The sequence below is a fragment of the Ochotona princeps genome, chromosome 15 (assembly GCF_030435755.1).
Source record: "Ochotona princeps isolate mOchPri1 chromosome 15, mOchPri1.hap1, whole genome shotgun sequence".
In the NCBI taxonomy this organism is placed as follows: Eukaryota; Metazoa; Chordata; class Mammalia; order Lagomorpha; family Ochotonidae; genus Ochotona; species Ochotona princeps.
The window spans coordinates 25870964-26114756 of NC_080846.1; the positions used below are offsets into that span (position 1 = coordinate 25870964).

Genomic DNA, 243793 nt, shown 5'->3' on the forward strand with positions numbered 1-243793 from the left:
AATGGCTTCATCCTAGTAACAACAGCAGGAAGCTGAATTGCAAGAACAGAGCAGCAGGTACTTAGACCAAGAACTCTGATATGAGATGCAAGTAGAGGCTTAGTCTGATGTGCCACAACATGTGCTTGTGACACAAGGATTTTTAAAAATATGTAATGGCCGTGTATCACGATAGTCAATAGACATATTCATTAATCACACTGTAGCTTAAATTAAAACAGTGAAAAGATGATGTGGCTTTGACACCTTCATGGAACACACTTGGTCTTCTCTGAAACTCTGGGTGTAGTGTAGAAAATGACATTTATGCAAAAGCATTTTGAAAATTTAAAACTAAAAAAGTATATGACTTTCCTTTTATTGGAAATTATTTGGTGAAATGTAGAAGTGTAGGGCATTGTCTAGGTCAGAGAGAATATTATGTTGTTTGATTTTGTCAAATTCTTTTCAAGAAAAATGATGTTACTAATGATATGTCTTGAAAAAGAACAAAAAAATCAAAATTGGGTACAGGTTTATGTGAGAAATGCAAAATAAATAGGGTGAGTTGGGAGTGGGGAAACTATTCTGTTGAGCAATGAGTTTGGATAGGCTAAGATATTCCTCAAGCTAAATTTGACAGTAGAGGAAGCAGAGAGATAAATTACCCTATTACTTTAAAGTAGAAATAATTGGAGTTTTTCTCCTTAAAGGACACAAATTGAGGAGAATAATGAGGAAAGTGCAGGAAGCTGACATCAAATTGAGGTATCTAAATGAGTTATTTTTTTATTACTGTGATATGAATCCCTACATAATACCAGCCTTCAGCAAAGTCATCTCTATATATGAGTATATGGGATTGTGTGAATGGTTCTAGTGGCCATAGGGGGAAAGGCTGAAATCTGGGTTAACGGTAACATGAACCACAGGAACAGGATGGACCATGGGTTCAACATATAGAAGCAGGAGCCCAGAGCTCAGAAATGATGATTAGATCACAAGTCTCCAGAAAACTCACAGGACTTTTAGGAGACTATTTGAACATTCCACAGTCCACAGGATAGTCAGGGATTACACCAATCTCATCACAGCTTGTGTGGCCTGACATCTGAGATATACAGTTGTTTGAGCAGTTTCACTGAAGAATATGAAGTATTGTCTAATATTGGAAGTGCAACTTTTAGAAATAGTTATTTGCTTATTCGAAAGACAGAGGGAGCGAGAGGGAGAGAAGGAGAGAAGGAGAGGGAGAGAGGGAGAGAGAGAGAGAGAAAGAGGGAGAGAGAAAGAGAGAGAGGAAATTATTCCGTATATTAGTTCAGTCCCTAAATGCTCATGATTGCTCAGATTACATCAGGCCAAAGCCAGGAGTTGGGAGCTCTATTCAAGTTCCCCCCATAGGAGACAAAAATCCAAGAACTTGAGACACCTCTGTGCCACCCAGGTACATTATTCAGAAGCCGGATTACAAGTGGAGGCAAGCCTTCCAGGCATTCTGATATGAAATGTGGCTGTCTCAAGTAGTGGGTTTTTATAGGGGTTCAGGGAATAGTATATTTAAATTGAATCCTGAAAATAGCAAAAAAAAAATGTAGATAAGAAATTGTTACTGATAGCACTAATCCAACACCCTTATCATTTTGTCTTTGAAGGTAAATAACTTTGGGAAAATCTTAAAATATGCCCATAGAACTACAAAACATGCAGCATTAGTGAATAATTTTATCAGTTGACTCTGGATCTTAGACATGTCTTGGCATCCTTTTCATTGTCCCTTACAGTAGCTGTTTCCAAATCCTCACTGAGATTTTCGAACCTCCTCATCTTTTTTTTTTTTTTTATATGAGAAGGGAGAGATATTGAACCCCCATCCAATTCCTGAGGAATTACATAATATGTGTTCTTTTCTTGTCTGACTTCTTTTATTTAGCATATTTTTTCAAGGTACATTTTTGTTGTAACATAAATCAGCATTTCATTCCCTTTATGGTCGATCATACTCCATTATGTAAACATATGACATTTTGTTTATTCACCAGAAGATGAACATTTGGGTTGCTTCCACTTGGGGACTATAGTGAAGATGCTGCTGTGAACAATCATGGGTAAGCTTCAGTGTGTGCAGATGTGTTCAGTTCTCTTGGGTGTATCCCTAAGAGTGGAATTTCTGGATGTGGTAATTCTGTGTTTAGCAGTTTGAAGAATGGCCAACCTGTTTTGCAAAAATTACTATACCCATGTTTGCTATTGCTTTTTTAAAAAATTATTATTTTAGCAAGTCTAATAAGTGTTAAGTGATCTCTCTATGGATTTCACTTCAATTTAACTAACAGTTTATGGTATTGAACACTTTTTTAGATGAACACTGGCCATTTACATAGTCAATGAATATTTTATGAATACATGAGTGTATTCAACCATTAATAGTTTGGCAGGCTCATAAAGACACCACCCATAGATATTCAAATATTTACAGTCTAATAGCAGGGAAAGCTCAGCAGGAGCAGAGTATGGTGTGTGTCAGATAATTGTGAATAGTTAAACTGAGGCACAATCATGCTTTAAATGACTTATTGAAGAAGACAGCAAAATAGGCAGAATCGGACAGCTAGTTGTTCCACACTTTAGGAGGAAAGTATAAGAGGAAAATTGAGACTAGTATCTAGCAAAGGGGTAGAAAAACTTGTGGGTTGTGTCGGAGTCAGTGTCTGTGAAGCAAAGCTTCTCTTGCTTGGAGAGTCATATTTCTATGTTTATCTGCTCATACCTTTCTACAGCTACAACTCACTGTTCCTTAAATGTCATTATTGTATTCCTCTAAGCATTATTTTTTCAAAGAAAAATAATTACAGTTAATATCACTAAGTATTTTACAAATGCTTCCCTCTTTTAAGAATGGAAAGCTAACAGAGGACTCTAATGAAAATCTGACAATATACATCTGAAATAATTACTTTGCAATCTCCAGAAATATAGCATAGCCAAATAGCTGGGTTTTATGCTTCCGGAATTTGTTGCAGCAATGTCTGTACTTTCTACCCCTTTGGGGACAGTCTTATCTCCAGCGTGTGACTCAAACCCAAATTCCTTGAGGAGGAGTACAAAATCAGCTTCCTGTGCTTATATTGGATTGTCTCTCTCTCATCATGGAGGGAAACTATAGTTCTAAATTCCAACTTGGGGGGGATTTCAAATACAACTCCGGGATTAGGAAGAGCAGTCAACTGATTTATATCATTAAAGCAAACAAGAAAAACCAACTATCATAGTTCCAAATAGCCTTGTCTTACTCGGTCAAAGTACTAATAAGTAATATGTGATAGAAAATATTGCTTGAGTTAAATGATTACTCACCATTTTACATTATTAAAAAAAAAACCTGTATACAGTCATAAAGAAAAACACTTTCACATCTGTAATCAAAAGTAGCAGAAATATTTACTCTTTTGAGAGGCTTTAAATATTTATTCATTATAAAACATTGGTTAAGTATTGCCTTTAACTGGTTATACAGATTCTTGCTCAGCAAATGTTTTATTCATAAACTTGTGAGTTTCTTCGCCAACTGAATTTTAGAGCTTTCTTCTTTAGCTTGGTCTTGGCACCTGAATGGGCTTACTGATCACAAGAACAGAATTAACCAGTACAAAATCAAGGCAACCCCAAATCTATAGGAAAACTGCACTGCAAGAGAAAAACACTGAATTTGGGTTGCCTACATCTATCGCTCCTAACTTATGAACACAGTTTCGTGGACCTGACATGTTTCTCATCTGAACTTCAAACTAGGCCATTTAGAAACTCTTTTCCTTGGGTTACAACTTTTTTAGCCTCTCTGTTGTAAAACAAAATGTAGACACAGAAAATCACACAAAATAAATGTATGGTTTGCAGAACTATTACAAGGCAAACACCTCTGTAAGCAACATCCAAAAAGCAACCCTCACAACCTTGCTAATAGACTTTGTTTCACTCATTCCAAAGAGAGAACTCTTCTTCTAAAATCACTCATTATCCTGGCGCCTGGCACCGTAGCCTAGTGGCTAAATCCTAACCTTGCAACTGCTGGAACCCCACATGAATGCTGGTTTGTGACCTGGCAGCTCCACTTCCCATCCAGCTCCCTGCTTGTGGCCTGGGAAAGCAGTCAAGGACAGCCCAAAGCCTTGGGACTCTGCACCCACGTGGGAGACCCAAAAGAAGCTCCTGGCTCCTAGTTTCGGATTGGTTCAGTTCCAGCTGTTGTGGCCACTTGGGGAGTAAACCAGCAGATGGAAGAACTTTCTATTTCTCCTTCTCTCTGTATATCTGACTTTCCAATAAATATAAATAAATCATTTAAAAAATCACTCTTGGACCTGGCACAGTAGCTTAGCAGCTAAAGCCCTTGCCTTGCATTCACCAGGGTCCCATATGGGTGCCTGTTTTAAGTCCAGCAGCCCCGCTTCCCATCCAACTCCCTGCTTGTGGCCTGTGAAAGCAGTTGAGGACACACAAAGCCTTGGGACCCTGCACCCACATGGGAGACCCGGAAGAAGTGGAGATCTTCCATCTGCTCATTTATTCCATAAGTGTCCTCAGCCATCAGAATCGGACCAGGCTGAAGCCAGCACTCAGTCAGTCTGCGGGTCCGACATGGGTGGCAAGGCTCCAGTTCTTTGCTCCTTCACCTCTACTGCTTGCCAGTGTAAACATTAGCAGGAAGCTGGACTCGGATGTAGAAACAAGATTCCAACCCAAGTACTCAAACAAGCAGAGGTGGGCATCCCACGTCACTCTCTTAAAAAAAAAAAGAATGAAAAAAAATTTACTTATGCACTTGAAAGGCAGAGTTACATAAACAGAAGAACAGGCAAAGACAGAGAGATCTTTGTTCAGCTGGTTCACTTCCTAAATAGCACAACAGATGGAGCTGGAGATCTGGAACTCCATCCAGGTCTCCTAATACTTGGGCCATTATCTGCTGTCTGTCCTGACCATTAGCAGGAAGCTGTATCAGAAGCAGACCAGTGAGAACTTGAACCGACGCTCATTTGGGATGGCAATGTCTCTCAGGTGGCAGCTTAACCTGCTGCACCACAATGTAGGCTCCACCAAGCAATGGTTTGACCTTTGCACCAAACACCTGCCCCTCACTCTACAATGTTATGTAAAGATTTGACAAAATTTAGAAAGTCTCCTGCAACTCCTGACCCTTGCTACCCAGAATCCCTGAAAGCTGAATCTGCAGTAGACTAATAAAGGAATCACAAAGAGATGGAATGTATTCATCTTGGTAGAGATGTCCTAGCTAAACTCTTGCTGATAAAACTTTTCTGTAGTTCTCACTGATGCCAAAAGATGCCCTAATCTCAACATTATCTGAGAAGTTCACTTTTCCTCAAGTTATCCGAACTAGCTTCTTTCATTTAAAAACAAAGAACCCAGACAGAAATGCAGGTGTGAAAAGTCAGTAGTAAATGGGTGGTGTTCAGCTGCAACCTTGGCAGGGCTTCGATGTTGTCCCAACATCCTCACAACAACAACAGCGCAACATCTTTTCTTGGGTCCATGAAAGAATTAATGCCTGGGCACAAATCACCACCCAGAAATCTGGGGAGGCAAATGCCCCCAGAGAGGCTCAAGGGATTCCTACGGATGGTGTTCCAAGTATTAACGCTTTCAAAATCATAAGCACAAAAATGAAATAATCTATCAGGAATGAGTACACAACATAGATGACCCTGCCAGACTGAAGGTGCTTAAATAATTATATTTAAACATTATTATTATATTTAATGAATTTGGAGAAATATGGCAGGGATGGGAAAGTATGATTAATGAAATAAAGATAATAGATACCAGCTGGAAAAAATTGGGAAAATAATTTACAACTAACCATATCAAGCTTCTAAAAATGAAAAGATTATAAATGAAATTTAAGAAAAAAACCCAAGGGGTTGAAAAGGAGATTATATATAGTTGGTTGTAACTAATGAATGGATTATAAAACTAAAGAATATTCAGGTGCAGCTTAAATACATGTAAGTATAAACTAGTACGGTGAAATTTAGAGAGAATGAGTGGGAAGAGATCATTTAAGAATAGGAAATATCTGAAACAGTAATGACTGAGAATGTTCTAAAGTTGATGAAATATATCAATTGTCACATTCAGGAAATGAGATACATCACAATAGTATAAATGGCAAGTGGAACAAAGCTGCAGAACAACAAAGACAAAAAGAAAATCTTAAAGTCAGCTAGAAAGTAAAGACACATTACCCACAAGACAGGACAATTAAACTGAGAGCTAACTTCATAATGACATTAATGGAATCCATAATATATATTTGATGGATCCTCTGAAAAAGAAGTGAAATGGTGCTATCTATTATCAAAAGAAAAAACGAGAACAAAACACTATTTATCAACAATGACAAAACATTATCACTGGGGTGACAGGAAATGAATATACTTGAAGAGAAAGCAGATGAGTCCAGCATGATGTGCAGAGATGTGTTCTTCAGAAGGAGTTTTGGAACTTCACTGAAATAAAGCAGTGATGATTCTAGGACTGTAGCATAAAAAAATTCTGACTTATTTCTCCCAAGTATAGTTTCAGATTTACATATGTTGCCAACAGGTTAAAAACCTGTAAAAACCTGTCTGTGCTTTCCAGGCCATACTTAAAATACCAAGTATTTTTTTTTCCAGACTACCAGCTGGTTGAATATAGTGGGAGAATAGTCTATATATTTCTGTAGTCCCAGGGACCTGATTTTGGCTAACCAGTATATTTCTGGGACAGCTTGCTCTATCTGAATCAGAAAGCAGAGAAAAGAAGCAGTCAGATCAGCAGGAAGAACAAATGTTGCAAATGGAAGAAAACATAGGCAGATGGTAGAATCTGTGTTAGATCACACTGAATCATCCTGAAGGTAAGTAAGGACATTCATTGTTCAGAGCTTTCCCAGGACTCTGTGCAGAAAGGCCACTAACACAAATGTAGGGTGTCGCCCTGGAGGATAGGAAGATGTGGCTTGTTCTCCCACGCCCAGATGCATTGCAGTTCCACATTTCAAGACAAAGGGTCTTCATGGGGCTATTGACCCTTACAGGGTTTTTCAAATGGATTTTCCATGCTTCAAGGCTGGGGAATATTAGAAACATTTGAATGCCAGGATACAAGTTCTCATTACTTAATTGGTACTAGATCTACTACAATTGTCATAAAAAATGTGAGTACTTTGCCTGTTAATTGCAATATCATAAAAAAGCAACAATTTTTGCTTTCCATGGCCTACATTAAAAATTAATATTTCTCCATTCAGTGTCTTCTCCAAGATTTGACCTCTAGAGCCACAAGAGCTATACTTAAATAATTAATCTTAGCTGAGTAGCAACAAAACCCAATATTATCTGACTTATATTTCTTCTTCTTTTATTTATTTGAAAGGCATAGAGACAGAGATCTACCATCATTTCGCTCATTCACCCTATGCCCACAATGGCCATTGCTGGACCAGGTCAAAATCAAGAGGCCAGCAACTGAGCCCAGGGCTCTTACAGGGTGAACATGATGTGACTACTGGCACCATCAGCTGGTTCATTGCAGGGTGCACATAAGCACGAAGTGAGAATCATCAGCAAAGCTGGGCCTCGACATAGGGCACAGGAGCCCAAATCATGGTCTTAACTATAGTAACAAATGTCTGTGCCTACAGTGTTGTATTTCTAACAGATATCCCTTTCAGGATTACTTTTCAAAGATTTAATCCTGAGACATTAAGTGGTGGGATGTCTAACATGGTGGCAAATTTCTTAATATTTATTACATCAGAGTTGCATACTGGGGCCAGTACAATGACTCAACGGACTGATTTTCACCTGGAAGTGCTGGCATACCATATAAGCACTGGTTCATGTCTGGCTGCTCTGCTTCCAGATACAGTTCCCTGTCTATGGCCTGGGAAAGCAATGGAAAATGGCTTAAGTTGTTGGAACCCTACACCTACGTATGTGACCTGGATGAAGCATCTGGCTCCTGGCTTCAGACTGGCTCAGCTCTGGACATTGCAGCCATTTGAGGAGTGAACCAGCAGACAGAAAATCTTTCTGTCTTTCCTTCTGTCTGTGTATCTGCCTTTCCAATTAAAATAAATAAATCTTTTGGTAAAGAGTTGTATATCAACTCAGTAGGCAGAGAGGAAGAGAGATGTACAGTCTATTTCTATTCAGCTTTTTCCTCTGGAATGCACTAACACAGCTTCCTTCCCCATGCTTTTGTTATCACTTCTACCTCAAGCCGAATCCACCTAGTCCCTGTGGGTGAGAATATCAACCATATTTTAAATTTGAACTCAAATCCTACCTTCTCTATAGTCATGGTGATTAATTAACCAAAGTGGCATACTCTGTCTCCTTTTCCCCCTGAATTTCTAAACAATCTGCAATACTACTTTCTAGATATGATTTTTTAAAATGATCTATTTATTTATTTATTTTACTGGAAAGTCAGATACATCGAGACAAGGAGAGACAGAGGGGAGGCTCTTTCACTCTCCAAGTGTGATGATTCCCCAAGTGTGATGATTCACTCCCCAAGTGGCCGCAATGGCCAGAGCTGAGCCGATCCGAAGCCAGAAGCCAGAAGCTTCCTCCGGGTCTCCCATGCAGGTGTAGGGGCCGAGGCTGCTTTCCCAGGCCACAAGCAGGGAGCTGGATGAGAAGCAGAACAGCTGAATTTTTATATGATTAAACCTTGTTTGCCTTTTCAGTGTGACAGGTGTACGTATTTTATCTCCTATAGAAATTGATGGGGTCTGGCGCTATAGCCTAGAGGCTAAATCCTAGCGTTGGTGTGTGCCAGGATTCCATATGGGCACCAGTTCATATCCCAGCTGCTCCATTTCCCATCCAGATTTATTAATTTTTACCACATGCATTAATGTTTAATTTTTAATTCATTGTTCATGGCACTGGGGTACTAGAAAAGTCATAGAATATATAAAATTTGCACATCCAACATATGTGTGCCACTGAAGACACACACTCAAAAAAGAAAACATTTCCCAAGTGGCTTATAGTTCTTTTCCTTATTTACACTTAACTCCACATACATGAGACACAATCTAAGCTATATTGTAAAAGATTGTCGTATATTGTAAACATGGGAATTGAGTATGGGTGGAAGGACTGAGATTGTTTCAGTTGTTGGGGTAACAGATGATGGTGACCAGGACAGCAAGCTAGCAGAGGAAGTCAAGAGAGGGAGCAGGGCTGGTGTATTGGCCAGCAGTCTGGATACAGTATGAGGGAGAGGGGTGGAGAAGATTGCCGAATTCCAGAATGTCAGCTCTAGAACTGACATTAGATAACTAGCCCAGATCACAGCAGGAGGTCGGAGGGCTCAGATGACAGGGTTCCAAATGAGAAGGAGAGACTATTTCAGAGATGAGTGTTTCGACAATTGTATCAGTGAGTATGTAACAGATACAGTGGAGACAAAGAAAAATTTAAAAATGAATACAGGGAAAATGAGCCAATAAACAAGCCAGGCAATTGTGAATCCCAGAAAAACCAGTAAGTATGCAAGAAAAGTCATACAAGCATAGATTAATTTTATCTTTGCAGGAGCAATATTTTATGGTGCAAATACTACAAATTAATGGATTTAACAAAAAATTGTGATATAATTCTATTGAAAGGATGATTGGAGTGGAAGAAATGTGAATAACTAAATAAATTATCTTCCAGCATAAAAAGAGGTCAATAAATGAAGAATAAAACTGTCAAATCAAGGGGCAAGTATGTAGCACAGCCAGTTGTGGTGCAGCATGTTAAGATGCCTCTTTCAACACTTGCTATATTTCTTCTGCTCCATCTTCCCGCTAGATAACCCGGCAAGGCAAAGGGCTGATGGAGATGGTGGTCCAAGTGCCTGGGCCCCTGCAGCCCATGTAGGTTCTTGGTTCCTTGGCTCCTGGCTTTGGTTGGACCCTTCTGTCTGACCCTGTTGCTGCTGGCCTTTGGGGGTGAGCCAGTACATGGAGGATCTCTCTCTGCCTCTCCCTCCCTGTCACTATGCCTTCTGAGTAAATGAATATTAAAAAAAGAAAAGAAAAAAAAAGACCAAGATTGCAAGAATAAGCATTTGGCACAATATTTAAGATGATGTTAGGACATCACTATTCCAGCTCTGAGTGCCTGGCTTCAAGTCCAAGCTCCTCTCTGGATTTTAGCAATCTTATTAATGCATGCCCTGGGAAGGCAGTAGTTGATAGCTCAAGTGGTTGGTCCTTGCCGCTCACACGGGAGACTCAGACTGAATTAGTCACCTCACTTAGTCTTGGCTACTGTGACCATTTGTTGAATGAACAGCAGCCTTTGAAATAAATATAAAAAATAATTCAAAGTGATAGCTTACATGGTAGGGATTCTCAACTTTTAAGATAGGGGAAAAAATTGCTTCTTGACCTATTGTCTAAGGTCAAGTTTAAGACAGGGAAAAAAAAACTCAAGGAAATTTTAACATGAATCAGAATCACAGTCGACCCCATTACCAGAGATGTTGATTCAATACGTTTGGGTAGACCCTATGCATATTTATTTCTAACAAATTCACTGGCAATGTCAATGCTGGTGGTTGTCACAGGTCCAAATGTTGAGAACTGCTGGAGGAATTAGAATAAGGAGTTAGAAATGGTTAATGAGAAGACACTTGGTTCTCACTGTACTTATTTTAGCACAGCAGTTCCCAAGCACAGTTGTTGACACCTGGGGAGCCTTGGAAACTGATGATGCCTGGCTGCACCCCTGGATGTTATGATGTAATTGATCTGAGATGTGGACTAGTATTGGTAGTTCTAGCAGCTCTCCAGGTGATTTTAATGCACAACTAAGAAAAATTATGTTTTTAGTATAATCTAATTTTAATAAGTTCCTTTAATTTTTAACATAAGATAATTATTGATACAAATTTCAGAGGAGTGAGAAGAAAGCAAGGCTAAGAGCTGGAAGACCGCAATCATGCATAATAAAATCCTTTACTATAAAGCAGTCCTACATCCTTGGGAACGTTAGCCAAACAATCTGGGCTTTAGTTCCTTGTCTGATTTACTTATTCTCAAATGGTCTTTCTAACCTGACATTTTTGCAGGTCATAGACATAATTCCTACATTACAACAAAAATACTTTATGTAATACCAAGAGTGATTATTATTACTTAGGAGACTGTGTTATAAATACATTTATTATTTCCTTTTAACTTTTTTTTCATATCCTTTTAATCAATAGACACTGGAAAAGAAAGATGCAAATGGTTAAGATGGATTTATAGCTAGGGACAGAGTAGTACATCCCTGTCATTTTTCCAAAATATCATTTGCTAAATGGCATCCAACAAGGTGACAAAACAACCCATCCATGGTTACTGTTATTTTCCCAAAAGTGATGTAGGGTCAATCCAGATTCTGATCCTGCTTTGAAAAAAAAAAAGGATGTATTTATTTGTTTATTTATTTATTTATTTTGAAAGGCAGATTGCAAAGGAGGAGAGAAAAAGAAGTCTTCCATCTGCTTGTTCACTCTCCAAATGGCCACAATGGGTGGAGCTGAACCAACTGGAAGTCAGGAGCTTCTTCCAAGTCTCCCACATGGGTGCAAGAGCTGGATTGGAAGTATTATTTTCTTGTAAGACATCAGCCTTTAGTCAATTTCAAAGGGCCTTATGTGGTCATGAGTTCAGGTAAACCAAAGTAATTCATCAAACAGGTGACCAAGATCCTAGGAGACTCCTTACCTTTCAAAGGTCTTACCTGGTTACCCTGGTGGCTTTAATAACGTGCTTTTAATTCTCAACTAGGAATACTCGAAGGAAACATTCGACAAGTGAGAACTGATACAGACAATCCGAGGGATTTTATATTAACTTTAGAATGTAGCATACAAGGAGAACTTGGAACTTACAAATAACCTTCATGACTTTTTTTCTTCTTGCCTCCCATAGAAGTGGTCTTCAGTGCATGGGAAGAGCACACTGTGACTATGTTTTTCATCATTTATGTTTTAAATTGTTGCACTGACACCAATAAATCCTCACTGTGAAGAAAACAAATGAGTAGCTTAATCAGTTTTCATTTCTAGAGTCAATAGAAATAACTAATGTGACATAGGTAAAAAAAAGACAAAACTGGTCTTAAGCAAACAACTATGTTTTCCATAATCATAGTTATATCCTCAGGAATGAACTTTTCATCAAAGTAAACTTTTTGTGTATATGTATGTGTGTACGTGACTTTGACATCCTGCCTTTAAGGAACATGTTAGCCAAGAGAGAAATCACATGCTACACCAACCCAGTGCAAAACAAAAGATGAACTCTAAAATGAAATTAGGTCAGAGCCATGTGACATGAGTTTGCAGGTAGTGAAAAATACACTGAGAATTCACCATGTGGTGAGAGGTATCTTAGGGAAACAGCCACCTTCTGCTGGACATAAATAGAAGCAAAGCTTGTTGAGCTATGTATTCTTAGTTGGTTGTGGTCAGGTTTTGTTCCTGCATGAAATGTACCCTTGTTTCCATCGCACACTTTTAGCTAGAAGCTCTTAACTAACATGGACACAAATCCAATCAATTCATGTGTGCTGCTTGACAGTCTGTAGGAGATAATCTCTTCTCTTAAAACTCGGAGCTTGTCTTATCTTTCCAAGTAAAATATATACATATTATGAGAAGTTAGAGGTTCAATGCCCTACTGGAAACTCTAACTAAAAATCTTACAGTAAGGTAGGAGAAATCAGAGATCTTTTTTCAAGAAAAAGGTTGGTAGGCTAGTGAGATCTGGTAGCATCCATCCCACAGCTACATATGTGTAGGAGCTAGAAAATACACACGCTTAGGAAGCAGCTTTGTGAAATAGGGTATCATTCTGTTTTCTTATAGAAAACCTTTTTGTGTCATTCAAAACCACTTTGAAAGACATTTGTTTATAAATAATATTAAAAGAGCTGTGTGATAAGCAATATTAACTGCTATTTGTATAGTGATTTTGAGTGCTTTCGCCAGGATGCTTTTATTCCATGTGACAGTCCCGTGAGGCAAATAAGAGATGAAAGTTCCATTCTATATGTGAGACAAAAAAAGATTACACAGTGTCAGAAATGACACAGCTAATCCATGGTGAGAAGAGAGAGATAGATGAAGTTGCTTTTGCATAATTATAATAACCATTTATTTGAAGGTTATGTTTTAATCATTATATTAAGAATATTAAAGATAATGTTACTTAAAATATTATTGTTTCTTGAAGCCCACAGATGATTCAACACTGTATGAAAGAAACAAAAACTAGGATGATTTCTTGAAAAACAAAATTTTAATTCAGCAAAACCATTGAGGTACATGATGATGACAACCATTGCTGAGTAGTTACTATTTGCCAAACATTGTGTTAATTACTCAAATGCATATTTTAATCTAATTCTCATAACTATCCAGCAAGATAGATATTGTTTACTTTCTTATACTTAAAAATGATAAGATCCAGTTAAATTAACTGACTTGGCGAAAATCATATAGCAAATAAGTGATAAAACATTCTACAATTTGTCCTATGACACCAAATATCCTGTAATGCTGACATTTTTACTCTTTAAATGACCTATAACTTCCATGAAAACTCACCTACCAAAAACCTAACTACATAACTAGTATTTCAAGCAACTGATCTGTGTTGCCCATACCTTTTCTAAGTGCTTCCTTGTGGATGGTCTTTTTCTTTCCCATGGCGTACCCTGTATTTTTTTCTAGCCATCCTTGAATAAAGTTGTAGAATACCATTAGGTTACAAATACAGTCACAAGTGAATAATTATAGGTAACATTTAAAACTTTAAAACTGTTTTAACATTAAAAATGTCCTGTCTACCCCAGCAAGGTCTGTCTCAGGCTGGACACAGGCAAGCCGGGGCGGAAGACAGTCCTTGTTCCTTCCCCTTAGCTCCTCTTCTCCTAGTTTGTAAACTATAGTTTCTGATCTTCTGTTTCCACCAGTGGAAGCTGGGATGCAGTGGATAGTGGAAAGGTAAAAGGAACCAGAAAGTTCTTCCTCCGTGACTACTATTGTTATAAGCTTGTTTTTTGTTCCATGAGACTGGATGAGACATAATTTGTCTTTTTTGGTTTCCCTGTGGGACATTTTTATTGGCTCCTTGTAACTCAGACAGGGATATGTCAACCTTCCTTCTTTGATGTGGATGAGTGTGGTTTCTAGTCTGGCAGTTAATAACTCTTCCCAAGCTCCGGGCATCCTGTAGGCCCCCTGAACTTCCTTTCTCTTGAGCTCTCACCACCCCTTTAAGTAGCACTATTGAATGGAATTTGGTTCAGATTAGTCGGCTTTTTAAACAATTTAAATTGCCCCAAAATGTGCTTTTTAGAAAGGAAAATGGTTGTGCTAGGAATTATGGTACATGGGTTAAATGCTGTTTGGGATTCCCCATCACGTTTCAGAGTATCAGTCTAGGTCCTGGCTCCTCCACTTCCAAACCAACTCCCTGCTTATGCCCCAGTGACTCAAGTGCTTGGGTCCTGTCACTCTAGGAGGAGCTCCTGTGTCCTGGTTTTTCTATAGCCCAGATTTTGCATTGTGGCATGTGGGGACTGAAGCATCAGATGGAAGATCTTTCTCTCTACCTCCATACTCCTCTCTGTCACTTTGTCTTTCAAACTAATTAATTAAATCATTTTTAAAAAGAAAAAATGTATTCCAGTGTACATTTTAGGAGGTTAATAATCCAAGTGTGGGTGACTCCACTGATTTAAATATCTTGTGAAGCTACTGGGGAAATGATCGCTTGGCCTGCTAGAAAGCGGAGAAGGAAGTTAGGTCAAACTCTGCTTAAATAATCAACCCTCTATTGAACACTGCCTTCCCATGTAGTTCTTCTAGGGACCTAAAGATCTCCTACTAGGCATGCTTCCCATGTGCCCTAATTATATCAAATCTCAACCACTAACTCATCCACCATGCACATGAATCCATTAACCATTAGCATTAGACTTTGTGATGTAAATGTCTGTATATGTTTGGGGAGCCAATCCTGTTCAAATCGTAACACAATTCAATGCTGCCTGCAGCAGACTGTCTCTAAAGCTAGCTGCAACATTCTCCCCTCATCTCATCGCTCTTTCATAATGGGACTTTTTCATCCCTTGCCCCACCCCACTGAAAAAGTAGAATATATTTTCTTCCTTTTGAAACTGGAATAATCCTTATTAAATGCAGCAAGTGTGATGCTGTGTAAGAGCAGTTGCAGCCTTGCTTTTGTCCTTTTGGAATCTTAAGTCATCATGCGAATCAGTCCAATTATTCTGCAGGACCAAGTCATCCTATGTGTTCTGGTTGTCCAGTTGATACCCCAGAGAGGGTCATGAAGACATTTTGTACACTTCAACAAAGACCCTCTAGTCAACACAACAGGCAAGCCACCTCTGAGTCTGCTCAAATTGCAGAACTGTGAGAAACTGCATGCTTGTTTTTGTTTTAAGCTTGTTGGGGTAGGTTTTCATTTAGCAGTAAAAGTAACTAATACAAAGGCTAGCCAGTCCATCATAAATGCTCATGTATGCTTTATTTCAGTGCACGCGGGAGAAGATTGCTCTCTTCATTCTGCAGCTAAAGTTGTTTGTCAACATACTGCAAAGATTTCCCCTGGAGAGCCAAACACAATTCAGTAAACTTAAATGTGTCCTTAACATATTGCCCTAGCAATCCCACTTCTAGTCTAAAACAGAGCTTATACCAACATCTTACATAAATGCTTAAAATTTCTTTATTCATGATTATCAAAAGTTGGGAACAATTTGTCTTAGTTCATCTTCTGCTACTAAAACAAGATACTACAGATCGAGTAAATCATAAGCTATAGAAGTTAATTCAGCTCACGGTGCTAAATGCTGTCAAGTAATAGATCAAGGGGCAGACTCTGGAAGGCCTTCTTGTCACATTGTAACAAGGCAAGGGCAATGGCAAGCAAGGGTATGTGAGATGAAGAAAATTGAGGCTACCTTCATCTTCTCATTAAGAACCCACTACATGATAACAAACCATTCCAGCATAAGAGCCTAGTCCATACCTGGAGGCTGTATCTTTGTGACTTAATCACTTCTTAAAGGTCCCACTTCTTAATAAGGATACAAAAGCAATGCAAGTCATTTTCCCCCCCTTTTTTTTAAAATGTGAGAGGCAGAGAAAGAGAGAGCATGCTTCCATCTTCTGGTTTATTCTCCAAATGTCTCCAAGGCCAGGATTCAGACAGGCCAAAGCCAGGAACCAGGGCTCTGTACGTTTCCCACATGGGTGGGGAGGACTTGGCTTCTGAAACCATCACCTCTCAGTGCCCAGAATGCACATTAGCAGGGAGCTGGATCAGAAACAGAGCCAGGATTCCAACCCAGGGACCTTGATAGACGACATGGCTATGCTAAGTGGCATATTACCTGCTGCAACAATAAAAATTAAATTCCAGGAATTTTGCAGAGGTTATGCAAACCATATACAACCTAAACATGGATCATCTGTTGAAAAAGCAAACTATGACTCATCAGTAAAGCACTGATACATGCAATAAGGATAAATCTCAAAAGCAGTATGTAATTGAAAAAAGGCAGATCCAGAAAACTACATACTGTATGATTCCATTTATACATCTTTCCCTAAAAGGCACAACTACAGGGACAATAATCAAATCAGTGTTGGTTAGTAGCTGGGAGATAGGAGTACAGGTAACATTTGGGGGTGTGGATGTGGTACATATACATCATTGCAGAAATTCATGACTGTACACCTAAAAGCAGTTAACTTTATGTAAATTAACCACAAGAAGTTAGATTAAAGAAATATATCCACTTAAGCCCATTAACTATCAAACTATCAAAGAGGTTCTATTGAGACCTATTTCACTGGATTTGGAGCCAGATGCACCCTAGTCCCTTTGGGTGGTGAATGTTGGTACTCACAGTAGAACTAAGCTCCTTTGATTATCATCTTTAAACATCTGTTCAACCCTCTGAAAACCTGACCTTTGACTCCCTTAACTTGAGTGAGTTAGCTAATAAACTCTTCCCCTGAACACTTTTATCTGGGTGATCATATCTTTTGGTAATCACAATGTCTCAGCTGAAATGTCTGATCTAGTCGTCTTACACCTGTCCTTGAATACACTGTTGCAAAGTAACACTACATCAAGAATTTAGTGACTTTTCTGTCAGTTGCTAGGAAATATTTATCTACCCCTTTCTACCCGTGTATTTACTATTTGAATTTTTCTTCATTCTTTCCTAAAAATCTAAACTTGTGTCTGTTACCATTTCCTATCTGCCAAGAGATCTTCCTTTTACTCCCCTGCCCAACTCCCTTTTCTGTAATGTGGGCCAGCTGGCAACAAATTATTTTGGTTTTCCTTTATTTGAAAACGTGCTTATTTTGTCTTAAGAAAAGAATTTTTTTCCCTAAATTTAGAATTCTGGGGTTTCTGCTCTTTCAGCATGTTCAAAATGTTGTTTCTTTATTTTCTAGTCTCACTGTTACTCAGGAGGAGTCAACAGTCATTTGAATTTTCCCCTTGAATGCAGTGTTGCATTTTTCCATTTTTTTCCTAAATTTTATTTTGCTGATGTTTACGCAGTTGAGGAAGCATGCCCATGTGGGCCACTGATTAGGGTGGGAAGGGTCGAGGACTAGGGGAAGGTGGTGGAGACCACTGTTCCAATTTTCTTTTTCTTCTTTTTGTATCTGGGGGAAGGGAGTAGAGAAGGGGAGAAGCCACACCCAGCATCCTAACTGCATTAGTACACAGGGATGAGGAAGAGCCTAGCAGTATCATCCCAGGGTCCTCAGTGGGGAGCATGCTCTGAGAGTTCTGCTCAAGTGGTTTTGATAGCTCTGAAATGTTGTCAGTCTCACCAATCCAAGGATGAGGAAATACTTCAAGGTCCATTGGCTGACATAGTCCACCTTAGAGTCTCCATTTGCCCAAGTATTTGCTGCCAAGACTTGGCTGGAATTGTTGTCCAATTTGTTCTGTTTTCCTTCCTCTGCGATAGTACCAGGTGTCCTCTGCAGGCCCCAGTGTACTGCCATATCCTCCATGCCCATCTGGGTATGCTGTCTGCTGCTCCGTCAAAGCCACTGAGGAGGCCCAGTTCTGACACGTGCACTCCACCACCAAACCACAGATTCTGCAATTCTCCCCATGGTTGGGGTTCGGAGTCCAGTGGTTCAGTTAAGGAGGTCTCTAAAGAAACCTTGCCTGTGGCATTTTCTCAGGGTTCTCCCCCAGATGTTCTCTTCATCTTTAGCTTCCAGCAGTCTGAGAATGATGTCACTAGCTTTTCTATGGATTTATTCTTTTGGGGACTCTCTGAAATGCTATTTTTGGTTTGTTCTAAAGATTTAATTTTTGTGTATTTGCAAGGCAGAATTAGAGAAAGAGGGGAGGGAAACAAAGAGACAGATCATTCATCTACTGGTTTGTTTTCTAAGTAGCAGAAATAGCTGGGGCTGGACTAGGCCAAAATCAGAAGCCAGGAAATCTATCTGTTCACACACAGATGCAGGGGCCTAGGCACTTGGGCCATCTTCTGCTGCTTTCGCAGGCACATTAGCAGGGAGTTAGATCAGTGTTGAAGTAGCTGGATCCCAACTGTTACAGGCATTTCTTTATATGTCATTTGATTTTTCCCACGTACACATCAAAGGACCTTTTGCTTATGTTTGATTGAAGAGAACTTGATTATCATGTGTCCTGGTGAAGATCACTTTTGGTCAAGCCTGTTGGGAGTTCTGTGCCCCTCCTGGAAGCTGTTTCTCAATTCTTTCTTCACATTAGGGAAATTTTCCCTTATTATTTCATTGAATACACTTTTAACCCCAGCTTCTCTTTCTGCACTTTCTGGGACTCCCATAACTCTTGTATTTGGCCTTTTAATAGTGTCTTTCAATTCTTGAATACTTACTTTTTTTTTTTTTAGCTTGATCCAACTCTGCTTCCAGCTTTTTGATTGTTTCCTCCTGGTGACAGAAAATATCTTCCAATTCTGAGATTCTTTCTTCTGCTTCATTCATTCTAGTTTGGAGACTCTCCATTGCACTTTTAATTTGTTCTACTGTATTCATTTCTGATATATTAGCTTTCATTTGAGTCATTTATTGTGTGACATGTTCCTTAAATTTTTGAACTCCTGTGTTACATGCTTCTCATTGTTGATAAAGAAGCTTTATAATAAGTGTTTTGAATTCTATATCCCCATTTTCTCGATGTCTTCCTCAGTTAACTCTGAGGTTGGCAAAGGGTTTTGCTCCTTTGCGGGAAGTCTTCAGTAATATACACTGTGCCTTTGTCTCTTCTTTTGCTCTTGGTCATTGTACTTCTGGGTAGCAGATTCTTCTCCTTGGGGCAGGTTTCTAAGCATCTACAGGTCCACAGTTCGATTTTATTTACTGTGGTTAGTACATGGCTCTTTGTTTGCAATCACTTGTGCCATTCCTCCAGTGAGTTCCAGGTCTGGGTTCTTATGTTAGACTATCACCATGGTCTGCATAGCCCCAGCTCCTGGCTCACCATTCTCCACCTCCTGTGATACCATGCGGAGGCTGCAACATTGCTTGTTACAACCTTTCTCCCACTTTCTGTTAGAGCAGTTCCCAGGATTAGGGAGACACCAGGTGTCCTACATAACTAGATTGTTGGTGGTTCTGATCCTGCCGGAACCTGTTGGCTGTTAGGTTTGAGGGCCACAGGGACCTATTTTGGTCCTTATGATGTCAAAATCGGTATTATTTTCCCTGTGGGACCAGTGCAATGCACTGAGCTCATTGAGTTCACTCCCAGCTCAGCACATGTGCAGCTTACTGTTGTTCCTGCTGTCTTAAAAGTTTTTCCACACTGTACAACATGGTACCTGATGTGCCCCTACTAGAGTTCTGGATCTTCTGGCCATCAGGTCTGAGAACTACCTGGACCTATTTTTGGTGGAATCTGTAGGATGCCACGTTGCTGCAGTTCACTGAGCCAGAAATGCGTTCACTTCCAGCTTAGTTTTTGTGCAGTACTGTCTCATAGCCTTTGTCTCCCTATACAAAATGGCACCTGATATGGTTCTGGGGGTAGACTGGGCTGTGAAATCTACCCTCTTCCTACATCATCTGTCTGGGACCTGCCACTCTGTCTCTGTTCCTGGTCACATCAAACAGACCAGTAGGATGGACAGTTCTTTGGGTTCACCTCCTGTGCTCTCTATGAAAGCTCTTTCACACCTTGTTGCTGGTGGAGTTCAGCTGCCAGTGCAGTATAGATCACTATTCACTGAATGTCACTGGGGTATTAGTAACTGCAACATCACACCATTGAGTCTGCTGCTTTCCTGTGTCTGTCAGTCTCAGTCTCCAGGTGTCCCTCTGCTGTTGTTCTGACCTCTCCTATTTCCTGGAATGTACTCTCTCTGCTTCACACTGGCTAATATCTCTCCGTCTGTTTAAACGTGTCCTTACCCTATTCTGCCATCTTGATTCTCCTATCTGATTGAATTTCTTTGGTTTCTTTCCTCCACCAGCATTATTTTGCTATTTTTTGATGTCAAGTTGTCTCAGTCCTTTTTGGATTGCTTATGTTCTGAGAATGATGCGGATGGAGAGAAGGGCATGGGGAGGTGATGGCCTCTCTAACATCAGGATCAGGAAGCCCTCTTCAACCAGACACTCAGACTTGCCCCGAAACTCCAGGTTAACAGCCTTTGAGGTTCCCTTTAAACTGGGAACCAGATAGTTGTGACCAAAGGATTTGACATCTGTCTGTAGAACAGATAGTTTTTCCTGAAGCAATACATTCTGCATCCATGAGATGACAGTTATGTTCTGAGAAATCCCAGAAAAATGTCCTAGAATCAGCTACTTTCCCTTATCCCATTAGCAAAAAAATCTGTTTCAGTGCCTAAGCCAGATGGTTCATTACAGAGAGTAGGAGATGGACTATTTTTCTCCAGCACTGATATTTCATTTTTATAATATGTCCTTCTTCTACATAAATAATACAATCTTTAAAAACACCAGTCAAGGTAGTATGAGACACAATTTGCCATTTCTGCTATAAATTTGCAGACTATATTGATATGAAAATTTTTTTTCTTATGTATTCTTTCAAAGAAATTATTCTTTGGAAAAATAAATTTTTGGGATTGTTTTCCCTTAATTTAACACAATTTCCTGTGTTAAAGAATCAGGTGATGCATTAACTGTTCTCAGAACAACAAAAAGAACATCATTTTGATCATGAAAACTAGGCATTGAAAATCAAATCGAGTTCATTAAGCTTTAATTGTACCCATTGTGAGGTTTCTTCTGCAGAGTCGCATTTTCAATGGACATATGCACCAGACACATTGCCTCTTCTTTTTCCCAAGCTACAATCACATGACAAGCTTTGTTTCTTAATGCTTAAATTATTCCTGGGAAGAAAATTTTGTGCCAAAGCAGCTAATTGCTTTCATTCCTCAAATCATTAAGGTATAACCTATTAAATTACTGCTTATTGATATACACTTACTCTGTAATATGGGTTTTCAAAAAAGTTTATCCTGTGTTTCTTATTGCTTTTTGTCATTCATAAAGCATTAACCTTGCAACACAACTATCAACCAGGTATGTCATTTACAAAATGAGTGAATGGGATGCATAATCTATTTTGTTATTCAGATTAGATATGAGTTGCATATATTTATTTGCTCATTTCTATCTATAGTCTGATTCCTTCCTGAAAGGATTAAATAGTTACGTAAAATTTTAAACATTTACTATATAAAAACAGAGCCAACAGTTTTCTTAGATCAAAATATTTGTTGGCTACTTAGAAGGTTAATCTTAATAGCAACTAAAAACAATTATGTAAAAGAGCAGTTGTGAGGCCAAATGGAGACTACATGGAAAATTTAGCTTTCCTCACTCTGAGCATAATTTTCATCAACCTCTAATTTCCCCAAAATAACATACAATCTTAGTAAAGACATTTTCCATTTAAGTTGTGCCTTAGAACCTTTCTTCAACAAGATTGCCTCTCTAAGCTCTTCCTATGTAGAACTTTCGAAGCGACCACTAGCAATCTGTGAAATCACAGTTTCAAAGATGTCTGCCTCACTTCAATTTTCCATTTGCTTCTGAACATATTTTCAAAGAAACTGAAAGAAGCAAAGTGCTTTGACGTTAAATAAAAATTAAAATCCTGTCAATGTCATTGCAAGTGCAAGTAGAGAATGCTTATTAGAAAAACTGATATCGGGCCCGGCGGTGTGGCCTAGCGGCTAAAGTCCTCGCCTTGAAAGCCCCGGGATCCCATATGGGCGCCGGTTCTAATCCCAGCAGCTCCACTTCCCATCCAGCTCCCTGCTTGTGGCCTGGGAAAGCAGTCGAGGACGGCCCAATGCATTGGGACCCTGCACCCACGTGGGAGACCTGGAAGAGGTTCCTGGTTCCTGGCTTTGGATCGGCGCGCATCAGCCCGTTGCTGTCACTTGGGGAGTGAATCATCAGATGGAAGATCTTCCTCTCTGTCTCTCCTCCTCTCTGTATATCTGTCTTTCCAATAAAAGTAAACAAATCTTTAAAAAAAATATAGAGAAAAACTGATATTGATCAATAGAGACATGAACTTAATGTAGGACTAAAATCATCATTGAAATAAATCTAAGAGTGTGTTGTTGGTATTTTCTAAATAGCAACCTGTATTTATGGCTTGAGTTAAATCAAGGTTTTGAAGTTGTCGTGTATGTGAACACTTTTGTTTACATTCTCCCATTTCTAATTCTTGATCTATATTTATTTTCATTCTACTTAACTCTTCCTGAGTGATTTTAGTATTATTTTAATTGTCAGTGCACTTGTATGCTGTTGACTGTCAAAATCTGGGCATTTAACAGAAGAGGCTAAACAGTCATGACATATTATTCCCCAGAATCTCCACTAGATAACCCATATATGTTCTCAATTTTAACTTGTCTAAAACTGAACTCTTGATAGGTTCCCTAAAACTACTCCTCCATCAAGTACCTGCTCAGAAACTCCTTCACGTGTCATTCCTGGCCTTCCATGATGTGGCTGTTTTTGACTCTTTGGCTGAAACTTTCCACCTCCATATATACCTCATTTTCATCAGCACCAAAGCCCTGCTTTTCAGCTGCTGGCCCTAGGGAAGTTGCTACTTCATCCTTTTATCCTTTTGTAGGATTTGTTTTCAAAGTCACTTCCTGCAGAAAGCCTTTTCTGACCCCCTCCTAGGAGCTCCTTTGTGCCTCTATACTTGCCTCTTCCCTTACACTTACCATGCATCATCACTGAGTGTAATTATTTAAGGAATCTTCCTACTAAACCTCTTAAGAATGATATGTTTTATTCATCTTTGGTTCTCCAATGTAAGTATATGCTGTGGTCTGAATGTTTGTGTTCTCCCAAAGGTCTTGTGTTGAAATCTAATCTCCAGGGCCACAGGGTTAAGAGGTGAGGTCTCTGGTTAGTGATTAGGTCACAGGAGCAAAACCCTTCTGAATAGAACTTACTGCCCTTGTACAAGAGACCTGGAGGAACTTGCTTGCTCTTTTGCTGTGTGAAGACTTAGGAAGAAGGTGACATCTTTGAAGTGGAAAATGAGGCCTCATCAGACACCAAATCCACGAGTGCCTTGATCTTGTATGTCCCAGCTTCTATAATCAAGGGCAATAACTTTCAGTTTATTGATTTCCTGGTTAATATTATGTTAGGCTATAACAAACCAAATGGTCTATGACATAAATATAATTGATATTTAATTGGAATTAAAATGAATGGTGCCAGGCACATGTAGCAAGTCCCAATAAATAAATCCCACAAATATTAATTGAATCAGAAACTGATTTTTCCCACAACCATAGCTACTTACTTAAAGGTCTTTGTAATTTAAAAAAAAAAAAATTGGAAAGCAGAGAAAAGGACAGACAGCTTCCATTTTCTAGTTCATTCCCTAAATACTCACAACAAGCAGGGCTGGACCAGACCTTAGCTGGCAGCTGGAATCTCAATCCAGATCTCCCACATAGCCGGAAGGAACTCAAATCACTTGAACCGTCACCTTCTGCCTGCCAGGGTCTACATTCACAGGAAGCTGGAGGCAGGAGCAGAACCAGGCATGAATCCAGGTACTTCCATACAGGACACACTGTCTTAACTGGCATCTTAACCACTAGGCCAGATACCTGTCCCTGAAGGTCTGTGACTATAAAATGGGCTCCTCCAATGATGATTTGTACTTGTGTTTTTCATAAATGCTTTGTACTCATCACTATGCCTTCTCAGACACTGGTCCACATACATTGTTGTCCTATGAGTCTAAACTGTTGTGGTGTTTCACTGAGTTTCCTTTTCAGTTGAATCTTTCAGATGCACAGAACTGAGTAGGCAAGGGAAAGAGGATGTAGTTAAGGATTCCCTGCCTCGGTACCTAAAAGGATATAGTGAGGTAAATTAATGCTGACACAGTGCCCTCTGTCAAAACAGCCTGCTGGTCCAAGAAAACGATTATAAGCAGCATATGTGCTAGTTAGGGAAGAGCAGAGCATTCCAGATGGCTATGTTATGTCTGATTTTTAAACAGTCAGACTTGGAGAAGAGGTAAGTGGAAAATATGTATCCAGGTCACACTAACCCTGCCCTTGGAAGATCATTTAAAGTTGCTGTTTTTAAGCTCTCTAAAATCCTAATAAATATTCACACCTTGATTGTAAGGTCAAATATTCTTTTAAAACTAGCTAGATGGGTGCTTACTAAAAACCATGCTAAAGTGTCCTCCCCCTTTCTATAGTGTTCCTTCTTAATAAAGTTTTTTTTTTTTAAGATTTATTTATTTTTACTGGGAAGCCAGATATACAGAGAGAAGGAGAGACAGAGAGGAAGATCTTCCATCCAATGATTCACTCCCCAAGTGTTGGGCCATTTTTGACTGCTTTCCCAGGCTGCAAGAAGGGAGCTGGATGGGAAGGGGAGCAGCCAGGATTAGAACAGGTGCCCATATGGGATTCTGGCGCATGCAAGGCAAGAACTTTAGGCACTAGGCTATCACGCCAGGCCTGTATAGCAAGCCTTCTTACCTAACGTGTATCACTTTTGGTTTCTATCATAATTCTGCAAACTATTAAAACCATTACTTATTTATGCATTAGCATGAGTTTGTGTATTTATTTATCTATGCAAAGATTTAGTTATTTTTATTGGAAAGGCAGATTTACAAAAAGAGAGAACCCGAGTTAAGGAGATCTGAAGTCAGGTGCCTCTTCCAGGTCTACCTGGAAGGTTTAGGGCCTTATGGGCCATCCTCTCCTGCTTTCCCAGGCCATAAGCAGGGAGCTGGATGGGAATTGGAACAGCTGGTACATGAACTGGCTCCCATTTGGAATGCCGGTGCTTGGAGGCAGAGGAGTAGACAGTTGAGCCAATGCACTGGCCTGAAGTTTGTGTATTTTATTTCTATAATATTTCTAAGTAAGTCTGTAAGTAGTTTTTACATTCTTTAATGGAGTCCTTGTACCATGAATTAGAGGTAACTGCTGAAAAGCAGACTTCAATTACTTCAGCCAGTTGTGCAGGAAGGGTATAAATCTTATCCAATGGGATATGATTTCTGGAAGAATCTCAGTTCAGAACAATCCTGTTATTAATTTCATCATGCTGCTGCTTACGTTGTAAGGAACTGAGAGATACATGCTCTGTCTGATACAGACATTTGGAGAGAATGTTAACCCAATAGATTAAAAAATTATGGGAGCATGAAAACAATTGGAATAGTACTGGCTCTGTGCTCCTGAGACTTCAAGGGAACTCCCAGGGTTGTAGAGAAAGTCTGTGCTTGCCCAGTAATTCTGGAATGCAGCTGCAGCCTAGTTTCTCTTTTTCAGACTTAAAAACTAGCAAGTATCTTTTAAAAGAATCTCGTTTTATTTTTTCCTTGATGAAACAAAAGAGAAAAGTACAACAGACAACAGAGGACAGAACAGCAATTCCCTTTCCTTGCTCTTAATTTCGCATCTTTTTTTCTTTAAGTGGGGCTCTGAGAATACTACCTGTACCTTCATGTTGTACTCACAGCCTTTTCCATATGGAAACCATTTCTTCACCTACTATGTTGATACTATTTCCAACACTCTGAACCCATGATTGTATCTCAAAAACATATTTTTTTAAAGAGCTACTTATTTGAAGTCACAGTGATAAGAGAGAGAAGGTGAGAGAAAGAATTTCTACCAGTTTGGTTCATTCCCCAACTGGCCACAAAAGTCAGGGATGAGTCAGGCCAAAGCCAGGAGTCTGGACCTTCATTTGGGTCTCTACATAGGTGCAGGAGTCCAAGGACTTGAGTCATCTTCTCATGCTTTCTTGGGCACCTTATCAGGAAGCTGGATTGGAAGTGGAGCAGGTAGGACTCAAATCAGCACATATATAAGGTCCTGGTATCACAGGTCACCTAACGTGCTGTGCCACAAGCTGGCCCCAACGTTTCCAATATTATAACTGAACTCCTGTTTGTGGATTCTGAGATGAAAAGTGGTATATAAATACACACAGGTATACGGCTGTAACTTTTTGTTTGGAATACACTTTCTCCATTCAAAATTATAATCAAATTATTTTACAAACTTATAATTCTCCTTTTATTTCTTCCTTCCTTTTTTTCCCCTCTGGTCTTTTTATATCTCTAGAATTTCTAGAACCCATTTTCATTCCAAACTGTTCCTTTTCAAATAAAGGATTATTATGAACCTATATGCCATCTTCTTGGCATATATGTCTGAATTTGTACTTATTTTACTTCTCTTTTTTTCAATCACAATGACAATGTCTCCAAATTTAGATTACCAAGTGGACTTCATTATTGTATTTTTTGCTTTCTTTGGGTCTGGATAAGGAATAAATACTAAATAAAGCAAACATGACCTTATTTTTTACCTATGGGATTCAGACAGACAGCTTGACACAACAGATTCATTCACAGTTTTTGCCTGCAGTCAAAAAGCATAGTCCACGTTAGCTGAAGATGTCTAGTGTTACACACATTTTAGATAAGAAGACATCTTGGAATCCAAAGAATTTTGTGCAATAGGTTTAGAAGAAAAAATTTATTTAACCACTTTTCAGCAAAGACAATATGGCTTGAAATTCCATTCTACCTAATGTTTAAACCACAGTTGCAGGATCTTGCTTTTCACGGGGGAGGGTAATATTTGCCTTGCTTTGTTCTGTGTTGCTATGGGTATTGAAGGTATGTGTCTGATGCCTGGACTTAGGACTACTTGATATTGTGGGAAATCTATCAGATTGGCAACTAAAAGGTACAAAAGGTGTGGGTCTAATCCTCACATTGCTGTTAACAAGTTATAATCTTGGCTAAGGGAATCAAGTTGGTAAGACTTGAGTTTTTTCATATGTCCAGTGCAGGCATTAAATTTGCATTTATCCTATCTATGTTTTCTGACTTTTGGGAGTGTTTGTAAAACTTCTTTCCTTTGAAGGTCCCAAGGGGGCACCGAACCAGAGCTAGTGATTTAGTTGCCTCTGAAAGGTTCATCTCTCTTAAACTACCTACTGGTCTCTGCCTTCTCCCCAACCTGGTTTAAAGTTCATCTTAAACTGTTACCAGTATCGTGGCAGTCGAGGAAGAAGCGCTATGCAGAAGGCCTGAATTAGTAGTGTCCACATAATCCCTTGGGTAAGGTTTATGCATCACATCCTTTTACTAGGGATTAATTTCTTAACTACGTTTATCAAAATCATCAAAAATCATTTATATTCCCATTCCTGTTGCCACAAAATTCCTGTAAATGCAATTATTGTATAAGAAATATATGTGTTTTAAGATTCTTTTTTAAGAAAGATTTATTTTATTTTTATTGGAAAGGCAGATGTACAGATATAGACAGAAAGATCTTCAATCCACTGATTTATTCCCCAAGTGGCTGCAATAGCCAGAGCTAAGATGATCCAAAGCTAGGAACCAGGAGCTTTTTTTTTTCAGGTCTCCCACACAGGTGCAGAGTCCCAAGGTTATCAGCCCTACTCTACTTTCCTAGATGACAAGCAGGGAGCTGGACGGAAGTGAAGCAGCCGAGACATGAACCAGCATCCACACGGGATCCTGGTGGATGCAAAGTGAGGGCTTAGTCACTAGGCTATTGCACCACACCCCTAAGATTCCTAACAGTGGAGATATAGTCAAGCCAAGGAAATAGCACATAAGTAAGTAGAAATGATAAGAAATACATTTTTAATTAAAAAGACATCTGACTATTTGAAGCAACAGTATGACACAATATTAGTAGATACATAACAAACCTACATGTAAGACATGTGGTAATTGGTAAATGGAAAAACTGAGGAAAGAGGTAAATGGAATTACACCTTACAAGCTTTCTGTATTTTATTTGGAATATTTCAGTATAACTCTATGATTGGAACAAGTAAGCCTTACAGCTTAAAAAATGCAGCTATAAAATTAACAGAAAAATTTAAATGGGGTATTAAAACATTTGATTAACACAAAAGAATGAAAAGAAGAGCAAAAGAACAAAAATAATTAGCTATAACAGAAAATAAATAGCAAAAGGTCAAACAGATCTAAATAAGCCACGCCAATCACTGTGTTGAATGCTGATGAACTGAACACTTTATAAGTGTTCAATCAGAAGACAGAGACTGTAAGGTTGAATAAAAAGGCAAGCACCAAGATCACATGAAATGCATTCCAAATGCAAAGACAATGAAATTGAAACAAAAAAAAGAGAAGCCATGCAAACAATAAATATAGATAGTAGAAGTTATTATACTAACATTATCCAGAAGTGACCTCAAGGAAAGGAATGTTACCTGAGGAAAAAAAGATATAATTCATAATAATAAAAGATACAATATTAGGAATATATTTGGGTTATATTTGTGATGAAGGAATGCTTTTTTAAAAAGCCATGATCTCTACCTTATTAATCAATACTTACAGATAATATTTGCAAGAGGTTATTTGTATATGTTTATGTGTAGAACTAAAGATATGCATGATAGGTAGAGGTACTGAATGCAAGGCGAAAGACTGCCAATGGGAGTGAGTTTCAGACTACTTAGATCATAAAAAATGTTTCTTTGCTTTCTTATTACAGTTATAAGTTATCACTTAAATAGTCTGTAAAAGTTTGCAGCTTACCTTTAGTTCCCCTCTTGAAACTCAGCTTCCCTGTAACTGAAGGTCTGATCTAGGCCAGAAAATACAGAAAGATATACACTATCATAGTAGTATGCCAATAAATTCTTTGTCACAACGAAATTCATTTTTAAGTGTGGCACCTCACTCATAATAATGCTGTAAAGGTCAGCAGTTCGCATCCCAGCTCCTCTGCTTCTGATCCAGGTTTCTGCTTGTGACCTGGGAAGGCAGAGGAGGATGGATCAAGTCCTTGGAATCCTGCATTCATGTGGGAAATCCACAAAAAGCTCTTGGCTCCCAGCTTCAGATGGGTGCAAATTCAGCCACTGTGACCATTTGTGGAGTGAACCAGCAGGATGAAAGATCTCTGTCTCTGTCTCTCCTCTCTATAAATTTGCCTTTCAAATAAGAATACATCTTTTTTTTAAAAAAAAAAAAAAAAGGTCACTTTCATGACTGGGAGGAAGAAGTGTAAGTCCATCACTTTGAGTTTCCACACAGATTTTTTTGATAGAGAACACATTCAGACCACAGTACACAGTACTGTAGAACCATCCTTCCCTTCCCCTTCAGAGCATCCATCCTAAGTCCTGTGTCCCACACAGGTGCTAGAATCCTCACCTGGATTCCTTACTGCTTGCAACGTTATTTCTGAATGTGGACAGTTGTTCAAACTGAAACTTCTACTCAATCTTGACGTCACCCTCCAACAAGCTGATTTTTATGATTTCCCAAATTCTTACTTTTGCTTGTTAAATATTATTTCATTTACCAGTAGATGGCACTCCAAAGTAAAACTGAGCTTATTATTAGTACCCACCCACTCCTTTTCTCACCCTCTGAAAGAGTTTATCATTGGTTATGGAATTTTCATTGATAGTTATCAGTGGGAAGGGAATCTCACATTTTTCTTTTTAACTAATTTTTCACCCTTACTTGGCAATTAGATGAACATTATTACAGCAGAATCCCCAGGCAAATTAATGCATGACATGTAGAAATTCTAAGGAAGAAGATAAAAATTAAAAAAAAAAAATCTTCCTCGCTTGCCAATAAAGTTTAGAACAGAGGAGAGTTGAAATGTATAAACAAAATTTAAAAAGTGGGGAAGCAAACTAGTGTTAGATGTTCTCAACTGCATTCATTAAGAACCAACAAACTTGATGTAATTGACAGTCTAGTTCATTATATTACAACTTCTTCAAAATCAAGGTCGCTAAGACTCTGTGTTGCATCAGATGGGCATAGTGTTCAATATTAATATCCACTATTGGCTGTATTATAGACGTGGTATATATAATTTCATATCTGAGGCTTTATAAAGCACACTCATATACATCAGCTTATTACCTATTTGATCTTCACAGCAGCCCTAGGAGATGTGTTGATGCTCACACTGACATTGGCTCAGAAAGATATAAATGAGACCACACAACTCAGTAGGCCAAAGAGCAGGGTACAGGGGCCCGTCGCAGTGGCATAGTGGCTAAAATCCTCACCTTGAAAGCACCGGAATCCCATATGGGCACCGGTTCTAATCCCGGCAGCTCCACTTCCTATCCAGCTCCCTGCTTGTGGCCTGGGAAAGCAGTCAAGGATGGCCCAAGGTCTTGGGACCCTGCATCCGTGTAGGAGACCTGGAGGAAGTTCCTGGCTCCTGGCTTCAGATCGGCGCAGCACTGGCCATTGCAGTCACTTGGGGAATGAATAATCGGACAAAAGATCTTCCTCTCTGTCTCTTCTCCTCTCTGTATATTTAACTTTGCAATAAAAATAAAATAATCTTTAAAAAAAAAGAGCAGGGAACAGAACCTAGAACTTCTGGCAACTCCAGTGCTCATTTTCCTACATGATATTAAATTCTTCTTTTATACATCTAAAACTTCTGGTATTATTTACATTTCAGTTTTATGTTTAGCCTGCATACTTTAGGAAGAAATTTCAAAGGTATATAGTACACTAGTGCCATGGTTTGAACATTGACATTTCCTGCAAAACTCATCTTCAAATTCAATCCCTGAGGCAACGGTACTAGGAGGGGAGACCACTGGGGAGAGATTAAATCACCAGGGATCCAGGTCACCAACAGCATTACTACCTTACAGAAGAGTTGGAGGGTGAAAGTAACACTCCCATGGAGCCAGTATGGTGGCTCAACATGTTAACCCTTAGCATACAAGCACCAGCATCCCATATGGGCACTGGTTCATGTTCTGGCTGCTCTATTTATGATCCAGATCTCTGCTTATGGTCTGGGAAAACAGTGGAGGTTGGCCTTTGGCCCTGTACCCACAAGGGAGATCCAGAAGAAGGCCCTGACTTTGGACTGGCTCAGCTACAGCCATTACATCCACTTGGGAAGAAAACCAATGATGGAAGATCTCTTTCTCTCTCTGTCTCTCCTTCTTGTTGTAAGTCTGCCCTTCTGATAAATATAAAATTTTTCGAAAAGTAACACACCTTTGCCCTTTCACTTTCCCTTTATGGGGGCACAGATACATCCCTTTTGTCATGGCAGGACACTTACAGCATTTCTTCTCCAGGTAACAGCATTTAGACAGCGCTGTTTATGAAGAGTAGCCTATACCAGACATGGGACCTGCTGACACCTTGTCCTTCCCAGCCTCCAGAGCTGTAAGGAATACCTCTCTCTTGAGAAAGGACCTGCTTTGAGGTATTTTTGTTATGGCACCACAAAGTATAAGTGCATAATTACCCTTCTATCCCAATATCATAAACTACTGTAGTCTTTCTTTGATCAGAAGTATGTATGCAGTTTCATCTTAAAAACGAATCATTATTTTCCCTTAATTTTTCAGGATTTGTTTATTTGAAAGAGCTAAAAGGGGGAGGGGAGACAGTGAGAATGAATCTTCCATCCAGTGGTTCATTCCCCAACTGTTGCAACTGCCAGGGCTGGACCAGGCCAAAACTAGGAGCCAGGAGCTTCATCCAGGTCTCTTACATGGGTACAGGAATTTTAGCACTTAGGCCATCTTTTGCTGCCTTCCCAGGCCATTAGCTAGGAGCTGGATTTGAAGTGGAACAGCTGGGACATGATGTTGCCCATGTGGGTTGCTGCTGTAGCAGGCTGTGGCTTTAACCACTACACTAAAAGAAAGGCCAGCCCCTCTGCTTGCCTTCTGTGTACTCACTGGGCGCTGCTTTCACAAAGCCAAGAGATGATGTGCAAGTGCCCTTCCAAGTAGGGGAGAGGCACGGTGATGAGGCACCATCTTGGAAGCAGAGAACAGCCCTCATCAAACAGCAACAAGCTGATCCACTGAGCTTGAACTTCTCAAGCTCCAAAACTATGAAAAATACATTTGTATTGCTTATAATCTACCCAATATCAACTCTCTTATTATAACAGCACAAATGGACTAAGGCAAATAGTAAAATGTATAATATCAGATTTAAAGAAAATCTAAATTCTTTATTCTTTCTCCAAAAAGTCCTTAGAACTCTTCTTAGAATTCCCACAATAGTCATTCTTCTGGGCTTAACTCAGTGTAACATGGTTACCATGAATGTCCCCAACCAACCTCCTGTTGACACTTAGTCCACACCGTGAGCTACTAAGTCTTGGGGCCAGGGACTAGATGAGATACTGAAGAAGTTTATTTAGTTTATTAGTATTAAGTCATGCAGGTGATGCCTTCCTGAGTGCATTGAGATATTGATGAATTAATGGTTTACTGTGTTGCATGGAGAGTGAGTGTCTTGCAAAAGCCAGTTTGGCTCTGCCTCTTGTGACACCCTCCTCATCATTGGATGGCCTCTGCTAAGAGTTCCCATTAAAAGTCATTGTTGGACTTCTCAGTCTCCATAACTCTAAGAAGAACAAAGCTTATTCTTTACAAATCACTCAGTCTGTGCTACTCTGTTGCAGCAATAGAAAAAAAAATTTAAGACAACATTCATTAAAAATAAGAACTCTGAGGAGAGAAAAAGAAGAAAGAAACCAAGAAGCATATACTGGATTATCCCTCTCACAAGAAGTTCAAAATAAGAAAGGTTGATATCAGAGTAGTTCTTCCCTTTGCAAGATTATCTGCTGGGAAGGAGCATTAGGGAGCCTTTCTAGCCTGGAATGTCCCGGGTGGCAGTGATGACACAGCATATCAGAATTCACTGAACCCAAGTTGGGCACTTCACCAAATAGAAGCTATGCCTGACCTGCATTGGTTTTGTATACCTTAATGTCTAAAAGTTAATTATACAACATTAAAGCCCTGGAGTCAGATAGATCTTACAAACCAAGGCTCTTCCATTTATCAGTATTATGATCCTACAGGTATTATTTAACCTTGCTAAAGCATACAGATCTGGAATATGAGGATAATAATACCTATTTCATTAAGCTGCTGTGTGGAGCAAGAAAGTAGGCCCATTTCAAGCACAATTATTTAGCAATCCTGATGATCAACATCACTATTATTGCCATCAAGGGCACGGTGAAAAGCAGGGAACAGAAGCTAGCTTCCATATGTAAGATGGAAACAAAGAGGTACACCGCAAGCCTGGGAGTAGAATGGCAGGATGCTAGCTGAAGCTTGGGGATTGTATAATCTTACGGTTAAACATACAGGCTTTTGGCCTCAGTGTATGATCCAATGGTTAAGCTGCCCACTGGGGATGCCCACATACTAAATCAGAGTGCCTGAGTTTGAGTCCTGGCTCCATCTTCCAATTTCAACTTCCTGAGAGGCAGCAGGTGATGGCTCAAGTACTTGGATCTCCATCACTCACAGTGCCTGGCTTTGGTCTGCCTACCCTTGGTTGCTGTGGGCACCTAGAGAATGAAGCAGCAGGTGACGGACCTTTCTGTCTCTATGGCTCCACCTTCCAAAGAAAAAAAGCAAGTAAAGCTCTTGAAGCTAGCTTTCTAAGTTTGAATCTACATTACTTCACTTAGTAGATATGTGGCTTTGTAAAAGCTGCTTGACCTATAAGTGGAAATACTAATATCTACTTCCTATAGAGTTTGTGAAATTTAGAGTGAAAGGGGAGAAAATGACTGCATGTCAAAACTAGTCATTTAAATTATCTGTGGACTATCTACCGCGGAGATGAAATTGCGTCAGTAAAGCTGATTTCCAATGAGGTTTTTACCTTAGCGTGTCATCCTTGTTACTTACATCTCTGCTTAAAATAGGTAAACATGCATATATATATACATGTATACACACATATATTATGTATTCATCTAGAACTGTATAAGGGAGACTAGCATATCAAGAAATGAAGACATAGTGCAGTATACATTTCTACTGCCCCCCCCAAAATAATGAACTCCCAATGAAACTCTTAATCATATCTTGGCAATAGGATGCTGGATTTTCTACCGTTGTCTATACCTACAATGTCATGATATGCTTAAATAGCAGAATGATGGACTTGTGACTATTGTTGAAGGACTCTACTATTATAATAATATAGGGGAAAATAGTTTGTGTTGGGGGGAGAATTGGGGAGGGTGGAAGGGGAGAACCCTGACCCTTTGGAAATGTGTCATGAAAAATAAAAATTATAAAAATAATCTTCCTAAACTAGAATACTGTTTCTTAGTGTTGCTGAAACAAATTAACACATGTGAAGTAGCTTGAAACAGTTGAAATGTATTCCTTTACAGTTCTAGAGTCTAGAAGTCCAAAAATTAAAAGATTGGGCAGGGTCATGATCTCTGAAGCCTCTGGGGAAATTTCCTTTCTTGCCTCTTCTAGCTTCCAGTAGTTCTGGCAATTCCTGGTGTCCCTTAGCTTGCAGATGCTTCATTTCAGTCTTTGCCTTTTTTTCACATGGCTTGCTCGTGTGTGTGTGTGGGGTGGTGGTGGTGTATGGTGTGTGTGTGTGTGTGTGTGTGTGTGTGTGTGTGTGTGTGTGTGTGTATCTGTTTCTCTTTTCATCAGGACACTAGTCAGAATCTACAATGACCTGGCTTAAATGAATGGCATCTTCAAAGACACCATTTTCAACACAATCACATTCTGAGATTATGGGTAGACAATACAAAGAATTTGACCAAGAAGTCCAAAATCAGGAAGTGCTCCAATGCACTATTAACCATTCTTTTTAAAAAGAATAGGTATGTTTTTTATAGCTGAAATTGCTCTTTTCCCACTTATTACCTACCTCTTCTAAATAGGACTAGACTTCCTGATGGTAGGAACCAGTATAGTGCCTGACATTTAGTTGAAGTTAAAGATTTAAAGATTTAAATGTAATAGCATGAATTGATTCTGACTGGAAGAGATAAGGAGAGATAATTCAATAAAAATAAAAAGTGAGTCAGTGCTGTTGGAACTTTCCTCCCACTTCAAAGCTTATTTTTTATTATGATCAGTGGACGGTAAATCGGTGAAATATTCAAAATATTAGCCAATCTATCAAGTGTTCTAACCACAGCGTGGGTTTTTAAATGACATTCTGAGTCCTGGGATTTATAAGCGTCACTTCAGAGGCACGTGGCGAACTAGAGGAGGAATTGGATGAAGAGCAAAGGGAGCCAGACTCCCAGCTCTGACCCACACCTCCACTTCAGCCACTCTCGTTACTTCATGCAGCTTTGTTTGAAAAAAAAAAAAAAAAAAACAGCTCTTCTATAAGTTTGAAAAATCACTGGCAAACAGCTTGCAAAATCTTTTTCTCTTAAAATATTTTGTCTAGCTATACTCTTTAAGTTAAACCCAATTTTATTCTAAGATTTAGCTTAATGTTTGAGCTTAAAAGAAATTATTGGAATACAAGATTATTTTTTAAGCAATTTTAACTTCTACAAACTATTCCAATCAATATCAAGGGTCTATCAACCTCCTAAGGTTTTAATCCCAGCCACTTAAGCAGTGTGGTATAGTCAAAACAGTATGAGCTTTGTAGTCGGAACTGGCTTTACTATGTATGACACTAGGTAAGACACATCTCCAGGGTTTTCTGCCTGTAGAGTAACAATGTCAATTTGACAAATCATTATGAGATACTGGAGATACTAAGTAAGAGTCCTTCCTTCCAGTAGTGTTTTTCTTTTATTTTCAAAAATCTGTGAGATTTCCAGTAGTGTTTTCAAAACATTTCTCAAGGATATGTTATGGCACTTTCCTAATTTCAAATTCCTCATGTTGAAAAAGCCCAATATCTATTTATTACTTAATAAAGTCGAAATTTTGCTTGAACTAGCTAGCTAGATAGCTAGAATTGAGTTATCGCACATCAGTAAGTGGCTAAAGGTTTTCCCAATAATATAATTAAAAGAGATTAACTAATAGACCATTTATTCCATGAGGAATATATGTTTCCCATCTTCATTTACACATGACTTTCTGAAACTGACATAGACCTCATAATTGGGCAGAAAGCCCTGTAAACAGATGGATGAAAGCTTAGATGCCAGAAATTCAACATGGTCACATTTCAGGTAGAATGCTAAAATAGTGACAGTTCTTGCAATTGGTCATCTGTTCCGAATAATAACTAAATCTGTCAAAAATAGAAAATAAATTCTGAGATGTATGAATGTTTATTCAGCCTTCAGTAGGAATTAATAATAGTTCATATTCAAATATTTCAGTACTTTTAAAAATCTATCAATCTGATATAATTTTGCTACAGTTATAGCTGAAAAGAACAATCTAAGTTGTTAGTTTACTGTGTGGTCCTGTCTTTTGGTTCTGCCTTTTTTGTAAAGATGCAACAACAAATATGTTCATTTTAGTGGTATCTATAATGCATCTAACATGGACTTATAGTTACTGGCTAAAAAAGTGTCCTACTTACACAAGTACTAAATTGTTATATAAAAACTACAGTATGAAAGCACTATGTTGTAGGACAATATATTTTTTAAAAGATTTAAAAGAGTTACAGAGAAAAAAGTTTAGACTGAAGGAGAGAGAGAATGAGAGAGACAGAAAGAGAGATCTTCTATCCACTGGCTTACTTCCCAAATGGCCAACAAAGACTGGGACTGTGCCAAGTCAAAGCTAGAATCTAGCCAGAAGCTTCTTCCAGGGCCTCCCTGTGGGTACAGGGACCCAAGCAACTGGACTATCTTCTGCTGCTTTTCCAGGCCACTAGAAGGAAATTAGGTCAGAAGCAGAGCAGCTAGGTCTCAAACTGGTGCTTATATGGGATGCCTGCACTGCAGGTGGCTTATCTTGCTACTAGACAATGCTGGCCCCTATAAGGCAATATTTTAAGAAATGGGGAGAGTAGCAGTATAGTGGGTTAAGCCACCTCCAAAACAGGCATCCCATATGGGCACAGATTTGAGTCTTGGCTGCTCTGTTTCTGATCCTGGTCCCTGCTAATGAGCCTGGGAAACCAGGGAAAATGGCCAAAGACCTGGTTTTGATTAGGCCCATTCCTATTCACTGTAGCCCTTTGGGAAATGAACCAGCAGATGGGAAGTCTGTCTCACTCTGTGTCTCTAACTCCCTTTGAAATAAACATATAAAAATCTTCAAAAAATAAATGGGAAATGATTATAAACTGTAAGCAAAGAAAGTGGGTAACAAATGGTATCTATGTGATATGTGGTATGATTTACCACATACACAGATTTAGAATGAATGGAACACCGTTCATCAAATGTTGACTGATTTTTTTACTCGAGTATAATTTTCAAGCATTTTACCATGAAACTGTGCCAAATGTCTATAAAATAATGTTTCAATAAATGAGAAATTAAATGAATTTGAGGGCTTGTTCTTCTATATCAGAAGCTAACTGAATTCACTACCCACTCTGCTTTAGCTCTGGTCCAAGTTACCATCCCTATAGCATCCTACCTGATCTCCTGCTTCTGCTTGCAGTCCCACTTCAGTCAGATCTTATAAATAGAACAGATCATGTCACCTCTGGTCTCCAAGTCCTTGAATGGCATATGATCCCTAGGTAAAAATAAGTTACCAGACCCGCTTACAATCACCTGTATGACTGAGAGTCTGTTTTCCTCAGAGGCATCCCCCTACTTTCACCTTATCACTTCACTCAGTGTCCTAGTTGGCTCCCAATTACTCAGTGCTTGTTGGTCTTACTGATCTTCATGCTGGAACTCGAATTTTTGCCACTCACCCCAACATCTGAAATAATGTTTCCAAAATTTCCAATAGCTCATATCTTTGTTTCTCCAGGTTTCTAGTTACTCATCCTTTTAGAGAAGATTTTTCTCTTCATTCCAGTTAGCATTACAACCTCCAGATCTCTTTTCCACCAGACTTCCTAAATTCCTGTCTTGCTTTATTTCTATTCCTAATATATACATACATCTAACTTACCAAAATTTTACCTCGACATTTTCTTCCACTGCCTGACTCATTCTCTGTAGAGTTTAATCTCCATGATGCAGGGGTTAGGCTTTGTTTTGTTGGGGTATCTGCATCCATTACAAAGAAGAGATTTTACTTAGGGAACCAGTTTCTCAAAACCACCAGTAACTTGTAAATCCAAGACAATCTGGGAGGGTTCAAACTTCAGTTCTATATTTGTACATTGTTTTATATGAACCACCCCAATAGGGTGAGCATGTGACATAGCGCTAGTCATAGGTTAGTGTGCTTGTGTCCCACATTAGAGAACCTGAATTCTACCCCTGCCTGGTGCTCTAGGCTCCAGCTTCTTGCTCCTCTGCACTGGGAGCTGGTGCTCACCGCTCAAGTAACCAAACTCCTACTGCCCAGAAGAGAGATCTGGACTAGTTCATGCTCCCAATTTCACCCTCCTTTCCCACCTTCCCACCATGGTGGGCATGGGGTCAGTGAGCCAGCAGAAACAACCTCTCTCACCTTTACAAATAAATGTCTTTTTAAAATTAAAAAGAAGCATTATAGTTAGGAACATGCATATTTACCAATTTTATTTTCTAGCCAATTAGGTAAACAACCTAAACATTCCAAACTAGAAATTACAATACATTTCGTTGGCTTTCCTAACTGTTCTGAAGTTTTTAGGGAAAGGAGGGTTATTAAATCTACCAGAATAGACTGGGTTGGAAAAGCTCTTTAGTTAAATTATACTTGCATTATACTTGCTACATTATCAGAATGTGTAAACTAAGCAAGCTTGATGAAACACATTACAGGTTAACTACTACGCGTTTCAGGTTTTGGATCCTATCACAGATCAGCCTTACAAATGTACAATGTGGGTTTTTTCCTAAGTATTTGTTTAGTGATTATTAATGATCAGGCCAATGAAGCAATTGTTTAGCATAACACTAGGGTTTCTTAACTAACCATGTTTTTTAATTAATGAGGCCAAAAGAATTCAAACTATGCCAAATAAAAGTTGATGCCATCCATTTACAAGAAATAAAAGCCTGAGAGGCGAGCCGAGGGCTGCGGGAGAGGACGTCTAGCTCGGATCCCGAACCCAGTCCGCCATGTGCCCATGGCTCATGGCGGGCTGGGCCCGGACATGCCTGGGTGCGGCCTGCTTCCTTCTGGGGTGAGTACGCCGAGGGGGGAGGCCTCCGTGACTGGGCATGTCCGGGACCCACCCAACACCCTCATTGGGTGGTGGGTGAACGGGATTGGGGAGGGGCGCAACCTCGGGCCTGCAGGATTTAACTTCCGGCTGCCAGAGGCGAGCCGAGGGCTGCGGGAGAGGACGTCTAGCTCGGATCCCGAACCCAGTCCGCCATGTGCCCATGGCTCATGGCGGGCTGGGCCCGGACATGCCTGGGTGCGGCCTGCTTCCTTCTGGGGTGAGTACGCCGAGGGGGGAGGCCTCCGTGACTGGGCATGTCCGGGACCCACCCAACACCCTCATTGGGTGGTGGGTGAACGGGATTGGGGAGGGGCGCAACCTCGGGCCTGCAGGATTTAACTTCCGGCTGCCAGAGGCGAGCCGAGGGCTGCGGGAGAGGACGTCTAGCTCGGATCCCGAACCCAGTCCGCCATGTGCCCATGGCTCATGGCGGGCTGGGCCCGGACATGCCTGGGTGCGGCCTGCTTCCTTCTGGGGTGAGTACGCCGAGGGGGGAGGCCTCCGTGACTGGGCATGTCCGGGACCCACCCAACACCCTCATTGGGTGGTGGGTGAACGGGATTGGGGAGGGGCGCAACCTCGGGCCTGCAGGATTTAACTTCCGGCTGCCAGAGGCGAGCCGAGGGCTGCGGGAGAGGACGTCTAGCTCGGATCCCGAACCCAGTCCGCCATGTGCCCATGGCTCATGGCGGGCTGGGCCCGGACATGCCTGGGTGCGGCCTGCTTCCTTCTGGGGTGAGTACGCCGAGGGGGGAGGCCTCCGTGACTGGGCATGTCCGGGACCCACCCAACACCCTCATTGGGTGGTGGGTGAACGGGATTGGGGAGGGGCGCAACCTCGGGCCTGCAGGATTTAACTTCCGGCTGCCAGAGGCGAGCCGAGGGCTGCGGGAGAGGACGTCTAGCTCGGATCCCGAACCCAGTCCGCCATGTGCCCATGGCTCATGGCGGGCTGGGCCCGGACATGCCTGGGTGCGGCCTGCTTCCTTCTGGGGTGAGTACGCCGAGGGGGGAGGCCTCCGTGACTGGGCATGTCCGGGACCCACCCAACACCCTCATTGGGTGGTGGGTGAACGGGATTGGGGAGGGGCGCAACCTCGGGCCTGCAGGATTTAACTTCCGGCTGCCAGAGGCGAGCCGAGGGCTGCGGGAGAGGACGTCTAGCTCGGATCCCGAACCCAGTCCGCCATGTGCCCATGGCTCATGGCGGGCTGGGCCAGGGCGGCCAGTGCGCCATTTGGCGCCAGGCTGTGCCTACTGGCCGCCCGGCCGGGGAGCTCTGGGGTATTGGACATCTGAATCGCTGCTGAGATAGCTCTAGAGTGACCCCACTGTTTCTGGGATCTGAGTCAATCCTAAAGATTCCCAATGCCAGTAACTCTTCCTTTGAAGAACTTCCAATCCCTTAACAATGCTGAGCTTTGAACACCTATCAAGTAAAAGATAAGCTCCGGCTTGTGTAGCAGGCTGGCACCTAATGGTCCTCGGAGCAACCACGTGCAGGTGTGTGATTTACAGCTAGGAACGGTCCCAATCTGGGAAGCCACAGCTGGGATGAGGTTCCCACCAAGGGGTGTATGTGCTGGAAAGGGGGCTGCGTTCTATCTAGGAAACAGTTGCAGTCACCCGAGGCACTAGTGTGGGCTGGGATTGGATGCACCAGGCCGGTTCAGATCCCAGCACCATCTGGTGTTATGGAGAAACAGGGTAGATGTGGGACTGACTAGGCTGGGTCTCAATCCCCTTCTGAGCCATGTGTGAGCTGTATGTGGGTATGGACGAGCCATGGCTGGGCTGAAACATCCAACAACAAGAGTCAGAATGGGGTGAAAGCCAGCCAGGAAAAGCCACTGTTCCTGCTAGGACAGGACGTGAACTGAGTAGGGTTGGCTCAAGAACCCCCTGGCAAGCGCAAAATCTGGCATTGGGAGGGGTTCTGATGGAGGAGCCTGGGCAACTCCTCTGGCAGGACACAGTCCCTGCAGGTAAGCGCGAGAAGCATGATTGGAAACAGCCCAGAATAGGCCATGGAAAGTTTCCCACTGGCATGCATTCGGCATGGGTCAGGAGCAGGCCAGGCTGAATCAGTTCATGTCATCCTCTGGCAAATCCGATCACCAGAACAGAGTGTGGAATGGGCCGGGTTTGGTTGCGACAAAACCAGTACACATTCTGGAACGCCAGGGCGTGGTTGCCTGTACTGGATATGAATGCAACACCCATCCAGCACACGTGAGATCCAGGAAGGGAGGGGCAGAGCTGGCGGGGGGGTTAAGGGGCTGGTCCCCTCGCTGGACAACCACTCCCACTGGAGAGTGTTGGCTGGGATAGAGACAGACACGACTAAGCAAGGCTACAACACCTGTGCGCTGCATGTGGACAAGATCAGGGCCACAGCATCAGCTGGCAGAAGCTGGCACTGGGGACTAATACTGTCGAGTCAAATCACAGGACCACCTAAAGAGTGCATAAACCGGGACAGAGAGACCTGGGAGGGAAAAAGTGGGTTCCCCCTTCTTGGGTCACTATTCCCGTGGGAGGGCATGAAAACTAGGACGGGGGCTGGGATGGCTAGACAGAGGCACTCAACAACATCTGTGAGGGCTGGATGGTTGAGTCGATTAGATAGAACTAAGCTTTAATACCCATTGACAAGTACCAGAGCCAAATGGGATGGGGGACAGACTGGTCTTCTGCTACACAAATTGGCAAACCAGGGTAGGGGGCAGGCTTGGTGGGGGTTATTGTGGGTCGCCCCGACTAGGCTGCAGCTCCCACTGGTTGATGTAAGGGCCGAACCAGACTGGACTGCAACACCCATTGGTTCCAGTGCAACTCGGGACTGAAAACAGAACCAACACAGCAATTGCAACCACCAGCTGATCAGGGTGATGGACTGTGCCGGGCCCTGTGCTTGCTAGAACATACAAGAATCTGGTCTGGGAATACCTCAAAGTATCTTTGGAGATCTCCCCACTTGAACTGCTGGACTCAGAATTCTAATCAAGAAAAGACAGAAGACAGAATAGGACAATCATTCATATCAGCTACATGTTGGCAGCGAAATATGGGACAAATGGAGACTTCATGATGGACCATATCAATCAGTGGACCACCTCATCGAGCGAAACTGGCAGTGACTCATAACTGGAGAACTATTAACTCCACTTGAGCACATATCTCAGAGCATGCCCCACATATGGGACTTGGGGTGGGCGGGAAACCGGGTGGGGCTTCTCCCTCAATATCCCCTTTTACCTCAGATACATGATGGAAACAATATGGACATAATAGCATTGCCCACCTCCCTATCCCCCCGAACCTTTTTTTTTTTTTTTTTTTCCTTCTCTTTCTTGATTTTCCTTCAACTATAGTTAACTATGTAAAGATTGTCAACAACAATACAATAAAATGGATTATATATATAAAAAAAAAAAAAATAATAATAATAAAAAAAAAAAAGAAATAAAAGCCTAAGGCTACTTATTAAAATGTCGTCCTTTTATCAACTGAGATTTTTTTTTGACCATTTAGGAAGTTTGAATTTATTGATACTTAGAAAGTATATTTGGTACCCACAAGTAGCAAAAATTTGACAAATACTGATCTCCGAATTTTTAAGTTATTCATTATCATTTCAATTAGAGAAAATATGCTAGTAATAATTTTCCAAATAAAACCTTAATTGACATACACACTTTTAAGAGCTCTTACAGAAAACTAAATTAGCAGTTTTGTTCATTGCAGTAATAGATATCTAGAATTGTCATTATTATCTTACCTTATACTGAGGACCCATTTCAAGGGCATGAAACCTGTGCAGTATCTCAAAGTTCTACACTGGGTTGTATTATCAAATTAAATACTTGATACCCTGTTAGACATAGAGATCATTTGACTTTAAGAAGATCACAGACAGAACAGCACATTTCCGTGGAGAAGGTGCACAGTTAGTTCAAAGGCATAGGGAGGAGAAATGTAGCAGAAAAAGTTTGAGGGTGGGGGGAAGTGAAAATCACCACGGCTACCCAAGCTTTCTACCTGCTACAGTGGCACACTGGAGTTCACATGAGGCTTCAGCTTTGGCCAGAGTTCAAGGGTAAATGCTGTCCCTTACCAGAAAAAACGGACAGGATCCAAAATCCTTAGCTTGGGATATTCTGCATCAGGTTGATTCTTATATTTCTACAAAAAGTTTTAGGTCTTTATAACTTGTGCAGCATATCCCAAGATTATGACCTCTCCTCTTCACTTTTGCTCCAATTTGCTCTGGAATTGGAGCATTCCTGCAGGAAGTAAAGTACTCATCATGGATGGGCACCTAAAGTGCATAGAAGGTAGGTGTCAAAGATCAACCTTTGAGCTTTTCCTAAGAGATAATGTAATATATATATGTGTGTGTGTTACAAACATATATACACAAACATATATACATAAATATATATATGTATATGCATGTATATATACATATACATGTGGATATATATATATATATGTATATATATATATATATAACCACTATTTATTTGAAAGTCAGAGACAGAGATGGTGAGATCTTCCATCTGGTTTATTCCCCAAATGTCTCAGCAGTTAGGACTATGCCAGGCTGAAACCAAGAAAGATCAGATTCAAATCTGGGTCTCCCACCCTGAGTGGCAGGGATCCAATTAGCTGAGCTCTCACTACTGTCTCCCAGGGTGATCATTACCAGGCAGGTGGAGTTAGGACTCTGATGTGGGATACTGGCACACCAAGTGGCATGCTAACCACTCCACCAAGTGACCATCCCCAAGATAGTGGCGTCTTACACATAGTCTAGTTTAGACCGAGTAGCTGCACACCTGGGCAGAATGAGGAAACATGGTACTTAATAGTTATTCAGCCACTAGGCCACGCTGCCAAGCCCTTTTTTTTTTTTTTTTTTTTTTTTTAACGAAGAAGTCAAGCTCTCACTATACGCAGATGATATGATTCTTTATGTAGAAGAGCCAAGAGACTCAATACAGAGACTGCTAGAACTTGTACGAGAGTTTGGTAGAGTGGCAGGGTACAAAATTAATGAACAAAAATCAACAGCCATAGTGTATGCGAACAGCCCCAAGATGGAAAAAGACTTAACCAGCAAGATACCATTCAAAATAACAGAGAAAAGTATGAAATATCTGGGAATAAATCTAACCAAAAATGTAGAAGACTTATTTGAAGAAAACTACAATCTGCTTAAAAAAGAAATTGAACAAGACCTCAAAAGATGGAGTAATATCCCATGCTCCTGGATAGGTAAAATCAATATCATTAAAATGTCTATACTGCCAAAAGCAATATATACATTCAACGCAATCCCAATCAAATTGCCCAAAACATTCTTCACAGATCTGGAAACAATGATCCAAAGGTTCATCTGGAAGCACAAAAAACCACGGATAGCTAGAACTATCCTGAAGAACAGGAAGTTAGCAGGGGGAATCACAGTTCCGGACCTCTGGACATACTATAGGGCAGTGGTTATCAAAACAGCGTGGTACTGGCACAAAGATAGAGAGGAAGATCAATGGAGCAGAATAGAAACGCCAGAAGGAAACCCACACAGATACAGCCAAATAATCTTTGACAAAAAGACAAACGACAACCCAGGCAAATGGGAAGGTCTGTTCAATAAATGCTGCTGGGACAACTGGTTGATAGCCTGCAGAAACAAAAAAATAGATCCACATCTCTCACCATACACTAAGATCAGATCTAAATGGATAACAGATCTAAACCTACATCCAGAAACCTTCAAACTTTTGGAAGAAAATGTTGGAAACACACTGGAACACTTAGGGGTAGGCCCTCACTTCCTAAAAAAGACTCCAGATGCAGTAGAAATCAAGACCAAAATAAACAATTGGGACCTCATCAAACTAAGAAGCTTCTGTACAGCTAGAGAAACAATCAACAAAGTAAAAAGGCAACCCACAGAATGGGAGAAGATCTTCGCACACGACATAGGTGATAGAGGGCTAATATCCAGAATATACAAAGAGCTACAAAACAACCAAAATGTCAAAACAAACAAGCCACTCAAGAAATGGGCACGGGAAATGGGCAGACACTTCACAAAGGAACAAACCCAAATGGCAAATAAACATATGAAAAAATGCTCAAGTTCCCTGGCAATAAGGGAAATCCAAATTAAAACATCAATGAGGTACCACCTAACGCCAGTAAGACTGGCCCACATGAATAAAAGCACCAACGACACTTGTTGGCGAGGTTGCGGGGAAAAGGGAACCCTACTCCACTGCTGGTGGGGCTGCAGGCTGGTACAGCCTCTATGGAAATCAGTATGGAGAATATTCAAACAACTCAAATTCAACATACCGTATGATCCAGCAATAGCACTCCTAGGAATATATCCAGAACACTTGTTCTATGAGAAACCAACATGTACTCCTATGTTCATAGCAGCACAATCAGTAATTGCAAAAACATGGAAACAACCAAAATGCCCATCAACAGAGGATTGGATAAGAAAGCTATGGTTCATCTACTCCATGGAATACTACTCAGCTATTAAAAAAAACAAAATGCAGTTCTTTGTGGCCAAATGGGCCAAACTGGAAACCATAATGCTAAGGGAAATGAGCCAATCCCAAAAGGTTAAATACCACATGTTTGCCTTAATTTAAGATGATATGATGTTATGTATAACATGTTATGTTTTGAATGTTATATGTTGTGTATAAACTAAAATTGAAGTATAGGTGAGGTGGTCACAGAAGGTGGCTGGGAACCCGCATTTACTTTTAACATATTGGTTACTCATTACTATGTCAATTAATTCCATAATGATGTAAATTTTTGCTGATGGTATGTTGGAGCTTTCAATTGACTGGGATGATACTCTGCTGGCTATGTCATCAGACCAGAGAGGGTATACCTAAGAAACCGTTGAACTTGACGGGACAATAAGATGCTGGACTCTATGTTTGGTATACGCTTGCAATGGGGAAATCTCAACTGAACTTGAGCTGTGGTTATGCAATAAGGTGGAGGAATCCACCATGGTGGGAGGGTTTGGGGAGGGGTGGGGAGAACCCAAGTATCTATGTAACTGTGTCACATAATACAATGTAATTACTGAAGTTAAATAATAAATAATTAAAAAAAAAAATAGTTATTCAGAAACTAAATCAGTCAACGAATGGGCATCTCATGACTGGTTTTAGAACACAACAGTCATGTTTAATGACTACATGTTTCCATTGTTATAATTAACACTTTGTGTAAATTTAGAGGGGGAAAAATAACTGAAAGTCCTTTAATTTGTCTCTTTTTCGAATCCTCAGATTGTGTGAATATGAAAGCATAATATTTTGGTATCAAAATTAAACAAAAACATTTTGAATTTAAACTTTGTATCTTATTCGTTTCATGATAAGTTTTTTATATCTAGTGTTGGTGACTGTCACTTCAGATACACAATTTTTGAGGCAAAAAAAAAACAGAAAGAAATGCTTCGTCATCCTCAGCTCAGGGAAATATTTTTAAACTTAAAAAGACTTCATTTTGAGCACAGTATAATTTTTGTATACTATAGTGTGGATACCTCCATTTATCTATCCATATATCTATTTAATATACATTTTTGAGTGTGACACATACAGCGCAACAATTAAATGGTTAAAACAACAACAACAATAACAAATTCATGCTAACTCCAAGGGACTGGATGTTTGCTCCTGGAAGATGGATGGTCTAGTTTTAGCAGCTAAACCATATACAAAATAGTATATACTAAGTGCCAAAAAGTAGAATAAAAAATAAATTCACATGTGAGAGGGAGACATGTAGATTGACAGCTGAATTTGATGGGGAAAAAAATCAGCTTTATTACTCACATATGTATTTGAAAGGCAGAGGGAGAGGGGACATGAGGGGACAGAGGAAGAGAGAGGGCCTTCTATCTGTTGGTTCCCTTCCCAAATGGCAACAGCTGCTACTGGGCTAGGCTAAAACTAGGAGCCAGATACTCCTCCCACACGGATAGGGCCCAAGGACTTGGGCCATCTTTCACTACTTCATAAGCAGTAAGCCGGATTGGAACTGCAGCGTCTGGGACTCAAGCTGACACGTAATGCCACTGACAGCAGGTAGTGCCTTAACTTGCTGTGCCACAATGTTGACCCCCCAAAATTAGTTTTAAAGGTTTATTCTTTTAGCAAATCAAACACTTTACTTTCATGTTAGCAAAAGAATACACAGAGTTTATGAAACATTTGTGATTTTTAAAGTAGAACATAGTGTATCTAAACTTATAAGTTATCTACTATTATTCAACACTGATTCAAAAATTAAAACAAAAACTAATTTGAAGATGGGAAAGAAATATCATTATTTTATCCAGGTTACTAGCTGTAATTGTGTAGTTAATTATTTTAAAAAGTCTTGCTTTAGAAACAAAGCTTAGAATGCTTTACTTTAACTCTGAGAGATAACAAATATTGCATAGGTTAATATGCGTTTACTTTAAATTTAACAATGCCTGAAAGATATGAAATAAAACGAAAAAATTAGTTATTCTAATTTTACTAGATGGAATCATAAAACCAATTTTCTAATTACTCATACCAATAAACCATTAAGCTTCTTAACCCTGCGTTCAATTAATATTACAAACTGAATCTTCATGTTTTCAACTAATTTTAAATGATTACACTGGATTTCTATTAGAACTTTAAGAATACCATTACTTCATAAGAATAAAATGAAATAGCATTTGCTGTTATCTACACACACCTACATGTATAATGTACCTATAAATTATTTCCTATACCTTTTAAAAGTGAGTTATGCATGTCAGATGATTAAAAATTAGAATCATACATAGATTTGGAGGGGCTGTCTTCTAAACAGTCACACCAAGTATTTATATATAGTGATGCTCTATCTATTCTATTATAAACTAAAAATGAGAGTTGAAAATAATCTTAATTTCCATGTATGCAACAGTGCAGATACGAATGTTTGTATGTACGTGTCCATTTACGCCAACAAACACCACTCCCCCAGACAGACACTAGGTAGACTCCCTCACCAGTTCACCTGTTTGCACAGGTTTAACTTCACGGAAGCCTCTCCTGCTTGTCTAATTACCCTTTTACTAGTCACTATAATCTTTCTTTGCTATACCCTTTCCCCTACCCCCAACACAAATCACCTTCCACAGTTTAGCTTAGTGACTAATGAATTCACATGTAATATATTAAGATAAAATGAATGAGACCAGAAGTAACAGTCACTCAGTTTCTGTAACAATATAACTTTACATTGCAATGTGGTACCTTTTATGAACACATACTGTATTTCTTGGTTGCAACTCTACAAATGTCATCTCTAAGTGGCATTAAATATATGGCCTAACACCTTAACTCATATATATATATATATATATATATATATATATATATATGATATATAAGTATCAAATAAAGAAGGCCAACTCATATATATATATATATATGTATATACATATACTTGATGTAACATCATTCCCTGAGATTTTCCCTCAAATGTTACTTCCTTAGGGTTGACTTCATTCCTCACTTAACCTGAAAGTGCGCTCTATTCTATGGTGCTCATTCCCTGTCCTCATTCCCCATCTTATCTCTTTATGACTGTATCATCTGATGTTGAATTTGTGTTTATTGTCTGTCTAATTCAGGAAAATGGGGATCTCCTCTGTAATCTTTACTGTGTTTACATAACTGCCTGGTACATGGTAAATATTTGTTAGTGCATCGATGCACTGAAAATTTGCATGGACTCATGTTGCTCTTCACGGCAAAGAATGACCTAATTGCTTTTTTTCAGCTCTGAAGCTGGGAAGCAATCACTTCTATTATTCCACCACCAATAAAACAAGAAATAAAAAACCAAAAACAGCCATTCATGAATCACATCACCAAGGAATGAGGTAGTTAAAAAATTGGAGGAGATATATGCTGGGAATTATTGCACCACATATCAGTGAAATTCAATATCTTCCTGGAACACCAAATCTGTAATTACACTAAATACAAGCTTTAGATTTATTTTTTTGCTCTTTTCTGAGTATTCATTTTATTAGCAATAAAGACATTGATCTACAGCTCTGCGAAATTCTGTTCAATTTTAAAATATAAAGAAGGCCAATGCTAAAATCAAGCGTAGTTCAAAATTCTTGTTGTAATCCTACCTTTCGGCTGTAAAATCCAGACAGAGTGACAATATCCAAACTGACTGACATTTTTACCAGTGGGTAAAAGAAATCATAAATGGGGCCCAGCGGTGTGGTCTAGCGGCTAGGGTCCTCACCTTGGGCGCACCAGGATCCCATTATGGGCGCCAGTTCTGGTCCAGCTCCCTGCTTGTGGCCTGGGAAAGCAGTTGAGGATGGCCCAAAGTTTTGGGACCCTGCACCCACGTGTGGGAGACCCAGAAGAGGTTCCTGGTTCCTGGCTTCGGATATGCGCAGCGCTGGCTGTTGCGGCTCACTTGGGGAGTGAATCATCGGAAGGAGGATCTTCCTCTCTGTCTCTCCTCCTCTCTGTATATCTGACTTTGTAATAAAAATAAATAAATCTTAAAAAAAAATAGAAATCATAAATGAATGGTACAACTTGCCAGAGACCAGCTCCAGCTAAGTTCGGAGCTTGAGAAGGGTGCGTGAGATAGACGTAGAAAGAAGAAGAGAGATGGACCACTACAATTCCAAGATGATTGTGGACCTTGCAAGAAAGCTGCTTTATTTATACAGAAGCAGTACAAGGTTTTCTTTTAGGGGCATTTTGACATAGCCTCCAGGGGGCACAATTTACAGCTTCCTGAGAGATGATTGAGGAAGGATTCCACATTCCTTGCTTATCTTGGTTTGCCAGTCTTCATCCGCTCTCCTCAGGTCTGGGCTCTAACCTTGGTGCCACCTGTGACAACCAGACCCCTACCTTGAATTATGTATGGGTTAGTAAGTCCGGGGTCTTGGTCTATGGGGATTATGGGCCATTGGCACTAAAGGCCATTAGGTCAGCAAGCTCACACAGTTTGTTAACTGAACAAGTAAAGCAAGAGTTATAATGGCGGAAAGAATTGTAATTAGCAGTGAGCCAAGTTTACTCCATTTATGTTTCAATTCTACAATGGAGAAGTGAGTATTTCCAAAGACAATTCTACAAATTGTTTCACCTTAAGACAGGGCATTATCCATTCAACGTTGCAGCCTAGAATTTCTCAGTAGGCAACACATCTTATGCAGTAATATACTCCTACTACAATTCTTATTCTACAACTTATCTATCACTAAATGGGAGAAATGCATCAAGAGAAAAAAAACATGAAGATCTAAAACAAAAAGTTTTAAACATTACATTTCTCTACAACTGCAGGGTCTGCAACTTCATAAGTGATCAAACAATAATCAAAAGTATATCTTTATGATGTTAGTGAAATCAGCCTATATTTCCTCTAGTTAGAAATTATGAAAGCAGTTAAAGCAACTACATTTTCTATGCTCTAAAGAGTTGCAAGGACAGGCTAACCCTTAAGGTCAGAGTAACTATAATCTTTTTGCCTTAGCAGGATAGCCTTTAGGGTCCCAGTAACAGGATAGCTTTTAGGGTCACAGTAACAAGATAACTTTTAGGGTCCCAATATCAGGATAGCTTTTAGGGTCCCAGTAGCTATACTTTTTGTCCTAGCAGGATGGCCTTTAGGGTCACAGTAACAGGATAGCTTTTAGGGTCCCAGCAGCTATATTTTTTGTCATGGCAGTTTTAACCCATACTCCCATCATTTCCATTAGTTTGTAAAATTCTTATCAAGCCATTTCCCAGAAAGCATGCTAAATGTCCGGGCCAGATTTTATGGGAACGGGTAGGTACACAATAAGGTGTCTGGAAACAGCATGGGCTTGATTGTACTCCTGTGTGCAGTTAAAGGCCGACTCACCAGGACATTATCAGTAACATTAACTCTTAAGCTCATGTTGGTTGTAAAAGCCATCTCACAGGGGCAGACAATGCCTCAATAGATTACGAAATTCTTAGTGGGGTGGTTGAGTGCCCATGTGAAAGGGGGTGAAAACTGCGTCAAGGTGGTCAGAGATGAATCCGCTAGGCCCTGCCAAGCAGCTGGAAGCTCCCCGGGCCCTGCCAAGCAGTGAGCTGTTCTCTTCACACCTTTGTGTTATTCACACCTAATGTACGGACCCCAGCAACAACTGACCATCTCTGTGATGGGTAGCTAATGTAAAAGCAGCAGGATTTTAGGGAAGAGTTGGAGGGCCAGCACAGTGGTCTAGCACTAATCTTCCAGGTGTGGCACCCTGGTTCAAGTCCTAGTTGCTCCACTTCCCTTCCAGCTTCCTGCTGGTGCCCTGGGAAAGCAGCAAAGGATGACTCAAGTCCTTTAATCTTGTTTTCTACAGTTTCCTTCAAAATTAATTAACTAATTTGAAAGGTAAAGAGAGAGAGGGAGCTAGAGAGACAGATATCCCATCACTGGTTTACTTCCCAGACCCCTCTGGTAGCCAGGCTTGGTCCAGGCTGAAATCTCAATCTGCGTCTCTAAGGTGGGTGTCTGTAACCCAACAACTTCAGCCATCATTCACTGCCTTCCAGACTACTTGTTAGCAGGAAACTGGAATCAGAGGATGGAGTACAATAACTAACAAGCTGGAAAAGTTAACATATTTATTTTAAAAAGTATTTAAAATATTGTTCATATGGTAGAAAAGTAAAACATTACCTCTAGCTTGTGCTATAAAATAGGAGCACTTAAGAATATTTATTTTCCTATATTTATTATCTGTTTTAAGTTTTATATTACAACAAAAATGTCTAATTCAGTCAGCTAATACATTTATGTTTTTGGCATTTTTTCCATTGGCCATTTACATGGTTATTATTTATATAATCATGTAATTATGTTTATTAAATGATTATTAAATGTTGTTATTTTCTTGCATTATTCTCTTCCACATGTCTCAGTAGCTATGCTCTCCATCTTAAAATTTTTGGAATTTTTTTTGTGCTGTCCAATATAAAAATATGATCATCATCATGATAGCAACTGCTATTTACTGTTTGATTTAAGCTAAGCATTGCACGTACATCCTGATAAAATGTGTATAACTCTGAAGGATAAAGTAGTGTTTTCATGTACAATTTTCAGGTACAACACTGAGGCTTTGAGAGGTTAAGCATCTTGCCCAAGGGTACTCGACTGGCATGTATAAAATTCCAGGTCTCAGCTATTCAAGAGTGTAAAATTCTTTACCTTTGCTTCTCAAATCCCTGGGGATCCAAATACATATTCTCTCAAAAATTTTAAAAATATATAATAAATACAAGGAAACTGGTAGGAAACTTAAGTTATCACAATTATATAGGAAACCCAAATTAAAATACACCTGTGTTGTATTAATTTTTAATGATTTAGGCTCAGCAAAATAGTATTTTGTTACATTAAAATTAATTTTTACTATTTCTGTGCACTTAAATATTTTGTATTATGTATTAGTTTTAATGAACATACTTTAAATTGTAAACACTTTGGTTTTCATTCCTAATTTTTCAGTTCAGCATTCAGAAAAGAGATAAAAGTATAAGTACTTACACATATTAGGGTAATTTTATAATAAACTTTATCATATTTGGTATTTATAGTAACTCTCTGAAGGTGTTTCTACATGACCAAGCTTGAGAAATAGCATATAATTTGTAACACTGCTAGATAACAGGGACTTGATAGTTAAATCAGAATTTTAATTATTTAGGTTCTTCATATTGATTCATCTCTTTAAAATCTGTTGGACTTACTCTGTAGACAAACTAAAATTTTAATTTCATTTGAAAAGGAGAAAGAGAGATGATGAGGGAGTGTGTGTCTTTGTGTATGAGAGACTGAGCTAGGAACAAGTGCTCCTATGCACTGATTTACTCCCCAGGAGCCTGCAAAGCCATGCAGATCTCTGCCCGGGGCAGCGGGGACCCAAGCACCTGGACCCTCCACTGCTGCTTTGCAGGATGTGGGTCACTGCAGCAGGAAGCTGGAATGCAGAGCCCAGTTCTGAACACAGACACTCTGATACGGGGTGCTGGCATCCCTAATGGTATCTTAATAGCGCTGTCAAATGCCTGCCCCCACAAATATTTTTAAAAATCACACTGATTTAAAAAGAAGAGAGAAGAGGGAGGCTATGGAATGAGAAGACTTTAATTCTAATACTGTGTTATATAATGTGTAATCTAAGGCAAGCTCTCTTTTTAAAAATTGATACTTACTTACTCATTAACTGATTCATTTAAAGGAAAGAGCGACATGAGAGACAAAGAGCGCAGAGGGAATTTTGCTAGTTCACTAACCCCAGAGGCCTGTGACAGCTGGGCTGGCCTAGCATGAGGCCAGGAGCTGGAATTAAATCCAGGTCTCCCGTGTGGATGGCAAGCATGCCAGGTGCATGTCAGCAAGCAGGGTGCAAGCAGAGAAGCCAAGTCTTGAAATGCCACTCTGACATGGGATGTAGGCATCACAAAAGGAGGTTTAACTTGTTGTGCCACAAGTTCCAATTAGACAACCTCTTGAAAGTCCCCAGTGCCATACACTAATGTGAATTTCTTGTTATGTACACTGTATTTCAATAAAAATGTTTAAGTAAAACGTTAGGGACAAGTCAGTACTTCATCTGTAAAATGCAAACAGCACCCCATCAGAATAATGTTGTACGGATTGAGTGAAATCATGTAATTACAATGCTTGCAATTTTGTAGATGCCAAATTAAGTAGTGACTATTCTCTGGCTAATACTGACCTCTTATTGTATCTCTAATTACTGATAGAGTTTCTCTTGTGCTGCCTGGCTTACTGCAGCCACTCAACTTTCCAAGGACTTACACTCTTCCCTCTGGTTCCTTCACTTTATTTGGCTTCTCCTTTTTACATTACCTATTTTATAGATGATAGTGACCCATGGAAGCACTGGAGAATCATAACATCTTTAATGCTCTGCTCAGAATATTAAGTGGTTTGAATATGCTGTAACTAATCCCAAAGGTTCTGAGTAATAGAAATTCAGCATGAGAGTAACACAAAAGTTCACAGAAAATTAAGAGAAACAGTTACACTGGTGCAAAAATTTTGAAATCCATGCAGTTTTTTTCAAAATATATTGTTTGTGAGCATTCTGAAGACCCTTCATAAAAGGACTAGAATCCCTGAAGGGCCCACAACTTTAAACTAGAAATCTATTACATACTTACAGCATGAAAGAAAACTAAGAACATCGTATTATCACTACATCGAAGTTTTCTTGAGAACTAAATGACAATGTGATACTCTATAAGATACATGTAGAGTACTTCAAAAAGCTTGTAGAAAGTGAAGATGAGTTTATTTCGGTGCAAAAAATTAGACATTCATACACATAAATTGTTCATGAAACACATACATACTCTATAATCTTTATACCTGGTTTCAGGCAGAGTTCCTGAATCCTTGGAATTACCTGTGTGACAGGAGAACCTTTCACCCCAAAGGGATTCTTGGTGGGCTCCTGAATGGGTAGCCTCAGTCTGAGGGGGGCTGGTTGCCAGAGAGACAAACCACGTGAGTAGAGCTGAACTTTCAGTCCTTCAGCCCTAATGTACAGGAATGAGAGAGGGGCTCAGGGTTGAGTTGATCAACAGCGGCCAACAATGTACTTCATCATACTTAATGCTCTGAAGTCTCCAAAAAATCCGAAAGGTCTGGGATTTCAGAGCTTCCACAGAGCTGAACACAGGCAGGTTGCTGCAGAGTGCTGCCCCTGGACTCTCTTATTCAATACCTCCCCCTAAGCATCTCTTCCACCTCGCTGTTCCAGCTCTGTCTTTTGCACTATCCTTTACAAATGGGTGAACCTAATAAAGTGTTCTGCTACTCACTCTACTGAATTGAGCCTTTTGCAGGGGTGATAGTCCATTGGTCCTAAGTGTAGGTGACAGCCTTCTGATTGTGACTGGCAGAAAGGAGCCGTGTTGTGAACCTAGGTCCTCCATCTGTGAGATCTGATGATGTCATCCCCAGGTAGAAAGCATCTGCTTGGTGTTCACTGCAGAACTGTTTGCTTAGTGTGTGAGGGAGAAAGAACTCACACATCAATGTCAGGATTGGTGAATTGTGCTGTATGGAAAAAGTTTGATGTTCCCTATATCTCAGAGACAAAACTCAATGTTTGCACATAACAAGTGCAATTGTATTTGAATAATGAACAACAAATACAAAATCAGAACAGATCATCATATCAGGACAAAGCAGCATTTCATTACACTATTCTTTAGTTATAGAAAAACACTCTGATGCTCTTACCTGGGTTACAGGTCAAAAAAGACATAGAAAATAATTCAAAGTTGTGGGAAATCTCAACTATAGGATCCACGACAAACTGTAAACTGTCCAAATTCTTTTACTGTATTTCCACAGTCATTGTGGTATTTCAAAAAGGTGACAAGCCCAACACATGCTGACCATATTTCATACTGTATTGTTGTAGCTACCATAACATGGTTTCACAGAAGGCTTAAGTTTTAGTAATGACCCTTAAACAATATAAAACATCTTTGTGTAAGTACACAACCATCTCAATCTGCATGGAACATTTAGACCCACAAGGTGATCTAAAAAAAGAATGTTTATAATGGCACACTTCCTCCTTACCAAAATGATGGCTATATTAAAGATGCTGCTCATTTACTGCCACAGACTATAGTTTTACAGTAGCAAATGAGTCAGTTTCAGTACGCTATGCCCTAGGTTTCTGTAACCTTTCAGATCTTAAACCTTCATGATTCCACAGTTTCTAAAAATACCCATAGAACCAGAAACTGTGACCCAGAGGTATTTCTTCTGTCACATAAATTGAGATAGCAAGTTAAAGGATTTATGTCTTTTATATTTTGAATGACTTCAAAATTCAATACTAGTATATTTGACTAGCTGCTGACTTTTCTTAAACCATGGTAACTTAAGGTATCCTGGTAGTGATATATTTGTATCTCTTACTGCACAGACCTGTGATCCTACATATTTTGTTGTATCATGTATACTATCAGCAAATTTCTAATGTGCTGTTTGAGCACTAATCCATTTAGAATTAACCAGATAATGCACAGGCGTTTCCTTTTTGAAACAAAATACTTTTCAGTTAGTAACCAAGTTACCTTACTTTGGATTTCAACAGCTATTGAATTTTCTGAGGTGCTGCAATTTTCTGTGCTAAACTTTTGGGTTTATTTTCATGCATTCTAATATGCAATGGATGCTTAGAAGTGATCATATTAGTTTTTTGTTTAACTCCTTCCAAACTGAACTGCATATCCTTTTATTAATTCTCCCAGTGTCATGGTTTTCAAGCAAAGTGTACTGTTTCAGATGTAAGTTCAAATGCTAACTGTTCAGTTTACCTCTTAGACTTTGTAACACATTCCACACATTCATTCCTTAAGGGACTGTGTATATGGTTTATTAGCAGAAAATTCAGCATTTTCTAGGAAACAGAAATTTCCTCAGCTCTATATGGGGAAAATGAAAAAGTTTTCAGAAAAATGGAATTAGGAGATAATCTGCAAGACAAATATTTTAAAGTCCATGTCAGTTTTTTCCCCACTACGTACTTCCCATTAATCTGATGATTTCAGGTTTTTGTACTGGCCCCAGTGAGGTAACCTAGTGGCTAAAGTCCTTGCCTTGCGTGGGTCAGGAATCCACAGGGGTGCCAGTCTGTGTCCCAGCTGCTGGAATCCCCATTCACCTCTCTGCTTGTGGTCTGGGAAAGCAATTCAGGATGTCCCAAAGCCTAAGGATCCTGCACCTGTGTGTGAGACCCAGAAGAAGCGTCTGGCTTCAGATCAGCTCAGCTTTGGGTATTTCAGCTACTTGGAGAGTGAACCAGTGGATGGAAGATCTCTCTCTCCTTATTTAAATCTGATTTTCCAATACAAATAAACCTTTAAAATTAAGAAAAAAATTGTACCAAACATATATTTTTAAAAACAAAAATTATTTGAAAGACAGATTTTGAAGAGACAGAGAGTGGCCTTCCATCTACTGATTCACCCCACAAATGGCCACAAAACTCAGAGCTGAACCGATCTGAAAACAGAAGCCTGGAGCTTCTTCCGGGTCTCCTGTGGGTACAGGATCCCAAGGACCTGGGCGATCCTCTGCAGCTTTCCTAGGCCATAAGCAGAGACAGATCAGTGGTGGAGCAGCCACGACATGAACCAGTGCCCATGTGGGATGCTGGCATTGTAGGGTGGATAATTAGCTTGCTGTGCTACCCTAATAGATATATTTTTTCAATCCCATTCCTGTAAAGCTGCCCAAGCCCCTCTGTAATTCAGCAATTTAAAATCTGCAATATGAGCAGTTTTATGGAATGAATAAAGTATAAAATCAAATAGCAAATAGGTTATAGGTTAAGCATGTATTTCCTGAAAGCAAGAACTATGGAATGGAATCAGCTTGAAGCAGAGAGCTTTTAGATGTCTCTGCCAGGTCCAAGGTTTTTGGGTGGTCTATATACTTAATAATCTGTTAATTTCATTTACACTTAATTTCACTTTTAGTTCCTCATTTAAGAAACAGTCCAATGGGCAGCATTTGAATGGCAATCCCCAAGGCTATACTTGTTTAAGAGACACAAATAATTTTTTCATTGACATGCTACTGCGCACACTATTTCTGCTATCATTTCAGTATTTAACCTGTCTTCCATTTAAAAAGATTGTAAATTATCACTGCCAGCACATACATATATATATTAGTTGATTATATGTGAGCCTCAATGACATACTGTAACAAATTCATCTGATAACTTTTGGAGGAGGCAATTTCACTAAGTGAAATATACCATGTAATTCACATGTATGATGGAGAAACTGTTATTTTGATCCAGGAAGCTTTTTTTTTTAAGATTTGTTTTATTTATTTGAAAGGCAGAATTAGGGCCTGGCGTGATGGCCTCGTGGCTAAAGTCCTTGCCTTGAACGTGCTGGGATCTCATATGGGCACCGGTTCTACTCCTGGCTGTTCCACTTCCCATCCAGCTCACTGCTTGTGGTCTGGGAAAGCAGTCGAGGACGGCCCAAAGCCCTGGGACCCTGCACCCGTGTGGGAGACCTGGAGGAGGTTCCTGGCTCCTGGCTTCGGATCAGTGAGTACCAGCCGTTGCTGTCACTTGGGGAGTGAATCATTGGACAGAAGATCTTTGTCTCTCCTCCTCTCTGTATATCTGCCTTTCAAATGAAAATAAGTCAATCTAAAAAAAAAAAAGAAGAAAAAAAGAAAGGCAGAATCAGAGAGACAGGGATAGAGAGAGAGAGAGAAAGAGAGAGAGAGAGAGGGAGATTCCATCTAGTGGTTCATTCTCCAAATGGCTACAACAGCCAGAACTGGGATAGGCCAAAGTCAGGCGCCAAGAACTCTACCTATGTTTCCCACTTTGGCGCAGGAATTCAAGCACTCGGGCCATCTTGCACTGATATCCAGGCACACTAGCAGGGAGTTGGATAGAAAGTGGAGCAGCTGGGTCTTGAATGCAGACATTAGCATCACAGGTGGTGGCTTAACCTGTCATTCTACAATGCTGACCCCTTAGGGAAGTTTAAGCATAAACATTCAGTTGAATAGAATTAAGTATTTTCTTGACATTCTTAATCATATTGGAAGAATAATTTATTATGTGTGAAATCAGTTGACTTCATTAAAAACTTACATAACAATAACTCTACGATTATCTGTAGATACATACATATTTTGGCAAGAGCAGAGATGCTAGGTGCTAAAAGTGGATAGAGACAATGCATACTACAAATGCATGTAACTCTCTTGTGTGTGCAGGAATTCAGCTTGCTATGACTACTACCATTTCGGGTAAACAAAACCGTTAATGCTCTTGTCTGATGCCCTTTTATCAATGTTAATAGTTCTTAGAAAAGTCCAGGTACATTTCAATTAGTCACAGGCAAGCTCTGTCTGTATTCAGATCTGCCTCTGGTGACAACGCTAAATCTCTCTCCTAACAAGTTACTCCTTGTACTACCTGGGTTTGTCCTTTCCTTAGCCTCGGAGCACTTCTACCTTCAGTAGCTACTTCTCTCTGGTTCTTCTGAAACATACTACTAAACGTTAAGAATAAACTTGTTTGTAGGGATTTATTTAAGATTAACCATATCAACTCCTCTGCCTGGCATTTCAAATCTTCCAAAGTTTTTTCTCCCTTGTCTGTATAAATCCCACTTAGTCCCCTGTACTTATCTTATACCAGTTTTAGCCACTGATCCATACTTTCGCTCCTGTGTGACAGGCTTAGAACATCCCCAAGTTCACTAAGTCCAAACCTGCATTACCTCCAAAAATGACCACACTTGGAGTTGTGATTTTTAAGAAGTAATCAAAGTAAAATGTGGTCACATAAGTGAGCCCTCACCTCCAGTGACTGGACTCACACAGGCATGAAGAGTGAACAGGTGAAGACCCAAAGCACAGCCATCCAGGAGCCAAGAGGAAAGCGACTCAGGGGAAACCAACTCTGTACACGCCTGCATCTTGGACTCCAGCCTCTAGGGTTGCCAGGACTAAGTTTCCACTGTTGTAAAACACCCAGTTTGTGGTGTCAAATGGCAGCCCTAGCAAACTAATTCTACCTGACTTTGTTAGTTCTCTTACTGAAAATGTCCCTGTTTTATTTACACCTATTAGAACTTTGTGTTATTCAACACGAAACTAAAATTAGCCACTTGGTGAAGCTACCTATTCCTGATATAGCAGTGCTCTTTCAACTTCCCTCTTCTGAACTAGCAGAGAACTTGTAAGTCCTTCCTATCTCAAACAGTACAAGGATTTCATGAGTTAATACACAGGTAAAATGCTTAAGATACTGCTTGGCATATACTGGGTCTTTAAGCAATGGTTGTTTTCATTGCTGTTACTGCTAATATTTCCCAACTGTATTCTTCTCTAATCAAGTCATGTTATTACATGTTAGAGTAACGATGGGCACATCACACTTGGTGATATATAAAACACACTGGTCTAACCTATCATTGCAGATACTGTTGGAGCATGTTTATCTGCTTTCTAATACACACTACAAAGGATAAGATTAAAAATAAATGGCTTCCACGCTCAAGTAGCTTACAAATGGTCAAATAATTTTTCCATTTAGTTTGAAAAATATTTCTGAGGACTTATCATTTGCCAAACTGTTAGAAAATGGGGAATATAAATAAGACATAGACATACTATTACGATCACCTCCTCATAGAACAGGATCTAATTCTACCAAGATTAAGGGGAACAAAAAGATGGAGATTTTACATAACATGAGTCCTGAAATGAGCTCTGTGCTGCACAGCAGATTAACCTAAATATCAGCAGCGTTAGGGAACAAATGCTGACTACCCCCGATCCAGGAGGGACTCAGCTGCTTCAGTGTCTCTTGTGAGGCAGTGGTTAAGCTCCTGGCCGAGACAGGCATCACCTCAAGGGGCTTCAAGGGCCTCAGTTCCTCTTTAGCTATTACAGATTTCATTTCCTTGCCATATGTGCTTCCGCATAGGGTGCCTGAATGTTTTAAGGAGATGGCAAGTGGCTTTCCTGAGGGCGAGTGATCTAGGAGAGGTTTTGCATGAGAGACTCAAATGCTTTCTGTGACCCAGTCTCAGAGTACCATACTCTCTTCCATCTCACTCTATTCCTGTGAAAAGTAACTACAACTCACACAGGGCTAGTTTAGGCTGCCCCTTTGAAGCTGAAGCTCCAGTTCTTCAGGAATCGAGGATTTGGTATTTTGTGGACCTATTTTTTAAAACCACCATAGAAGATCACAGAGAAACATTAAGACATCTCTGAAGCAAAAGGTGGTAATCCCAGCAACAAACGGCAAGGATGCTAAGTATACAACAGCATGAAGTCCTGCACTACAAGGAGTGTCTGAGGCTTCAAATTTACCAAGGTGCTAGCTCATGAAACACCTGCCTTACACCTCACAGAAAATAATTTGTCCTTTTATCCTGCAGGTGATAAGGTCTTGTTATAAAGACTAAGTGAGGGCTAAATCACCTAAAATGTGCACTGTAGAAAGCGCAACCAAGTGGTAGTTTGGATGATTAGAGAAGGATAAAATTTAATACAAAAATATCAGTCCCTCTCAATGCTCTTTCCAAAGTTTACATTAAAGGTTATATGGGCATCATTGACAAAACGGCTAAAGGTGGGCCCCAGGCTAACTATTCAGAAGGGAAAATAGCAATTAGTGATATAGTTTTAGCTATAGCAAAGAAAAAAAAGGATAAAAAAATTGTGAGCGTGGTAATTATGTTGTGGTGTTTCCAGAATTTCCTCCAAAAATAAATATAGCCTTTTAATTACTACTACATAACAACCTACAAAGAACAAAAACACCAAAAATTAGAGTTACTACTGTTGACTTAACACCTTGTATATAAGCTGAAAAACCTTATTCACGGGATTTATACATTTTCACAAAATTGGAATCCCCTTTAAACTTGTTTCTTTGGCCTTAACAACGTATTTCAATAAATTTTCCTCCACATCATTTTTTAGCAGGTGAATTCTAATAATACAGTAAAGAATATTCTTTCAAACTGCTACCTCTTTATTTCCTAGTGATACATTGCTAGAACTGCTGGGTCAAATGTACAAGTGAGGCTTCTGATACATATTGTTAAACCTCTTTCAAGAAAGGTACTGCCAATTTAAACCTTGGGCGCTACAAACAGCTCCACTGCTCTGAGCCCTTGACAGTATTATCAAGAAACAGTCACTAGTTAGAAACCTGAAATACTAAATTAACATGTAACACATTTTGTCACTCACAAATTGGGCTTACTATTAACTTTTGTTACTACAGTTTAAAATTCTAACAAATAGGTTAGATGAAGAAACTGGTGTCCAGGAAGATACAAAATAAATCACACCACTTTTTAGTTTCTACCCTGAAAATACTTGTACTGTTTGCTTTTATTATTTATTTGCCAATTGCCTTCACGGATTGAGCTTTTTTCTTGTCTGTAATAACTTCACAGATTTCTCAGGAAATGTTATGTGTCTTCATTATTGAGGACTGGAAGTTAGGTATATTTCATTAGTTTTAACACTGATTTTTCTTGGATTTTACAAATCATGGAATACCTACGTAATCCTGAATGAGGATTTCATTTATTCAATGGTTGATTCATTCACTCATTCGCACTCATCTAATACCTCCTGTTTACATGTGACAAAACAGTGAATAAAACAAACGTGGTTCCTGTTCTCCTGAAGTGTACATTTTGGAAGGGTGAGGGAGCCAGATAAGAAGGAAGATAATGATGAATAATGAATGCCACTAAGGAAACAGAGGGTGAGGCAGCATTGTGGCACATGTTAAGCCATGGCTTAGGACACAGTCCTGGCTACTCTTTCTCGGTTAATGCACCTGGGAACACAGCAGACTGTCCAAGAACTTGGGTTGCTGCCACGTGTGTGGGAGACCAAGACAGAGTTCCTGGTTTTTCAAGCTTCAGCCTGGGTCAGCCCTGGCTGCTGTAGGTATTTGGGGAGTGAACCAGTGGACTGAAGACAATCTCTATCTCTCTGTCATTTTGCCTTTCAAATGAAATATTTTTTTAAAAAGGAAGACAGGAATATGGTAGAAAATAAAACGGAAAAGGCACCTACTGTAGAGGGTAGCCAAAGCCAGCCCACCAGACATGGTGTTTGAGACCCGTGGGATAAGAATGAATCAGGCATATAAAAGACACAGGGAAGTCACACTGCAGGCAGGGGGCCCTGGGAAGAGGGGGAAGGGCAGCAGTTAAGTTCAGCTAAGCACAAGACATCCTAAAAAGGCTCTCATAAGAACGGACTCTGCTTTTTTACTGCCCGACACCCTCTCATCCCCGGCTTCCCAACACTGACCAGGAATCAAAGTGAGGAACGCAAGGCTGGTTCAGAGACCTGATCCATAAAGTCCTCAAGAACTGAGGCTCCCACCAGCTTCCGGGGTTGCCTGCTTTAGGTTCAGAGAACTTACAGATGGCATTCCAGCTGCAGGGCATGGGGAGGGAAACAGATGACTAAAAGCGTGTATCTGTCTTTAAGACCTCCTCTGGAAGGGTATCTCATGACTCATCTTCTTATTGTACTTGCCAATATGGTCACGTAACTAAAGGAAGGCTGAGAAAGTCTTTTGGGCAGCCATGTGTCCATGTCTAAGACCATGACAAAAATGGAAGAATTGGGGGGGGGGGGATCAGCCTGCTACACACTGGGAATGGATTAGCACCCGACAAGCAGAAAGGAGTGAGCAGAAGGGTGGGAACAAACAGAAGCTGAGGTAGCAGGAGCCAGGTAATGCTGTTCTAAACGTCACAGTAAAGGCTTTGGCTGGATAGGGAAGCTATTGAAAGGTTTTTAAAAAGAAAGTGACACAACCAAAGATTTTGGCTGGTATTTGGAAAAAGTAGAAGCAAAGTTTTGGTATTGTTGTCCAGCAAGACAGCAGCTCACACAGGGTGGCAACATTAGTGAAGGCATGGGCTGATAATCTACTAAATGGTTCTAGCTGATGTGTGGCTGTAGGGTGTGAATAACCAGAGAAAACGGTGTGTTTTACATCTGAGCAAGTGGGATCATGGTGGTGCAAATCACGAACACCAGGGAGGCCAGGGGAAAGAAGGGTTACAGCATGGACAAGGATTCAGATGTTCTCTCTCACACATACTGCATTGCAGATGCTTGTCCTGCTTTTTAACTCTTTCAGTAGCACTCAGGTTTTTTTACTTGGAAAGGCAGATCAGATTTATGGAAAGGAGAGACAAACAGAAAGCTCCTCCATGCACTGGTCCACTCCCAAACGGCCACAATGGCTGGAACTGAGCTGATCCAAAGCTGGAGCCAGGAACTTCTTTCAGGTCTTCCATGCGGGTGCAGGGTTTCAAGGCTTTCGGCCATCCTCTATTGCTTTCCAGGCCACAAGCAGGGAGCTGGACGGGAAGTGGAGCATCTGAGATACGAACTGGCACCCATATGAGAACCTGGTACTTGGAACGTGAGGATTTAGCCATTGAGCCATCATGCCGGACTCCACCAATTCATTTTTTAGGGTAGTTTTTCTTTAATCCGAGACAGTAACTGTTTCCTAAGGTGCACAATGACAAAACACACACAAGGTGGGTGTTGTGTAGCTGCAGTCTGGCAATGCCAGATCCTATTCTGGAATACCCATCTGACTCGTGGCTCCTCTGCTCTGATCCAGTTTCCAGCTAATTCTCCTGGGAAGGCAGCAGAAGATGCTCTAAATCCTTGGGCCCCTGCCACCCACAAAAGAAACTAGCATGAAGTTTCTGATTCCTGGCTTCACCTGGCTCAGCCCTGGCTGTTGCAGCCATTGGGGGGAGTTAAATCTGCTTTTCAAATTAATAAATCTTTAAAACACACACACACACACACACACACAATGTTTTTCAAGAAAATCCACGCTTGGTGTATTTTTTAATAGTTTAAAAAAGCAAGTTACCAACTGGGCAAATTAAATCAGCACTTGAAATAAAGAACTTTGTGATATAATGGAACAATTTTTTAAAAATATCACTTCTTAAATGCTTACTAGAAAACCACAAATGCTAGCTAATTTAATATCCGTGAACATCCCTTGAGGTAAATACTGAGGAAATTTTACAACAGGTTTGGCACATGTAATAGAACCATTAAAAACACGTTCCTCCAGTGAATTCAATATAAACAAATATTCTCAAAACACAGAGCATCAGCGTATGTTTTCCAATACTTGTGCCCCACACACTAGTGAAAATGTCTGTTGTACCATTTCTTCTAATAAAATATTCAAGGGTCAGACCTGTCCCTTTTGGAAGTGATTTTCCAAAATTATTGATTTATTTACATGAGTTACAACTTGTGCTTTTTGGTATAAATATAAGGCTGATGAGGATGAGGTCCTCTAAATATCAAACTAATAGATTAGAGCAGAAATTAATACTGTATATGAATAAAATATCCCATTTTAAAATCATTCTACCTTAAGGCTTCAAATAATCTCAAGTTACTGTTTTTAAAAATAAAAGCCTTGTCCTGTTAGGATACACACACACACACACACACACACACAGACTCCAGCTATTAAATCTCGGCAATGAATTTACACAACATCCATTAACATATCAAAATACCTGACACTCAAAAACACGACAAAGTTACCTCTTATTTTATAGTCTACTTCTCTCTCCTGCTATGGCTTTCGTAAATAACATTCAGTTGGGCCTAAGTTATGTTGGGTAGGAAGAAAAAGGTGGTTTTGTACAAGGCTCAAAGGCAGCACACATGGCTTTCAGGTTAACTGCACATTCATTCCTGTGATGTCACTCCCATCAAGCATATTTTCAAGGTGAAGCTGCAGGCTTGCAAGAGCGCACACGTGGAAGCTAAGAGCTTCTTGCAATGTGAGTGCCAAACGTTGGGCAGGTGAAGTGACCGGATGTGTAAAGGAAGAAAGGCTCTGCATTGCCAAGAACACATGCTTAACTTCACCGGGAGTGATCATTCACACTTCAGGAGTTCCTAATAAAGCCACTGGGGCCATTAAGGGTCCAGGAGCTGGCCAGGGCTTCCCGGAGGGCTGGACGTCCACCCGGCCAGCACACACGCACCCCACCTGGGATCCCTCGGGGGGGGGGGGTCACCAGTAATAAAAGAAAAAGAGGAGGTGGGCGCAAAACACCCGCGGGTCCGGCAGAGCAGAACTCACTTCTCGGGAGGTGTCGGGTCCCTGGGAAGGCGTGCCCGGGCCCCGACCAGCGGTCAGCCTCGCTCCGGCGGACGCGCGGAGCGGCGGGAGAGAGAGCCCGACACGAACACAAACACAAACACGCTCCGCGTCCCGACGGTGGGCGGGCTCACGCCACCTCACCATTCCCCGCCCCTGGACCCCGCGGCACCCCTCGGGCCCGAGCCCCGAGTCCCGGGAGCAGCCGAGGCGGCCGGGCGCACGGCCGGCAGCGCCCGGAGCGACCCGCAGTCGGGGAGGAGACTCGAGAGAGCGGCGCCGACAGCGCGGCTGTGTGCGGGGGGGAAGAGCCGCGCGCCTCTGTCCGCCCTCCCCGCAGCGCGCGGGAAGCGGCCTACCACCCCCAGAGCTCGTCCTGTCGGAATCGCTGCTCCCACCTTCCGCCGCCGCCGCCTGCAGGGAAGCCGGAGCGGCGGGGGTCACGGCGGGGGTCAGAGGGTAAAGGTCTTGCTCCCAGCAGCCTCCGCGGTGGATACGTCGCCATCTTGGATCCGCGGGACAAGAAAATTCATGCGGTGAGTTTTTGGCCAATTTTCGCAAGTCTGGCAGCGGGGCGCGCGGCGGGGGCGGCAGATTCGGGGTCCCCGCCAGACGGGGGAATGCCTCGGGGCCGGGTCGGCCGCTCCCGGGGTCCGCGGGTAGCGTCCCGGCCCGCCGCTTCCCGTTGCTTTTGTCTGGGCTCCAATCGAGAGAGAGAGAGAGAGAGAGAGAGAGAGCGAGCGAGCGAGAGAGAGAGCGAGCGAGCGAGCGAGCGAGCGAGCGGGGGAGAGCGGAGCGGGCGGGGAGGGGGTGGCGGCGGCGGAGGAGGGAAGGAGGTGTGTGTGTGTGTGTGTGTGTGTGTGTGTGTCTCTGTCTCTGGGGGGGGTGGACGGCGCGCCGGGCGTCGCTGGGCTCGGCCGTCGCCGCAGCTGCCGATCCCCGGCCCGGTCCGCGGGGCTCCCCCGGGCGCGGCGGCCGCCGGAGCCCCTGCCCGGTCCAGCCGGCTCTCCGGCCCTGCTAGCAGCTGGCGCTTGCCGCTGCGGGTCCACAGCCGCCCTCGTGTCTGTGTGTGTCTGGTGTGGTGTTTGTTGGGGCGCTCCGGCTAACGGCCCTGGCACACCCGCGGCCGTGCGTTGCTGGCGGGAGCAAAGCCGGCGAGATGCTGCCGCCTCTTGCCATTGCACCCGCAGGCTGCAGCTTCCGTCCTGCGCCGCGGCATCCGAGAGGCTCGCCCAAGCCCCAGGTCTCCGCTTCCGCCGGGGGCCCTCTGCACCTTCTCGCTCTCTGTCTTGGGGTGTAAACTTAGAAGTTTGGCGGAAGCAAAGCGTCGGGGTAGAAGAGGCTCGCGGAGTTGTTTGAATTGGGGTCCTGTGGTCCGCCCAAGCTGCCGCCCCCTCCCCCCTAATAACTGTGGTCCTTGTGGAAAAGCATCTTTTCAAGGGGCTTTAGAATATGCATCCGTCCCAAGCCGAGTGGGTACGGTGTTATCACCAGGAAAGCCTCACATACGGGTACCACCTCCCAGGAGGAACCTAAACATCAACTTCCTTCCAGTCTTAGGAGACGTCTACACTTTTCAGCCCCCGGAAGACCGGGTGCAGTGTATTCTGTTGCGTTTTCATAACAGTCTTGATCAGAGAACCATCGCTTCTTGATCAGCCTAACATTTCATAGTAATTAAGAAGCTTTGCATTCTGTGCAAAATGGTGAAAGTCCCACAGTTAGTTAACACACTGTTTTCGGGAGGGAAGCCATACTTGAATTTCATATTCAAAGTTGGACACGTTCCCTGTCATGCTAGATAACTGTGACTTTTGAGAGCCCGGGAATCCCTAAGTGGAATTGTGAATTTACCTCTTGAAACAGAATAGTGGAGATAACAGCACGGGATGGAGGAAGGAAACAGACATTCCAAAGGATGTATTTACACAGCAGGTTTCTCTTGCCTGTGAGAAGGCGTGGTGTCTTTGAAAACAGTTCTTCCCCAAATATCTGTGGGTAGATCTCTCTCAGTTTGATTTGTCACAGATTTAAAGGATTCAACAAGAATCACAGTGAGTTGAAATGCTTCAGTGTCTGTTCAGATCTCTTCATTGAAATGTTTGTTAATGGACCCAATGTATTAGTAAGGTGTGTGTGTTTGTAGTTCTGTTGTATTAAATCTAAAGGAAGAGAACACAAAGTACCCTTTTTAGGAATTGAGAGGAGATGCCTTCCTCTTCATCCATTTCTTGCCTTTGTGAATAAGCATTAAACTTTGGAAAACTCCTTTTCCCCTGTTTTTTTTTCTTTCTCCCCACCTGAGGGCTTGAATTGCATTTCTGTTATTACTGTTTGATGAGAAATTAGAAACTATTCTCATTATTATACATCCCAGTTTATTGCTTCATCAATTTCAGAAAGTTAACATGAACATCATTTGTGAGCAGAATACTTTTGTTCAAAGTATACAATGCAGATATATATATGTAAATATATATATATAAAACGTGCTTATCCTAGAGAATGAGAATTGCTTGTTTAAGCAACAAATGCGGTCTTTTAAGGTTTACAATTTTTATAATACATTAAAAGTAACCATAAATGGTGGAAAATAAAGGCAAAATGCATTGTGTGGGTGATTTGTATCTATTGTAACACCTGATTCCAAAGATAAAACTTAGAATAATATTCTCTCTCTAAAAAGTAATTATCTTTGTTACCATTTTGTAACTGTGTGTATTTAATTTACATAGATTTTCCTGGGGAAACTCTCTTTGTTGAAAAGTAAATGTTTCTAATTTAGTAGATTTCTTTAGAACTGCTTCTGAGTTCTGAAAATGTTTTGAAAGACTAGTAAAATTTTTCATAACCTGTGAAAAGTTAACAGTTTTACTTTGCTGAATTGGCAGATTTGCCTAAGAAGATTTTCTGATAACAAAAACATGCGCCTCACATGTATGGTGTCTTCAATAATGGAAAATAACGTATTATGAACTTCAATTATTTGGAACCCATGTGAACTTATCTCATAATTTGTTTTCTCATAAACTCTTTGAAGTATCCCTCCCCACAACCCCATGTGAAATACTGAGTAGATGTTAATAGACTGGTTAAAAAAAAACTTAGTTTGCAGCTTTTTTTTTGCAACTTTTAAAAAGCAGTAGTGTTAAATGATAGTAGTACTTTCAATTATCTTAAAAATGTTAACTCAGAAAATTCATTCTGTTGTGATTACAAAATTGAAAGCCAAATCTAAGGATTGCCTGTACTTTCTTAGACATTCAAGACACTTGATAGTGGTACAGCCTTTGGAAAAGATACTAGTAGATGCTTTTTTTTGTTATGTGGCTCTCTGCTGGATTTTGTAACACGAAGAAGGAAGGAAGCTGAGGTGCCAGGTAGGGCAGTGCAGAGGCAGTTAATGTGAGTTGTGCTGTAGTATTGGAGTGGAACTGCATACAGTATTAAGGAAAGGATCTAGTGCTGTGATACGAGTCATTCTGGTTGATGAGGAAAGTAACTGCTCTTTCTTCTCAACGCTGGTCTCTGCCTGTGGTCCTTAAAGGAGCTGTATTTCATTGGGACCTCTGCTAGATACTTGGAAAAGAGCTGCACCAAGATTGGAGTCTCTTCATGTCTGCTAAAAAAAGTTGGTCTTTGAAAAGAGGTAGAATAATATGTTGAGTTTTGAGGTTTTAAAACCTTCATGGTTTCTTCCCTGATCCTTTTCGTTGACGTTTCCTTCAGCTTAGATAGTGCATATTTTGTGTCTTTAGCTTTTCTGTTTGGCATCCTTTGATTTCTACTTTAAGACTCAGATCTGTGACAAATCATTCTGACGTGCATTTATACCATTAGAGATGACTTGGAATAGCACTCTTACTGACTTTTCTGATAACTCATTAACTAAAATGCAGACGCATTTCTTGCTTGAGTGTATGTTGTATTATGAAGTAATAAAATGGTTTCTTGTTTTATTTATTAAGAAAAAACTGTGACCTTTAAATGTGAAAGTGACTTATCTAGGAAAAAATGGAAAAACTTTCATTTCTGAGTATGTTAATATTTTGTACTAGTTTAAATTCAAGATATGAGTCCATTTAGATATGGTTAAATATTTTGAACAGATCTGTCACTTACATGAAAGTTTTCCTTTTTTTTTTTTTTCAGAGATTTATTTTACTTGAAAGAGTTAAGATATGGATGACAAAAGGGAGAGATTTTCCATCTGCTAGTTCATTCCTCTGATGGCTGTAATGGCCAGAGCTAGGCCTTGTGAAGCTAGGGACCACGAGTTTCTTCATGATCTCCTACATGGGTGCAGAAGCTGAAGGTCTTGGGCCATCCTCTGCTGCTTTCCCAGGCCTTAACCAGAGGGCTGATTGGAAAGTGGGGCACTGGGATTCGAACCATCCTCCACATGCAATGCCAGAACCACAGGTGGAGGATTAGCCTGTGTCTCTACCATGGTCACTTTTTTTTTTTTTTTTTTTTTTGTCTTTTAAAGGCTTATTTGTTTATTTGAAAAGCAGAGTGATGGAGGGGAAGAGGTCTTCTGTACTTGGGTCCATTCCCCATGAGACCTCAGTTTCCTGGCTGGTCCAGGCTAAACCAGAAGCCCAGAATGCTATCTGGAACGCTCCTGTGAGCCATCTTTTACCACTTTGATTGGCATGTTAGAGGAGAAGTGGACGGGAAGCGGGTCAGTCAGGACTCAAGTGGTTGCTCCCCATATGGGATGCTAGCATCATCCAACAGTGTGTTAACAATCTTGCTCTAAGTTTTCCTTTTTTTTTCTTCTCGCACAAGTGAAAAGGGGGTATTTTAGCTATCCTTTCTCTGTTCCATGATAGAACTATTCTGAACTATTCTCTGTTAATTCTGTTCTTGAAACCTTTCTTGACTCTGAAAATCCTCTCATTGTATTGCTTTAATATACTTTGTACCTGTTATCACACTGTATTATACTTTGCAATAGCTGCCTCTGTATTGTATACAACTAGAGATAGGGCTCTGTCTTGTTTATATTTGCATTTCAGTGCATGTAGTACTTAGTAGTTTCTCAATAAATACACATTGCCATATGTCATTTGACATTCGATGTTTAGGGTGTTGTTACCCGGCTAGCCTTTCAGAAGCAACAAATTGGAAATGGGTGCTCTGTGTTACTTTCATATCTCTGAATCCTTTGTTACGCTTTTGTAATTAATTATGTGAAAGTAGATAACTAGCTTTTAATTTTTGCCTATTTGAAAGGCAGGGTACACAGAGAAAGGGACAGAAAGATCTTCATCTGCTGGTTCTCTTCCCAAGTGTCTACAACAGCCGGAGCTGGGCAGGTCTGAAGCCAGGAGTCAGGAACTTCTGGGTCTTGCACATGGGTACAGGAGTCCCCAAGCACATGGACCATCATCTGCTTGCTGCTTTCTTTGGTACATTAGCAGGGAGCTGAATCAGAAGCTAGGACTCAAGCCCGTGTTCGCATGGGATGTCAGCGTCATAGGTACAGCTTTATCGGCTGGCCGTGCCATTGACCCAGTCCTGGAAATTAGCTTCTTACAGAACTGTGTGTAGAGTTAGTAGGAAACTAAGAGAGCAGCGTTTAATCATTTTTTTCTGTATTTCTTGTAGTTTGGATGATTATTTGAATATATATGTAATTTATTATTTATTTGAAATGCAGAGTTATAGAGAGGGGGAGGGAGAGACAGAGTTCTTCCATTGGCTGGTTACTTCCCAGGTTGAGTCAAGCTGAAACCGGGAGCTAGGAGGCAGGCTTCCTTGTAGATGGCAGGGGCTCCAGTGCGTGGGCCATCTTCTGCTTTTCCAGACACAATAGCAGGTATCTGGATTGAATATGGAGTAGTTATGACTCAAACTGGCACCCATATGGGATGCCAGTGTCACAGATGGCAGCTTAAAAACTGTATTACAAAGTATTGTGTTGTTTGCTACTATTTAACCTTGAGCTTTTAGTGGATTTGGTCTTTCTGAGGTTAGATTCTGTTATTTTTTCATTGCTTGAATCTAGCCCAAAATAGTACAAAGTAGAAATTCTTTTTTCCTTTTTTTCTCTTTAATTGTTTTTATTTATTTTACTGGAAAGGCAGATTTACGGAGAGAAAGATCTTGCATTTGCTCGTTCATTCCCCATGTGACCGCAATGGCTGGAACTGAGCTGATCAGGAGCCAGGAGCTTCTTCCAGGTCTCTCACATGGGTGCTAGGTCCCAAGGCTTTGGGCCGTCCTCTACTACATCCCAAGGAGCTGGCAGGGAAGTGGAGCATCCAGGACATAAACTAGCACCCATATGGGATCCTGGCACTTTAAAGGCAAGAATTTAGCCACTAGGCCATCGTGCCGGACCTAAAGTAGGGATTCTTTGGTTAACTGCTGTTATTATCCTGAATGGAAATATTAATGTTTGATTAAAGACCACTGAGGAAGATCTTATGTCATATTTATATTATTTTAACTTCTTAAAATCAGAAAGATCCTAATTTTGAGAAACATCTGTACTGTAACGTTTTGGATAAGAGATTTTGGCCTAATTTTATGTCTGTTTTAGAGATGTTTAAGTCAAACAGTAAATTATTCCCAGAATTGCATTTGCTAGAGATGTTAATGTTTGATTTATGATTTTAGAGATTGTTTCTGCGTCTTATTTGCTTATATATTTTCCAAAGGCTTTTGAAGGAAGATTCAGACTGAATATAGTATGCATGTTTTTTTTTAAATTTGAACCAATTTTCAGGACACCAATTCTTGCTGTGTTAATATTGAGAGAAGATTATCTTTCCTTTTGTGAAAAAAGTTTAGATGCACATTTAGCAGATTTCTAGTATACTAAGGAACCATCAGTAGATGAGGGAAATTTATATGCAGTAAAAATTTAGGAGACAAAAACAGTAACTTTTTGTCAGACATATTGACATATTATTTTTCTGTTTATTCAAATATAGAAACAGTTCCATTTTGTATCAGCATATGGACAAGATGTAATGACTAATTACGTAATACAGTGTGTATGGGAGCAGAACATTTGCTTTGTGTCATATCTGGCAGGAATGTGCGTTTGTGTTACTTTTTATGTTGTAAATTACAGTGCTAATCCTGCCTAGCAGTTTTGTATTTAATGTTCTGCTTGCAAGAGTCTTTAATAGATCGGTAGTATTATACTATTCATTAAGTTTACTATGCCTTTCAAAGGATCTGATTCTTGGTGTTACTCTTTGATATTTCGGTGAAAAAAGCTCTGCAGTTGTCAAAACACATTCGTATATACTATCTCATTTGTTGTCTTCTGTATTTTTAACTTAGAAAAAAGTTTAAACCTCAAAGTTCGTAAGTATAGCATCAGCTGTTTGGATCAGTATGAAATTAGAAATTGGAAATTACGAATGTCTTATTTAAAAGCTTATTTTGTTTATTTGAAAGGCAAAGGTATTAGGGAGAGGAAGATCTATCTTGCATCCATGGGTTCATTCCTCAAATAAAGACAAATGCTGGGGCTAGACCAGGCTGAATTGCTCCTGTGTGAGTACTGGGGTCCACGTGATTGGACAGTCCTCTGCTTTCCTGGGTACAGTAGCAGGGAGCTGGATCAGAAGTGAATAACTGAAACTTGAATCTAGATCCATATGAGATGCTGGTGATGCAAACAGTAGCTTAACATGATGTTATGTCATAGTGCCAGCCCCCATAAAGGCCATTTTTTCTTCTTACATTTGGCTCCAAGTTCGTTTTTAATTTAGGACTGTTCTGTAGAAGAAATTCTGATTTGTCAGTTTAAGTAGATGTTACATGGAAGGTTTTGTTTTCTTTTTATAATTTAATGTATTTAATTAAATCGATAAAGTTTGAAGTAGTAGTAGTAGAGCATTTTTGCTTAATGGCTGGCATAATGGCAATATCCAGCATTTACTCATATTTTTAAGAATTATAAACATTGGTGAGAAACTCCAGAAACATACATTGTAGTATTGTAATGAAAATAAATAATACTTGTTTATACAGTTTAAAAATATTTGTGCACCAAAGTAAATTTATCTGAATTCCATTTCCCCTTGAACTTGGTTATTTATTTATTTATTTATTTTATTACCAAGTCAGATATACAGAGAGAGGAGGAGAGACAGAGAGGAAGATCTTCCGTCCGATGATTCACTCCCCAAGTGAGCCGCAACGGCCGGGAACCAGGAACCTCCTCCGGGTCTCCCACGCGGGTGCAGTGTCCCAATGCATTGGGCTGTCCTCAACTGCTTTCCCAGGCCACAAGCAGGGAGCTGGATGGGAAGTGGAGCTGCCGGGATTAGAACCGGTGCCCATATGGGGTCCCGGGGCTTTCAAGGCGAGGACTTTAGCTGCTGGGCCATGCCACCGGGCCCAGCTGTAACTTTTCTAATCTGGGTGTGTTCATAGGAAGATCAGGCTAAACTTTAGGTTCTGCAGGAAGATTAGGTAATGTGGAAACTCATAGAATTGTGTCTAGCTTTGGTGCACTGCACTTTTGTGTGTGCTGGAATCAGTGAGTTCTAGGATGTATATATGTAGAACAGTTGTAGTCCAGTGTTTCAGCATTTGTCTATATTTCAAAGCGTTTTGAAAGCCAGTGGACCTGATACTTACAAGTCACTTCTAACTTTATGATTCTCTGTTTTTTGAAAATTTTAGACTTCTTTCTGCATTTGCAGACTCCATACAATTTTCATTTTGAGCTACATTTCGATAGAAGTTGTTCAGATTTAACTTTTGGGTTCTACTGGTTGGATTTTAGTGCTTTAGATTTTTCCACCAAATCGTTTAGTAGTGTTTCTATTCTGGAAGACCAGACAAGGGACAAATATAATTAAGATAGTGACAGTTACTGTGAAGATAATAAGAGAGCATGGAGGGCAGTAGTTGATTCCAGATGGAAGGAAAGATTTTAGGTGCGGTGATGGAAGAAGACCTCTCCGTGGAAAAACTGACAAGGGGGAAAGTTCTGCAGAAATCTGGAGCTTGCCATTCAGTCCCCCCCCCCCCCCCACCTTTTTTTGGCAAGATTTAAATCTGGAAAGGCAGATTTACAGGGAGAAAGATCTCCTGTCTGCTGGTTCACTCCCCAAGTGGTTGCAGCAGAGCTGAGCCAATATAAAGCCAGGAGCCAGAAGCATCTTTCGGGTCTCTCTTCTGGGTGCAGGGTCTCAAGGCTTTGGGCCATTCTCAATTGCTTTCCCAGGCCACAAGCAGGGAGCTGGATGGGAAGTGGAGCAGCTGGGACACGAACCCATGTCCATATGGGGTCCCAGCATGTGCGAGGCAGGATTTAGCCACTGTGCTATCGTGCTGGGCCCTGATGATGTGTTCTTAACAGGTTTGGTTTCCATCCCCTTTTCCTTTAGGCAGAGCAGATATTTCCTGAATTCTAGAACTTGGGAGAAAATAATGGAGCACTTAATTTACTTCTTTAAAATTGAGAGCATTGTGCCATTTACCTTTACATATATACTCATCTTTTCCTGTTTCAAAGATTAATTTGAAAGACATAGCAACAATAAGATGGGAAAGATCTTCAACCCACTGATTCACCCTCTCCCCCAAAGTGCCCCAGTGGCCTGTTGAGCCTGGAAGTTCATCTGAGTCTCTCATGTGAACTATCATCTTTGTCACCTTTTCCATGCACGTTAATGTGAAACTTTTAGGAACAGAGCAGTTAGGATTTGAACAGGCACTCTGCTATGGGATTCCGACATTGCAGACAGTGGCTCAACCGAATGGACCATATGCCAACCCTATATGCGCATCATAGATGGGGAGATTCTGTACTATAGCAGAAACACTGTGTACTTGGATTCGCAAGATGAGTCTGGGCAACATGATTTTATTTATTGTGTGTAGGGAAATCAGTTTTTGAGATTTTAGTAATTTGTACTTCACAGTGTTGCTGGTGACAATTGAGATAAGTAAGCAAAGATATATAACTGTATAGAACCAGAGCATAGTATGATAATGATTTCTAATTATTAGTTGTAATGAAGGTGGTAGCTTCTTGACTAACTGATTTGTTTATTCATTTTACCTTATTTATGGTGCTGCAACATTCATATACTTACCTTTTATGCATTTTTATTTAATTAAATACAAGGCTTTTTGGACTTTTTAGTGAGGGAGCTTAAAAGATGGTTGGAGAAATAAAACCATTCTGTTGGGTTCAGCATATCACCGCAGTTAATACAAGACTTGGTTGTTTTTCTGTACTGAAGTATTGAGACTTTTAAGTGTATATGCCAGATGTCCACCTCATCTTCATTCTCCATTAAGAGCGAAGATCATGAATATGCTCTTGGATTATTACTCTTTTTAATGGCTGTTTGTGTTTATTCTTTTTATCATTTTTGGCCAAGTGTAGTTTTTGTGAGCATTATGCTTTTTTTTCCCCAGAATTCATTTGTAATTGCTAGTTAAAACATTGAGCGTATCAGCTCGACAGTTTGAAATTATTGTATAGTCTTTGTGTATTAACATGAATAACTTACACTATTTTATTTCTTGCAAGTCTGCAATACTGCTTTAAGATTTAGAACATTTTGAAGCAGTATATGTAAATGCCGTACTAGGGAAGCAGAATTGTGTTAAGCAGCTGCAGTAAAAAAGTAAGGAAATGGTTGAAGTCCTCAACTTGCACAACCAGGATCCCATATGGTTGCTGGTTCTTGTCCTGGCGGCCCTGCTTCCCATCCAGCTCTCTGCTTGTGGCCTGGGAAAGCAATGGAGGATGGCTCAGAGCTTTGGGACCCTGCACCTGTGTGGGAGACCTGGAAGAAGCTCTTGACTCCTGGTTTCAGATCAGCTTAACTCTGGCCATTGCAGCCACATTGGGAGTGAACCAGCAGAAGAAAGATCTTCCTCTCGGTCTCCTTCTCTGTAAATCTGCCTTTCCAATAAAAACAAATAAATAAGTTTTAAAAAGAAAAAAGAAGGTAAAAATCAGAGATGTATAGTGTTTCCTTTTTTGTGATAGTGTATACTACTGATTTGTATGTGACCTAAATTAAAAAAAAAAGACTTATGCATGAACATTTTCTAGTGTTATGGAACGTGTTATGTAATACTTACTTGAAACAGATTTCTTAATAGCAAGAGCATAACTGACTTAATAGTTTATTGTTATTGAAAGTTTATACTTTGATTTTCACTTTTGTGAATTAACAGTGTTGAACAACATTCAAGCTTAATTTTTGTGCATTTGATACTTTAAAGTTATTTATTTGTGACTCTCCTTTAAAACATCATCCCAAAATCATGAGGAAAGGTAAATACTCATTAATATCACAATTATAAAATTAGGTTGTTATGCAAGTGAGCTGAGTCCAAAATTGACTGCTAAGCTGTTTAAACTGGCAATGTAAATGTTTCCGAGAATGTTTGTCTGATTTGCTGAATTAGCATTAAAAATATGGCATGCTATGTTAAATGCTAAGGTCAAATTCATTTTCACTGCTTTCTTAAGATTGAGGGCTTCAAAATCACTTTGATATCTGGAAATACTTGGAAATACTTGCAGGGTTGGCCGAAGGATACCAAACATGGTAGTATTAGCTGTTGCATTAGATAGTTTTTTCTTATTTATATGTCGCATAGTTATCTAATTGTTATATCAGGCACTGTTCCTAAAGATATTGCAGTGTAAAGAATAAGAATATATAGCATAATTTGACAAGTAGTGGTAAGGATATGGATAAAAATGAAAGAGTCTGTGAAAGCAGTGAGCGCGGATTTACAGGTGGTTTAAAAAGTTCTTCCCTGGAAATCAATGATTGAACTTGCAGTGAATGAATGGTTGTATAGATCCAGGAGAAAGGCATCCTAGAAAAAGGCAGCAGCAGATGCCCAAAGAGAGGAGTCTTCCTGGTTATCTTATGATTGAAAACATTCCGGGAAAGGAGTAGGCTCTGTGACTGGAGAGTAGTGGGAAAGGAGTAGAGTGGTAAATAAGTACAACAAAGATAGGAGGCATTTAGAGGCCACCAAAAGAACTTAGACTTTTGAGAAAAGTGATCTTATGCATGCTGTTAATTTTTACACAGGTTTGTTGAATTCTTTCCATTTTACAGCTGAATAAATGTTGTAGACAGCCAATGCAGATACTCCTTGATTTGCAGTGGGGTTACCTATTTTGCAAACCCATTGTAAGTTGAAAGCATCATTAAACTGAAAATGCATGTTAATCCATCTACTGAACATCATAGCTGTCAAGTTGTTGTCTGCCTTGTGTTTTCCTGGCTGACTGGGAGCTGGGACTTGCTGCTGCCACTCAGTGAGAGAACGTCATTCTAGTCCATCCGGTTCAAGATTAAATCCAAAACTGGAAATATGATTTCTGCTGAATATGTATCACTCTCAAACCTTCATAAAGTCAGAAAACTAAGTTGAAAGTGAAATACTGTGATTTTTTAAAAGTCAAATACTGTAATTTCTTCAAGGTCATATGAGCTAGTGTCTAAGATCTGAATTAAGTATTTGACTTGAAAGCATGCGGTTTCCTCATAGTATTACCATTCTTGCTCACTGAGTTGAGTTCGTGGGCAGCTGTTGAGATGCAGTTGAACATCCCTGCTCTGTAACATGTTATCACTGACTGCATTTTAAATCTTGCTTCTTCTGGAATACAAGTCCTTTTAAGTTACAGCTGTAAATTATGATGCTATGAATGGTTGTTCTTTATGTTTAAAAGACAAAAATAATTTTTTTTGTCTATAAAAATGCCTCTTAAGTTGGTGAGCAAAATGTAATGCAGTTAAGATGATTAAAATGTAGCTATTGAGCATCAGTCAGCAGTTCCCACGAATGACTGTTGGCTCAGTGCACCAAGTTTGCCCGTGAATAGTGACTTGAAAGCAGGTAGAAAATGCAGCTGATGGAGAACTCAACCAGAAGAGGTGAAGGCATAAACCTGCACTCCCTCCTTTTGGACCACCACCTGATGTGCCTTTATGACATTCTGGACCGTCTACCTCCCTTCCTTCCTTCCTTCCTCCCGGTCCACCTCCAGGGGCTCCTCCATTCCCGAGGCCACCCGGAATGCCTTAACCCCAAGGGCCTTGAACCCGACATTTACCACCAGGTGCACCTCCAAGGTCTTCCTCCTGTCCCTCCACCCTGGAGAACCCCCGCCAAGGCTAGACCTTTCCCTGCACCTCCAGGCAACCCTCCACCCCATCCTGGCATGAGAGACCCACCTTTGGTGCCTCCACTCGGACGTGCCTCTCCTGGGCTTTGCCCACCAGCTCCCTTGCCGAGCCCTGGGGTTTTGAGTGCCCCTCCAATTTGATTCAGTGACCCCCGGCAGATGATACAAGTGCAGCCACCATGAAGAAAGCCACAAATCACTAATCAGGCAGAATTTCCTCGATTTGTTCCACCACATTGAGAGTACGTTGGGAGAATAAAGGGACTTCTGCTCCCCAAAGAATGTCAGAGGATGATTGGGCTGTGCCTCTTGCCAAAGCAGTCCCCAAGGCTTGTCCTGCTGCGCAGGTGACCATACAAACTCTTGCATGAAAGAGTTGGAAGCTCTACTGTGACAGGGCAGTCTTAGGTGTTTGTTCTGACTCTTGTGTGCTGTGGGCAGTGCATTAGAGACTCCCAGAAAATCAGTGTATCTCATCTTGCCTTTTGTGTTATTTTTTAATATTCCTGTAAATATTTTGTAATATTTTACCTGAAGTAAAATGATTGACAATGTCATTTCCCAATAGAAAGCAAGATATGTGGGAAGAAAATATACAATTCTTTGATTGAAATTATTTCCCACTGGGGAGAAATGATTAAAATGTGCATGTGTGACATTTGAAAGTCCATTCTTAAATCCTTTGCAGGAGAATTATATTTTAATAAATAAAGCTTATGCTGCCAAATTAAGTCAACGCTAAGAGGACAGGGCAGTCATTAGCAAGCAGGCTGGTGTTGCTATTATTTCTGTTAATTTTTGTCAAACATTTATTTTGTTGTTTTAGTGCTTTTGTAACTTTGCTTCAAACATTGTTGTTGAATGAATGTACATTTGCTACCAGACATGTCTCTCTCACACTTGCGACATTTGTCAAGTGTATGCTAAAATTTATTCTAGATTCTTCTGTGTTGCTGGACTTATTTTGTGCATAGTTGATATGAAAGAGTGGCTTAAGAGTGAAAATTGTGCAAAGTTTAAAACTCAGTGTTTGTTAAGATTTTCCTGCTATTGAATCATCTTGTCACCATTGTTTAAAGCAAATTGTTGGCAAACATGAGGGTTTATTTCTGAGCTATCATATGTATTCATTAATCTATGTCTGTATCTTTGCCTTTGTATTTTAATTACAGTCTATGATTTTGAAAATGAGAAATTAGAGTCCTCCAACCTTGCTTTTCTCTTGTTTTTCGAGATTTACCTTTGACTAGTCTGTGTTCATTGAATTTATGTTTGAACTTCAGGATTAGTGTGTCATTTCTACAAAGAAGCCAGGTGGAATTTTGAGATTGTGTTGAATCAGAGAAATCAGTTTGTTGATATTTGTCATTTTAAGTCTTTGGGTATATGAACTTTTTGTTTTCATTTCTTTTAACAATGTCAGTTTTCAGATCCTTCATAAAAGGAATTGTTTTCTTAGTTTCATTTTTGAATTTGTTGTTGTGCGAAAATGTTAGTTACTTTTTAAGAGACATTTATTCAAAGACTGTCAGGGAAGGAAAGAAGAGAAAGAATGCTGGTTCAGTCTCCAAATACCTGGAAGTGCGGGGCCAACCTGGAAACCAGAAGCATGGGACACTATCCTCCTGTTTTTGCATTTGGGTGGCGGGCATCCAGGTACTTGTGCCATACTCTGCCAACATACCAGGGTCATTAACAGGGAGCTGGATTGGAAGCAGAGCAGCTGGGATCTCAACCTGGCGCTCTAATGCGGAGTGGCAGCATTGCCAGTGGTGGTTTGCCTCGATTTGTAGTGCTGGCCTTACACGTGCGGATTTCCTACATTGACACTGTTTTCCGTAACCTTCCTGAATTTATTCACTTAACCTTGGTAAAGTACTTTGTCGTTGTCATCATTATCAAAATATAAACCATTAAATGATAACATTAAATTATTTTTAGTGGTTTCCTTAGGATTTTCTGTATGCAAGATCATGTCATTTGCAAGTGGGGTTTAGTTTTCACTTCTTCCTTTTTTTTTTTTTTAAAGATTTATTATTATTGGAAAGTCGGATATACAGAGGAGGAGAGACAGAGAGTAAGATCTTCCATCCGATGATTCACTCCCCAAATGAGCCGCAACGGGCCGGTGCGCGCCGATCCGAAGCCAGGAACTTGGAACCTCTTCCCGGTCTCCCATGCGGGTGCAGGGTCCCAATGTATTGGGCCGTCCTCAACTGCTTTCCCAGGCCACAAGCAGGGAGCTGGACGGGAAGTGGAGCTGCTGGGATTAGAACCGGCGCCCATATGGAATCCCGGGGCATTCAAGGCGAGGAGTTTAGCCGCTAGGCCACGCCGCCGGGCCCCACTTCTTCCTTTCTAGTCAGTGTTCTTTCATCTAACATCTTCTGTACAGTGTTGAATTGAAGCAACAAGAGTGGACCACCTCATTTTATTTATGATCTTAGATAGCATTTGATCTTTGCATCATTGTTTATTTTCATGGATGCCTTTAATTTGAAGAAAGTCCCTTCTATTTCCAACTTCTTTAATTTTTAAGAAAGATTTATTTATTTTTAGTGAAAAGTCAGATTTACAGACAGAAGGAGAGACAGAAAGAAAGATCTTCTGTCCAATGGTTCGCTCGCCAAGTGACCAGAATGGCCAGAGCATAACCAATCCAAAACCAGCAGCTTCTTCTTGGTCTCCCACACAGATGCAAGGTTCCAAGGCTTTGGCCCATCCTCTGCTGCTTTCCCAGGCCACAAACAGGGAGCTGAATGGGAAGTGGAACAGGTGGGACAAGAACTGGTGCACATATGGGATCCCAGCACATGCAAAGGGAGGATTTAGCCACTAGACTACTGCACAATACCCTAGTTTATTGAATTTTTATCACAAAGAGCTGTTGGATTTTTCCAGATGGTTTTTCTGTGTCTTTTAAAATGTATGTTCTATTAATATCATGTATGTTATTTGACTTGGATGTTGCACAGATCTTCTGTTCCTTAAATTACCATGGAATATATTTTCTTATTAGTTCCTGGATTTGCTCTATTATTTTGTTGGGGGATTTTTGTCTTTGTAAAAGATAATTTAATTTTCATTTATTGTGAAGTCTTTATGGTTTTCCTGGATAATGTGGCAGCAAAAAAGCGCTTGAATTGTGGATCAGAAGCAGAGCATCCAGGTTTCAACTGGTGCTCTGGCATGGGATGCCAACATCCCAGGTGCTGACTTAATTTGCTGTGCCACTTTGCTGCCCAAACTATCTTTTTGTCTTCATCTACTGGATTAAGAGTTGCAATTAGAATTAACTAGGATGGGGAAGGAAGGAGTGTTGTGGCTCAGCTTCTATATAGGATTTTGTGATTCTAAGATTCAGTATATTAATAAATGATCTCAGGTCGTTTCTTCATTTGTATTTACATTTTCAATCCTCAGAGAATAGTTTGTTTTCTTTCGTTTGGAGACATTCAGAGATACTCTTCTCTCTGTAGAAATACCTGAAGCAGCCAGAGGAGGGGGGGTGGGCAGGCTGAAGCCAGACGCCTAGAAATCCATCCAGGTCTCCAACATAGGTGTCGAGTACTTTATGTCATCATCTGCTACCTGTCATGGTGCACATTACAGGAAATTAGGTCCAAAGCACAGTAACTGAGCCTGAAATCTCTGATATGGGAAGTAGATATCCCACTGGAAGACAATGCTACTCCAAGGGCCCTCCCCTAAAGAGGTGGGTTTTTTGTTTTGTATTTTCTGCAATGTAATTTTTTTCCACTGATTAAGTTTTGAATATGAAATCAAGTCTTGTTTTCCTTGAGTTAACCTTATGCTCATCGTTTCTTAATCTTTGGATATTTTGTTGAATGTAATTGGCAAATAGCTTCTTAAGCCTTTTCATGTGTGTACGCGAGTTAGTACTGATGTTTCAAAAAGGTTTATTTATTTGAAAGAAAGAAACAGTTTCAGGAGGCAGAGGGAAAAACGAGAAATCTTCCATCTACTGATTCACTCCCCAAATGTCTGCAACACCCAGGAAATCCAGTCAGGTCTCCCCTGTGGGTGCAGAGGCTCAAGTACTTGGACCCCCATCTGCTGCTTTCCCAGACACATTAGCAGGGAGCTAATCGAAAGTGGAGCAGTGGGGAAATACTTGAGCTAAAGGGAGGTGGTAAAAGCAGAGTCAGGACTTGAACCAATTATGCAGAATAATTTGGAAACTTTGTTTTCATTCCAGAAGTAAGTTCTACAGTTCTGTTTTGAGTATTTCTACTGTGATTTTTAAAAATTTATTCCCTAGCACGTAGTAGGTGTCAGTAAATGTTTTTGGAAGGGCTGTTTTTAAAGATTTATTTTTGAGAGACAGATTTGCAGAGAGAAGAGACAGAGAGATCTTCCACCTGGTGGTTCACTCCCCAAATGTCTGCAAAGACCAGAGGTCACACTATCTGAAGCCAGGAGCCTGAAGTTTCTTTCCAGGTCTCTCGTGTGGGTATAGGGACCCAAGGATTTAAGCTATTCGGTGTTTTCCCAGTTCATAATCAGTGGGCTGAATTGGAAGTGGAGCAGCCAGGACATGAACCGGCACCCATATGGGCTGCATTAACCACAGGTGGAACATTATCCCCTAATGTCACCATGCTGGCTTGCTTGTTTATTTTTTTATATGTTTGTTTATTGAGATTATCTTGAAAGTGTTACACAGTGAGTGAAGGAAGCAGATTATCCATCTGCTGGCTCATTCCCCAGGTGGCTGCTAGGCCATAGCTGAGCCCATCCAATGCTAGGAGCCAGGAACGTCTGGGTCTCCCACACAGGTGCAGGAGTCCAAGGACTTGGGCAATCCATACTGCTTTCCCAGGCCATCAGCAGGGAGCTGTATCAGGAAGTGGAGGAGCTAGGACACAATCCAATACCCATATGGGATGTTGGTATTACAGGCAGGGAGTTAGTGTGTTAAACCACTCTGCTGCCCCCACATTAATATTTGCTGTAGACCCAGTGATAGCTTATATACAGATTAGATTGTACCATTTCTTCTGATGTCAGTTAAAAGAAGAAAGGAAAAGAGGTTTGTGCTTATCCTTTGTAATTATGTAATTATCAAGTTTCTGGCAGTGAATTCTGCCACTGTGTTTCTTGTCAGTGAGTGTGTTTTTTATTTGAAAGGCAGAGTTAGAGGGAGAAACAGGTGGTTCATCAGCTGGTACCCCCCCCCCCCCCCCGCCCCCAGATGGTTCTTATAGCCAAGGGAAGGCCAGGCTAAAGGCAGGAACCTAGGACTTTATCTTAATCCCTTGACTTAGTATAGGAGCCCGAGTATTTGGGTTATCTTCCCAAACCCCCTACCCTAAGCAGTCTGCAGCCCCCTCATACTCCAACCCCTCCTGGGGACTGGGATGTCGTATTCTTTCCTGGCCTTCCCTGCCTTCCTCACGTATCGTAAAAGAAAAAAAAAAAATAGGCAGCTGTTCTGGCACAGTGGTATAATTTATACAAATTTGGCATTAGCCACACCCAGAATGCCTGCCAGCTTGTGTAGGTGCAAGGTAACCTAGGCGGTTGCTTGCAGTTGGGGTTGTCTGGTGACTTGACCTTCATTGGGAATGTTTGTATTGTGTGTTTTTTTCCTTCTGTGTATGGATTACTTTTATTTTGCATGACATTAGTTGTGGGAAGTGTGGTTGAACATTGTGTGTAATACATTGTATTACGTATGAATACATTGTAGCATCTCTGGACACTGATCCTGCTTCTTTCAATCCTTGTTGCTGCTTTAATGGCTTGGCTGGACTGTTCCAAGGAAGTGTTAACACCTCCTGTGCAGTGAGATGTCCAGTGCCCTGCATTAAGAGGACATCAAGGTCATGGGCCCAGTAGTCCTGAGCAGTTATGATAGCAGGGCCGTTTCTTACTGGCTCTTTAACTTGTACCTCGTGTGTCTCTCAAGCATTTTGCTGCTATTGGTACCACATCTGTTTGTAGTCTTGTTGGTGATTGTGTTAGTGTTTTTCGACAGTTCTCTGGGACATGCTTTGCTCCAGTATGACCAAATTAAACTGTTCCTTTCCCACAGTGTTTGTGTGTTTAGACCAATCTTTTGGTTTCTGTTTTTAAAGATTTATTTTTTATTTTAAGTCAGATATACAGAGAATAGGAGAGACAGAGAGGAAAGTCTTTTATCCATTGATTCACTCCCCAAGCAGCCACAATGGCTGGAGCTGAGCCAGTCCTAAACCAGGACCCTGGAGCCTCTTCCAGGTCTCCCACACAGGTCCAGGGTCCCAAGGCTGGGCCATCCTTGACTGCTTTCCCAGGCTACAAGCAGGGAACTGGTTGGGAAGTGGGGCTGCCAGGATTAGAACCAGCACCCATATGGGACCCTGCCACATGCAGTCTGAGGACTTTAGCCAGTAGGCTTCTGCACCAGGCCCTGTTTAGGCCAATCTTTAACATTGGCTCTGAACCCAAGATGTCTCTTTGTGTGTCTCTTTAGTAAACTGGCTGGCCTTTGACTTGTTGCTTTCAGGTCTGCCAACTTTCTTTTAGTTATCACTACGCTTTTGAGAGTACTCTTAAGCTCCAACTTTCCTACACTCTTCCTAAGTAAAACCAGTTCATTTGGGGAGAGTTTCAGAGCTCTGTCTTCGTGGTACTGCTTCTATGTTGTTTAATCGCCAAGCCACTGCACTGAGCAGGGTTTTAGTTTCTAGTCCATTTTGACTTACCAGTCCCTATTTTAGACCTCCATGGTCTGAGTTAGATGAATAGTAGGAAAATGGGGTCCTAGTAATCTAGGTTTCTCAAGTCCAGTATAGAGCCTCTGCCTATCTTTTAAGGGTGGCGGGGGAAGGATATAAGAAATAGAGTTGTCCCTCCTGTCCTAGGGAGGCACTGTAACACTTGACTGGAAACTGGGGAGAATGAGAACCCTGTTTTATTTTTAAATATTTTAATTTTGTTAATTTGAAAGACTAAGTGACAGAGAGGGAGCAACGGAAATCTTTGATCCTGTGGTTCATTCCATAAATGACTGTTGGCAGGGCTGAGCCAGGAGCCAGGAACTCCATGCGGGTCTCCCATGTGGGTGGTAGAGAAAAAGCACTTGAGTCACAGGTAATCAGAGGACTTGGTCATCTTCTCTGCCTTCCCAGGCACATTTTCAGGGAGCTGGATCAGAAGTGGAGCAGCTGGGACTTTAATCAGCACCCACAGGGATGCGAGCAGTGCAGGGGGAGGCTTAAACTACCACATCACAGCACTGGCACCTGTTAGGGCTGTTCAACACTTAACTCTGCTTGTTTTAAAGTTTGGTAGATTTCTGTTTGAAAATATGAGTCTGTTTCATACTTCTTAACAGAGAATGGAGAAAGCAAGAGTCCCTTATAGTTGGTGAGAAGATGTATTTATCCACAACATAACACAGATGGTAAAGCTTGGCTGTCATGTGAGTAAAGCAGATGATACATGCTGTCCATATAATAGCCCTGGGTGTTTGAATTGCAGAACTTTGCTAATAATCCCAGTTCAGAAGTAATGAAACAGCATGTATTGAGGTAAAGATTTATTTTTATAGCTGGGATAGACTCATACCTCTACCTCTTTGACTCTAGGTTTACTCTTATTTTAAAATTTCTATCCTGGAAACATACATGTAAGTTTTGATAGTACTTTTTTAGCTGGCTTCCTATCCCACAGGATATTATTTGTTACCAGTAGGCTTTTTTATACAGAAATGTTTTTGTAACAAATGTCCTTAACAAGCCTCCAACATTTAACTTGACCTGCTCTTCTAAATAATTGTTTTTATTTCTTGTAATGGGAGAATTCTCAGCTGGTAGACTTTATCTTCTGTGCATTTTCCTGTACTGGATTAGTAAAATCCTAACAACAATCAGTTTTGACTTTTTAAAAGTTTTCCTTTATTTTCATTTTCTTTGAGAGAAAAAGAGTGAGAGCATTTGGTTGCAGGGAAAGATACCTTCCGTCTACTGATTGACTCCCCAAAATGCTCATAATAAGGAGGCTGGGCCTGGCCAGGCTGGAGCTCAGAGTCTGAAACTCCATCTGGTCTTCCATGTGAGTGACAAGGGCCTTCAGCTTAATCACTGCTTGTTTCCTTCCAGTGTCTGTATTAGCAGGAAGCTGCGTCAGAAGAGAAACTGGAACTCAGACTTGATATGTATGTCAAATACCTGTGCCCAAGAATCTGTTTATTTATGCCCCTATTGATATAATGTTTATTGTAAGTGTGGTCTAAGCCAATGAAGTATGAATGTAGAAAGACACAGATAAATTTATTTTTAATGAAAAGCAAGGCCAATACTTTTGGGAGGATTTTGTATAAAGGACTATACAAATTACACAAACTGGAAAATTTATTTTCTCACGTGCTAAAGGAATGAAAGTATTTGTGTTGCTAATGAGCGAAACAGCTCAGTGATTAATACCAGAGTTGAATTCTTCCTGGCTTTCTGTTCTGTGATCAGAGTGTCAGTTGTCCTCAGACTAGCTCTCTTCGGGTTTTACAGCAGTTCTCAATGTGGCATTCTGATAAAAGAAAAAAAATTTCTAGAGAGGAAAAAGGAGCTGATTTTTTTACCTTCCACCCCTCTTCCCTAACGTTCTGCCATTAGATTTTACTGGTGTGGGTATTCAGGGAAAGCCTTTCTGAAGATACATATTCAAGATATTACTGCCAAGTTGTTGGTGTTTGGTGATATGGGGCAAGATCAGTGAAAATAAGTAGCAGATTTGTAAGACTCCAATGAGAATTGACTTGTGTAAGAAATCCAGGGTAGCTAGTACTTTGTAGGCAAATGGTATGAGATTCTCACTTCTTTTCTTATCCATCGATGCCATTAGTACTTTGTCTTACTTTACCCTTCATAGTCTTGCTTCATGCTCCATTGAATCTACTTCTGCTCATATGGTTCATGCATGCCTGCAGCTGCATATGACTGAAAAGCAACAACCGTAAGTGGTCCTTAAGTGTCTCTCCTTATTGTCACCTGACAATTGGACTTACTGTGTTGTATCTCTTGCTTGTATTCCTTTCTGGAAGAGTATTCCACACCTTTTTATTTCTCTTTCAACTTTAAGGTCCTCTGTATTGGTACTGACAAATGATGGTGTTGTTTGTTACCATAATAAGACAAGCAAACCAATTAAGAACTTCCTGAGACTCTGATACTGAGTCTGTGTATTTACATGAATCTGTATTGCTACAGCCTTGTGCCTAGCTAAGTCTAGTTTTTCTTGTAGATTCCATCCATGCCTACTCAAAAATCATCACTCTTTTTTCCCCCATCTTGTATCGTTGGCTTGTTACTCTGTTGTAATTTTTCATGTCTTCAACTGCCTGTTTGCATTCAGCTGTTCCCCATTTCTCTTGCTTTGATCACAAAACTCCTTGAAAAAGATGTCTATGTTGTGTCTCCATTTCCTGTCTGTGTATTTGTTGGTGAACTTAGTCTACTCAGTGTTTTTATTTATACCTTTTTACTAAAGCTATCACCAAGTGACCTGTAGGCTGTTAACTGTAAAGTTAATTTTTGTTTATTTTTTAATATTTATTTTTAATTATTTGAAAGTGACAGAGGTAGAAATAGTCAGAGATCTTTCATATTCTTGTCCATTCCTCAGATACCCACAGTGGTGGGCCTTGGACCAGGATAAACCAGAGGCATGAAACTCACTTTGGGTCTTTCCAAAGATTGAACCATCACCTGCTTTATTGTATTGTATTTTGTTTTACTTAGGACTTTTCAGCTGGTAGTGGAAGACTTCTGTCTTGAGATATTGGGATATTGGGACTTGTAAATAGATTTCCTAATTTTCCACTTACAGTAAGTTTATGTATCAGGTGCCTTAGAATTCTGTTTAGAATATGTATGAGGGAACTACATAGACATTTTAGAAGTAATACATCAGGAGTTTGAACTTGTTAAAGAGAGAAAGACAAAATTCAATTATAAAACACTAAATTATGGGCCTGTACCGTGACATAATGAGCTAAAGCCTCCCACTGTGATGCCAGCATCTCATATGATTGCTGCTTTGAGGCCAGTGGCGCCACTTTCCTGATACTGCTTACTGCTAATGGCCTGGGAGGGCAATGGAGGCTGGCCCAGATTCCTGGGCCTCTACACCCACTTGGGAGACCCAGAAGAGGATTCTGGCTCCTGGCTTCAGACTGGCTCAACTCTGGCTATTACAGCCATTTGGGAAGAAGTAAGCCAATGAATGGGAAGTTCTCTCTCTTCCCCTCTCCTCCCTGTCCCTCTCTTCCTCTGTCTCCCGCCTTCTTTCTCTGTAATTCTGCCTTTCAAATTAAAGAGATCTTTAAAAAAAATAAAGAATAATGGCATTGATTTCAAGGGCTGTTTGGTTTTCCTTTGTAAATTAGGCAACCTTTTATTTTACATACTAATTATAGAACTGTGAAACCTATTTTAAAATACAAACAAAAAAATTTTAGCTATTACAGCAGTTTTCCCAGCTCAAATATACTATAAAATTGAAATTCTTGATTTTATTTTTGTCTGCCCATCATGAGTCATGAACTTAACCTTTTGAAAACATTCGTGTAATTAGAAAATCATAAGGACAAGGAAATACTTTTTGTGACTACGTCTACCTGTTAACAAGAAAAGATTTCTTGACATACTCCTAAAATTTGAGAAGTCCTAAGATTTCAAAGTTAAGAGCATTTATTAACTTTGAAACTTTTTTTCATTTATTAACTTTCAGGCCTTTTTTAAAAAAACTTTTTAATTCAGCTTTTATTAAGCTCAAAGTGAAATCAGTAAATCGTGTAATTAGTCCTAATTTAATTTAATAGTCAATATGGAATATAATGTTCTATATCAAAAATAAAAATAAACCTGTTCAACTGGTTCAGCTGACTAAAACTCACGTTTTAACTTAGAGTTTCAACCTGCAGAATATTTTAGTGGTGTTTTAAATAAGCACTATGGAGCAGTAAAGTGGGAAAACAAAGAAACCACTGAAAAAGTTAAGTATAATTGTCTGTTTTCCTGACTTGATTACCTTAGCACAGAGCATTCAAAAAGGAGGTTTTAGAGCTGAATGCATTTTGAAAGTTCATCTGTATCAACACTTTTGTTTTAAAGATTTATATACTTTTATTTGAAAAGCAAACTTAACAAAGCGGAGAGACAGAGATAGAGCTGCTGTCTACTGCTTCACTCTCCAGATGACTGCCATGGCCAAAGCTGAGCTGATCTGAAACCAGGAGTTTCCTCCAGAACTCCTGCATTGAATGTGCAGGGCCCAAGGATTTGAACAATTCCCTGCCACTTTCTCAATCTATAAGAAGGGAGCTGGATTGAAAGTGGAGCATCTGGGACATGAACTGGTGTCCCATATGGGATGCTGACACCAGATAGTGGGAGATTAGTGTCCTGCACCACCGTACCAATCCCTCCCAGACATGTTAAAAGAGAATTTGAATGTAAGTGAAGCAGCAGGGACTTGAGTTAAACCTCAGTTTAACTTTATAAAAGCATGTCATATGTCTTCTACATGGGATATTTTACGGTTTTTAAGGCTATTTTTATTGAATTTAGAATTGTTAATAGCTTGTTTCCTAACCCCTGTACTTTAGAAATACTGATCTATGGCCACCATTGTGGCACAGCAAATTGAGCTGCCACGTGGGATGCTGGAATCCCAGCAGGTCTGGGCCCTGCCAGTCCTTGGGTGATACAAATGGAGCTCCTGGCTCCTAGCTTCTTCCTGTCCCAGTCCTGGTTTTAATAGCCATTTGAGCAGTGAACCAGTGGATGGAAGACCTCTGTTACATTGTTTCAAATATGTAAATAAATCTGTGTTTTTTCGAGATTTTATTTTATTTATTGGAAAGGCAAAATTGGCGGGGTGGGGGGAATGTTGTTCTTCCATCTGCTGATTCTTTCCCCAAATGGCCATGCAGTTGGTGCTGAGCCAGGCTGAAGCCAGAAACTTCTTCCCGGTGGTCTTTCACATGGATACAGGGGCTAAACACTTGAGCTATCTTCTGTTGCTTTCCCAGGTACATTAGCGGGGAGCTGGATTGAGGCAGCTGAGGCTTTAACCAGTGCAAGTATGGGATGTCGGCACCACTGGTAGGGGCTTAATCCATTGTGTCACAGAGCGACCCCACATAAATATTTATAAAAGATGTTGAGGGGCCAGTGTTTTGGATAGTAGGTTAAACAGCCATCTGTGATGCCAGTCTCCATATGAACAGCATGTTCTAGGCTCTTGGCTTTAGCTTTGCCGTACCCAGGTTGCAACCATTTGGGGAGTGAACCAGTGGGTGAAAGATATATATTTATATCTTTTTATATATATGCATAAACACACCACTACCCCTCTTCATCTCTTCTTCCCCATGCTCCTCCCACTCCATTCTCCAACTCTGTGCTTTTCAAATAAATAGAATACATTAAAAAAAGAGAGAGATGTTGATTCACTCTCCGTGATGAGAATTGGTGTCGTTCCTGTCTTTGTTCTTCTATACGTATCCCCCCTCTGTGCTCCCTTTTAGAATACATTGAGATTCTTCTGTCACTGTTTTTCAGTGATTTTATTCTGAGTCGTTAGGATAATTTTCTTTTTGCTCTTTGGAGTAATAAGTGGCTGAATTAGAATATATGAATTTTGAATTATTATCAAATTAAAAACCGATCATTTTTATTCCTGTACTTGCTGGGAAACTAGTTATAATATTGTTAGTCTTTTGTTTTTGTCTTACAGATCTCTCCTGCTTGTTATTGTCCTACTGTTCTCCCACATTTGTTTTTCATAAGTTTCCTTTTGACTTTAATTTTGGATAGTTTTCTCTTTTGTCTTCAAGTTCATTGAACTTTCTTCAGCGTCTAATCAGTTGTTAACCCCAAGCAATGCGCTTTTCTTTACAGATATACAATTTTTATCTGTAGATTTTTGAGCCATAAAAATTAACTTTTAGTGATTGGTGTAGTGGTACTGCATGTTAATGCCTGCAGGGCTGGCATCATGTGTTGCAGCCGTGGTTTGAGTCCTCCCTGCCAATGCACTGGGGAAGGCAGCGGAAAATGGCATAAGCCCAGGTGGTTTGACCCCTGTCACCCACATGGGCAGTCTGGATGGGTTTCCTGGCTTCAGCTTGGCTAAGCCCAGGCTGTTGTGACCATTTGAGAGGTGAACTAGAAGATGGAAGATTCTCTCTCATTCACTGCCTTTCAAGTAAGTTAAATCTTCAGAAAAATTGTTTATTAGTTTTCAAGTAATGAGTTTATGCTCATTGTAAAAATAGTATAGGAAGGATCCTATGTTTCCATGTAGCTTTTCCTAGTAATGTCATCTTATTATAGTACATTATTAAAACCATAAATTGACACAGTGCAACATTATTCTAGTTAAACTCAAATTTCACAAGATTTTATACACATTCACTTTTTTATAAGTATGACTTTTGTGGTATTTTATTACATGTTGTGCAAGAAACAGGACTCTTCTGTCACCATCTGGAAACTCCTTTGGGTTTCCATTTGGGCTCTAGCGTCATTACCAGGTTTGTTCATTTAAAGATTTGTTTATTTTTATTGGAAAGTCAGATATACAGAGAGGAGGAGAGACAGAGAGGAAGATCTCCCATCTGCTGGTTCACTCTGAAACCAGCCGCAGTGACTGGAGCTGAGCCGATCCAAAGCCAGAAACCAGGAACTTCTTCCAAGACTCCCACATGGGTGCAGGGTCCCACAGTTTTGGGCCAATCTTTAGTGCTTTCCCAGACCATAGGCAGGATGCTGGATGGGAGTCAGGGCTGCCAGGATTAGAACCAGTGCCTGAATGGGATACTGGTGCATTGAAGGCAAGGACTGACAACTAGGCTACCAGGCCCTTCCATTCATATTTTACCCTGCTATGAATTTCACAAGTATTTCCTTCTTTCTTGCATGGATGGTAATTTTTGATTGGATGATAGAGATTTAATTTTGTGTTGTGCTGGAGTTGATATTTTATATATTGTTTTGCTACTTTTGTGTTCCTTAGATTCAGCCACATTGTTTCAGGGTTTCATTTTAAGCTTTATTAGTGCCTAAGAACATTTTTTTGTCTCAAGCTATTTGTTTTCATAGCCAAAGCATTCATTACCTTTTTGAATCCTTCTCAGCAGCCTTCTGTTCTGATTGCCGGAAACATGAACTCTTACTATTGTTGTAACTAATCCTCAGATTTTTTGTTCTCTAATTGAAGTCTTCCATTCCTCCATTCCCCTCACCCCTCGCCGTGCATACACAGGTCTTGACTCAGCTTAAACTTTATCTGTGCACTTTCCTTCTGTGTATTTGCTGTGAAAATTCTGGCTGCTTTGATATTTCCCTTAACTTGGAACTCTTGGAATATTGGTTTAGCTCAGTGAGATCAATAAGGCTGTGGTTAGGTTCTGTTTTCCCATTCCTGCCAGTTTCAGAACTTCACAGTTATCTGGGAATATCAGGAGGGCTCATCTCCTCTGTTCCTTTTTCTTAGTGCTCTTTATCCTAAGATGACTATTTATAAAGTTTGGAAGCTATTGTTTCATATGTTTTGTCTAGTTTTCTGGCTATATAAGGTATTAGGATAATGTGGTATGTTTTTCTATCATGGAAGACGTCCCTCCCTACATTATAGAAAATTTCATTGTGTTTTTGCAAATACATAGTTGTCTTTTGTGACTTCTTGAATATTTTTAGGATTTTTCAACTATAAATCTTAATATATTTTGTCAGCTAAAGTGCATGTGGGTTGCTTTTCACGTAATTGGCTGTATTTTCTTTCATTCTCACTGTCATTTGTTTTCCTTTAGATATTTTTTCCCTTAATAGGTTGCTTTTTATAGATAGTCCATACTTGTATGTATTTTTTTATTTTTAATACCAATTCATTCCTTATGAATTGTAAGTTACATGTTCTTTATCCCCTCCTGAAGTGTATTTCATATTTTATTAAATAATTGCTAAGATTTGAATATAATTTTTATCTTAGTAGCATTTTAAGTACAGGGTGTGTGTGTGTATGTGTGTACACTACTTCCTGAGAAATGTATTATTAAAACTTAGAGCTATTTAGCATGGTAATGCATGTTTACAAAGTCACCACTTTTGAATCTTTCATTTTTTACTTTCAGTATAGCTGAGATAGTGTATCTGGTGATGGTCTCAAATGAGTCATTTCGGACTTGTTTGTTGCTTGTCTAGTTTGAATGGGTTTTTTGCCCAATGAAGGAAGTATTGAATTTGAGTATGCCTGAGCTTGTAGACAAACGCGTCAGTGGAAGTTGATGGTGTTCTTCATTATGGTTTAATACAATATCGAATTAGGTTTGCCTCTGTTAATTACCTTAAATGCATGATTCATTCCTATTTTATGTCCCAGTGATAAATCTCACCAATAGAATGAATCAACAGCTATGTAAATAACATCTATTTATAAATTCCTATCTATTTATAGAAGCCTTTGGAGGGAGGATTTGTGGTTGCATTACTAAATCTATCTGAGACTAATTCGAGAATATTTAAAACAAATCTCAGTTAAGGGGTGAACATTTTATCTAGTTCATTTTTATTTATTTATTGTAAGTTGTTTTTGCATGTTTGTAATATCGGGTGGGTAGTTGTGATTAGAGAAAATGGAAGTGGGAGAGAAGAGTTTATCATCTATAATAATACCATGTGTCTGCTTGTCTAGCCCTCAGAGGTTAAGAGGAAAATGGGTTAGATCATGAAACAGTTAATTTTGCTTTTGTTTTCTGTGTGTTATATTAGATATGTTTGCTGCTGTTCATGTATTTACATGTTAGTAATTTTGACGGCTTTTGGATAATTCCACTCTAGAGGGAGAACTGGTGGGCGGTCCTTCCTGTGACACGACCCTTGAGTGACAGTTCTATTTGATTGCCTCCAGTACTGTGAGGAAAGGACACGACTCTATGGTGAGGACTGATGGACATACATTATCTGAAAAAAGAAACTACCAGGTAAGAGCAATTTTCTTTCCTTTTTCTCTGTTGGTCATATAATTGTTTTAATGTGTTGTATTCAAGTGGAACCAGCAGATTTGATACATCTCAAATAGGATACATTGAAAAATTTTGAGTTGTAGGTTTAAATGTGCATGTTGGATTTGACAGAATAGTTGGCAGCATTTTTCCAAATAAAGCATGTTCATAGTAAATGTATATTCTTTCAGTGTTGAAATATTTTCTGCTCTATATTTCAAAACTTGGAGCGTCTGATATACAATTTCTGGCTGCGTGGTTGGATCCAGAGCCTGTAGTTTATAGAACATAATGATGATTGGTTTTACTCACTGTACCTGCAAAACTAAAGACTTGGACTGTATTTTTAGTAATAAGGTAGGCAAAATTTCATACAGCATAGAAGAAATAGAAATGAAAAGCCTAGGATGTTTAAAGACCCAGATTCTACTCAGTTTGCCATTTGTTTGCTATTGTTAAAGGCTAAATTAACAAATTGGTTAATAATATCCACCCCCTCTGTAAATGGTTGAAATGTGACATTCTTAAAGTAACTGTTGTTAACACAATGATTATATTTTGAAAGCATGTTTGAGCTTCACTAAAAATTAGATGGAACTTTATTAATTTGATAATTACCCATTATTAAGTTGTGTAGTGATCCCTTAAACTAGAATTCCAGGCTCAAGTAGAAATACATTTTTATGTTTCCAGTATCCAGCCTTCCTCTTCCCTTTCCATCTGTTGGTTTTATTCCCTCTAAATTGTGAAGGCAGTTACCATATGATTAATCTGTTTGGTTAACTAAACTTTTCAGCTGATCACTTATTTTATAATTCTTCTTTCCTTTAAATTGGAAAAGAAATAGTGAAGAAAATTGTGATTTTGCGTTTCTATTGTGTAATAGTAAAGCTTTGATGAAATTTGGGTTTATTTGAAGAGCAATGTTTCTACTTTAAAAAAGTAGTGTGATATTTAGTCATTGTAGGTTTCTTCTCACTCAAAGTGTGAATTTTTATGTCAAACCTTTATAAGATGGATGTTGCGGCTGTTCAGCTGTCAACTTTCCCTGTAACCTGTTTTTCTTATTTGTCCTCGTAGATTTGGCCAGCAGAGCCTTTGCTAATGATTTGTACTTGCCATAGCTCCTCCTGCCTCACAACCACTTCCAACTACTTTGGTTTTTTGTTGTTCACACTTATTAGACTTGTACATCTTTTGGTAGGTTCTGTTAAATTCTGTTTAAGAATATTGTAACTTTAGTTTATGTGTTGTTTTTTTTTAATGCTCACAATTCAGTCTGTAGTGGGAGTATAGAACTTCTGTAGGATTAGGCAGTTTGGCTACACTATATCTCATAGAATATACAGTTTGAAAATTTATACTTAGGAAAGAAATGGAGTTAGCATTTTACACACAAAGACAATGGCTTATTCTTGTTCATTTCCCTCTAAAAATACTCCAGAGCTTCTGGTCAGAGTATTTACAGTGCATCCAACTTTTGGAGCTCACTTGGAAAATGCATCTTGGATAGGATTCTAGCTGAGAATATTTTTCCATTTTTGTTGTTACAAAGCAGTAATGGTGCTTATTTCATACTGAGATATCCTCAGAGATAATTATATAAATCTGCATTTTGGCATCTATTTTTGCATTTCTGAAATGTAAATGTAGAAATAAAGTTTCCTTATTGCATGATTAATTTGTTAAACGCATACAGGAAATTTAAAGGATTATTAAATAAATTATTAAAGTGAACTGTGAATTGTAGTAACTCTAGGAGAGTCTATATTCCGTGAATGATTTGTATGTTTAAAATTTCTACTTTGGAGAGATTTTTAAAAATAATTACAAATTTTCATTTTATTTGTATGTGACACACACACATACATACCTTCTCAGTTACTCCCTTTGGGGAGATTTTTTTTAAAAAAATACCTTAAAATTTTCATTTTATTTGAATGACTGACACACACGCACACACACACATACAGATTTATATCTTCTTAGTTATTCCCTAAATGCCCACAGCTCTATTTGATTCTTCCTTGTGAATGGTGGGAAGCTGAGTAAATGAGTCATGTTTTACCTTTTCAGCGTATGCATTAGCAGGAAGCTCAGTCAGAAGCAGGGGGACATGAACCCAAACCAGACATGGTGATATCGGGTCCGGGTAGCCTAAGCAGCAGCTGCCGAGCCAAATGCCTGCTCTTTGGTAGAATTTCATTTATTATTTTTGATAGATAAAAATTTTATAAACATATTTGTTTATGGATAGAATTGTAACATATGTATGTATGACTGGTTTCATTTGTCTTAGTGAGCTTTTGCTTTTGTGCGTCAGTGTCCTGAGAATAGGCTGGTATTCTAAAGTCTTAGCAAGAAGGACAACTTCGCAGTTCTCCCTTTGCAGGTCTGATTGCTGCAACAGGAGTGTTCTTCAGCGGGTGGATTTTCTTAGCTATTTACTAAAAGTGATTTTTTTTAAAGGTGGAGGTTCACAATCATTGTCTATGAAAAGATTGCTACTCCTTTTCTGAGGAAATGTAATTTCTTTTTTTCCCCCAAATTCTCTAATTTACATTAATTGATCCTAACTGTAACTATGAGCAGGCACAAGTCTAAACTATCTTATCGATTTCAGTCATCTGAAGCACTGCCTTTCTTAGTAATAAACTAAGACCTCCTGCTAAGTAATACACAATGTTTCTGTGTGGCTGCAGTATTTGTTTTTGTTTTGCTTTGTTTAAAATTTGTTGGACAGGCAGATTTACAGAAAGAGAGAGATACAGCAAGATCTTCCATCCCATCCGTTCACTGGTTCACTCCCCAAGTGGCCTCAGTGGCCAGAGCTAAGCCAAACCAAAGCCATGAACCTCCTTCTGGTCTCCCACGTGGGCACAGGGTTGAAAGGCGTTGGTCATCCTCTACTGCTTTCCCAGGCCACAAGCAGGGAGCTGGAAGGGAAGTGGAGCAGCTTGGTTCATGAACCAGCACCCAATGGGATCCTGGCACATACAAGTGGAGGACTTTAGCCACTAGGCCGTTCGGCTGGGCCCTGCAGTACCTGTTTTTAACATTTTATCTCCAGTTACTCTCTGTAGCAGAGTTTCCCATTCAGTAGTACAAACTGTTTTAATCTTCATATTATGCACTCAAACCTTCAAAAAGCCTTTGCTTGCATTGGTTCTCTTGATATAACACCTCAGCTTCTTGATACATTTTAAGAATTCAGTATCAGTTTTTCCAGAAGCCCTTCTGTGGTGGTTTCAGGGCATCTTTTGCTTTCTTTCATTGTCTTTTGTGTCTCCTGGCTTAGCATTGTCATAGCTCATTTTAATTAACTGTTTATTTGTCCTTGTCATCCTGTGAGCCTTTGCCATCTATTACTGTAGACACTAGTTACGCAGTGGCTAACTTCATTTACATTAAATACAATTAAAATTATATTTTGACAGTCATGTTAGCTATATTTCAAATGCTCTGGAGCTTCATTCTGGTAGCGGCAGTCATTGATCAGAGCACATACAGTTGTTTCCATCATTGCAGAAAATTGCATTATACATTACTGCTGTATGTAATTAACCTCTTGAGCTATATATATGTGTGTATTTTCATATGGCTAGTCAAATGCCTGGTATATAGATAGGTGTTAAGTGCATATTTTTTCAACAAAATTGAATGAAACAGTGAGAGAAGTTTGAAAAGGAAGTAATTGAAAAATGGTCTGAATAATGTATTATTGATGTATACAAGATGCTTAGATATTTCTCTGTTACTTTTCAATATGAGGCCATTGAGCACATCTGGTGTTTCAATGCTGTGTCTGTCAGCCGGCTCTAGTGCACTCAGGTCTATATATTCCTGAAAAATGCCTCATAATTGAAAATGTCGTATTGTGTGAAATATGTCAGGGAACTGTAAGGGGAATTGTAATATGCTTTACTGTCTTGTTGAAGTAACAGGTGCTTATTACAAAAACTGTCAGAAAATTTGGCAATACAGCATACAGTGTGAAGATTTACCTTCACAACGTTATTGTTACTACTTTGATGTGTATCTTTTCAGATCTTTCCTAGTAACTATGTAAGTAGAGCTTATAATTCATTATCTTTTAAAAAAAATAAATATGTATTTTCCAGCAGTTGGCTTATTATACCTAATGGAGATATTCCACATTCCATCACTTCTCCTGCCATAGTTGAATCTTGTGTTTCATTCTTTTTTTTTTTTTTTTGACATATGTGTATTTCACTACATAAAACATCTTGGGAGTGTGTGTCAGCTTTTTGGAAAGTGGTGTCATACATCTCACCATTTTGAATAGGAAAAATAATGAGTTTCCAGTGAAGACAAAACCTGAAATAACTTCCCAATACTACCAAAACACCTTAATTCCTGTGTGAAAATTTGCCAAGTATTTCTACATAACACTAAATATTTAAAACGCAAGGCTCCTGATTATTTAACACATATGTAGATGTCTTTCCATTGAAAGTATTATATAGTACTGTATACAAATTAGTTTTTATATTATAGTAAAATCTAAATATTAGTAAGTAATAAGTTACCTCCTTCCTTTTGTTAAAATTTATACATTACTGAGGATCTGTATCGTTCTGGAGCTTGCGTGCATATTGAATATGATGTCTTAAAGTTGCAGTTGTAACATAGTCTGATGTGTAGGTGTGATGATGCCAAGCACCAAAGCATCTTAAAATCAATGACAGTGGGATGTGTTCAGGATACACAGTGAGCGCAAAAATTTCATAAAGTAACAGAAATTTTGTTAAAAAAAGAAAAGCCTGAATGGATATTTAAGCCATTGGAAATTTGTTAGGATTAAATCTAATGCTCAGGGAATGGTGGAGATTTTAGTGATTGTTGCTGTTTGAAATTGATTGAATAAGAGTGAATTGATGAATGAGTGAACTGGATTCCTGACAACTAACTGGTTCTGTTTTCTTGGCTGTTGAAACTCTTGAAAACAAATGACTGATCTGTTGTCTCTAGTCATCAGTAAAGTAAGGAGGTAGAAAAAAGCTGAAAATGTTTCTCTTTTTATATCTTTTACTTGCATTCAATCATAAGATGAGGTTGATACGACAATTACATTTTTTTAGTGTAATGCTACTGTTCTTGAACCGATCATATTATGAGTCATTTTATTTCTGTATCTGAAATAATTTAAAACTCAAAGTTAGTATATTCTTGGGCAGTCATTGCTGCTCTTTATCTCTGACCAGATGAAAATCAAGTTGCATGAATTCTGAAGTTCTGAATTGGTTAGCTCATTACTACTTGATACTTCTTATCTTCTAACATCAAATGAAATGACAGTTCTTCAAAAAGCAAGTTTTCACCAAGACATTTGAATAATGGCACCTTAGGATCTTGGTAAGCTTTTTTCACAATGCTGCTAGGCCAAAGAAACTCTACTAAGTAAACTGTTAGGTTCAAATCAATTATATTAGTAGCGTACATAGGATCTGACAGGTGATGTTATGTTTTCCAAGATTTCAGTTCCCTAGTGGCACCCTTGTGTGCTCACTGGTGCCTTCTGGGGGTATTTAGATGCTAGGAATTTGTCATGAAATATTAGGCTTCTCTTTCAGAAATATTTCACATTTAGAGTATTTGCTTCAGTGTATGTGAAATATATTCAGGATTACATTGAAAGTTAGAAGTGTGTGTGTGTGTGTGTGTGTGTCTGAACCAGAGAAAATGCAAAAAAAGAAGAAAAATTATCTTTTAAAATATAATCTTAGGCCTTATTTAGATTCTGATGACAGCAACTCAGTTTAGTTTATTCCCTAAGTTTTCATACTAAAAAATAAAATAGCAAAACCAAATTCCACAAAAACATTTGTAACAAAACTTAATGACGTTTTCCCATGCACTCTAAAATACAAGACAGTGAGGACTAACAAGACATTCATCACCTTTGCGCACACACAGGAAGTAGGAGCATTGTGGTTTTTTGCTTGCCGTGAGAATAGAAGCATCACAAGTCGTCAGCAGGCAGTCACTGCAGATACTCTTCACCTCATTCTGTAAACTGCCCTGAGGACAGCGGGAAATTGAGCGGGACGTGTGCAGGAGGCATGGAAAAGTGAATGAAGAGCTAACATAGGGGAAGTGCCAGGAAACAAACCATCCTATTTACAAGTACTGCATGGAAACATCAGAAGAGAAACTTTATGAAGTCAGACAAATTAGCTGAACAAAACGGTATTCTAAAACTCAGATGTGTTTTGCTTCGTGTTCAAATTTTGAGTCCAGTCAACAGTGACATAGATTTGTGTTTGAAAATCTTTCCTTACAAAAACTAAAGATGTTTTCCTATGTAGTCTTCTAAAATTTTTTAGTCTTTAAAATTATTTAGTCTGATGTAATTTGTGTGTTTGTGTGGTCAATTAGGAGTCCAGTTTCTTCTCTGTAGGCAATTCGTTGTATTAGCGTTTTGTATTGATTTTTTTTCTTCCCTTCCTTAACTGTCTGTGTTGTGTATCAAGTTTGCTTATGTGTTTGATTTTGTTTCCTCTATTTCTACTGTTTTATACATTTCTTTATTTGTGTGTGTTTGTGTTACTACTATAGCTTTGTGATAAAGCGTCATACCTGCTAGCCTTGTTTTTTAACCAGTGTCTTGATTTCTTGGCCTTTTGCTCTGTGGTAGATTTAGAGTATTCTTGAAAAGACTGTCCCAATAAGAACAACAAAACCCCACAAGTTTATGAGTGGAAGTGTTTTTTTTTTTGTTTGTTTGTTTTTTTTTAGGATTTATTTGGTTTTTATTGGAAAGTCAGATTTACAAAGAGGAGAGACAGGGAAAGATCTTCCACTGGTTCACTGGCATACAAGGCAAAGACTTTAGCTAATATGCTACCCTGCTGGGTCTTTTTTGTGTGTGTGTGTGTGTGTGAAAAAGAAAAAAATAAGCATATGATACTCATCTCGTCCTTGAATTAGTACATTAAATCTTGGCCATTTTTCTCTTAAAATCTAAAACACACACACATATAATGCAGTTGTAAATCTTAAGTATGATTTCTACCTCAGAATTTTGGGTTGCTGTTGTATTTTTAAAGTAATATTGTGTTACTGAAATCACTTGGCTGAAAAGTGATTTGAGAAAATTGACTTTTCTGTCAGTATTGCTAAATATTTTTATTCTTCCAATTTTCTTGTTGCTTTTGGAGGGTTTTCATGTAAATAAACCTATCAACTACAAATCCCTATCTTGAAACTTCCTAATTTTTCTAACTTGGTTAATGCTTTCCTTTTACTTTATAGAGTTCGTTTTACTGTTCTTTTATCTTACTTGTTCATAATTTTCAAACTTACTAGATTTCTCTGGTTTCTCATGTAGTTTCATTGTGGTTAGGGAATGTGATTAGTATTATACCAATTTGATTTGTGAACTTGAACAAAATACACTTTAACCTATTAGCAGGTATATTCATACATACATCTTTTGTAGCCACATATTTTTAGCATCATTTATTGCTTTGTTTAATTCTGGATTCTAATATATCCTCTTCATTTCTTTAACCATTTTGTACAGGTTTGTGTTCAGTATGTGATAAATTCATTAGTTGAAGTCATTGTAGATCACAGTGTATTTTGTTTGTATTGGTTCTCATTTAAGGTGCCTTGTTGCTTTGTGTTTGTATTATTTTTTTTTCTTTCTTAGAAATCTGTATTTATTATTTATAGACTAAGTACAGGACTTTTTTTTTTTTAAGATTTATTTATTTTCATTACAAAGTCGAATATACACAGAGGAGGAGAGACAGAGAGGAAGATCTTCCGTCCGATGATTCACTCCCCAAGTGAGCCGCAACGGGCCGGTGCAAGCCAATCCGAACCTGGGAACCAGGAACCTCTACCAGGTCTCCCACGCGGGTGCAGGAACCCAAAGCACTGGGCTGTCCTCGACTGCTTTCCCAGGCCACAAGCAGGGAGCTGGATGGGAAGTGGAGCTGCCAGGACTAGAACCGGCGCCCATATGGGATCCTGGGGCGTTGAAGGCGAGGACTTAAGCCATTAGGCCACGCCGCCAGACCCAGGACTTCTGTTTTTTTTAAAGATTTTATTTTATTTTATCACAAAGTCAGATATACAGAGAGGAGGAGAGACAGAGAGGAAGATCTTCCGTCTGTTGATTCCCCAAGTGAGCGCAACGGTCGGTGCTATGCCGATCCAAAGCCAGGAGCCAGGAACTTCCTCCAGGTCTCCCACACAGGTGCAGGGTCCCAAGGCTTTGGGCCATCCTCAACTGCTTTCCCAGGCCACAAGCAGGGAGCTGGATGAGAAGCAGTTCGGACGGGATTAGAACCGGCTCCCATATGGGATCCCGGGGCGTTCAAGGACTTAAGCCATTAGGCCATGCCGCCAGACTTTTTTTTTTCTACCAAGGAAATTTGTATTTGTTATTGTCAGGTTCGTGAGACACTATCAGTTTGGAACTATTTAAAATATTAGCTTGAAGTTTTCCTTGCACGTAATGTAAATTCATGCTGGTCTGTGGCTTATAAGTTCTCAGGTTCTTCAGCTTTTTTTGTTTAGTGTCTGCATGGAGAGCATTATGATTTCTTGCCCACTGCCCTAAGGGGTTATTACAGTTGGTTGTAGCTATTTCAGTTATCTGATTTTTTGAAAACGTCTCTTTAAATAGGTTTTCTACCATGGGAAAATTTCTCATTTAGGGTGTGAATTCATTCTTTTCTGAATTTTTGCTTTTACTTTGATTTTCATGCTAAATTTCCCTCTTTCCCTCCCAAACTCACCAATGCATTTAAAACTAAAATGTAATCTCAGTCACCTCTCCCTCTTCTCTACCCCTGTGACCCTGTCATGTAGTATGCACTTGGTAAATGCTTGTCGGTTGGATGGATCTCTGTTTTTTTACAGCATTTTGGTTTTTGATAATTTTCCCTGCTACTAAAAAACATGGTATCTTGATAATTTTCTAGGTCTTAACTAAAATTTCACTACCTAAATGAAACATTTTCTGTTTACTTTGTTAAGTCTTAGTGTTCGTTATAATTTATAGTGGCAAGAGCGGTGTTATTTGTGCCTTTAATTATCATCCATAATTAAATAGGTTTGGTGGTTCTTTTTCAACCAATCCTTTCTTTTCTCTTTGTATCTTGTCCCTGCCTTCTCTCTCTCTGTTTTTTTTTTCTTGCTATTTTTTCTTTTTTTCTCTTGCTTTTTTCCCTTTACTTTCATTTTCTTTCCTTCTGTTTTTTGTTAATCATTTTTCTTCTACCTAAAGGACTTTATTTTTCTAATATGATCTTACTGTGATTAATCCTAGTAGATATGTGCTAAAAAGGTATTTCACTTTGATTTGTAAATATGTATTTTTTTATGTAGTACTTTAAATCGATAATTTTTTTTCTTTTGGAATTTTAAGCATGGTGTTCTTTGATCTTCTGAGGTATTTCTGGTGAAAAAATCTGGCCTTTAGTCTGCTGTAATGCATTTTTCTCTGGTCAATATTTTTTTTTTTTAAAGATTTTTTATTATTATTGGAAAGCCAGATATACAGAGAGGAGGAGAGACAGAGAGGAAGATCTTCCATCGATGTTTCGTTCCCCAAGTGAGCCGCAACGGGCCGGTGTGTGCCGATCCAAAGCCAGGAACCAGGAACCTCTTCCTGGTCTCCCACGCGGGTACTTGGGCCGTCCTTGGGCTGTCCTCGACTGCTTTCCCAGGCCACAAGCAGGGAGCTGGATGGGAAGTGGAGCTGCCGGGATTAGAACCGGCACCCATATGGGACCCCGGGGCTTTCAAGGTGAGGACTTTAGCCACTAGGCCACGCCGCCGGGCCCTCTCTGGTCAATATTTGGGTTTTATTTTTCACTTGTTTTGCAGATTTTGATTACAGTGTATCTAAACAAATGTTTTATGACTGATGTCTCGAATTTTTTGAACCTCTTGTCTTTATAGTTTTATAGCATGTTTAACTATTATTTCTTTACATATTTTTTCCATATATCTTAAATGATCACTTGAAATTGATGCCCTGTTCATTTTTTTGTACTTGTATTTTTTACTAGTGTTTTAAAATTTATTAATCTTTTTTTTTAGAGGAAGTCCTTAACATTTTTTGTGGGGAAAAATAAGTCTATTTTGATGCCTGAAATTTTTTGATGCAAATAAATTCTATCATATGTGGAAATTGCATACCATGAAAAGAATCAGACTTCAGTTCAAAAAAAGGCTTTTTGCTTCAAAATAAATTCATACTTATAATCCCATTTTGAATTTTAAGTACCCTCATTTTACTGCTTTCTTACATGACTTGTGATTTTTGCTTGGATGCCAGTCCTTAGAAACTTTGTCTTGTTGAATGTTATGTATTTGTCTCTGTCTGTTGGCATTCCTGAGATGCTTTAGATATAAGGTGAAAGTTACTTAGAAGTCAGATGAGGATGGACATTTGGCTCAGTGGTTGGATCCCAAATCACAGTACCTGGATTCTAGCTCGGGTTCTGCTCCTGATTGCAGGGGACTGTCACCCTGGCTGACTTCATGTCATTCACAGGTACTGGGCTGAGTACCTGTCTTCCACTTTGGCCTTGGCTCAGCCCCAGATGCTAGAGGATTGGAAGTATCTGTTTTCCTCTCCTCTCTTCCTCCTTACTTCCTTGCAAATAGAAACAAAAGGGAGGGCAGATTTCTTATTATTAAACGAAAGGTCTTATATTCTTTTGAAACTTCCTTTTTCTTTTTTCTTCAAAAGTCTTTTTTTTTTTTAATTAAACATAACCAGAATGATATTTAGATTGGGTTAATTTCTCCCTAAGTACTGAGGCATTTTTGAGTGACTTGTAACAAGATATTCCATTATTTCATTTTTATTGTACTTTGTTTTATTTTTTCTTTTCACTGACTAATGGGAATGTAAATGCTTCTCATCCCAGTGTGAGTTCTAGGGATTATTCCTCTTTTGTTTTCAGAGGATTCTTCTCCCAGCCTCAGGTAGTTTATACATATGCCCAGGACCAAGCTGAAGACTAAAGGACCATCTCCAGAACAGCTTTTCTATGCAGATGGCTCCCTTTGGGTGCACTAGACTGCTTGCTGCAGCTGCCCTGCACTGCTCAGACTCAGCTCCGTCTCCCCAGTTCACAGCGCTCACTGGGCCTCACACTGGGCCTCACACGGTCGCTCCTTGTCCCCCTGCCAATGAGCAAGCACAGTTGTTGAGCTCCCAGTGATTGTTTTCTCAGGGGTTATTTTCTTGTGTTTGAAGACCATTGGTAGTATATTTGTTCATGTTTAAGTCATTTTAGATGGGAAAGGAGAGAGTGTTACTTGGTAGATGTGGAGTTCCTGTGATTTAATTTTTAAAAATTTCATTTGAGAAAATGGGTGAAAACATTGAAGATCAAGAGAATAAAATTTTTGTGTCAACATTGAACAAAAGCTTGAATACTTTCTGTTGCATAAGAAATAGTTTGCAGTACCCGTAATTAGCAGAGTTGATCTCAGCCCTCAATGTTTGGACAGAAACAAACCAGTACAGATCAGGAAATACAATACAGTTCACACCTAAAGCCCTCATAGCTTTAATCAGCATAAGAAAAAAACCTGCCATTTCTCTTGAATTCCCTCTGTCAAGAGTCTCTAGAATCTGATAGGCTCCTAATTATAGTGGTCATTCATCTTTTCAGCTGAGCTGAAAGTTACATAGATTTGTGTAATACATGCCAAAAAACATTGTAATTCGTGGGCAAAAATTTGAGGACAAGCAGATATTTGTAATTTCTCAATTTCCCTAAAATTTTTATTATTTTAATGGAGAAAGTAGTTTTCAGTGGAGAAAACTGACAGATGAACCACTTTAACCAAGATTAAAGTGTGCATCACCTTTTAATAAATCATATGTGACAAGGAGGGCACATTTAAAAATACATAAGATTAATCCAGTCAGTAGAAAACATCAGACTCCAAACTGGAACATTCTGCAGTGAGTTTGACACAACATTCCTGTGAAAGGCAGTGAAGACTGGGATAAAATCTCAGATTGGGAAGAACTGAGGAAACTTCAAAGTGAATGTAAGGGGTTGAGGAAAAAGGGGTGTAATTTGAGTAGCCAAGGAGTGATCCTTTAGGGAAGGAGCGTTCCTGGAGGCTGCACAGTGCAGAGCTCTGGGGACGGGTATGCAAGGAGGCCAGTTTGCTGAACACAGTGAGAAGCGAGACCAGCAGCAAAGGAGGTTGGAGGTAACATACAAATTGAGGTCTTGGAGGACTTGTCAGTGTCTTTAAATCTGTTTTGATTGCTGAAATCCTTCATTCTGAACATGAAATACATAAGAGTATGAAGTGTAGTATCTTTAGAGGCGCACTAAATATTTATTGAATTAATTTATGTGGCCAGATAAGATGTTTGGAAGTATTTTAAAGGTCCTGTGGTCCTTTGCTGAGTGAATGCTTTCATTTGTTTTATATAATTTAAGATTCTTCTATTCATGTATATTTTAAAATATAACTTGTCACTTTCAATATCTGTGTCATCAAGTAGATACTGTGGTGAATCAACTTAAATAACTTTAGATTGCTTTTATCTTCGTAAGAGAATTGACTGTTTTTCCCTGAATCAGTTTCACTTTCTGTTATCAAACAGGGTCTCACAGTTTCATAAAAGTGAATGTCTCATTTTAATTAAATATTAAATTCAGAATATTTTGTTTAAAAGTTTTTTCAGAATTTTTCTCATTATTAACTACTATATTTTCCAAGTTATTCTATTGGAGGGCGTCTTTGTGTTTTAAACACTTAAGGAATATACTTATACCAAAAGATATTTCTAGTTTTTGAAAGTTCACTGGCCCACTTTTAGTGATTTAAATATATCTGTGTAGTTCGGCTTTTGTTTTGCTGCTTAATGCTGTTCATAATATTAGAGCCTTAGACTTAATCTTGACTACTTGGGAAAGCAAGAGAATAAAACAAAATTAGATAGGCAGAGTGTTTAAACATATTGTCTTACACATTTCCATGATCGCCAGGTAAGCTCTTTTTGTTAAATTTTCTGGAAAAGTGTGCACATTTATGGAGAGCTCTGCCTTTTTTTTCTTTTTTAATTAATACTTTGAATCATTCTGAAAAATGATTCTGGGGTTGGGAAAAAAAGAATTGAACAGGGAGTCATAATGTTGAAACTGGACATTCAGATCTTTATAGCATGATTTCCTTATTTTTCAAAGAGCAGAAGAATTCCATCGTTTATCATGTTCTGGTTGGACTCCTTTCTTATCGTTTGCTGGAGTTTGAACTTCAGAGCTATGGTGTCAACCCTGCTGTAGTATCTCAGGGGAGCTCCTAGTGCGGGGCTGGTGCCATGGCTCACCCTCCAACCTTTCCTTCTTCACTTCAGCCTCCAGCTCTGAGCTTTCCAATTCCCAGAGTAGCAAATGTTGAAAGAAGTTACACAGGTAAGTATAAGGTGGGAAAAACTGGGGGTGAAATGATATTGTCATCAGTATTTTGAGGGTGGATATTGGGCCATTACACCAGTGAATCATTTTGTTAAATTAAAAATACAGAGCTTCTTTGTTTTTCTCATGAATTACTAAATTGAAATATCCAGTGTTCCAAGAAATAATTTTTAATTAGAAAACAAGAACAAACTTCAGCCAACTAAATATAATACAAAGAAAATTGTTAGATTTTTAAAAAAAATTTTTATGTTTAACTTATTAGTGTAATTATAGGTATTTTGGGGGTACAGAGAGCTAATGTGATAAATGTTTTTTTGTTTAAAGATCAAAGCAGATTAGTTAAAACTTCCTATTTTCCATCATATATAGCAGGATCAGAAAACCCATGTTCAGTAAAACCCATGTTCAGCCAAACATTGGGGGAAGGCATAAATCAATAGACTGCACTTTAGGTTTTTAGGTAGCTAGCTGTGTTTTAATCTCTTCAAGAATGAAAACTTCAAGCATCTTTTTTCTGTGGAGTCTTGTTTATACATATACACATGTACATATACACACATTTTTATGCACACATATATAATATGCATTTATATTTGTATTTGAAAGGTAAAGAACAGGGAGGGAACTTTTATTCATTGTTCAAACACCAAATAGCTAAGAGAGCTGAGGCTGGGCCAGAGTGGAGCCGCCAACCAGAATCCAGGTGTCACTCAAGGTGATGGGGGTCAGTACTTAGGCTATCACCTACTGCCTTCCAAGGTGTGCATCAACAGAAAGCTGGACTCAGAACACACCTGGGACGTGAACCTAGGCACTCCCATCAGGAGTATAGTGTCGTAAGCACTGCAAATGCCTGTATTCCCTATGCCTAATGCCTACCCTGGAAACCAAACTTCACACTTTCTTTAGAGAATAGTGAAGCTTTAAGAGACTGAACTTCCAAGTATTTGAGACTTCAGGTCTCAGAATGGATCTTCAAAATACCAATTCTAAGCAGTTTTGTCCTCTCTTTCCTGTTTCAACTTGTAGAATTTTTAATTTACTGAGAAATAAAAGGCAAAGGAGACTATAGATTCAATTTTTGGTCAGTATATGTTCCTAATCCCTACCTCAACTTTATTTGGGGCTGATTCTCCCCCTCCTCTTTTCAAAGATTACTTTAAATATTTGTCTTCATTAGAATATTCTGCTTATGGTCAGAAGATTTGTTTTATCTCCTTAATCTAGATATTGTGTCCTTCTACTTGTCTTTTATAATTTTATGTCTTAATATTTAAGGCTACTTTTAGGCTCTATTTTATGAGTTCTCATTCTAATTTCTCCAAAAGGAACTAACATACTTGGTTCCTTATTGGGTTTATGATTGTATACTTGGTTTCTATTGATTAACAGTCTTGGAATTAATGAGTTTTGATTTTAGGGTGATGCCCTTGTCTTTTAAATTTTACATGTTGGAAGTTTAAATTAGAATATGGATAAAGCATTTTGATATGGAAATTTTACGATTTTGGAAAGCCATCCTGTTGAATCAAGTTGAAGCATGTAGTGATGTCTAGAAAAAGTGAACATATAGGAAAGCTTAAAGATATTTTCTTAATGCTACTAACAGAATTTGTGGAATCTGAGGTGCTTACTAAGGGTTGCTCAACATAGTTTTAGGGAATGTTCATGTGAGTACCAGATACTGGTAAATGATTTCTGAATAAGGAAAAGCGTGGTTTTTTCTCTTTCACACACTCACACAACCTCTTTCCATCTTTTCTCTAAGATAAGGAGAACCCTGCGTATTTTGGATATACCTTTAAAAATATATAGATATATATCAGATATTTCTGTTAATCTTGGAAATGGTTTTCCCAAGATACCTATTATCTAAAATAAATTTAAATTTAATCCTTCCTTTCATCCTAAGTGGATTCATCCTAAGACTAATGAACTATTACATTTATCATATTGGAACTATCAGTCCCACAGAATTATAGAACTAGAAAAGACTGAATAATATGGATTTTTTTTCTTGTTATTTTAAAGCTTTATTTGAAAAAGTTACAGAGAGCTAGCAGGATCTTCCATCCTCTGGTTCAATGACTACAGCTGTGAGAGCTGGACCAGGCCAATTCCAGTTGCTTCTTTTGGGTCTCCCGCTTGGGTTGAGGGACCCCAGCCCTTGGGCCATCTTCCATTGCCTTTTCAGCCCTTAGCAGGGAGCTGGTTGGGAATAGGAGAAACTGGGGCTGCAGCTGGCATCTATCTGGGGTTCTGGCGTTGCAAACCGTGGCTTAACCCATTGCTTCACAGTGCTAGCCTCGAGTAATGTTTCTTATGTAAGGAAAGAACATTTTTTTGTCCAGTTTTATGTGTTTTTTTCCTCCTTTTTTCGTGTTTTCCCACAATTAAATGAAGTTAGAATCATTTCTAATACTGGCGAAGTTCCAAGTATTACCAAAAATTATTGGTAAAATTAAAATTGCTTGGATTACAAGTATTTACATCAAATATACTAAATATAGGAAGATTTTGGTTGCATAGAGTTTGGGCAGTCTCTTGATGAGATTTGACCTTTTGTGTTCTCTTTCCAAAGGGCAATTACTGAATTACCAGATTATCCTCAGATAGGGCTCCTCATGATTGGTCAAATATTGACTGTCTCTTGTTAAAGCTAAGTGTTATAGTACTTTGCTGTGATTTTTATTATTTTCCCCTCTTTTATAAAAACTTGTACATGTATGTATAATGGTTTATTATAGTAAACATAGACGGGAAGTAAGAGGTTAAACTCTGTATTCAGAATTCAGAACAAATTACCAAAATAGTGGCCCAGTAAGGAATAGTTTTGTTTCTTCCTCTGGAGCACTGTATCATCTGCTTGCTGCAGTTTGCATTCTAACTAACACAAAGTGAGGGCAGATTCTGTGCTTAGAAAATCTGCCTCAGAAGCAGTGAAAAGCCAATAGAGACAAGTTTTTAATATTACATAATTTTATAAGACATTTTCCAACGTGTTAGCACCAAAACTTGCTACATTTAGAGCTACTTCATAAGAAAAGATTGTTAGGAATTTGTTCTTGGTATAGCCTACTTTTTAGATGTATCCTACATAAAGCTACTACACTGTCTGTGTTAATGACTTTCTAATGAAATATAGTTTGAGTGTAATCATTCCAATTTCTTGAGAAGTTAAAGTGTTACTAATGTTCACTTGGAATATGGAAACTGCATATAACTTTTTTTACTTCATTTCATCTGGAATCTTATTTGGATAATAATTTCTAAATTGACACGATTCTTTTAAATATTTTGTTGTAAAATTAATGTAGCTTCTGAAATACCATTATTGTAGATACCAGCTTTTGTCTCACACACTTATAATTAGATCATTTCTGCTAAAGTGAGCTGGACACATACAAATGTTTGATTGTTTGCCAAATTTAAGGACTACCTTTTCTTCTTTTTCCTCTCTTTCTTTTAGAGGTTAGGAAGAAACGCATTAAAAAACAAGTTGTAATTTTGAGAGTGAGTATATGTTAGTGTTTAAAAAGGAAGATTCCAACAGATTTGGTCAGAACCTGTCTTTGTGTTTATCAGCTGTATGATTTGGGGTAAGTTATCCAACTTCTCTGGTTAGGGTGAGAGCATTTACTATCCCTAACCAGAGAAGTTGGATAATCAAAGAAATAAATAAAGCATTGAAATGTTGCTTGTTTTTTGGCACACAGTAAGTGGCCACTAAAAGTAATTTATTATGGTTATGATTAAATATTCTCAATGGTTATGTAAAATGGGAATATTGGTATGAAAGTTTCAAAGACTAATGGGAGGTAGTTACCACTATATTCAGTGATCCTGAGGTTAAATAAAAGAGCTTTTTGTTTGAGTAACTGAAGCTGTAGCAAGAGTTCACTGGTGTCAGGGACCTGTGGCAAGGGGTCAGGGAGCCCATGTGGGACCTTGTAAACCTTACTGATTTGAGAGTGCTGTCGAGGGATTTTGGAGAGTGGGTCCAGGAAGATAGGAAATATTTACTTTAAAATTCACTTTGATGTGGGAGAATTGTTGAAGATAGTAAGAATACATTAATAGAAACATGTTTCAAGATTTATTGGAGTGGCTTGTGCCAGGAAATGGTAGTAGAGATGGAAAGACATTGTTGCTATTTGTAGTTTTGGTGGATACTTAGGGTTAGTTTGATCAGCTTCGGTTTTAATCTTCAATGATTGCAGGCGTTCCTGATGGTGTTTTTCTCTCAGGAATGACTGTGGACAGGAACAGGCCAGTAACCGAGGTGAACCAGGGATCTGAAATCCTGTTGAGATCATGACCTCAGGAATCTTGAGTTGTATCCTATGTGTAGATGTTTGCTGGAGGTGTGAAAGCAGAATTGCAGAGTCAGGGTAGTGTGTGTGATTAGTAGCATGGACACATAATACTGTTGGTTGAAGTAAGTCTGACTTAGTTTATCACCTAGGTTTTTTTTTAAATTTAAAGATTTATTATTTATTTTTATTGGAAAGTCCGATATACAGAGAGGAGAGACAGGAAGATCTTCAGTCCGTTGATTCATTCCCCAAGTAGCCACAGCAGCAGGAGCTGAGCCGATGTGAAGCCAAGAGCCAAAAGCTAAAAGCCCACGCAGGTGCAGGGTCCCCAGGTTTTGGGCCGTCCTCCACTGCTTTTCTAGGCCACAGGCAGACAGCTGGATGGGAGTCGGGGCTGTCAGTATTAGAATCTTTGTCCATATGGGATCCTGGCACATGCAAGGTGAGGACTTTAGCAGCTAGGCTACCACACCAGATCCTATCACCTAGATTGTAATAACCTGGTCTTCCTGACTCTGTTCTTGCCTTCCTGACCTGGTACTGAAGGTCCTGCCTTCCAGGTGCTGCCAGATCCCCCTGTGTTGGCCATAGGGAAATTGTTTCCAGGACTTTCTCTCACTTACGCTGTCTGTTATGGCAATGTTTGCTTTCTTTACCACCACCCCACACCTTTTTTTTTCCTACTTTTGCAATATAATCTTTCAATTTTTTCCTCACAAAGTTGGATGTTCCCTTACTTATATTCTCAAAGCACCTCTGCAGATTTTCATGTTGAGATTATTTACAGGTTTGTCTCCTACCTTAACTGTAAGCTTCAGGATTGGAGCTGTTATTATTCAGGTTGTGTTTTCATTAGCGTAGTCTTTGGCATAATTCATGTAGGAAGGCCTCAGCAGTGTTTGTGAAAGGAGACCAGGTAAGAGGATTCAAAAATTGTTTGAAGTTTACAATAAATTAAATTGAGAATACAATAGCAAAAAGCAGATAGATGTGAAAGAAGGATCAGTCATGGATGCAGAGAACGAAATAGGAGAAAGTAACTCAACAGATTCATTTTGAATATTTCTTAGTTTAGCTCAGGTAGACACATATCTGGCAGCATATTAAAATCTGCTGATAGAACTTTGAGTTTCAGACTGGAGATAGATTTTGAGATTAACATGGTTTTGTCTGCTGTCATGAAGGACTGTTATGCTACAGGAAGTGCCTCTGTTCCCTGGAAATAGGATTCTATGCTTGGCCTAGCATTGGCCAGCGTGTTAAAAAGATTTCAGTGTAACTTCCTCACCAGAATCCTGGCTGGTGGATATTTGTGTAAGATTAAATATCCTACTTGGTTTGTGCATGGTCTGAATCTATTTTTCACCCATTCCTTATTTTTCTGTCCTAATTTTATTTTCCTTTCAGAAGCTCCAGTTTTTACCTCTTGCTTCTTTTTTTCCCTGATTGCCATTCATCCTACCTGCATCAGGGACAGCTTGGCCAGGCCTCTCTGTAATTATTGGTTAGATTATCACAAGTTGGGGTTTTTTGAAAATTCTTTTCTGTAATTACTCTGATTGACTATGTTCGGCTTTGAAATTCTATATTTAAATATTAAGAATGTCATACCTTAGGAATTCATAATTTGTCCAAACTAAATAACAAAAGGAGCGTATCTTGGGAAAAAGCCAGCCAGCTTGGTTTTTACATTCTGCATTCCAGCTAAACTTTCTGTACTACTTTCTGAGACCAGTTCTTTTTGAGCCATCAGTTTGATAGAGAAGACTGAACTGACTTCTCTGTGTGCTGTTTTAGAGTATGCTGCTTAGTTCTGTAAAATCAAAAGAAAAACAAAATGTCATTAAGTTCTTTAGATACATCTGTGTTCAAGAAAGTTTAAGAAACAATTGGTACATGTATTTATTATATTACATTCTTTGTAAAATCATCAGTTTTGCTTCTTTTGTAATGTGTTTGAGAGAAACTGGCAAGTTAAAGTGGCTGAAAACCCTTGCATGCTTTTTTGAGAAAAGGGAAAATCATACATACCAAAGATTCTGACATTTTATATTTAATGTAAAAATTATGTAATTTAAAAAATGATTTTAATATACAGGATGTCTTCAAAAAGTTTGTTTAGGAAGTATAGTATGAAGTCTGTATGGGTTTCAAAATTTTTTGTACCAAAAATAAATTTCATTACGATTTTCCATAGGTACATGGTATATAACTAATAATTTTGATTATCCTCTAAATAGATTTCAGATGTCTGACTTTATTCTCTTCTGAGAGGGAAATGAGAGTTTTACATCCCTTGTCATCTTTCTAGCTTTTCTCTCTTATCAGCTCTGTATCTTTTAATGCTTCTTACTACCTCTGCTGCGACTGGCGTAATCCTAACCACTGCCATCTATCCTGCTGGTCCCCTACCTGATTTTCCTGTCTTGCCTTTTTATCCTCTCCCCAGACCAGTCTTCATAAACTAACCAGAATCATTTTTAAAAATTACAAATTAGCAATTTGGGTGTAGCTGTTAAGATGTTGGGATTTGTGCAGTAAGTCCTGATTCCAGCTTCCTACCGTTTCACCACCAGGAGGAGAGGTGATGGCTCAAGTCAAATAGTGGAGTTTTTGATACCAATGTAGCAGACCTTGATTGAGTTACTAGCTTCTGGTTGTTGTGAGTTTTTTGGGATTGAAGCAGAGTGGAAGATAGCTGTCTGACTGCATTTCAAGTAAATTTTAAAATATTTGTAAAAAAAAAAATTAAAAACATAATCCAAAGTATGTCATTCTTAAACTACGCTCAAACTCTCTCTTGATTTCCCATCTAACAGAATAAAACCCAAAGCCCTTGGTGATGTGGCCTCTGCTGCTATCTGATCTAAATTCCTACCATTCACTTCTAAATTCTAGTTGTTTAATTCAACACTATTGATTATTTGCTGTTTTAGGAACATGATTGCTCTCACTTGGTTGGTTCCTTTACTTCTCTGCTTGATTTCTTCTCCCTTTCACCCTCTTCTGGCATTCTAAAATGCCTCCATACTCCTTATGAAAAAACTATTGTCTCCTCCCCATCCCCACTCCCCTATTTTATCATGGTTCAGAACTTTCTGTATTGTTCTAACACCCATCCCTATACTGCGACTTAATTTAGGAAGCAAAGTATTAAAGCTAACCATTTTTACTTAAGTAATAATAATCATCATCAAAACTTAAATGAAAATAATGAGGATACTAATCATCTGTAACTTCTGTGTTAAAAACACGAAGCAGAAATGAAATTATGTGTGTTTACTCTCTTCCCCATCAACACACAGTGAGTCTTGAAAAACATCTGATATTGATAGAAAAGTAGCAAGTTTGTATTTTCCTTTGCCAGAAGCATTCTGTAGAATTGTTAGTCTCTAACTTCAGCTTTTTAATTTGGGAGTCTATAATCACTTTTTATGAAAAGTGTTATGCAAACATTATCAAAAGCAGAGTTCACTTTACATTCATTTGAGTTCACTTATGTGAATCAGTGTAGTTAGAGATACCCTGGTGTTCACCTGAAATGCTATTGAATTATAGGCACTTTCTGTGCCATTTTTTCATGCCTGTACTTTCTTAGATTTAGAGCTTAATGGTCCTAAAAGGAAAATTTTTTTTAAAGATTTATTCAGTTTATTACAAAGTCAGATATACAGAGAGGAAGAGAGACAGAGAGGAAGATCCTCCGTCTGATGATTCACTCCCCAAGTGAGCCGCAGCGGCCGATCCGAAGCCGGGAACCAGGAACCTCGAACCTCTTCCAGGTCTCCCACACGCAGGTGCAGTGTCCCAATGCATTGGGCCGTCCCCAACTGCTTTCCCAGGCCACAAGCAGGGAGCTGGATGGGAAGTGGAGCTGCCGGGATTAGAACTGGCGCCCATATGGGATCCCGGGGCGTTCAAGGCGAGGACTTTAGCCGCTAGGCCACGGTGCCGGGCCCCTAAAAGGAGAATTAAATGTACCCTTAACTTTTGACAAATAAGCTTTTAGTCCCGTTTATGTAAAGTTTTGTTTGTAAACTATGAAGTGCTTTTTTTTTCCTAAAGAAAACCTATGTTCTTTTCTGAAAATATAAGCACATCCAAGAAAACTTTTTAAATTCCTATTGTGGATTGCTTATTAGGTTGTTGAATAGGAATATGTGATCTTAGTCTGAAATTTTACTCAGTATCATGGAGTGACTTTCATGAGATTCCCCAGAGAGTTCAATGTCCAAAGAAGATTTAGTGAAGGTGGAAGGGGGATTCCTTATACCTTAAAACTGAATTAGGGAAAAGAATGGTTAAGATTGTCTGCCTATATTCTAATAATTAATAGACTGCTTTAAAATATCTTTCCTTATTTTAAATATAGATACATTTCAAATATAGTTATTAATAGCCCAGGCCACAGACAGCAGCTGGAAGGGAAGCCGGGACCACCAGGATACAGACCAGTGCCCATATGGGATCCTGGCATAAGTAAAGCGAGGGCTTTAGCTGCTAGGCTAGCACACTGGGCTCAAGTTTTATTTGAGTTCCTCCAAATTCAGCAGAGAATTTAAGATATAAAGCAGTTTTAAACAGTACATACATATAACTTGACCTTTATAGTCTTTATTACTTTACTACTTTTATGGTGACCAGTGTTTTCTTTTGAAATAAAAATAGGGAAAATTGTGGAATTATTTGCAATTTAAGAAAATACTTAGTTGTAATGAATGTCAAAATTGAATTTCTTCAAATGTGTGCTTTTGAAAACTTGCACTTGGATTCAGATTTTTTTTTACAGATCTCTTGTTAGTGCTGTTATTTCAGTTTATTTTGAACTTCAAATTATACTTATGGGGAAGGCACGTTGACTGAGATAACCTTTGTCAATTCATAGTTTTGGAAATTTCATAGAGATCACCTTGAAAACTGAGAAGAATTAGTGCAGATTTTAGTAGTTATTTTGGTGTGAGCTCAAACTTGCTAGTGTTGGGTATCGAAAACACTGAAGTGGAAAAAACTAGCAGTTATATAATTGAGAAGGTCATAGCAGTGTGATGAATAAAAAATTATCCTGTTATGTTAATAGGTACTTAAAGCTTCAGATAAAATTCCAATATGCCACAAATACTGATACTAAAAGAAATGCTGGAAACTTAGATTGTAAGTTGAGTCTGGAAAACAGATGCGTTAGAACATAGGCATAGTGATATTGTGGACACTGATGCTGCAGATGCGAGTGGAAATTCAGAACATTTAAATTCAAAGGCATCTGCATGTGGGAAAATTCTTTTTGTGGTTACCATTTTTCAAGAATAAATGACTTAAGTTCTTTAAAAGTAAGTAGAATCCTGTTGCATAAGACAGATTTCATATTCTCATTTTCTTAGGGCTTAGAAATAAATGTCTTTTTATAGTCAGATTTATGACATTATCACATGTCTCGTTAGCCCTTAGTTGATTTATATCTGCATCTTAGAAGTTCTCCATTTTATTTTCCACATGAGGATAAGATAAAGCTGGACATTTTCCAAAATATTACTCTTAATAAAAGTAATATTTTTGTCTAGGTGACAAACAGCATGTTTGGTGCTTCAAGAAAGAAGTTTGTAGAGGGGGTCGACAGTGACTACCATGATGAAAATATGTACTACAGCCAGTCTTCTATGTTTCCACACCGGTCAGAAAAAGATGTAAGTTAATCAGTTACGTTGTGTTTACTCAACAGCTTTGTCTGTTTTTGGATTCCTGAAAAGCAGCACACCAACTATGTTTTAGGCACAGCAGTAGGCCCTGAAGACACAAAGTAAATAAGAGTGTGTTCTCATGTTCTCACAGGAAACATGAATGTTAAGTTGGAATAAGATGAATACTGTGGTAGGAAATACTCAAAAATAACATAGTATGACTGCTAGATGATCAGTGGCTTTTGTTTAATATGAGAACTAACTTGTTTATATTAACACCAATCAGATAAAGAAGGCAGATTTTCACAGACTTAGAAATACAGCAACAAGCTTCAACAAAACTATCCTTACTCCTGTCATGTTCTGACTATGTTAGACCACAGGTAGAGAATGTCTCTACTCTTGTCAACTCTAGTGTATATAGATACTATTGTAGAAACATTTTTGAAAAATTGTATTGAGAAGATAATGGATGACACAGAGGTGTGATTTAAATGCTTTGGAACTGGCAGGTTAATAATTCCATTTTGAATTAAAGGGCTTATAATGTACCCTAATCATAATTACCTAATTTGCAAAGTGTTTTGAAATTAATTTCAGTTCAAATTCTGTTAAACTGCTTTATTATATAGTGTTGTCCTGCTTGTTACATATATACTCTGTAGGAACCCAACTTTTTACCGCTTTTAAAACTTCAAAAATTGCTCTTCTTAATTTCCCTGTACATATAAAGCAATCTATTGGTCTTTAGAGCACTTTTAAATCTGAGGCATGTAACAAATCTCATTTTGTTACAGGGTTGATCATTAGTAAATCACAGATATCTTTTTAAGATTTCACAAATTAGCTGATTTTAGATCTTTTTACTAAAATTTTGGTCCTTTTTGAAAACATGTCAATGAACATAGTTAATTTGATTTTAAATTTTGTTTGAATCATTTCCATGTTTGAGATGTTTGTAGATAAAGAATTTGTGATGTACTTTTGGTAGTTTCAAAAACAGACATTACTTTTAAGTGACCAAGCTTTATGAGGGGTCTGCAGGAAATTCATGGAGAATGGCTATTATGAGAAAATAATGCATGAGCTTCAGTACATTTTTACACCACAGCAACCTTTTCTTTTTAAATACTTTCTTGTAAATATGACTTGGGAGGCAGAACGGCACCTCTTATCTACGGTTCACTCTTCAGATGCCCCCAGGAGCTGAAGCTGGGCTCACCCAGAGCCAAGAGCCAGGAATTCAATCCAGGTCGGCCACATGGATGACAGGAGTCCAACCACAGAAACCATCACCTCCACCTCCCAGGGTGCAAATCTGCGGGAAGTTAGAATGATAGCAAAACCCAGGCACTTTGTTTAATAGGGTTTCAGAGTCCCAACTAGCATCTCAGTTGGTGAACCAAATTATGAAGACATATTGAAGAACTTCTGTATTAGAAAGCTCAGAGACTTTCAACTGAAATCTGGAATAGAATTTGCATAGAAAATGAATGACTGGGGCCCGACGGCATGGCCTAGCAGCTTAAGTCCTCGCCTTGAAGGCCCCGGGATCCCATGTGGGCACCGGTTCTGGTCCCGGCAGCTCCACTTCCCATCCAGCTCCCTGCTTGTGGCCTGGGAGGGCAGTTGGGGACGGCCCAATGCATTGGGACCCTGCACCCGTGTGGGAGACCCGGAGGAGGTTCCGGGTTCCCGGCTTTGGATCGGCGCGCATCGGCCCGTTGCGGCTCACTTGGGGAGTGAATCATCGGATGGAAGATCTTCCTCTCTGTCTCTCCTTCTGTGTATATCTGGCTGTAATAAAAATGAATAAATCTTTAAAAAAAAAAAAGAAAAAATGAATGACTGTGCAGGCATGTAGTACAGTGGTTAACACTTAGGATTTCTGCAAACCTGTGTTAAAATGCTTGTTTCAAAGCTTTTCTGCATCATATCCAGTTTTCCTGCTAATGTGCACCCTGTGACAGGTGATAGCTCAAATACTGGGGTCCCTGCCATACATGTTGGAGAATAGATCAAGGTCTGGCCTCCTGGCTTTGACTTGGCTCAACTCAGACTGTCCTAGACATTTAGGGCGTAGACCTGTCGATGTACAACTTTTCTATACAGTCTCTGTAGCTTTCTCTTTCTGTTTCTCTGCCTTTCAAATAAATGAAAAAATTAAAAATTTTAGGAGAAAATGAATGACAAAGAGATGACTGTTCCAGAAAGCGGAAATGCTGCGTGCTTGAGTTCATTGTTAACATACACACTCACATACATACTCAGTTATATCGACTATCATTCCACTGTAGTTGGTTGTTGGGGAAATAATACAGAATGTGTTGCTCCAGAAAGTCATCTAAGCAGTATACAGGTTAAGAACTTGGATTCTGAATCCATGCAGACAAGTGTTTTAGTAACTGCCTTGGCCTTCCAAGCACTAGTACCTTCATCTGTAAAATGAGAGTAATAGACAAGGGTGATTTTCAAAAAGTTGATGGGAAAAGTATATTATGAAAAAATTACTTCTGAATTTCAAAATATTCTGGGCCAAAGGAAATTTTCTTCAAATTTCACTTTTCTGTGAACTTTTGAAGTCATTTTATAGCAGCTTTCTCATAAATATCTGCTGTTGCTGTTATCTTTATTCTTAAGAAGCATATAGCACAGGGTATCTGTGGCAAACTTTAGAAAATATCCCTGTAAACTCAAGAGCAATAATTTACTAGTAGATTTCAGTTCTGGTTATTACTTATTTTATGAAAAATAAAAATTTATGAAAGATATGTAAATTCTTAGGGGCAAGCTTAAACATTTTCCACCTGAAAATTCATAGCAGTTTATATTTTAATTAGCATTCTCCAGGTCCTGGAGATACCAGCGACTTCCTGGAAGTATGCTATAGGTGGTCTTAAGTGTTTTAATGTGTACAAAACAGTATATCAAAGTATCACTAATTTGGTAGACACGTCTGAGCATTATATCTTCCATGTAATTATGGCCTGTTTGTATTCTTTGTGCCCATTTCTGTATTAGGACAGTAAGTTTTACTTGTTTATATCCTTTGTGTTAATATCCTCACACTATTAAAAATAATTTTTAGTATTTCACTTTTAATTAGCTTATGGTATTTGTAACAAATATTTTTTATTTTTTCTTAAATGTGATCCACAAATTTTTTAAGTGATTTTTATTTTTGATATTCTGTTTAGAAAGCTCTTTCCCAGTTGCTGCCTGTCATGCTAAGTGCATCACATGGCTTTCCAGTAAAAGTATATTGATTTAAGATATAGATTATGAGGTGTCAGATACTTTTTCCCCTGTGACATGGCCTGGCGATCCCAAGCACCATTTGTGCAGCCAGTCATTTGTCAGAAAACTTAGCCACACAGTAGCTGAACGATGTAGACTGAGAGAGAAAGTGTTATAAGGGCTGTAATCTAACCGTTTATGCACATACCTGAATTGGACTATTCAGTTGTGGTTAACTGAAACATTCCTCCTTAACACGTACTATCTGATGCATTTGTGGACCTGTTTTATAAACTCTGGTTCAGTTTATTTAACTGTCTGTGTAAAACTACAGCATGATGTGAGTTGCTGCAATGTTTATAGGCATTTTAACATGTTGAATCGGGTTTTCTGTATGTCAGGTATTCAATAATGTTTTTGATGATTATTAGTATCCACCTTGACTTCTTTCAAAAGGCAATTTCTCTTTTTATCATGCTATTCATGCCTTTTATTAGGTAGGGTTTTATAGATGCCATTTTCATTACAATTTTCTGATTGAATTTTTATTGATGGATAGGTTACTTTGTTCATTTACTTTATGGGGAACTATTTTTTAAACTCATAGGTTCTGGGTGATAGGGAATACGGTCTCTAGTGATCCTGCTTCTGTATAAGTTACTGGCTGTGAGTCCTCAGGCAGGTCACTGAGTTTCTCTATCAGTTTTTCTCTACAAAATAGGAACAGTGGTATATGATTCACAGGTGGTTGTGAGAATTGAAAGAAAAATTTAAAACCTTTAAAACAGATAATGTTTAATTGATGCTGTTATTATTTTAATCATTATCAAGAATGACATTCTATTTGATTTTACTAAGTTTTACATCTGCAAATAATTATTTTTGTCTTGTATCAAAAACCAAAGAGATTTTCCACCTGCTCATTCATTCTGCAAAAGCTCACGATAGCCAAGGGCTGGGCCAGGTCAAACTCTGGAGCCCGAAATTTCAATCAGGTCTCCCATTCAAGTGAAGAGGAGTTGTATCCTTGAGCCATTGGCCGCTCTCCCGCACTGTGTGCATTAGTAGAAGGGTGGAATTAGAACCAGAGCCAGGCACTCTGATACGGGAAGTGAATGTCCACACTACTGCACCACACAGCCTCTCGTTTACTTTTTAAACTTCTGCTTGTGATGTGGCAGAGCAAGTTAGGCTGTTGCCTGTGACACAGGCTTCCCATATGGGTATTGCTTTGTATCCCCAGTGCTCCACTTCGAATCCAACACCCCTGCCACCCAAGTAGGAGTCCTGGATGAAGTTTCTGGCTAAAGCCTATCCCAGTATGGTAACTAGGGCCGAAAGTTCTCCCCTTGCAGGCACCAGGATTCCATATGGGTGCCAGTTCCCATCCTGGCTGCTCCACTTCCCATGCAGCTCTCCTCTTGTGGCCAGGGGAAGAAACAGAGGATGGCCCAAAGCCTTGGAACCCTGCACCTATATGGGAAGCCCAGAAGAAGCACCTGGCTTCTCATCAGTGCAGCTCTAGCCATTGCAACTACTTGGAAAATGAACCAGAGGAAGGAAGATCTTTTTTTTTTTTTCTGTCTCTCCTTTGTACATCTGACTTTCCAATAAAAAAAAATAGTAAAAATGTTTTAAAGTTTTTTTTATTGTATTGGAAAGGCAGATGTACAGAGAGGAAGATTTTCCATCCGATGGTTCACTCCCCAAGTGGCCGCAACAGCTGGAGTTGAGCCAGTCTGAGGCCAGGAGCCAGGAACTCTTTCCAGGTCTCCCACGTGGGTGCAGGGTCCCAAGGCTTTGGGCCGTCCTCGACTGCTTTCCCAGGCCACAAGCAGGGAGCTGGACGGGAAGTGGAGCTGCTGGGATTAGAACCGGCGCCCATATGGGATCCTGGCGCATTCAAGGCGAGGACTTTAGCCACTACACTATCGCGCCAGGTCCAAAATAGCAAAATTTTAAAAAAGAAAAAGAAGCTACAGGTGGAAGATCTTGGCATTTGTCTCTCCCTGTCTCTGTAACTCCTCCCATCAAACAAGCATATAATTCAAGAACAAAACACAAAACTCATAAAGTGGGACCCTGCTTGCTTATTTTGACAAACCAGAGAGCAGTTTGAACCTGTCTTTGCTTTTATTCTCATTAGCTTATAACAGTTAAAGGAACTTAATGTTTTCCTCAGGACACCAACTGTCAATGATTTGTTTAAATGTGATATAAAAAAGGAATGCGTCCTGTTACTACCCTTGTCCCCTCATAAATGGTAATTAACCGGATCTTGGAGTCAGGCTGGCTGAAGCTCTGGCTCTTAGAATTCTTTCCTGTCAGTTCTTAGCCATTTTTTTTTTTAAATCTTTTCAGTGTATCTAGGTCTCTGCTGAAACATCTTATCCAAGAATCTTTCCCTATCTTTCTCTGTAAAATGATAACATCTATCACTACCTGGAAGTACATGTTTATTAATTGTATATTGATGAATATACTTCCATTAGAATTTAAGCTTAACAAACACAGGGGTTTTGTCCCTTTTTTTTTTTTATTATTTTTTTTTATTCGAAAGGCAAATTTTACACAGAGAATGAGATGCAGAAAGGAAAAGATGTTCCATCCACTGGGTCAGTCTCCAAATGGCCACAGTGGCCCGAGCTGAGCCAATCCAAAGCTAGGAGCCAGGAGCCTTTTCCTCCCTCATGGGTTGCTGGAAGCCAAGAACTTGGGCAATCTTTTGCTGATTTCTCAGGCCATAAGCAGGGAGCTTGATTGGAAGTTGAGCAGCTCTTACCGGAACTGGTAGACACATTGGACCCTGTCGTGTGCAAGTTGAAGATTCAGCCTGTTGAGCCATGGCACTGGCCCCAGGATTTTGTCTTTTAATTTACTACTATTTTCATAAAACCTACTCACACAGTAATGTCAAAGAAATAATACACTATCACTAGGGTTTTGTTAAATAGAAAATCAGAAATTATTATTTGCAGATAATATTAATGAACTAAAAAATTTATCTTAGGTGTTTGGTTTTTGAGATATATTTATTTGTTTGTTTGTTTATTGCTAAGGCAAATTGCCAGAGGTGTGGGGATGGATGTCAGTCTTCATCTGCTTGTTTCTTTCCCTCAGTGGCCACAACAGCCAGGGCTGGACATGACAAAAGCCTGGATCCCAGAAGGCGGTCAGTGCCTTCAACCTTGGCAGCAGGAGAGCAGGCACTCGGCCAGCCATCTGCTGCTTTCCCAGGTGCATTAGCAGGGAACTGGATCAGTAGCAAGCAGTCTGACCCACTTTTTACAAATTTTTGGAAGAAAATACGACTTTTTGTATAAATGCCATTTTTATATGGCAATAACAAACTGATAGAGTGAGGTAGAAAATAAACCAGAGCATACTCTTAGGATATTGAAATTTTAAATGTCAAATAATTTGGAGCAAACTTTCTAAACCTGATTAAACTCATTGGTCTTCACACTTTCATTAAGTTTAACGTTATAATCGTAGTTAACCTAATTGTAAAAGGGAGGTGAAATTATTTACCTACAAAAATACAGCAAAATTAAATATATTTTCAAAAATAATTTCAAACTGTTTAATCTGCCACCACTGAGATAGCAAGAAAATACTATTTTATTCCTAACATGCAAGTTAAGCATCAGGTAATTCTGGTTGTGTTTCAAAGTCTTTCTGATTTTGGAATCTTTCTGTAGACTTTAATGTTGAAAATTTCTAATCTGAGAATCCAAATTTCATAAAGCTCCAAAATCTGGAGTTTAAAAAGAAGAATTTATTTAAGAGTTATGAGATGAGCAGAGAGCTCACATCCTCTGATCCAGATGCCCACCATAAGCTCAGCAAGCAGAGCCGAAGATGAGAGTTTGAAACTTCTCCAGGTGTGGCAGAGCCCAGAGGCCTTGCCTTCCAGAGTGTGCAGTAGCAGGAAGTGGGATTGGAGTAAAGCCCTGCTTGAACACAGACATTCTCATGTGGGTACAGCTAGCTTGACTAGCCCAAATACCTGTCCCTGGAAAGCAGGAAAATAGTGAACAGACGTTGAAGGCACTTCTGTGGAAGTGTAAATATAAATCATACAGGCTATGAAAAGCAATTTAACATGCATACTAAGAACATTTAAGCATTCCTGGGACTGGTGATGTGGGACTGCATGCTAAGCTGCTGCTTTCAATATTGGCATATCTTATAGTAAAAAGTCATTTTATGTTTGTTTACTTAAGATTTATTTAATTTATAAGATGGAATTAGAGACAAGCGAAAACTAGAAAAAGAATATCCTATATCTACTGGCTCACTCCCCAAATGGGTGCAATGGCTGAAGCTGGCCAGGCTGGCCAGGAACCCGCAACTCCCATCTGTATTTCCCTGGACTGAGACCATCTTCTGCTTTCCCAGATGCTTTATCAGGAAGCTGGATGAGTAGCGGAACAGCTTTGACTCAACCAGCACCCACGTATGATGCCGGTGTTACGGGTACCTGATGTGTCACAATGCTGACCCTTTATTTACTTTTTTATCCTGCAATAACAACTTTTAGTTGCTTTTAGTTATATTTTCATCATTTCTTTGATATATAGTATAACGGTTTTAGAAGATCATTTTAAAGCATAGAATACTTCCTTTTAGAATTTATCTTCTTGTCAGGTTAATTTTACTTAATAACTTTTCGCTGTAATTTGAAACCATGTGCCCTTCCATCAAAAATAGTTTCTCTACCAAACTAATGTAAGAGTTTCTTAAAATAGATGTCACGATTAAATGTGTATGAGAGTACTTTAAAAATTTTCTGGCAATGAAATTAAACAATAAGTTTATTTTTGGAAACTTTTTGTTTGAAAGGTAGGGTGGCAGGAGGACGAGGTAGACAGAAAAATATCCATCTGATTCATTCCCCAAATACTTGCAAAAACTAGAGCTGAACCAGGGCAGGGCCCAGCAAACACCACAAAGCAGAGCTTCTGTTCAGGTCGCCTTCATGGCTTGTGGGAACCCAAGGACATGGAGCATCGTATGCTGCTTTGCTGCATGGATGTGTAGGAGTGAGGCCTTCAAGTAGAAGTCGAATGTGGGATACAAGCGTGCGGTACCTCAGTGCCTACCCTGCACAACACAAGTTTGAAACTCAGGTGTATTTTTAAAATAATACTCATGTTCCGTGAAGTTTTTGAAGACCTCCTACTGCCTATTGGAGGGAGATGAAACATAATGCTTTGGTGCTTTTGTGAAAAAACCGCCAGAAGTCTTATTTGCCTATTATGAAATTTTCACATATACTTTAAAAAAATTTTTTTTATTTTTGTTGGAAAGTCAGATTTATAGAGAGAAGGAGAGACACAGAAAGATTTTTCCATCTGCTGGTTCACTCCATAAGTCAGAAGCCAAGAGCTTCTTTCGGGTCTCCTGCATGTTTGCAGGGTCCCAAGGCTTTGGGCCGTCCTCGACGACTTCCCCAGGCCATAAGCAGGGCAGGGAGCTGGAAGGGAAGTGGCGCAGCTGGGTTGCGAACAGTCGCCCTTATGGGATCACAGTTCGTGTAAGACAAGGACTTTAGCCACTAGGCTACTGCGCTCATACACATTTTTAAAAATGAAATATTTAGACTATTACTGATCATGTGTGTCAAAATTGTAGCTAGTGACAATGCAAATAGTTTTTGAAATACAATTATAATTTGTTAATTACTTTAATCTAAGAACTTGACCATGCATAAGAATCTATAGTTTTGTTATATGGCAGATTAAGTGTTTATATTGCACACCCAAATTAATTACTATAAATATGTGGCTTTCAGAGTGTTGTTGTTCAACCCTACTTGAGGAAAGTAATGTGTTGTACCATTAGTTCAAAGCTATCATATTTTTTAAAATTAGGAGCTTTAGAATAATTAAAACAACTTAAAAGTTATGCATGAAAATAGCAAAGATATTTTGTCAAACTCCCGTTGTTTAGCCGTTTCTTGACTTGGTTTTCCTAGCCATAATCAGTGTCATCATATTTCTGTTTTGGACCCCACTCCAGTAGTTCCATGTCTGTGACTCTTCACTCGCCTCTCTTCTGTGTTCCAACTGCTTCGGCAGGACAGAAAAATAAATGTTACTTTACCATTAGAATCCCTGTTTGGGTTGTAGTTCCGCTTCTGCTCTCCTGGCTTAGTGTCACCATTTCCCTTTTCCATTTACTTCTTCCCAAAACACCTCTTGGTCATGTTACTGCCTTACTTAATAGCATATTGCCTCACTGTTGCTATAATTGGCAGCCATCATTTAGGAAGGGACCCGTGGCAATCTGGACCCACCATTCTTTTGCTGGTTATTCTTCTGTATCCTAGTAGCGTGAGGCTTGCACCACTATTTAGTGCTTTGTTTACTGATTCTGTAACTGACTTTTGTTGTATTTTAAAACATCCCTGATAACTTACCCTTGGGCAGCATTCTCCAGTGATGCTTGTACTTCCTTGAAGCATGTGCCACTCATGTACTAGGTATGACTCACTGTCTTGCCTTTGTAGCTTTTTTTTTAAAGATTTATTTTATTTTATTACAAAATCAGATATACAGAGAGGAGGAGAGACAGAGAGGAAGATCTTCCGTCTGTTGATTCACTCCTCAAGTGACAGCAACAGCCGGTGCTGTGCCGATCAGAAGCCAGGAACCAGGAACCTCTTCCAGGTCTCCCACGCAGGTGTGGGGTCCCAAAGGTTTGGGTCGTCCTCGACTGCTTTCCCAGGCCACAAGCAGGGAGCTGGATGGGAAGTGGAGCTGCCGGGATTAGAACTGGCGCCCATATGGGATCCAGGGCGTTCAAGGCGAGGACCCTAGCCGCTAGGCCACGCCGCCGGGCCGCTTTTGTAGCTTTTAAGCCTGTTGATGAAATGGCCGTATCTTGTTTAATTAAGGTGTTTCAGTGGCTGCGTTACATAAGGCAGAGGATACATTAGTATTTTATTTGCCCATCTCATTTATTCAGCTTACGTTTCTATCTTGTGTGTAGTGCTGCTGCTCACATGTCTTTGGAGAAATATAAGAATAAACATAGCATATTTCAAAATATGTACTACTGAGGAAAAAAGACACTGATATAAGCAGTTCACAGGTGTTGTACATTAATTGCAGTGGCATATGTGTCATCAGTAACCGTATATATAACAGATATGAATTAGATATGTATATTTGCTTTAATTATTTTTTACTTGTGCTTGTATCATCTCTCTACTTATACAGTTGTGTATATATTAGATTTTTCTACCAATTTTCTACGTATCAGCTGTTGATATGGAAAAGTCAGGAATGCTCTTGTGAAGTGTAAAGTCATTATTAGGATAATAAACTGAATTAAGAATTTAGTCTAATGTGTTACTAAGAGTCATGGAATTTTGCCTAAGGGTTTATAAAATAGCTGACATCTAGAAGTATTGTCTAGTTTTTCTTTTAGTGAAGTGATAGTGCTACTATAGTTAATGTAATTTAATGAAAAACCTGCGGTATTAAAATTAATTCCAGTTCCACCATTGTTTTCATCCAATTTTGATAGTCTCAATAAGTGTGATATTATGGAGTGTTATATGTTTTATGGTGAATGAGAAGTGTGGGTTAGACACATTGATGGTACAGTGTAACTTTGTCAAGTGTGAATGCAATGTCCGTGTTCTTTCTTTAAGCTCTAATGTAATTAATTTGTTTCTAGATGCTGGCATCACCATCTACATCAGGTCAGCTGTCTCAGTTTGGGGCAAGCTTATACGGGCAACAAAGTAAGAATTTTGTATTTATTCTGGGATACTTTATTTAAAGAGAAAGATAAATAACCACCAAAAAAAGAAAACACTGCTGCCTTTATAGAGTTGAAAGACAACAATATTTAATTTTTTGAGTTTTCCTTCTTTCATTTATGAAAAAAAAAATCTCCCAGGCCTTACCAACTCTAAAGTTATCATTACTTGAGGTATATCATAGATTTTCATTTACTATGATATTTTAATCATTTGACATACTTTGTAGTATTTTTGAAGAAGAGTTTGCTAAACAAATTAAAAATAGCCATTTGTTGTGTCTCAGATTAAGGTAAAAGTTTGTTGGCTGTTCGAATATACTTGATTTTTTGACATATTTATTGTTGAAATCCTATTAATTAGCAGCAGTTTGTGAAATATTTTTTGTTTGGCAAATGTGTCTTTTCCTCTAGCTCGGCATGGGTTCAGGATTTGGATTTTTTTTTTTCTCACAGTTCAGTTCTTCATCATGTGGAGTAAGTGCTTAGCACAGTGCCTGGCGCATAGTAAGCGCTCAATAAATGATAAATGATCATCATGTAAAATTTTTACAAAACTAAATTATGAAGTACCATATTTTCCAAATTTTCCAGTTTGTTACATACTAATAAATTTTATCATCTCTGTTAATGTCAAAAGAGCTGTTGATTTCTCATTCTAGTTAATATTTTTATTAATGGAAGAGTTAAAATATAAATTCTTATCAAGGATTATGGAATAACTGGGTAACTGGGTGAGACTTCTGATAACACCAACTATCTTAGCATGCTTCAAGCAGAATTAGTTATTTGATTTGGAAGCTTTAATATTTGTCAGGATAGTTGTCATGCCACTTTACTGATCAGTTGATTTGGTAGTTCTTTTAAGAATGAAACCTACTTTGTATAGACATAATTTCCATCTTTTTTTTTTTCAAATCTTCCCTTGCTTTCTTGTTTTGCTATGGAATACAGTTTTGTTAATGCAGATTAGTAAATTTTATTAATTCCTTTCACTGAAAAAGTTTTCCTCTAAAAACTTATTTAGAAAGACTTTCATATATAAAAACAGGTATTGCTTGTCCGTCCACAAATGCTTATTTTTAGCTGTTGAAGATTTTAGCTGGTAATTCATTCTGTTTAGTGTGTATTTTAGTATGACTTTTGCCTTTGCAATAACAATGGGGATTTCTTAGAACTAGCTTTACACATATACAACAACTGCAAATACTTTTTTCTTTCACCTTATCAATATTCGTAACATTACCACAGTACTATATTTGAGAAACAAAAGCTGTTTTTGAAAGGAGAATGAGAAAAATTCGTAGTCAGCTGGTTGAACATTGAAAGTTCTAGTTTTTGTAATCTGTGAATGTAGAATTAGGCTCATATGCATAATTGATTATGTTTGAAATATATCTTTGGCATGCTAGATTTTTTTATGTTTTTATGTTTTCTTAATTCATATATATCATTGTTTTTTTAAGGATGAACAGAGTTAATAAGTAAGCAGATTAATTTTGATGAGAAATTTAGAAAGAAGACATATTTGCAAGCATATCGTGTTGAAGTTCAGTATATGAAGTATCTAGATGTCCATATTGTTGAAGAAACAATTTTAAATGTATCGCACTCTTTAAAGTCACATTTTAGGTTGTGACATATACAAAAACTGAATGTATGATCAACTTAAAACTGAAGTGTTTCAGGTCAGTGTGCAGTTATTTCCTTCTAGGGCATGCCTTTAGGAGATATAACTGATGGGAAATGGCTGCCTAAGTTACCAGTCTCTGTCTACTTACAATCATCTCAAGAGTCAGACAGCTCCATTACCTGCTGGGTAGTCAGAACAAATACCTAGGCAGATGGCAATGCACAAGCTGCCTTGTGCAGCTTAAGGGTCAGCATTTTTGTGGTTTCAGTCAGATAGTAAAATTCGAGAGATCGATGGATGGAGAAGTAAGGAATGACAACTTAAATTTCATAAAACCGAAAGTTACTTTTTCTCCCAAGTTTGCATTGAGCATCACCATTTGCTTTGTGTTCAGATTGGCAAAGTTGAGAGTAAGACTTTTTGCTATTTAGATGTTGATCTGTTGTTTGCAGTGGATTCCTGTGATGGTTAAAAAGTTGGCTATGGAAGAACTGAGCAGGAATAGTGTCCTCATAGCAGCTAAGGTTTGGTGAGCTTAACCAAGAGAGGGAATTCCTATGGCAAAGAATGTAGAACTGCTTATACCTACATTTTGCCAGATTTGGCTGCAAGTTAGTGTATAGAACATGAGATAATCCAGAAAAGTCTGGACTGAGAGCTTATATGCTATCAGGTTCTCTAATTTTATCACAAGATGTAAGTAACTTTTCATCCAAGGGTTCATGTGAGTATCATGCCAGGTAGCATCTACAGAAAACAGTGAACATAGGTTTGAGGCTGTCTAGATGTTTTATTTTTTGTGTAAGATTTTAGATATAATTTACAGGTTCTGCAATCTGTGGGCTTGTTGAAGCTGTCCACTAGATTGCAATCAACGTGAGAACAGGAATTAATTTCTCCTAGAAATTCAGTGCACTAAAATTAAGTGGTGTAGTTGGAGTGACCTTTTCTTACCAACAGGACTTGAGAGTTTTTAGAGTTGGGGAGAGAGGTAATTCCATTTGATGAGTTGAAAAGTTTTATGGATATTTTAAAGGCAGAAGTCATCGCTTATTGTTGGTGCGTCTTCAAGAAAGGACTCACAAATTAGGTCGTGTTTTGAATTTCAGCTTGAAGAGAAGGGTGAAGTTTAAACAGTAAGAGCAATATCCATAGCATGTTGTAGATTTGGAGATAGTCCAGTTTATCAAGGAGGTGACGAAGTATGGTCTTCATGTTTCTGTGGGATATCTTAGATCTTTGCTGTTTTCTAATTTCATGAGCACGGCTTCTGCAGTGTTTAATTGTCTCCCATATAACATCTGTTTTCTGATAAAAACCATCCTTGGTTAGACATCTCATTGTATCTTCACCTTCCATAAGCATGTTTCACCATCCACCAAAAATGTACTAATCTCTGTTGAGTACCAGTCACTATTTTAAGTACTTTGTATGAATGAACTCACTTATTCTTCACAAGAACTCTATGAGAGAAAGAAGAACTTGGCTAAAATTATAAAAATAGATAATGAAACAGGGTTACATGTTTTGCAACAAAACAGAGAGCAGCAGATTCTTTGAAATCTAGATGCTGCAAGATGTTTACTGGGTGTCATGACTCAGAAGGCCGTTTGCACATAGTGGAGACCACCAGTGTTAGGTTCACATGACACTGTCTGTAGAAGACATTGTTTTAGGATTTATTCATTCATTCTGTGTTGATTGATTCCCTGCCATGAGTGGGAATTATTGTAACATCCAAATAAAAACGTGGGAAATGTTGCTTATGTTTTAATGGAGGAAGACAAAAAAACAGGCAGGCAATACTCTAAATGAGTTTTGCATGATAGAGTACTATAAAAATTAGATTAATGGGATGAGTGATTGAAGTAATATTTTATGGAGGAGACAAAAAGACTCTCTAAAGAAGCAAAATTGGAATGGAGATCTTTGAGTATTGAAGAGGATTTCTTAGAAAGTTCTAGAGGAGAGCTTTTTGGGTATGGTCAACAGCAGTTGTAAAGGTTGTAGTAATGACAATGCAAGCATCAACAGTGTTAAAGGAAGACTGAGAAGGTCAGTGTAATGAATAGAGAGGTTAATGAAGTATCAGTCTATTAAGACATCAAATGCTTAAGAGCCTGGACTTCCTTACCATTACGACCACCAGATACTTTGTTAACTACTCTTCATTACTTATATTGTTTAATGTATATAAACCACTCTATTCCTATGTCTGGGTGAAATTTTAGGTATTAGCATATATGTACTCAAATACACTAGGTGCACTATGTAATAACCTTATTCATTACGTTTCTTCCCCTATTTAGTCAGTTTAAAAGCAAGGGAAATCAGAGTATTCTTGGTGAGTTGAATGATGTGAGAGTTTAAGGTACAGGGAAGATTTGACGATAGAGAAAACAGGCCCAAGGTTATAAATCAAATATTTAGCTGTGAAGAGAGTCCAATATTAATTAAGTGTAGAAAGAATACTTTGGATCCTGACAGAATGTTAAAGATTTAACTAATGGTATTTTCTGATACATAACAATGTTCAAACCTGATTGCACATCTGAAAACATCTGGGGAATTTTAAAAGTCCAGGTGCCAGTGAATTGACTGTATTCAAACTAAATCACAGTTTCTGGAGATGGGAACCAGATTTTATAGTTTTCTTTGTAATGCATAAGTTAGCAACTACTTTTTAAAAAAAGGTTGAAGCTGAGTTAATTGTGAAGGGACATTTTCAATAGTAGTCAAGACATTTATCTTTATGCTTCATCGTGTGTGCTGTTGGCCAAGTCACTTAACAGCTGATAGGAATTTTTCATTTGTAACTTAGCTGAATGATCACTGAAGTGTTTGCTATTTTAAAAATTCTTTGAGTTTCATAAAGGGAATTGCATAGTGAAAATTATTACAGAGGGAATATTAACCATATAGATGCATGGCAGGTTGGTGTTGAGAAGAGATTGAGAGATAAAGCGCTGTTTTAGTACTGTTACCTTGGTTGGCATGGGTCCCAGTCCTGAATCTGTAGAGAAAGTTGGATATTTTGGGATTGCAAAAGTCTTCTTTATTTGATTAGGGATTCCCCCTGTAAACATTTCAAGAAGCTTCGTTTAGGGATTTGATTGCTGTGGCTGAACATATTTCAGATGACCTGTACTGCTAATGCTTATCTCTAGCAAAAGATTAAATGAAGTATGGCACTTTTCACTGATACTATTAAGGGATGGGCTCTGAGCATGTGCAGTAGAGACAATGTATGGAATAATTTCTGAGATCATATTGTTTAGAATTTGTGAACAATGATCATCAAGTGATTTAGCTCATTTTTTTTAATACCCTGCCAGTGAGAGGTGAAAAATATGCTCACGTAGTCTTCCTAATAGTGCATGCACTATGTTTTGTTGCAAATTGTCAAAGAAAAATATGTATGCAGAATTGAACCTTTTATTTGTATCTGGCTCATTGTTTTATTCTCTGTGTATAAAAAGAGAGTATCTTGGCTGTAGGATTATTGTCAGAAGGACATAGTGCTTGGCTGTCAGGATTCAATAAATGTTAATTCTACTGTCCTCCCATGTCTTCCCAGTCATCTACTCATGCCCGTGCTCATGAATATATATATATTCATATATTTGATATATTTTATATATATGTATATAATATATATCTGAGTTCCTTTATGAAAAAATCTTTCAGTTTGCATACTCTGTTGGCATGCTAATTTGGAGATCATTTTCTGTGATTATTTGTAATTGTAGCAAGATTAAATTTTTCCCATCTTGTAACATTCTATTTGTAACAATCTGACTCAAGTAAATCAAACTCAATGACTCAGTGTATTTTGTTTTCTGAAAATCATTATTGTGCTCTTTTTTAAGAAATAGTTTTTAGGGCCCGGCGGCATGGCCTAGCGGCTAAAGTCCTCGCCTTGAAAGCCCCGGGATCCCATGTGGGCGCCGGTTCTAGTCCCGGCAGCTCCACTTCCCATCCAGCTCCCTGTTTGTGGCCTGGGAAAGCAGTTGAGGACGGCCCAATGCATTGGGACCCTGCACCCGCGTGGGAGACCTGGAAGAGGTTCCAGGTTCCCGGCTTCGGATCGGCACACACTGGCCCGTTGCGGCTCACTTGGGGAGTGAGTCATCGGATGGAAGATCTTTCTCTCTGTCTCTCCTCTGTGTATATCTGGCTATAATAAAATGAATAAATCTTTAAAAAAAAAAAAGAAAGAGTTTTTAAATTTAAAATAGCTTTTTTTTAAAAAAAGATTTATTCTTATTGCAAAGTCAGATATACAGAGCGGAGGGGAGACAGAGAGGAAGATCTTCCGTCCGATGATTTACTCCCTCAAGCAGCCGCAACATCTGGAATTAAGCCAATGCGAAACCAGGAGCCCAGAGCCTCCTCTGGGTCTCCCACGTGGGTGCAGGGTCCCAAAGCTTTAGGCTATCTCGATTGCTTTCCAGGCCACAAGTAGGGAGCTGGATGGAAAGCAGGGCCGCTGGGATTAGAACTGGCGCTCATATGGGATCCCAGCGCATGCAAAGCCACGACTTAAGTCGCTAGGCTACCATGCTGGGCCTTTAAAATAACTTTTAAGTATTCAAAGATTGATGGTCTAGTTTGAAATGGTGTTCTTCATTTCTCTAGTGTTTTTTATATCTACTAAAACAAAATGAAACTAAGACCTTTGAATTTATTGTTTTTCGGAAGATTAATTTTGAAGACAAAAAGTAAACAGTGGTGTCTTGTTTATTCCATCTATCTTCTTGCATCCACTCTTAGCTCTATAATTAATTCAAGTATGTCCAGTTTTCTAATGAAGTCAATAGCCTTTCCCATTCTTTCCCTACCCCAAGTATTTCTTTGCTAATATTCAGGTAATCCCTAATATCTGAAACATTTCTGAAATTATGTTCTTATTATGCAGCTTAGAATAATGCAAATATAGGAATGGACATGTATCAGTGAATCTTTTATAAGATGTAACTGACTATTAAGTTTTAACTGACTAATGGGGCATAGGGTACTACATTTCTGGAAAGTATAGTGATTAGTCTGTAGAGGATGTGAAAAGGAAAGGAAACAAAGCTAGAAGATTGGTTTCTAATCTTTCATTAAAATGAAAGAGGGAATAAAGATGAAAAGACAAGGAGATAGAAGTTTAGGGGGGAAAGTCTTGGAGAGAAGAAAATAGATTCAAAAGAAAAAAAGCAGGGGATAAAATAGATGAGTGTTATGATTCTGTAGGCACTTGTGATGGTTATAACCTGTGTTGTGTGAGGTCCCATAGTCGTGCCAGGAAACACTAAAGGAATTAAAAAATAAGTTAGTCCTACTACTTGTGTCACCCTGCGAAAGCCTAGTAACTTACTTGAGGCTAAGATCTCTTATCTGTAAAATGCTAACATTGAGCTAAGTGATCTTTAAGAATCCTTCTGGCTGTAAAATTGCGTGGTTTTTTTTTTTTTTTTTTTTTTTTGGTGGTTGGTACCTTTGGGGAACACACTCATGTGGAAAATTGGCAATTATTGCTCACTTGAAGACAGCATATTTGGGGAGTGAGATAAATAAGCTCCCTCTGAGTAGAGGCCTTTTCTCTCTCGTCCACTGTTATATGCCCAGCTTTGTCACATAGTAGATACTCAATAAATGTTTATAAAAATGCGTCATGTAAACATACCATTTGGTGAGTAGCTAGGGAAAAACAGAGAAGACTGTTGCTTCTGAAGAAGCCATTAAATGGATTGATTTTGCATCTGTTCTTCCTTACCAGTTTGTCCCAGATTCAGAGAACATGACTGCAGTTAATAGCATTCTCCTGGACACAAAACTAAGAGTGACTAAGACACGCAAAATCTGATTTAGACAAATAACATAGCCAGTCTCCTTCAGCTGTCTTCAAGTATTGCAGACTCAAGCTAGAGTCTGTATTGAACATAAGGAAAAAAGAGTACACATAAAATATATTGGCTATATTGCATTGAATTAAATTACTGTGTGTAGTTGATAAGTCACAGGAGAATACAAGCTGAGTTCTCAGGTTCAAGAATTGGGGATCCCTCTCAGCGAAGTCTGTATGATTCACTCCCCTCCCTAGTTTAGAAAGTGACACATTGTAACACCAAAAGATAAATTTAAGCAAAGCTATTTGAAACAAAATATCCAAGGCTTGTATTTGTGCTCCAGTTATTTTTTTAAAAAACTTCAAATCTTTGGAAATCTGAGACTCCCAAATTAGACTGAAAAGGAAGAAGAAATCACCATAAATCTCTACTACTAAGCCATCTATTTGATGACTAGTTCTCTGTCTTAGCACTTGAAGTTCCAGTTCAAAATTTGGTTGACTGTTGAGCAAATCCTTAGGCTACTAGATATAAAAAGTACTGTAAAGTGTGAATCAAGAAGAAAGGAGACATTCATAGATAAAACAACAGCATAAACTATGGCTTTAAGTCCTTACTCTTAAGAATCAAAGGAGAATGAAATACACAAGATGTCCTTTTTTCTGCATCATTGAGAAAATGTTCCACATTGTTTAAATAAAAATACAGGAAGTTTGTGTTTGAGGTCAGTTTGCCCAAATCAGTCTATTTTTGTGTTCTGTAGCTGAATGGTAAACCCTGGGTTGTCTAGTGACACCTATTGAAAGATTAGCGTGCAAACATCTGGCCCCAGAAGTGCTGGATCAATACAGGGTCGTTATCCTTTGAAATCTCTTTAATATGTTAAATTTTTCTGTCTTAGAAATTGCTTTCTTTTTTTTTTAAACAGTTGCTGGAACTTTATATTGGTTTGTAAAAAATAAAAAAATTATAATGAGATACGTATATATAAATAGATTTTAAAAGAATCATAAAAGTTAAAGCTAATTGTGCAGAGTGAAGATAAATGTCTTTGTACGTCAACTGTGAATTAAAAAACACAAGATTATAAAAATTTCTTAAAGGCATATGGATATACCTTTAATCAACATAGTTTGTTATAAAATAGAAATTTGATAAAATAGGAATGAAAACAATATCCATTCATACTATTAAATCTCAGACTAGAACATACTTTCACTAAGGACACAGTCCATTTCGAGTGAACTGAATATATCCATATAAAATTTGCATACTGTTAGGCCATTTTAAAATGTTTTAAATTGCCAACTCCAGAAGATGGATAACAATTTCATTCCTGATGGGCAATGAATTTCCTTCTTCTGAATTTCTTTATTAGGTGCACTAGGCCTTCCAATGAGGGGGATGAGCAACAATACCCCTCAGTTAAATCGCAGCTTATCCCAAGGCACTCAGTTACCGAGCCACGTCACGCCAACAACAGGGGTACCAACAATGTCACTTCACACGCCTCCATCTCCAAGCAGGTATTTATTGATGGACCAGAATATTTCTCAAAATGTATCTGTGTAGAGTAAGGAAGCTTTTTTTTTTTATTAAGTATTTGATTTTCTGGTTCAGTGCCTTTCACTGAGGGGAAAATACCCATTCTTGTTTTATTTCATATCAAAATGGATAGATATAGTGCAAAATGTTCTTATTTTACAGTTAGCATATTGGTTGTAATCCACATGAATATCAGAGGTTACTCATCTCCTGGAGAGCTTTTTCAAAAGCCAACTCTTATTAAAGGAAGATGTGCACTTTACAGTCACACCCCCAATAATTCTGATTCTTGATTTGCCATTACATGCTCATTGGTATAGTAGAGTAAAACAGATGACATTGTGCATATTAATATGAGAATGATATGCATTTGCAATGAAATTATCCTAAGTACATTTGTGAATACGTTTATATTTTATGTCATAATCACCCCTTAGTTCTCTCACCTCAAATATAACACCTTACATTAGTTCCACTATAGTTTGCCTTTTTTGGTTTGTTTATTCTGATTTTTTTTTAAGAGATAGAATGACTAAGAAAAGAAATTATTTAATGAAAATTAGAATCTAGGGTTAGACTAATTGATTATTTATAGAGATTTTTGATGAGTGATTATAGAGAGCTTATTTAGTATAATGGACTTCTTTTTCAGGGGTATTTTGCCTATGAATCCTAGGAATATGATGAACCACTCCCAGGTTGGTCAGGGCATTGGAATTCCTAGCAGGACAAATAGCATGAGCAGTTCAGGGTTAGGTAGCCCCAACAGAAGCTCGCCAAGCATAATATGTATGCCAAAGCAGCAGCCTTCTCGACAGCCTTTTACTGTGAACAGGTAAGATGTTTATTGATACTGTGTATACTTGTCGTTTTGGGTATCCTCAGATTTGCTTTTTCATATTTTAATGCTTTATTCTTCAGTCTTGGCTTCTGCCTCATAAATGTGCTTCATCATACATTTATATTCAAAGATTCTGTTACACATCAAAAGTTTAACCATCTCAAAGCTCACAATACGTTCTTTCAAAAATTAGTTTCATGTTAGGAAGCATATTAAAACATGCTGCTAGAAAAGGGCTGTTATGGGGTTGTCAGTCGCCAAATTTTAGTTGCTATAACCTTCCTTTTTCAGTAAGACTGGTCACGACCTCTGTGGTAAGAGTTCCAAATTTATGCTAGGACCAGAGACAGGGTTGATTGTTATTATTGCTTTGCTTTAGTTGCACCCTCATTTGTACTTCTGGACTAAGACACGGTGTGCTTTGGAGACTTATTTCCAAAGACTTTTTAAGACTCTGGAAAATTGTCATGTCTGAGAAATCTAACAAGAAGATATACTGTGGGGATTTTTCACTGTGTTTTATACTGTTGTTCCATGTACTATGCAAGTAATAATTTTTATTTAGGATTTTCAAGCTGGGTAATTTAAGACTCCACCCCTCCAAAATCCAACTTGATTTGCCTATATTTTGTGGGCTAATTTTATGTATAAAATGATTTTTTTTATTGGAGGATGGGGGTATCTTCTCTAGTTGTTATCATCTTAGTCATTTCATTTACTTTTCTTCCTGTGAGGTACTTGTAAAAAGACAGATTAGTAGTATGTTTTATGATTACCCTCTCATCCCATAAACTCCAGTTCTTTTATTTAGATTCATGAGTATTTCTTCAATCATTTTATAGCTCTTGTTTTTAAACTATTTTTATCAAGAATGTAAAAAGTCTCATCTTCTTGACACTTTCCTAACCATCTTGGTCTTTATCATATCTTTTCACATTCTTCTAGTATTGATTGTTCATTGAATTGTATACTTAAACTTTTACCTTTCCTTATTTATTCATACTCTAATTGTTTTTAAGCATATGTGGATTTGTAAAACCCTGCTTATTTCTACTGTTGATAACTTGTATTTGTGATGAAATGTTTTCATCTTGGAGCATTTAGTCTATGTTGGAGGAACCTATATCAGCAGTTCTGCCAAGTTTTTTTTTAAACACAATTTCCATTGATCTTCCTATTCTCTAGAGTGTTGCTGTTTTACCAGCTACATATTTTATGAAAAGTTATTAGTCCATAGTTTAAAGTTGTAGGCAGAAATTGCCATCTTCCAAAAGAGTAGCTGTGTTCAACACAAACACACTAAACTGTCTTTTACCAGAAATTATTTGAAATTAAAGATTTGTAGTTTCATAGACTCTGTATTAGTAATTCTTACTGAGATCCTTATTTATTTGGTCCTGTTCTTAGTTCAATCTTGTTTTTTGTTTATCTCCCCATGTTTTAGGCTTGTGAAGAAAGGGGAGGGAATTTGTTGTTCACAAAAACACCATTTGTGCATGTGCTTCAGAATTAGGGTTCTGTAGGCAGATTTTTTTTTCCTTGCATGTACAAAAGACAAACTCTATTTGCTAAGAATATTTGTTTTGGAACAAAGCAGTAAAACAAAATCATTACTTAATTTGAGTCAACTAAGCATTGGTTGTCTCTGTGTGTCATCCTGAACACAGAAGGGCAAAGGATGCAAGTTGAATTTGCCCTGGACTCTGTCAGGATCTGTGTTCTAGTCGGGACACAGAGACACTGTGTAAGAAAATCACCAGTAAGGAAAGAACATCAAGTGTTAAGGAAGATTAGCCCTACACTGACCTGCATATTTTTAAAGTTAGATGCTTCTAGTCAAGTTGGCTGTCCAAGTACACAAATGGTACTCTAAAACTCTTTTTCTCAAGGTTCATATATAAATTATTTCGTTTTTGTCCATTGATTGATTTAAGATGTTTTGGTTCTCACTTGTTCATGGAGGGGCTTTGGAGACGTTTTTTCTTTTTTCTTTTTTTTTTTTAATTAAAATTAAATTCAGAAAAATAAATTAGAATTGGTTCTGAAACATTGTTGTTTTATATGAGGAGATCAAAAGTTTACACTTTTGTTTTTCTTCATCGTAAAGTTAGTATTCTTACTGTATATCTAAAATTATTTTCTATGTACCCAGTATGTCTGGATTTGGAATGAACAGGAATCAGGCATTTGGAATGAATAACTCCTTATCAAGTAACATTTTTAATGGAACAGGTAAGCTTATTCTGGAGCTAGTACCCTGTGAAAGTATGGGAGATTTCTGAGATATAAGCAATTCAACATTCTAGTCTTTAGCTATTTCAGTTTTGTTAGTTTTTTTTTTTAATTGTGTTGAGTGGTAGAATTTACTGAGAAATCAATAGAAATAGGACTTAATGAACAGTTAAGGAGTATTTAAATATAATTTTCACCTGGCATGATAATTTCGTAATTCATGTTAACGTTTCAGGATTATTTTGGGAGCTGTTTGCCTCAGAACTGTTTTTGCTTGAAACCTTTTTTAATCCTTAACCCTATCACTTTGTGACTTGGTTGGGGGTGTACACTCTTGACTACAGAAACCCAGATTGAAGAGAAAGAACTCTTATATGATGTAAAACACTCATTTGCTTACTAGTATAAATAATACTAATTTCGGTGTTTAACCCTTACGAATTATTGATCCGTTTTACTGTAAAAGTCAAATTGATTATTTGGAAAACTTTATACTTGACAGTAGTAAAGAGCCAATTCCTGCAATCTGCTGGTTTATTTCTTTGATCAACTTCTTGAGACAGGGAAGAACAGAAGTGTGTTGCTATTTTGCTTCAGGTTTCACCCTCTTCACCCTTGTCTCCAGACCCTTTCCTGAGAAAGGGTATGAAGAATGTGATTATTATTATAGGAGCAAAGATGAACAGGATTGTTGGGAGAGAAATGTATGTAAAGGAAGTGGAAGGTGAAAAGACTCATCAGTGAAATGGAGCATATGTAGAAGGGCAGGAGAAGATTTAACAAGGAAATGTCATTTGTGGCGATGGGCTTCCAATTTTTAAATGTTAATATATATTTGGCAGCATAAGTTGATTAAACAAGATTAAAACTTTGAAAAAAATACTCCAAATTTTAGCATTTGTGTGTGGTGGTTTTGTGTTTTAAGATGTTAAAATAATATACTTAATTTCATTGTTTCTAAAATGCACTATTTCAGTCTTTAATATCAATAAAATTGGGCTACATATTACATTTACTTAATTAGTATTTTTCCCCCTAGTTGGAGCATAAAGTAACAATGTATGAGACAATTTTTTTTTTAGATTTTGAATTGGGACTTTACACACTGCTACTGAATTTTGGAATGATCTGTGAAATTTTGTTTTAACAGAGATTATGTTATACTAAAGATATTTCTCTAAGACTGTAAATTTGAAGATTTATAAACTGTTTTTGATTAAAATATACTCTGAATAATTCCATGTTGCAAAACCTAAAGTTGTATATTAAAGGTTTATGTATGTGCATAATTTATAATTACTTTATAATCAAGTAATATGCTTTGTAATAATATATCAAATTTTAACTTCCATTGCCTTTTTCCTGTGGTAGTAACTTTCATTCAGAATTCATTGACTAACTTTTCAAAACAATGGGTATGAATGATTTATTTTTACCCTTAGTAACTGTAAGGTGCTTTGAAATGTGTAGTCTGTTTTCCCAATAACAAGTAATCTTAAAGTGATAGTTGGTCTTTGATATGGTCTTCATTATGAAATTTTTAAAAGTAGAAATTAATTGTAAAATGAAGAAGTGTTAAAGGCTATATTACATTAGATTTAAGATTAAAGACAATGTAGTGTTCTTTAAAAATTAAGAATGTAATATTTTAAAGATCACTCAAAAGGGAAAAATGGAATTATTAAAATAGACAATGTAGATAAATTTCAGTCTTAAAGAAAGAAAGCAGGATTCTTTTTTAATTTAAAATGGACAAAAAATAAAATTTATTGAGCATGTATTTATTTATTGAGCGCCTACTGTGTAATGGGTAAAATTAGCTTAGGATTTTTTTTTTAATTATAGTTAACACATTTTCCACATACTCCCTAGATGTATATGCCCTACCTTGCCCCAACATACAGCACTACTCCCTGGCTTATACCCATAAGCCTACAACACACTTTTCTATAGGAAACCAATATGTTAGAGGATGAAGTCCTCAGGAATTTGACTTCTGCCTGCCCTCAGGTATCTTTCTGGTTGTTGATTGGAATTACTATTATTGTCACAACTGTGAGTATCTGAGCCTCTGAGCATTTGAAATGTAGCTCATTGCAAATGATACAGTCATGTCACAGTAACCTCCCTCTGCTTACTTACATGATTTTAAGTTACCAACTTCTACAGAGGAAGTAGTTTGACATCATATTCCTCACTCTCTGTTTTGAGTCTAGAAGATTTGGGATTTTTAATACGCAGGTTATATACTGCTTTACTGAATTATTCATCAAATTTTTTGACATGAAAGCAATTCACAGGTACCTTATGAGCACTTAAACATGTAGCTAGTTCAGTGCTGTGCATTATTTAGGGATAAGGCACTGTCATTGCAAATTGTGGCTTGTTTTTATGATAAATGTTATTCTTTCTTATATAGACGGAAGTGAAAATGTGACAGGATTGGACCTTTCAGATTTCCCAGCATTAGCAGACCGAAACAGAAGGGAAGGAAGTGGTAACCCAACTCCGTTAATAAACCCCTTGGCTGGAAGAGCTCCCTATGGTAATTAAACCTTTTTAGTCGTTGATGATAGAAACTTTGCATGCAGACACATGTGCGCACTACATATATATAAAAATGTGCTTTCTAATCAGGTTAGTGTAACTGTTAGAAATGATATTATGAAAAGTGGTTTTTCTTGACAGAGTTCCATGATACCAAACTTAAATGGGAAGACTTTGTGTAGAAACCCAATAGAACATACTGATAGATATTCAGAAGTTATTTTCAACTGTTGTCTTTGCCTTTGTTCACCTAAGGTGATTTTATTTTTGTCTGCCATTCTCTGTTTAAATGGTTACTTGTTTTGTATTTTCTGAAGATTAATTTATCTATTCGAAAGGCAGAGTTACAGAGAGTCAAAGATACAAGGAGATGTTCCACTCATTGGTGCAGTCCTCAGATGGTTGCAGTGGCCAGAGTTGGGTGAGGCTGAAGTCAGGAGCCTGGAACTGCACCCAGTTTTCCTCTGTGAAGCAGGGTCAGTGTACCTGGACTGTCTTCTCTGGCTTCCCAGGTACATTTAGCACAAGGCTAGATTGGAAACAGAGCAGCCTGGACTCAAACCAGTGGGATCCCAGAGTTTAGACTGGGCTTCTTGGGCTTGCCCCAGTCAAATGTTTTTCAAAGGAATATATTGATAGTGATTAATAATTAAGCCATGATTTCTTAATATCCACACTACTGATTTGTAAATATATATATATATATATATATATATATATATATATATATATATATATTTTATTTGTAGAGAACTTTCCTTTCCTGGGCCGACTAATGCTAATAGGATGCTGAACTGCACACCATAATCACATTGTCATAACTAAGGTGTAGTTCATTGAGGCTAAATAAAAAAGGGAGGGAAAGATGCAATACAACTTAAAGTTGAAAATTCCTATAGTAACAGTTACAACCTTTCTTTTTTTTTTTTTTTTTTTCCCAGTCAGGTAAGTTAGTGGCTTTTTGGAAAATCTGATAGGAACCAGCAGCAAAACTAAATTAAATCATTTACTCTGAAACACAGCGTTTTTTCCATTTTTAACCAAGAGAGATTTCCTGTGTCTTTCACAATATGGATACAAGTAACAATATGTGAGGAAGGGAAAATTTGATTGTTCATATTCTAAAGTTTTAGAGTTAGTCTTCCAGAGAAATAAAATATATTCTGTCCTGGAAGTTGAGTAACTACTTGATTTCAGTCCATACTCTAATGTTCTTAACCTTTCCTCATAGGTCCATTTTTTTCATCCCTTTAATCATTCCCGTTGCTCTCCTTGGACCATCTCTAGTTTCTCCATGTCGTTCTTGAATTGTGGAGCCCCAATCTGGATATTGTTCTCCAATAAGGGCCCGACTAATGCCAAGTATAGTGGGAGGATTGTTTCCCACTTCTTGCATGTTTTACATCTATAACATGGAGTCCAAGAAAATCTGAAATAATATGGAATTGTTTTATAATTGATTGCAATTTTCTCACTCTGTAAGTCACTTGTAGAATATGGACATGTTTTTTAAATTTTATTTTGTCATTTATAGTTAACTGGTGTTTATATTTAATCAAGTATTTAAAGCAAGCTATTATACCAAAACTTTTAAATTATTATCATTAGCAAATAATGTTTTAAGCACCTATGTAAAACAGTGGAATTGTAGGATTGACACTTCCCTTTTATTATTTTGTATGTTGAATTATTAATCAATACAAAGTTTAGTTTTCCATTGTTATCTTAAATGAATTTTTTAAAGCACACTTTCATAGTTTTTTTCATAAAATTTTCGAAAAAAGTTTGGCATATTGTGAATAAAGTTAACTTTATAATCTATATTACAATATCGTAAGTATCAATTGCAACTCTCTGGGTTATTTTTATTACCTAGTTGGCATGGTAACGAAACCAGCAAATGAACAATCCCAAGACTTCTCAATACACAATGAAGATTTTCCAGCATTACCTGGTTCCAGCTATAAAGATCCAACGTCGAGTAATGATGACAGTAAATCTGTAAGTACCTGAAAACTGTGTATGTGAGTGATGTATATATTTTTTCAGATTTCTCTTATGTTAACGGTTACTAAATACATTACAAAACTGTTCATCTTGAATATCTGTAATTAAGTTCTGAAGAATGTGGAAAAGCTTTGTAACTTAGAAGATAGCCTATTTTTCTCCTATTTCATATAGGTTTGCAAATTTCTGTTGAACTTCTCAGAGTTAATTTAGACTTGTATTGTAGTCCCTGTCAGCTGGATCCCATGAAGTTTGATAATATAGCCTTCTAAGGAGCTATGTTTTTCTTGAGTAAGTTCTCTCCTTGAAGAATCTTTATACACACTTTATACCTGTGTTGATTTAGCCAGCTCAGCTTCCTCTTTCTGACTTAACAAGTGTGCTTATTTCTTCCACATTTTATGGAAAATAGTTTTTTGTATGTGTGATGTTAGTTTTTATATGTTAAAATAATTGATAAAGAAGATTGTTGGGTAAGAATTCAAATAAGTACATATTTTGGAAGTTCCTATGTTCCTGAATTGAATGTTGCTTTGGTGCTATCTTAGGGAATGAACTATATTTAGTGTTTAAATTAAAGCTTGAAGATTATAACTTGAAGTATATCCCAAAGCATAAAGCCTTGAGAAGAACAGAGAGAGAGAAACAAAATTTTTCTGTGACTGAAGATATGAGATAAATCAGAACATTTCCCCCAGATGTCTTGTTCTTTAAATGCTTAAAACTAGATTTAAAACACAATTTCCATATAGATCCTGAAAAACAGGAAATATATAAATTTGTGCGTTTAATAGATTTTAATGTCACTTTTTTTCCATACTAGAATTTGAATGCGTCTGGCAAGACAAGTACGAGTACGGATGGACCCAAATTCCCTGGAGATAAAAGTTCCACAACACAAAATAATAATCAGCAGAAAAAAGGGATCCAGGTGTTACCTGATGGTGGGACTCTACAAATATGTCAAAATATTATAGAATGAATTTTCCTTATTTTTTTCTTCACAGATAAGCACGATTATTTTTCTTTGCAGGTCGGGTTACTAACATTCCTCCAGGGATGGTGACGGACCAATTTGGAATGATTGGCCTGTTAACATTCATCAGGGCAGCAGAGACAGACCCAGGAATGGTACACCTTGCATTAGGAAGTGATTTAACAACATTAGGCCTCAATCTGAACTCTCCTGAGTAAGTCTTTTGTTTTCTTCCACATTTGTGTAAGATGCTGTTTTGCAGACCTGCTTTTTTAATCTCATGTCATCAAATTATGTCTCTAATTGCCATTCTTTGTTGCTGTTACCTGTTTACTGTTCAGATCTTTCCCTCTCATATTAACCGCTGAAACACTGTCAACTCAGGAATATCACTGTTTTCATTATTTGGCAGCTTCAATATACACATATATGAGGGTCCTTAAAAAGGTTCATGGAAAGTATATATTATAAATAAACTATATAAATAGTTAAAATATTTTTTGCATCAAAATAAACTTACTTTGTAGTTGTATTTTTTTCCATGACATTTTTGAAGTACCTTCATGTGATGCTTCCAAAATCTTAAAATCTTACACCAACCCCAAAAATGCCCTAAAATGTTCACATGTATAACTGCTTCAGTTTGTAAGCCTCCCTTACTATGTGTTCCTTCTACTGGAATATAAACTGTGTGAAGACATTAATAAAAACAAAAACCTCAATCTCAAATTCTTAAATTTCTTTCCTCTTAAGATTTTATCTTTTACTATATCTCATTCTCCTTTGGTCATCTGATTGACCTTTACCAGTCACTGCAGACATTCTGTGATTGCAAGTTTGTGTTCCCTTCTTGACTACCATTTCTATTTTCCATTCATATATATATACATTTTTTTTTTTTTTAAAGATTTACCTATTTGTTTGAAAGGCAGAGCACGCACAAAGAGAAATAAACAGAGAGGGGCAAGAGTCAACTCATCCATCCACTGGTTAACTCAAATGCCTGCAACTGCTGGAGTTGCGCCAAGCCAAAGCCAGGAGCCTGGAACTTCCATTCAGGTCTCCATTTAGATTGCAGAGGCCCAAATACTTGGGTCATCTTCCAATGTCCTCCAAGTGCATTGACAGGGAGCTGTATCAAAAGTGGAGTTGGCAAGTGGCAGTTTAACTGACTGCATCACAATGCTGACTCCACCTACTTCTCTTTCCTTCTCTCTATAATACTGTGGCAACCATAATCATTTAAATCCACTGAGACCTTGAAGGTACGTTTTTGTTTGTTTGTTTGTTTGTTTTTGTTTTTAAAGTCCTAGTTACAGAAGAGATTTCCTGTTTGCTGGTTCAAGCCTCCAGATAGCCACAACTGCTGTGGCTGGGCCAGACTGTATCCAGGAACCAGAAACTTTTTCCATGTCTCCTGAGTGACAGGGTCCAAGCACTTGAGCCATCTTCTCCTGCCACTTTTCCATGGCCATTAACTGGCCATTAGCTGGCCATTAGCTGGGTTGGAAGTGGAGCATCCGACACATGAAGGGACACCCATGAGGGTTGCCAGGATTGCAAGTAGCAACTTTACCTGCTATATTTGGTCCCTGGTCTACTGATTGTTAACCTTTTCACTCCTTTCAATATCCCTGTATTAAATCTTGTGACCAATCACAATTACTTAACATTTACTCTTCCGACTTTGTCCCTCTCTGTCACTTTGTTATACTTGAATGGCAAAGTTGCAGCTGTAGTTACATCCCTGTTCCTTTCCTGGCCTGTGCAAATGTCTGCGTTTTGTACCCAGAACCCCAAAAGTAGACCTTTCATATTGCCAGACATCATCACTTGTAGTATGCCTTGTCTGCTCCCTGTTCGCTCATTTGTAATAGTTTTATGCTTTTGTACATACTTATTACAAGAACTTGTGTCTTTTCCCCTTCTTTAGTCTTACCTGGTAACCATGCTTTTTATTTCTGTTTTACCAAGAAAGGTGAAATAATCAGAAGAGAACATCTGTACAGTTCTGCCACCGAATACTACTACCACCTACTATCTACATATACTTTATTCTTGCCTTCCACTCTATTACCATAGTTGTTCTGTGCTTTGTGTTTAAAACAGCTCATAAAAATCTAAGAACATGAATAACAGTCCAATCTCTACTAAACCCATTTTAGTATTATATTCACTGGAATCTTTCTGGTAGCTTTTCCTTGACACACATTCTCCCTTTACTTTGAGGACACCATTCTTAACTGATTTCCCTGGTAGGTCCTTCTTTGTTTCCTTTGCTAGTTCTTTTTCTTCTTGATTTTTTGTGTTAGTCCTCTTTTCTACATTTGCTTCCATGATAATCTTTTTCAGAAGTCTTATATTTTTCGTTGCTCTCTGTGGATATACACAGAATCTGAGCACATCTTACTACTTTAGATTGCCTCCTTCCTGGTTTGAATCTTTGTTCTCTCCATCCTGGACACTCTGTTAGCCACTTACAAAGTATCCCTGAGTCTCCTCTCCTTCCTCCCCATCTCTTCATATGGCAATCAGGACAGTCCTTTTTGAGAAAGTTACTCCTTTGCTCAGTACCCTAAAAGGGTTTATAGTTTCAGCCTACCAAGTCTTGCATAGTCATTGTCTTTCCCTTATCCTTACCCTGGCCACCTCTCCCTTGGTTCACCGTGTTGCAGCTGCCCTGTCCTTCCTTCTGTGTAAGTTGCCCATTATCCTTTCTCAGTTGATGTAGTGAAGCCTGTGACAAGAACAGGGGTTTTTGTTTTGTTTTGTTTTGTTTTGTTTTGTTTTGTTTTGTTTTGTTTGTGGGGGAGTTTTTTTGGTTTGTTTGTTTTTGGCTAGATAAGGAGTATGATTATCTCTCTGACTTCCTTCAAACCTGAAATCTTCAGTGGTGTCTTACCTGGTTAATCCAACTAATTGTCTCTATCAAATCCTCCCCTAATATGGGCTATTATTTATTGCTGTACTATGATACGTGTTTCCCTCCTTCCAATCTACCATTCTCAATCAAAAAGGAAGCTTCGAGTAGTAATCTCTGTTTTGTTCACTGATGCATCTCAAGCTTCAGAAATAGTGCCAGTCATAGTGGACACTCAGTAAAAATTTGAAACTTCTTCATAGTGAATTTTTTTCTGGCCCTATAATGGAAAAGTAATTTAAGAAACATGGTGTTGAAAGAACATTTTGAGTTGAAATAAGCTAAAAGTGTAGAACATTTTGTTATGTTAATACACTATGTTACTAATGCTGTGTTTAAAAAATTACCGAGGGAAGCAGTCCTAATATCCTTTTCACATATATATTTGTTTTCAGCTTCCTTCTGTATATAGCAGGTAAAGTTGCTAAGTCATAGTAAGCCCAAGAAATGGAGTTAGAACTACAGAGGCTCATTTTACATTTGAAGTCATTGTTTCTCCTGGTTTTCCTGAAATAAAATTAGAAATATTTTTTTTCTACTTTGGACTTCAAATTGGTTTTTTTTTCCCCCTTATTCAGAAATCTCTACCCCAAATTTGCGTCACCCTGGGCATCTTCACCTTGTCGACCTCAAGACATAGGTAGGAGAATCTATTTGTGTTGAGACCTTGTAAAAAGACATTTATAACTGAGAATCAGTTAATAAGGCTTTTTTCATTTTATTATCCAGACTTCCATGTTCCATCTGAGTACTTAACGAACATTCACATTAGGGATAAGGTGAGTGTAGTTTATTATTCTACTCAGTCAGCATGATTTCTCTATTCTTCAAGCACTGGTTTTTAGTTCAGACAGCATAATATTTTTGAAATAATTAGCACTGATGTAAGGGGTATGCTCTTTGTATGTATATTCAGTTACATGTAACAATTACATTATAAATGTTATAATGTTAAATGTTTTGATGATGTTATGGGTTATATTTTAAGAACGAAAGAATGTCAGGACTGTAACTGTATATTCAAAGCAGGGTACAACCATAACATAGTTGATTACAATAAGCTAATTTGGAAAATTTGATAAATTTCCTTCTGATTTTTAAATTTAATACACTTTCCAGCAAGAGTGACTTGACTTTATACATGTTACATATTCAGTAATTTTAGTGGAGCACTATATGTATATTTGATCTCTGGCTCTATTTCCCCTGTATTTCTCTTTTTTGTTTAATTGAAATTCTAATTGTACAGTAATTAGTCTCACTCTGTCTTTTTTAATCTAAGGAAGAAACTGCTTGGCACTTTTTCCCTAGAAAAACCAGGAGAGTTTATTTGTGTTAGGAAATAAATTTTACCACAGTGAAAGAACCTGATTTAATGAGAAAAATAGATGCGCGAGGTTTTCAAAAAGTTCATGGAAAATATACTGTTTGTTTGTTTGTTTTGGATATATTAGTGAAAGAGTTACAGAGACACAGGGAGATCTTCCAGGACTGATTTACTCCTCAGCTGGACCACAACAGCCATGACCAGGCCAGGCCCAAGCACTTGGGCCATATTCTTGTACTTTGCCAGGCACATCAGCAGGGAGCTGCATAGGAAATGGAACCGTTGGCACTTGAACCAGTGCTCATATGGGATGCCTGCATTGCAGATGGTGGCTTCCTTGCAATACCACCACACTGGCACCAAAATCATACACTCTGAAAAACATATGCATGGGTTTCAAAATGTTCTGCACTAGAATAAACTTACCTTCTAATTCTACTTTTCTGTGAACTTTTTGAAGTACCCTCATATTATTCAGGTGTGTGTGAGAGTGTTGTGAGTCTGTGCTGTGCAATTGTGTGATCAGATGGATGCTGATGTTATGGACAGCACAGTACCTGGAAGACAGGGACATATCTGGTGTTTTCTCTTTGTGGAGTGCATGATCTGTTGCTGTCTTCACTGAAGATCTCTTCTGCTCCCTTTACAAAAATGTTGTAGAGCTTTTTCTTATGTGAATTTTTAAGTATGCTAAATTAGGAAAATTTGTTGCATGAAGAACTGCTGCCTGAATGGGGATAACATAAATGAAGAGAAACACTCAGAGAATGTGTGCCATCAAATAAAGGTGTAGACATAGGATCTGATAAAGAGAAAATATTTTTGTTTTCGAGAACTTTTAATATTTTTTTTCTAATGTGAGAATTTGAGATTATTGACTTACCTACTGTTTAGTTTGGTGTCCACAGTTATTTCCCTCTACCTTGTGGATGAAAATGAAGAGTAATCTTTCCTCTATTTAAATAAAAAGACCCTGAGTTTTGTACTTATCATATGTGGCTTATTAAAAACACAACCAAATGATATAAATTGCTGTTGGATATAGATTTAACATTTCTTAAGAGCTTTCTATGTATCTTACACTCTACAAATTGCTTTCATGTACTCTCACTTTCTTAGTAACCTTCTTAGATGTCATTGTCTTCATTTTACAATTAAATTTCAAAGGTGCTAAGTAACTTGGGCCTGGTTCTAAGAAAGTAACAGGTGTGGAACTTGAATATAAGTCCAAGATCTCTGATCACAATCTGCCTGGACTTTCACTATATTTAGTAAAATAAATCTTGGGAGGGAGACAGTCAACATTTGGTCTTTGGAAATTTTTATGTAGCTCTCCTCCCTCCCCACACCCCCCCAATTTGAGATATCAGATAGATGTCTGAGAAGCAATTGTTAAATAACTTTAGTCTTTTAAATAAGCAAAGAAACAAATTCAGAATTAAGCTACTGTCTATGTGATCTGCTAAAAAATGAAGTTTGTCTTTCCACTTTCTTTAGTGGTAGCAGTTATACATTAGGATTTCTCAATTTGTTTTACGTTTCAAAATATTTTTCTTTTCCAGCTGGCAGCAATAAAACTTGGCCGATATGGAGAAGACCTTCTCTTCTATCTTTATTACATGAATGGAGGGGATGTATTACAACTTTTAGCTGCAGTGGAGCTGTATGTTCCAAATATCTTACTTTTATATTATCATTGATCATTATTACTACAATTTCAAATTATGAGTAAATATTTTCAGTGAAATTATTCAGTCAAGAAATTTAAGTTGTTTTTCATTGAGTAGAATGAATTTAAATAGAAACCATGTGCTACCATCAGTTCAGTTTATGCTTTAGGGGAATTTCAAATTTAAATAGTTTTTAAGAAGACAAAATAAGCTGAACTCATGGGTTTGTTGAATAGAATTTTTCTGAATACACACAAAACTTGCGACTTTGGTTTTCATACTGCTAAGGAACCATATTTGTTAACAGCAAGACTAAATTTCAACGTCTATTAAATACCCTACTGAATATTATATAGTCATGATATTACGCATATTTTCTGTGTGCTTTTAAGTACTGATGAATTGAAATTCCCATTTATTGTCAGATGCTTATTGGCCAATTAAGTAGAAATTAAAGAAACTGACATATACCTATTTTTTTTAATATAGTGGTCTAAGAATAATTTTTATGTTATTTCTGCAGTGTCTTTATTTGGTCTGCTGAGGTTTTTATTACTTTGCTCACGGAAGTTTAAAAATTTCATTTTACTTCCATCAAAAATTTCTCCAACTAAATAAAAGTGTGTAAATTGATAAAATTCATTGTGTTGACCAAAGGTTTCTTATTTTAAAGTTTTCTTATTTCTAAACTGAGATGATTCTTTTTTATCATACTTTTCCCCCTGTTATTTTAAGATAGAGATCATTACTTGACCCTTTGTTATTAAGTAAATATGTTCAGTCACTGATCCACCTATAATTGGCAGTTCTGCTTCATATTTTCCCCTGCAAATTGCCTCATTTTGCAGTTAGAATGTATTTACGTGGTGATTTGTTTTTGTGAGACATTTCCTTCCTTTGGATGTTGCTTTCCCAATTTGCAAATGCTGTAGATCTTCAGTAATTCTTTTGATAATTCTAACATGTATCATTGTAGCTTTTAATAATTGAAGATCAGTGAGATTTCAATTAAAAAATAATTGTTTAAAAGGATATGTTCTGTTTTCCACAGTTATAAAATTATGTGAATTTAAGTTGATCATTCAGGTGTACTCTGTATTTAGTTCCTTACCAAGTAATATAAAAAGTTGATATTTTTGTTTTAATAAATATCTCAGTTTGCACTTACTCTTAAAGAACAAGGAAAGAGTGAAATTTTTGGAACATAATGTAACTTTATGTTCAGAGTTTTTATTTCTTTGCTTACAGAACTTTTAAAATCTTATTTAAGAAAAAAAGATTTGTGGTTTTTTTTATTGGGAAAGCAGATTTACACAGAGAAGGAGAGACAGAGAGGGAAAGATCTTGTATCTGCTGGTTCACTCCCCCAAATGACCAGAGTTGAGCCTTATCCAAAGGCAGAAGCGTTTTCCGAGTCTCCTGCATGGGTAGGGGTCTGAGGAAGTGAAGCATCCTCACTGCTCTCCCAGGCCTTTAGCAGAGAGCTGGATCTGAAGTGGAGCAAGCAAGATGAGAACTGTAGCACATATGGGATGCAGGTACTGAGGACTAGCCTGAAGAGCCTCTGCCCTGGGCCCTTTAAACCTCCTTTCCTTGTATAAAAGTTTTATTCAGCTAAATAAAGCTGTATGAATTCGTAAAATGTGCTTTCTGGACAAATGAAGAAATTATTTCCCTATTTTTATTTCATTAGGACTGTATATGATAACAAAGAGGATTAAGAAACATGAATAGTTAGGTATTTTATGTGTGATTTTTTTTCTGAGAGCTTTATAATACAAAAGATGTGAGTCACAGGAAAAAAACTAATAATCATTTTCTTTTAAAAATTGAAGTTTCAACCGTGATTGGAGATATCACAAAGAAGAGCGAGTATGGATTACCAGGGCACCCGGCATGGAGCCAACGATGAAAACCAATACATACGAGAGGGGAACATATTACTTCTTTGACTGTCTTAACTGGAGGAAAGTAGCTAAGGTATATTTATTTGCGTGTGTTAATGTTTAAGGCTGGACTTGAAAAATGAATTGTCCTCTCTTTGACTTGTTTATATGCACCAATATATCTGTTTCATTTATGAGCTGGGTATTTGTCCAGTCTTGTGTCTCCACCTCTTTGGCTTGATTTCAACTGTAGGAATTATCCAAAAACAATTAACTTCACAAACAGGAAAATTACTGAGCTTGTGAAGCAATGTGGTTTTGCTCAGAGCTTGGTAACATATGCAGTGCTTTGTCTAATGTTTGTAAAAAAAAGGTACTCACATACAATCCCAGTGAAGTAATTATATATTTTTGTATTATTGTTTTGTGAGATTATCCTAGCTGTGTTGTGTGTGTTTCTTTAAAGATTTCATTTGTTGAAAGTTAGTGTTGCAGAGACAAATGGATTTTCATCTCCTGGTTCACACCCAAAGTGGCCAAAGCTGGGAACCAGGAGTTTCATCCAGGTCTCCCACATGGGTGCCAAGGATCCAAGAACTCAGGCCATCTTCTGCTACTTTTCCTTGGGAGCTGGATTGGAAGTGGAACAGCGGCACATGAACCAGCACCCATGTGGGAGGCTCTGGCTTTACCAGCTATGAATGTCAACATCAGGAGGGTTGCTTTTACATGCATTAATTCATAGCAAGAGTGATCTGTGACTTTTTTCTTTGTAAGTAATTTTTCTTTAAATCTAGAAGCTTTGAAGCAACAGCCACTATTCTTCATATGATTAGTGTACTAAATACTGAGGAGAAATAGGCTAGAAATAAAATTTGTATTTGTTGTGAGTCTGAAGCTTTTCCTCACAGAATTGCCTTCCGAACTGTCCCGTGTGCAGAGCTTGCATGCAGTCAGTGCGTGTTTCACAGTGGTGTCTTGCAGCTTGTGTGTACTGAGTACACAGTAGAAAATGCAGCTACAGCACCTGATTTCCAAACTCCAAGGTTTCTCTGAGTATATTTACCATCCCTAGAATTGTAAACTAAAAGTTAGTTTTGTTTGTTTGAAACAAATTTAAAACAGAAGAAAAATATTTGCTCTCTGGACAGATTTTTACCTTTTTTACTCTTTAAAATCAGCTTTTCAAAACTGACAAAAAGGAAAAAACTTTGTAAGAAGACTGTGTATACTAGATTTTTACCATTGTAAAAGGCTTATATCCCAAGAACATTTAAACGTTTATATCCCAAGAGCATTTCATGTAGATTTTGACAGAAATAATATGGAAAGATGAGCCCAACAAAAAACACCAAACCAAGATACACCCAAAAAGCTGAAAGTATATTATTATCATCATTATTATTATTTGGATATTTCTCTTGTAATTATGTTTTACACCAAGTTCATATACTATGTGAGTATCTTAGTTGTAAAGGAGGAATTCATGTTTTAACTTTTTAGTTAAGTAGAAATGATTACATTGATATGAGACATAGCATATTTTACCTGTTCTTACAAGAATTATAGTTTTTATGTGATAGTTTCGAGTTTAACTCTACTGCTGCTATTTGTGCTTTAACCTGGTGCTAGTTTTCTTTGTACAGCAGCTTTCTTTTTTATAAAATGGAGATATTTTCCTATGGGTTACCATGAATATAAAATGAGATTGTACATATATGCACACACCAACTGAATACAGCACTAGGCACATAATGAATAGTTAATGTATGATGATATTTGGCATAGTTTTATAGTGGTTTTATCATCATTCTGATCGTCCAAAGATCAGAAAACCATACTTGGTTGTTGTTAGCATAGATGATGCTCAAACTTTAGCTTGCATCAGAATCACTTGGAGAGTTTGTTAAATACAAATTGCAAGGCTGTACCTCCATCATTTATGATTTAGTATATCTGTGGATGGTGTCTGAGAATGTGTTTTCCTAACAAGCCCCCAAGTGGTCCCAGAAATGATATAAGTCCTGATTCAGGGCCATACGTAAAAGCCTCTGGGTTAGATGATATTGCAAAAAGAAAAATGTACCTTTGGAGAGGAAAAATTGTATTTGTAAGTAACGAATATTTTCTTTTTTATTTATTTTTTTATTACAAAGTCAGATATACAGAGAGGAGGAGAGACAGAGAGGAAGATCTTCCATCTGATGATTCACTCCCCAAGTGAGTGCAACGGCCGGTGCTGCGCCGATCCGAAGCCGGAAACCTGGAACCTCTTCCAGGTCTCCCACGTGGGTACAGGGTCCCAAGTCCTTGGGCCATCCTCTCCTGCTTTCCCAGGCCACAAGCAGGGAGCTGGATGGGAAGTGGAGCTGCTGGGATTAGAACCGGCGTCCATATGGGATCCTGGGGCGTTCAAGGCGAGGACTTTAGCTGCTAGGCCACGCTGCCGGGCCCAAGTAACGAATATTTTCATTCCATTTGTAAGTTTGTACTCATTATTTTATATTCTAAACTATGTAAACAAAAAGGAATAGATCTTTGGGCTTGGCGGCGTGGCCTAGTGACTAAGGTCCTCGCCTTGATCCCATATGGCCGCTGGTTCTAATTCCGGCAGCTCCACTTCCTCTCTGTCTCTCCTCCTCTCAGTATATCTGACTTTGTAATAAAAATAATAAAATAAATCTTAAAAAAAAAAAAGGAATAGATCTTTGCAGGGGATAGCTATTTAATTTTAATTAAATGTTCATTAGTTGTGAGTAAATCAACTTATGTGACAGTTTTCCAGAACTCAGTTCCCCCTGTCAAGTAAAATAATCAAAAACAACTTAAACATTAATATAAAATCCCTTAAATTTCCACAAAAGCAGTTCTGCAGTCAAATAACTACAATATACTTAGGATATATATTAAAGTGTATGTGTATATATAAAATTGTATACTCATGTCACTTAAGAGCTTTTGTCTTTACTTAAATTTACCTTTAAAATTTTTATGTGCAATGTGGGGAAATGCAATTTGAGAAGTGATATCATTACATTATTCTACATCTCTAGGTAACTACTATTCCTGTACACTAGTAACTGTTAGAAATTTTTTTTTGTAATGATGCGAAATACATAGAATTGTTGCTTTCTGTGAGGCTTTAATAAGCAGCTCATTTCTTGGTGTTTAAGATAACAGATTGTGAACTTAAAACCTTGTGATTGTATTACTTTCACAGCATGAATTTTTTACAGTGGCTTTTTTTTTCCAGGAAAGTGCTTCATGCTTTCCCAGATATTTGATTAGTAATTCAGAAATTTGTCTTCTTCATGGTATATTAATTAGAATTTATGAGAAAAAGGTCCACCTAAAAAGGGTGAAATTCAGTGTTTACAACTGAAAAACATACATTAAATAGCTTCAGTTCAGTGAAAGAAAACCTACAGTATGAATTAATATTGTAACTAAAAACTCTTCTGTTATGCTGGTAGTGAAAGAATGAATTCATTTCTACCCTGATTTTTGTGTACATCATAGTATCTTGTATGAGGTTTTTTTTTCTTTTCTTCAAAGCATTAATTATTTTAAGAGAATTGTAATACCCTGTTATTAGATCATTTACATAGAAAATGTGTTTCCTAAAACTTTTGTGTCCTGAATTTTAGAATTCAATATTTATAGGTTTCCTTAACATTCAGAATTTATGTAAATAAAAATTTGATACTGTATTGGCTTATTTTTTGCTTTTAAGTATTCTTAACTTTTTAGTAGCCCATATTGTCCTTTTTAGTTTTATTAAAATTACATCTAGCTAATTTCAAATTTCTTAATGTGTGACATTTTTTAAATAATTTCTTCCACTTAATTTTTAGGTGATAGTAGTTGCCCTGTTTCTAGTAGCCTCTCTAAAGTCTTCAATATTTAGAATCCTTTAGGAAAGCCTTGTGGCATAATGGGTTAAGCTGCCATCTATAATGCTAGCATCTTACATTAGATGGTAGTTCCAGCTGCTCCACCTCAGTCCAGCTTCCTGCTAATGTTCCTAGGAAAACAGCAGAAAATGGCCCAAATCTTGGGCATGTGTGCCCATGTGAGAGACCAAAAGAAGCTCCCAACTCTTGCCTGGTCCAGCCTACTGGTTAAGAACCATTTTCGGAGTGAATGCCAGATAAATGACCTACCCCCTTCTCCCTTTGTAACTCTGCCTTTCAAATGAATGAAAATAAATGTTTAAAAAAATTAGAGTAATTCTCTTAGCCCTATTTCATGTGGTAAAATTAACAGAATTACTATTAGTTGGGATTTATTACATTGCAGTCTAACTGGAAGGTGATTTTAATTAATTTTCCTAATATGCATTAGTATATATTTTAAAATTTCTACTAATGCTTTTATTAAAAATATTTCTAATAATTATATGTAAGATAGTTTGTCATTTGCTTCCTAAAACTTAAGATATTTATTGTAATTAAGAGAAAGTTTACTTTCCAAAAATTGGAAACTTTCCTATAATGTGTTTTTCTCTCTTGGATCAGTGATATTATTACATTTCTAATAATGATTTTACCTGACTAATTTCAGTTTTGCTCAAATTAAGATGTCTCCACTGGGAAAATACATAGCTTTATTTTCGTAGAAACACTAAGACATTAAAAGATGTTTGAAAAATACTTATTACTCTTTATATCCTTTTAGATAATAATATTACTAAAAGCCATTTTCCATTAAAAGCAAACACATGCCTAGATCCTATAATACATAAAAATAAAACTATTTTAAATTTTGTTCAGAACAGCTATTATTGCATTCCATAGATACAGTATTTTCCTCACTCTCCTATTTCCCCCTAATACTTCTTTCATCCCTTTCCTCTTCATTAGCTTTTGCAAAGGCATTATTTTAATCCAGTCTGTAGTCACAGTCTTAATTTGCCACTAATCGTAATTTCCAACAGGCGAAAAGAAAATCACAGTTTCACTGGGGTATAAATGTAGGCTAAAAATGGCAGTCTTCCACAGTAACTATTTTGTTCTGTATTTACTGCCACATAGCAGAGAAAAATATATTTGGTTTTTTTTTTTTTTTTTTTTTGGATGTTTGCAAGTAACTGGTTTATTTCACTAAGCATAGTGGTTTTTAATTGCATCTGTTTTATTGCAAAAGACAGAATTTCATTCTTTTTTATGGCTGAGTCTTACTACATAATGTATATATACCACATTTTCTTTCCAGTCATCAGTTGATTGACATCTAGATCAATTGCATATCTTAGCTCTTGTGAATTCAGTGCTGTAAACAGAGAGATACAGATAGCTCTTTCAAATGCCAGTTTCATTTTGTTTGGGTAAAATCCTAGGCATAGGATGACTGGGTCATATGGTAGATATATTTTCAGATCCACAAGGATTCTCCATACTGTCTAACATGGTAGTTGTACTGGTTTGTAATTTACGTTTCCAACAACAGTGCATTAGGGTACCTTTCCCCCTTGTTTTTGCCAGCACTTATTAGTTTTGCATATTTGGATGATGGCCATTCAAAGTGGGATGAGATGACAACTCGTTGTAGTTTTTATTTATATCTTATTAATGATCCTGAATATTTTTTCATGTACCTGTTGGCCATTTTTATTTCATCCTTTAAGATCACCCATTCATGTCCTATTTTTTAATTGGGTTGCTTGTTTTCTTGTTGAATTTGAATTCTTTATAGATCCTGGGTAATTACCTTTTATCAGTTGTATAATTTGCAAATGTTTTCTTCCATTCTGCTGATTGCTCCTTCGCTTCATTGAGTGTTTCCTTTGCATTGCTAAGAAGCTTCTTGCCTTGATGTAATCCTAAATGGAATGTTATATCATTTGTCTATTTTTGCTTTAAATGCATGTGTTTCTGCCTTTGCCTGTACCCATATTGTGCAGTTTATCCAGAGTTTACTCTAGTAATTTGCTGTCATGTCAGATTCAGATCCATGATCGATTTTGAGTTGATTTTTGTATGAGGTATAAGATAGGGGTTTTTGTTCATATGTCTGTAAACATAGATCTAGTTTATCCAGGACCATTTGTTGAAGAGATCAAAGGGATTGATTTCAGCCTGTTTATCAAAACTTTAGTTCAGGGCCAACTGCTGTAGCCTGATGGCTAGAGTCCTTGCCTTGAGTGCACCAGGATCCCCTGTGGACACCAGTTCGTGTCCTTGCTACTGTAATTCCCTTCCAGCTCCCTGAGAAAGCAATCCAGGAAAGGCCAAGGCCTTGGGACCCTGCATCCATGTGTGAGACCCAAAAGATGCTCCTGGCTCCTGGTTTTGGATGGGCTTGGCTTCAGCCGTTGTGGGCATTTGGAGGGTGAACCAGCAGATGGAGAATTTTTCCCTCTGTAAATCTTTCCAATAAAAATAAATAAAATTAAATTTTAAAAAAGTTTGAAATAATTCGCTATAGATGTGAGGATTAATTTTGTATTAATTTCTAATTAAGTTTCTATTCTGTTACATTAGTCTACATGCCAGTTTTAATGGTTTTATTATATGTAGAATAAAGTCTGGTATTGTGATGGCTTCAGTTTTTGTTTTTTTTAATTGGAAAATCATTTATAGAGAGAAAGGTCTTCCATCCACTGATTCACTCCCCAGTGGCCACAACAGGAAAGCTAATGCTTTCTCAGACCACAAACAGGGAGCAGGTTGGGAAGTACATCAGCTGGGATAGGAGCAAGTTTCCAGTTAGGATCCTGGCTTTAGCCACTAGGCTATGGCGCTGCCCCCCCCCCCTTTTTAAGATTTCTTTAGCTAGCCAGGTTTCTTGTGTTTTTAGCATTTTTTCTAGATCTGAGAAAGTTGTCATTGGTATTTTTTTGAGATTTTGTTGAGTCTAAATTGCTTTTGATAGTATGGACATTTTGATTATATTAATACATATTTTTAAATAATGCAAAAATAAGTGTTCTAATCAAAATGAAGGAAGTAATAAATCATCCGTTGTTAACCACATACCTGTTAAGTGTGCTGTAACTATTCCAAACAGTTAATAGTGGTGTGCAAAACAGGCAGACTTACTTGTACAGAATGTGCAGTGGAATGTGTGTTTGGTGTATGTATACACATATGGTAAACATGTAAACAAGATGTTATAAACAATCAAAGAGCAGGAAGAGATACCAGTTATGTTGTAAACTATTTTGCAATTTAAGAATATAATACATGAAAGAAAAATAAATGACAATTGGAATACAAAATTTTACTTATGTAATTGAGGTTTTTACTATACAAAAATATTTAAAGTTTTTGAAAAATCTATCATATTTGTGCAACATTTGTACTCCCTACATTTAAACTAAAGTATGAAGGGAAGAATTTTGTAGATGGATGGCATTAATCTAGTTTAAATTCTAACACAATAGTACAGCAGTGTAAACAAATTTTTAATTTTATGTAAATTCATATAGCGGAGCTTACGAATTTTCAAAGTTACAAGTAGGATTTTCTCCTTGTAACTACATATTTTGAAAACTAAAATATCAACTTCAATTTCAAAAGAATGGTATGATGCAAATATTTTCTTCACTAATCTGGATCATTAACTGTGACCAAGCAGTAAAATTACTTTAATTGTAAATCAGATGGCAAGAGGGAAAATGTTGGCTCTAGAGTGCATTAGTGGGGGTATCATGGTCATGGTGATGATTCTGTGGGCATATTTTGATGCACAAATAATCTCGATACCTTAATTATTACTTTGTCATTAATATAAAGAGAGCCACTTCAGGTTGAAAACACCATGGTGTATATATATGCCTTGTCTGAATTTTTTCAGTGTTTCTTCTGGATTTTGGTGAAATAAAGTCAGGTTGTTTTCAATCTTGAGCTACAAATCTTAAAAGCAATATGTTACACTAGCACATACAGGCTAATCTTAGCTGGGCTGCTTACTAGGTGATATGAGCAAGGTAATTATAAGCTTCAGGTACAAAGTGAAAATAATAATGACTTTACAGAGTTACTCTTAAGTTTATCAGAAAATACTTTTTCCTGGGCTTGACACATAGTAGTCACTCAATAAATTATGCCTGATATTATAATATGTTGTCCTAAACCATAACTCTATGGTCCTGCATCTCAAAGTTTTATCCTTGTGGCCTCAGTTTAATTCCGTGTTTAAGGTTTGTGAAGTGTGAAGTTTGGAGATGTATGTATTTAAATTCATTGTTTTCTGTGGGGTTGAATATTTTTGCTTTACAGAAAGTAAATTTTTATTTAAAGGGATTTTAATCTCAAATATTTTTCATTTTCCTTGCTTTGTATTAGAGGTATAGTAATTTCCTCTTTTTAAAAAACTTTTGTTTTTAGATAAAAATGCACAGAATTTTAGTATCAAAAATAGGTGTCCATGAGTAATCTATTGTTGGAAAGTTTGTGTTTTTCAGCTTGGACATTATAGCGTATCATTTATCCAAGTTGTGCTGTACATATAGAAGAAAGAATTAGTGTATCTGTGTGTATATTCATTTTTACATATGCAGGTCGTTTATTCATACATTAACGTATTTTGACAAAAAAATTGAAAAAAAATAGAGGGAATGATCTAAGTTCTTGAATTTGTTTTTGTAGGAGTTCCATCTGGAATATGACAAATTAGAAGAGCGGCCTCACCTGCCATCCACCTTCAACTACAACCCTGCTCAGCAAGCCTTCTAAAAAAGACTTCCCTTTTCTTGGGGTATGGCTGTCTCAGCACAATACTCAACATAACTGCAGAACTGATGTGGCTCAGGCACCCTGGTTTTAATTCCTTGAGGATCTGGCAATTGGCTTACACAAAGGGTCACCATTTGAGGTCCTGCCTTACTAATTATGTGCTGCCCAACAACTAAATTTATAATTTGTTTTTCTCTAGTTTGAGCAGGGTCTGAATTTTTTCATTTATTTTCTTTTTGACAGCAGACAGACTTAAGTCTGTAAAGACAAGCAAGTACACTGACAGAAGGTTTCCATTTAGTTTCTAAAATGTAAAAAAGAGAAAACCCTCAAAGAGACTCAACAAAATTAGACCACAAAATTTGCATTGTTCATTGTAGCACTATTGGTAATAAAATAACAAATGTTTGTCATTTTTATGTGAAGATCCTTCTCGTATTTCATTTGGAAAGATGAGCAAGGTCTGCTTCCTTCATTTTACTTCCCCCTTCAGTTTTTGAAAGGCAGTTTTCGCCAAGCTTAATGCAAGAATATCAGACTGTTTAGAAAGATATTGCCACAATCTCTGGATGGCTTCCAGGGTTGTGTTACTTACTGAGCTTCATCTTTCCAGAATGAGCAAAACACTGTCCAGTCTTTGTTACGATTTTGTAATAAATGTGTACATTTTTTTTAAATTTTTGGACATCACATGAATAAAGGTATGTATGTACGAATGTGTATATATTATATATATGACATCTATTTTGGAAAATGTTTGCCCTGCTGTACCTCATTTTTAGGAGGTGTGCATGGATGCAATATATGAAAATGGGACATTCTGGAACTGCTGGTCAGGGGACTTTGTCGCCCTGTGCACTAAAGGGCCAGATTTTCAGCAGCCAAGGACATCCATACCCAAGTGAATGTGATGGGACTTAAAGAAGTGAACTGAGACAATTCACTCTGGCTGTTTGAACAGCAGCATTTCATAGGAAGAGAAAAAAAGATCAATCTTGTATTTTCTGACCACATAAAGGCTTCTTCTCTTTGTAATAAAGTAGAAAAGCTCTCCTCACTGCAGTGTTGACTTTGATTTGAAATCGTGAAATTATTTCTTCAACATGAAGAAAAGGGGAAAAAATCAAAGTTTTGCAAATAACAAACTGAATGGTGTGACTAAATTTACAATGTCTACTTTTTTTTTTCAGCTTTCAACAAATAATTTACAGGGTCAATGATGAAGCATTTTACTTTAGGTTAAAATGTAGACATTCATATTTAACCAGTGTGAACTGTTTCTTCATGGAATATGGCAGCTTTAGAAATTGAATGTCCTAAACACTCTGGGGACAAAAATCACAGCACTTTTCCTCTGTGAGAAATTTCTTGCGTTTTGATATTTATTTTTATTAAGTAATGTGCAAATTAAGGTAAGGCAAAAGATGGATGGGTAGACTTGACCTTTGCTTTGCTGACCTGGATATTTCATTAGAAGTTGATGGATTCCTTTCTCATCTAAATCGAAACATTTTTAAATCATTGATGGCTAAAGCTGCCAAAGTAGTGCTATAGAAAGAAAAAAAGCAGTGTCTTAAATTGTTTACCTTTTTTGTTTTAATCTATTTTTTATGAAAAATGAAAATTTTATTGACATCAAATCGTGTTTGAAAATTACATTTATGACATTGCTGTTTGTGTATCAGAAATCTTAATTAAAATGAACCTTTTCTATGTATTTTGAGATATGAGAAACTGATATAAAAATACCAACTTTTTTTTTAATGTTCTGAAATTAAACCAAAGCATCTCTTCAGGACGAAGGATGGCACTTATATGATTATAGTTTTAACCATTGTGGAAAATATTTTTCACAAAATACTATACCATATTTAACACAAACTAGATTCAAATGCTAGAAATCCACTTTTATAAAATTAAGATTGCATGTTTTCATAATAACTTTGTGAAATGTAACTTCCTACATAACCATGAGAACAAGGTGGGGGGAGGAAGGGACAGTGGAAGGAGTTCTTTATTGTTTTGAAGACTGAGCCGAAGCATGATTGATACCCTATGAATGGCAGAAAAACAAGATAACTTACTTTAAATGGTTTACTGTCTTTTTCCTATGTTCAACTCTCCTCGTACAAAGTGTAAAGTACGTTTTTTTGGAGACCTTCTTATCCTCAGTAATCAAAATGAGGAAACTCTTGGATATGGACCTTGTTTTTATAATTTGCTAATACAAAACTTACTATGCTCCCGGGTTTAAATACGTGTTTCAAAATTCTATTTAAAAGTTTAAAAATTCATCAACTCTTGAACATGCTGTTTTGTTTTTTGGCATTATAACTTGGCTACACATCGATTGAAATTGACCTAAGCAAATCCTATTTCACATTTTCTTTGTTAGGTTTAATTGCCAGTCACCCCTGTTGCTAGTGAAATGAGTGTGTATATGGTGTTACAGTAACTTTGATAAACTATAATTGGCTTTCTCAAAACAAAAGGTGTTTAGTTGTAACAGGAAGTCCTTCATTAAATTTCGATTATTTGATAAAACTGCATTTTCAGGGGTTTTCACCACACAATTTTCGTTAGATAAAATCTTTATTAAAAACAGGTGTAAAGAAGCCAACCACATAACTAATCTTTTCCTTTTTGTCTCTGGAATTGGGACACAGTAAGTACTTGGCTAATAATAGGCATTCAGGCTTTAATCTTTAGCTCTAATTTCATTTTACAAGAATTCTTTCAAGCATTTTCTGTTAAAGTATAAAAATTAAAAGTTTGGGACTTGTGCAATGGCTCAACTTGCTAATCCTCTGCCTGCAAGTGTCGACAGCCCATATGGGTGGCAGATAGTATCCTGATTGGTCCACTTCTCATCTACCTCCCTGCTTTTGGCCTGAGAAAGCAGTGGAGGGTGGCCCAAAGCCTGGAGGCCCTACAGCCACATGGGAAAACCCAAAGGAGGCTTCTGGATCCAGGCTCCTGGCTTTGGATGGGTTGAGTTCTAGCTAGTGTGGAGAGTAAGCCATTGAATGGAAGATCTTTTTCTCTGTTCTCTTATATACATGTCTTTTCAATAAAAATATTAAAAATAAAACTTTCCATTGAACCCTTTCCAGTTGATTCCTCTGAATCTCTCATTCACAAACTACAGAATGAAAATACTAGTAGAATGTGTGACTTCTGAGCATGGCTCTAAAGGTATGCTCACTTTAGTTGACTTAGATTAGCTTAACAGCGGTTTTGCAGAGCTGCTGAAAATGTATTTTTAAAACTTGAGAGAATATTTGTATGAAATGTTGTAAGAAGACCTGGAAATATCTACTAACTAGGTTCCATCAACATAGTCTCTGGCATGTGAGATAAGTCAGAGATTAGGATGTCTTTGTAAAAGCTTGACCTTCGTGGCATGGCATGCTGCTCCATCCTTGCTACCGGCCCTACGGGTGAATCAGATCATGCTGCAAATAGATGACAGGGCTTGGAAATGTTGAAAATAAACATGAAAATTGGGATCTATCTATAACCCATTTTGTTCAGCTGAACCTAATAGTATGCACTGAATCCGTATAATTATTCAGTTTTGTAGTTTGGTTGGTAAGAGAATAAAAGGGTTATGAAATGATCCCCAAAGTGATTTTTGTGAAGATGAAATAGATTCTATTGCCAAAAATACTGATGTAATTTTCATCTGTATTAGGACAAGTAAAGTTTCAGAACAGTAAAAGAGGCCCCACTGTCTTTGAAACAATCACACCAGGCATTTGAAATGTCAGATCCAATTTGAAGGGTATTGTTTTAAGAGCTCACTTGGCTGGGGTAAGTAAAGGGGGAGGGAGATGATGGCATGCCTTCTAGACCAAGCATTCTGCTAAGTGTTTCCATTAAAGGAAAGGCAGTAACTAAATCCTTTGTGGCAGATTTTTATTATCCCTATTTCACAGTAAATATATCCTCTAAAAAGGAAGTAGGAAAGTTTAATATTAGAGAATAAGGTTTGGAAATACTGTATTTGTGTATGGATCCAATTACTGTCAAAGGCAAATTAAGTTCATTGTGTGACTTACATAACTACGGCCAGTAAGAGAACGATTTCTATGGTATATTTAAAAGTTGCTGAGGCAGAAAAGTTTGAGGGGATAGGCAGAAGCCAGGATGTGGAGGGCTGGGGGTGGTAGTGGTGGTATAGTATATGCAACCTTGATAATGTTTTCAAAATAATTACTGATACAAATTAATTTTTAACTGGGTGTGAAATCACAGATAATATATTTACAGTTCCAGTTTGAGTTATGTTCAGTATATCATGCAAACAGGGATTCTGTACAGCTTCCAAAAACCCTGGAAAGAAACATAATGAGAAATATTTGAAAAACCTAAGACAAATTGATCACCACAGTGAGTCAGATATTAAAGTACTTGTAACTAGAGAATGCATATATATGCTTAGAAATTCATTGTTTTCCACTTTTAGATTTTTCAGAGCAACTAGAATATTATGAAACAAGTTTTTTTAAAGTAAAACTTGCACCTCAAAATTTTAATTACAATTTCAAATGCAAGTACTTAATTTTAACTGCTCTATTTTTATCATGATAGTGGAATGCAGATTGCAATTAGCCAAAGATTTAAAACAAGTTATAACATTAAATGATATTTAAATTTTTACGGATAAGAAAAGGCACTAGCATTAAATGTTTCTTGAAAATATACCTTTTTTTATCAGCTGTAATAATGATGCAATGCTACTCCCACCATATACCTTTAATTCAGATTCTCCATTGTTTATACTTTGAATTTATTTTATTTAGAAATATACTCATTTCCTCTACCATGCAGATTGGAGATGCTGTTCCTTTACCCCTGAATTCTAGGATAAGATTAGTTTTGTACACTGGTTATCAAAATCAGGAAATTGAGCACCAAGGTATGATCTGCAGTTATTTCTTGCTTCTGAGTAGATCTAACCTAAGAAATGTGTGTCTTAATCATGAGCAGACTAGATTTTGAAGCAAGGTCTTTTGTAGGGCATTAGACTGAAGCTCATAGAACATATCCAAGGAGAGACAAAGTGTAAGGTGTTGAGCTGAATGTTCAAGTTTGTGGGAACTTACTTTGTTAAAGGAAGTGACATAATTAGTACTTTTTCAATACATCTAATTGCCACCAATTGTAAAACACACCATGTTATGCATTGCCAAAGAAGAAAAAGTTGAGTTTATTTGACAAGCCACCCATTATAAAATAAATCTTAGAGCTGATAAGATTTAGAGCTTGGCCTGGGTAGGAGGAGCTAAAGGGAAACAAGATGGCTGCCTTCAAGTAAAGTAGGACTTAAATGAGGAAGGAGTGTAGGTCTTAACCAGTAGGTGGAAGTTGAGGCAGTTTGTTTCTGTATTAAGGTGCTGTCCTGCAGGACTAGCTGTTTTCATGAAACAGGGCTTCTCAATAAAAATGTTTAGCAGAAACTGGGCGATGGTCAGGACTGACATTGACTGGACCACCAATTGAGCAAAAAGATGGACTTGGTAAGTTGCGGGTCTCCTTCCAGCAAGCTAGTATTAAGATTTGTTCTGGGAATCATGGGTAAAGTTTATTTAAAATTTCTGTCTTGGGAAAGGAATTTAAGAAAAAAATATTAAAGCATATTCAAATTTACCTCTTTTTGGCTTTCTTTGACGTAAAGAGCAAGAATGTGCAGCATTGATAAATCACAAGAGGCACTAATCCTCATGTATGTGTATAATCATCGGATTTAGAAGACAGTTTTCATGTGTTGAGGTAAAGCCTGAAATTGTACATGACATTAGTATACAGTGTTTCAAAAATCAATTGAGGGCCCAGCGCCATGGCCTAGCAGCTAAAGTCCTTACCTTGAACACGCCGAGATCCCATAACAGCGCCAGTTCTAATCCCAGCATCCCTGCTTCCCATCCAGCTCCCTGCCTGTGGCCTGGGAAAGCAGTCAAGGACGGCCTAAAGCCTTGGGACCCTGCACCCACGAGGGAGACCCAGAAGAGGATCTGGGCTCCTGGCTTCAGATCGGCACAGCACCGGCCGTTGTCACTTGGGGATTGAATCATCAGATGGAAGATAGTTCCTTCTGTCTCTCCTCCTCTCTGTATATATCTGACTTTGCAATAAAAATAAATCTAAAAACCTTTATGATAAAAATTCTACTAACCTAATATTACGATAACCCCTGCGTATCAGGCATTCATTTACTTTTTGCTGTTCAGTACTCTAGTATATTATTTATATTTAGTGCTTATTAGAACAGGAGGATATTGAATTCATTCAAGTACAAAACAGCAAAGATGATTTACTTCAGCTATCTTCTACGAAGAATTTTGCTAAATCTTAGATTTCTGTTTGAATTGTATGCATACAAACTGCTAATGGGATCAGTGGAACTTTACAATTTAAAATGTTGTTACTGAGTTGCTTTACTCAAAAATAACTATTTCCATATACTTATTATTATACAGTTTCGTCAGTCATTTAAATGTCTTCAGAATCTCATGAGATTCACTGTGGTCACAATTTTTTTTGTAATTATCTGTTGAAAATTAAATTACTGGGCACTGTATGATAGCCTAGTGGCTAAACTCCAAACCTTGCATACACTGGAATCCCATATGGGTGCGCCAGTTCCTATCCCGGCTGCCCCACTTGCCTTACAGCTCCCTGCTTGTGGCCTGGGAAAGCAGTCGAGGATGGCCCAAAGCCTTGGGACTATGCACCCGCGTGGGAGACCTGGAAGAGGCTCCTGGTTCCTGGCTTCAGATTGGTTCAGCCCCAGCCATTGCAGCCACTTGGGGAGTGAACCAGCAGTGGAGGATCTTTCTGCCTCCCCTCTATCAATCTGATTTTCCAATAAAAAAAAAATTACTGCATAGATAGCATATGTGGTCGCTAATTAACATACACTGAGAAATTTCAGCTAATAAACTACTAGACAGCAAAATTATTTATTATTTGAGTAAGGAATCCACAGAATGAGTTTGCATCTTCGGACTTGTTCTCCAAATACGAATGAGGTAGGCTGCAGTCAAGGCAGCATCCAGGAACTCAGCCTTAAATTTTCCCTCTTTACTTAAGCGATCACCACTGTCCCCCAGGATCTGCATTAGCAGTATGCTGGAGTCCATAGCCAGAATGAGGTCACAAGTACTCCAACTTGGGACAGAAACATCGTAACTGCTAGGCAAGATGCCTTCCTCCAGTGTTTCATTCTTGAGTTAACTTCGTTTTCATTTCCAAGGCCAAGTGGGCACCTGCCATTCCATTCCACAAGCATGTTTTGACTCTTGTTGAAATAAAATTAGCTCTGTTGTGCCCAAAGTGTTATTCTCAACCCTTGAGGAAAACAAGCAGTTCTTCATTATGAATCAGAGCTGATCTATTTGCCTAAACAATTCCTGCAAGGTAATTTTTTGGTACTTTTAGAATCACCTTTGATCTTAATGACATTTTGACCTTGCATGTTAACATAGAACAACTGCTTTGTTTAAATGACAGCGAGCCTCTCTGTTCGTCAAGCGCAACAGTCTGGGGGTGGTTAGGGAGCCACCATAGGAGCTGGGAACTAAATGCAGGTCTCCCGGGTGTGTGGCAGGAGTCCAATTCCATGAGCCAACTCTGTCGCCTCCCGGGGTCTGCATTGGCAGGAAGCTGGAATGAGGAGCTTCAGTCAGGAATTAAGCACACGCACTCAGATGTGACTCGGACTTCTCAACTGCTAGGCTAGATACCTGATCCTATATAACTTAAATTTTTAACAAATACATGACTTTTTCTTTCAGGCCAGTCCAGTGCATGCTGAAGATAATTTTGGTAATAATATATTAACATCCTTCATGCGTTTTTAAAGCAGTGCCTCAAACTGCAAGAGTAGTCTAATATCTGCAAATGGCTGGGTCCTCATCATTTTTAAGAGTCCAGCCTCTTGGTACTCGTATGTAATAGGGAAACTTTTTAAACATTTAGTCTATAAAATTATACATCTCGAGAAAACATTACATGAGGGAATGACATAAATAGTTTCATCTTGTGTATAAAAATAAAGATTTGGGGCAGCCAGAATGTTTCAAAGCTACCTTTAAATCTGCTTCATACTGAACATTTATTTTAAGATGTAGTTTTAATTAGCACATGTATAACTACATCAAAATGGGCTGTACTTGAGTTATTAAATATTTCTCCTAAAAAATTTTTATTTTAAATGTTTTAAGTAACCTATTGTCTTCAGATGATTAAAATTATTTAAATGTTCTTTTATTCAAAAAAAATTATACCTTGGTTTTTAGAGGTGTGAGTCATGTTACTCTGCTCTAAAATGTTATTTCTAGATTTTTTTTTTCAAGATTTATTTCCTTATTGGAAAGTCAGATTTTACAGAGAAGGATCTTCTGTCCACTGGTAGTTTCCCTAAGTGGCCACAACAGCTGGGCCAAACTGATCAGGAGCCAGGAGCAGCTTCTGGGTCTCCCATGTGGGTGCAGTTTTGAAGCTTTGGGCCGTCCTCCACTGCTTTGCCAGTTCATAAACGGAGCTGGAAGGGAAGTGGCGCAGCAGGCACATAAACCAGTGCCCATATGGGATGCTGCCTTGCAAGGAAAGGACTTTATACTCTAGGCTACCACGCTGGGCCCTCTAGATTTCTTTTAAAATACAGAATGTGGTATAAATTTTTAGAGACAGAACTCCCTTCCATTGGTTCCCTTTGCAAATGCCTGTTAACTCGATGCAGGTCTCTCCCTTGGATGGCAGAGATCCTAGTGCTTGAACCATGTGCTGCCACCCCAAGGTGTGCTTTAGTAAGAAACTGAAACCAGACCCAGGCATTTCCGGTGTGGAAAATGGGAGACCAAGTGCTGGTTCCTAATGTTTTTGTTTGGTTTGAGTTCACTTTCTAGTAAGGTCTAAAATTTGATTGGGGTAAGAATTGTGGCACAGCAAATTAAACTGCTGCTTGCAATGTTGGCATACCTAGAAACGCTGACGCCAGTCGCTGCTGATGTGCCTGGGAAGGCAGCAGAAGAAGGCCCAAGTACTTGAACCCTTGCCATCAAGTGCAATACACAGATTAAGTTCCAGGCTCCTGGTTCCCACCTAGTCCTGTCCTGGCAATTGTCATATTGTTAAGTGAAGCAGCAATCTCCCTGTCACTCTGCTTTACAAATACAGAAAAAAATATTACAAAATTATTATTTGTTGACAAACATTACTTTGAATCATAATTCTCTGTTATAAAAAGGAACCAAAGTCATTATCTGGACTGCTTTACATTTTTTATAGTGACATCATTAATGAACAATAAAAATCCATTTTCCTAAGTGTTTGTAAATGGGATAGCATGAAAAAGGCAAGTACAGACATTTACAGAAAAGTAAAGTTGGGTATCTATCCCAACTTGGAATTACATATCTTAGCCTTTGGGAGGAAAGAGTAAGACCTTAGTTTCCTAAAGTCAAGAATTAGAAAATACTGAAGAAGCGGTAAGATGAGCATGAGAAGGCCTGGGAGAGCAGAAGATGCCTGTGTTCCACCGCTGCAGTGGGCAATCTGTAAAACATTACAAATCTCTTCAAGCTAGCAACACAGGGCAGAATACACAGCAGGATGTGACTATCACAGTAAGACTTTTATTTCTTTAAGTACCATTTTTAAAAGGCAAAAAAATCAAGTGTTTGATATTAAGAGTTAGTGGTTCTCCACAGTGAAATTGGCCCCTCAAAGGTAGGAAAAACTAGTATTAGGCATACCTACAGGTGAGTCCCTGCATGAAGAGGATGGGACTTCTGTCCTCCATGGAGTCAGTTAGTGACTTGTTAACATCTAGCTACTACTAATATTTATTTCTAATTTATCTAGCTTGAATTTATAATCAACCACTAGAAACCTAAATACTACATTTAACCTCTTTGTCACATATAAAACCGTAGGTTGCAACTGAAAAAGACATTTTCAACATAAATGTTTCAGAGTTAAACAAAATTAAGAGTAAATCATTGGCCCCACGCATTGGCTCAGTGGCAGAATCCTTATCTTGTACACACCAGAAAACTCATATAGGTGCTGGTTTGTATCCCAGCTGCTCCACCTCCCATCCAGCTCCGTGCTTGTGGCCTGGGAAAGCAGTGGAGGATGGGCCAAAGCCTTGGGACCCTGGACCTGTGTGGGAGACCCAGAAGAAGCTCCTGGCTCTTGGTTCCAGATTGGCTCAGTTCCAGCCATTGTGGAGTGAACCAGCAGATGAATGATCTTTCTCTCTCCTCTCTGTAAATATGCCTTTCCAATAAAAATAAATCTTTTTCTAAGAGTAAATCATTAGCTTCATCATTTAACCACTATCTCCTTTATAGGTTTCACAATAAAGATTTTGATCAAGGTTATGAACATTTTAAATTAATTTTATTTTAAGTGCTTTTTTGGCATTACTTATACCTCTATTTTTGTCAGTAAGATACAGAAATTTCTTAAGAGATGGCATGGCAGAAAAAAAAAATAAATCTTGTAACTTGACTCCAGTTGATATCTGTGCAGCATTGAGAAAAATCTCTGGAGTTTTTTCCTCTTTTTCACAGGAAGCTTAAATCAGAGTTTTGTGAATAACCTAGATTATATTGGGGATTGAACAAATACAGGTCTGTTTGTCCAAAGACAAGTACTCTCCCTGTTAGCCATAATGCTGAGAGGTATTCTCCATGATTCCAGAATTATTTCAAAAGATTTTTAATCATTTTAAAAAATTGATTGGAAAGGTAGATATTCAGAGAGAAAGATCTTCCATCTGGTGGCTTACACCCCGAGTGGCTGCAGTGGGTGGAACTGAGCAAATCCAAAGCCAGGAACCAGGAGCCTCCCCTGGGTCTTCCATGCAGGTGCAGAGTTCCAAGGCTTTGGGCCATCTTCCACTGCCTTTCCAGGCCACAAGCAGGGAACTGGATGGCAAGTGGAGCAGCTGGGACACAAATGTATCCCTTTGGGATCCTGGTGGATACAACAGGAGGATTTAGCCACTAGGCCATTACACTAGGCCCTGAAAAGATGTTTTTAAATTTTACTAGGTATGGGGGCAATAGCAGTTCTAAAATTTTTGAAGAACATGGAAAGGCAAGATCAAATTGCAATTAGATACTGGAATGTTAAGGATATCTTAGATCAACCTTTCATGTGAGGAAGAGGAAGCCATGTGACATCAATTATTTTCTTATATCAAACTATTTCATTATTAAAGCTAGAATCAAAATCTGATAAAATAATAAAAAGTGAAAAGTAATGGAGCTGTATCATAAAATAATTTCTAAAATGAAAAAAAAAATCTGGATTTTTTTGTTACCACATATGTGTGTGTGTATCTCTTTCATAAATAGTTGCAACAGGAATGGAAACAAACTTTTTAAAAATTTTTATTTGAAAGGCAGATTTACCAATAGAGAAGGTCTTCCATCCCCTGGTTCATTCCCCCCAAATAGCTGCGAATTCCAGAGTTGAGCTGACCCAAAGCCGTCAGCTGGGATCTTCTGCCAGATCCTCCACATGAGTACAAGGACTTAGGACATCCTCTGCTGCTTTCCCAGGCCATAAGCAGAGAGCTGGATTAGAAGTGAAGTAGCTAGGATACAAAATGGGGCCCATACTGGGTGCCGATGCCACAGGGTGGAGGTTTAGCTTGTCGAGCCATGGCTCTGGCCCCTGTATTGTAATCTTACTGTAGCAGGCAGAACAGTATTCAGGGAAAGAGCCAGCTTCTTTTCCTTCATTTGCCCTCCACAGGGGACATAAGATGCTAATAGCCTCCTGGCTCCTGGCTCAGCATTCTTACCCCTAATTTGACCAAAGCATCAGTGGTGATTCACTCCCTGAAACTGACAGGGGAACATACCCAATCTTCTTTGGCAATGTGATAATAGGGCCTCGCCTCAACTAAATGAAACCGGGGGTTGGAACTGTGGCACAGCACTTTAGGTCATAGAGTTCATATGCTACTCCTACTTCCAACTCCCTGGTAATGCACCCGGTAAAGCAGCAGAGGATGACTGAAGGAAATCCTTGTGCCCTGCCACATACGTGAAAGACCCGGATGAAGCTTCTGGTTCCAGTCTGGTACAGCCGCAGCCATTGTAGCTATTTGGAGGGTGAACCAGTAGACGGAAGCTCTTTATCTGTAACTATGCTTTTAATATAAAATGTGATTTTTAAAGATTTATTTATTTTGATTGCAAAGTCAGATATACAGAGAGCAGGAGAGAGAGGAAGATCTTCTGTCTGATGATTCACTCCCCAAGCAACTGCAATAGCTAGAGCTGAGCTGATCTGAAGCCAGCAGCCAGGAGCTTCTTCCTGGTTTCCCATGTGGGTGCAGCGTCCCAAGGCTTTTGGCCATCCTCCACTGCTCTCTCAGGCCACAAGCAGGGAGCTGGATGGGAAGCGGAGCTGCAGGGACACAAATTGGCACCCATATGTAATCCCAGCGCGTTCAAGCTGAGGACTTTAGCCACTAGGCCGCTCCGTTGGGTTCAATATAAAATGTTTTTTGAAAAAATGAAATTAGGGGCTGGTACAATAGCTCCACTGGCTAATGCTTCCCCTGCAAGCCTAGGCATTCCACATGGGCACCTGTTCAAGTCCCAACTGCTCTATTTTCCTTCCATCCAGCTTGTACCTTTGTGGAAGACCCAGAAGAAGCTCCTGGTTCCTGATCCGAATGAACAAGTGGATGGAATATCTTTCATGTCTCTCTTCTCTATAAATCTTTCCAAGAAAAAATTTTAAAATTAGTACTCTTCTATTAAGAGTAAAATAGAAACTGATTTGTAAATTTTTTTTGCATGTTTCAATAAGACAAACTAACCAGTTTAAAAATAAAAGGAAATGTTTAAGGAACACACGGCTGGATACCCACAATTTCCTGAAATAACTATGAGGAAAGTAATGGCAGAAGTAGAAAAAACTGATAATGGCCCTAAAGAAATAGGTTAGGTCCCAGTGCCAGCGTGCTAGCTTAGTGGCTGAAATCCTCACCTTGCATGGCTGCCGGTTCTAATCCTGGCTGTCCCACTTCCCATCCAGCTCCGTGCTTGTGGCCTGGGAAAGCAGTGGAGGAGGCCCAAAGCCTTGGGAGCCTGCACCCACGTGGGAGACCTGGAAGAAGCTCCTGACTCCTGGCTTTGGATCAACTCAGCTCAGGCCATTGCAGGTACTTGGGGAGTGAATCAGTAGATGGAAGATCTTTTTTTGTCTCTCCTTCTGTCTGCGAATCTGACTTTCCAATAAAAATAAATAAGAAAAAAAGAATTAAATTGTCACTGAATTTTCTGATGTTCCCTTGTCTGAAAGTATGGTCTAAGGAGTGTTTTTGAGACAGATGCTTTTTCTTTGGGCTCACTGAAAATCCCATTCATTCTGGTATTCCTGCCCCCATCCCTAATTCCAGAACAAGAGTAGGAGCGAATTCTAGGCTAAAGTTCTGCCCCTCAGCAAACCCAGTCCCTGGCACATACCAGCCTTGAATGCCAAGGCTGCTTGGCTTGCCTGAAGAGGGTGACTACAGGCTAAGTGGCTCCTGTGAGGAAACTCCCTTCTGCTTTCAGAACTCGGATGACCTGCAGCTGTACTAATGCTAACAGAAAAGGGTGAAAAAAAACGTAATTCCTAGGTCAAAATAGGACGTCTGTTCTCGAAGTCTGAAAGGTAGCAAAGCCTCTTCCTGAACTCGATGCTCTCCTAACCCGTCATCTTCATTTATTAAACACCCCTACACACCTCAAGAGAGTCCTCCTGTAATTCAGGCCGACTTGTCAGCTGCCTGGAAATCAGCGTTATCCTCTCACAAAAAGGGGCAGAGTACTTCCGAGCTCCGCGGGCGCAACGAATCACCAACTAGCCAAGTTACCCCCCCCACCCCCCCAAGCCCAGGCAGCAGTCCAGAACTCCACGTGCCGAGTTTCACCATTCCTGGTGAAATAAATGCAATCGAGTTTCTTCCTCTGGGACGAAAAGAACAAAGGTATGTTTGTGTATATGGTTTGCAAAGAGGCGGGTATCCTAATTTTAACTTCAAGAAGTAATAGATGTCAAGCTTGATTGTATAATATTAGAATGGTTTAAGAAAAAGGCAGTGTTTGATTTAAAGAAAGCAACTGAGCAGAAGGTGCGCGGACTGTGCGAGGATGCAGGGAGCCGCGGAGTCCCGTGAGAGGACAGGGAGGTTTGGAGAGTGGGTCCCCTGGCCCTCAGCAGGTCTTCACATTCGCCATCGCCTGGCATGGCGCTCCCGGGAAGCTAGTCTGCGAATCCCGGGCTCTTGAGGGGTTAACGACGCCGGGGAGTCTGTCCTGGAGAGGGCAAAGTCCTGACAGGGACGGGGCGCCTCTTGCCTCCTGTCTGCTCTCCTCAAGGTGCGCCCAGGGAGCACCTTGCTCTGGTCTTGCTGTTGCCGCTGTGGATTCCGACCTCAGGAGCGAAGCCGCCACAGCAAACTCCACCTGACCGTCCCGCATGGCTCACGAAGGGCCCGGGACGGGAATGCCGGCCGGGTCTCCCTGCCTTGACGTGGGCGCAGCGCAGTCACGCCTCTTGCCCAGATCTCCCCTGTGGTCCTCGCCCAAGCACCTGCCGCTCCCCGGTACGCTCGGCCCAGCCACGCCGGTATCCTCCGGCGTGCCAGCTTCCCCGGGAGCTCCTGCTGCTGGGCCACCGCTGACTGGCCAAGCCGCGGGTAGAGTTCAGGATTCCCGCCGCTCTGCTGGCTCCACGCCCCCCCCCCGCCCTTCCGTTCCCCTGCCTTAAAAAGGAAAGGAAAAAAAAAAAAACAAAAACAACTTTCCCACGGTGTAAGCCGTTCGGATCCTAAGCCCCCAGCTCGGGCATCTCTCAGAGCGAGCCGGGACTCCTCAGAGACTCGGAGCAGCACGCAGCCCCGCCGTCCCCGCCGCGCGCCCGCCCCTCTCCGGCTGGGGACGCGCCCGGGCGGGGCGGGGCGGGGCAAACGCACCCAGGTCGGCGGGCACGGCGGCGGGGCGGAGCCGCCTCCCGCACGGGGGGAGCCCCGGGGCTCGCCTCCTGTCCTGGAGGCCGCGGCCGCCGGGCGAGTCCGCCGGCCAGCGGGCCATGGAGACGGGGAGACGCTGGGCGAGGGGAGGCGGGGTGGCGGAGGCGGCGAGAGCGCGGGCGTGGAGGCTGGCAGGGGGCGCTGGCGGCTGGAGCGGTCGGTGCGCTCCCCGCGCCCGAGGGTGCAGGCGGCTCTGAGGCGGCGGCTGCTCCGGGGGGGACGCCGCCGCCGCCGGGGGCGTCGCCGGGCTCGGCCCCTTTGTTCTCGCGCGCTCCCCCTCGCCGCCCACTCCCCTGCTGTCGCTCGGCGGCGGCGGCGGCTCCTCCCGCCCGAGGCAGTCGGGCTGGGCGCCGGGGGCGGGAGGGGGCGGGGGGAGCGCGCCAGCCGCCGAGAGTGGGGGGCGATGGCGAAGCTCCGGGTGGCTTACGAGTACACGGAAGCCGAGGACAAGAGCATCCGGCTCGGCTTGTTTCTCATCATCTCCGGCGTCGTGTCGCTCTTCATCTTCGGTTTCTGCTGGCTCAGTCCCGCGCTGCAGGATCTGCAAGCCACGGCGGCCAACTGCACGGTGCTGTCGGTGCAGCAGATCGGCGAGGTGTTCGAGTGCACCTTCACCTGTGGCGCCGACTGCAGGGGCACCTCGCAGTACCCCTGTGTCCAGGTCTACGTGAACAACTCCGAGTCCAACTCCAAGGCGCTGCTGCACAGCGACGAGCACCAGCTCCTGACCAACCCCAAGGTAAGCGCGCTCCGCACCAGCGACGCCTGCCTCCTGTTCCGCTCCGCTCCGGAGAGAGGCTGGCGGCGTCGGCGGCGGCCGGAGTCGGCGCGGGCTGGGTCCTGCGGGGGTGCGCGCGTGCCTAGGGGCAGCCCAGGCTGCCCTACAGACTGACTTCAGGCCCTGAACACCCCGTGTGGGTCCTTCCTGCACGTGGGCTTGGGCGGCGGGTCTTTCTTTGAATGCACCTGTTCCTTGTGCTCGGGTGTTGAGGCCTCATCCCGACTCAGGTCCGGCGCCCACGAGACTGGCTTAAGCGAAACGCGAGGAACCGAGAAAGTTAACTTTTCACTCGCATTAAAGCCAATGGGTAGCGGGGATCCACCTGCGCCGGCTCACCGGCCAGTCGCGGTCCCAGCTGCAAGAATTCGGGTGCTGTGATCTCCTGGGGTGATCGCAGCGGGTTGGGTGGGGTCGGTTACTCCCTCGGGCGTTGTTCGAGAATAACCTGCTTTTTGAAAACTCCGCGGACATTTTTAACCTGGAGTGCATGAAGGGGCGTTTTGATGTGGAATCCAAGGCGAGTCCACTCTAGGTAGGGGAGGATATGCAGTTGCTCCTAACTCGTGAACTCGGTTCTCCGTAGGGTCCAAAGGGGGCCCTGGCATGGCTGCGATAACTGGGAGCGTTCTGCGGAATAACAGAACTTATTGAAAATAGGACACCTTCCGTGAAATGGACCCCAAAGTCCTTCCCTCACAAGTTTCTGTCTCAGAAGTGAGCAAAGAAAATGAACAGAGAAAAACCTGGTTAGGACCTGCTGTAGAGAGAAGAGAGGGAGACTCAGAAAAATGTTCCCAGTGGAGGAGGAAAAAAAAAAACCACATCACTTATACAAAGCGATGTCCTCAGCCCGTGAGCTAATTGAGCTTTGCAGTGCACCTGGTTCTGCAAGGCATTTTTGTTATTGTTGTTGTTGCCCTTGGTCTTGTCTGAGATCTTTGTTGAGTATCGAAGTAAGGGTGTTGTGGTCTTTTTAAAAGTTGCTCACAGCTTTCTGCTTCCTGCATGCCATGCTTGTGGAGGAGCCAGGGCAAAATCTTCAACAGGAGCCCAGCCTGTGTGTCCAGGATAAGTATTATCACCCGTCTCTGGAGACATTGGTATTAAACCAAGTGGAAAACGGGTGTGAATTCCTCTCTTTAGAGTGTTTAACATAGACTTACCATAGCTCTGCAACAACACTGGCAGTCTTGTCTTGCAAACAGTGAATGCTGGGAATCAGAATTTTTTTAAAAATTACTCTAAAAAGAAAATCTGAGCTTCTCTTAGCACAACTGCTCTTAATAACAAATGGATGTTCAGTGAGCCTAAAAACATGAATGACAGTATCCGCAGATGGACAGGGAGCAGAGGTCTGAGTAGGGAGTGCAGACATCAGAGGGGCTTGTTCACACTCCTGAAGATGCTGTCCTGTCTGGAAGACTCTAGTGCTCAGGAATTTCCAAAGAGGTAGCAGGGTTTCAGGAGCCTTTGGTTTTCAGGGTTAAACAAATAAGATCAAAGGTGCCCAGGGATGGTCTTGAGGTGGACATTGCTGCTTCATTATTTAGAAGCTGGGGTAGTTGGTGAAATATTGCTGGCGATTTCTAGACAGAGGCTCAGGTACTAGTAAGTAGAATGTTAATTCACCGATAAGTGGCCAATATCATGATATTGACATATTAAAATTGACTACTAGAAGATGAGTTCGGGGTTTGCAGGCGAATTTGCCAGAACTGGCAGAAGTAGTGAATGAGAATCACTGGAACGTGGATCTTTAAATCCCTTGTAAGCAATCGCAGTGCTCAGTGTAATGCTAAGGTGTTCCCCTCACCAACCCTGCCTGCCCTCACCACCACCTCCACAAATGATGTCTTCCTTCCCAGTGCCAGTTCAGATCTTGCTAACAGTTGCTTTGAGGAAGCACCTGAATAAAACAACACTCTATAAAGCAGCCGAACAGTGTGTGAAGTGAAGAAAGCATTTGTGAGCTGTAAGCTGGTAGACAATATCCTTTCAGTCAACATCTCCTCTGCCAAAGCGACGTGCTCCAGGTGCTGAGTGCTGCTGTGTCCTCATCATCGGCTGGCTTTGATCGATGGAGTGCCCACTTTGGGCATTCTCTGAAGCATGCTGGAAATGGAGAAGTTCGATGGAACCCAAGTATTGTGGCCGAGGAGGCAGTGGCTCTGCAGTTATGCCCAGATCCCGGGCCTGGTCCATTTTGCTGCCTACGTGTCTTTTGCTTTACTTTAAATCCTGACTGAGAGCCCAGATTACCCACACATTCCTTTGTAGACTGTCTTGAATCTCAACCACCTTCAACCGTCTCTTCTTCATGCCCTACCAGAACAAGAAACCATTTAGGAAATCACTGCTTAGCAAAATAGAACTTTTTCCTCTCCCCTGAGTTTACTGCATTAATTACAGTTGAAAAAAAAAAAAGCATGGAATGGGGGAAGAATATTACAGCTACATAACTTTCTAAGCTGTAGATTATAAAATACTGTAGATGAATTTCATCTTTGATGAATACTTTCTCAAAGACCTGTAACTCCTACTTAAGTGACTTGATTGTGTCTGGACCCCTGTCCTGATTGTCTAATCGCTGTGTCTGTTTGTGTGATACAGTATTCAGCTCTCCTGGTTCCGCACAGGGAGAGGATCTGCTCTGTGAATGAACCATACCAAAATCTAAATTTGAGGCCAGCTCCCTTCTTTGCTGTCATCTCCATCACTGCTCTTGACGACTCACGAGGAAGGTTTGTGGTGAGACCACTGCTTCTCAGCTGTCACGGTGCATAAGTTTCTCACCTGAGAGACTTTTCTCATGCAAACTTACTTGAAAGGCAGAAAGACAGATAGCAATCTTCTGTCTGATGGTTCACTTGCCAAATGCCCACAACAGGACTGGTCCAGTCCTTTTATGTAGGAGAAAGGTACCCAGATATTTAAGCCATCAAACTGCTGCTTTCCCAGGCTGTGTGTTTGAAGGAAGCTGGTTTGGAAGCAGATGCAGGACCTAATCCTAGGCACTCCAGTATGGGGTGTTACAGATGAAGCAGCGGCTTAACCTACCGTACTACAACCCCATAACCACACATACACACCCTCCCCCACCACTTCCTCCTCAGAAACTCCTAGAAGGAATTTTCATGTCTGGACCTAATGCTCAGAGATTCTAATCTGGTCTTGGGTCGGACCTGGGCATTTAACATTTTTTTTCAAAGTTTTTTTTTATTTCTTTTTATTGGAAAGTCAGATTTATAGTGAGGAGAGACCCAAAGAGAAAGCTCTCCCCCCTGCTGGTTCACCCTGCAAGAAGCTGCAGTGGCTGGAGCTGAGCCAATCTGAAGCCAAGAGCTTCTTCCCACGCAGGTGCAGAATCCCACGGCTCTGGGTTAAGCATTGGTTGGAGTCTTGGCTGCTCCACTGCCAATCCAGTTCTCTGCTAATGTACCTGGGAAAGCAGCAGGAGAGGACCCTAGCGCTTGGGCCCCTGCACCCATGTGGGAGACCTGGATGAAGCTCCAGGTGCCAAGGTTTGTTCTGGCCCAACCCCAGCTGCGGCAGCCATTGGTAGAGTGAACTGGTGGATGAAATTCTCTGTCTCTTTCACTCTCGGTATCTTTATCTTTTGAATAAATAAATAACGTTTAGAAATGCATGATGAAAAAGCTGCACGGATTTTCGATTTTCTTGTTCCAAAATGAACATTTTAAAATTTATTTTCTACAAACTTTTTGAAATTTCCTTATAGGGAGTTTGTATGAGAGGATAGTACAGGAAATTATGAAGGAAATGAACTGTTTAAAGATGGTCTGGAAAATGTAGTTGCTTTAAGTGAACTGAACTTACAGACTGCTCTATATAGCATAGCCGAACACAAGATGGATTTTTTAAATGACCCTCTAGTATATGGGACAAGAGAGTGAGTGATTACTAATATGTCTTTATTTATGAATTTTTGTTGTGGTTTTTTGTGAATTTATGATAATAGAAACTTAGAAACAGATACTTTAAGAGGAATGCGTGGAAGAGGGAGAAATCTTGGGTGAACCAGTAACGTCTTTGTGCCTTAAGTGTGTCTCCTGAATGTGGCTGATGTGGCTGTACCGAACTGCAGGGCGTGGGGCTTGTGGTGAGCTCCTCCTCCTGTGTATCCTTCATCTCGCGCTCCTGTTAAGCCATGCGGACTGTGTGGCCTGCTGGGGATCATTTCCAAATTCCTTCCTTGAAGTAAACATCTAGCTTCATATACTTCTTGTTCTGAACAGGGCCATCCTATCAGATCTACAGCCTAAAAGGTCCAAGTGGATCAGAACCACCTGTCTATCCTCTTAGGTTCTTCTTCAGGAAAGAAAGTGGCTTTCCCTGGTTACTTTTCTTGTTGTGGTATAAAATAGCACTTTCTTAGCATCTGTTAGAATCAAAGAATTGGGCAGGAAAATTGAGGACATGCAAAGCAGAGTAAATTTATTTAACAAACACAAGGCATCTTCAGATAGTTCATGGCAAGTACTTGGCTAGGAAAAAAAACTACGCACGGGTTCTGTTGTTTGCACCAAAGTGAACTAATCTTTCATTTTTTTTCCATGAGCATTTGGAAGGACCCATATGTTTGTTAATGTGCCTAGTGTGTACCATGTGTGTTTACGGATTCTGAAGCTAGAATTGAGACAAGTCCCTCACGGAGCTTCCACTTTGCTGGGGAAAGTCACAGATGAACCAGGATTTGAACCTATGCAGTTTAATTCTAGAGTCAGATTTCACAGCCCCTTGGATTGTAGGATCCCTCAGGTGGAGTCACAGATGAGAAATGAATTCTAAAAGTAATATCATGGAGTGATCAGTGGATAAAGGCAAATCAAGCAGGGTCGTAATATAGGCAGTGATGGAAGAAGAAAAAAAATCGGTGTTGGATGCAGCCACTCTGTTGAAGAGACATTTGCACAGAGGATGGGAGGATGAGCAGAGGCAGAAAGGACGCAAAGGAGTAAATCATATGGCTACCTGGAGAAAGGGTGTTCCACAGGCTGAGCAAACACCAAGGGCAAAGGCGCAGAGATAGAGGGCTGCTAGGATTGGCTGAGGATGACAGTGATGCTGGGCCACAGGAGAAAGGTGGAGAGTGGAGGCTGGCATCCTAAAGGACCGGGGGAGGACTTCAGGTTTTGTTGTAAGCATCACGAGAATCCATCTGAGCAGGGCAAAGGTATAATCAGATTTTTAAAATATGTAAATGGGGCAAGCCTTTGGCGTAGCAGTCAGGATGCTGCCTGGAATGTCCCCATCCCAGATTAGAATGCTTGGCTTCACGTCTTGGCCCCACCTCTCCAGCTCCCTGCTAATCCATACCCTGTGAGGCAGTGTTGATGGTTCACGTGCTGGGATCCTTCCACCCACATGGGAGACCTCACTTGAATTCCCTGCTTTGGCCTGGATAATCCCTGGCTGTTGCAGGCGTTTTGGGGGGGAGTAAACTAGCAGATGGGAGGATGTCTCCCATCTGGCTGGTTGGTGATCTGTCTGCTTTTCAAAGCAATTTAAAATTTTTTGCAAAAGTTAAGAGGTACATTCCTCCTGTAGCCACTGAGTTAAAGGTGGAATTGTGTGTGTGTGTGTGTGTGTGTGTGTGTGTGTGTTGCAGAGTGAAAGACGCAAGGAGAAGATTGACAGTGATTAGCAAGTTGGTGATTAGCATTGGTAAAAATCACTAAGGGACTTGGGAATGAAGATGAGGGAAAGAGGAGTCAAGGGTGATGCCATGTACACCTGGGTGAATGGAGACGAGACAAGAAGCACCAGGGAAAGAGGAGGCATAGAGGGCTGTGGGTGCAGCTCAAGAGTTTGTTTTACATTTGCGTAACAGAGGTACATGGTGAGGGTGTTTCCACAAGCTTCTGGCCTCAAGGGGATGAAGACTTAGCAGAGGAGATAAATTGCACGTAACTATCAAAGAGACAACACAGAAAGAACCATAGGGAGGCACCAAGAGTGTGATGTGGCTATCCAGAGGGGAAAGCTTCCTATAGAAATACCTTCAGTGGGTCTTTGAAATGAGTCAGATTTCATCTTCATGAAGAAAAAATGAGGAGAGGAATGAAGACCCTAGCAAGAAAGAGCAAAAGCCAGAAGCAAAGCTATGAGCTGTGGGTAGTATGGGGCATGTCGGATCTAGCACACAGACAGGTCTGTGAGTAATGCAGGACAGCTAGGGCGAAGTCTTGGGGAGTAGGTTGGTGGAAGTCCTGGAGAGCCAACATGAGCTGGTGGACACGGGAAGCTTATGTTTCAGGGGAAAGGGTAAGTAAAGTTGAAAATGGAACTGAGGTGGTCAGTCAGTGAAGATGATCCCAACTCACCTCTCTGTGCAGTGGTCCCTGAGTGGGGAGGACAGAGGCAGAAGAGGTGAGAGCAGTGCAAGCTGAGAAAGCTGCAGCCAGCTGTTGCTAGCGTTGAATACAGAAGAAGGCCAGGAGTCAAGGAATTCAGGTCAGCTCTTTTCCCAGCTGGGAGAAAGCAAGAAAATAGAAGCTGGAGTTAGGAGTTGAGCTGAAACTCAAACCCATGCCCCCTGAGGTAGGAGGCAGGCTTCCCCAGTGACATCTGATGGCGAAGCCCAGCACCTGTCCCCGTTTGTTACTGCAGCAATAGGAACTAATGCAAAAGTTAAGGAAATTTTTAAATAGGTGACTGATGTGACCAGCTGGTTAAAGGCTTGATCAGAATATGTTACTAATTCCTCTGCATTTAAAACAACCTGATCTGCAGGATGCCTGAGATGCCTCGCATGATCTAGCCTGTCTGTGGATGTCATTTATGAAGATCTCAATTCTATTTGTGTGTTTCCTCAAAAAAATCTGTAACAAAAAAGTAGTCAGAAAGTAAAAGTCAAGACATTTGTGATGTTACACTATATTTTAGTTATAATCTGGTAACAAGTGCGTTTATTGGGGTTTTTGAAGATCTATTTTATGTGAAAGGCAAATGCACAAAGAGAAGGAGAGACAAAAAGAGAGAGAGCTTCCATCTGCTGGTTTACTCTCCAAATGGCTGTAATGGCTGGAACTCAGCTACTTTGAAGCCAGGAGCTGGTAGCTTTCTGGTTCTCCAGCATGGGTATTGGGCCCAAAAAGTTGAGCTTGCTTTCCAAGATCATAAGCAGGGAGCTAGATGGGAACTAGAGTAGCTAGGACCCAAACTGGTGCCTATATGGAATCTCTGATGAAGGGTTTACCCTCTTCACCACAGCACCAGCCCCTGCAAGTGCATTTATTTGAACACAAACTTTGTCTCAGAGTTTTAAAGCTTTTTATGGAATCTTGGTACATTTTGTTTATTTTACATGTTTCAGCACTCATTTATGAATGAAGATGTCAAGTTTTGTATCTTTTGGGTGTAGATTTTTTTTCAGACTTCAGCAGAATTTCATATTCAGTTGGGTTCCTAGATCAGCGGCACATTTATGTTACAATTACCATAATTACTCACAGTAAGATACTGAACAGAATGGTTGTTAATATTGCATATGTTTCTGACTACTCCTCATGCTGTGCTTAGGTATTCTTTTGGGCACATAAGTCAACATTACAAATCTATTGCTTTGAGTTGTTGTAATGTCATCTACAATTCTTCTTTTTTTGTAAGATTCATTTACTTTTACCGGAAAGTCAGATCTATAGAGGAAAGACAGACAGAAAGATCCTCCCTTCACTGGCTCACTCCCCAAGCGGCCACAACAGCTGGAGCTGAGCTGATCCAAAGCCAGGAGCCCGGAGCTTCTTCCGGGTCTCCCACATGGGTGCAGGCTCCCAAGGCTTTGGGCCGTCCTCTACTGCTTTCCCAGGCCACAAGCAGGGAGCTGGATGGGAAGTGGAGCAACTGGGACACAAACTGGCACCCACATGGGATCCTGGCACATGCAAAACGAGCAGCCTAGCCACTAGGTCACCTTGCCAGTTCCCATCTTCTCTTGTTTTAACCTTTGTTTATATATAGTTTATTTGAGAGTCAAAGAGAAAGCTTCAGTCCTCTGATTCACTCCCAAAATGCCCACAACAGCTAGAAACTGGTAGCTCAATGCAGGTCTTCCCGCTGAGTGTCAGAGGTGTACCCACTTGAACCATTACCTGCTGTGTCACAGGATCTGCTTTGTCAGGAAGGTGGGATCAAGAGCCAACTTAGGACTTCAAGTCATGTACTTTGATATGAGATGCAGGTACCCTAAGCAGACGTCTCAGCCACTAGGCCAAATACCTGCCTAATTCTTTTCAGATAACCTTGATGTTAATTAAGTTATTTAGCAGTGTGGTTATTTTTGCCAATGCAAGTAAACTAACTGAAATAAGTTCACTTGATGATTTGCTTTCCTGAGCAGCAGAATAGGTTAGTGAAGGTCCTTGCACACTGAGGGACATGCAGAGAAATGTTTAGAGTTACCTCTGTGTTATTCATCTAACTACTGCAGTCAGACAGATGGGTGTTGCCACCTTATCCGATGTCTTAGTTTACTAATGCTAACTATATCAGAACAGTCAGATCAATGTTATATCTCATTGGAGGAAATCAGGTCTTAGAATGTAGAAGTTTTATCTTTTATTTGTTTAAATGGAATATATTTATAAAATCACCTTTATCAGAATTTTACTTTAAAATAGAAGCAATGGATAATACAGGTTTACTATTTAGTAAGGACTGTTGTTCCATTCTGATTTTGACTACCTTCATCATTATTTCTCTCAACCCTTTTTCTAGGCTGCTGTTTTGTTTTTATCAACAAGGCTGTGCTGCTCTAGTGTTGCTGCATTGTTTGATTTTCACAAACACTGTCCTAGTGAATATCACCGACGTTGCTTTGATTGTTGCAGTATTTCTTCACTGATCACCTTCTTTCTAGTGTCATTCTTCCTCCAAACCAATGAGATCCTTAAGCTATGCTCAGTGGACTAGCAGCATCCACATCATGTGTCAGCTAAGCATCATGCAAATTCTCAGGTCCGTTCTTAGAGCCACCTGGAGTTTCTGATATAGTAGTATTGTAGTTCAAGAATGTATTTAGTAAAAACTATTAAACTACCAAGAGGCTACGGAGAAATCATGAAATCATAGTTTAATAACTCTAAAGGAAGACAACAAAAGAGATAAAATGGAATGAACAGAGTTTGAACGAATAAAAATAACTGTGAGGTGAAGAATGTGAGCTGATTGTAGTCATTTCACAATGCATGCATATATTGTACACCTTGTATGCTTGTATATGTGGTTATTTATCCTGTATTCCTTAGTAAAGCTGGTGCCAGAAAAGCATTAATCAGTACCATGTGGACATCCCTGAGGACCCGAGCAGTCAGGGGCACTGGTGGTGGCAGCATACTTCTGAGGAGCAACCAGAAATGCCTGTCAACATGCTTAAAAACAGTGTATCTACAAAGTATCACAAATTGGGCACTGCAACCCACAGTCATGCAGTTGTCTCCAGTTCTGGGGGCTGGGAGCTTCAAGACAAGATTGTAAGCAGGGCCATGTATGTATTCTCCCAAGGACAGGGTGCCCCCTTTGTCTCCCAGAACTCTTTCTGGCAAATCATCATAAAGGGAAAAAATAGAAAGTGGTTGAAAAATGTAGCCGCATGATGGCTCACTTGGCTAAATCTTCACCTTGCAAGTGCCAGGATCCCATATGGGTGCCGGTTTGTCTCCTGGTTACTCCACTTCCCATCCAGCTCCCTGCTTGTGGTCTGGGAAAGCAGTGGAGGATGGCTGAAAGCCTTGGGAGCCTGCACCCATGTGGAAGACCTAGAAGAAGCTCCGGGATCCTGGCTTTGGATCAGCTCAGCTCCAGCTGCTGTGGTCACGTAAGAAGTGAACCAGTGGATGGAAGATCTTTCTCTTTTTGACTCTCCTCCCTATAAATCTGATTTGACTTTTTAATAAAAACAAATAAATAAATCTTTTTTTAAAGAAAATGTAGCTCTAAATATTCTACTTGAAGCATCATTTAAATTACGAAACAGCTCAATCTATGTGTCTAATAGAGTATGATTATTAGTCCGCTATAAATGTACACTCTAATGAATCTATTATTAAATACCTGTTTATGTGATAAAATATTATGCTTTAAATTTACTGTAGAAACTTTTGCCATCTGAGGATATTTGTAGTGTGTTATTGACAAAAAGCAGGTTATAAAAGAGTGTGATTTTTTTTTTAAAAGATTTATTCATTTTATTACAGCCAGATATACACAGAGGAGGAGAGACAGAGAGGAAGATCTTCCGTCCGATGATTCACTCCCCAAGTGAGCCGCAACGGGCCGATGCGCGCCGATCCAAAGCCGGGAACCCGGAACCCCCTCCGGGTCTCCCACGTGGGTGCAGGGTCCCAATGCATTGGGCCGTCCTCAACTGCTTTCCCAGGCCACAAGCAGGGAGCTGGATGGGAAGTGGAGCTGCCGGGATTAGAACCGGTGCCCATATGGGATCCCGGGGCGTTCAAGGCGAGGACTTAAGCCACTAGGCCACGCAGCCGGGCCCTAGAGTGTGATTTTGTATTGTAATAAAATATAATATATGGTTGTGTTTAGGTATTTATGTAAATACATGTGGAAACACTACTATTTTTCTCCTTTCTATTATATGTGGCTTTGATTTCTTCTGTTTAAATTCCAGATAAAAAGAATTTCTTAGTAACAGTGTGATACTTTCAGTTGAAAAATACAAGAGGATATATTTGACTTTGTCCACACAAATTTTATTTATTTATTTTTAATTTATTTTTATTGGAAATGCAGATTTATAGAGAAAAGGAGAGATGGAGAGACAGAAAGGTCACCGGTCCACTGATTCACTCCCCCAGTGGCTGTGATGGCCAGAGCGGAGCTGATACAACGCTAGGAGCAGTGAGCTTCCTCTGGGTGTCCCACATGGAAGCAGGGTCCCAAGACTTTGGGTCATCTTCTGCTATGTTCTCAGGGTACAAACAGGGAGTTGGCAGGGATGTAAAGCAGCTGGGACATGAATTGGTGTCCCTATGGGATCCTGGTGTGTGAAAGGTGAGGGGTGTATAAGCATTGTGCCAGGCCCATCTACATAAATTTGAAGTGTTTATATGACCAGAGATATTTTTTTTACAAAGATTAAACATAATAACAGATAAAAACAAAATTTTAATTTTAACTACATGTATCTTCTAAATCTTCTTAAATAAAGAATGAGAAAAGCTTTGAAAGTTTACTTCAGAATAAATGCTATGTGAAACACATTGGAAAAGATAGCACTAGGAAAACTTATAACAGGGAAAATGCGTATTATGAAAACCTGCATGAATTCCCCAAAAATTGGCCTTCAAACAGACATTGTTGTTGTTCTTGTTCTTGTTTGAGAGACAAGGCAATTCTTCACCTGCTAGTTCTCTCCAAATTCTAAATGCCCACGAGAGCCAGTGCTGAGATAGGGCTGGAACCAGAGGCCAAGAACACAGTCAAGGTCTCCAGTGTGAGTGACAGGGACCCAATTACTTGAGTCATCAGCCATGCATGGCATTGGTTCGCATTGGCAAGAAGGTGGAGTCGGGAGCTGGACCTGGGAGTCAAACCCAGGAACTCTGATCTTAGATATACGTGTCTTAACTGCTGGGCTAAATGTCCAGTCCATACACTTTAATTTTCATGAACTTTTCAAAGCACCCGTTCTGTGTGTGTGTGTGTGTGTGTGTGTGTGTGTCAAACTGTTATTTATGAATACTGTGGAATAAAACAGTCTTGGCATTTGCATTTGTAATTGCTGAGGTGTCAAGCTGGGGAGAATTTCACAGGTTAATAGATTTTAGAGACATTGTCACAAATTTAACTTGCAGTATTGAGGCACCAATATACTTTCTGGTCTCCATTATCTGCAACTCTTTCAGTTTCTTGGTCTTCAGACCTGGCAGATGTATCATCTCAATCTGATGAGTTTACTTTCAAGTAAGGTTATCCCACATACCCATGTGATACACAGAATGTGCTTTTCAGGTTAATTTCAAGCACCTTGCCCTTCAGTGTTTTTTAGCTGATAATTTTTTAATTTTGCAGAGCAGCTGGCTGGAAAATTAACAGCACAAATTTCTGGCATGACAATTAGCTGGACTTCAGAATTCCCAGTGGAGATAAGCTGAGCATCTTCAAGGGGTCCAGAATTGTGCTGGTTTTTGAAAAGATAAATGCAAATTTGAATTGTCACCAAGTGTATTTATCAAAGAAATGCTCTTCAAAAAAACAGCAAACCACAAAAAGTTAAGTGACAACAAAGATAGGGGAAAAGTTAAAGTAATTTCAAGTACATACTTTGATAAAATCCATACCAATGAACTTGAAAACATAGGATAAAATGGTGATGCCCTAAGTCAATATAAACTTGCAAAAAGGTAGATCAGTCTAATAGAGATTTCTTAAAAATATTATAGACAAAATTGAGAAAGTTCTCAAATTTCTGTAAGTATTGAATGTTTTTAAGTCAATGCTATGAAAACGGATAACTTTAATCATCCCTTAAGCTATTCCAGAGAACACAGAAATAAGGAAAACTTCCGAATTCTTAAAATTTTAGGATTTCATTGAAACAGAAACTATGAAAACATGGATACATAGATGGAAATTGCAGGCTAGCTACTGGTAATAATGTCTGCTTAGTATCTGAAGGAAATAACAATAACATCAACAATGGAAGTACCAGAGGTTATAAATTTTTTGTGTTTTCCAAAGGAAATCACATGAGTTGCACACCTCATTCTGTAAATCTAAGACAACAGGAGAGTGGATATTTTTATAAACAATTGTCATATAAATTTTCAGATTAATTTCATAAAAAGTTAAATGTTGGAAAGGCAGATAAGATTTACAGAGAGGAGAGACAGAAATATCTTCCATCCCCTGATTCACTCCGCAAATGGGCACAATGAAATCAGAATCCAAGAGCTTCCTCTAGGTCTCCCACGTAGGGGCAGGGTCCCAAGGCTTCGGGCCATCCTCCACTGCTTTCCCAGGCCACAAGCTGGGAGCTGGATGGGAAGTAGAGCAGCCAAGACACAAACTGGTGCACTCATGGGATGCCATCAGTTGCAAGGTGTAAATTTAGCCATTGAGCCATCACGCTGGACCCTAAAATGAGGATTGTTAAGAATGCCAATCTCCTGGAATTATAAAGATGAAAGAAGCTACTAGGCAGAAGGCAGCTAGAATGAGAGGCCTATCATGAATGTTTGTTGCCGGAGTCCAGCTCCGGCCGAGGTTCGGAGCTTGGGAAGGGTGCGTGGATGAGGCGTGAAGAGAGAAAGAAAGGAGACGGACCACCAGATTCCTTGATAGTAGTGGACTAAGCGAGAAAGCTGTCCGCTTTATTTATACAGAAGCAGTACAAAGTTTTATTAGGGGCATATTGACATAGCTTCAGGGGGACACAATTTACAACTTTTTGAGAAATGATTGAGGAAGGATTCCACATTCCTTGCTTAGCTTGGCTTGCCAGTCTTCATCTGCTCTCCTCAGGTCTGGGCTATAACCTAGGCGCCATCTGTGTCAACCAGACCCCTACCTTGAATTACGTATGAGTTAAAAGGACTGGGGCCTTGGTCTATGGGGATCGGGGTTATTGACATTAGTTGGCCATAGGTCTGTAAGCTCACAGTTTGTTAACCAAACAAGTAAAGCAAGGGTAAAAACGGCGGAAAGAATTGCAGTTAGCAATGAGCTAAGTTACTCTATTTAAGTTTCAACTCTACAATGGATGAGTGTTTCCAAAGACAATTCCACAAATTGTTTCAGTATTAGACAAGGCATTATCCATTCAACGTTGCAACCAAGAGTTTCTTAGTAGACCACACATCTTATGCAGTAATACACTCCTAATACAATTCTTATTCAACTTATCTATCACTAAATGGGAGAAATACATCAAGAGAGAAAAAACATGAAGATCTAAGACAAAAAGTTATAAACATTACATTCCTCTACAACTGCAGGCTCTACAACTTCATAAGTGATCAAACAATAATCAAAAATATATCTTTATGATATTAGTGAAATCACCCTGTATTTCCTCTAGCTAAAAATTTTATGAAAACAACTAAAACAGCTACATTTTCTATATTCTAAAGAATTGCAAGGACAGGCTAACCTTTAAGACCACAGTAACCATATTTTTTTTGCCTTAGCAGGATAGGCTTCAGGGTTACAGTAGCTATATTCTTTGTCATAGCAGGATGGCCTTTAGGGTCACAGTAACTATATTCTTTGTCATAGCAGAATGACCTTTAGGGTCACAGTAACAGGATAACTTTTAGGGTTCCTCTTATCAAGCCATTCCCCAGAAAGCATGCTAAATATCTGGGCCAGATTTTATGGCAATGGGTAAACAGCACAGACTTAATTATACTCCTATGTGTAGTTAAAGGCCCACTCACCAGGACATCCTCAGTAACATTAACTCTTAAGCTCACATTGGTTGTAAAAGCCATCTCACAGGGGCAGACAATGCCTCAATAGATTACAAAATTCTTAGTGGGGTGATTGAGTGCCCATGCGAAGGGGAGTGAAAACTGCGTCAAGGTGGTCAGAGATGAATCCACTTAGCCCTGCTAAGCAGCTGGAAGCTCCCCGGGCCCTGCCAGTCAGGGAGCTGTTCTCTTCATACCTTCGTGTTATACACACCTACTGCATGGACTCCATCAGTTTGTTGTTATTGTGAATGTAGTTTAAAAAAATCAGACAGTGTGACAGCTTTATTTAGGGCTGAGAGCAAGACTCCATCCCCAGTCCCTGTTGCTACCCAGAAGAAACACTTTTTGACTATTTTTAGTTGGCTTTCTAGTATTTACTTCACTGTTTCAAGACAATAGAGCCTCTAATTTATATATTTTAGATACTGTTAACTGCATGTAATGCAATATAAGGATTTAACATTCTTGCCCTGTCCCTTTCCACCCTATGTTTCCTTTTTTTTGTTCTTTGAGTATAGTTGTTTGTTGCTTTTTTTTTTTAATTATTTATTATTTAACTTCAGTAATTACATTGTATTATGTGACACAGTTACATAGATACTTGGGTTCTCCCCACCCCTCCCCAGCTTTTGATTAAATTAATATCGAGTATTTATGTTAAACAATGTAGAGTTTTTATTTTTCTTGAACAAGTACTTCTATTTCCATTTTCTTATTTTCCTAAATTCTCCCAGAAAATTATAAACTCCTTTGTGTGCTACTTGTATGTAGTTATAAACATTGGGTTAGTGTTTAGCTCCAGATTTTGTTCCCTCTCGTTTCTGAATTTTCTAGGACATCCTCTGAGGACTCTGCTAGCCTGCTACCCAAGCCAAACTGGTTGTGTCTTAGACCTGATCGGGTCTTGCCTGTATCAGGTTCCGTGTAGCCTTGACCTTGTACTTCCCCTTCCTTCGTTGGTTTGTTCTGGTGGAGTACACCCCTAAGTAGTTTCCAGAGAAAAGGTGCATAGGAAAGACAACTTCTAGATCTTGTGATCAGAGTTCTGTTTCTGAGGGTTTAATTCACACTGGACAATTTAATCAAAACATGATTTATTATGGTTTTCAAAGGCTCATAAATCAGTGCAGGTTTGTACATCCAACATCATTCCTTTCAACAGAAATAAATAGTCTGATATTCTGTCCAAAGTTACGATCAGTGAACTCAAATTTTTGCCCCTATCATGACTATCATAGACTTCAAGTACCCCCTCACACACTGAAGAATACTCTGGGGTATGTATGCTCCAGCATGAAAAAAACAGGCTTGGATCAGCAACAGTGTGTTGGGACAATTGCAGAAGGTGGTAGTACAAAAAGGTGTGTTGGGAATGTGAGTCATATGCTTAGGAAACTTACATGCCACCAAGACCTCCTTCAGCATTGTAAGTCTCAACCTGTAGTATGTGAAATGGGATTGCATACAGTGGAGAATATGACAACTTGCATTTCCATGGTTCGACATTCAGGCCCCATTGGGTACCTGGTAACAAACCCATGGCTTCTCGTTCCAATTTTAGTATATGTGCTGCCGAAGCACGCACACCCATGGCTTCTCAAGAGGAGAAGAGTCATTTGCCAAAAAAAACCCACACAGGTTTTCTTTGTACCATCAGTATTCCTCATGTGCACCGTGTAGCCCCTCACCTGTGGCAGACACCTTATAGACTGTTGGAGACACTTGCTGGAGAGGTGAACCTAGACACCTTCCTACTCTGTAGCCAAGAACATTTTCCTGTTCTGGCTGCTGCTGAAAACTGGCAGGGTTATGGCTTACTTGTTAACGTGATCAGAGTAGCCATCTCAGCTGTTCGTATTCTTCCCAAATACAGGAAGCTGCGGAGCACTGATCCTTGACATGTACAGCAATTTGTTTTTCACTCTGGAGGAAAATCCAGAAATGTCCTAGACCAGCAGACCCCTAGAGGCATTATTCAAGTGTCAGATTTGCGAATGGTCCAGGTGCAGTCACGTCTGTGCTTTATCAAGGGATCTAGTGCTGTTTGTGTCCCCTGCTTTGCACTTCCCATCAGCACATCAGCATTGGTGCCCAGACAATGTAATGTTCTACCAAATAGCGTGGGGGTCATGGTCTCTGCAGATGAGAACATCACAGAGAGAACTACCGTAGTCCAGGAGAAGATAACAAAGTCCCACACCATATCTGCCAGGAAAAAGGCAACAGCCTTTGGTGCTTTTGTCCACAGTGTTAAGAGAAAATCACGGTTGCCAGATCAGTAGCCATGGAAGAGCACCAGAGGTGAGTTTATTTGCTTTGATAAAGAGATTATGTCTGAAATAGTACCAGTGAGTAGAGTTGCTATTGACTCATTTAGCAGTACAGTCATTCCCCAGAACTCTGCTTTCTTCAAGTGCTAATGGGCAAGTTAAGTAGGGATAAATAGGGATCTCCACTCCTGGGCTCTGTGACTCCTAATTCCAGAATGCAACATCAGCTTGTTTTGTTTGTTTGTTTTACTGTTTTAGAAGGCATGGGTACTTTCAAAGTCATCCACTGCAATAGCCTTCTCTCTGTGTCAGGGGGCCAAGGTGTGAATTAGATCTGCTGAGAGTTACTGCTCTGTATATCTGCATGTGTGTTAGGGCATCTATACATTCGTTATCTATAGAGTCATACAAAATAAAGTTCGTAAACATATGGGCCTATTGTGGCACTAACTGGGGGCAAAGCTCCACTTTCTTCTGACTTTGCGTAAGCTCATTCTGAGTGCAGTCATACTTAGCACCCCAGGGATTAGAGTTTGCAGTCTGTGTCCGATAATCTTCAAGATGTCTGCTCCGTTCCCCAGTGTGCAGTGAACTCTAGCAGGTGTCTGCCTGTCTTGTTGGAAAAGATCGAGAGAGGAGTTGAGTAGGCACTATGCTTCAGGTGCTGCCATGGGATCTTCCTTCAAGGGTAACCAGCTCCTCCCCTCCGTTCCTTCACAGAGTTGTAGGCGTGGGGTTGGATGAGAAGTCCTACCTTACATGGCAGTGGCTCACAAGGTTTCATTTCACAAACCTAGGCGTTTTTAGGTGTGCAGATCAAAGAGAAATGTGAATGGTTCTTTAGTCTTATGCATGTAAAGTCAAAAATTAGATTGTTTTATCGTGTGCATAAGCTCTATGGGTCAGAAATTTGGGTGGGTTGTAGTGAAGATAGTTCACCTCTAGTCTGTGATGTCTGAGGTCCAACTTGGAAGATTCCCAAGCTAGATGCTGGAGTCAGGGAAGGGCTCTTGTACTCACAGTCGGGTGATGGATGCTGATGTAGGTTGGGAACCCATGTCCCTACTGCATGAGCTTCTCCTGCATGATCTCTCTAACTGGGTGAGTGTTTGCCTTCCTAAAACAAGCTTTCCCAAGAAGCAGACCCACACAGTATCTTTATTGCCCTTTCTGATCCCTTTCTGATTTCAAAATCATGCTACATCATTTTTGCTGTAATCACAGACTTGTCCACATTCTAGGGATGAGAAGGTGGACATATTCCCAATACCCATCACAACCCATGTTCCTAGTACAAATGTGTGAGGTGGAATATACATGGGTGCAGCTCTCTTTAGAAAATGCATTTTGCCACCAATAGGAAACAAATTGTTCATCGTTATCATCTCTCCATTTGGGATCTAAGGGATCCGTCAGACAGGGCTGTTGATTGATCCCCTTAGAGCAGGGAAGATGGCTGTTAGGGAATATATGTCCATGCATACAGATGTAAAATATTTGTGCTTCCTACTGCACAGTGCCATCAATAACACAGTTTGAATGTGTGTGTGAAAATTTGAGTTTTGTTTTATTTCTGTGTTCTCTTTGGTCATAAAGGTATAAACCATCTCCTTAAAGGTTTTAAATGATAAATTGTAAGCCACTTAATAAAATTATGCAGATTCTGTCATGCTTTTTTTTATAAATAATAACTGTTGGATTTGTTCCAAATTACAATTTCTTATTTTGGTTTGACTGCTTCTATTTAGATCCAACCTCAGTTTTTGGCAAACATAGCGTATTTTTATTTTCTAACTGTAAAACAAAATGAACTATTTTTGTCTTGAAGGTGGAATGTCATTCAGAACCTTTCACGTTTTTCAGTCACATCAGCAATGGCAGCAGTCTGCCTGGATTTAGAAGTTCAGTGAATATTATTAAATCCACCAGTGCAGCTGTAGTATCAACATAGGGTAGTGAATTCTAACCAGACGAGCTGTGCACGGGTGGCTGGGTGGCAGTCCTTTCCCAGAGGCAGTGAGCAGCTTCACACAGTAGCATTGAAGGAGAGAGGAGCAATTGTTCAACGAGGAGTTGGTCGGAGCATTTGGGTATTTTCCAGTAGCATCACCCTGCCCATGTCTTGCAAGCACATTAGATGACTCAGTCTTTCTGGAACGTTTGCATGTAGTCTTTGTACGTTCCGTTTCTTCCTGGAATGTCACCTTCCCAATCCATTCTGTGCAAAGCTATGAAAATCCAAAGTCACGATTTCTGTGAAGATTTCTCTCATATCTCAAAAGTCAAAATATTCTTGTCCTCTTTTCTTAAGGGAAAAGATTTGTTTATTTAAACGGCAAAGCAACACACACACACACACACACACACACATGCTGAGAGAGAGAGAGAGAGATCTTCCATCCACTGGTTCACTCCCCAAATGCTGCAGGAGCCAGGATAAGCCAGGCTGGAGCCAGCTGCCAGGAATTCCATCCCGGTTTCCCATATGTGTGGCAGCGGACCGAGTACTTGGGCCATCATCTGCTGCCTCCCCAAGTGCAATAGCAGAAGAGAGGGATTGAAAGCGTAGCAGTCAAGGCTCTGACATGGGATACTGTGATCCCAAACAGTGGCTAAGCAACTGCCCCATACCGCTAGCCTCTTACACTGCTTTGTAGCCACAAAGCACTTTGTGAATGTGAAGCTGCTATTGTACTTACTATATATTCCTGAAGAAGTGGAGAGGAAGAGGAAGGAAGGCAGTGAGTAATAGTCTAACCTTTGTATCCTGTTGGTACTCAGCTATCAAGAATGGTTTGTTACATACACTAGCAGTTCTGAAATTCTGTCATTCCAGGGCAGAAGAGCCATTCAAATGCAGATTCCTAGGCTGTGTGATCAGACTTTCTGGAGCATGGAACTTTGTGCCTAGCAATCCTGATAGTCTGGACAAACACTGTTTTGGACAAACACAGTTTTAGGCTGGGCGCACACTTACGTTCAGCCTGCTCACCAGAGAGATCATTGTCACTTTTCCTGTTGTCACGGAACCTTGCTGTTCACATTTCCAGAGCCATTTGTTTGACTTTCAGATTCTTCTGTGTGATTGTTTTCGTTTAGGACTCTGGAACCACCTGCTGTGGAATTCAGTTATTATTATTATTATTATTATTATTACTGTAAAGGCAGATTTGCAGAGAGAAGGAGATACAGAGGGAAGATCTTCTATCTGCTAGTTTTCTCCCTAAGTGGCCACAATGGCTGGAGTTGAGCCAGGAACCAGGAGTCTCTTCAGGGTCTCCCCATGTAGTTCAGGGTCCCAAAGCTTTGGGCCATTCTCTAGTGCTTTCCCAGGCCTCAGCCAGGAAGCTGGATGGGAAGTAGAGCAGCCAGAACACGAGCGATGCCCATATGAGATCCTAGCATGTGCAGGGTGAGGATTTCACCACCAAGTCATTGTACCGGGCCCAGAATTCAATTTTTTAGCAGATGTACCATTTTGTGGTTCTTCAGTTAACCTATATTTGTGAAGCAGATGTGCACACACATAGCACCTGAAGCGTTATAAAGCTTATAAATGTCTCATTGCAGAGTTTGTCCATTTATGCTTTTAAACTCCATAATTTTTTCTTAATTCTGTGTTTGTCTTGTCAAGCATAGCATTATATTACAAATTGCAGCTGACCCAAAGCTTTCTAACAGGATTTAGGAAAATGAGAGGTTAGGATATAAAATATAGTTGAACCTGTGTTCTGAAAAATAATTTTTGAAGAATTTTTTTTCTAGCCAGATTTATTGCAAATTGTTTAGTTGGCTAGACTCATGCTAATATTGTCTTTCCCTAAACAAGTGAAATAAACTGTGGAAAGAGGGAGCCCCTGTATGCTTCTTAAAAATGCCCAACCTAAGCCTACATGTTACTACCTAACATGACAGTGCCCAATATTGGGTTTAGACCACGCATGGTATGCTGTACTTTCTCAGATGACTCAGTAAAGAAAACAGTGAATTTTGCCTGTCCTACACGTGTGATTGAGATGTAATCCTCAAGGCACTTACCACTAAGAACTCACCCCAGAGGGTTCATTGTTTTTAAAAAGATGCATTTATTTTTTTATTGGAAAGTCAAATTTATAGAGAGAAGTAGAGCCAAAGAGGAAAGATCTTTGGTCCACTGACTCAACTCCCCAAGTGGCTGCAATGGCCAGAGCTGAGCTGATCTGAAGCCAGGAACTACAAGCTTTTTCCGTGTCTCCCATGCAGGTGCAGGGTCCCAAGGCTTTGGGTCATCCTACACTGCTTTCCCAGGCCACAGGCAGGGTGCTAGATGGGAAATGGAGCAACCAGGACACAAACTGATGCCCATATGGGATCGCAGCGTATGCAAGGTGAGGACTTTAGACACTAGGCTTTCACGCCAGGCTCACTCCAGATGGTTCTATTAGAAATATATATATCCATGGTTGTAGGCTGAAAAAGAATGCTATTATAAATTCTAAAAAGATAATTGAAAAATACGTTATAAGTTTGTAATCAAACATCCCATATCAAATGATAATAATGTTTTTAACTCACTGAAAGCCTTTGTACAACCACATTTACAGTAGCCTCTGCGGTTTCATCAACTTTGTTGATAAATGCAAAAGCCAAGCCTTTTTTTTTTCCTGAAAGATAGACATTATACGAATATATCTTATCACATGCCTCTTTTTCTTCTAATTTTTTAAAGAAAGTGATGTCATCCAAATTGAGACAGTAAACACTGTCTGAGGAAGGTTACTGGGGAGATAAAGAGATGAGAAGTAGAGAAACATTGCCTTTGCAAATGCAAAGCAAAATAGGTCAGAACTGTGAAAAGAAAGCTGTCCAAGGGAACAGTCATTGTCCTCTGTGATCAAAGGCAACGTTGCAGTAAATTCCGGTAAGTGAACTGACTTCCACGACCTCTGAAACCGTCGCTGAAGCCAGACAGGCAGGAGCGTTTCTCTGAGGTCGTACTGGAGAAGACTGGCGACCGTCCCATAGTGGACCACCTCGGTGTGTCAGTCCCCGGGAGGACTAGGCCTGTACCCTTGCAAGGACAGCACTGTACTAGATCTGCAAGAGGGAGGCACACAGCAGGACAGAGCAGGTGCTACCCAGTGAGAGAACCAGGAAGCCCTAGAGATACAGATGTTGAAGGCAGTTTAGGAACACTCTGCTGTCTGCATCCCAGCTTGTCCATTGGTCATTGTGACTTTGGAAATTTTCTTAAACCCCTGTGTCCTTCAAGATTCATCATCCATTACATGGGGGTGATTATTACACTTGGTCATTTACATGAATGAAATGTATGATATGGAGTCCATAAACAATAGCAATGATGACAATGGTAACGGTGGTGGCGATGAGATGGTATAGATTATCATTATTTGTGGCCTCTAAAGGAGAGAGATACATGGTGGAGGCATTATGGAGCCTTGAAAACAATTAAGCTTGCACACCCTAGAAAGGAATTTGTATGACAAAATTTCCTGTTCCTCTTTCTAGAACATTGCTATGAATTTTCATGCCCAACATTTGTTGTGCAAACAAAGTTACTTGTTACAATATGGTTTGTAGTAGCAAAAAAGTGTTAATTGGAAAAATGTTATCATTTTCTTACATTTGTGTATTTACTTCAGAGCATCATGTTGCATACAATATAAATGCATTATCTACAAATTAAAAGATAAATTTTAAGATGATGGTGGGCCTGGCACCATGGTGTAGAAGATTAATCCTCTGTCAGCATCCTATATGGGCACAGGTTTGTGCCCTTGCCTCTCCACCTCATATACAGCCCTATGTGTGGCCTGGGAAAGCATTGGAGGATGCCCCAAGTCCTTTTGCTCCTGCATCCATGTAGGAGACCCAGAAAATGCTCCAGCCTCCTGACTTCAGACTTGCCCAGGGTCATTTGGGGGGGTGAACCAATAGATGGAAGATCTTCCTTTAACTCTGCCTTTTGAATAAAAAGAAATAAATCTTTTCTAAAAATGGTGACATTGTAGGGCCCGGCCTGTTGGCTTAGTGGCTGGTCTTCACCTTGCAAGCGACCTTATAGGATCCCATATGGGTGCCAGTTTGTGTCCAAGCTGTTCCATCTCCCTGTTTGTGGCCTGGGAAAGCAGAAGAGGGTGGGCCAAAGCCTTGGGACCCTGCACCCACATGGGAGACCGGGAAGAAGCTGCTGGCTCTTGACCTAAGATTGACTCAGCTCTGGCCATTGTGGCCATTTAAGCAGTGAACCAGCAGATTAAAAATCTTTCTCTCTGCCTCTTCTTCTCTCTGTGAATCTGGCTTTCCAATAAACATAGTTAAAACAAATAAATCTGAAAAAAGAATGGCAACAACATAAATGTGTCTGAGCAGCGGCTGACCAGGTGTATGACTGGTGTATGACTAAGGACCCTCTCTGTGCCCTGACCGCTCGGCCGCAGCGAGAGTGTTAGATAGAGAACAGACATTCTTGTTCTGTTTACTTGTACATCTGAGTTCCACAGTAGTTTCTGGCCCGTGATCAACTCTTCTTCAAAATGTACTATATATTTATTTCACATGTAGATAGCATATATTATGTGTATTTACACAAACAGCAACACTATTTCTCTTTAAAATATCAACAGCAACATCACATAATGTGGGATCTATGGGAATAATCACAGAATGAAGGCAGAAGCATATATTTTTATGTAGGTAGTATAATTTAGTGAAGATAATATCTATAACTATCTGTATCCCAAATAATATGAAATCCATATTTTTTAATATTTTCTCCATGTGTATGAACTTCCATGTGTGAGAGAAAACCTATGGGATTTGTCTATGCCTGGCTTAATTTTATCCATTTGCATATGTCAGTATTTCTTTCATTTTTTTTTCCCTTGGCTAAGTAATACACATTCTCTGTACCAAATTTTCTTTATTTGGTTAGCTGGTGAATATCTAGCTTGGTTGCATTTCTTTTCTATTGTGGATTGAGCTGCTTTATCTGTGGGCATGCAGATATTCCTTTATTATGTTGACTTTTATTTTAAAAATTCTGACAATCCTGGATCCACTACATAGAACTGAGAAGGAATCCAGGGAGTTTTTGAGAAAGGCGTCACAAAAAATTTTAAAGATGACAATTTGGTGTTGTGACATGATGGGTTGGCTGCCATTGTGACACCTGCATCCCCGTAAGAATGCCACTTGGGTTACTAGCTACTCCATTGCTAACGAGCCCCCTGCTGATGCACCTGTGAAAAGCCAGTGATGGTCCACCTGCATAGGCCCCTTTCGCTCCCATGGGAGACTGAGGTGAAGTTCCTGGTTCCTGGATTTGGCCCACCCAGCCGTGACTGTTTGATCATTTGGGAAATAAACCAGCAGGTGGGAATTCTGCCTTCCTCTCTGTCTGCCTCCCTTCACCCATCACTCTGCCTTTAAAGTAAATAATTAATCGTAAAAGATATTATAAAGATGAATTAACTTTTTGAGAAAATGAACATTTTTTTCTTTCAGAGTGTTGTTATCTTTAAAATGTTACTTGAGTATTGTTAGCATAAATTACTTAATCTACGATACTCTGTTGGAAAAAAAGTTGAATTTTGGTCTCAAGTTATTTTCCTCAATGTATAAAGGAACTTTCCTTCCAAAGCTATTCATACTTCCTGAGAGTTTCCTAAAGGCAAAAAATGTGTGAGTGTTTTTAATCTCATCTGAAATCTCAGTGTACCTACATCAAAACTTTACACATTCAGTGAAAGTATACATCTGATTTTTTTTTCCTGAACCACATAGGTAAGACTTTCCTGTTCAGACCTTTTTTAGGCTTGTCATTTGGTAGAGATTTCCTTTAACTTCTTTATCCTCCCAGAAGATTAAAGAGTAAATAATTCAAGGTGAGTTAACTTCCAAAATGTTTTAATTATGTTTGAAAGTTAATTGAGTATTTAGGGAGTGAACTTGTGGTTGAAAGAGCTGTTTTTCTTTAATGACTCAGGTAAGAAAGTAAAAAATAATTTTTTAAATATGAAAATTTTGAAGATAAGTTTATTTTGAAGCAAAAAAAAAGTTTGTTCCTGGTTTTTTCATTCTATGCATTTCCTAAGATGACTCATCCGGGTCAAATTCAGATGTTCTGCATTTCAATTCCATTTCCCAGGACCTTTTTGAAGTACCCTCAGAGTGTGAATAAAACTGTCTTTCTTTGTAACTTTCAGTCAGCTGGGCAGGCATCCCCAAACCACAGTGGTATACTGTGTAATTCCCAGTGCTGCAAAGCTCAGGGGCAGTTAGCTGTGGACATGAAAGAGAAAAATTCTCTAAACACATAACCCCTGGTCTGAATCTTCTTAGAAAGGGATTAGGAGGGAAAGGCATTAAAAAGGGAGTAACACAGGCCAGACAGGAAAGTATGATAACAATGATTGAATTGGGAAGCTTGTGATACAATAATTAAAAGTCTTTATTTTCATTTATTTGAAAGGCAGAATGAGAATGACAGTGAGCAAAAGAGAGAGAGATCCTCTACCCACTGGTGCACTCTCCAAATGGCTGCAACAGCTGGGGCTGTGTGCCATACCAAATCAAGTCTGGAACTCTACCCAGGTCTCCCATGTGGGTGGCAGGGGCCCAAGCACTTGGGCCATCTTCTGCTTTCCCAAGGAGCAGGGAGCTGGACTGAAAGTGGAGGAGCCAGGACTTTATAACAGCAGTCTGAAATGGGACACCAGTATGGCAGGTGATAACTTAAACTGCTCCCCAACCCTAGCCCTAGAGTATTTTCCCTGCCCTACAAATTAATATTGGACACCTTGGTAAAATATCTGAGAGTAGAATGTGCTGCAATCACCAGAATCCACACCTGGTTCTGGAGTTGACCAAAAGCTGATTCCTCATGTGTAAAAATGGAGATCACTTTCAAGATTGTTGTAACAAGTCCATAAGTTATGTTCAGCATTTATAGTAGCTGGCAGGTTGTAAACCCTCTCAGGTGTAAGCTGGTGCCATCCTCCTCATTATAAAAGGTTACATTGGAGAAAATGAATAAGAATGCCAAGGACTTGTTTTCACATCTGGAATTCAATGCGGATTTCTGATTCTGCTGAATCTCCGCTGCTTAGAGTACCACAGTCCCTTTAAGAGAATTACTTTGTCAGCAGCGCAGCTGGGAAAAGGCGTCAGTTAGCAGAATACATTCTGTACTTGAGAGGAAATTTTCTGTTTTGTTGTAAGAGAGGTTCAACACAAACAACACTTGAACCTCAGTGAGTTGAGGATAGTGTCTGAAAAAGAACTGTGTGAATTTCCTTGTTGAAAGTGGAAATGGAGAAAATGTTTACTATACGGGGGTTTTCAAGGTGGGGTGGGGAGGAGATGCCTTCTACTGACTGACAAGTCCCAAAAAGAGAGATGATGTTTTGCTTTTTCATTTGCTGTTAGATTGTAACTCATTATTTGGGAAACTGTACTTAATTTTCTAATGACTGAAGATTTTGTTTTTGCTATATTATTATCAAAACAGTTTCAGTTATTGTGCCACACTGGAAATTTGAAATATGGTTGAACTGTTTCAATTTGGGAGCATTTAGGTAGATCTAAATTAGATTTACTGGCTTCATGATTCCAGCTCTTTAGAAAAATGGACTAAAATGGCTTACCAAGGTCATGAGCAGTGTGCCATGACCACTGGGCCTTATGGGCAGCTCCCACCAAACTGATTGAACTGAGTAAATATGAGCTTTGCATTGGGTTGTACAATAGACATGGTGGTTGGAGTATTTTGGGGCCTCTTTTCTTGCTTGGTTCCTGATGCTAGAAGCTGATGGGTGGAATTGGGGAAAATCATGGTGATACCTGTGGCACACTAATGCCATTGAGCAGGATCATAGGCAACAAGCGCTATGATCCCTCTACATCTGTACTTCCTGCTAATCCCATATTCAAATACATTGTAGAATAATGGGTTTGTTTTCTTTGTTTTGCTTTGTTAGTGCTCCTATATTCCTCCCTGTAAAAGAGAAAATCAGAAGAATTTGGAGAGTGTCATGAATTGGCAACAGTACTGGAAAGATGAGATTGGTTCCCAGCCATTTACTTGCTATTTTAATCAGCATCAAAGGTAAGTCAATACTTATATGTGTACATTCAAATTATTTGTAGCCTCTAGTTTGCCACATTGATAAACCTTAGATTGTTTCTATTTTACAAACTATATGACAGAGTCTTAGGTCCTTCCATTGTGTGGTTAGGAAAGCTCCCTCTAGATACATGAAGGAATGACAGTGTCTTTAAGGGGAACATTGTGTGTTAGTCACACTCCTTGAGAATTATAGATGAATGAACAGGAGCTGACAATGAACAGATTTGCCTGTATTTTGGACCTAATGAAATCCTACCTTTGCTATTCTGAAATGTCAATAAAATGAGTTCATATTATTAAAATTTTATTTGACATAGAGACCATTCAAATTATAGTCATGTAAATGATATATATGCAGTTCCTTGGACTAGACCATTTCAGTACCAGACTTGACTTATCTAGTAATTTGTTCACCAAACATTTATTAAGTAGTTAAAACTCCTTTCCACATATCTGTACTTGGTTGTTCCAGTTACATCAAACCTTGTTTTCCTCCCACAATCTCTGTTAGTGAATGGCACTATTATTCATGCATTTACCAAAGCCAGAATCCTGTGAGTAATTCTCATTTCTTTCCTTTACTCTCTTTAACGTAATGAATACATTCATTATCATGTTAATTTTATCCCATAATGACTCTTCTGTATCTTCTTAGTTCAGATCCACATTATTTCTTAACTCATTGCTCTGAGTTTGATGAAACTCTTCCATCTGCTGTTGACTTCTGAAAGCTTTCAATGGCCAGAGCTGGGCCAGGTCAAAGCCAGGAGCTAGAAACTTAGTCTTGATCTTCCCCATGCATGATAGGGACCCAAGTAGTTGACCTGTTTTTTTCTTCGTTCCAGAATGTATATCAGCAAGAAGTGGGAGTCAGGATCAGAGCCAGAACTTGAATCCAAGCTCGCTGATATAGGATGTGGAATTCTAAGCAGTCCCTTAGCTGCCATACTAGAAGCTCATTTCTCTTTCAAGGGTCTTCTAACCAGTCCTCCCACCTCCACTCAGCCCCACTCAGTCATTTTCATTTTCCAAGCTGCTCTTAAGGCAATTTCTCTATCAATGTTAGTCTAACCACATTTCTTCTCATAGTTTTCAGAACAAAGACTAAACATCTTGGCATGACTTATGCTTCAGATACCTATTGTTCTATTACAAACTATTCTGAACCTTAGGGCTCAATATAATTTTGTATTGTGGTTTGCTGTGTTGACTGGGCTACATAGTGACTGGGCTTCCCCTTCATGTGCACAGTGTTGGTGCTGGCTATTGGCTAAGGCACCTCTGTTCTCCTCAGTCTAGCTTTTCTTCTCTAGTACACTTGAGAGGAGCAGACTTAGGCTCTGGAATACTAATCATGTCATTTCTACATATTTCATTGGTCAGAGCAAGCCACAGAGCAAGCCAGATTGTGACATTTTGAGATCGACTCGTTCCTGCCATAGGAGGAACTGTGAAGGATTTGTAGCCATCTTTTCTCTTCTACAGCTTGTGAACTCCTCAAGCTCTCACACCAGATCACCAGCTGGCCAGCCTCATTTCCCCTGGCCTACTGTTGGTAGTCACCATTCTGAATTATGTGCAGTTCCAGAAAAGCTCATGCCTTGCTTTCCAGGCCTTGTTATTTGTATCTCTGGCTTCTTGACTGTCTTGCTCCAAACTCTCCTCGGATCTCATCTTCCTTGGCTGCTTGCCATGATGCTCAGGTTTGGTTCAGTTGTACATTAGTTGGAGTGTTTTCTCTTCCAGGTAAACTCATACTAAGGCAAACAATTAAGAAGTGTGTTGTTTAATACTGGGTTATTATTGAGGTTGGACTATTATTGAGAACTCAGTTCTGCCTACATGTGGCTCCCTTCATGGTTATAATTGTGGCTTCTGTAGTTGATGTCACAGTCAATGCAGCAATATCCACAGGCAGGAAGATTTTATCTTTCCTGGGGTGTTTTCCTTGAGATTAGGAAGGAAACTTTGCCCCTGCTTCTCACAGTCAGTCTTCATTCATTTGACCTTGTTCATGATCTATTCCTTTACCAGCACTTAAACTGAGTCATAAGAAAGAACAATCATAACCTACCCATGAGTTGGGGAAAGGACAATGTCTCTTACATTGTGTAGAATTGGGAAGGAAAAAGGAAAGAGGAGAAGGGCAGAGAATTGTGGAACAACCCTAAGTGCCATCTGCAAGGTGGGTCTCCCTCATACAGCTGTGGCTGGCAACTGCACATAATAACCAGAGGAGCTTTTGAAAAACTGTACCACACATCATATAAATTTGAGCCTTTGATGATTGAACCCAGACATTAGCACTTAAAAAAAATTGTTCCTAAGGACTTTAACATAAACCTAGGATCTAGAGCCACCATTCTTTTCTTCAACCTGTCTCCCTTTACCGGTAATTGCTTGCATATGCATTTTCCTGCCCAGATGGTACAAACTTGCTAAGGATGTGGGTCAGTCTTTGTATCCCCTGTACCCAGTACAGTGCTCTGTTTCCAGTTAGTACGGAATGAATGCAATGTGCCAAATTTATAAGGGGAGGTCATTTGATTCTAAGGAATTAGATTTATTAGTGGTGACAGACTTGTATGCAATATAAACAGATTTTCTCAACCAGAAAAAAAAAAAGGGAAGGACCTTTAACATGGAGTGACTGCAATAGAGAAACCAAAGCTTGATCTTGCAAGGTACCTTAGTGGGAGAGGCTGTATGATAAGGAATGGTGAGTTTATGAACTGGTAAGGTAGCTTGGGGTTAGATTTCCTTTTTCCTCACCCACCCCTAAGATTTATTTATTTAGTTGAAAGGCAGGACTAGAGATGAAGAAAGAGAGAAAAATCTTCTGTCTGTTAGGTTTACTCCCCAGATAGTTACAGTGTCTGGGACTGAGCCAGGCCAAAACAAGGAGCCAATAGCTTCATCTGAGTCATCCACTTGGGTACAAGGGCCCAACTATTTAATCCATCTTCTGTTGCTTTTTCAGGCACATTAGCAGGGAAGTGGATAAGAACTGCAGCAGTCAGGACTTGAACTAGCCCACACAGAGAATTCTGGCATTGCCAGTAGTAGCTTAACTTGCTACTCTATAACACCAGCTACTTAGTGTTAGATTTCTAAAAGGTCATTAATACCATACTCTGGAGATGGTATTTGTCATGTAGGCAATGAAAATTTATTAAAACCTTTTTAAAAGTTTGTGTTATGCTTTAAAGAGATTTACTTTTATGTATTTGAAATGAACAGCGACAGAGAGAGGAAGAGAGAGGGAGAAGGAGAGACACATATCTTCCGTCTGCTGGTTCACTCCTGAAATAGCTGCAGCATCTAGGGTTGGGCCAGGCCAAAGCCACAGGAGGAGCTCCATCCTCACCTCCCACCTGAGTGGCAGGGATGCAAGGACTTAGGTCATTTTCTGCTGTTTTTCCAAGCACATTAACAGGAGCTGGCTCAGAAATAAAAAAGTTTTGGGACCTGAACTGGCATTTCAGTAGGGGATGCCAGCATTTTAACACTCACACTCCCTCCTCCCCTGGCAAAAGGGTTTTTAAACCCAGGCATACATAGGTCTTTTGATTTAGAAAGTAGCTGGTATGACTGCTGAACGTGAATTAGATGGCTTAAGTGTAAGGAGGAAGATGAGGATTGAGTCTAAAAAAAAAAGCATTTTGAGTGACTTCCATATGTCAGCTATTGTGAATGGCATGTTATTTTTGATCAGTCTATTTCTTATAATATGTCAAACGCTAGTCTCATTTAACAGATAAATAATTTGCCTGCCACACATAGCTGTTAAGTGAAAAAAAGTGAGTCTGACTCCCAAAGCTCCTTCTGCTAATCACTTGTTGGGCATGCCAGGGACTCAGGGCCTTTATGAGAGTGTTGACAGTAGCAGTTTATGCCAGTATCAGAAGTCCATGCCAGTCCATACTGGCATCAGTATGACTTAACTAGAGTGAAAGCGATGAGGGAAGCAAAGTGTAAAGTTTGACTGAACCTGAGAAAAGGACATAGTGTCTCTTGAGCTTTGAAGGACTCGTAGCCACAGAACTTTGGAAGGGTGAGCAGCACAAGCTTTACGTTCAGGAGGCAGCGGTAAGCAGCAGTGACGAGGGATCTGGGAATCTCTGGCACCAGGCTGCAGTGGAAAGAGAGAAAGAACGCATCCTGGGAGCAGGGGGAGGGAGCAGAATGCTCACGTAATTGGGGACCACTCCTGTATGGACAGAAAGAGGTGGTGGGTGAGTGGCCATGGGGTGAGGTGAGTCACAAGCAGAGTGTCTGCAGAGGGGTGTGTCCGTGGAGAGGGAGGAGGTCAGAGAGAGGCCTGAGAAGTCACTGGTGGGACAGTTAGAAGTCTGCAGGGATAATGGCGAACACAGCTTGGGTCCATTTTATAACAGGCTGAGAAGCGCAGACCACTCCTTTGAGAAGTTTTCTCTGGACATCAAAATAAAACACAGTACAACAAAGACAGTAAAGAAGCCACCTACAGGATAGGGGGACTAATTAAAGACCATCTATTTGATAAGTGTTAGTCACCAATATATATAAGAAATTTTTACAACTGTAATAAAGAAAAGACTCAGTAATTTAAAAATGGACCAAAGATTTCACTAGACATTTCTCTAAAATTAACATAGAAATAAATACCCAAAAGGCATATGAAATACTGTTCCACATCACTAGTTGTCAGAAAAAAAAAGTGCAAACACTCCTACCTCGCAGGATGGCTGTTTTCAAAAACACCAGAAGACAAGTGATGGCAAAGATATGGAGAAATCGGATCCCTTGTGCACCGTCAGGGGGCCGTGCACAGTGGCTCAGCTGTTCTGGAAGACAGCATAGTGGGTCCTGAAAAAGTGCCCCACTCCCAGATGTTTATTCAGAATGCTGAAAGTCGGAGTCTGGAGAGTTGTTCCCAGCCCTTGTTCATCACAGCACTATTCACAGTCGCTTCAACACCTGTGGTCGGAGGAAGGAGTGAATGAAACGTGACAGATACATACTGTGGCATATTCTGCTGTTAAAAGGAAAGAAAACCTTGGAACCTTTCTCATGCATTATTATTCAACTGAGGACATCACTGTTTTTAGGAACAGGGGTTCCATGCAGGCCCATCCACTCAGACAAGGGACTAAATGACTTTAAAGGAGAAAAAAAGAAAAAGGAGACATCTGATACTTTCTTCTTCAAGTGCAACCTATGGTTAGCATACATGGGATAAGCATATAAGGTAAAAAGAAATTTTAGGAATAATCAAAACACAGCCTGTTTCAAAAGAGAGGGAAGGATGGATGTGGGGAGAAGGAAGCGCAGTTTGAGGAGCATGCGCCAATGTGAGTGAAACTGAGGACTCTGCAAAGTGGAATAGGCCATGGCACTAAGGACAACAGTGAAGGAGATGGCAAAACAGCCAAATTTGCAACTGCAGAGAGTACAGGAATGCTTGCCCAGGGCTCAGGGAAGTGAATGCAGGAGTTACTAACCAGGGTATGAAATGTCAGTCATGTGAGATAACGTAAGCTCCTGAGATCTGCTGTATAACCTCACATATACAGTCATCAATAGTGTATGGTGCATTTTAAAGTGTGTTCACAAGTTAGCTCCTCGTGTGGTATTACCAACAGTAGACCACCACAGCTGGAATGAAGTTGGGGAGGAAGTGAGGAATGGAGAGGGAAGCAGGAACAGCCTGCTGCTGACTAAAATGGCCAGGAGAGATACAGATTAAATATAGGTAATACAATTGAAATTTCAGGTAAAACTGAATAATGTTGAATGAAAGCAGTAACTATGGTAAAAATGGAACATGCCCTGAAGAAAATGAAATGGGATAAAATGAAAAGGTGAAGAAGTAGGGAGATTCCTTTCTCTGGGATGGGAGCCTCCTCGAAGCCCCCTGTGTCGGCCCAGGCACTGGCTACCAACTGTGTGTGAGCTTGAGTCTGCAGGTGGAGGTGAGGAAGACGGCTTCTCCTGCCTGCAGTCCTAGCTGACTGGTGAACCTTCATTCCTCCATGGTTTTGTCGGGGCTGCCTCCCCTAGGCATGGTTGCTTCCGGAGAGGGCATTTGTTCTGAGTATCCTCCATACCCAGTCCTATAGCGCTGCTCTAGAATGACTCAGATTGGCTAAGAAGTGGTGACCCTGTGCTCGGTACTGGAAGGAAAATGGTTTTTCTGTACTCTCGAAACCCTTTTGTGTGTGTGTGTGTGTGTGTGTGTGTGTGTGTTTTGGATGGGGCAGGAGGGTCACACACCATGCACTTCTTCACTTCGGCTAGTGTCCCATTATTCAGCTCTGACACCATCTGCCTGGCCTTGGCATTGGATCCCTCAGTCATGAGGCTCAGTCTCACAAGACTGCCCTCATCTGATATCATTTACATGCTCTGTGCTTATACCTTGTTACGACTTGTATTTATTATCATTTCATTGTATGTCAAGGAGAGATGTAGATTCTTTCATCTGCTGGTTCATTTCCCAGATACCCACAGGAGGAAAAGCTGGATCAGGTAACAAGCCTGCAACTCCATCCTGGTCTTTCCTGTGGTGACAGGATCCTAAGTACTTGAACCATCACCTGCTGTCTCCCAGGGCATGAGTTAGCAGGAAACCAGATCTGAGTCAGAGCGGCTGAACTTGAATGCAGAAACTCCAGTCTGGGAATGGTCACTCTCAAGTGGCCCCTGACCTGCTGCACCAATTGTGCCCTAGCCTCTGCTTTGACCAATCAGAAATTGAGTCAGGGATGGCCAGCTGTTTTCCTCCTCATGTTTGATTGTTTGCTAGAGGGCCTCATAGAACTCCGGGAAATGCTGCAACTGCCATCACCAGTTTATTACAACAGAAACGACTCAGGAACAAGCCAAATGGAACTTGTGTATTAGTCAAGGCACCTTGTCCAGGGCCCACCCCACCTGTATCTCAGTGTGTTTCTATTGCAGAGTTGCTCTGAGCATCATTGCATAGAAAACATGGGCCATTGGTGAGTGGTGAGTCACCAGCCTCTCTCCTTCTGAGAGGTCAGGGAGCAGTGCTGGGCATTCTCACCCTGTGAACACAAGGTGGGTGTCCCCCAGTGACCAAGAGCTACCTCCTTAGCACAAACTCAAGCATGCTACCAGGGGGGCTCCCTGTGAATAATAAAGATGCCCCTCTGACCCCAGGGCTCTAGAGTTGCTAGAGCCGTAGAATTCCTGTGCTGGGAATGTCAAGGATACCCGTGATGTTGCCTTTACTGTAGTAAAGGATGGCCCATATGGTCTCCTCCATGGCAAACCCCATTCCCAAAGTGTCAGGTGTAGACAGAAGTTGGGGTGGTGTGTTCCAGCCAAGCAGTGCTCCACATGGGACTTTTCAGCAACTCTGGGAAAGCGGGAGCTGAGAGTTTGGCTCTGTCATCACGACATATGTAAGAGGAAACAGCAGTGCCGTTTGGAGGTGTGAAAAATGGCAGCTCCCTGGTGCCATCTACTCTGAGTACTCTTACTACTGCTAAATATGAAATTAAAATAGACTTACTGTATCGATTCCCAGATGCTCTGGATAATATGAACTTTATATTTAAAGTAACCTTTACATTTCACGCAAACGCAGGAAATTGGGGAGAATAGCTACCAAGAAGTTTTCATTTTCAAGAAAAAGATGTTAAAGAACAGAGACAGAGATGAGTGGAGTGCTAGCTTTCCACTGTCTAAACCCTATGGAGGCAAGCTTCAGTTGAGAAGAATCTCTAGCGGTCAGATCAGAAGCACCAGGGGGTCAGTAGCCACGTGGTCAGCCCTCTCCCTGCACTGGAAGGAAGCTGCAGAGGTGGGATGACATCATAGCAGGGGTGTTTTATACGTAGTTTCTTTGCTTTCCTCAACTCCAGGGATTCTTGATCGCTTCCGAAATGTGTAGATGTATGCCTTTGCATTTTCTATGCAGGTAACCTGACATTTGGGCTCCCTGTACTATTTCCTTACTTTCTTTTATGCTTCTTTGGTAAGTGTATTTTTGTAATCCCCATTTTATTACCAGAAAACTTGTTTGTCATCTGAGTCTTCTCATCCATTTCTACTTCTTGACCGTGGCCTTTCCTAGCTTCTTGGGAACGTGCCTGGAGGATGGTCACCCAGTCCTGGGTTCCTTTTGCTTCTGGCTGTGAGGGAGAGTTGGTGGTCTTTATTTTTTGAACTTTCCTTGTAGGGACAGTGTAGTATTTTTCTATACAGGTTTCCTTTAAAATTTTTTAAAAACATTTATGTTTTTTATTCATTTGAAAGATAAAGTTAGCCAGAGAGCTCCCATCTGCTGGCTCACTCCTCAAATACCCACAACAGCTAGGACTTGGCCATACAGAAGCAAAAAGCCAGGAACTGCATCCAGGTTTCCCCTGTGTGTGACAGGGATCTAGCCACTTGAAGCATCACCTGCCATGTCACAGTTTGTGCATCCATAAGAGGCTGGAATCAGGAACAAGGCCAAGGCTCCAGTTGAGGCACCTTGATGCCGGTGTCCCAGGTGACAAACACTTGCTTGCAGATTTACTTTTCAGTGTTTTGTTTTATCCATCTTGGTTGTTAAAGAGTCTACAGGGCAGACTTACACCAGACACACAGTCTGCCATCAAGCAAACAAATCCTGCCATAACTCTGATATGATCTCCTGAATTCACCCTCCTCTGGCTGCTGCCTTGGTTCAGGCCCCCACTCAGATGTCGAAGTTATCCTCAGTTGATGGTTCCGTCCTGTTTCTTCCCTTGTCCACCACCCACACCACACCAGGTTTTGCATTACTTAAGCATCTATTTGATCTTGTCACAATCCTGGGTTAATGGAAGAAATGCCATGCTCTTCCAATTCCAGCTTTATCTTCTGCTATTGAATTGTGTGCCAGGCATGGAGAGAGAGAAAAGAAACAGCAGGGGAAAAACCTACAACAACCAAACAATAGACATCATCTCCGCCTTCGGGGAGCATATGGTCTGTAGTCACAACCCCAGCATGATTATGAAGTAGGATAAATGCTATCAAGGAAAACTAAGGGTGCTACTGGGAGATAACACAGCAAGGCAGGAGATTTCAAGGAATTGTCTGAGTGAAGCATTGATCAGGTGGAGTTCAGAAGATGTGCCAGAGACAGCTGGATTATAAGTGAATGGGGAACACTTTGTGTACTACCAAAGTTAAAGGGCAACAGAAAGTTTTAGGAGCGGAAAGATGTGGCAGGAGAACTGTGTGTTGACATTGGAGAGAGAGGTTGGTGGAGCGTAGTTTCCCTTAAATGGAGAGAGCCATCAGTGCAGGTGTGGGGTAGGGGATCAGGGACTTTTTCTCTGGCCACTGTCAAGTTATTGTCTGTTGTCTACGCACCTGTCTGTTCTTGTTCTTTTCCCTCCCCTCTACCTCACCTGGAAACAACTTTACCTTGTTCATGTCTAGGAATTAGGAGAGCACTGCATTCATTCTGGAATGAACCCTGAATCCAGGCACTTTGTGATGGTGACCTTGATCATGTTACTGTAATCTAGCACTTCCTCCATCCATTTTGGAGAAGGAGTCTAGAAAGGTTATTGTGAGAGGATCAATGAGATGGTATGTGTCCAACAGGTAGTAACTCCTGCGAAAGTGTTTGCTGGGTTTTTTTTTGAAAATAGGTACCATTACTAGGATTCATCTCAAATGTCTCCATGTAATCTCCTTTTACCTTTGCAAATGTAGTTAACTCGTATTTTTATTTGTTTTGTGCCCCTGCAGTGGATGGTTGCTTTGTTACATAGTTACAGGATTAGTTGAATGTGTACTTTTCTCCTCTTTCAGACTATGAATTCCTTAGGAGCAGCAACTGCATGACAACAGGTGTCTGCATTTTACCACTGATTAATTGTGTGAGCTTGGGTAAATTGTTCAACTTCTGTCTTGGTTTCCATACCTATAGCCTAGAGTAGCATTATCTGCCTTCAACATTTGTGTGTGTGTGTGTGTATCACATTTGTACAATGAGTTCTTAATGAGTAGACACATGTATTTTTCTTCCAGTACCCTGTGCATTTCTTTTTTTTTTTTTTAAGATTTATTTTTTTTATTACAAAGTCAGATATACTGAGAGGAGGAGAGACAGAGAGGAAGTGGAGCTGCCGGGATTAGAACCAGTGGCCATATGGGATCAAGGCGAGGACCTTAGCCACTAGGCCACGCTGCCGAGCCCCTACCCTGTGCATTTCTAAAAACTAGGTTAGAAAAATTCGTAAGTGAATACTCTGATTATTCACTGTATGGAAACTAAGGCTTTGAATGACTAACTTGGACTTGGTTAATGAATAAAGTAACAGAGTACATACTCATACACACAAAACCTAAAGAAACTGTTGTTATGTATACTGTGCTTGTGATGCAGAAAAGATGTATCTTAATTCTTAAGTTCCTTCAGTGTATTTATTCTGTAGTATATTTTCTTAAATCAGATCTACCCTTGGCATTTTAAAGAAAGATGAGCATAATGGCCAGAGCTCAAATTGAATAGAGTGCTCTGCACAACACGGTTTAAAAGCCATTAAAATAGAAGATTAAAAGCAACCGATTGAAGGAAATGGCTCACTTACTTAGGGCATACTTATCTTTAAAATTTGAGAGGTTATTTAATGGTCTCCAAGATTCCTGTCAACTCTCAAATTCTGTGGTTTTATGATTCTCTGGTTTTGGAGGCTTGTACAATGACAGCAACTTAAGATACAAGACAAAATCCTAGTGATGGGAAAGAAGGAAATGAGGAGAAACTAAATGGTTAACAATCTGGAATCATTTAACACAGGAGCAGACAGGCCTCCTCCCTCAACAATAATTGAGTTTCGTAATGGTGACACTGAGTCATCCAAAAAGGTTAAATTTGGTTCAACATCCTCTCCTTAAAAGGTAAGAAGATGTGTAATGCATTTTTAGAAAGATTTTTACCTGTAATATTTTAAATATTTTTTATTGGGTTTTGTTTAGCTTTTAAAAAATAAAAAGCTTCAGGTATTTGGAAAGTTCACTTTTGTAACTGTCCATTTTCTTCCCATGAGATAAGCAGCATTCCATACCATGCTGGGCTGCAGCGCTAGTGGTCTGTGTGTGAGCCAGGTGTAGAGGTAGGTCAGCTGGGCCAGTCCATAGCACACCCCGGTCCTAGTGAGAGACAGAATGGATGCAGGCCGGGTCTGGTTGGTCCACAACACGCTCCAATTCACATGGGGGTTGGTATTGGGAGTGGGTCAGGCTGGGTTAGACTGCTATACCCACTGACAAGAGCTGGACCAGGGGCAGGCTGGCCAGCAGCCAAATGCTGAGACTGGCAGTGGGACATCTCAGACTGGGCTGCAGCACCCACAGGCACGCACAAAACCCAGAACTGAGAGCAGGCCTAGTAGGAGAACCTCTAGGGATTCCCTACTGGGTCGCTGCTTGCATGAGTGAGCATGAGAGCTGGGACTGGGGGCAAGATAGGCAGGGCTAGGCTGTTAGTACTCTGGCATGCACAAGAGCGAGAATGGGTATGGGCTACCTAGGCTATGTCACAGTACCAACTGGCAAGTGCAGCAACTGGATGCAATTCATGGAAGACTTGACCACAGTACCCGTTGACAAGTGCAAGATCTGGAGAAAGGAATTTCAGAAAAAAATAGCGATATAACCAAAGACATCAAGATTTGAAGTTTCAGGGCCTGGCACGGCAGCCTAGAGGCTAAATCCTCGCCTTGCAACTGCTAGGGTCTCGTATGGGTGCCAGTTTGTATCCTGTCTGCTCCGTTTCCCATCCAGCTCCCTGCTTGTGGCCTCAGAAAGCAGTAGAGGACAGCTCAAATCCTTGGGAACCTACATCTATGTGGGAGACCCATAAGAAGCTCCTGGCTTCTGGCTTCGGATTGACTCAGCTCTGGCTGTTGCAGTCACTTGGGGAGTGAACTAGTGGGCAGAAGATCTTTTCCTCCTCTGTGTAGATCCGCCTTTCCAAAATAATAATAATAATAATAAATTAATTAAGATTTGAAATATCATGGGAAACTGGAAGAAATATGAGGCATTCCACATGCTTGAAGGAAAGGTAATAAATGAACCTGAAGTGGCTGAGTGAGATACACCTGTGAGCCTTTATGCTACGTTAAAGCCTTTGGACTTTATTCTATGTGTAGTGGAAGAATGACATTCACATTCGTGTTTTAGAAAGATCAGCCAGGTGCCAGCATGGAAGATAAATGGGTTATAAACCAATGGGGGTGGAAAGATCAACCATTTAGAGATGATCTTCCAAGTCTAGACAAGGGTGGGGGTGAGATGGATTCTGGGACAACTTTCACTTGTCCTGGCACATGTACCCCTGTCTCCACTTTGTCCTGGTAGAAAAGTACATGTTTCATAAGTATAGAAGCCATCTTGCACTTTCGGGGTGAGAAGCATGTCCACTGGTTCATTTCCTAAATATCCTCATCATCCAGGAGCAGGCACAGATCAGTCAGGTCTCCCACGTGAGTGACAAGAATCCAGTTACCTGGAGCCATCACCAACTGCCTCCTGTGGTCTGCAATACTAAGAAGCTGAAGCCAGGAACCAAACTGCATATCCAGTCCAGGTACTCCAGAGTGTAATGTGGGCATCTTAACCGTTAGGCCAAACGCTCGCCCCCTCCTTAGTTATTTTTGAAAGGAACATATTGGGTTTCTCTTTAGACATTGAGTTCAGTGATAAATCCTGGGTCTTAAAAAACAAACAGTGAATCTGGAGTCTTACCCAGATTGAGCCTTTTCCATGTACATTTGTGTCTGGTTCCATATTAAGAGAGATTACATCAGAATTGAAGGCTGTCTTTGGTTTCTAAATCTGTACTTGACAAAAAAAAAAGTGATTTCTTTGGCTTCCTTGGATGCTGTAGAATATGGTGGAATTCATTCCAGTGTTCTTTCTCAGTCTGACATCTAAACAGCCACACATTTACTGAAAATGCAAATTTGAGGGTTTTTTTCTGATGGTTAATCAAAGTCATTTTTTGCCTACATATTCATCATGGCAGTGAAGTTAAGAATTTGATGTGATCAGATCACTTTTCATTTAAAATAGTTTACATGCCAACTTACAACAAAACCCTGAGGGAATTCAGGAGGAAAAATACAAGAACCGAGGACAAGTAGGTCATCGAAAGCAGCATCATTGGATGGCGGAATGCGGGCCAGGGCTGCGCGTCAGGAGACTTCAGTTCTATGCATAGCTCCTTCCATGGCTCAGTGAGTGACCTTGGGCTACTTACTGAAGAGTTTTTGCCTCAGTTTCATCTCAGACGAAATGGGGCCAGAAGTAACTCATCACACACGTAAAGTGTACTGGGGCATTTGTGGGCTGTCAGAAACAGGGACATGTTTCAGTCATTTAGTCCAACCCTGAGCAAATCCCCACCACAACAATTCTTGGGAAATATTTTCGATCCTCTGCTTGGAGCTCAGTGAGAGTGCACATCATTTCCCCCTGAAGAAACCCATTCTGTTTTCTAACAGCTTGAGTTGTCGGGACTTTCATCCTAGGGAACACAGGGATTGGGCATGTCCACAAAGCAAAAAGTAGAGAGAGGTTATCAGGGACTGGAGGAAAGGGAACATGGGGAGTATATGGCTCACTGGTTGCAGCGTTTCTGGTGTGATGAAAGCTTATTAGAAATAGTGATGATGAAACAATCTTTTTAATTAATTAGTACCACCAGATTGTACGTTAAAAATTGGCAACTTTTGTTAGATAGACTTTACCACCATTTAAAAAACTTCATCTCTGTTCATGCTGGAGTCTCAGTGGGAAGGTGGTCCATGTTTTCCAAGTCTTACAGAAGATCCTTCAGGATAGTGTGGCCAGGAATTAGCAGGATAAGGATCTGAACATGAGCTCTTGATCTTCTGACCATAGATGTTGTGAATCCATGGAGCTGTCCCTGCTGGGAATGGCACCTTACTTATTATGTCCTGAGCTAGCCTTCCCCAGGGCACAGCATTTCTGGCAATGTTATTCAGTCTGAAATCTAAAACCCGGTTCATGAGGCCTGATGTGGCTTTTGCGAAATAACAACCTCTTGTCTCAAACAGAGTTTATAACTAATGCAATCTATTTCTCCCACATCTACTTTATACACATTACTCTTACAACATGATTCCCCCAATTCCTAAACTTACCATTTGTGTTTTAGATATAAATGTAAGAATTTTAGAGAGTAGACACTTGGCCTAGCACTTAAAGCACCTGCATTTCACATCAGAAAGCCTGGGCTAATGTCGGGTGTCTTTGGTTTCTGATCCAGCTTCCTGTTAATTCAGACCCTGGAAGACAGAAGTGATGTCTCAAGTAGGGTCAGTGTCATCTAGGTGGGAATTTCCAGTTCCTGAGTTTGGCTCTGTCCCAATGCAAACATTGTAAGCAATGGAAAGTAAAGCAGTAGATGAAATTTCTCTCTCTCTTTCTTCCTCCCCGTTCTCTCCCTTTCTCTCTCTCTTCCCCTCTCTCTCCTTGAATGAATGAGTGAATGAATGAGTTTTTTTTTTTAATTCAGGGGAATTGTGGTGTAGTGGTTTAAGCCCTCACTGGGGAGGTCCACATTACACCTCCCTAATGCATTCTAGGAGGCGGCAGGTGCCACTCAAATGGAAGACCTAGATGGAGTTCTAGGTCCTGGTTTCTGGCCATCCCAGCCCTTTGTGTTGTCATCTGCTAAGATTCTAGTCTCTATTAGTGTGTGTTTGTCTGTCTATTTGTCTGTCTGTCTTTGGTGTCAACTCACCTGGTAATCCAGATCCAGAAAATTTGTGCTTTGTATTGTGCTGTGCCATCTAACAAGTTCTTTGCCCATTTATTCATTAAAACTTAAGTCTCTGTTCTTCTTTTATGTCTACTCAAAAAGATACTTTATATTTTTCCAGGCAAATTTTTGTATCCTTTCTCTTTTAATACCTCTGTGTTGTGCAAATGTCCATTACATTTTGAGATGGCTTTCATCAATCAGTAAAGAGCAAACATTCACAGAGCATCTAGAGCACATGGCAGGCATTATGCCAGCAATGGGTCGGTCAACAAGAGGGAGCCTCTTGCCCTCAGGATTACAGCTAACTAGTGAGGGCCAACACCCAAGGATGACCCTGGAGCCTGCCAAATTGTAGGTGTTCTGCAAATGTCAAGTGACTGAATAGAGGAGAACCAAAGCAGTCCTTTTAAATAGTGGGAAAAAATGCACTTTAAGCTGGTTCTGTGTCTCAGATTAAGAGAGCATTATTTAAACATAATTATTTCCGCTAAGGTGGAAATATATTGGATCATTCCACAAATGACCACAACAACCAAGGCTGAGCCAGGCCAAAGCCCGAAGCCTAGAACTCAGTCTGGATCTCACATGGGTGACAGGGACCCAAGTACTGAAACCATCACCTGCTGTCTCTTGAGTGTTCATTAACAGGAAACTGAGATAGAAGTGGAGCCAAGACTTATACCCAAGGCACGCTGATATACAAGATGTGGGCATCCTAAGTAGGCTTTTAACCACTATACCAAACAGCCACACTGGAACTAATTTTGACAGCCTGGACGTTTAATTAATAAATTGAGCTTAAACTAAACTGTTCTGTGATAAGAAGCAGAAAATCTTAGAAATTTAATCACAATGGAAATTTATTTTCTATGCAAGTCTGTCTTAGTCATATGCCACTTTACTCCATACCTTTATCCCTGCAGGACCCCGATTGACAGAGTGGCCCCCATCTGTGGCATTTCTGTTAGTCCCATAGAAAAAGAAACTAAAGCATATTTCCTTAGAAATTCCAGTGCATAGAATTTCTCATGGTTTTTTTGCAGATTCTTTACTATGTTTCATTCACCAATCAGATGGTTATTTGCACTTTTAAAAAAATTTTGGATATCACTTGCTACCAAGATAAAATTAAGTTGATGGCATAACTGAGACTAGAAGATTGACTGAGAGATTTTTTCTTTAATTACTCAAGTTTTACAGATCCATTGCTGGGGTGAGCGTCATGGCACAGCTGGTTAACCAGTCAGGATGCCTTCATCCATGTCATTCTTTGTTCTTTTGCGTCCCATGCAGTTTCCTGCTAATACATCCGGGGAGGCAGTGCGTGACAGCTCAGGTGCTTGGACCCTTGGCCATCCACGTAGTACACCTGGAATTCTGGGTGTCTTGTTTCTGACTGGCCTCTTGCAGGCATTTGATGAGTTAGCCAACAGATAGAATAACGCTCTTTCTCTTTCTGTCTCTGTCATTGCTTTTCAAGTAGATAAAACTACATAAATATTAGCAAAGTATATCATTCGATTATAAGTAACCATTTGTTATCCATATTCACTATAGTACTTGTGTTTTCCGAACTTATTTGTGAATACTTTATCATTTAGAAAAAGAACTTCAAAAATAGATTAGCTACTAATACTATAAAAAGTATTTCCAAATCTGCTTAATATTTTTTAAACAAGATATACAACTACTTAATAGAGAACAAAAAAATACTGACTACAAATCTATTACTCATGCACTGGTTTTTTTAAAGATTTGTTCATTTTTATTGGAAAGGCGGATTTACAGAGAGACAGAAAGAAAGATCTTCCATCCACTGTTTCACTCCCCAAATGGCCACAATTATTGGAGCTGAGCCAATCTTTTTTTTTTTTTCATTGATTACATTGCATTATGTGACACAGTTTTATAGGCACTGGGATTCCCCCCACCCCTCCCCAAACCCTCCCCCCATGGTGGATTCCTCCACCTTGTTGCATTACCACAGTTAAGATTCAGTTGAAATTCTTTCATTGCAAGCATTTACCAAGCATAAAACCCAGCATCTTATTGTCCAGATAAGTTCAACAGTTTCTAGGGAGACCATCTCGGGTCTGAAGGTAGAGCCGGCAGAGTATCATCCCAATCGATTAAAAGCCCCGACATAACATCAGCAACAATTTATAATGTTATGGAATTAATTGACATGGTATTGAGTTACCAGTATGTTAAAAAAAAAAAAAAAAAAAAAAGAATGCAAGTTCTGAACCACATCCTGTGACTTCTTCATTGACATTTCAATTATTAGTTTATATACAACTGGGTTCTATACACCTTAAAATGGCTATAGATTGCTATTCAGCTGTCTCATGTCTATTTTAATTTTAGTATTTAGCAGTTTATAGCGTTGAAGCATGATTTTGCTGAACCTGGCTGTTTTTCAGGTAATCTAACTCTATAACTCCAGCAAGACATGTGTCAACAGTTTAGGTGAACAGTTTTAGGAGGGGTGTGCAGAGAAATCTTCAAAACCCTAGTGAGGAGTAACTAATCTTTGTTCCATCTAGTGAGGTATATGTGCATCCACGCTGACCGTTTCCCATCTGATTCTAAGCTTTCCTTGTTGTTCTCTGTCTATTTTAGATTGTTTGTTTGATTGTTTGTTTGTCTTAAGGGGTTTCTGGAGCGATCTGATGGTCATTGCGAGAGAGGGTGGGGACCCAAAGTCGGAACCAGGCAAGGACCAGAGAAAGCTCCCCTCCCTAGTCCCGAAGGAAGTTCACTGTTCTATTTCTGCAGACTGCTCAGGGCTCCTGGTTGTCGTTCCAATGACCTTGGATCCTGCAAGGCAGGATTTGGACTTCTTCTATCCCATGTGGTAGATGCAGATGGGGGTGGGTGACCTCAGAGTTGGAGCTGAGCCAATCTTAAGCCAGGAGCCAGGAGCTTCTTCTGGGTGGATATAGGGTCCGAAGGCTTTGGCCCATCCTGTGCTGCTTTCCCAGGGCACAAAAATTTGTATTTGGTGCACATTACATTTCAATGAAATGGGTTTTAACAATTGGGAATCTTTGGGGCAGGTGTTTGACACTGCAGCTGAGTTACCACTTTAGCTGTCTGCCTCCCATATGAGTATTCCCAGTTGGAATTCTGGTTCTGCACTTTTGATCTAGCTTCCTGCTAATGTGCACTCTGGGAAGGCATACTATGCTGATTCAAGTATTTTGGTTTCTTCCTGTGGGAGACAGGATGGAGTGTTAGGATCCTGGCTTCAATCTGGCCTAGCCCCAGCTGATGCGGGTATCTGAGGAGTAAATCAGCAAATGAAAAGTTCTGTTTCTCTGTCTTTCCAATGAAACAAAAACAAAAAGAAAACAGAGAATCTTCTAGAATGGTAGTATTGTAACAGGACAAAGCCTGTCCTCAAAACTTTCCCAGTAATCAACAGATCCCTTTCGCAGCATACATTGTAAATGTCTTTTCTCCAGAACTGCCAAAATAATGATACGATATTCATACAGGAAATTTAGAAAAGAAAACAATTTGTGGTGAGTGGTTGGTTTTTCATCACTGTAGATTTCATTATAGGGAATAGTCTTAACCTAATCAAACATTAAAGGTTATTTTCTGGTGGTAAGTTGTGGAATGAATAACTGCAGAATTATTATCAGATCGTAGGTGTGGAAATAGCAGAATGTTAACTCTCCTGCCTGGGCACATTTGCTATTGTCTTAACTGGGTAGACAGCATTTCCTAGCCTACCAGGTCTAAATAAAATGTGTCGGAGTAGCAGTCTTGGGAAGCCCCTTAAGTAGGGAATAGCATCTAGGTAGAGATGGAGGCAGGAACTACAGGAATAAGAATTCCTAACGACAATTGTTATTATATACTAGCGAGTTGGCTGGGCTGGAGGTGGATTCAGAAACCAAGCAGGAAGAAAAGCAATGATGAAAAACAGAACAGTAAACATGATCACTTGCTCTTGGAAATTCTCTGAAAATAGTTGGCACAATCTGTAGAAACACAAGCAAATACACATGACTGTTTATGCAGATACATCCGTGATAGTTGCAATTTCAAACAAATATATGTGGTTCCTGAGAAAATCCCCATGAAGCCCTTTTTTTCTTGCCCTTTTTTTTCTACCCTTCACTGAAACTCTGTGGCATTAAAGAAGGCTTTTCCCACTCCATGAACATCTGCTGAGCTCTCCTGGATAGCTTAACAGGGTCTGCCTGCTCTGAGGTGCAGGAACCCCTGAGAGAAATCCAAACCCTGCAGAGTTGAACAGACTCTGTTCTTTGTCAGCACATTTGCATTTGACCCTGAGTGAGTACAGGAGCCTCTGCTGCTTGGCCCCCTTTTGAACATATTGTTTAGGGGACCCCTGCCATCTGGATTTTATGTCAAAAGTCAAGGAGGAAATGTCTGTTAACCTCCTTTAAGTGGCATTTGTCAACTGTACACAGCACACTCGCTATTATTCAGACAGTAAGAAAGCACAGTGACATTTGAGGGGATTCCTTACCCACCTCATTTCCTTGAGAACCAAATTCTGAAGCTCTTGCCAGCCTTAGAAACACCCAATGGAATTCTAGCTCATATCCATATTTTGGGTGCATCAGTATGTTTGTCATCTTCTCCCTGGAAACGGTTTCTCACGCCCACAATGCAGGAGTGTGATCTGTGATTACATTTCCTCCTCATTTTCTGTGTCCTCTGTGCTTGGAGCGAGGGCTGAGAACATGATTCAGCTTAGGGAGATGACATAGAATGTGGCTGTGAAAATGATGCTTCAAAAGAATCTTTGTGTGTACGCAGGTGCTCTGTTGGTGTGACCTGTAGTTTTCTCCTCCTGAAACAATGAAGCAAGTTTGAACACTGGAGTCCTAGAATTAAGGCATTGGGTAGATTTAAAAGACACCAGTTTTAGGTCCTTAAACATTATCTGTTTTGTTTCAAAGAGAAGACTCTACCCTGATTTTCAAGATTTTGAAGGACAGACACATGCTTGATTCAGTGATTAATCCCTGCAATGTTTGTAGCCTTGTCTATGAGTCTTATCCGCTTGTGATACTTAGCTTCACAAGCAAAGGGGTCCTGTTGTTTAGCCTTACATAGTGAGGGGGAAGTGGGATGTCCTGGCATGATTATTGCTGTTGCTGTTAGTCTTTTCCAGCCCCTGGTTTGTTTTGCGAGTCCCTTCTGTAGTCCTGTAGTTGGACATGGTAGATCACAACAGGCACAATTTGATGTTAAAGAACTAATTCCTTTAAGAAATTGCAAAACAGAAGGATATTTTAAGCATTGGCATCATAAATCAACATTTCTATTTTTTGACCATGACTATCTTGGACTATGCCTAGATAAGATGGAAAATGACTTCTGAGAGATTTTCTTTGGGGACATAATGGCCAACCTTAAATATTCCCTATTTCTGGCTAACATATGATTTAATAACCCAATATTACTCTTTAAATAATGAGAAAAATGGTCTATGAATGAATGTGGATCATTAGAATGGACTGGCCTGGACAGGGAGATGGTGAAACTTCATGGGAAGTAAAATTACAAGGTTCATAAATCAGCAATATTAAAGCAATACAAAGAACTGTTACTTCTGAATTATCCTTTTTGGAAATTCCAAATCAATTTTACAGTTCAGAACTTAAAAAACTGAAGAATAATTGACAGGAAAAAAAGCTCAGGAAGGTTAAACATAGGATGTAGATAAGATAGTGTGTAAAATTAACATTGGAATTATTAGTGACACGTTGCAACACAAGTGAGCCAAGTTAAGGCTTGATCCAACCATATTTGATATCCAAACATATTTGATAAAGCAGTTGAAAAGGAAGTAACAAAGAATTATTGTAAACTCAGGAAGTGGAAGTTGTGTTAAAAGGGGGGAAGTTCAGTTAGTGGTTTGCCTAGGAACAGAAGATCCCGGGAATGTAGTGGAACTCTTACCAGTCAACAACACCAAGGAGGAAAATGATGTGCGCAAAGCAAAGAGAGGTGCTTCCCAGGTGTATTCATCTTCAGGGCAGGGTATGTTTTGTATGTAAATAACTCTGCAATAAAATGTTAAGATTGAAGAAAGGGATGGAGAAGTAAATATTTTTGTCACTCAGATAGGGATGCTAGAGAGGAAATTTATTCCCCAAGGGATTTTTCTGATATTTCTGTTAATGATTTAGTCCTGAATGACTAATTGGAGATATAGAAAACTTACGTTAGTGGGAAACTGATTACACAAGTAATACAGAAGGGTTGTGTTTAGTTGGACGGTTGTCTGAATAATAGCACCCCATAAATGTATGCTTTCTTATTTCCCTTGGATTTCTGTTATCTTACTTTGTTGTGCTAGGAGGCAGAAGGGGACTTTGAAGATGTGATCAAATCAGTGGGTTTGAGATGAGGAGATTATCCTAGATTATCTGGATGGGCTCTAAATACACTCAGATTAGAATCCTTATAAGAGGGAAATAAGTTAAGACAAAGTGGAGATAGTAATGGAAGCAAGAATGAATAAGAATGGTACTGGATCAGAGCCTGAGCTCAGGAATGCAGGCAATCTCTAGGAGTTAGCAAAGACGAGAGAACAGGATGTCCTATAGAAACTTCTAGAAGGAACATAGACTTCCTAGCACCTTGATTTTGGCAATGTGAAACAAATTTCTGACTTCTGACTGCCAGAACTGAAGGTAAATTTGTATTGGTTTGTTGCTGAATTTGAGCAGCAGTAGTAGAAAAACAAACATAGGTAGGTCTTTGAGGATAGTTCTTATGAAACTGCAATGAATGTCTGTGAGCTTTTCAACTCTGAGATCTGAAAATGTCACAAGTTTTAAAAGATTCTGATTCTGTTTTGTGATGTACTGGGGGTTGACAAGTTCATTTCTGTAAGATTGGAGAGATTTGAGGCCATCTGTGTTGAGTAGAGTTCTGTGAAAAGACATTCTATATAAATATATTTATCCTATATTCTTTTTTGAAGATTTACTTAGGTAGAGAAAGAGAGAGCTCTCCTACCTACTGGTTCACTCCCCAAGTAGTCAGTAGCAGCCAGGGCTAGGTCAGGCTAACGCCATGAGCCTAGAACTCCCTCCAGGGCTCCCTCAAGGATGGCAGGGACCCTAACATATGGAAATGATCTTCTGTTGCCTTTCTGAGTGCATCAGTAGGAAACTGAATCAGAAGTGGAGGAGTAGCTGGAACTTGAACAGGCACTCCAAATGAGATGCTGTATTCCAACCATCAGCTTAAACTGTTGCACATCAAAACCTGCCCCCATTCAGCCTTGCTTGACAAGGGTTTTTTTTTCCCCCGCTTTATAAATGAGGAAGCTCCATGGTTTCTAGGTATATTAAGTATTTTTTTTCTAGAATGTTTGTGGCCTGTCTTATGTTTTAACTTAGCTGGAATTTTTTGTGATGGGAGGAAAAGAAGATGGCAAACCACCTTTCCTTCTCTAAATAGACACCATCCTATCAATACAACTCTAATATTCCATCTTTTCCAGAAATATTGGAAAACAGTGCTGTATTTTCACTTTACTGGAGCACCAAAGTAGAAATGCAAGCTGAAAATTGTTAGAAAATGTGACAAATAGGAAAGTATTGATGTCATTTTTTCTGCAGTTTATTTCTGCCTAAACCTTGAGTCATAACATTTTGACCAGAAGCAGTTGCTGTGAAATAAATAACTAAGTCAAAGAAGCCGTAGACCATAGCTTTAAAGAAGCAAAATACTCTTCTTAAGAACAGCTCCCCGGAATTTAGGAAGCTGTGGTCTAGTTTGCAAAACCTTGCAACTCTTCTGAAATCAGCCAAACGGCAAAAAAATCCTCATCTGCAGCTGGAGAGAACCTCTGGCCAACACTCTCCCCCCTTCCCCAGCAGCACACACACAGGGGAAAGAGGATGGAGGTGGAAGCAAATTTAGTGCAGTTTCTTAGATCTGATCTCAGAAAGTAACTATTTCAAAAATTGGCTTATTATTGATAAAGCCTTTGTACACCCCACTGGCCTTCAGGTACAATGGATTCATTGATTAGCTCTACTGCTTCAAAGTGAGAACGGCATAAACATCCATCTGGTATGCAGGTATTGACAATTACCTGCTTCTTTCTTTCTTTCTTCCAGGGACATCTTGAGCTGGGATTATTCCTTTACCAGTTCTCTAATTTGAACTTTTTAAGAATCAGATTGGGAAAATATACAGATGTAGCGTTTAAGTTACCTGCTTGGAATGCTCACATCCCTTGGTGGAGTGCTTGGTTCATGTTCTGGTTGTTCTACTTCTGAAACAGCTTCCTGCTGATGTGCATCCTGGGAGGCTGCAGATGATGGCTTCAGTACTTGGATCCCTGCTTGACACATAGAAGATTCAGATGGAATCCTGGGCACTTGACTTTGGGCTGGCTTAACCCTTGCTGTTGCAGGCATTTGGGAAGGGAATTAGTAGAAAGAAGATCCCTTCCACCACCTCTCAAACAAAATGAAAATAAAGAAAAATTATTACAAAAAGATCAATAAAAAGCATATAGTGTTATTGTTAAAATGATTGCAAGCACAGGAGTTCTGTAGATGAGGAGGAAAAAGAGATTAGAATCAAGACTTATCTGTCTTAATAGGAACAAGGACAGGGGAACAAAGACTCCTATGGGAGGGACAAGTTTGATAATGCTTGTCTTTTCAGGTCAGTGTGGATTTCTGTCTTTGTCAGAGCAGTGAAAGTACCCTGATGAGAGGTTTGGGGGAGTCTTATAGCCAGGCTGATGGATTTAAAAGTCAGGTACAGGAAGCTGAGAAGGCTTCCTTTGGCATCTGTTGAATCTCAAATGGCTCCAACTCAGGTGTCTGTTTTAGCAACTCTGGGTTCCAAGTGGGTCTCCACAGTAAAGCACTTCAACATAAAAGATACCACAAAGGGTCTCTGTGTTGTGGCCCTGTATTCCCACTGTCACCTTGAATAGAACTTGAAAGAACATCTAGATTGGTGGCTCAGGGAAGGTGAGTGTGCTTTCCCTTGCTCAAGGCAGGGTTTTATCTTGTTCTCAATAGCAACCGGACACATTGGCTCAGTCAAGACAGCTCAGCTGTGCCAAATCCAAACTCACCATGTTTTATCAGCCAATCTGTAACATCTTTGAGTAAAAAAAAAAAATCTTTGGAAGTCTTTAAAATCAGTAGATTGAGTCAAATATTTTTAGAAGTGTTTAAAATCAGTAGATTGAGTCAAATATTTTCATGGCATGTGTTTTGTCTCCCTCTAGAAGGGCCGTAGCATAAAGGCTTACTAAAAATTTACTAAATCATTTAGTAATACCCAAATAGCAGTTTTCTAGGTTTGAAATCAATGATCAGTTTTTTTCTGCCTGAAGATCCATGATAATTCTTTCACCTGAGAGATTTCATCTAAATGCTTGCTTGAGAATTCATGGGGTTAAGTCCTGGTTCCACTTCCACTTCTGGTTTCCTACCAATATGCACCCTGAAAAGGCAACAGGTTCTCTACCTTTCAAATAAAAGTTAAATAAAATTTATACATATGTAAAATGTATATATATGATTATACATTTGAGGGTTGTATAGACAACTTTCTAAGGTTGTTTGAAACCCAGCAAAGTTATCAGGGAAAGAACATACTGTCAGATTTCTTTGTTTCCATTGTAAAACATCATTTTGTCACCTCTGGTTAGAAGAATCTCCTTCCAGCCACCAACACAGGGTGCCTTCACCTCGGGTGCCTCTGTCTTGAGTGATTTACTCTTCAGTTATTGTCAAAAACTGGATTGAGACTCTTGTATTTAAAAAGTATTGTTTTGATTTCATTGTACCCATTTGTGAATAATCATTAACTGTTCAAAACCTTTGTCTGATGCGACAGGTCTCAGACTTTTGAGAGGGCTTTGTGAAAACTTCCCAAATGATTTCATCATGACACAGCTTTGTAAAACAGCTATTAAAGAACCTTTTAAATCTGTTTTATACAGATTATGTTTTGAAGCAGTGCACACAGAATCTTTGTCAAGGAAGCCTTAGCAAAAAGTTTGTTCTGGTGCGTTGTCGTGTTGTTCTTGCATGCACTGGGATCCCATATGGGTGCTGGTTTGTATCCTGGCTACTTGTGTCCCATCCAGCTCCCTGCTTGTGCTTGGGGAAAGCAGTCGAGGACAGCCCAAAGCCTTGGGAGCCTGCACCCACATGGGAGACCTGGAAAAAGCTTCTGACTTCTGGCATCAGATTGGCTCAGCTCTGGCTGTTGTGGCCACTTGGGGAGTGAACCAGAGGACAGAAGATCCTTCTGTCTCTGTTTCTCTCTGTATATCTGCCTTTCCAATAAAAATGAATAATAAAAAAAGAGGCTCAGAGATAAGTTTTACGTAAACTTAAGTCAGTAGCTTTACTTAGCCTGGGATTTTTATTCATTTTTCTTGCTGCTTGATTATATTGAGTCTGCTTTTTTTTTTTTTTTTTTTTTTTTTTTTTTTTTTTTTACTGACAAGGATATTATTGTAGTCAAATAATTTGTCTTTCTACTTCAGAATTGTTTTTTAAGAAAATGTCATTTTATATGTGATAAACAAGATTTAGAACACCTATTTAAAAGGTTTGGAGAATGAAGTTGTTAACCTTTTTGGTATTATTGGCTCTGCCACTCTACCAGAAGCCTGGCAAACAGGACCGCAACTACGCCTGCAGGATTATTTTGATTGTGATAATGATGAGGCATTTTTAGACTTTAAGGTAAGATTTTTACTAAATACTTAAGTGGAAAAATCTTGTAATGATGTAGTACATTACTCATCAGATGAATATGAGCAAAGCTCCATGACTCAAAAAGCTTTGGGGTTGATTGTATACTTGATATGTAAATGTAGGGACTTCATTCCTATGCTTATTTTAAGGAAGATTTAATGAATCGGCTAAAAGATTGAGAAGATTTAGCAGGATAAAATAAGTTAGAAAAGTGTGAGGAAAAAAAGGACAAGGCATTAGGAGTGTAGTTGGCGCCAGAATGTTATATCGTCTGCTGCAATGGGCCAAAATCTAACTTCCTAGCAGCTTATATGAAAATGAAAATCCCCTGCTAAGATGAGTGAGAAGTACTTGTGATCATAAATCCAGACAGAATTCTATTTCTTGTAGGATCTCGTGGAGAAAGCCCTGCGAAGCAGATCGAGCCATCTTGGTTGGTGTAGGTACAGTTATGCAGTCCTGGTCAATTGTAAAGCAGTTCAGATTTTTGTATGAACTGCTTAAGGTTCATAAATCTGCCATTCCATTAAAAAAAAGGGGGATGTCATCATTTTGTCCTCTATTAGCAGAAAAAGCACCGTGGAATAGGAGAATTCCTGCTGGTGATGCCAAGGTGAAGGAACTATGTTTTCTACATTTAGGGTGATGTACACCAATAACTTGTCTTTTTCTTTATTTGAACGGGCATTGCTGATAGCCCAGGGGTGCCTTCCTGCAAATTAGAATGAAAGACTCTTCTCTGACAATCCAGAGACCTAGTCACCATTTCTATCGCTTATGCTTCCTCTGCACCCCACTGTTGCTCTTCTCTGTCACCCCCATTTCCTTCTGTCTCATCCCTGATGACCTTCATGCAGTGTACATTCTACCTGTGTTTGTGAGGCCAAGAAAACAACATGGACACAAAAGCATTAATTCAGACAGCTTTGAATATTACTGGTTAAGTAGTTGTATGTTTCAGCCTACATTTTTTTTTTCTTAAACTATCAGTGTTTTACACAGTGCTTCTTAAACTCAGGGACTTTTAGAGTCACTACAGAGTTTCTCAGAAGTCTTTCAAGGTCTCTATACCTTGCAAGCCAAGAACTGCATTTTAGCTGCACCATAGGTGGATCTAGTTGGACAAAAGCCAGCCCAAGGGTAACTAGTACAGTTAAGAAAAAAACAACATGCAGGTATGGTTTCAAATCCTAGTGGTACTATGAATAAACTTATCTTACTTGCCTCACTTTCTTCAGTTTTAAAGTGACTGTTAAAAGTTTTTTGAGGAGTAGCTGGTGTTGTGGCCTATAGGGTTAAGCCACCACTTGTGACACCAGCATTCAGTACAGTTTCCAGTTTGAGTTCTGACGGCTCCACTTCTGAATCAGCTCCCTGCTAAAAGTGCCTGGCAAACCGGCAAAAGATGGCTCCAGTGCTGGAGGCCCTGCCAGCCACGGGGGAGGCCAGGAAGAAGCTCTTGGCTTCTGGCTTCCAACTGGCCTGATATTTCAGTTGCAGCCTTTTGGAGCACTAAGTAGCAGGTGAGAATACTCTTTCTCTTTCTCCCTCTTTTTCTCCTCTCTCCTTCTCCCTTTCTTCCTCTCTCTGTAACTATGCCTTTAAAATACATAGCAAATTTTATTTATTTTTTAAAGATTTACTTATTTTTATTGTAAAGTTAGATATACAGAGAGGAGGAGAGACAGAGAGGAAGATCTTCCATCCGTTGACTCACTCTGCAATGGCCAGTGCTGAGCCTATCTGAAGCCAGAAACCTGTAACTTCTTTTGGGTCTCCCACGCAGGTGCAAGGTTCTAAGTTCTTGGGCCATCCTCTGCTGCTTTCCCAGGCCACATGCAAGGACCTGGATAGGAAGTGGTGCCCACTGGGATTAGAACTAGCACCCATATGGGAACCTGGCACTTGCAAGGTGAGGAATTTGGCTGCTAGGCTACTGCGCCTTGCCCACTATTCTAATTCTTTGGAAAGTTTTCCTCAGGGTACCCATAGCTCTTTTCACCCAGGGTTTGAAAGTACTTGATGTTAGTGTCCCTGTACTCTTCTAAAGAAATCCCTAACCTACATTTTTCAAGTCATTAGAGTTATTCTCCTTTTTTGCTTATTGTCTACTTTTTTTTTTTAAGATTTATTTATTTGTATTGGAAGGGCAGATGTACAGAGAGAAGGAGAGACTGCGAGAAAACTCTTCCATCTGCTGTTTCACTCCCCAAGTGGCCACAGCAGCTGGAGATGAGCCAATCTGAAGCCAGAAGCGGGGAGTTTCTTCCTGGTCTCCCATGTGGATGCATGGTCCCAAGGCTTTGGGCTGTCCTCCATATCTTTCCTAGGCCACAAGCAGGGAGCTGGATGGGAAATGAAACAGCCTGGACTTGAACAGGCACCCCTGTGTGATCCTAGTGCATGCAAGGTAAGCATTTAGCTACCAGGCCATGTGCTGGACCCAGTTTTTTTCTTGAAGAGTTATTCTAATTTGAAAGGCAGATTTTACAGAACGACAGATCTTCTATCCTCTGGTTCACTCTCCAAATGGCTGCAAAGGCTAGAGCTGAACTGACCCAAAGCCAGGAGCTTCTTCCAGGTCTCCCACATAGATTCAGGGGCCCAAGGACTTGAGCCATCCTCTGCTGCTTTCCCAGTCCACAAGAAGGGAGCTGAAATCAAAGTAGAGTAGTGGGGACTTCCAAAATCATTAGCCTGTTGAGCCATATCGCTGTCCTCTTATCATCTGTATTCCTAAGGGTTCCGCTATATATGGGCAGGTATTTGTGAACAGTGTTTTCAACAACCATGCAGGCTGCCTGCAAACAATATTGAAGTATTGGAGTACCAGTTAAACTCCTGACTGCACTGTTTCCCATCCAGCTTCCTGTTGATGTACCTGGGAAGGAATCCATGTAGTTAGGTTCCTGCCACACATGCGGGAGTATGGTATATATTTCTTGGCTTCTGTTCCTGGCTTTGACTTGGTTCAGCCCTGACTGTTGTTGCAGGCATTTATGGAGTGAAACGACACACAGAAGACATTCTCGTTCATAATCATTTTCGTTCTTTTCCCGCTTCTATTTTATTTTTAATTTTGTGATACAGCTCCATTGGCCCTGTGATTTCCCTTACTCCTTCCCCAAATTTTCTACCCGCAACTGATTTCCCCCATGCTATTACAATAGTCTTTCATTAGCAGTCATAAGCCCATCATTCTTCTATTTAAGTGTATCCTGACATTGCGGATACAGGCAATGAAAGACAGCCCTATTGTCAAAGTATACACAATAGTTTCATATGGAGTTCATCTTTGATTTGGAAGTAAAGATGCGTGCTGCGTTGTATCTTCACAGCTGGAAAGGATAGTTTCTATTATATAGTAACTGTATGTTCTCTTTAAGTAAAAAGCCGTTAAGTGAAAAGCAACAGGAATACAGTTTAAAAATTTACAACATTTTGGAGTTAAATAGTATGTTAGTGAATAACCAATGTGTTGAAGAAGAAATGAAAAACAAAACAAAAAAAACCTTGGAGAAAATGATGTTACTCTGTGCTGAAGAATTTAATAAGAGAAAAGAAACTATTTTGAAAAAATGAAAATAAAAACAAAAATATGAAAACTCATGAGTTACAGAAAAAACAGTATTGAAAGAGCTATTGATATTATAATTTGCGTGAAGGTTGCCTTTTGGTGTTTGTTCTTTTGGGATTGACATTTCCCTGAGCGTAATGGTCTCTAGTTGAGATAATTTGGTCACCAGTGCTAGAATTTAATTGTTTTTAGTGGCTGAGTAGTATTCCACGGAGTAAATATACCAGAATTTCTTTATCCATTCCTTTTTGGACAGGCATCTAGGTTGTTTCCATGTCTTTGTTATTGTAGATTGTGCTATTTCGAATATAGGATTAAGATCCCCTTCTCATATGCCGATTTCATTGCCTTTGGATATATTCTAGGAGCAGGGTAGTTGGGTCAGACGGCAGGTTTATTTGCAGTTCTCTAAGCACTCTCCATACTGACTTCCATAGTGGTTGTACTAGCCTACACTTCCACCAGTGTGAAAGAAAGGTACCTTTCTCCCCACATTCATGCCAGTTAGTAGAACTCTGAATGTAGGTCAGCCTCACTGAAGTTAGATGGTATCCCAATGTGATTTTCATTTGTATCTCCCTAATGACTAGGGAGCGTGAGCATCATTTCCTGTCTATTAGCCATTTGAATTTGTTCTTTTGAAAAAATGTCTATTCATTTCCTTCACCCATTTCTTCACAGGATTGTTTGTTTTGCTGTTGCTGGGCTTCTGAAGTTTTTTGTAAATCTTGGATATTAGTCCCCTATCAGTTGTGTAATGTGCAAAAGCTTTCTCCCATTTTGTTGGTTGCTTCTTCACATTGTAGATCATTTCCTTTGCTGTACAAAAGTTTTTTTAGTATGATGTAGTTCCTTTTGCTTATTTTGGCTTTGCCTACTTGTGCTTTTGAGTCTTTTTAAAGAAATCTTTCCCCATTCCTATATCTTAGAGAGGGCTTCCTATGTTTTACTCTAATAGTTTGATGCTTTCTGGGTACAGATTTAGTTCCTTGATCCATTTAGAACAGAGTTCTGTATAAAGGGACACGTGGGGGTCTTGCGTCTTACCTCTGTAGGTTGCAATCCAGTTGTCCCAGCAGCATTTGTTGAAGAGACCAGGCTATTGTCCTGGATTGTTTTTAGTTTTCTTATTAAAGATTAGTTGGCTATACTTGTGTGGGCTTCATTCTGGTGTTTCTATTCTGTTTCACTGATCTTCTCTGTTTCTGTGCCAGTACCAGTTTGCTTTGATGACCACTGCTCTGTAGTGTGTCTTGAGGTCTGGAATTGTGATTACTCCAGCTTGATTTTTTATTCTTCAGAATAGCTTTGACTGTTTGTGGTCTCTTATGTTTCCAGATGAACTTTTGTATCTTTTCTGTTACTGAGAAGAATGTTGGGATTTTGATTGGGATCGTGTTGAATCTGTATATTGCTTTTGGTAATTTGAACATTTTGATGGTATTGATCCTACTGATCCAGGAATATGATAAATTTCTCTATCATTTAATGTCTTCTATTTCTTTTTTTTAAGTGTTTTATAGTTTTCATCATAGAGGTCTTCCATATATTTAGTTAGTCTAATTCCTGTGTATTTAAGATTATCTACTATGTTAAAGGGGACTGTACTTACAGTTTCTTTCTCAGCCATGGAGTTTTTTTTGTGTATACTAGTGCCTCAATTTGTGTTCATTAATTTTGTATCCTGCTACCCTGCCAAAGTCTCCTTTGAGTTCCAATAGTCTCTTGACTGAATCTTTTAGTTTTCCTACATAGAGAATCATGTGTTCTACAAATATGGATAATTTCAGTTCCTCATTTTTTTTATTTGAGTTTCTTTAATTTGTTTTCTTGCTCTGGAAAGAACTTCTAATACTATATTGAATAGTAGTGATGAGAGTGGACATCCTTGTCTACTTCCACTTTGTGTAATGGGGCAAAAACTGTGGGACTGGAGGGATAGCCAGGGGCATGCTTGTTTCTGGCTCAGAACACTGCACTGATCCCATAGGGAAAACAGTGCTGCCTTCACATCCTGCGGGTTCTACTCACAGTGGGTCCATGTAGCCCCCAGGCCTAACAGCTAGCAGACTCAGAACTCCACCAGCACCACGTCAGGTGCCATTTTGTGTAGTGTGGCAAAGGCAGTGGGGCTGGGGAGACAACAGTAAGCTGTGCATGTGCTAAACCAGGCGCGATTAGCGCCCAATGCAGCACTGATGGGGGTCTGGGCTGTAAGATCCACCCTGTTCCTGCACCACCCCTTGGGGTCTGGTGCTCTTTCTCTGTGGTCAGGTCAAACAAATCAGCAGCACAGGCAATTCTTTGCCTGTGCTCATTCCCAAGCTGCTGGTGAATTCTGTTTCCCACCTGGCTGCTACTGGAGCTCTGACTGCTGTCGGAGCTTGGATTGCTGCTGGCCAACTGCTGCTGGTCTGTGTGGTCACTGCAACACCGTTGCACTGTCGCCGCTGCTTCCCTGTGTCTAATGGTCTCCAGGTATCCCTCTGCTGTCAACCTGTCTTCTAACTTTTCCTGGAATCTGCCCTCTGTGCTCCACCCTGGCTAATGATTCTGTCAGTTTAAACCTGTCAGTACCCTATACCGCCATCTTGCCTTCTCATATTTATTTTCTTTCTTTCTCTATCTCTTAAGCCAATAAGTTCTTTTTAAAAATTCCCTATGTTATCGTGGAAACTTAAATCTCTGAGCCTAAACAACTTTGCAAATAACTTGGGATTAAATGATCTAAAAGCTGCCTGCCTGATAAAATTGAAGGACACTTAAGTGGAAGGAGGCCTTCAATAAAGGCGCTACAAGCACACATGGAACGGCCCAGACTTTGGTCACAAGAACAGTTTAGAAGTAGTCCTGTAAATTGTTAAGCATTATGCAGAAAAATAAGTTTTTCCTATTAAAAATGCCTTTGAGACTTCTTATGAGTGGTATGCAGTGAAAATGGATGTCAGTTGTTTACAAAGAAATGCATACATTTCTCTAAGTGATTACAGATTTGACATGGCTAATTCAAAGTGAATGGTGTTGTTTTGTTATTTGAAATATTAAATGAATGTTTTGCCGAAGCGCTGTTATTGGTGGTGGTGGCGGGGTGTGGGGAATGTCAAGAAGTTTCTATGCGAATGTAGGTTGAGACTTTCCCATTAGTTCCTCTCCTCCCCCCGTTTTACTAGCATTCTTTTTCTGCTCATGTTCTTCAGACTGTGTTTCAGAAAATATGCTCAGTGGTTTTATCTGCCCTCATCAAGGCTGGTTTCCTGCCTCAATTGTGGTAAATGATTCCACTATTAGAAATAGTGACTGGAGAAGGAATAACAAACAGGACCCACACAGAAGCATTTTACTAGGAAATTGATTGCAAAAACATATCCCTTATGGAAATAACATGCATTTATTAAAATAATGATAAAAGTACTCATCCATTTCTCCTTCCCTCTTTTCTAACATGTTAACTGTTTTTGAAATGCACAGTTCATTGGTACTCAGCCTATTCATGTTATTCACCCCTTTTGTTTTGGTTTTGGTGTTTATGTATTCTAAAGATTTATTTTATTTATCTGAAGTGCACAGTTAGAGAGGGCGTCTTCCATTTGCTAGCTCAACTCCCCAGACAGCCATGACAGGCAGAGCTCAGCCAATCTGAAGCCAGGAGCCAGGAGCTTCTTTTGCATCTCCCACATCAAGTTCAGGGGCCCAATCACTTCAAGCTGTTCTCTGCTGCCTTTCATTAGCAGGGAGCTGGGTTAGAAGTAGAGCAGCAGGGACTTAACACTGGTGCCTACATTGAGATTCTGTTGTTTCCTGCTGTGGCTTTAGCCACTATGTCACAATGCCAATTCCTGTTTACTCCTTTTGATGAAGAATACAGCGCTTACCTTTGTCCCAGTAGGTTTGAGAGGAGTACATGATGGGGCACTTAGGCTGGCTCCTAGTAGCTGTGAAAGCTCTCATGCCTGGGGAAAGCACTGGGAACATGCTGGGAATGGGACATCAAAGGCTCTGACATGTGACTCTTAACTTCCCTTATACAACTGTTTTCAGACTTAAAGGCATAATATGCTTGAAAATTTGTGTGGAGGCTAAGGCTGCTGTAGAGGCAGGCTCCCCTTCATCAGTCATGAGCAGTTTTCTAGCAACACCGTGTATAGTAATAGGAAAAGGCAAAGTCATGGCCTTAATGAGTCTTACATGCAGAAAAGGAGATATACATTCACACATACATATAAATTAATGATAACCCAAGTCTGAAAGACGATATGCTGTTACAGGAGTTCAGAAGATGGAGTGATTGTGCAAGTTGGGCTGATTTCTGTCCAGTTATTACCATGACTGTGTATTCACTTAATAGAACCTTAATTGAAATACTATAAAATAAATTATCATTAGAATTCTCACTTTATATACAGACTTTAAGTTATATAATACACCAAAGGAGACAAAATGCTAAAATTATGTCATTTCAAAACCAATCTGCAAATTTTTTCCTGTTGATGCCACTGGATGGCTCCATTGTAGGTGAAGGAGAAATATCCAGTATCTTTCATTAGGCTTCTTGTTTTTTTATTATTATTAACTACATTGCATTATGTGACACAGTTTCATAGGCTCTGGGTTTCCCCCAACCCTTCTCATCAGGCTTCTAAGAAGAGATTCTGGGTTATGAGAGTGATGCTTCATGAATGCGCCATAGGAATACATCTCTCTGTTACATGCATTGTCCATTTACTCTGAAGTCTTTGATGTTCTTGTGAGCTATTGGACCAACTATTCTGTATTATTTTCTTTTTTTTTATGGAAGAGCACTGCTACCATAGTGTAACAGACGAAACCTTCCTGTACAAACAGTGGAGATATCTTGTAAAATGTCAACCTCTTATGGGAAAACTAAATTCCCCTGATCACTTTCTAATCATCAGTGAGGAGAGCTCTTGGCCTAGGAGGCATACATACCTCCCTCTTCACTTCCTGTGAGACCAATGCAAGAACTGAAAAACAGATAGCAATTTTATATCAATATTTGACATCAATAAGATGGAAATATATTGCCAAAACTTTGCAAGAATGATCAACAAAATCATCAGTGGCTTAAGATGGCAGTTAATCCTACCCAGAAGCATGAAAACATGCTTTCAGTTCATCTCTTGTCTGTGTGTTAATTAAAAAAAACACTCTAGTTCACTTAGGGAAGCTGAATTGGCCTGAAGGCTTCACCATCTGTGTTTCTGACTAATTCAGATAGAGGTTTACACTGACTCTTCTTTGAATTAAACTCATCTGAACTCCATCTAAGTGGTTTGGATTTGTTGGAGAATGTCCCCCCCCCCAAATAATTTATAGACTGATTCAAACCTTTTGAGCAATAAATTTTAGAAGATGAGAAAGTGGAGATGTTGAGCTACTTCGAATGGAGGAGAATAATAGCCTAAGAGGATGCTACTATTTTGACAGTTTGCAATATGTAAATTATATTACAGATAATGTATAAATTTGCACCAGTTACTTGATTCAAGAGCTGCAGTCCAAAGTACAGTATTTATAATCAGAGTGAAATCTTTGATTTCGATGGAGATTATTCCCTGTGGACTGGAAAGCAAATTTGGATCTCACTTGTAGAGTTTTCTAAGCCGTACCCAAGCCTCTGACCACTCTTTCTTCCCAATTGTCCACTCTCTTACAGACCAGACGACGTGCTCCTGCATCGCACGCATGATGAGATTGTCCTCCTGCATTGCTTCCTCTGGCCCCTGGTGACATTTGTGGTGGGTGTTCTCATTGTGGTCTTGACCATCTGTGCCAAGAGCCTGGCAGTCAAGGCGGAAGCCATGAAGAAACGCAAGTTCTCTTAAAGGGAAGCAGGCCCATGGAGAGCAAAACACAGAAGCTGCTCGCATTCACCTGCAGAGCCTGTATTTTCTGGCGCAGGAGATGACAGGGACCGCAACAGGTCTCCAGGAGCTCATCCCTCCGTGGCAGCAGAAATGGGCACAATGGAAGACTTGGGAACATCGTAGCTCATAGTCTGTGTGTCAGTCGTGGCTGAAGGGTCGTCAAGTTCTTAGCTGTATGGAGTGACTGTTCAGAAAACCCTGTAGGAAGTTGATTTCTTTGGAAAGAAACAGTATATTCTTTGTATAGTGTAGTATAGAAACTCTTATGATTTATGCTACTTCAAGTATTAAAATAGAGTGATCTGTGTTCTTTTCTATTTCCTTTTTTATGCTTAGATCATCAGGCTAAAAAAAAATCTTCTGGTTTATATTTTATTCTGCTAGATTAAACTTTTACTTGACAATGAGAAGTCCCACAGTATTGTTGACCTTACTGTATAACCCTCAGATTCCATCATTAAAAAGAGTATCTTTTGCTTCCTGCTTGAAACAGGAATATCATACTAGTAACTCAGTCTCCAGGTACTTTGGCATCTCAAAAGCAAGGGACCCTCAAAGGTTGGGAAAATACATCTTTTGACACCTGCCATTGCCAATCCAGATCTTTCTCCTCAATCATTTCTTAAGAACTAGGAAGAGGGATCCGCATCTGGCACAACATGAAGACGCCCTTGAGACTCTCTCATCCCATATGAGTGAGTATCCTGGAATCCCAGCTCCTCTCTTGATCCCAGTTTGCCAGATGATGGCTCAAGTACTTGGGACCCTACCACCCACATGGGATACCTGGCTTGTGTCCAAAGGCTCCTGGCTTCAGCCTGGGGTAGCCCTGGCTGCTGAACATTTGGGGAGTGGGAAATTGTGCTTGTTCTCTCTCTTTCTGCATTTCAAGTAAACATAAATAAATAAAATCAGATAAAAGTTAAGAGAGGGAGGTGGGAACTGAAGAACCTATGCCTTGGGGCTGCATTATAGAACAACAGGTTAGGCTGCCGCCTCTAATGCCAGCATCCCATAGGAGCAGTGCTTCATGTCCCAACTATTCTGCTTCCAGTCCACTCCCTTCTGATGTGTTTGGGAACACAACAGAAGATGGCCGAGGTGCTTGGTCCCTTGCCAACCTCTTGAGAGACCTGGATGGAATTCTAGGCTCCTTACTTAGCCCAGCCATTGACCATTATGGTCATTTGAAGCCTGAACAAGTGATAGAAGATGGGTCCCCCCTTCTCCTTCTCTGTCTCCATAACTGCCTTTCAAATAAATATTTTTTAAAAAGACAGGCTTACCCTCAGTCCTGGGCTCCTGTTATTATTGTTCAGTGCTTATCTCTAAGGCGGTGAGCATACATGATGTGAAGGACATTCCTACTTCAATGCTGTTTTCATCTCCTTTTAAAATTTTAGATCAGAAAAAACATTTCCAAATCAGTTCAAACATGTTGTTTTTCTTCTTGGTATCCTGGCCTTGATGTTAAGGGTATGAAAGCAGGAGGAACACTGCAGTGGCTCCATTTGCTACAACAAACCCACAGGGGTGACCTGCCTCTCTTCATGCTGCTGCCAAGTCTGCTGCGCCTTTGTCACAAGTGTGTCAACGAGAGCATACCTTTGTGTTTTCATAAATACAACCCAAACACCAGTCCTGGGACCCTGTGGTTGTCATGCCTACACTTTGTATTCATCACATAGAATCAAGCGTTTGTCCAATAAGAGTGCTTTTTCCATGCAGGGAACACCAAGCACATAACTTTTGCTTTCGTCTGATGTTTTTCAGACATGCTTCTATTAGGCAAATGACAAATTGAGATTGAAGGGCAAGTTCCCCTCAGTTATCGCTGTACGCTGTAGGATTG

General features: G+C 39.5%; 2 protein-coding genes and 1 long non-coding RNA gene across 11 annotated transcripts; 2 read left to right on the forward strand and 1 right to left on the reverse strand.

The window, feature by feature from the left end:
• Nucleotides 1-11558: 11558 nt before the first annotated feature.
• LOC131482079 (uncharacterized) lies at nucleotides 11559-66977 on the reverse strand. Its single transcript, XR_009246753.1, has 3 exons — nucleotides 66920-66977; nucleotides 38017-38118; nucleotides 11559-12063 (listed from the first exon to the last, which is right to left on the reverse strand). It is a non-coding gene; the product is annotated as an uncharacterized LOC131482079 (long non-coding RNA).
• On the forward strand, nucleotides 66623-165318 carry CNOT2 (CCR4-NOT transcription complex subunit 2). Of its 8 annotated transcripts, none has more exons than XM_058673613.1 (17): nucleotides 66623-67093; nucleotides 95629-95701; nucleotides 96803-96922; nucleotides 119039-119161; nucleotides 130082-130148; nucleotides 139011-139158; nucleotides 139830-140012; nucleotides 142171-142250; nucleotides 144670-144795; nucleotides 146674-146798; nucleotides 147628-147748; nucleotides 147838-147994; nucleotides 151279-151340; nucleotides 151430-151479; nucleotides 153590-153690; nucleotides 155533-155677; nucleotides 164175-165318. In XM_058673613.1, exons 1-17 carry the CDS (start codon nucleotides 67089-67091, stop codon nucleotides 164259-164261), a joined length of 1773 nt encoding a protein of 590 aa, XP_058529596.1. In that variant the 5' UTR covers nucleotides 66623-67088; the 3' UTR covers nucleotides 164262-165318. The 8 variants fall into 8 exon arrangements, with proteins under 8 accessions (XP_058529596.1, XP_058529601.1, XP_058529600.1 ...); XM_058673614.1 differs by having other exon boundaries at nucleotides 66959-67093; nucleotides 95559-95701; XM_058673615.1 differs by lacking the exon at nucleotides 96803-96922 and adding an exon at nucleotides 109101-109158 and having other exon boundaries at nucleotides 67039-67093.
• Nucleotides 165319-179334: 14016 nt separating this feature from the next.
• On the forward strand, nucleotides 179335-242418 carry KCNMB4 (potassium calcium-activated channel subfamily M regulatory beta subunit 4). Of its 2 annotated transcripts, none has more exons than XM_004583028.3 (3): nucleotides 179335-180052; nucleotides 206798-206925; nucleotides 241731-242418. In XM_004583028.3, the coding sequence occupies exons 1-3, from the start codon at nucleotides 179717-179719 to the stop codon at nucleotides 241897-241899; spliced, it is 633 nt and encodes a 210-aa protein (XP_004583085.1). In that variant the 5' UTR covers nucleotides 179335-179716; the 3' UTR covers nucleotides 241900-242418. The 2 variants fall into 2 exon arrangements, with proteins under 2 accessions (XP_004583085.1, XP_058529657.1); XM_058673674.1 differs by lacking the exon at nucleotides 241731-242418 and adding an exon at nucleotides 232388-232467.
• The last annotated feature ends 1375 nt before the right edge of the window (nucleotides 242419-243793 follow it).

Bases quoted from the DNA above. Each gene is read 5' to 3' on its own strand.
- CNOT2 (XM_058673613.1), top strand. The intron at 119,162-130,081 runs GTAAGTTAATCA...ATTTGTTTCTAG, and splicing joins CACACCGGTCAGAAAAAGAT to ATGCTGGCATCACCATCTAC. The intron at 147,995-151,278 runs GTAAGTCTTTTG...CCCCTTATTCAG, and splicing joins CTCAATCTGAACTCTCCTGA to AAATCTCTACCCCAAATTTG.
- KCNMB4 (XM_004583028.3), top strand. From the start codon at position 179,717: ATGGCGAAGCTCCGGGTGGCTTACGAGTACACGGAAGCCGAGGACAAG. The intron at 180,053-206,797 runs GTAAGCGCGCTC...TTGCTTTGTTAG, and splicing joins AGCTCCTGACCAACCCCAAG to TGCTCCTATATTCCTCCCTG. The intron at 206,926-241,730 runs GTAAGTCAATAC...ACTCTCTTACAG, and splicing joins TATTTTAATCAGCATCAAAG to ACCAGACGACGTGCTCCTGC.